General features: G+C 56.9%; 8 protein-coding genes across 23 annotated transcripts; 6 read left to right on the forward strand and 2 right to left on the reverse strand.

Annotated features, from left to right (window-relative positions):
- The first annotated feature begins 17,580 nt into the window (after positions 1-17,580).
- SFSWAP (splicing factor SWAP) lies at positions 17,581-46,744 on the forward strand. 4 transcript variants are annotated; one of them, XM_081122554.1, is made up of 18 exons: positions 17,581-17,960; positions 20,441-20,563; positions 21,180-21,311; positions 23,539-23,624; positions 24,131-24,356; positions 25,201-25,310; positions 26,195-26,330; positions 33,255-33,495; positions 34,363-34,494; positions 35,017-35,110; positions 36,046-36,217; positions 36,906-37,136; positions 38,107-38,297; positions 42,251-42,513; positions 45,047-45,172; positions 45,320-45,484; positions 46,066-46,138; positions 46,446-46,744. In XM_081122554.1, exons 2-18 carry the CDS (start codon positions 20,554-20,556, stop codon positions 46,509-46,511), a joined length of 2,454 nt encoding a protein of 817 aa, XP_080978680.1. In that variant the 5' UTR covers positions 17,581-17,960; positions 20,441-20,553; the 3' UTR covers positions 46,512-46,744. The 4 variants fall into 4 exon arrangements, with proteins under 4 accessions (XP_080978680.1, XP_080978677.1, XP_080978679.1 ...); XM_081122551.1 differs by having other exon boundaries at positions 17,590-17,960; positions 20,441-20,610; positions 46,051-46,138; XM_081122553.1 differs by having other exon boundaries at positions 17,590-17,960; positions 46,051-46,138.
- A 2,417-nt stretch (positions 46,745-49,161) lies between these two features.
- Positions 49,162-62,866, forward strand: MMP17 (matrix metallopeptidase 17). The gene is made up of 10 exons (XM_081123269.1): positions 49,162-49,338; positions 55,096-55,228; positions 55,739-55,868; positions 56,066-56,349; positions 57,046-57,222; positions 58,450-58,549; positions 58,935-59,017; positions 59,103-59,255; positions 59,834-60,091; positions 60,581-62,866. Exons 1-10 carry the CDS (start codon positions 49,210-49,212, stop codon positions 60,904-60,906), a joined length of 1,773 nt encoding a protein of 590 aa, XP_080979395.1. The 5' UTR covers positions 49,162-49,209; the 3' UTR covers positions 60,907-62,866.
- Positions 62,867-71,927: 9,061 nt separating this feature from the next.
- On the forward strand, positions 71,928-91,722 carry ULK1 (unc-51 like autophagy activating kinase 1). Its single transcript, XM_081122555.1, has 28 exons — positions 71,928-72,280; positions 72,509-72,601; positions 72,686-72,727; positions 79,888-79,920; positions 80,247-80,283; positions 81,016-81,189; positions 81,279-81,352; positions 81,588-81,689; positions 82,429-82,487; positions 82,589-82,671; positions 82,945-82,995; positions 83,209-83,297; positions 83,481-83,631; positions 84,453-84,513; positions 84,694-84,783; positions 85,143-85,268; positions 85,691-85,839; positions 85,970-86,056; positions 86,454-86,722; positions 87,260-87,453; positions 87,737-87,846; positions 87,932-88,075; positions 88,440-88,633; positions 88,796-88,968; positions 89,055-89,173; positions 89,369-89,526; positions 90,007-90,142; positions 90,223-91,722. Exons 1-28 carry the CDS (start codon positions 72,170-72,172, stop codon positions 90,273-90,275), a joined length of 3,162 nt encoding a protein of 1,053 aa, XP_080978681.1. The 5' UTR covers positions 71,928-72,169; the 3' UTR covers positions 90,276-91,722.
- Positions 91,723-94,175: 2,453 nt separating this feature from the next.
- Positions 94,176-100,883, forward strand: PUS1 (pseudouridine synthase 1). 2 transcript variants are annotated; one of them, XM_081122802.1, is made up of 6 exons: positions 94,176-94,228; positions 94,598-94,805; positions 96,282-96,419; positions 97,348-97,450; positions 98,451-99,142; positions 100,259-100,883. In XM_081122802.1, exons 2-6 carry the CDS (start codon positions 94,608-94,610, stop codon positions 100,304-100,306), a joined length of 1,179 nt encoding a protein of 392 aa, XP_080978928.1. In that variant the 5' UTR covers positions 94,176-94,228; positions 94,598-94,607; the 3' UTR covers positions 100,307-100,883. The 2 variants fall into 2 exon arrangements, with proteins under 2 accessions (XP_080978928.1, XP_080978927.1); XM_081122801.1 differs by lacking the exon at positions 94,176-94,228 and adding an exon at positions 94,371-94,496.
- A 1,577-nt stretch (positions 100,884-102,460) lies between these two features.
- On the forward strand, positions 102,461-164,858 carry EP400 (E1A binding protein p400). 12 transcript variants are annotated; one of them, XM_081123154.1, is made up of 55 exons: positions 102,461-102,586; positions 106,458-106,599; positions 108,122-109,458; positions 110,917-111,027; positions 118,743-118,833; positions 120,169-120,276; positions 120,788-121,170; positions 122,829-123,119; positions 123,821-124,006; positions 124,456-124,596; positions 125,080-125,158; positions 125,979-126,028; positions 126,633-126,690; positions 127,399-127,488; positions 128,938-129,051; positions 130,140-130,330; positions 130,538-130,715; positions 131,608-131,744; positions 132,725-132,894; positions 133,146-133,320; positions 133,422-133,558; positions 135,446-135,632; positions 137,226-137,392; positions 138,830-138,999; positions 139,728-139,958; positions 141,692-141,856; positions 142,972-143,127; positions 143,982-144,073; positions 144,472-144,743; positions 146,337-146,539; positions 146,617-146,786; positions 148,070-148,266; positions 148,645-148,756; positions 148,888-149,031; positions 149,207-149,344; positions 149,549-149,632; positions 149,971-150,105; positions 150,300-150,344; positions 150,417-150,570; positions 150,799-151,037; positions 151,160-151,333; positions 151,554-151,690; positions 151,794-151,850; positions 152,578-152,656; positions 152,801-153,052; positions 154,075-154,123; positions 154,197-154,306; positions 155,475-155,676; positions 155,797-155,969; positions 157,655-157,873; positions 159,585-159,780; positions 160,438-160,562; positions 161,172-161,318; positions 162,258-162,335; positions 163,260-164,858. In XM_081123154.1, exons 3-55 carry the CDS (start codon positions 108,157-108,159, stop codon positions 163,530-163,532), a joined length of 9,324 nt encoding a protein of 3,107 aa, XP_080979280.1. In that variant the 5' UTR covers positions 102,461-102,586; positions 106,458-106,599; positions 108,122-108,156; the 3' UTR covers positions 163,533-164,858. The 12 variants fall into 12 exon arrangements, with proteins under 12 accessions (XP_080979280.1, XP_080979286.1, XP_080979285.1 ...); XM_081123160.1 differs by having other exon boundaries at positions 118,746-118,833; XM_081123159.1 differs by having other exon boundaries at positions 154,078-154,123; positions 163,260-164,820.
- Positions 164,859-166,118: 1,260 nt separating this feature from the next.
- Positions 166,119-170,622, reverse strand: DDX51 (DEAD-box helicase 51). Its single transcript, XM_081123168.1, has 15 exons — positions 170,265-170,622; positions 170,017-170,168; positions 169,386-169,536; positions 169,066-169,211; positions 168,911-168,982; positions 168,713-168,819; positions 168,470-168,578; positions 168,235-168,380; positions 167,921-168,119; positions 167,729-167,844; positions 167,541-167,657; positions 167,285-167,386; positions 167,112-167,175; positions 166,900-167,034; positions 166,119-166,654 (listed from the first exon to the last, which is right to left on the reverse strand). The coding sequence occupies exons 1-15, from the start codon at positions 170,617-170,619 to the stop codon at positions 166,628-166,630; spliced, it is 1,998 nt and encodes a 665-aa protein (XP_080979294.1). The 5' UTR covers positions 170,620-170,622; the 3' UTR covers positions 166,119-166,627.
- Positions 170,623-170,765: 143 nt separating this feature from the next.
- NOC4L (nucleolar complex associated 4 homolog) lies at positions 170,766-175,486 on the forward strand. The gene is made up of 15 exons (XM_081122812.1): positions 170,766-170,931; positions 171,244-171,364; positions 171,973-172,079; positions 172,352-172,459; positions 172,681-172,830; positions 172,913-173,012; positions 173,115-173,149; positions 173,543-173,593; positions 173,698-173,809; positions 174,003-174,063; positions 174,270-174,380; positions 174,534-174,694; positions 174,783-174,865; positions 175,102-175,215; positions 175,303-175,486. The coding sequence occupies exons 1-15, from the start codon at positions 170,815-170,817 to the stop codon at positions 175,417-175,419; spliced, it is 1,548 nt and encodes a 515-aa protein (XP_080978938.1). The 5' UTR covers positions 170,766-170,814; the 3' UTR covers positions 175,420-175,486.
- Positions 175,487-179,447: 3,961 nt separating this feature from the next.
- Positions 179,448-200,548, reverse strand: GALNT9 (polypeptide N-acetylgalactosaminyltransferase 9; the record flags this gene model as incomplete). The annotated part of the gene is made up of 11 exons (XM_081123019.1): positions 179,448-181,591; positions 182,047-182,214; positions 182,431-182,526; positions 182,856-182,993; positions 183,087-183,272; positions 186,044-186,161; positions 186,686-186,883; positions 187,496-187,670; positions 188,387-188,553; positions 190,964-191,144; positions 200,308-200,548. The coding sequence occupies 11 exons, from the start codon at positions 200,546-200,548 to the stop codon at positions 181,445-181,447; spliced, it is 1,815 nt and encodes a 604-aa protein (XP_080979145.1). The 3' UTR covers positions 179,448-181,444.
- Between the last annotated feature and the right edge of the window lie 6,065 nt (positions 200,549-206,613).

Below are 206,613 nucleotides of genomic sequence, written 5' to 3' on the forward strand. Positions count from 1 at the left end.
AGCTCTGCTTGACCCCGGCGCGGAAAGGACATCGGGTGTCTTTAAAGGGCTGACCATCAGCCAACGGGGATGCCGAGAGCCTGGGGATGGGGACTGTCTGTCTCTCTGTCTGTCTCGGGTTAGAGCCTGGGGATGGGGACTGTTTGTCTCTCTGTCTGTCTGTCTGTCTCGGGTTAGAGCCTGGGGATGGGGACTGTTTGTCCGTCTGTCTGTCTGTCTCTAGTTAGAGCCTGGGGATGGGGACTGTTTGTCTCTCTGTCTGTCTGTCTGTCTCAGGTTAGAGCCTGGGGATGGGGACTGTTTGTCTCTCTGTCTGTCTGTCTGTCTCAGGTTAGAGCCTGGGGATGGGGACTGTTTGTCTCTCTGTCTGTCTGTCTGTCTCAGGTTAGAGCCTGGGGATGGGGACTGTTTGTCTCTCTGTCTGTCTGTCTGTCTCTAGTTAGAGCCTGGGGATGGGGACTGTTTGTCTCTCTGTCTGTCTGTCTGTCTCAGGTTAGAGCCTGGGGATGGGGACTGTTTGTCTCTCTGTCTGTCTGTCTGTCTCAGGTTAGAGCCTGGGGATGGGGACTGTTTGTCTCTCTGTCTGTCTGTCTGTCTCAGGTTAGAGCCTGGGGATGGGGACTGTTTGTCTCTCTGTCTGTCTGTCTGTCTCAGGTTAGAGCCTGGGGATGGGGACTGTTTGTCTCTCTGTCTGTCTGTCTGTCTCGGGTTAGAGCCTGGGGATGGGGACTGTTTGTCTCTCTGTCTGTCTGTCTGTCTGTCTCAGGTTAGAGCCTGGGGATGGGGACTGTTTGTCTCTCTGTCTGTCTGTCTCTAGTTAGAGCCTGGGGATGGGGACTGTTTGTCTCTCTGTCTGTCTGTCTGTCTGTCTGTCTTGGGTTAGAGCCTGGGGATGGGGACTGTTTGTCTGTCTGTCTGTCTCGGGTTAGATGGTAGAAGACAGGGCTGTGTTCTGGCCGCACCGGGGACAGGCCCGCAGGAAGGTTGGGGGCACCTCTTCCGAGTTCACAGCCGTCACTTCCCCGACGGAGCCCTGAGCCCTGAGCCCACCTGCAGGGGAAGAAGGCAGAGCTGGGCGGGCACAGCCTCAGCGGCAGCCTGTGGTCGGGGAGCGGGAGGCGGTGATGGCCGGGCTAACCGAAGCCTCTGTGAGCCGGCGTGTTCTCCGTCACGGACGCGTCACCGGCACGGCGCCTGCCCATGGATGGACCGAGACGGCCCTGCTGTCGCCTGCGGTAGGCCGACACCCTGCTGGGGCCCGAGGACCCTGCTGCGAGCAGGAAGCCTGCAGACGGACGCCCGCTCTGGAGGGGCTGGGCGGGAGGCGGGCGGGCTCGGCCACCTTCCAGGAGGGCGGCTGCCTCGCGGGGCGTCGTTTAACCTGCAAGCCTGAGAGCAGGGTGGTGGTGCGAGCAACCTGTGGGCCTCGAGTAACAGGCCGATTGGACAGGATCCCAAAGCAGGGAGCTTTTGCCAAAGCTGCCCCCGCTTTCCTGTCGGGAGCGAAGCTCCGGGTTCCCAGCTGGGCTACCTCGGACGACTCCCAGGTGCTGGAGGAAGGGGAAGTCGTAAAAAGCCATCTGCCGGTGGGCGCACGCTCACCGTCACCTCACAAGGGGCCCAGGCACACTGAAAACCAAATTCCGCGATGAAGTCGCCACCCGGGGCAAACTGAGTGCGGAAACGTCATTCCTCAGAGGAACCGTTAACGCCGCCAGGTGGGGCAGAAAATGAGGCCGCTAATGACGTTTCTTCTGGGACAGAGTCTGGACACTTCCGCGGAAACAAACGGCGCCCCTTGGAAGCCCCTTCGTTGCTGGTCGACAATTAAAAGAGGAATTCCCAGGTGCCGCAAGGGCGGCTTGGAAAGGCCCTTGGGGCGCAGCTGGAGTTTGAGACCTGAACGTGGGCTGGCGTGTGTCGGCTGGAAGCAGCTCCTGTCGGAGCAGAGGGGTCGGGCAGCGAGTGACCGGTCCCCCACCCAGGTCCAGCTTCCCTGTTGCACAGGCTGAGTCACCGCCAGCTGCCTTGCATCCAGGGCTCAGGGTCGAACCCACATTTCCCAGGACACCCTCTTCGGCGAGGACTAGGGTTTGTGGGGTTTTTTATTGGTTTCTGGCACATCTATTTTATTAGGCCTACTGTGTTTACTCTTCACGCCGTTTCCAATCAGTCTTTTACGTTTTTTACTTACTCATTTCTTCATGGGCCCTGTTCGCATCACAGAATTGAATTTAGCTCTGTTCTCCATGAACTTCTCCGGTTGCCACGGGAGCGGCATGCTTGCCTCACCTGGACGCGGGCCTGCGGGGCGGTTGGGACCTCTCAGGCCTGGCTTCCAGGAGATGTCCACGCCAGCGTTCCCCCGTCTTCTCCCCTGTGTGATTCCAGAGCTTTGCATTCATTAGCCGGAGTTTCTGGTTGCAAATCGAGTGGAAAATCCCAGGGCTGGGGTTTCGCTCCAGCACACACACCACAGTCTGCAGCTCTCTGATACCTTCCAACGTCTGGATGATTCGCCAGCTTCCAAGTTCATAAATCAGGTTAAAAACTCAAATTCCATTAGAGCCTCAAGACCTACCTACACTCACTATGTTTTATATTCAGTCGGTGCACAGAGCCCCGAATCTTCACGCTGATACACTCAGGGCTAAGCCTTCCAACTACAGATGGACCGTGTAAGGAGCACAGCCCACGGAGGCTCGAAGAGGCGCTGGCCTGTGGCTGGGCCCTGGGGGGCCTGGTCCAGAATCCGCAGGACTAGAGAAGGCGCAGGAAACGGGGTGGGGTGGTCGAGCTCTGGCCAGGACTGTCCAGGTGGCCTCTGTCCTTTGGGTCCCAGGCTCTGGCTGAGGTCAGCGGGTCTTGAAGACACATATCTAGGACCAGAAGTGAGGAGGAAAGGCCCCAGGCTGTGTCCCTCTGTCCTTCCATCAGGGTCCCTCTATTGGGGCAGCTGGGGTCATTGGGGACACTGATGTGTTTCTGCCGTGAGACTGAATTAAGATTAAAAAAAAAAAAAAGCTGCCTGGAATTTTTTATGCCATGTCAGAGTCTCTCTGGAGATTGGGAGTTGGATGAAGCTCTAAGGCGAAGAATGAATTTTTTAAAACTTGCTCTGGACCAGCATTTCCCCAGAGCTTTCAGCCATTCTTCCAAAAAAAAAAAAAAAAAGGCCGCATGTTGAAATCTGCGTTGGGAGCTCCGGCCTGACCACAGGGAGCCTGTCTCACTCTCTTCTGGAGGACAGTGTGCGGCCCAGAGGCTTTTATGAGCAGAAGTGTTTGTGAATCTCCAACCGAGAGGAGGAGACGTGGCGTTTCCACCCCAGTTGCCTGGGGAGTTGGCTCTGAGAGCTTGCCACGGACACACGCACACACGCAATCGGAGGCAAATCCCTGATGAGTCCAATTCCGTTTCTGCAAACAACCCTCTTCTGGCTGCTGGGAAGGCCTTGCCCCCTCAGGGGCGCCCAGAGCACAGCAGCCGCTCCCCTGCCCCCCTTCCGTGAAGCGGGTGGCGTGGAGGAGAGACAGCAACGCCTTCCTTACGCCACCCGCAGACCCTCTCAAGAGGACGTTCAGCAGAACCGGCTTCTAACAAGGAAACCGCTCTTCTCAAAGGTCTGGAATGAGGAGAGAGACCGAAGAAAGTGCTTGGGGCTCTTTGTGTCTTCAGGGGCCGAGGCTCCAGCCTCCAGGCCGGGCGCCTCCAGGAGGCGGGAGAGGAGGGAGGGAGCTCAGGACCTGAGCTCCTCAAAGCTGGGCTCCCAGGGGCCCCTGATGGTCGTCAGCTGGTTGGCCCCCTGAGTGTCCCCTGGACAGGGAGCTTCCTGAGCCTGTCGAGACTCAAACTTCTCCCTGTAACTGTGAAGCCGGAAGTCTGGGGAAGTGAGGTCACACTGTATCCAAAGTAACCACAACTCGATACAGTGTTGCTTCACAGGTCAGCTCTCAGCATCTTTTTTTTTTTTTTCTCTTCCAGTGTATATATATTTTTGGCTGCAATCCTATTTTACAAGCATTTCACTGCCGTTCTATCTGCTCAACATAAAAGCATGCTCGATGTGCCGTTGTTTTAACGACAGCGTGATTAATAAGCACCTATTCGTTTAATGAGATGACACCACCTCGTCTCGGGAAATCATTAATAAAAAACGGAATAATTAACTTCCACAACTCGACGGTCTGGGAAGGGAGCAGGGAGTCCAGGAAAGGTCTGGAGCTGATAGTCTGGAGCTTCGGCCCAGGTGCAGCGCAGGTGTCAGAGCAGGTGTGAGAGCTGAGACCACAATGTCCTGTCCACGAGGAAGCGGAAGTCCCCCAGGCCCCGCTCTGGGGGAACATAACCCACCAGCTCCATCCGGTGGCAGAGTGGTTATGCGGCTGCTTGTAATCACGAAGGACTCAGACAGCAGGTCCACACAGGGGACATTTTGGGGGGTTGGTGGAAAATGTGTTCATGTCCTGTTGGCCTGAAGTGAGGTGCTGAGTGAGAGACTCAATTCTCAGCTGAGCTTTTTCCTCCTGGGGTGGGACCATGAGGATAAAGATAATTCAGCACCATTTCTCCCAAGACTGCACCTGCCCCCAGCCTGGGGCCTGGGGACCCTGCAGGCAGACCCCATCCCCGTGCTCTCTGCCTTGAGAGACAGAGGCAATAACAGCACCTCTCCCGGCAGCGGTTTCTACGGCGAGAGGTCACCCACTGGCCAAGTGTGGGACCCTAGCCGCTGGGGTCGGTGTGTCTGAGGACCTGGGCAAGCAGTCACTCTGAGTCACAATGTCACCCTGCCCTCCAGCTCCAGGGGACTGGCCTGAGTGGACACCAGGCCCAAGCTGGGATGACGGAGCCCTTTGCCTGGGAATCTGACCTGGGAGCCAGGACGTTCCATCTGAACCGGGGCTGCTCTTGGAACTAGAGGAGATGTCAGAGCTTGGGGACAGTGGGGTGGCCGTTTCCACCCAGCCGGTGGAGATCATGAGCTCTCTCATCTGTGGGAAACAAGAAGCGAGGCAGCCACACTGGGAGAATCAGAGGTGAGGCGACCTCTCTCTTCCTGACGTTGGCCTCCCAGCTTCCCAGTTTGCTCCACCCCCGGCCCGTCATTTAGTCCCCTTGCCGGTTCCCACTCCTTCTCTATGAGGGAGGGACATTCCCATGGGGAGCTGAGGAATTGTGTCCCCACGGAGAGCAGGGCTGAGACCCTGGCGTCAGGGTCCTGGATCAGCTGCGCTTAAGTCCTTCTCAGAATTTCCCAGGTGTTCATGTCAGCACCTCTCTTCTTGGCTTTTACCAATTTGCACCAGAATCTATCCCTTTCAACAGAGGGCCCTGCCTGCCTTTTGTTCCCCCCCTAAGGGAGCAGAGCACGAGGAGCCACGAGGAGCCCTCACCGAGTCACCCCCCGGCCCCGGCATCTGGGAGGGGAGCTGTGGGTAGGCGGGGCTGGAGGCAGCTGTGGGATCCCTGGGGGTCTGGCTCATTCGCAGGCCCCTCCCCACCCACCGCTGTCTGCTCCCCCTCCTGGCCTGGCCCCTCCATAAAGGGACCAGGGGTGTTTGTGAGGAGGGGGCTGCAGCTGGGGCTTCCCGAGAGGGAGGGCGATTATAAAAGGCCCTCAGAGAGCCAGACAAGGCCGCCTTGTTTGGGGAGCAGCCGCCCACGTGAGCAGGAAGGGTGACCCCGGGACCCGTGGTCAGGTGGCCTGCACCGTGTGGGGTCACTGCTGGTCTATTTCTAGCTCCAGCTTCTGGCCCCGCAGACACGGGACATTGAATGAAACTATTTGCAGCACAAAACATCCTGCCCCCACGGCCTCCCTGCAGCTGTGACCTCACCAAGGGCAGAGGTGACGGATCTCAGGGTGGGAGGGGGCCCGGGGGGCCCAGCTGTGAAGGTGGGTGTGACTCAGCCATGGCCAAGAGGCTCCCTGAGGACCCTGGGGGCAGAATGACCTTCCTCTACAACTTTCCATGGCTCCCCACTGCTGTGGGGGAGTCCAAGCCCCACCTCACCCAAGGTCCTCAGCCCCCCCCACCTTCCTGGGACTTTACCCTCCCCCCACTCTCTGTCCCCCTGTTGAGACCAGGATCTTCCCAAGGGACGGGTGAGAAGCAAAAAATGAACAAACTAAACAAACAAAAGCTCGTCGACACAGATAACACACGGCGGTTGCCCGCAGGGGGGGGGGCGTGTAAAGGGTCAAATATGTGGTGATAGTGAGCACGCAATGCAGTGTACAGATGATGTGACACAGAGCTTTACACGGAAACATATACATGTTAAAAGCAATGTCACCCCAATAAATTTAATTTTCCAAAACCCGCAGCAGGGGGCCTCGTAGGGCTGTCGGAGGATAAAGAATGAACTCGGGCGACGTTTGGACCCCGCCTGGCAGGGTGAGCACCATTTGCTGCCCAGGCTTTGACTCCAGGGTCAGAAATAATAACAGATTCTCTGTCTCCTCCCTGTGAGCAGATGGTCCCAGGTCGTAAAGGGAGAGAGAGGCAGGCCTGCTCTTGGGAGAACATCAGCCTCAAAATCGAAGTCCACGTTATGAGTTAGCCCTGGCCGGGTGGCTCGGCTGGTCGGGCGTCGTCTGGGGCACCAAAATGAGGCGGGTTCGGTTCCCGGTCAGGGCATGTACCCAGGTTGCAGGTTCCATCCCTGGTCAGGGTGCGTGTGGGAGGCAGCTGATTGGTGTTCTCTCTCTCTTTCCGTTTTCAGTTTTTAATGCTGACCCCTCCCCATACCTGGATCTCAGCCCCAGGAATCCCTCAGGCTCCCAAGGGCCCCTCACTTTACCTGGAATAGGGCCCCCTCCCCTTCCCCCTTCCCAGTCCTGGGGACACACCTGCCACCTTCGCAGGCTTCCCCTGGCAACCTCCAGGCCAGTGCCCTTCACACTGTTTTGTTTTTTTAAAAAAAAACAATCTACCTCCTCACACATTTTATCTCCTCACACATTACTGTCTAATATATTTATTTATAATGTAAATACACTGTTGCAAAAATGTAAATACACTGTTGCAGAAATGTAATTCCTCATCTGTTGCAAATATTGACATTCTAAAATAAAACTGCTACATCATTCTTCTCTATGCATCCCGGGAGACAGGAGACCATAGAGATGTGTCATTCCCTTAAAATTACATCATCTATTTAAAATGACAGCCGGGAGACGTACGTGTTCTGCTTTTTGCGAGACTCACATTTCACCGTGCCCCATTTCCCCACGAAGCTTCGTGATGTTTGAAAGCACGTTATTGATGGCTAGATTATACTTCTCCATAATGAGAAAATATATATACATACACACATATATTTGAAGTTTAAATAAAATAAATTTTGTGTCTAAAAAGCTCCAGGTATTAAAATATTCCTCTGGATCCAGTTATAATCACATTTGAGTAACAGACATAAATAGATAAACAACATAAATAGATAAATATTTATATAAGGTGTATGTTTATATCATATGTAGATATGTTATGTAACATATATTTTTATATAATGCAGGAGATAAATACTGATATACATTATATATGCATGCTACATCTTTAGGTATTTAACATATCAAAAATTTTATTAAGTTTTTCAAAAGGGAAACTGCCCTTCTATGGAAATGGATTAGGGGAATTTCTGACACCCTAATGGAGGAATTTCCTGTCACCCAGGGACCCCCCTATTTAACCCCCTGCCCAGGACCGTGCAGCACAGTGGGCTCAGAATGGGAGGTTCGTCTCCCCCCGAGTTTCACTGTAACTGGCCCGTCCCTGATGCCCCCATCTCTCGGCTCCACGGGGCAGGGACCCTGCCTGGGAGCTGACTCTGTGGGAGCCTGGTGCCCCTGCAAAGCGGGGCCTCTGTTCGGGGAGCCCTGCGAATCCGCCACCTCGGGACCGGTCCCCGGAATCCCGTGAGCATTTACTGAAACTCCTCTGAGAACCCCAACCAGGGCTTGGTTCGGGAGCGAAGCATTTTACAATGTTCGTCACTCCCGCGCTCTCCACCTGAGTGTGAGGGAGCGTTGGGGGGGCACCCGCCCAAGCAGACAGTCCCCCGATGGTCAGGCGCTTCTCTGTGCCCTCCTGCCCAGAAACGACACCCCGAACCTCACGTCCATGGCACCGGGCAGTGTGGAGCCTTTGGCGCCCGGCCTGTCTCTGAGCAGAATCCACTGGGGAGCCGCCCACGCGGCCGTCGCCCAGCAGCCCGACCTCCTCGCGGCCGCGCTGTGCACATGCGGGCACCCCACGGGCTGAGGGACACCCGCTGGGTGCGGTTTGTGGAATGACAGATAGAGCTGCTACGACACTTGTGTGCAAGGAGTGTGTGTGTGAACGTGCGAGCAAACTAGAAGGGCGGTCGTGGGCTCGGCTGTACATACCCCCGACCGTTTGCCGAGCAGCCAGGCCGGTCCGCGCCGGGGTTCCTGTTACCCCACGTCTTGGATGCCCCTGACTGTTGCCCCGTTTTTCTTTCTGTCTGTTTTGAAACGTCCGCCACTCTGCTGTGGGCCGGCTTCCCACACGGCCGGTGCTCCTTTGCACCTTCCTGATAACCTGTCGCGATGAGGGCTTTCCAGGCGCGTATTTGTTGCCCGCCTATTTCCTTTGGTAAAACCGTGTAAATATTCTCGCCCGTTTTTTTTAACAGCGGGGTTCTCTGTCTCGCCCGTACGGAGTTTGGAGGGATATTTATGTATTCGAGAAGCGCGAGCGTTGTCAGATGTCTGAGCCTCGAGTATCCCCCGCCGGCCTGTGGCTGGTCTTATCGTTTCCGCCATAATGCCTTTCGCAGCGAGAAAGATCTTAACTTCGATGGCGTCCTATTTATCAGAATATCCCCCCAGCTGCGCTTGTCGCGGTGCCCGACCCAAGGTCACGTTTCTCCTGACGGGCTGGGTTGATAGTTTCACACTTTACGCTGAGCTCCGTGGTCCGTGGTGAGGTGGTTTCTGTATGAGGTGTGAGATACAGGGGTCGGCCAGTCCACACGATCGATCGTGTCCCTGGACACCCCACTTCTCTGCTGGCTGGGGGGGCTTCTCCAGGTTCTTGGGGAAAAGCTCTGCTATTTGGGGGCTGGTGTGACCCCAGGGAGACCGAGGGGCCTGTGGATGGGGTGACTGGGGATATGGGGCTGGAAACATCTTGGGGCTCCCCCAGCCCCTACTCCCCATGCTGAGGCCTCCTTGGAACCCTAGGATGCAGGAGGTTAGGGGGGCCCTTGGGAGCCCCTGACAAGGCTGCCCCATCCTCTGCCAAGGACACCCCACTCCCTGAGGGCCCCTTGAGCCCAAAACAGCGCTGCACCCAGGTGTGTGGACACAGGTGAGCAGAGAGCCTGGGGGCCTCCCTGTCCCCCCTCCATCCGGGGACTGGGCTCTCCTGTCCCCCGTGGCGGGATCGGAATAGTCCCCGAAAGTTATTCTCAGTGGAGGACACCCTCCCCTGTTTCTGGCAACCGCACACTTTTTCAAAACAAATTCATGAATTAAAACGTTTTGACAAGCGGAGGGATAAGGTACATGGCGCCCGACGAATTAGAAGAGAAACTTGGGGAATGTACGACGTATTTCACGCTGTCTCGTAAAATGAATGTGCTGCTCGGGCCCATCAATTTTTAGAAGGGAATTTTTGCAGGAGGAGACTGTCGGCGTCAGGCACGCGCTCGGCTCACTCCCGCCTCCCAGCCTCGGACCAGGTGCAGCTGGTGCAGTGCCCGCTGCGCACCCTGTAAACCGGCACCTCCCAGGGCCCTGGCTTCACAGGACCCCCTCCAGTTCTCCTCATGAGTGATTTCAGGGGGCTCCTCCTCCCAGCCGAGGTCCTCACGCCCCTCGGGGTGCCATGCACAGGAGCATCTCTGTTGGGGGGCTGGGCGGGGCCTCTGCCCTGAGACTCTCTCGAGTGAGAGGCCAGGGCAGGCTCCAGAGCACCTGCCGCCCGGCCGGCCCCACCCTCACCCGTGAACGCCCAGCCTACGCTCCTCTCTCGCTCTGTGTGCCGATGATCCTGCAGCGACTCCCTGTCCTGCCGTTTCCTGCCCTGTGATTCTGCTGATGGCCGCCCGCAATTACAGCTGTGCCGGATGAAAGTCATAAAGAGCCAAGAGGGAGCCCGCAGGGGCCAGGCCCTGGGCGAGCCGTGGATGGGGCGGCCTGGTGAACGCTCTGGGGACCTGGGGTCTCCTTTTATGGGGGGAGGGGCAGCCGGGCTGCTGGACGCACCATTTCTGGAACTTAAATTCCCACCAGCCATCCCCAGGGGGCCTGTTCAGAGATGGTTCTGGACGCGAGGCCTCCCCAGCCCCTGCCCAGCTGGTCTCCCTCCCCTCGGTCTTCCCAGGACTGCTCCCCAGGCATCCCCAGGGGTCCGCAGGCTCCAGGCAGGCAGAGCACGTGCTTGTGGGGGGACTGGGCTCCCAGGCTGGTGTCACCCCTCATTCTCTGGCCACACAACCCAAGTCAGAGCGATGAGACCTGTTCGGGGGCATCCGCTGAAACTTGTCACAGGGGCCCCGCTGGAGGCCAGCTCACGCCCGGAGCCTGCTGGGGAGGAGCAGAGGCGGCAGGGCCGGGCCGGTACAGGCCGGAGTCCCCCCCACCCCCGCCAGAGGCCGTGAACTTGTCCCAGGAGGAAACACGCTCTTTTCCCTCCCCTGGTGTCACCCGGCAGGGACAGGAGGACATGCCTCGTCTTCCAGTCCCGCCAGCACAGGGGTTCCTGTCAGTACTTTAGCTCATGGTTGTGCTCAGATCTGGGGTCCTCTGTGGTCAGAAATGAGTCACTCTCATTCCTTAAAGAAATGACAGGAATGTCCGAGCAGCAGGAGGAGACTTCCAGGAAAGGAGCATAGATTCAGGACGGCTCCCGGCCAAGTCTGCTCCCTCCCAGCGTCCCCGCCCGGGCCCTGGGCCACAGGGAAGGCGCAAGAGCCGGGCAGGATGGAGACGCTGAGCCCAGGGCATCCTTGAGGGAACAAAGTTCACCGATCCCATACACGATTTATCTGACGAGGCTCAGGACCATTGAGAGGGAGCACGGTTTAAATCAAAAGGGGCAAAGGCACGGGTTGGGTTACAGGCCAGGGTGAGTCGTGGGTGAAGGCTCCAGGCACCGCAGCTGGAACCGGAGCCTGACGGGTCCTCTCCTCTCGCTCTTGCTCCTGACAGTTCCAGGTGGCAGCACCAGGGGGCGCCCGGCACCGTCAGGCTCACCCAGTTCTCTAATTTCTGAGCGAGCCCTGGCTTCCTGGGAGCTCCATCCCGCAAATGAGGTGACTCACCGGTCCAGCGGATGCTCATGCACTGTGGCCGGGAAACCAAGTATCCCAGCGACAGCCTGGGGTCACGTGCTGACCTCAGGGACCTGGCGGTGAGGCTGGGTCTGCCCCCTCTAAGGAATGAGCTGAGATGGGGATGTGGTTCCTGAGAGAGGCAGGACAGGTGTGCACATGTGCACATGCGTGTGTATGCACACTACATGTGTACACACCTATGCACACCTGTGAACAGGTGTGTTTACATGTAACATGTCGACCTGCGTGCACACATGTACACACGCAAACGCAAGGCACATGTCCATCCCAAAGGGAGCAGAAAGAGCCCTGGACGTGGAACCAGGGTCCCCTTCCTGACGTGGGAACCTCAGGCAGGCACTTTCTCAGGGACGCTCGCTGCCCACCTGCTGGTCAGAGTGGGTGGGGGGTGGGCCAGGCGGGCTCCCACCAGGTCTGACTTCCTGCATCCCACAGCCGGGGCCAGAACAGGTCGGGCAGAGGGTGAGGTGCGAGTGGACGGTCCCTTCTCGCCAGCCTGCCAGAGGAGCCAGCGTGGAGATAGAGCCCCAGAGAGCTTTCCAGGCTCACACCCCACTGCCCTTCCCAGGCCACGCAGGTGTGAGGAGCCACAAGGAGCTTCGGCCCAGGAGGGAGAGGGCGGGGCTCCGGGTCACAGGGCCTGCCGCCCTGCACACCCCAGGACCCGGCTGGCTGCGGGTGAGCGCGGCTCAGGCCGGCGTGGGAGGACACGGGAGGAGCCCCTGCGTTCTCTGCACTGCGGAAACCGTCTTGGGGTGAGGAGGGGGCAGGGGCAGGCTTCTCCTGTGGTCAGATATGTGAGCTCGCCAGGCAGGGCTGGTGGGAGAGGGGCTGAGGGAGAACCCCCTGGTCCTCGGTGCAGGTGGAGAGGGCGTTAGGAGCTCTGGACGTCCCTAGAAGGGGGACCAGGGACAAAACTGCGGCGAGGCTCACACCCCACGGGCATCCCACCATCTGATGCTGCTGCTATTCAGTCCCACCTTTGATTTCAGTCACTGGGTGCCGGTACTATGGAGACAGATGCTATGGCAACCCCCACGCAAGCCTGCAGGTGGCACAGGTGGGATTAATAGACTAATTTAGTTGCCCTGGAGAATCAGGGTCTAAAGCCACTTAGAACATGAGGGCCTGACAGTCAAGGACAAGACTGAGTGGGGTCAGGGGGAGCCCCGCCCGAGCCCCACGCCTGCAGTTCCTCGCCAACGGGCGGTGTGAAGTCCCAGGAGCAGCTGTGCAGAAGCTGCAGGTCACGTTCCCGCGGTGCCCAGTGGCCTTCAGATCTAGAGCGTCACGGGGACCGTGACACCCCTGCCTGAGTCCTCCCCACGCTCAGTCCCCTCCCTCCGAGGCGGCCCTGGTCCCCAGCCTGCGCCCCTCGCTCTCTGCGGTTTTATCTGCGCTCGAACCCTGTCGGTACATCTGTCATCGCTCTGCACGCTCGTACGAGGAGACCTCCCGGCCCGGGCCCTGGTGATTTGTGTGCTGTGAGGGTGTCTCCGTCAGGCCCCCATGAGCACCCGCTTTCTCGGCGGCGAAATTCGCACGACTCACGCACACGACCATTTCTCATCCTCGGCGGCTGCCACCGCACACATTTGTCTTACCTGTGAAAGTCGCTTTCGTGGGTGGGTAGGTTGAGATGACTCTCTGTCTGTAGTTCATCCCTCTGTGGTCTGTCCATCCGCCCCGTGTCTGCCTCTCTACCTGCCCACGCTTAGCGCAGTGTCTGCCGGAGCGTGAGGGTCACAGCAGTGTGTCTCCTTGTTACTCGGCGCAGGACCAACGAGAATGCGGGGACTGGGTTCTCCTGCGCACAGCGGCCTGTGAGCACACACACACTCCCGCACTCACTCTCACACGTGCACACACGTGCACACACATGCACATACACTCGTGTGCACACACTCACACAGTTGCACACACATGCACACTCACCTGTGCACACGCTTCGGCAGGGGTTTATGAAAACACACCAGAGAATGGCATGCAGAAGGCCGCCCGCCTGCCTGAGGCTCTGACCTGTGATGACTGTCTCCGTTTCACAGACCATAAACTGAGTCTGAGCTGTGATCTCTTTGCCCCCAGTCCAGAGTCGATGTCCTGCCGGTGTCTCCCAGCCCTCCCGGCCCCCTTCCTGGGATCCCAGACTCTGTCCCAGGGGCTCCGCTGAGATTCAGGCTGTTCCTGCCTCCCGCCCCCATCCCCCCACTGAGCACAGGCCGACCCAGGTGCTGAGCTGATGACCTGGAGCCTTTCTGACTGGGTCTCCGAAAGCCCTAAGTCACGACAAGGAAGCAGCGTCAGCCCTGATCCTGGGACAGTAAGTGACAGGCCTCCCGCAGCCTAGGAGGGGGACACAGGCCCTGAGTGGCAGAACAGACGGGGCTTTCTCAGGGACCCAGCTTCCGCAGTCAGCGTTCCACAGCTGACGTCCCTGTGCACAAAAAGACTTAATTTGTCACTCAGGTGTGAGACAGCCCACGGCTTTCCACCTCTCTCCACGGCAGGCACATGATGGATGCTGTTCGAGTGACAGATGCTCTCCCGGGGCTTGTTGGGGACCTGACAGACCCAGAAAGGCTTGCGGGGAGTAAGGAGAATCAGCAGTTCCTGAGCCCGAGACGACCTGCAGTAGAGGTCATGCTCTACAGGACCACTGAGGTTCTCCTCCCAGGGACCGCTCCCCCTTCTTCCAGTGACGGCCTCTCATTTGGGAGGAGACCCCTCCCTCCTGTCAGACCCCCATCAGAGGTCTGGGTGGGGCCCCCACCTTCTCCCACATGGGGATTGTGTGACTGGGCCCACAGAATACAGGCACAGCATCCCCGGCCACAGCATTATTGGGGCTTGGGCATGTGACCTCATCTGGGCCAATCAGAGTCCTATCGGGGCTGTTCCAGGAGCTACTGGGGAAGTCCTGTGCTCTTTCTTTTTAAAATATGTTTTTATTGATTTTAGAGAGAGAGGGAGAGGGAGAAAGAGAAACATCGATGAGAGAGAAACATCCATTGATTGGCTGCCTCCTGCACACCCCCTACTGGGGATCGAGCTTGAAACCCGGGCATGTGCCCTGATCGGGAATTGAACCTCAATCACCTGGATCATAGGTTGTTCAGCTGCTGAGCCATGCCAACTGGGATCCTGGGCTCTTTCTTGATGGAGGTCCTGCGGGATTGACCAGGTAACAGCCCGACACCATTTGGGGCCTGAGATTGAAGGACACACCTGGGGGCGAAACTACGAGGGAGAGGGCAGAGCTTCCTGCTGGGACCTGCGGAGGCCAAAATGCAGCCCCACCTAAGGCTAGCACACAGATGCCTTTATCTGTGAGCCGACCAATTCCCTTTCCATGCTGGCTGGAGCCTGAGTTTCTGCCGCTTTGCACAAAATCTGTACCCGCTGGTTTGCTCTGCACTGACGGAGGGTGATTAGCCTACATCTGGAGAGGATCGCTCATGCTGGCCATACCCTCCCCCACCGGTCAGCGAGTGAGGATGAGATTGTCAAGTGCTTATTAGCAAACCCCTTTATTTGTTAAAAACCAAAAATCCCTAGACTTGGACACTTTGCTCTTGATTAAAAATTGTGAGACCCCCACAAAAAACAGTCACACAACCATGTGCTTCAGCACCTCGGACAAGAGCTGAAGGGAACAGGGTCTGCTGGTGGACAGATGTGGCCACAAGCTGTGGCTCAGTGACCGATCTGTGCCCCTTGGGTTGCATTTCCAGCGTGAAGCTGGGCGTTGGAGAGAGAGCACCCCCCGGGGATGGTGGGCTGTCACCTGTCACCACGTATCTGTGTGTCAGCTTATGCTTTATTCAGTTCCTCCCCAAATTAAGACTCATGCAAAGTGTAGACTATGAGATGGAATTAAAAAAAAAAAAAAAAATCAAGTTATTTTAAGAAAATAAAAACAAAACTTGAAGTTTAAATGAAACTTTAAGGAAGCGTGAGAAGGCTCAGCGAGGCAGCCCTTCTGTTAAACCACCCTCAGGTGGCCAGGTTCTCCCAGGAGTTTCATCTCACACGGAATGCATCAAACAGACGTTTGCAAGGCAGCCTGGCTGGCTTAAAACACAGTATTTTTTGTACCCGTGAATTCCTGGGTGGGCATATTTTTCTGACTGATCCTCTAAGCACATGGAGAGGTTGGAGAATAGTGACTTTCTTCACTGCCATAGAATTACCCACTCAGCCTAGCACACACAAAAATGAAATGACCGTTTAAAAAAAATCCTTTGTTAGCTTTTACATAATGGAACTTAAAAAGAATGTTAATGTGTAAAAGGAGGTAAATTAAAATGTTTTGCTCTACAACAGAGCCATGGGAAATAACAGTAGAAAAATGAGCTTGCAACATGTTGCAGAGAATTCTGAATTCTGGGGACCTTTAAAAAAACAAAACTAATGTTGGGTGGGCTAGGGAAAGCAACAAGATTTTCGAGGCAGAGAAGGGTTAGCAATTATTATTATTAAAAACAAGATGAGCTCACCCGTTATCATATATCTGTGTATTAGGCTTTTATTCATGTCCTCCCCATGTTAAGACTCACGGAACAGTTACAAAGTAACAGTATAAATGGGACGCAGTGGGGGGAGTGTCCTCTTCCATACTTTGGCAACAATGTTTCCTATTTGCCTCACCCACAGGCAGCTGGTGCCACCCTTTCCATAACTTTTCCCAGAGGTGCTCTGAACATAAGCAAGTTCAAACATACGTACCTATATCCATGGTTTCCCCACCAATGGTAGCACCTTCATATACATTTTTAAAATCACGCAACCTTCCTTTTTTAGGACAAACTAGTCTCTTATGGATTCTTCCAGGTTGTTACAACTGCGGCTCGTCTATATAAAGCCTGCGGCGTCCCTTTGCACAGGTGCCCCCAGTTTATTTCCGTGGTTCCCCATGGACAGACTTTGCGGTCGGTCTTTGGTTACAGCAGATGCGCCCGCGTGGACGCCCCCGCACACGCGACCCTGCGCACATTAAGCGTTATCTCCACGCGGGCTCGGCCTGGGGAGAGCCCTGAGGCTCAGCCATTGACTTCACGGGCCCCTCCTTCCCCCCCGCCGTGAACGGCGCCGCCGGACCGTGCATCTCGGCGCACACCTCGGATTACTCCCTGCGATGCGCTTCTGGAAGCAAGTGCTGGTTAAACACATTGTAACTTTTAAGCTGCTTCGGGTCCATTTTACCAGGGCCGCCCCGGGTGCGCTGCTTAGGGGGTGGGCCTCTCGGCTGGACTCTCCCCAGGTTTTCGGGGTTACGTTTTGCTGTGGAACCCCGGCCAAGTGACAGCTTCTGTCCACAAGAGATGACAGTGGTCACCTCAGATCGACAGAGCGACCTCAGGGGACGGGAACAAGCTTCGGGTAGTTGTCCTCAGCGACAAAGTTCCAAGCCGGGGCTCGGCCGGACCTGAGTGGAAGGGGCCGGGATCCAAGCCGCCCGGGGGCGCTGGGAGAGCCGAGCCCCGGTCACTCAGAGCCGGCCCGGGGTGGCAGCTTCAGCGCCCCGCTCGGGGACTTAATGCACTGACCTTGGCCCCCTCCCCCTCGAACCCACTGGAAAGTTCAAAGCAGCCCAACCGCACAGCAATGGCCCGGGCAACCAACGTGGGACGTCAAGTGACGAGGGAGACCGAGCACGGCCCCCCCAGCCGCGCGGGGCACCACAGACCCCCCCGAAGTCCCCTTGCCCCCCAGGTTCCCAGTCCCGCACCTCCAGGAGCCCCGGTCCTCCAGTGTCCCTGCCCCGACTCCCCCGTAGCCCAGTCCCCCAGGTCCCAGACTCCCCGGTCCCCCAGCGTCCCTGCCCCCCAGACTCCTCGGTACCCCAATCCCGCCCCGCAGGCTCCCCGGTTGGGCCCCAGTCTCCCAGTTCTCCATCCCTCAGGAGCCCCGGTCCCCCAGGAGCCCCGATCCCCCAGTCCCCAGTCTCCAGTCCCCGGCCTGCAGCGCCCAGGCCCATAGAGCCGCGCCCCGGCCCACGCAGCACCCGCCCTCCTCCGGCCCGGCCCGGTGCGGGTGGCGGACGATCCGGCGCCGCACTTTCGTCGCCGCCCCTGACAGCTGCCTGAGAAAAACGACCCTAAGATACGCGCTCTTCCCGGAACACGAAAGCTCCCTCCGTGGAGGCGCCTCCGAACGTGAAGGGCTGGAGCCGACATACTTCCCAGCGGCTCCCACGCCGGCGAGGGCTGGCGAATCTGCCGCAGCCGCCCGCCGGAAGTGGGGCTGCCCGTCGCCGGAAGTGGCGCGTCCTCCATTTTGTTTCCCGCTATGGCGGCGGCGCCCAGCTCGGGGCCGGGATGCGGCGCTTCTGACTGAGGGGGCAGGCCAGGCGGAGGCTTCGGGGGCGGCGGCGCGGCGCACGACAGGGCCAGCCCGGTCTCCGGGGACGCTGTCATGTACGGCGCGAGCGGCGGCCGCGCCAAAACCGAGAGGAAAAGTGGCGCCAAAGAGGAGGCCGGGCCCGGCGGCGCGGGCGGCGCGGGCAGCCGAGTGGAGCTGCTGGTCTTCGGCTATGCCTGCAAGCTGTTCCGGGATGACGAGCGGGCCCTGGCCCTGGAGCAGGGACAGCACCTCATCCCCTGGATGGGGGACCCCAAGATCCTCATCGACAGGTCGGTGCCTCCCCGCCCGTCGATCCTCCCCTTCCCGCGCCCGGTTGTCGTCGTCTGATGTTGACTTGATGGCCAGGCCTGGAAAAGGGGCTGTTCTGGAGCCAGCGGGGACCCGGGGGACCCCCGCCCCCGCCCCCGCAGCCCCCTGGCGTTGGGAGGAGGAGGACGGTGAAGCCCCCCCTAAGGCTCAGGCTGGAGTCGCTGCCGCGTCCGTGGCCGGAGGGGTCGGCGCGGGCCCCGCGGCCCCCGGCCCCCCGCACCCCTGGCGCCGGACTCCGGTTGACCGCTGCGCGCGGCGGGAGCTGCCGGAGCCCCGGGCCCCCGGCCCCGCGCTGGGCCCGGTTAGGAACCTCGGAGACCCCGGGTGGTCGCCCCGAGCCGCGCGTGGCCCCGGCGCCCTCGGCCCCGGAGCGCCCGCGCGTTGTGTTGCGGGCCCGTGACGTTGGTGGCGCGCGGCCCCTCCCCCAGCCCGGCCGGTGCCGTCGGGCGAGTCCGGCCGATTCGGGCGCTGGGCGAAGATGCCGGTGGATTGCAGGCCCGGCGACGCCGCGCAGACGCCGGCCTCGGCCGTAGGGCGGGTTTCACCGTCTCCCGAAGGGTGGCACCGGGTTACACGGCAGATGTGCTTCTTTTCAAATCAAACCTGCTCCCCAGAATCACCCTGCGGGCAGAGGGGTCCCGGGCCGGGGTTTCTAAGGCTGTTTGGTTTGAAAAGGATGGCGGCGTTACATGATGTAGGTCGTTTGCTCCCCACGTTCCCCGCCACACCATGTGTTCAGTCCCCCCCTTTTCTTATCCCCTCCTTGGGCTTTTTGTTTATTGATTTGCTGGTGGGGTGTTGTTGTTTTTTGCCACTTTGGCAACTCCATCCACACCCGGGGCCCGGACTGAAAAGCTAACAGTGACCAACCATTAGACTGTGGAATACGCTCTCGGAGTGAAGGAAGCCCATCGTTTGGGACGATTAAAACCGGATTCTGCAAAGCCCGGGAACTGACCGTAGGGCTGACCCCTGAGCTGGCCGGATGGACACGTTAAGGACCCAGTAGGCCTTTGCCACCCCTGACTTTCCGTTTGGAGTTAGATCTAGACAACAGGACGGTGAAGGGAGGGCAGGGCGGCCAGGTCAGGTCCGGACCCCATGGCTCCACGCTCTCCAACGAGCTCTGCCTTTGCACCCCAGTCTCCACCGGAGGATGTGACCTGAGCTGTCAGTCAGCTTGCTCTTGCCCAGTGTTACCTGTGATGTTTACTGTTGGAGTTTGGTAAACGGCGCAGTCTGAGCTCCTTGTGCAGTTTTCCGTGTCATTCTGTTTATGATCGAGTCAGGTCTTCCAAAACTGGTGGGGAGCAAACGCTACGCATGTACGTGTGTAATATTTTTAAATAATGAACTACATTTGTAAGTTAAGGAGGTTTACGTTAAAGGGAAAGTAAATTTGGAATCTAATAAAATGCAGTCACTTCATACCCTGAAATTTTTGGCCTGTAAATGTCTTCCTTGGGGTCCTTATTCAAAAGTTGGCATTAAAACATCAGGCGGACTTTTGTTGGTCTCTCTGCAGTCACTTTTGCGACCCTAAATCTGAGTGTTGACGTGAAATTCACTGGCTCACTTGGTGGTTGTTTGACAGCTGGACATTGACAGTCCTTCATTAAGTCGGTTGTGTTAAAGGCACAGCAGGAAGTGCTTGTCTTACTCTTAATTGGCCAAAGGACCTGTTGGTCCCTGTGGCACATGGATGTGTGTCATGTATGTTATTCCCTGGGGTTGCAAAGTCCAGAAGAAAATACTTGTCCTGCATCCTCTAATAGTTTCACTCTGCACCCAGTGAACCTCCTTAAACTGCACGTATATGTCACTGTTCCTATGTATGTGTGTCTCTCTATCACATAACCCAGCACTTATTTCCTCAGCCAAGTGGCTAGGGGGCGAGCCTAGCCAAGATTTTACCTCCCATGGACGCAAGTTTCTTTGGTGAAGATCTCTCCTGAGAGTTCGGGACTAGCAGAGAGAAGCGAGGAAATTGCGACCCTTTGGTTCTTACGGATAGGTATTTATGTATTCGGTTTGTGTGAATGTAAGCTATGATATTTGACTTTTCAGAAACTTTTTTTTTTTTTTTTTTGCAAATGGCATTGAATAGTTGACCAAACCATAAACGGTAAGAACTGCCAGTGAAGTGGATCTACCATTTATGCTATTAAAGGGTTATTTACCTTTAATTACAACTTTTATCATATTGTAGTTTTCTACAATATAGATTTTGTTATGATAACTTGAGTTTACAAGTAGGTGAGATGTGACTGGCCAAATTAAATATAAATGTGAGAACAGTTCCTATGTTCGTTTTAATACTTTTATTTCTTTATTTTAATTGGTAAGTATATGTATGCACATATGTTTATATATGTAAGCTCACACACAAACCACTGTAGATGTTAACTTCTTTCCGTTGACCAGCGTGTTCCTATTGCAGATATGATGGGCGCGGTCACCTGCATGACCTTTCTGAGTACGACGCCGAGTATTCCACCTGGAACAGAGATTACCAGCTCTCCGAAGAGGAGGCGCGAGTAGAGGCCCTGTGTGATGAAGAGAGGTATTTAGCCTTGCATACGGACTTGCTTGAGGAGGAGGCGAGGCAAGGTACTGCTCAAGAAAGACTCCTTAAGCAACAAACGTTTTAAAAAATTTTAAGTATTTAAATTTACTCCCATTCATTTTTTTATACTCACTCTTTCTGATATTATCTTGACAGTACCCAGTGGATTGGAAAAACAGGCGTCTTTGCGTTCTGGGAGGACCTCAGGATAGTTTATATATAGAGCCACAGAGAATTGTCCCAGCTTTTGAGGGCAGACTGGGATTTGACAAAACAAAAACCAAACTCTTTAACTGTTCCTCTTTAACAGTATCGTATAAACTAAAATTGGTGTTCTTGTCTTTGCTTTAACCATCTTTAATGCAGTTCTTAAATCCCAAATTTCTCAGCAGGAAGAAATTTTCCACAAAAGTCGTGTATTCTGCTGTCTGTGGTAAAATGTACTGGCAGGAGTACATATTGATAGACGTGAAGTGGGAATTTTTAAAAACATTCTTGCCTCGAAAAGAGGTTGAAAAGTGTATGCTTTACTGATAGCTACAACTTTAGAAACATATGAAATTTTTCTCAGTAAATTTCCATTTTGTTAATAAAATTCTCATTTTTATTCAAGAGGAGGAATATAAGCGCCTGAGTGAAGCCCTAGCAGAGGACGGGAGCTACAATGCGGTGGGATTCACATACGGAAGCGACTACTATGACCCGTCAGAGCCGACCGAGGAAGAGGAGCCTTCTAAACAGAGAGGTGCGGGGAGGAGCCGGGGGGGGGGGGGCAGTGCCGGGCAGGGCGCTGTGTGTGAAAGTGGGCAGGCCTCCAGAGCACGGCCATGGCCCTGAGTCCTTGTGACATCACTGTGACACAGAGCATTGGGGGGCTCCTCCTTAGGGTAAAACGAAGCTGAAACTAGGAAGCAACTTGTTGATGGAGATGGAAAGTGAACCTGACTCTTGTTATCTGTGCCGGGTCTTGTTTTTCCTGTTTCTCTGATTCAGGGGACAGGAAATACCTGGATTCTAGAAACTCACTCCAGATTCTCTGTTTCTAGATTGACAGATATGCATTGATACCTGTCTGCAGTGGTTTGTTGTAGGGGCATTGATAGCATAGGCCTTGCTACTTCGTATCCCCTCTGCAACTGAAACCCTGGCAGGTGTCCCGTGGGAGGACCTAGACACACACTGACCACAGTGTTTTAAAGTAATATTTATGTAGGATTAAAGATTTCAAATTCACATTTTTCTGGCTCAACTGTTGAACTTTGCATATTTAAAAAAAATAATAATGCTGCTGAAAAATCGACTGGTGGAACAGACATCCTTAGTCGCTTTGGTGGGCCCTGTGATCACCATCGCTACAGCCCAGCATAGTCATCAGTCATTAACTGTCGGGGAAAATGCCACAGGCCTGCAGCACTGAGGACGGGCCACTGCCTAGAAGATATTTTGTGGAAAGGGAGGGAGAAGTTCTACCTTAGAAGCCCATTTGGATGTTTATACGTTCTACAGGGACTTAATTTTAGAGCTGAGTGTGGTCTCTGGGACCTGATTGGTTTCTACTTACCTAACAGACCTAGCAAGTGTGAAGTGATGATGGCAGTCAAAGGACAAAATGCTGTCAGCCCTGCAGGTGCACCTGCCCCGGGTTCTCCACCCTCAGTGAGGGTGTGATCCTCATAGGACAATAGGGTGTGGGGTGGGCCTGGGCATCCAGTCCCCTGCTGCCCTTTCTGCCCATCCTGCTCATCACTTCTCAGGCAGAAGAACCACCATTGCACTGCCCTGTTCTGTGAGCTGCTGAAGGGTTTTCAAACGTAATTTTCACTGTGTTCCATTAAAGCCCTGTTAAGGTATATAACACCTGCGATAACTCTTGGACTTTCACTGGAAATGTTCTTGCAGGTGTAAGAAGTGAACACTCACTTCTTCATCCAGATAAGTTACTCACTATAGGGTCCTAGGTAGCTCAGACCTCGTCCTGTCTCTGAGCCCTCTCCGTTACATCTGCTCCAGATGCGTGTTGTTTTGGATCAGAGGGGAGGAGTGCACAGTCGCCATTTCACAAGGGAAGAATTGAAATTTACGAAGGCTAACCATCTTTTGCAGGACCCAGCGACTATCTTTGGAAAACTCCATACTGCTAATTTCTTAACCTTCTAGGTTAGAGATCAGCAGATCCCAACCAAAGGCCCAGTTGGCACATTTCTGTAGTTTTATTGGACACAGCTATGCTCGTTCGTTCACGTGTCATCTGTGTGGCTTTTGTACTTCCATGGCTGAGTTGCATGATTGAGACGCAGACCATGTGGCCCGAAGAGGTGGATGTACTTACTCTGGCATTTTACCGACGGAGGAAGTGGAAATGGAAAGGGTACATTTTTTGTAAAAGAGGCAGTTTGCTTGGAGGAGATGTCTTGTAGTTACACTCAGGGCAAAGCTTCACAGTTCGATGGGGAAATTCAGTTTTCTCAGGATTGAGCACCTTGGGCTATGTCTGACACCCTGGGGACTCAGAAGTATTGTGGCAGGAGCCTCAGCAACACTTGTCAAACACGCAGACCAGAGAGGCTGGGAGGAAGAGGACTGTATTGAGTGCCTGATAAGTGGAGCAGTGAGGTGCAGACGTTCATGTGTGTTGTCTCACCCAGACCTTGCCTCAGCCCTGGGAGAGGATGCTGCTGCTGCTGCCTTTGTGCAAAGGGGGAAACAGTCGGGCCCTCGCCCAGGGTCCAAGACCTAACGATGACCTGGTCCCGGGTGCACGCTCCTACCACCCCCTATCTTGGGGATTTGCTGACGTGGTTTTACTTGTGGTGGAATAGATTGGGAAACTGGGAAGTTTCTAGAAGAACTGCTAGAAAAAAGGTCAAGAACCCGCTAAGACCGGGCGCTGCACTCCCTGCGTGGTGGTTTACTGTGGTGGGTGCCGCCTCTCCTGGGCGTGGTTCTGAAGTTTGTGTTTTCTTTTTATGCAGAAAAGAGTGAGTCTGAGAATGTGGAGGAGAGTGAGGAGCCCTTCGTTGCCCCTTCGGGACTGAATGTGCCGCCTGACGTGGAGCTGGTACGTGCATTTCTCCTCAGTCCTGTTGGTCATGGTTACTCTCTGTGACGGGCTGCTTGTAGGAGAGCCCGGCAGTCACACCTGTGTCAGAGACCCACACTGCTCCAGAGTCACTTGTGAGCTAACGGAGGAAAACCAGGGTTATTTCTCTTTTATTTTCTTTCTTTTAATAAGGCGATGACTTTATTTGGGGTTCACCTATTTATTTACTTTTATTTTTGGGTTAATCTTCACCTGAGGATATTTTTTCCATTGAGGGAGAGAGAAACATCGATGTGGGAGAGACACATTGATTGGTTGCCTCTTGCACACACCCCACCAGGGATCAAACCAACCTAGGTATATGCCCTGATGGAAATGGAACCCGCAAGCTTTTGCTGCGCGGGACACTGCTCCAACCAACTGAGCCACCTGGGCAGGGCAAAACTAGGGTTATTTCTGTTTTGAGGCCTGCAGCCAGTGGCCAAGAGGAAATATTATTAATGTGAATTTGTGTTTTCTCCCAGCCGCCCACGGCCAAAATGCATGCCATCATCGAGCGCACTGCCCGCTTCGTGTGCAGACAGGGGGCGCAGTTTGAAATCATGCTGAAAGCCAGGCAGGCCCGGAACTCTCAATTCGACTTCCTGCGCTTTGATCACTACCTCAACCCCTACTACAAGTTCATCCAGAAGGCCATGAAAGAGGGGCGCTACCCGGTGCTGGCCGAGAGCAAAAGTGATGAGAAGCAGAGTACGTGAGGCTTTGTTCCCTTTACCCTGTGGGGGGAGGGGCTCTGAAAGCGCAGAGGTGGTTCTCATGCATGCCATGGGGGCCTGCACCTCAGAACCCGGGTGTCTGTGAGACCCTGCCACAGGAGGTGATAGACCTGATGCCACACACCCTCCCCCTCAGTGTGCACATTTGAAGCTCTTCCTGAGTTGGGAGAGATTAGATTCTTAATTAACATTTTTATGGTTGGGTGAAACATAATTAAATGCTGATGCTATCAGAACAGACCGTCTAGGTTGAGGACTATCCCCTCCCATTGGCTGCGGGGTGTTTCTAGGAAAAGCAGTGCACTGCCCACGGAACTGGGGCCCGAGCCCACACCTCCCCTTCCTTGTGTGCAGAAGCAACCTGCCGACTCCACTTTCGCTTTCACTCACCTCTCCCTCGGCTGTGGTCCTTATGACAGTGTCCAAATTTGGAATTCTCACAGTGAACCCCATTTTGAACAACAGTCACAAACAGCGGTCTCTACAAATGTCTGCCCTTGAAATTTTTTCTTTTCAGCTGAAGTGTGATTTTCAAAAGCAGTTGTATAAATCCTCCGATGCTCTCACGGTCACCATGTGTGTTTGTGGTAGATTTTAAAATAACTGTTGCTATTATTTTACATTTCATGAATCAGTAAGATTTTTGTCTTTTTTGGTAAAAAATTGAAATACACAACAGCTCTGGACTAATGAAAGCTGGTGGGAAGTCACTGGCTGGGTGCACTCCACCCTCCTTCCACCTGGCTTCTTGCTGGACACCCGGTGGCCGCGTTACCTTCTCTTCCCAGCGCCAGTCCTGAGCTGTGCGTGTCTTTCAGAGTCGGGGGTCAGCTCTGACGAGGACGACGACGACGAGGGAGATGGGAGTTACCTGCACCCGTCTCTCTTCGCTGCCAAGAAGTGTGACCGCCTGGAGGAGCTGATGAAGGTGCTTGTCTGTCGAGCCTTGTGCACCCCGTGGCGAGACCTCTGCTAATTTGATTTCAGGAAATTATTAAGCAAGCATTTCTTTTGTGTAATCGCTGGGTCTTACTGGATCACGTGGAGGTCTGCTTTGCATTTTTGTGTTTTGCTTGGTGGCAGAGGGTTTACTTTATTTCTCTTTTATCTCACCTTGTAAAATTCATGAGCAAATTATTTTCATTTGTTATAACTGTGCCGATGGGATGTTTACAGTAAGGAAAGTGCCGGCTGAGATGTGGAAGTTGTTTTGTTGTGCAGAATTCAGCTGTCCAGAGTGTGTGCTGCTGGAAATGGTCTCTTACCTTCACAGCAACATCACATGTTACCTAAAACCACACTTTTCTTCTGATCTTCCCTCCTCCTGTTGTGAAGGAGTCGCTCAGCACGGTCATGTGGTCGGGGCACACACACGCGCTCGGCGTCACACTGTGTGGCTGACCCGGGAATAAAAGCTGCTGGTGATTAAAAATCGGAAATTTCTCTGAGAAAGGACAGAGTTTCCAGTTGTGGGTGGATTTGGATGCTCGCATTGTATCAGTAGCAACCTAGTTCTGGTCCTTCCTCCTCCCTTTCCTTAGCGGGTATTAGGAAGATCAATACCATCTGTCTACTCAGTTCCTCCAGGAATTGCAGTGAGGTAGAATGCTGGGCCAGTTGGGGCGCTCCTGCGCGTGTGTGTACAGGTGTGTGTGTGTGAGCACATGTGCATGGGCAGATGTGTGCATGTACTGAGGGTGTCCTGAAGTGTGCATACTGTGTTCTGGAGTCGAGCTGAGCCTCCTTGCACAGAAGAGCTCTGTATGACTCGGAATAGGGGAGACAGTGTGACCGTGCTCCCTTCTTCTGCAGCCTTTGAAGGTGGTGGACCCGGATCATCCCCTTGCCATGCTGGTCCGAAAAGCCCAGGCCGACAGTCCGGCCCCCACCCCTCCCTCGGCAGATGGCACAGCTGGGCAGCCCTCCCAGGTGGAGTTCACCTCTGACTGTGAGTACCTCGCTGTGCGCCTCCCTCCCGCCTGCAACAGCTGCAGGCTTAACTAGCAGGTGTCCCAAGAGGTGTGGAGGCAGGCAGTGCAGGACTGTTAGAGGTGCCATCCTGAGCATCCGGCCTTGTCCTTGCGTTTGTCACCACGTGCAGCATCAGCTCTGCATTCCCTGAAGGGCAGGAGGTGGCAAGGGCTGGAAGCAGATCTTGGCTGACATTGCCCCTCTTCAGAGACCTCCCAACAGCCATGCCTGGGGACTTCCCTTAGCTCTCTTGGGCCAGGACGGTGTCATGGTGCCATCCTGTCTTGCAACAGGGGCTGGGAAATGGGCTTCCCGTTGGACGTGTGGTTGCCCTAAACAGGACCAGAGCCGTGTTAAGAATGGGGAGAGTGGACCCGCAGTGTTGTCTGTCAGTCGCTTCCTTATAAGACACATGCTCCTTAGAACTAGTTACAGCTCCCGCTTCCTCTCACTGACTGTTGTCTTTGGTCTTTAATTATTCATAGAGGGCAGAGCTTCAAGTTCTTTCCAGGAAATCATTTGAAAGTATTTGACCTTGATCTCACTCTCCCGTCTTAAGTTATTTCCTTCAGGGATTAACTATTGAAGGAGAGAAGAGCCTGTAGCAAAGCCACAGAACTCGTTTATTCAGCTCCTCACATGGAGATCTGATCTGATGAATCTGCCTAGAAAGCTGTCTCTGTCAGAGGTTGGGGAGTGGTCCTGAGATGAATTCTCTCCTGCAGTGTAAGCGGCTCATTCTCGGGACCAGGCTCGGGCTAGCTTGGAGCTGTGCCCTCTCGCCCATCCCTGCAGCACTGGCACCAATCATGCATTGCTGTTGCGTGCTATTACGTTTCTTGACTTTAAACATAGTTATGCGAGTGACCTAATATGTGTGTCCTAACAAACCTCTTAGGGAGCATAAGTGGTTTCTTTACACAATTAGACCAAGTCACGCCGCATTTCTTTGGGTGTTGAAAGCAAAGAGCAGGTCTGGCCTCACAGTGCACTGCCTGTCACTTGCTGATTAAGTCGAGCAGCCGAAGCCCAGTGCACATGTCAGGCTTGGGCTCTCCCTGGGCTGAGGCATCTGTACATCCCTGGCACCCCTGCTCTTAGCTGAGTAGAACGTCTCTCTGGCTTCCTTGCTTTTCAAACTTTTCTGAAGCTGCATGCATTAAATGCTGTGTCCTTGCACTTCCACTGGCTCCTGAGGCTGTTAAACTTTGTTGCCCAGGGAAGGAATAGATTCAGGGCAGGTGACCATAGCTGATTACCTTCTGCTCTTATCACTTTGCATGCATGCAGCCAAATGTTGAGGTTGGTGATGCTGCTTCGTGTCTGTAAACCCACAGGGCTGGGTGGGAGAGGGTTAGGGCCAGCAGTGGGGCAGGCTGAAAGTGGCTGCTGCGCAACACGTGGAGTCACCACGAGATCCAGAGGGGTTGCTGGCTTCAGAGGGCTCACTGTAGTCCCTCCTGCAGGGCCCCGTAGGCCAAGATGAACTGTGGGAGACTCCCTGCCTGGTCCATGGTCCCCAACCAGAAGAGCTCCAGCAGGGAGCACAAGTTAGTAACTATTGCTTCCCCTCAGTCAAAGTTGTTTTCATATCTGTCTTTTCCCTCATACAGTGGGAGAGCGACAGGGCGTTTGGGGGTTGTGCCGGGTGTTCCGGTTCAGGTTTTGGACATGTGCCCTGTGGGGACCAGCCTCTGTCTAATCTGTGCAGCCCAGCAGAGATGAAGAGCCTGTGCAGGCAGGGCCGTGGTGGGTGGGATGTGGTTGCCCTGCAGGGCCAGGACCCAGGGTTTCCAGAGAAGCTGGAAATCCAGAACGTTTAGTGACAGATCAGCTTACAGATGTTGGCAGTAAATTCACATCTTGTAAAAACACAAGACATACAGCAATCCAGGCACTGCTCACAGGTGCCCCCGCATCCAGCCTCTGCTATGCAGGCAGGAGGGGTGGTAGTGCAGAGGCAGTGAGACCGAGGGTAGCACAGAGCTGATTGGTAGAGACTGCTCAGCTGCGGTCAGCTCTGCTAAGGCTAGGGCAGGAGGGAACACCTGGACTCCAGGTGGTGAAGAGATGGAGACCTGGGACAGACCCCCTTGGGGGACTTGGCTGTGAAGAGAGACAGGGACAGTGCCTAGTGGAGCACAGCATCCCCGTGAGAGCACTTCTGTGAAATGGGCCCTCAGGGTCCCCTCAGCAGTGCCTGTTCAGGACCTGGGATCATAGGGAGAGGTGGTCTGATCCTGTTTCCAGGAAGAACCATGACTGCAGCGTTGGCTGTAGGTCAGAATGACACCTAGCAGAAATGAGTGTGAACACCTGCATGCAGGCTCTCAAGGTGTTTGCTCTTACTTGTGGTTAGCCTTTGGTTAGCTAGGAAATAGTGAGAACATGAAAAGTTTGGAACAGTAAAGGGAGACATGCCGTCAGGCCATAAAGTGGGCCGTGGCCATGGAAGAGCTTGCAGGGCCTAGGACGTTGGTGGCTGAACAAAATATGCTGTGTATGGCCTGAAACATCTTTCACTGTGAAGCATGAAAGTGAGCAGCCAGCCCGTCCTGAGACGTGGGGCTGTGGCCAGACGGGGGTGTGGGGTGAAGTGAGCACAGGCCTGGTAGCCAATTATGGGTTCACTTCCGGTCACTTTCAGGCTTTCACAGCCACTTTGCCGCTGCCGGCCCCGCAGCCGTTTTCATAAGCAGCTGACCTTTATTCTGCTTTTCCCAAGGACTCGGTTTCATTTCCACAGAAACAATAATACTTTCTCACTCAGATTTCATCTGTTGGCATAAATTTTCATTAAATACGTTATTACACTAAGGTTAACTGGAGAAAGTAGTTTAAGAGAAAAACTGGTGGTAAAAGCAAAAAGGCCCAGCTGTCTACAGAGGAGCAGTTGTGTCCTGGTGTGGTGGTGGTCAGGGTACCACACACCCAGCCCAAACCAGGAAGCTCTGAGGCAGGACTGATTTTGACCCCAGATAGCGCCCAGTGAGAGAAGTGCCTAAAAAGGGAGGTGCACCAGCTAACAAAGGAGCGACCTCCACCCCTTATCCAACAGCAGAATCTCTTCCAGGTGTGAGTGCCAAATGTGATACTCCCCGGAAATAAGGATACTTTAACAGATAAAGCTTCATCTCTTTTAAGCCAACAGACACATTTAACTAATGGAAAAAATAAAACTGTTGAGAAAGCAGAAAAAACTGCCTAACATATGAACAGCTTTTACAGTCCAGTTGGAAGCAAGAACTAATATTCCGGTAGAAAAACAGCTTTCACAGTCAAATAAGAAACAGTAATCCAGTAGAAAACAAACTGCAGTGTGCGTGATCACAAGGTTAAGTGGCCAGACCTTCTAAAGGCTGGCTCTCGCTCCCCACTCAGGTGGCATTATGCCTGCGACTTCAGGAGCTAACCTCCACCGGAGGTGACATCCTGTTCCATGGGCCAGACCGTGCAGACGTGACAGGAACGGGACTTCCAGCAGGAAGTTGCACACGCAGGCATAGAACATATCAGAATCATAAGTCTTAGGGCAGAGTCAAGGTTTCTGGGTTGTTAAAAATGTTATTTCACATATGCAAGTTTGAAATTCTTAGGAATTGAAGAAATTAAATAGATGCAACCCAGTGGTGGGCTGTTTTTTGGCTGTCACAAGGCAGGGAGCATGTTGGCAGGTGCTCATGTTCTGGGTGTAGATGGGGTTTGTGCGCAGTGTGGAGGGCAAGCTGCTAGCATGTGTCAGGACCCAAGAGGCACAGGCCCCTGATCCAGGATATCTGCTGTAATCTACAAATACGTGTGTGCAGACGGAGCTACAAGAATGTTCCCTGTGAGATGTGCTGTGCAGAGGAGGGCTGTTGGGGTGAGTGTGCGTGTGCTCACGGTCTGCGGGGAGATTTGTGTGCTCTGGGGACGCTCCAAGACAGTGCTGGGTAAGGGAAACGTCCCTGCTCTTCTGTGGGCTGCTCTAACAGGACAGTGGTGCTGTCAGAACCGGGCTGGCTCCCAGGCCTGGCTCGTCCACACTCACCTGTCCTGGAACATCTTAACTGCTCAGAAAAAAGGCAGGCTGATCTGATGCTTATTTTGAAACTAGACTAGTATCCTGAGCTCATTCTTTGCAAATCTGTGATTTCTATTTGCAGTCCCCAGGCTGTTAGGACAGCTCTCAGGGACAGCAGTCCCTGCGCCAGCTTCTCCCCATACAGGCCAGGCTGCCCGCCCGCTGGGCCCATCTCAGAGCTTGGAGTCACCAAGCTTTCCCTTCTTTTTGAATTAGTAGGTATTTAATAACCACCTTAGGATGAACGCAGACCTGCCTTGTTTACTTTTTGCTGGTCAGAGATCTTCCTAGATTCTGGCAGCTGAGGAAGAAAGGCCTCCGTCCCTATTTTAAATGAGTTTTATCTAGAGACTCCCTAAATGTAGGTGAGGAAAACTAGAAAGCTCTCATTTGTTTGCCTGACAATGAACTGTTTTTCATGCTCTTTATTTCCTGTTATGATTTAGTTTTCTTCTGCTGTTTAGCTGTAAATCCTTGCAGAAGGGTCCGATAACTAAAGCTAATTATGCTGGAAGCAATAATACTGAAATACTGCCCAATACTATAGCATGCAGCTTTTTAAAAATAAAGCAAAAAAAAAAAAAGTAAAATGCTAACTTTGTTTTTTAATGTTTCATTCTATAAATAGTGTAAGTGAAATTAAACCACATGATGTGGCTAGATTTGCTATTTTCTTGGGTCTGTCCATTTTTTAAATGTGGTTTGACTATTGTGTTTATGACATTTTCTCTTTTTTCTGCAAAATCATGACCTTGAAGTGCTTTGCTTACTTTCCAAGCCCTTTTTAAAGTGGCTTTATTGTCAATCAAGAGAAGTAGAAGAGCCCAGCTGGGTGTGGCACAGTGGTTGAGCATCGACCTAGGATCCAGGAGGTTGAAGTTTCAATTCCTGGTCAAGGCACTATGCCCTGGTTGCGGGCTCTGTCCCCAGTCAGGGGCGTGCAGGAGGCAGCCAATCAATGACTCTCCCATCATTGATGTTGCTATCTCTCTCCCTCTCCCTTCCTCTCTCTGAAATTAATAAAGATACATTTTTTTAAAAAAGAAATAGAAGAAAGTAAGGATAATACCCGAGACCCTACCATTTAGAAATAGCCATTTTAACATCATCAACCCAGTGGGAAACACTGAGGTAATTGTAGTTAAGAGGAAAAACAACTCACACTGTACAACCCAGAGGGAATCTTCACGTAAGTATTAAAAACTCAAAACTTCTTACTGTGAGGGTCACCAATGAAGACTAAATAGTGGTTGGGGCAGGCTTTTCTAGAGGAAAGTTCATTTGCTAAAGAGAGATCCCTTTTAAACATGGGCTGAACTCTCCAAGTAGCACATCCCTATCTATAGCCAGTCCCCCTGGGTGGGTCTCCAGCCTGTAGACGTGCTGTCCTGGGACACTGCAGAGTGGCAGCTGTGCTGCTCCGCTTGCTGACCATGGAACAAGCTTCCTTTTGTGGAGAACTGTGTTTTTTCACAGCAGGTTGTCTGGAGGTCACGGAGTGAATGGACGGGGCTGTGATGGCCACATGTGAGGCTCTGTCTCACAGGCAGAGCCCTCAGTTGTTGTTCCTCATGGGCCTGGCTTTTGTTCCTCTTGGGCTCCGGCTTTTCTCAGTTCTAACCTTGGGGGATGGGAAGGGCAGGAGTACCTTTTACCTGAGTGCCAGGGGCATGGCATTGTAGGGAGGTTTTGGTCTATTTGAGGTTTTTTCTGGAGAGCTAATAGGAAAGCACCCCGCCTGAAGCCTGAGATGAGAATGGCCAGAGGGGTCTTTTAGGAATTCTTAAAGATTATCCCAGGCAGGAAGTGAAGCCAGAGTCTTGAACGGAGACCAGGGGACAGTTGAGGGAACCTGATGAAGGGAGAGAGGTTTCAGCCTGCTCTCTGTTCTGCTTCTGAAAGACCCAGACTGCTCTGTTCAGCACATGCTGCCTGCGGCAGGCTGCAGGAGCAGGCAGCTGAGGTTCCTGCTTCTCCGATGTGCTCAGCCTGTCGCACGCACTGTGTGAAAGCAGTGCAGCCTCAACACTCATACAGTCAAGTGGGTCTGGGCTTTTCAGAGGAAACTTGTTCTTCTCTGTAGACCTCAGGAAAGCTATTTTCATTCTTAATACAGACACGTTGTTTATCTTCCCTTAACTGGCTCCTTGCAGGGGGGTTACTCACCAGCTCTCTGATCCCCAGGAACCCTTTCAGTTTGCGGTTTGTCTTCTGGGAGTTAGGTTTATATGAGATTAATATGATGTGGAAATACCAGTAAATTGGTGCTGAGTCTCACAGGAAGCAGCTGAATAAAGGTGCTGGGAGGGTAATTAGGCAGATCTCGGCCCTGGCGCAGGGTGGCTGCATCTCTGAGCAGCGCAATGTTGGGGACATGCTTGCCAATGTGCCTGACGCTCTCAGCGGCTGGGTTTTCCATTCAGCTTCACAGTGACACCAGTGTGAAGGCGTCTATGAGAAAGGGGCCTAGAGGGCAGGGCATCAGTGTCACTGCAGGGACACCAGCGCAGGGGACCAGGCATATGGAGGCAGGTCACACAAGAAAAGGGTAGTTTGCCACTTGAGAGGGTCCTTGTTCCGTGTCTGTATGCTCTGAGTTGGGGAGAGCGTGATTGGTCCAGGCCGGTCGGCGTTGCCTGCTTCACTCTCCATCATCCCTGGTGCATCTGAACATTGCCTGGTCCTTGATGTAGGGGGCGGCCTTTCTTGTCTCAGAAAAGTGTAGACACGACGTGGTTGGGAGTGGACAGTGATGCGCTGGGAGGCGCCCCTCATGCTGCATCGTGAGCCTCAGCACCAGCCTGTCCCATGCCACTCACCCCAAACCTGTGTTCACAGCGACGGTGGCTGCCATGTACTACAGCTACTACATGCTCCCGGACGGCACCTACTGCCTGGCACCTCCCCCCCCGGGCGTCGACGTGGCCACCTACTATAGCACCCTGCCAGCCGCGGTGGCTGTGTCCAGCACTGCCGGAGTGACAGCCACTGCCCCGCCACCTCCCGGGACCACGCCACCTCCGCCCCCCACCACTGCGGAGACGAGTAGCGGGGTGACCTCTACCACCATCACCACAAGGTACGGTATGCTCCTGTTCCTGCAGGTGCTCTGGTGCACTGTGCTCTTGGGTGGGGGGGTCTTTGTAATCTGGGTCATGTGGACAGTCTCTGTTATCTGAGTATTTATTATCCAAATCCCCTAGTTACAGAGTTGATGGGGCAGCGAAAACTGTCCTAACAAACACAGCAGTGAGTTCTAGGCACTTAGAGGTGTGTCCTGTGGAGCACCCCCACAGCACCCCTGTCCCAGAGCCATCCTCACCGTGTGCAGACACTGCAGTTGGGCAGAAGGAGGCAGGTTTGTGGGGGTGAAGCTGCAGCTTTGTACAGTTGATGGAAGCAAGTCTTGTGGCTGTTGACAGAGGGGGGCCTGGCCATTGGACCAGTTGCTGGGAATTAACCAGCAGTGCCCGGACCCCAGTACCTATCATGGCCAAGAGTGGTGGCCCTCACATGTGGGGGCCGAGCAAGCACACGTGTCACGGGCACTCAGAGGCCCTGGGTGGCATCAGTGTGAAGAGAGGCTCTCTCTAGACACCTGCATTTCTGCACAGGTGACCCACTGTCAGTCATGCTAGCAAGTCAGATGGCGCACAGGATAGTCCTACAGCTGCTTTCATTCTTAAACGTAAAAGAGTCAGCACTTGATTTGTTCTTGTTGCGTCTAAGAATCAGCTCATGCTGGAGGGAAGTGTGAGGAAAGATGAGCCTGTTCTATAGCTTCCGTCTCGTTTTCACCGTTGGCACTGCTACTTTGGTTCCCGTTGTAAGTGGCTTGACTCCGTCGGTGTCATGAGTCATCCCGATGAACAGCTTGTGCGTGTGGTCTGCAAGGTGGTGCTTGTGTGAGGTGCCTCACTGTGACCTGACTGGCTCCCCTCTGCAGTGCTCTTGCTCCCGTGGCCGCCATCATCCCCCCGCCCCCTGACATCCAGCCCGTGATAGACAAGCTGGCTGAGTACGTGGCCAGAAACGGCCTCAAGTTTGAGACCAGCGTTCGTGCCAAGAATGATCAGAGGTGAGGTGGAGGTTCTGTGTGGGTTACGTTGATGGTCATTGGGGGTTGGTTTAGCTTCTTTTTTAAAAAAAAATCTAGCTGCATAATTTCTTAATTTTAATGCTTTTATTCCTTATATGTTTAGTTAAATATATCTTGTGATTATGCCATTAAATTACTTAGCGTTGGGGTGGTGATTTTTTTATTGTGTTACCTAGTTTTTTGCTTATTTTGTGTTTTGGTTAATTTTTATTTTTTAATCAAGTAATGTTTTGTGCCCTGGGTAGTAAAACATGAGGTTGGGTTTACAGTGTGATGTGCCTGACAGGGATGAGCATTTTACCTCCCGTGCCTCTGTCTTCCTTGTCTATAAACGGATGAGGCGTCAGTGTGGCTGCTGCGCAGAGTTGTTGAGGTCCTAGTTGGCTATCATAATGTATCTGCGTGTGGCTTCCAGCAGGTGCACAGTCACCACAGCCAGTGCCGTCCCCGGGACCCATGCGTGTGTGGTGATGACCCTCTGGTGTCCTGTTCTGTCGGCAGGTTTGAGTTCCTCCAGCCCTGGCACCAGTACAACGCCTACTATGAGTTCAAGAAGCAGTTCTTCCTGCAGAAGGAAGGGGGCGATGGCGCTCAGGTACCTGTTGGCGTGAGGCCGGGCAGGGTGAGCAACTCTGGTTTTCAGGAGCAGAGAGAACTGTTTGTTCTCAGGACGTATGCAAGTGGTGGTTGGTTTTACGCTTGTTTTTAGGTGTGCTGTCCATTAGCGTTTGCTGACTCTAACTTTGCCCACCTCACAGTTGAAACCTGTTTTAAATCTGTTGAAAGTTTCACACACATTCCAAGTCATTAGTGATCAGTCACTTGTCCAGCACATTCTGAAGTACAATCCCATTTCTTCAGGCATTTGATGTTTCAGTTGGCTGTTTTTTAAGCACATTTGGTGGAAGCCATGGACTATCCTGTTGCATTCACAGAGTCTTAGGTTTGTAAAGTGTAGCACATACGCCCACACCGGTGTGGCTACCGGTGCTGTCCTTGGTGGACGCCTGTGGCCTGGGCACTGCCCCCCAGCAGCTCCCCGCACCTTCCCTCCCACAGGTGTTCCCACAGTCTCTTCCTGCCCTTGTCACCCTTTCTGCTGCCTGACTCTGCCCTCTTCAGCTATGTGGACGCCCTGGCACCTGTCAAGCCTGTCGTGGTGGAGAGCACAGGGTGCATGCCTTATCAGTGGGTTTCCTCCCTCTTGTCTCTGGTTGCTCAAAATGAAGAAAACTGACTGTGGGCAGTGGGCATTGTTTGGTTTCTACAAGTGTTCTCGGTCATCGGTCCCCAGGAAAAAGTGGTGAACACTGGTTCCCACAGTGTTCTTCCAGGGGGTGCCTCCAACCGCTGCTCTCTCCACCCTCCTGTAACACAGCAGCAGGTCTGAGCTGGAGAGCACAGTCCTCACTGGCTCAGGCAGCCCATAGAACTGCTGCTGTCCATTGAACGATCTACGCCTGCCAAGACCCTGGTTTGACAGCCCATGTCCTCTCCTGAGGAGTGGTCTCAGTCCCTCAATGTCTGCAGGCTGCGTCCGCACCAGAGGAGGCTCCTGCAGAGTCTGCTCCTGACAAACCAAGTGACCTGGGGGAGGAAGGCGTGGCTGAGGACCCGGCCGACACAGGAGGAAGAGGCAGCTCAGGGGGGAAAAAGGAGTCTGCGTCCAGCAAAGCCACCCAGGATGGGAAGCTTGTGAAAGGTACGCTGTGCCTCGCCTTCCGTTCACAATGAGGGGCTCTGGGTTCCTGAAGTGAGGGCCGGCTCCAGGCAGTGCCACAGCTCCCTGCTTGTGGACCCCGGGTCAGCGCAGGAATACACTTGCTTAGCATCCTGTTCTAGCAGGTTAGAGGGCACCTATAGAATATTTCACAGGTCTGGGTTGGAAGAGCCTAGGGGCTCAAGTGTCGTCACCGACAGTCACAACCCCCCGGAACCTGCTGTGTGACCCCAACTCCTCTTCCTTCTCAGAGGCAGCTGGTTCGCACTTTATGTAGTTGGAATTTTTTAGAAATACCTGTTTGCACTGGAGTCACATCATATGCCAACTTAGGCAACTTCAGCTACATGCTGCGCTCAGGAATTGGTTGTTTACAGATACACTGGCTTGTCCTGCACTCAGTGTGCCCCTCAGTGTGGCAGCTCCAAGATGGAGCTGCAGGATGAGGGTCCCTTTGTCAGCACATGGTCCTCACCGGGGGCCACCCTGCCTCACTGTGAGTGGTGTGCATGCAAACAGTCCCCACGACAAGGCAGGGTTGCTCACTGCCCCAGGACCCCCTTGAGACGTTCCTCTCACCAGCTGGGGCTCGTGGATGGTGGGTCCCAGGAGGATTCTTGCTCTGTGCTTCGTTACCTAAAAGTGTCACCATTTCACCTTTTCTCCATAGCTTCATTTGCTCCAATAAGCTTTGCAATCAAGGCCAAAGAAAACGATCTACTTCCCCTGGAAAAAAATCGCGTTAAGCTAGATGATGATAGTGATGATGACGAAGAGAACAAAGAGGGACAGGAAAGCGCTAGCACTGCTGCAAACACGGACCCCGTGGTGGCCCCGCCCTGTGTGGTTGTCGAGGAGAAGCGGCCCCAACTCACCCAGGAGGAGCTAGAAGCCAAGCAAGGTTGGTCAGGGCATGTTACACTTGGTGGTTAATTTAACCTGCTGAGCTGGCAGTGCTGAGACTGCCTGCCAGGGTCTCCAGCTTCGGAGTCGGAGCCACTGGAGTTGGCGATGCTTTTGCGCTGTGGCAGGACCGTTCTCCATCAGCATCAGGCAGTGCCAGGGGCAGCTTGTGTTCAGAGCGTACCAGGGCCTATAATGGAGGCACCTTTTTGCTGAGGTGGCAGCCTCAGGGCAAACGCTTGCACTCCCATCTGGGGCTAATGTGTGACTGAGAGGTGGGAGTCTTTCTGTAAGGCTGTCTCCCAGCAGAGCCCTCGGGCCCCTGATGGTGATACAGGCCCAGGCTGCTCTCCAGGCTGTGGTTCATCCTTACGGGTCACGACATGGCCACTGCCTGCCTCTGCTAGGCAGCCCCAGCCTCCTGCCTCCACTGCAGAACAAGCAATGTTCTTCTCTGAAGTGGTTGGCAATTGCTTTTCATCTGTGTCTGTCCAACTGGGTGGTGTAAGTCACTCTGTGTGCACATGAGCAGGTTGAGCCGCAGTTGTGGAAGGTCGTGTTTTAACCACAAGGTGCCTTCCTGTCAAGACTTTGTGCTGAGCTGCTCATGACACATATCAGCTCTGCACTGTGTGTGAACAGTGTCCTAGTGTGTCACTCACCTGCCGGGGGTGTCCCACACCTGTGTCTCAGAGCCATCCCAGGTTCCCACTGTCCCTCATGGGAGCCCATCCCCGGCTGACTTTAATTTTGAAAGGGAAACCTTAAAATGCTACTAATAAGCATTACAAACTAATTCTCTCAAAGTTCTGTTGGTCCAGTTTCTTTACCTGTCCTGAAGTTCCTGTCTCGTCATCCTCTAAAGTAACTGTGTTGAGGTTCATGACCCTTGTGAAAGTATAGGTAGGAAGGTTTTGGTGGAATACTGCCTGCTCTAAGCATCATTTTTTCTTTATTTATTCCTTAAGCAAAGCAAAAGCTGGAGGACCGACTGGCAGCTGCTGCCCGGGAAAAGCTGGCCCAGGCGTCCAAGGAATCGAAGGAGAAGCAGCTTCAGGCAGAGCGGAAGAGGAAAGCTGCCCTGTTTCTACAAACCTTAAAAAACCCTGCGCCAGATGCGGAGCTCGGGAAAGTCGAGGAGAGTCCCTTCAGCGTGGAGGTGAGTGCACGGAGGTCCGAGGAAGCCGTGAACGTGGACTCCTCCAGCTGCTCAGCTCTCCGGCCTCAGTGGGGCGCTTAGCAGGGGGTGCTGCTGTCATTGTCAGAGACCTGGGCTTCCAGGCCCCATCTGTGGGCTCTGCTTTGTGGCTCCCTCACAGCCCCTGCCACCACCAAGCTCCTGCAGAGGTTCTCATGCAGGGATGTGTGCAGTATCCCAGCTTCAGTCAAAGCAGGTCTTCTTTCAAGAGGGGTCCAGGCCTCCCAGATGCTTTCTGAGCTGTGTGGGGTCAGAGAAGCTGCCCTGCAGGGCTGCTGACTATGCCTGCTTCACTTCTCAGATGACCCCACATGTCAGTGTAGCTGCCATCCCTCCTCTGCAGCAGGCCCTGCACTTGATCTACTATGATCACAGTCACATTCCTAGGAGCCTGGGCCCTTATTTAAAACTGGCTTTTGCTGCACTTCGCCTGTTGGTTGGTTTTTCTGTGGAGAGCAGCATCCTGTGTTCAGATGATCAGCAGTGTTCTGTGAGGCCGAGTCGGCTTTCTCACTTCAGAGTCAGTCTGAAATCCTCTCAGGAATCATAGCTGGGGTGGGTGGAGGGGCAGCAAGGGTGTGTTGTGTGAGGTCCCATCTGTGGGCCCTGCCTGAGCCCCAGCCCTTGGGGACCCTGCTCTTTGCTTCCCCAAGGTGCATCCAGGCTGGGCGCCACTGGGCCGCCCACAGCGGAGAGGTCCAGGGAGAGGCCCATGCAGGTATTGCCTGGCTCCAGAAAGACCTCGCTGACACAGAGGTTAAATTTGAGCAGTTGACGTGGTCACTAGCACACTGATGGCAGAGAAAGGGGCTTTTGACACAATAAGGGAGAGCCGAGTACAAGTCTCTGCCACCTTTGTGGCTGCAGCTACAAGAATTACATCGTAGCCACGGGTGGGAGCTGGAGACTGGGAGTGTGCAGACTGCTTTCATTTCCTTTATTGTCCCGATGTCACGCGTGCCGTGAATAAAGGGCTTAATTAAAAGCCATCTGCACACGGATGCTTTACCCGATCATATCACATGCCGCATCTGTATTTCCAGTGTGACTGTTTTAATGAGAACTCGTCCCCACCACAGTCATTCCTCTGTCCTGCGTTCCCCTGTCTGCCGTGTCACCTGTCACGGCCCAGGTCACTGCCTCGTGGGCACAACAGGCTGCTGCTGTTTGTCCCCCCTGTGGTTCCCACCTCTCGTTTTCCAGCATTTGTTGGGAATCTGAGACAGAGACGTGAGTGTTTATGCTTCTTGTTAAATCGCTAGGTCGATCCTGCTGGGTGTCTAGCGGGAGAGATTGTCGCTACTAAACGATTTCAACAAAAATGCGATGGCACTAGCAGACGGTGATGAATGCCTTTAATTGCTTTGAAACAAAAATACTTGAATTAAATTGGCAATTGTCATAAATGAGATTCACGCTCGGAAATATTTCCAGCCTAAAGTAGCTTCTGGAGACGGTGCCTGACTCTGCCGAGCATTCAGGTGCAGGACGCACTGACCCCAGCCCACAGTGCAGGGTTTCAGCTCCCGGAGTGGTGGAGACTTAGTGGTGGGCCCCGTGGGAGCCGACCATCTTTGGTGTCTGCGTGTTCTTACTCCAAGTGGAGAGAAACCAGACATCCTAAAGTGCACCTTTTGAGTTGCTATACGATCGTTCACACAACAGGCTTCAGGACACTCTTTAGGTGACAGATGTGTGTTCAAGTTAATGATCCTGCTGAGTTTACAGGTCCAGCCAGAGTTTGAAAAGGAAACAGGAACAAAACCAGCATGTTTGCCAAGCCTGGTACCCTCCCAGCACCAGGCACTTTAGGTTGTGATGAGAAGTCTGTTTCGCACCCAGTGACCATAAAATCGCACACGGTCGACGCCGCGCACGAGCATGTCCACCAGGGTGCTGCAGGCACGGAGCAGCTCTGAGGTGATGAGCCGGTGGGGATGGCCCGGGCCTCCAGGAGACAGAGGTGGCCTATGGCCTGCAGCCACCTCCATCGGAGAGGGGTTTGTTGAGGACTGGGCTAGGACGAGGCCTTGAGCAGCCACCCCTAGTTTGGAGAGGTGACAGACCCCAGGAGGCTTGATCAGCTCAGAGGGCCTGTGGAGGAAGAGGCAGAGTTGGTGGCCCGCGAACGGATGTGGGAGAGCCTGGCCTCGGGAAGCAGGCAGATGTAGACGAGAGTGTGCCGGGCCGACGGGAGCCCAGGCCAGCCAGATGGGGGGCACGGCACCAGCAGAGCAGGAAGTGGTCAGGTCGTCCTGAAAACCGCATCCACCACACATCTGGCAGTGGGGCTGCTCCCAGGCAGCGGGGAGGACACTTTTCCAAGTGGGAAGCCTCAGACTTGGTGGACGATCTCGAGCGTGTGCAGCTGTCCATGTTCTGGTTGATGCTATTTGAGACCCACTCCGCCTGCTCTCCAGAAGTTCCCTGCCCACAGTGGGGACCAGTTGCTGTCCGTTCCAGTGCTGATTTGTGAGCAAACACATCATGGTGACCAGAGGACGGATCGGAGTTATTGCCATATTATTAGAGCAGGGATGGCGTGCAGTTTACGCTTACGAATGACTCATTTCTCAAAGGTTCCCCCCTGATTTCTCCCAGACACTCTGGCAGCCGGCCTGTGCTCCCTCCCCCGTGATGATTTCTACTCTAATCACTTTTGCTGCAACGTTCATATTCCGTCCACTGTGTGACGGGCTCAGCCAGGCGCCTCCCGACACAGCCACGCAGGCGAGGTCTGTGCTCACCGGTGGCTCATATCCCATTGAATTAATGGGCAGTGGAGCCTCTGTGGTTAAGCCACAAGTAACATTTACATTGAAACATATTATTTTTTCAGGATTTGTCTCTTCCAATGTGGTAGCCAGTAGCCACACATGGCCACTTAAGTTTAACTTAATTAAAATTAAATGAAATTCACAGGCCACAGTGCCTGCGCTCAGGCCCATCGATGCCAGGAACTCTGGCTGAGGAGCTGGTGGGCTCTCTTCTGTTCCCATGTGATGGCTGATGGCTTGGGGCTTTGATTGTACCTGTTAGAAACCCCCACTGCCCTCAGGTAGCTTTCCCCGGTCCACACTCGGGGTCAGGATGTCACAAAGGTCTGTCTCCAGCTCTTCTGCCCAGAGCCCACCCTCTGGGCTGAGGCACAGGTAGGGGTCTGCCAGCTCCTTCCCAGGCTGAGGGTGGGTGGCGGTTGTTTTTGCAGGGTTTGGGTTTGGTTTGCAAACTCACTTTTTATTTTACAACGTGACGTGGACCAGTGTTCCTTGTAAAAGGTGAACACTGTCTGGCCGCCATATTGAACCAGGGCTCTGTGGTGGCCGTTCCAGTGGTTTGTGACTCCTGTCTCTCCTTCAATAAACTTTTGCTTTCTCTTAAAAAAAAGTCAAGAGCAGCATCTTTTGTTTGGGCTTCCTCTCCTCTTGGTGGCACAGACATTCGTGAGCACTGAAGGCTGAGGTCTGGGGGTCTCTCTTGGTGCAAAGTCGCAGTTATTTATTTTATTTATTTTTTTAAACATATCTTTATTGATTTCAGAGAGAGGAAAGGAGAGGGAGAGAGAGAGATAGAAACATCAATGATGAGAGAGTCATTGATTGGCTGCAGCCCACAACCCGGGCATGTGCCCTGACCGGGAATCGAACCCCGATCGCCTGGATCCTAGGTCGACGCTCAACTGCTGAGTCACTCCCGGCCGGGCAAGTCGCAGTTATTTATAAGAGCGAGTGCGGCCCTCTCAGCAGTGTCTGCTCATCCTGTGGACATGGGGGGGCCTTCCCTGGGCTGTTCCGAGGGGCTATGCGCTGCTCTCCTCTCAGGTATGGGGAGTGGCCCCGTCCCCCACGAGGGCCCACGTGGGCGCTTTTAACACTGTGTCCCCGCTGACACCCAGATGTTGCTTCTGTTCACAGGAAGCCGGCCCTGCGGCCTGTCCTCTCCCAGGCGGGGGCCGACCGCTACCAACTTTAGACATTAAGGCCCCGGAAGGGCCCCCAGGCAGGAGCAGGGATGCCCCCCGAGAGGATGGGAGGGAAAAGAAGAAGAAGAAGCACAGGAGACGCTCCCGGACGCGATCCCGCTCCCCCCGGCACCGCGCACCCCGGGCCAGGTCTCGGTCCCACTCCAAGGCCAAGCACTCGCTCCCCAGCGCCTACCGGACAGCGCGGCGCTCCAGGTGGGTGTGCGTATCTGCGTGGGGGGGGGGGGGGAGATGCGTCCTGCAAGCCCAATGAGGGCCTGGTGGCTGCCTGGTTGGAGCATGTACGGGAGGCAGCCCATCAGCATTTCTCTTTCTCAAAAAAATCAGTAAGAACGTTCTCAGGTGAGGATTTTTAAAACGCAAATGTTTTTTATTTTTTACTTAACTCTAAATCTCACAAACTACTGCCAGGTTTCTTTTAAACAGATTTATTAGATTTTAACAGCCCCTGGAAGGAGCAAGTGTAGCCCATGTGCTGACTGGAAACCATTCCCAGGGTTGGGGGTCGGCGGGGGGGGGGGGGGCTGTCTGTTTGAAGAGTGTACCCCCCCCCCCCCCCCGCCGTGATGCCTGTGTGAGTGAGTGAATGTCAGAGCAGCAGAGGCCTGTGCCCCTGCTCTATCCTGTCTGTGCTGCAGGGAGGGTGAGTGGTGCAGCTCCGCCTTCTCATCAGTGACTGGCCTCTTGCCCTCCCACCAGGAGCCAGGTTTTAAAAGAGCAGCTTAGCATTCAGGCCGCAGAGAACTTTAACAAAGGGCCTCAGAACCCACCTCCTAGTAAAGCAGGTGGGCTTGTGTTTAAGCAGCTGTAGAAGATTCAGACAGACAGATTTCTAGTTTAACGCAGGGTTGCATGTTGATGGCCTTGTCTCTGCTTCTCTCACCCCGGAGTCTGACCCAGGTTTTCTCCTGTGGCTGTGCAGCTCCTTTCTTTCCACGGGAAATGCAGGTTTCCTGCTCCTTTTATGTTTAAAACTCTGCTTGGACACACCTGCCTCTCAGAGGGTTTAAATTCTCCTACAGCATCTCACAGTGGACTTGAATAGCACAGGCCTGCGGGCCCTCCGAGCAGTGACAGGCCCAGGCCCGGAGCTCTTCCCACCTGCTGGAATCACAGGCCAGACTAGAGAGTCAGCTGCTTCATAGACCCGCCCGGGGCTGCTCACTGGGAAGGCCCCTCAGCCCCTTCCTGAGATAGGAGTCCGCTTGAAAGTCTTTAGTGTCGGTGCTCAGCAGGTGTGGGCCCGAGGAGGACGCCCCCAGGTGTTGTGTGTGGGACCAGTACTACCAATGGCCTTGTATTATCTCAGTTACGAGTCTCAGGTGTTAAAGTGAATGTATTTCCTGATTGCTGAGCTCACTAGGATTCCATGGGCAATGTCCGCAGGGGCTGGCTTTGCCTCAGCAGAGCTTTCTCGGGCTCTGGTTGCACCCAGCCCAGCCTACTCTATTGTGAGTGTGCAGGGTGTGCCTGGTTCACAGAGCCACGGCCTCCCGGACCTGGAGCACAGCCCCAGTCACAGCCACCTCCTGGGTAGGTCCCCACAGTGCGGCCTTGAGCAGACTTCACTCTGGGAGCTCTTCTGAGGGAAAACCTGGTAAAATGTCAAGGTGTGTGACCACCTCACCTTTGTGATCTGTTACATTAATCTTAGGCAGAGTCTGGGGGGAAACGAAACCATTTGATGAGCTGAAGAGCAGCTCTGCGGGAGGAGCCGGCAGCTCCTGGCTGTCACTGAGGGGTCCCTTCCTGCTGGGACGTTCCAGGAGTAACTTGGAATGTGGTTACATGCTGATCTTTAGAATAACAATGTGTTGTTTTGAGGGTTTTAATTAAAATGATTCAATATAGAATTTTTAAACTGGCAAAATCAAACTGCTCTTGATTGTTTTTTTGAGTGGGTTGTCATAGAAACAGCACAAAAAGAATCTGGGTTTTTTTTCCAGATTTCTGCTTATTTCACGTCTTCCCAAAACAGTAATTTCTCCGAATGAACAAAAAACTAAACCAAAGATCCTGAGCCCGTTGTTAAAGGACCCTTGTTAAGGATTGTGACTCCGAGGGAGGGTCTTGAGTGGGAGTCGTGGGTGCCGGCGTCACAAGTTGTGGCTGTGTGCGGGGTCCTGGCACTGCAGGGGCAGGAGGGTCCTCCAGGCACATGAAAGGAAGAATAAATGTTAATGGGGGTTTGCATCCGGGAGATGTCATCACTGTAGGTTATTTAGCCTAAATTACCTTGAGGTGCTGAGGGGGGAGGTGTGGGCTTCGTGCCAGTGGAGGGAGAGCAGCCTTGTCCTTGGCTGTTGGCGCTTGGAGGCCATGAGTTCCACATGAGCGGAGACACTCCCCCTTCATTACGTGCAGGTGTCCTCCTGTTGCGTGACTCGCTTGGATTTCATTGCTGCTCCTCGCCTGACTGATAGGAGTAGCTGTGAGCGGAAGGTTCCCCAGGGACTAAAACAGGCAGGAGCAGAGGCAGGAAGGAGGCCATGGGCCTGAGTCAGGGTTGTGACAACTTGGGCCAGCACACAGCTCCCACCATGGAGTGAGCTTAGCTCTGCTGAGGCAGGTGCTCTGGGGCGGGAGACGTGAGAGTGTGAGGGAACAGGCCTCCAGGAGAACAGACAGGTGCCTGTCACCCACACGCTGGCTGAGTCCCATGGCAGCCTTGGCCGAAGGGCTACCCTGCGACCAGTCAGCAGGACTGAAATGCCTGTTCCTCTGCCAGGTCACGGTCCCGTTCCCCTCGGAGAAGAGCTCACTCTCCCGAGAGACGGAGGGAAGAAAGAAGCGTACCCACCGCCTACCGGGTGAGCAACAGCCCGGGCGTCAGCAGGAAGCGGACCCGGTCCAGGTAGGCATCTGTGTCTCCTCGACACAGTCTGCGGGTTAAATAAAACATGCTCAGCTGTAATGGGAACTGTGTGTAGGAGGGGGACTGTCCGTGGCAAAAACCCCTCTCCCTCAGAGCCGCACCCTCACTGACCTGCTCTTCTTCCAGGAGCCCTCACGAGAAGAAGAAGAAGCGGAGCTCACGGTCGCGGACCAAGTCCAAGGCCGAGTCCCGCTCAGCGTCCCCGAGCAAGCAGGCCCCGCGCCGGCACTCTGCACACTCGGCCAGCATCTCTCCTGTGGAGAGCCGGGGCTCCAGCCAGGAACGCTCCAGGTAACCCTCAGGACACATCAGTGAGCAGAGGACAGCATGGGTGTCAGGAGGACAGCCAGCCAGGCTTTGGGAGCGAGGTTCCCCCAACCCTCCCCTCGGGCAATGGAGTCACTGACTTGCCTCCACCCCTGGGATTCTCCTGACTTCAGCTGTGAGGGGTGTGGGGTGGGCCACCTGCTTCCACAGGACGAGGGGCAGTCCTCAGACGCCGGGGGAGGGGACATCCGAAGTTCGCCGATGTGGCCATAGCCGCTTTCCATGTTCTCGCAGCACCTGAGGGTGCTCCTGAGCTCACTGAGCGTCTGGGGTGGGGGCTGGCACTGGGGTCCCCATGGCGGGGACCCAAACTCCCCATCCGCACATCATCCAAGCCTCAGACAGGCTGCAGTGACGTCCGTGTCCGTGCTGATGGTCACGTGGTCAGCCTGGTTGGCACATGTGGCGTCCCCACGCCTGTGAGGGTGGCTCCCCATGGGCAGGGCTGTGGTTGTCGGGAGGGAGGATCGTTGAATCTCGGTCACTCACTCTGGCTTATAATGACTTGTAAATGTTTTTTAATCTCTAAGCTCTGTCTGCTTTAGGGGCGTTTCTCAGGAAAAAGAGGGTCAGATCTCTTCAGCGATTGTTTCTTCCGTGCAGAGCAAAATAACTCAGGTGAAGTGGGGCGTCTGCCTCTCCTTTTGTGTAAAGGGCCCATTTCCTTATCCTATGCCCTCATCTCACTGGTACTGACAGGGTCCCAGCTAGTCACCCAGGAGCTGGGGGTGTCGGCCTCGCCCGGACCTGTGTGTCCCCAAACCTCCCTTTGCTGGGGCCACCTCAGCTCCTGGGGCCACCCCGTCTTCCCAGGTCGTCCTCTGTCTCTGCCCACCAGCATTTTCATGAACTACTTCACTGCCTGACTGCCTACCTCCCAAGTCTTAGTGGAGCTCATGTAGTCCCCCTGTGTCTCTGCCCACAGGACCTCATGGCCAAAGTCAGAGCGATGCTCGCCGCTTCCAAAAACATGCAGACCAGTGCCTCCTGAGACGTGGCTGGCGGCTGGGGTGTGTCGCCCACCTCTGCACGGACCCCACGGAGCGCCGTCCAGGCTCTTGGACGTCCGTGGACAGTGGTGGTTTTGTAAATTCATTTTTGATGACATTTTCGGTTTAAGATTTTTGACCAGCAGTCTCTTACCTGTATATTTGTAGATAATATCATGTTTCTGTGAAAATGTATTATCAAATAAAATGGGAAGAAAACACCTTTTCTAGCTACTGACTGTGGCGGCTCCTTCCTCGTTTGGCTTGTGAGTCTTCCCCACGTGTCGTCCCATTGATGCACCAGGGTCTAGCCCATTCTTTCTAACTTCAAGGCAGCGGTCTACCTCTTGGGTGTATCCCAGTGTGGCCAGTCAGGTCAGCCACCAGCTTCCGTAGCACATCAAGGGTTTAGGAAAGGTGCCCATTTCTCCAGTGGGACATGCCCCCCCCCCAGGAGTCACTAGTGGGTACACGGTATAGGTGGGACCCCAGCCAACACCACCATACACATGGCCCTGGTTTAGCCAGTTAGCCCTGGAGGGACATTTGAGCAGTTTCTGGTATTTTTTACTGTTTCCACGTGCATTCGCCTTCTTGCACAGACGGGCGTGTTTTTCTAGGACACACACTGGGAACGCTGGGCCCTAGAAAATGCAGTTCTTAAATTTTAATTGCTGCTCCCCAGTGGCCTTCGAGCTAGACTACACCAGCTGGTACTCGCTCCAGCAGCACCAGAGAGAGCCCTCACTCCCCGGACCCTCCTGGGCACACGACACATGGCTCCTTCCACGTGGCCCATCTGATGGGTGGAAAGCAGCCTCTTTCCTGGATTCTGGCCACGTTCAAATGCCAGAATTCAGTGGCAGGCTTGAAGGGAAGACAGCTGTGGTGCCACAGTCCCTCCGAGAAGTGACACATCCCGATGTCCGTGGTTCCCGCACCATTTGCCAGCCACCTCGGCCTATCAAGAGAACCCTGGCCTATCTGTAGGCCCTTCCTATGTCTGTGACCCTAGGCCACTGTCACTAGCCACATCTTGCCTCACCGCCCCTTGATGTTCGTCCCTCCATGGTGCCTCAGACAGCCCCTCAGCCGGGGTTCGCCCTCAGAGTCCTCAAATGCAGGCAGAACTGTTACACCATGTGGATCTACGCCTCTGCTGAGGCCCTTGATCCAGCCCTGCCTGCCATCCACCTTCCTGCTTCGACTTCACCTCCACTTCCTTGTCAGCACCTCCCTTCCTTCCCAGGTCAGTGCAGGTAGTGGGGCTCACTTCTGTCCCCCAGCCACATGGTTGGTTTGGGGATGGACACATGACCCACATTATCCAATGACGGCCCACCGTGGCTGGGCTTACCACGCTGGGTGGGTGCCGCTAGCTGCCCTGCAGGGCCCCTGCTGCCATCGGAGAGATCTTGCCTGAGGACCAAGCCCACAGAGGTGACGTCAGTGCGCCCTGGGATGTCCCAGTTTAATGAGCCCATAAATCCCCTTTTCCTTGACGGCCGCCAGGCTGAGCTGGGCCTGGTGCACGTGAGCAAAATGCGGGGATGTGCCCGGGAGGAGCCTCGCATGCCCGGCGCCTCGCAGCTCGCCCGCCTTCCGTCACCGTAATGGGTTCGCGAGCAGGTGCAGCTCCAACGGGGCCGCAGAGGCTCAGGGAGAAACAGGCACGGGAAGAGCGAGGCCCCCGAAAGCGGGGGACCGGGAGGAGGGATCTCTGCCTGGAACCCAGCCCTCAGCCCCTCAGACGGGGACGGAGACTCAGCGGAAGTGCGTGGGCCTCAGTTTCCCAGTCTGTAGAATGGGACATAAGTCCCAACAACAGCTGTGACTGGGCGCAGAGGGAGCCGCCGTAGCCCCGCAGGGAGGGAGCCCAATGCGAGGTGCGCGCGCGGCTGCATTGGGGCCCGGGAGCCCGCACAGCCTGCCCGGGACCCTTTGGCTGTGCGACCTCCAGCAAGTCACTGCACCTCTCTGGGCCTCGGTCTCCTCGTTCGAAACGGGAATGTTAGTTTTAAGCAGAGGATGTGAGAAGTGAACGCGATTAACACGGGAAGCTCCGAGCATGCGCCGGACTCGCACGCAGGAACTACCAAAAAGTCAGCCCCGCCCCGCCCCAAGCCCACGGTGACCACAGGCCGTCCGCCCTCGCTGGCCCCGCCAGAGACCCCTGCCCCTCCCAAACTTTCACCCCAGCGCACCCCTCCCCTTCCCGCGCGCACCCCAGCCCCCCCCCACGGCCTCCGCCCCGCTCCCCGCTCCCCGCCCCCAGCCCCCAGCCGCTTCCACTGCGGGCCAAGGGCGCCACCTGGCGTCCGCTGGGCGCTGCGGCTGACGCGCGGGGTCTGGGCGGGATCCCGGGTCAGCTCCCCGGGGGGGCGGCCCGGACCCCGGACCCTGCACCCACCCGCCAGGGACCGTGCGGGGACACGGGGCAAACTCCTTCCTTCGGGCCGCCCCGCCCCCGGGGGAATCGCGCGGCGGGCGCGGGGGTTCCGAACATCCCCGCGGGGCTCGGGGCGCAGGGAGCGGGCCCTTTAAGGCGGTGGGCGGGGCGCGGGGCCGGCTTTATTAGCATACATTAGCATGCCCCGCCCCGCCCTCCGCTGGGCGGCTCAGTCGGCCGGGAGCAGCGCGCGGGGCGCTCGGGACGCGGGCGCGGGGACGTCCACGCCGCGCCGCCCCGGTGTGAGCGCGATGCCCGGCCCGCCGCGCCCTCGGGCCCGGGTCCCGCCGCTGCCGCTGCCGCTGCTGCTGCTCGCGCTGGCGGCCCGCGGGGGCTGCGCCGCGCCCGCGCCCCGCGCCGAGGACCTCAGCCTGGGGGTGGTGAGTGCGCAGCCGCGAGGCGGTCCCGGGCGGGCGGACCCCTCGGGCGCCCTGCACCCATTTCCCCGGCGGCAAAGCTGGGGCGGCGCCGGGCCGAGAGCCGGACCTGCGGGCGCCGCGTCTGGGAACTGGCGCCCGCCCCCTGCGCTCCGAGCGCGCCGCAGCCGCAGGAGCCCGCGGAGGGAAGCGGGGTCCCCCGGCCCGAGCCCGTGCCCGGCTCGGAGCGGCCCCGAAGGGGACCCCCGGCGGGTGGGACCGGCGTCGCAGCCCGGGGAGAAGTGCGCCCTGCGCGCGTTCCCGGGGAAGGGCGGGAGAGGGGCGCGCACCCACACCGAGGGAAGGCCGGGGCTGCGGAGTGTGGGCGCCCGAGCGCGGAGGGTTCTCGAGTTGGCTCCGTGGAGGGTGCTGGGGAGCGAGGGAGCCGGCCCTGAGCCCCCCGCCGGGCGTGGGTCTTAGCCCTACGCCACCCCCGCTTCCACTGCCCGGGCGCCCAGCCTGGCCCCGCCGCCCCCATGGCCCTGTCCTGAGCGTGATGGGTCCCCCGCCGGCCCCAGGCTCGGGTGCAGCCCGCCACCGCCTTCCCCGGCGCCCACGTCCCTCCAACACCAGCTGTCCCACTGGCTTGGGAGCCGCACTGGAGGCGGCGGCGGCCTCTTCCCACAGCCCCTCCGCCGTGCAGCCCGCCAGGCTTGGCGCCTCCTGTGGACCTGGGAGATTTAGATCAGACTATACGGGTCTGCCACCCCGTGCCCCGGAGACCAGGCCTGGGCGCCGGTGCGTTCACCAGACTCCTTCTGAGGTTTCCGCCCCTGCAGCTGCCCTGGCTGCGCTCAGACGGAGGGGCCTGGGCCCGGGCACTGGGCGCTCCCGCCCCCACATCCACCGCCAGTCTCCTAAAGGGGTGCTGGCGGCCCATCTCCCAGCGCCGTTGGCCTTCGGGAGCTCCAGGGGGGTTCCAGGCAGCCGAGGGCATTTGGTGGCATCTGCAGCTCCATGCCTGGCGGGACTTGGCCACAGGTTCTGGGTGAGAAACAGGCTCTGGCCAGCACCACCTGGCCGTCCCAGCCCTCGAAGCCATCGGGGAGGGTGCAGCCAGGGCCCCGCATCCAGACGTTTGAGGGACCCCACAGCTGGCTTCCTCCCAGCCAAGCTGCCCCTGCGATTGTGCACCTTCACCCACCTCCTCCCGGCTCTTCAGAGCTGGGGGTTCCCGGATCCCCTCCTGGGGCGCCGGGTCTGGGGACATGGTGTTTCCAGGTCTGGGCTGAGTGAGAGTAGAACCCAGGCCTGGAAGGCTAACGGGGGTCCCAGTCGGGATGGAGCTCCCCCCGTCCAGCCGAGTTCGTTCATCAGACCCAGGGCAGTTCCCAAGTTCCTCCCCGCCGCCCAGAGAGAGGGGTCGGGCGCATTCCTCCCGGCTTTGGCCTGGGAGTCTCCTCCTCCCCTTGCTCCCATGGGTTCCCCAGCAGCACCCAGGGGTCATCCAGCCCGAACCCTGTGGGATGTGCTGGACAGCGCACGTGGCTTCCCGGCCTGGAGCCCAGAGCAACAGGGCCCTGGCGCTGGGCCCGGTGGGGACAGCAGAGGACGCTGCCCTCGCTGGGAGAGCCTCGACCCCTAGGAGGCCAGGACCCTCCCGCCCGCTGGTTTGTGGGCAGAGGGCGGCCTCTGCTGGCGGTTGGGGGGCAGTGACACCTCAGAGCCTGAGCCCCAGAGGTGCAAGAGGGTGCGAGACACCCGGGATTTGTGGGGAGCAGGGGCTCCTTCCCACCCCCTCTGTAGACCACCCAGGGCCCGCTGACTGGATTCTCAGGAGAAGGGCCCCTTTGTGATGTGACCCAGCGTCATCCAGACAGAGCGGCTCAGGGTCGTGAGCAGTGGCCGGCCACCCGGCTTTAGTTGGGAACAAAGCCCGATTGAGGCCGCTGTGCCCGGCCCGTGGTGGCTGTCAGGCTGGTGGAGTGAGACAAAAGGGCCCCCGCTGTGCCGAGTCTTTCGTTCTTTCTGAGCAGGTAATACCAGGAGCAAAATACTCAGGCCGTGTGTGTGTGTGTCTGTCTGTCTGTCTGTCTCCCCTTTCCCTGGGATCCTTCCAGAAGTGTCTGGGCCCTGCTGGGGTGGCTCAGTTGGTTGAGTGTCATCCTGGACACTGAAAGGTCCCCGGTTCAATTCCCCGTTGGGGCACAAAAACAAAAAAACAGAAGTGTCCGGGCCTCGGGGCCTCGGGCCCTGTAATTGTGGATGGCAGTGTGCTGCCACGGTTGTGTGCCTGCGGTCTCCACCTCAGTCTGTCCTCGTGGACGGTCCCTGATGTATCCGTCTGCCCCATCGAGGTTCACTGCACGATGTCACAGCCTTCAGCAGGGGGCTGGCGTGGACCTGCCAGGTGGTGTGTGAGGACCGGGGCCCGGGGGACAGGCCTGATGCGACATGGGGCCTGCAGGCAGATTTCCCCAATGTGCCCTCGAAACGTGTTCTACTCCCAGCAACAGTCTATGTTTGGTAGGACTTTGGCTGTCTGACACCCAGAGGGTGACAGGGGTCTGTGGCTGAGATTGTGCGTGAGGGTGGCTGGGACAAGTAGCACCCTCAGTGACCCGGGAGCTCCCAGGGGCTGAGCAGGGCAGGGGTGATGATGGTGGGTGGGAGCCAGGACCTTGCTGGGAGCACCCTGTCCCCCTCTTGGGGCCGGCATGGGGTGAGGGGGGTGGCAGGGGTGACTGTCACCCTCATCACTCTGGCCTCAGGCTGTGGTTTCTGGACCCAGTGCCCAAGGGAACTGTGGACCCTATGTGGGCTCAGGATGGAGTCAGAGGCCTGGCAGGAGACCAGGCGTATCCCTCACAGCCGCAATGGAGAAACTGGCCACATGCCCTCAGCCAAGAGCCAAGGAGCTGGGAAGGGTTAACGGAGAGGAGAGACGGGGAGAGAAAAGAGCAACCCTCTGCTCCAAGGCCCCTGGCACAGCCAGGGGAACTCGAATATAAATGGGCAGCAAGTCCTAAGACCCCCAGCCTGCTCCCCAAGCCCCTCCCACCCCCAGGCACCATCAACAAGTGAGTTCAGGCTGTGGGCTGGCTGCCAGGGCTGAGGAACTGAGAAGTCTTTGTGGACTCTGGTGTGGGAGCCAGTGTGGCCTGGGCAGGACCGTGCTGGACGCCTGTGGTTGAGCCCGGAGGGCGCCAGGTCCCCTTTCATGGTGTGGGTCCCAGGCTGCTGCTCACCAGCCTGGGACCTGACCAAGCGCTGGCCTCAGTCTGCTCGTCTGTTCAATGGGGCCAAGAGGACAGAGCCATAGGACGCTAACTGGGCAATGCCCCTGAACGGCTCACGGCGGGAAGTGAGGGGAGCCTCACGTTTGAGGGGAGGCGGACAGGGATGGCTGAGAGGACCCGGGGTTCTGCAGTGTTCTCCAACACGGCGCTGTCCTCAGGGACTGCCAAAGGTGCTCAGGCGCCCGTGACTTCTGTCTCTTCATTAATGGCAGTCTGGGCTTCCAGTGAGATGCTGGGTGCACATGAAGGGTGATGCATCTGTCACTCGTTAGCTGACAGCCACTGGGCTGCCCTCCAGCACCAGCCAGCTCTGAGGGATGAGACGGGTTTGGACAGGATACAGACTGACACCTGCTTCTCAGATCTCCCTCCCTTTCTGCTCCCTGAACTTCCCAGGCAGGTCCTGCCTCAGGGCCTTTGCACGAGCCGCTGGGCACGTGGCCAGCTGTTTCGCACCCCTCAGGTCACCCCCAGGTAGGAGCCCTCACTTCCACCACAGCACAGCCGTTGCAGGAATAGGCCCTGAAGCCCAACAGCCCCGGGCTCGCTGTGTGACCACAGGCACGTGTCCAGCCGTGGGTAGCGGTCAGGACCCCTCGTGGTAGTTATTGTTCGTGAGGCAGTGCTTCCCTTGTTCCTCTTGGGTCCTCATGAGACTCCGCTCCAGAGGACAGCGGCAGAGTGGGGTCTCCCTGGCGGGGTCTCGCTGTCGCCCCAGCGCCTGGCACTGTGAGCACTTGTCCATGGGCGGTTAGAGGGGGATCTGAAATCATCCCAACAGCCAGCAACCCCCGGGTCAGTCGTCATGGCCTCAGCTTCCTCAGCTGTAAGTGGAGGTGACGGTCACCCCATGGGGTGCAGAGGGTGAAGAGCGGACAGGGAGCAGGTGCGGGCCATGCTTGGCTATAGGTGGGGGGGCGGAGGCTCAGCCGGCCCGCCGCCGCCTCTGGGCCTCGGTTTCTCATCTGTGCAGCGAGGGATCAGCAGGGGCCGCTCCCGGGGGGCTGCGCCCCGGAAATGTGCCCAAAGGCACGAGGGCGTTTGGGGCGCGCGGGACATCTGTTAGCGCCCGGCACAGACGCACGTGGTGCCCACGGGTGATAGATGTAAAACCGGGGCACGGGGGAGCCACTGGCGGTGACTGGGGCAGCGGGGTGCCTGGGCCTGTTTCCCGCTCCGCAGACCGGCTGAGTTGGGGGCCCCCTTGGAGGGGGTCGTCTCCCAGGCTGGGGTGGCCACCGGCGGCCACTGGGGTTGGGCGCCCCTCCCCCTCCCCACCCCTCCCCCTGGCCCCTCCCCCTGACCCCTCCCCCTGACCTCCCCTCCCCCCTTCTGGAAGGTTCAGCACCCCCCTCCGGCGTGCAGCCCGTTGCCCTGGAGACTGGCGGTGCCCTGGTGACGGCGGGAGGTGGGGGCGGGGCCCGGCCGGCGGGGGCGGGGCTCGTGGCCGCTGGGGGCCTGGGGGGGCCTGGGGGTTGCGGCCCCGGCGCCCTGCAGCCTCCGGGACGGGCTCCCACCCGGACCCACTGTTGCTCCAGTTAACAGCCCCCCCCCCCCGCCCCGCCCCCGCCGCCTCTGATGGTTCAAAATGTATTAACTGCCAGGAAAAAAATTAACCTCAGCATTTGGCAATTTTCCTGCGTCCTTTGAGATCGGGATGAGCTGGCAAGTCGGGGGTGGGCGTGGGGGGAGTGGGGGGGGTTAGATGCCCGGCCCCCAGGCGCCCCCTCCCTGCCCTTTCTGGCTCGGTGGGGCTGACTGGCCCTTCGCAGCAGGATTGTGGGCGCCTTGCTGGGGGGGGTCCGTGGTCGCTGCAGGCCCACCTCTACCTGTGTGTCCACCTGAAGGCGGGGGCTGGCAGCGTTGCCCCCCCAAACCTTCCAGGGGCTCGCCCTGCTGCTAGACTGTCCTTGGGGTCCCCTCTGGCGAGCTTGGGAGTTGTTTCCATGCTCCTGCTGGGCTCGGGAGCCCACCGCCCCTGCAGAGGCCTCGGGGTCCTAGGCGGAGCTGGAGGGGCCTGGGAGAGAGGACTGGCTGGTGGTGCTCCGCTTGTGGGGAGAGGGGCCTACACAGGAGGGTGGGACGTCTGGGATCGAGGGCGCAGACCCCCAGGCTAGGCCTGTGGGTAGGGTCAAGGTCCCCCCCCCCCCCCCCCTCACCAGCCCCTGAAGGAGGTGGCCGAGGGGAATAGTGGGATTTGAGCCCAGGCAGCCTGGCTCCAGAGTCTGGGCTCCTAACCACCGTGTGTGCGCGGCTCAGGACCACAATCCAGAAACCGGGGTCTCAGCCCAGTGCCCCCCTCGGTGGGGGCCTCAGGTTTATGAAGCTGCTTCTCGGCAGCTGTCTGCACAGTAACTGAAGGCAGGGGGCAGGTGTCCGTGGGCTAGTGGAGGCCTGGGGTGGGGTTGACCAGGCCTGCCCCTCACAGCAGTGCCGCCCCCGCCCGAGCCCCCACCTGCACCCCTCACTCTCTCTGCCTCAGGAGTGGCTGATCAGGTTCGGCTACCTGCCCCCACCGGACCCCGCAACCGGGCAGCTACAGACACAGGAGGAGCTGACCAAGGCCATTGCGGCCATGCAGCGCTTTGCGGGCCTGGAGGCCACCGGAGTCCTAGGTCAGTCCCAAAGCCTGACCTCCTGGTCTCTCCCAATGCCCCCTCCCTTCCAGGCCCTGTGCCCCCCCCCCACCAGCCTGCTTAGGGATGGGCCTGCTGTTCCTGGACCATGACCAAGGAGTCCCACCATGTGCTGCCCAAACTCCCAGCTTCCCCAGAGAAACCAGAAATCTGGGGAGGGAGGTTTAGTGAACACCCCACTTTTTACATGTTGGCAATGAATTCAGACTTTGTAAAGACCCTCTTTAGGGCTGGCTGATGGGGACACGTCTGTCCCCTGGCCTCTGAAGGGGAGACACATGTAATGCGGGAAGAGTTGGCAGTACTGGTCCCCGGGGGGGCCCCTGCGACCGGTCATGGCCCTGCCATGAGTTAGTAAATGCTCTGAGTGACCCCATCCCCACCAGATCTCCTGCAGGAGCCAGGGACACAGCCCTCAGGGCTGCTGGGGACCCCAGGCGGGGGTGAGCTGGGCCTGGCTCCTGACCCCCGGCACCGCCTCCCTTGCAGACGAGGCCACCCTGGCACTGATGAAAACCCCGCGCTGTTCCCTGCCCGACCTCCCCTCTGCTGCCCCAGCTCGGAGGAGGCGCCAGGCTCCAGCCCCAACCAAGTGGAACAAGAGGAACCTGTCATGGAGGTGGGTGGCGGGGCTCCCCTGGCCTGTCCCAGTCTTAGTGTCCCGTGGGGCTGCTAAAACACCCACACCCAGATTCAGACCGCAGGGGTTTGTCCCAGCCCCGGGGAAGGACGTTCCAGGGAGCACACTGAGCCGGGGGTGGGGGCGCTTGGCCTGTCCTGGTGACCTCACCCCGGCTCTGACCCCGCTTGCCCTAGGGTCCGCACGTTCCCGCGGGACTCGCCCCTGGGCCGAGACACAGTGCGTGCTCTCATGCACTACGCCTTGAAAGTCTGGAGCGACATCACGCCCCTGAACTTCCACGAGGTCGCGGGCAGCACCGCCGACATCCAGATCGACTTCTCCACGGCTGACCACAACGACCGCTACCCCTTCGATGGCCCTGGCGGCACCGTGGCCCACGCCTTCTTCCCCGGAGACCACCACACCGCAGGGGACACCCACTTTGATGATGACGAGGCCTGGACCTTCCGGTCCTCAGGTGCATCCGGGCGGAGCCCTGGGGACCCTGCATAACCCAGGGGCCCCAACAGACCCTGGGACGTTGCGGGGAGCCACACTGACCCTGTGAGGATGGAGAAACCGACAGGGCCCCCTGAGGCGTCCAGACCCCGGGGCACACCTGTCCACTCACGAGAACAGCCGGGCAGTTCTAGTTGAGGCCGACTTCACCCCGTGTCTCTGGCAGGGATCCCCGCCTGGCCGGGCCTGGCTGGGCTTGCAGGCCTGGGATGGTGTGACACGGCTCTCGTGTCCTTTGACTGGCCGAGCAGAGCAGGCTTGTCCTTGTCCTGGTCTCACCTTCCAGAAGGGAGCGGGAGCTGTGAGGCTACTACAGGCCTGGGCACGGCATCCCTCCTGCTAAGTCCTAGTGGCCAGAGAGGTCGCAGGGACCAGGGCGGAGCCACGTGGTACAGGGTGTGGATGTGGGTGGGGAGAAGGGGACCACATGGAGTTAGTCCACACACCGGCCTCATGAGAGCCCTCACCCTGCGGGCCCCGGAGTCCCACAACAGTCCCTGTAACCCGGGGTCCGGATGGCCCACCAGACCTGACGGATTTACCAGCTGGCCTGTAGAGAGCGGGCTCTTGACCCCCACAACACCCGGTTCTGTGCGCACGAGCTCATCCCATCCTGGCAGCCATCCCCGTGGCTCACTGTTCCCCGTGTCCCTAGATGCCCACGGTATGGACCTGTTCGCGGTGGCTGTGCACGAGTTTGGCCACGCCATCGGCCTGAGCCACGTGGCGGCCACACGCTCTATCATGCAGCCCTACTACCAGGGCCCGGTGGGCGACCCGCTGCACTACGGGCTCCCCTACGCGGACCGTGTGCGCGTCTGGCAGCTCTACGGTGAGTGCTCCCCACAGAGCCGGCATGGGCACCCCGAGAGTGGGGACAGAGGCTGGGGACCCCCTGGGCACAGAGCCACAGGAGCTGAGTTCTCCTTGTGTCCGCTCCGCACATTCACCGTCCCGGTGCCCCACTTGGCCCGCACGTGTGTGGAGTCCACACGCGGTGCTGTTGCCTGGGGACCCAGACTCGCCCCAGAGCCCAGCGCCCTGGGCACAGTTCCGTGTCCAAGCCCTAGGTGGCCTCAGGCGTGACAGCCGGCGTGATGGTGCCCTGGGCCCCGTGTGTTCAGTGGTGGGAAGGCCGAGGCTGGGTCGCCCCCTAGGTGAGGTTAGTAGAGGCCGCAGCCAGGACTGGCCAGGGCAGGCTGCAGGGCGCCCTCTGCTGGGCGCACGTGGGAAATGCAGTGGAAGGAGGCCAACCTGGGGGCCGGCTCAGGAGGGGTGAACCCCTGTTCGCCCCCCACTTCCGATGTCGCCCCCCACTTCCGATGTCGCCCCCCACTTCCAATGTCGCCCTCCAGGCCGCCCCTCCCTGCGTGCTCTCCCTAGCACCCACCACCCTCCGGGTTATTTTATTGCAAAGTTTACCATTTCAACTTGCACCACCTGACGAGGTTTATACGCCCACAGGGCTGTGCAGCCGCCACCTCTTCTAGTTCCAGGAGCGTCCCCACCCCGTCCCCACCAGCGGTCACTGCCACCCCAGCCGCCACCCTCTGCCTCTGTCCATCGCCATAAATTTGCCTGTTCTGGGCGTTTCGTGGCCTTCCGTGTCCGCTCCTTTCACGGAGGGACCTGTTTTCGGGGTCCTGGCAGGTGTCAGTTCTTCATTCCTTTTAGGGCAGAGTGATTTCCTCTCTCTGTCCACCCGCCGAGGGACGTCTGGGTTGTCCCCACCTTTGGCCACTAATTAGGAACCGTTCCCCCTTGAGCACCCACTCACGAGTTTCTGTTTGAACACCTGTCTTCTGTTTTTCGGGGTCTGTGCCCAGGACTGGAGTTTCAGGGGGGTTGAGGCACCTGTGACTCGGGACTCGTCGCTGGCTCCAGCTGGGAGTTGGGCCTGTCCAGCTCACACAGTAGCTGGTGCCGGACTCTGGGGATACGTGGGAAACGTATCCTGTCCGCGTAGCAGCTTCGGGTCCACCCTGATGTTTCAGAAAGGGTGCTGGGATTTGAGGGAGGCGGGCAAGCTGGGTTCCATGCAGCCTCCCTGTCTTCACAGGCGTGCGGGAGTCCGTGTCCCCCACTGCACAGCCAGACACTGCAGAGCCTGAGGAGCCTCCCCTCCTGCCAGAACCCCCTGACAACCGGTCCAGCACCCCGTAAGTGTGAGCCCCTGTCCCCTCTGCAGCATCTCCTCCCCCCCAGCAGTGACTCAGGTGGTGTCCTGAGCTCCTGACTGTCCTGAGAAAAGCACAATTCTGTGCGCTGTTCCTTAAACTCCCCCCAGACGTTGGGGGGGACACTTGCTCTCCAGCCTGGGCGAGCAGAGGTGTTGAGTTTACATGGGGGAGGTCCTCCCGGCCTCTGTCCCAGTCACCTACAGGTGCGTAACAAGCACCCTGCCCATAACATCAGACCATCAAAAGCTTAGGATTCTATGGGTCAGGAATTCAGACCGGGCATGGGGTGGGCAGGGTGGCAGTGGCTGCCCCACAGTGGCTCAGCATGGGGGCTGCCCTGCCCACAGGCTCTCTCTGTCCCCAGGCCCAGGAAGGACGTGCCTCACAGGTGCAGCACACACTTTGATGCGGTGGCTCAGATCCGCGGCGAGGCTTTCTTCTTCAAAGGTAACCCCCACGGGGTCCAGCGCCCGGGTGGAAGGGGGGCCCTGGGCCCAGCCTGCCACCTGCAGCCACGCTGGCTATCCCGCAGGCAAGTATTTCTGGCGACTGAATCGAGATCGGCACCTGGTGTCTCTGCAGCCAGCACAGATGCACCGCTTCTGGCGGGGCCTGCCGCTGCACCTGGACGGCGTGGACGCCGTGTACGAGCGCACCATCGACCACAAGATTGTCTTCTTTAAAGGTGGGCACCCCCCGGGCTGCTCTCAGGACCGCGGAGCTTGTGGTTTGCTCCGCGCAGAGCGGAGACTAGCCTGTTTTTTGTGTACCTGCCGGTGCATGTTTGCTGAGCACTTACTCTGTGGCCCGCACTGTGAGGCCCTGCGGGTACCCAGGGGCCAAAACACAAGACCCCCGCCCTCATTCTGTGGGGGCCACGCGATCAGCAGCCACAAGTGATGAGGAAGTTAATTCCAGGTGGACCTGAGGGAACAGTGTTCCAGGCAGAGGGAACGGCCTGTGTAAAGGTCCTGGGGCAGGAAAGGTCCTGCTGAGTGCAGAGGGCGAGGAGGCTGGAGCCAGTGAGGGGTTAGGATGCAGGAGACAAAGTACAGGTGGGAAGAAGCTGGACTCGAAGGGCAGGTGTCTGTCCGGCACTGGACAGGTGCTCGGGCCCATCGGAGCTACTCAGTAAATACTCATGAGGACTGTAGGTACTGTGGGGTAGGGACGATCGCCTCGGGAGGGTGGTGGGGGAGAAGCAAGGGCTGGGGCCCCCGCCTGCGGGTGGGCTGAGCGCCAGCTGGCTCTTTCTCTCCCCAGGAGACAGATACTGGGTGTTTAAGGACACTAACGTAGAGGAAGGATTCCCGCGGCCCGTCTCCGACTTCGGTCTCCCGCCAGGTGGCGTCGACGCCGCCTTCTCCTGGGCCCACAATGACAAGACTTATTTCTTTAAGGACCAGCTGTACTGGTGCTACGATGAACACACCCGGCGCATGGACCCAGGCCACCCGGCCCGCAGCCCCCCTTGGAGGGGCGTGCCCAGCACTCTGGACGACGCCATGCGCTGGTCGGACGGTGAGCCAGGCGGGGCCCGAGGGCGGGGTGCGGCCTCAGTCTCCCCACCTGTAGGCCGGGATGGAGAGAGGGTGGCTGGGAGGAGCTGCTGACCTTCCAGGGGTCCCCTTGCCTGCCTGGATGTGGCTGCCTTGGTGCCACGCCCTGTCCCCTCATGACCCCCAGGCCTCGCCGTATAGACTGACCCCTGCGCCCACAGGGGCAGCTCCATGGGGACAAGTTTTTCTGGTTGGTTTTCAGAGTTACGTCCCCAACACCTAGGGCAGCCTGGCACGTAGTGGGCCCTCCATAGTGTTCAGTAGGAAAGGAACCCGAGTGTGTCTCATCCATCCCTCTACCTGCAGGTGCTCCCTGAGCTTTCCCAGCCCGAGGCTCCAGCCCCGGGGCTGAGACAGAGATGCTGACCCTGTAGACCAGTCCTGCTCCCCTGACCAGCCCTAATGCCACCCACTGCAGTGTGGAGCTCAGCTGCCTTCCTCTCCTCCCCAGGGGCTGCCTACTTCTTCCGTGGCAGGGAGTACTGGAAGGTGCTGGACAGCGAGCTGGCGGTGGCCCCCGGGTACCCACAGTCCACGGCCCGGGACTGGCTGGTCTGCAGAGATGCGCAGGCCGACCACGAGGCCTCGGAGGGCGAGGCGGGGGCCCACGCCCCACCAGGACAGCATGACCGGAGCCATGCGGAGGACGGCTACCAGGTGTGCGCCTGCAGCTCCCTGGCCTCCCATCCCCCGGGGACCTCAGGCCCGCTGCTGGCCGCCACATTGCTGCCGCCGCTGAGCACCCTGTGGAGAGCGGCCTGGGCCCTGGCGCTCTGATGGCCGCTGCGGCAGGACGGATGGGTCACAGCCAGGGGCCACACAGGGCAGGGACTGGTGCCCCCACCCTCCAGTACCTAAAACAAGAGCTCCCAAAGAGGGGGCATGTGGCCTGGGGACCCGGCCTTGCAGCCTCTGAACAAAGCCCCCGTTTCAGTCTCCCTGGCAGAGAGGCGGCCCGGGGCACGGGCCCTTGGCCGGTCAGCACTGACTTCTGAACACAGGAGCACCATCCCCTTGCTTTTTTGCCTCTACTGGCCCTGGCCCGACTGCCAGCTGGGAGTCTGGGAGATGCCGTCAAGCCCTGGGTGGGGACAGGGAGACTGTCCATCCTACCAGCAGAGATGGGTCACACAGAACTCCACTGATGGACGGGACAGGAGGTGCCAGGGCCTCACTCGGGCCTGGAGAGCGCAGCCCGGCCAGCACCACCACCCTCATCGCGTCCACACTGCCCGCGGTCCCTGGTGCTTCTGCCCACCCATGGGGGCTTTTGCCCCCCATCCCAGAGGGCCTGCCACTGCCTTGTTCAGGGCAGCCCCCAACACTCAGAGGAGCCCCCCACGCTGAGGCCACCACTGGACTCCTCGTGATGCCTGCAGACAAACACGACGTCCTTGCTGCCCAGCTGCTCAGGCTCAGCTCCCTGATGCCCCCAGGCAGGGGCCGTGTGGGTGGTTGCCCTCTAGGCCTGGACCCCAGACTCACCTGCACTCAGGTGGCGGGGGCTTCCAGGAAGGGCCTCACAGTGGTCACTTCCCCCTCTCCGTTCACCAGCACCGTTCTCTCCAGCACTTCCTTGCCGGTTCCGTGTCCCCAGGGTCATTACTCCCATTTCACAGATGGGCAAGTGGAGGCCGGCTCAGGAAATGAACCTCCTGCTCGCAGCCCGAGGCCCCATCAGGTCTCAGATCCAATGCTCTGGCACGTTTGACAAAACCCGTTGATGGAGGACCTGCCTGTGTGTGCGGGACATGCCAAGCGAGACGTCTCCGGTCCTCGGGAGGCACCTGGGGTGTGGCTGCCAACCCAGCCTGCCGCCCACAGGATGTCCAGGACGGCAGCCTCCCTCCCACCCAGAGGGGCAGGAGAGCCCAGCCCTTTGGTCAGGAGCCCAGCAGGGAGCCATTCACTAGTGTTCCTCGGGGGTGTGAACTGGGCCGGGAGGGGCTTCCTAACACCCAGAGTGAATGTGGGGTCCAGTTAGGAAGAGACTAGTCACTGACGCTGTCGGGTGAGCTCAGAGAACTTCCGGGGGCTGGTTCACAGCGGGAGCCCCCACCTGGAGAGTGACATAAACTGCTTTGGGGGCCCCTGGAAGGCCCCCTGAGCAGAAGCAGGGAGGAGGAGCTGGTCCTGCATGAAGGGGCGGGGCTGAGGCAGGAGCAGCAGGTGCAGACCTTGGAGCAGGTGGGCCTGCTGAGCAGAAAGCCCTGTGCCCTTCCGCTGGGAATTGCAGCCCTGCTGGGTGGGGGGTGGAGGTGGCTTATAAGATGCTGTAGGGCACTGAGTTCACGCCCTGGTCACAGGAAGTTATCACTGAATTTCCCCACTGGCCCAAGGCAGGGGCAGGAGCAGCCCTACCCCTTGGGAGGGTGCCCAACACCTGGCGCCCAGGTAGCAGAGGCAGAACCCGGGGTGCCTGGCGCCAGGCCACGTCCCACCTCCCACGTCCATCTGTCTGCCACCTGGTCCCTGGAGCCGGGAGAGGCGTCTGCCTGTCACTAGACCAGGAGCACTGGGGGTCCCTCCCCACTCATTTAGGATGCCCCTGCCGCCCACTCCCCCAGCTTGGCCCCACTCCATCTGCAGAGGGAGCCCCGTGCATTTGGGGAAAGGCCCCCGAGAGGTTGGGGGCAGAGCAGACCAGGGCGCAGGTCTGTGAGAAGCCCGGCTGTCACGGTGGGGGGTGGTCTTTCTACTGTGTTAAAGCCAAACACTGATAAAACTTTCCCACCAGTTCTGTCTTGTGTGAGGACATGAACCGTAGGCACAGAGTTGGTGACCTCGTGTGGGGTCCGGGAGGGACGAGTCAGCAATGACGTCGGCAGTTTCCGCCTGGGCCCCCGAACTAACCCACAGGATACTCCCCTTCCCCCGTCTTTTTTTTTAAATACGTTTTTATTGATTTCAGAGAGGAAGGGAGAGGGAGAGAGAAACATCAATGATGAGAGTCATTGATCGGCTGCCTCTTAGTGGAGATCGAGCTGAAAGCAACCCAGCCATGTGCCCTGATTGGGAATCGAACCCGTGAACTCTTGGTCCGTGGGTCGATGCGCAACCACTGAGCAACACCGGCTAGGGCTACGTGTATATTTTTAAATTTGTAAATAATCTCACATTTACAGAGGAGTTGCAGGCAGAGTACAAGAACCTTTTTTTTTTTTTAACCTAATCATTTGGGAACACAGTGCCGACCCCCCCGCACATCCCTGTGCATTTCCTGCGCACCAGGACTTTGTCCCAAGGTCAAATCAAGACATAACGTGACTCCTCAAACCCCAGTCAGGCTTCTGCACTTGTCCCAATACCCTCTGTTGACGAACCAACCTGGCATCGCAGGTGCACTCACCTGCCCGTGGCTTTGTTCCCTGCGACCTGGCACGGCTCCTCGGCCTTCCCGTGACCTCATGACCTTGGCGCTTGGGAAGGTCTGAAGGCCGCAGGTTGGCTGTCCTGGAGACTCCCCTCAGTGTCCGCGGCCTGAGGTGTCCTCAGATAAGTTCCGGTTCTGCATCTTTGTCAGGAACGTCACAGAGAGGTGCCGCACACGGTGTTTTGCTGTTAGGTGAGTCACCCTTGAAACTCCTGGAGATTTCATGTGAAATGGTGGGTTTTCAGCCAAAGCCTATTTTTATCCCCTGCTGTGCTGCTGGCTCGACCTGGAGAAGCTGTGAGCCCCTGGGGGACCCCGCAGCCATGGTGACAGACCCAGAGAGATCCCCTGGAAGGAGGTCGGAGGACGCGCCACAGCAGGGAGGGCCAGCGCCCCAGGCGAGGTCGCCGTGGAGGCCCACTCGGCACACACCGGGCACAGTCGCTGGCTGACCCGAGCGTGACTCGGCCTTGTGAGCAAACACACGTGTGTGTGTGTCACATTTACAGAACGTCACCACGAGTGACCTCGGGGGCCAGTATATATTTAACAGGCGGGGAAGCTGAGGCACTGGCCTTAGATCAGGGGACTCTAACAAACGCTGCAGACTGGGGGAGCTCAGACAGACCGACCCCCAGTTCTGGAGGCTGAGAGCCCAAGGTCGGGGTGCTGGCTGGCTCCTTCCTGGGGAGGGCTGCTTCCCTGATGGCAGACGCCTCCTTCCCTCGTCCTCAGGTGGCAGAGAAGGCTCTGGTCTCTTATAAGGACACTAATTCCATTGGGAGTCCGGACCCTCGTAACTTCACCCAAATTTAATCATCTCCCAAAGCCCTCGCCTCCGAACACCCTCCCACTGGCTGGGGCTTCGACATGGAACCTTGAGGGACACAGACCTTCAGCCCTGACACACGGGCTGGTAGGACTTCGCCGCACCAAACCTCACCCTTCCCGCCACCTTCCCAGGAGCAGATGGCAGCACTGAGGCAGACGGGCACACGGGAGCATCTGTTCGTTGTGACACCTGTCTCACAGCCCATCCCGGGACCCACAGGCACATAGAAGGGCAATTGCGGGCACCAGGGGCCTGGGGGTTCCACAGGGAACGGAGCCCCTGGGGGTCATCTCGGGCAGCCAGAGCTGGGAGTTGTCTTGAGACGCTTTTCTGGAATCTGGAGTTCTGGGCCCACTCTCGTCACAACGGGGGAGGTGGCCGTCTGCCAGGGTTGCATCACCCCAGGAAGGCCCAGGCGTGCCAGGCCACCAGCCAGGCCACGGCAGCAAGGACCCTGATGCAATCCCCGGCCACCCTGGACTCTGCCCTTCCGGAGGCTCAACCCACCCCCACCCCCTCCCCCTCCAGCTGCTCCCTCCAAGGCTCCCTTTATTATTATTTTTTAAAGTTTATTATTATTTTTATTTTTAATCTTCACCCAAGGATATTTTTTGCATTGCTTTTCAGAGAGAGTGGAAGAGAGAGAGGGAAACATCGATGTGAGAGAGACACATCGATTGGTTGCCTCCTGCATATGCCCCATCCGGGGCCAGGGATGGAGTCTGCAACTTAGACACATGCCCTTGACCAGAATCGAACCCAAGACCCTTCAGTCCGCAGGCCGACGCTCTAACCACGGAGCTAAATCAGGAAGGGCCCAGGCTCCCTTTTGAGCCACCTGGGGCTTTTGCTCCGTTTTTACCTGTATTGCTGTGTGGTGCCCAGCAAGTCGCTTCCCATCTCTGAGCTTTGCTTTCCCCCCTCACCGCCCTGTGGGTGTGAGAAGCTGATGCTCCCCCAGAGCTCCCTCTGTGAAGGGGGGTGAATGCGCCTGCACCTGCCACGGTCAGATTAAATGAGCACCTCCACCTGAGGCGTGAGTGTACCTGGGGCACAGGTGCGACTCGGGCTTTGCTGGTGTGATGACTGTATTCCACTGAGTCCTCTGTGAGCGTGTTTTCTTGTGAAATTGGGATGTGTCTTAAAACTGATGCAAGGTCAGGGTTCAACCCACAGTGCTTTGTTCTTCCCGGTGGCACGTAAGTTAATGGGGCGCTTTCCACGGGTGGATCTGGGCTTGACGGCCTGCACACGTGTTATCAATGACACAGGGTGTTGCAAAAATCCGTGCAGGGAAAGGCCGGGAATACTGGTGACTCGGAAGTGTCATCAGGAGGCCAGGGCAGGTTGGCTCTGGGACCTGCACCGCCCACGACCATCAGGGCCCCAGAGCAGGTCCCAGGTGCACCACGGGCACTGTGCCCTTGGACCCCAGGCTGATGGAGCACTCAGCTCTCCTGGGGCCTCAGGGGCTTGGAGACGCCATCGGAACGTCATGACCTCTCATTCCAGAGGCAGAAGAGAGGGGTGAGCAAGTCAGCGTCACCATCGGTCCTTAGATGGTGACAAGAGCAGTGACTTGGGTAAAAGTGGGTAGTAGGCGCTTTAGACGGGGTAGTCCTGGAGGGCTTCTTGGAGGAGGTGTGACACTTGAGCTAAGACCTGCATAATGAATGGGAGGAACCGAGAGTTGGAAGGCCTGGGAGGGTGTTCCAGGCAGAGGTAACATTCAGAGCAAAAGACCTCAGGCCAGTGCCAACTTGTTTTCTGTTGGGAAACAGAAAGAGGCCAAAGGTGGGGGCAGCCAGCCCAGGTCACAGGGCTCCAACAGGTGGAGCTGGGATTTGAGCCCAGGGGCCTGCGGCTGCTGCACCTTCCTGAGTTACTGTCTGTGGGGCAAAGGAGAGGAGAGGGGGCAGCTCTGGGCTTGGGGACTGGGAGGGGGACAGAGGGCAGCCGTCAGAGGCACCTCGTACGTAGGGATGGGCATCCTGACCGTTCCTGCGGAAGGCGCCAGGCTGGAGAGCAAACGGTGCCCGCCAGGCCAGGTGTCCCTCCGGGTGAGAACAGGAGCTGTGCACCAGGGGCGGCGCTGGGGGGAAACCTGAGGGTCTGTTTCGTCCTGAGCCTGGCCCGCCCGCACCTCAGGCCACACCTCAGTTAGGGTGCTGCCAGGAGCCGCCGCCCATTCCAGGTGTCCAGGTGCAGGCTTGACTTCCCTTTTCCTCGTATTCAGTTTCCATTCATACCTTTTTTTAAAAAAAATATATCTTTATTGATTTCAGAGAAAGGAAGGGAAGGGGGAGAGAGAGAGAGAAACATCCATGATGAGAGTCATTGATCGGCTGCCTCCTGCTCGCCCCCGACTGGGGATCGAGCCCACAGACCCGGCATGTGCCCTGACCGGGAATCGAACCGAGGTCTCCTGGATCCTAGGTCGCGATGCTCAACCGCTGAGCCACGCAGGCCGGGCCACTCATCCCTTTTTAACAATTGTCCTGGGGTAAAATACACATAACACGAAATTTATCACTAGTGACATTGAGCACATTCAGTGTCCCGCAACCACGGCGTCCATCTAGTTTCAGAACGTGTTGGTCACCCGGAAAGGAAACTCCTGCCCTGAGCCTTCCCCCGGCCCTGCCCAATCCACTGTTGCTCTCTGAGCGGCGGCTTCTCCTAGTACCTCATCCCGGAGGGAGCCTCACAGTCCTGGTCCTTTGGTGTCTGGCTAGTTTTATGTCGTGCCCAGGCTTGTCCGTGTTGCAGCGTGAATCAGAGCTTCATTCCTTTTCACGGCTGAGTAATGTTCCGCTGCGTGACTCTGCGGCCCAATCACGCGCAGTAATGACGACGGACTGGGAAGGGTTGGCTCTTGGCATTTGGTTCACCTTACTGTCCGTCTCGAGCTCTCTTTTCCTCTCCCTGTCTACCTTGGGTTTGTTCATTTTTTAAGCGCTCATGTGCGGTGATGTCTTCATGTGTGTGTAACTGTATTTTTATATGGTTACTTTGGGACGTAGTTATAAAGGTGTATTTTAAGCTGATAACAGCTTATGCTCAGTTGCATTCAGAACCTCTAGACGTTAGCCCCCCTCCCCGTGTCCATTTCGGGGGAGAAAACAGGCTGGGGGAATGAGGTACCCTCGGTGGCCCTGGGCAGAGCTGGGGCTCAGATGAGCCTCGTGGCTCCTGGTCTGTGTCCTGGCCAACTGCAAGGGGACTTGGGGAGCCTCCAGTCTAGGAAGCAAGTGTCAGGGGAAGATTCCAGTCTCCTGAGACTGAGGGACAGGGCTCTTCTGCCCTGTGTCATGGGGTGGAGCTCAGCCTCTCAGAGCAGCTCCACCCACCTCAACCATCGCCATCCTCATGCCTGGCCTCCGTCGTCAAAGTGGGCCTTGTCCGGGCAACTCTCCCTGCCTTTCCAATGACCAGGTGTGAGGCCTTGGGCACCTTCCTCGTATCCCTTTTGAATTTTTTTTCATCTGTAAAATGGGGCCATAATCCTACCAGAGTATTTCCAGCCTCTGGGCCCTCGGTGGGGTGGGCACGGACTTTCCCCCTCCTTGTGGTTAGAGCTGTGCCAACAGTGAGTCATCAGGAGTGTGGACATAGAAACCTCCAGACCTGCGGAGAATTTTTACAAGCGTTCCTTTGAGCCAAAACTGAGGACAGTTGCCAGGAAGCAAATTCTCAAAGGTCCCGGAAAAGCAGTTTGCCGTTTCTTTTGTGCATTTGGAATTAAGGAGGGGACGTCAGGAAGGTTTACCGGGAGGTGGGAGAAAGCGAGGCGGGGACTTGATTACAGGACAGTTAACAAGATTATGAGCTCTCTTGAGGGTGGTCACACTAATTCCAGAGGTGTGTTAGCCTAGAGGCACAGAAACAATGGACTGGGTGGGTTGAAGACAAAGATAACTCTTTTACTAAAGAAATAATACTAGGCCAGCTGACTTGGTTCAGTGGTTGGGCATTGACCTAGGATCCAGGGGATGGAGGTTCGATTCCCGGTCAGGGCACAGGGTTGCAGGGGCCATGCAGGGGGCAGCCGAGCAATGGCTCTCTCATCATTGATGTGCTCTCTCTCCCTCTCTCTTCCTCTCTGAAATCAATAAAGACATATTTAAAAAAATATATATGAATGTGTTGAAGGTCTCCTCCGTCGCTTTTGGGTGACAACAGATGTGTCCTGGAGCTTCCACACTACGGGGGGAGCTAGAGTCCCAGCAGTAAGTCATGAAGGAAAGAAACGGGGGAGGGGGTGCTGCCAAGGAATCTGAATCGTTTTGAGTGGGGTTAATCTCGACCACCCTGGAGAGGGGTGAATGTAAATTTCAGTTGGAGGTCACAGAACACAAGGATGTAACTGTCAGTCAAATTCCCTCCTCGGTCCCTAGTCCCCTCTCATTAGTGACCGGGAGGGGAGGGGCTCCTTTAGATGGAACAGTGGTCGCACGAAGCCCTCAAGGAGGCGAGTTTGGAGCTGAAACCAGCGTTTTCACAAAGAGCCGGTCTGTGCAAAGTCCCTGTGGCGGGGGCAGGCCGAGCAGGGCGGGATGAAGGGCGCTGGAGAGGAAGACGACCGAGCTGCCCTGAGGAGCACGGCTGATACAGGAGTGTCCCGGCACCAGGCAGTGGTGGCCTGGACCGGGGGCGGCTGGCAGATGGAACTGTGGGCGCGGGAGGAAAGCTGATGGCAGTGAGGAGGAAGACAGGGGTGCCATCCTCATCGGAGACACACCTGAGTGCCACTTGGGACAGGAAGGACTAGAGGGAGAACAGGCCGGGAGAGCAGGATATCCCAGGATTCTGGAGTTGGGGCCCAGGGACTGGAAGGAGCACCCGAGGAACTCTGAGGAAGCCCCAGGCCCTGGTCCCTGCCCCTGGCCCTGGGGTGACCAAGCCCGGCAGTGGCTGCTACATTCCTTTAGGCTGTCCTGCGAAAGAGGCTCGTGACTGCCTGTCAACCATCATCCATCGTCAGGCAGCTTACTGTCCGTGTCAGGCTGAGCCACCCACGCAGCAAGGTGCAGGGGCCTTGGTCACTCGGTGGATGACTTCTGCAGGAACCAGTTTGGCCAGACCCCGCACCCATAAGCAGTCACTCCCCATCCCTCTCCCCACAGTCCCTGCCGACCACCAATCTGCTTGCTGTGGATGTGCCTGGTGTGGATGGGATTGCACGCTGTGTGGCCTTTTCTGTCTGGCTTCCTTCACTTTGCAGAAAGTTCCCAGGCTCGCACACGCCTTGGCATGTGCCAGAGATTCTTTATTGAGGTGTAATTCACACGCATTAACCACACACATTTTAAGAGTACAGCTCAGAGAGTCTGACAACTGTAACAAGCCATGTCTCCACCCCTCCCCAATCACTGTAGAGCATTTCGGTCATCCCCAAAGTCCCCTCCTGTCCTTCCCCAGTAGACCCCCCCCACCCCAGGCTGCCAACCGGGGAAGGGGTTTCTGATGTTAAGTGGAATCTGCAGCGGGGCCTTCTTCCACTTTGCATAAAGGGTTTTCAGGTTCATCTGCCCTGTTGCAGGGACGAGAGGCTTGTTTCTCCATCACCTAGCGATGGACGTCTGTTTCCGGCTCCCCACTGTGCAATGAACATTTCCTGGTGTCCATGACTATAGGTAAATACGTAGGAGTAGGAGTGGGATTGCTGGGTCATAGGCGGGGTATGCTCCATGCGTTGGGGGACACAGGTGTAGTCTATCTCTGAGCTTGGGGCTGAAAGGGGCGGGTTGCCAGGCCAGGGTGGGTGGGGCCCGAGGCCACCGAGGATTGAGCAACCTTTTGGGAGCCTGGAGGCAGAGTCCCATCCTGCCCCTCCCAGAGCTCAGAACAACAGTGGCTGCAGGGTAAAAGTGGGCTGCCCTGTTTTGTTTAAACAAAGTCTGAAGCTCCTGAGATCTGCCCCACGCCCTGAGAAGCTCTGCCTAGAGTCCCCTCCCGGAGGACAAGGACCTTCCTGGAATAGGATCCCTGAGGGCCAGGGAGTCGCCTTGTCATTTTGGAGAACTCCTGAAGAAGTCCACCGGGCTACATTGTTCCACTTAATCCTCTTACTATCTCTCCCAAGTTCCAGGTGAGATAACTGAAGCTCAGAGGTCCTTGGTGACTACACAGGGCTCCACCCTGTGCCGGGAGGGGACCCATCCACTCAGCCCTCAGGGGCTGCAGGAAGGGACCCTCTCTCCCCAGGCCAATGTCCCACCAGGAGAGTTTCAGTCACATTTGAGGACCGGGCCACCTCTGAGCATTGTGGGCTGGGGTGCTGGAGAGGGTCCCAAGGACATTCTAGGGTTTTGCTTGTGACCACAGCCGCTATTTGGAAAAATGATTCAGAACTTGTACATAATAAAGCAGCAGGGTCTTTCATTGTCACATTGGAGTATCATTTCATAGCCCCCCCCCTCGCCAAAGGATTTCTTTATAATTCAGGCAAAGGGAGCAAACTTGCTCTGTAAAGGGCCAGGCGGCAAACACGACTTTGCAGGCCATGCAGCCACCGTAGCCACGGCTCACAGGTGCATCTGGAAGGCAGCCGCAGACAGCCAATCAGCAAGTGAGCACGGCTGGGTTTCAGTAAAACTTTATTTACCAAAACAGGCAGTGACTATCCAGAATATATAAAGAGCTACATTGGTTGGTAAAATCACAGAGGTTTCCGGTATACAATTCCATAACACATCGTCTGTGTATCGTATTGTGTGTTCACCCCCCAAGTCAAGTTCCTTCCACCATCATTTGTCCCCCTGCCCCTCTTCTCTCGCCCCCTTCCCACTTGCCCTCTGGTCATCACCATTCTGTTGTCTGTGATCCAGGGACTTTCTAAATGACAATAGTAGCCCAGCTCACTGCTGTGCATCTTGCATTCATTTAATGATAAACTTTGGAGACATTTATCTAAGTCTGCTGTGTGTCATTCCACGGGAAGGATGCACCGTGATTTATCTCACCCGTCCTCTTTGACGGGTTTGGGGGCTATTTCCTAGCTTTTGGTGCAACTTGGCCGACAGTTGGTTACTATAGAATACAATTTTAGACGCATAACCTCTAACGCAGCTGTTCTCTCCCTAAAAACTTATTCTATCCAGTCCCCAGCCCTCCGGTACAAACGCCACGTCCCAGGCATCACGGTGGCAACTGTGCATCCGCTGAGTGACACAGGGCCTAGCTCCCGACTGCCCGGCCCCGCCCCCACCGGCTGCCCCGCCCCGACAGGCCCCGCCCCTCGGGCTAGGCCCCGCCCCCGCCCCCGCCCCAGCCGCCGCCGGCCTAGATGCCTTCCAGCTCGCCCCGCCCCGTCTAGCCAGGCCCCGCCCCTCGATAGGCCCCGCCCCCGCCGAGCCCCGTCTAGCCAGGCCCCGCCCACCGCTAGGCCCCGCCCCCGCCCGAGCCACCGCCGCCGCCTAACTCCCAGCTCGCCCCGCCCCGCCTAAACAGGCCCCGCCCCTCCGCCCCACCAGGCCCCGCCCCGTCTCCAGTCCCACCACCCACTAAGCCAACGGCCGCCCGGCAGGCCCCGCCCAGGCCCCGCCCCCGCCCCACCCCCCCGGCGCCCAGTGCGCGTGCGCGGGCGTCTGAGCTCGGGGCCCTGCGGCCGCGGCTCTTTTGTTTCCCCGCCGGGGCCGGAGTCGGAGCCGTCGTCGCCGTCGGAACCGGGCCGCGGGCCCCGTCGGAGCCGCTGCGGAGACCGAGCCAGCACCGGGGCGGGGGGAGCGGGGTCCGGATCGGCGGGCGGCCGGGCGCGGGCCTGGCCTGCCCGATGGCGCGCGCCCCCGGCCCGCTGCCCCCGGCCCGCGCCGCCTGAGCCCGCCGCCCGCGCCATGGAGCCCGGCCGCGGCGGCATGGAGGCCGTGGGCAAGTTCGAGTTCTCGCGCAAGGACCTGATCGGGCACGGCGCCTTCGCGGTGGTCTTCAAGGGGCGCCACCGGGAGGTGAGGCGGCGGGCGTCCCGGCCTCGCCCGCCCCCCGCCCGGGACCCCCACACCCCGGGACCCCCACACCCCCTGGAGCCCCGCACCCCCCGGACCCCCGCACCCCCGCACCCCCATGCCCACTCCGCGTCCCGGGCGCCCTCCCTCCCGGGCTCGCGCGGGGCTCCCCGGGGCCGGGGGCGGCCTCAGCGGGTCCCCGCTTCTGAGAAACACCCCGCTGGGTTTCAGAAGCACGACCTGGAGGTCGCGGTCAAGTGCATCAACAAGAAGAACCTCGCCAAGTCGCAGACGCTGCTGGGGAAGGAAATCAAGATCCTCAAGGTGAGCGAGCCCGCGCGCGGGGGGCGAGGCGGGCGCCGGGCGCGCCGCGGCTGCGGCTCCAGCGAACTTGGGTTTCTGTCCTAGGAGCTGAAACATGAAAACATCGTGGCTCTGTACGACTTCCAGGTAAGCCCGGTCCCGCCGCGCCGGGGGCCCGGCGGGAGGCGGAGCGTTAGGGTCTCAGGGCGCCCCCCCACCCGCCAGCTTGGGTCCCAGGCCAGCCAAGCCCTGGAGACCCTGGTCAGTGGTGGAAGGCTCTAGGCCAGCGACTGGTGTTGGGGGAAGGAGCTGGGCCACCCCATCTGGCCTGATGGGGACCCTGGAGACCGGGTCCCGCAGCCCAGCTTCCCCTGGCAGGGCTGGGAGGGTGCCCACCTTCCCGGGCTGCCTGCCTGACCGGGGAGAGGGTGCTGGGGCCACAGGCACCCGGCAGCAGATCACGGTTACCGGGGCCAAGTGAGGCCTGGCTATGGCTCGGCCCTCAGCTCTGACCTGGTGGCCCTGACCTGGAGTCCTGTCACCGGCCGGGGCCCTGCCTGGTAATCCTGCTGGCCTGGCCCACCTGTCTGGGCAGGCCCCTTGTTTGTTGACATTGCTCCAGGCCCCAGCATTGGCCAGTCTCTCTCCGCGTCAGACTGGGGGAAGGGAGGGGCCACCGGAGATTCCTTCTTGCTGGCAGTTGGGGCCAGCCACCCAGGGCAGGAGGGAGGCAGTTGCCTGGTTGATGAGGCCACCTCAGGCCTAGCTGGCCCAGGAGGCCACAGCCAGGTTCCCCCACGGTCCACGGGGCCTGGCGGTGAGGGCCTGGCCTCAGCGGGGGATCCAGGACCCTAGATGTCTAGCTGGGGGCCTTGGGAACCTGAGGCGGCAGATCTGCCGGCCAAAGTGCTGACTAATGGTTTTGAAACCTGTTTACTGAGGCCACGGGACCAGCCCCTGGCCGAGGGGAAGTTCCCGGCCTGGCTGTCTGTGTTTTGGTGGCCTCCTCCCTCCTTCCCTGCTCTCTCCTCCCCCTTCAGAGTTGGGCTGTGGCCTTGGGGGCTGTGGCGTGGCATGAGGTGACATGGGGAGGGCTCAGGTCTAGTGTGACAGTGAGTCTCTGGCAGCCCCCACAGAGACGCTATGTCCTGGGGCCAAGAGATTGGCCCTTTCCTCCACTGTACCCTCCTTCCCTTCCCTGTCCTCTCCTCCTGGTCCCCCTCCCCCTTCCCCATCCCGCTGGGCCACACACCTGGTTGTGGGCAGTGCCACTTCCTCCAGGGTTGGCAGCTCTGCCGCTTCCTCCACAGAGGAAGTGCTTGGAGGCCAGCGTGGCCTCTTTCCTCTGCTGAGGCTCGGTGCTGTCCCCCCAGGATAGGGGGGGTTCCCCAGGCCCTTAGACTCCTGTCTGGGACCCAGGAAAAAAAAAAAGTCTTTTAAAAATAGGTAAAAAAAAAAGGGTAAGGAACAAAGGAACAGTATGAAACGGGATGTGGGGAAAGGTAACTCTCCTGTCCCTGTCCCGATGGAGCCCGTCTCCCCCAGAGGGACCACAGCCATGTTAGCTGTTTCTGGGTCTCGGCAGGGCAGCGTGGGCACAGCAGACACTCTGACCTGCCCCCTTCCCCACGGTACCTCCACCTCTGTCCTGCATCTTGGAGAGGGTGCCTGTCACTCCACATAACCGTTTTAATCCATATGGGATAAATTATACCCCTCTCCTCCCAAGAAAACGACCCCTGGGTTCCTTCTGTGAGGTTGACACCTCTAAACCCAGTGGTTCAGAGCCCAGACCTAGTTCTGGTCCTGGCTCTTCCACTTAATCTAGCATTGTGTCCTTGGCCCACTGTCTCAGCCTCTCTGTGCCTCCATCTCTCCCTTCAAGACAGAGACCGCGGAGTTGCTTGGTTGAAACCGGTCACAGTAAACACTGCGTGAGTGCTAACTGTTGTTATGGCAGTTTTGTGGCCGCCCATAGCCCCCTCTCCCGTCGCTGACCTCGCCAGTCCCTCACCCGTGGGACGTGAGGTGATTCTGGCTCATCAGCAGATGGTCAGTGGCTGACCATCCTTGCACTTGCCTCCGCTGTGTGTGCATCTGCTGGTAGATTCCTAGAAGTCGATTTCCTGGGTAAGAGGGATATGCACTTTTAGTTTGGGGCAGTTGCCAAATTGTGGTCCACAGAGGCCAGACCTTGGACACGCAGCGGTGCTGCCCGCTGGAGGGACTGTCTCCCCTCGTCCCTGCCAGCTTGGTTATAGACGTTCCTCTTGGCCTGCCGGAGGGGTGGAAGATGCGTCTCTAAGGTTTTGTTTTCGTGCACTGTGAGTGAGCTCAGCGTCTCCCCATGGCGTGTCAGTGTCAGGGCTACTCCCTGCCCTCCGTCTTTTTCGCTGAGGCTGGGTGGCGTGGGCCCTGAGCCACACTGCCTTTCCCTGAGCCCAGCTCCCCCACTTACCTGTGTGACCTGGGGCAAGGTACTCGGTCTCTTGATGCTGCAGTGTCACCTGTGACGTGGTAGACACTTGAGTAGACACCTGCCTTGTAGGGTGGTTGTGATGACAGCCTGAGTCCATGTGAGATCTGTGCCCACTATATAATGAGTGCTGTGAATTTTATTGACTTGTAGAAGCTTTTTACATATTAAGGAAAGCCCTTTCGTTTTAGGTGGCAGGTATTCTCCAGGTTGTTTTTTTGTCTGTTGTGGTTGTTTTGTTGGCCTTACAGAATAGGAACATTTGTGATGAGAGTGCCGGAGCTGGGCCCCTTGGACTGTGCTCTGTTCTCAGGTCCCCAGGCCTGTGGGGAGGTAGCTGGAGTCTCTGGCCTTCCATGAAGGGTGGTCTCACCGTGGTGTTCGGTGCCGTGTTTGGATGCACTCTGGCCCAGGGAGAGTGGCCATTGCAGAAATTGGGGTGTAGGGCTCTGCAGCCAGGACCAGCCCTGCCAGTGTGCCCTGAGAGGAGGGGTGATGGCCATGGGCCTAGCCAACAGTGGCCCCTCCCACTCCTGAGGCCAGCACGCCGTCAGTTTGGCTGGTTCCCACAGCTGGACGTGACTCACTCACCCCTGCCAGCAGGCAGAGCCAGCTGTACCTGTGAGTTATGGACCTGGGTTGAGGGGAGTGTCCTGCCTTACTCCGGGGCCTTCAGGACAGTCCCAACCCTTGGCCTTGCTCTCTTCAGACCCCTGGTTCTTGTGATGGGCATTGTGACTTAGGTAGCCTGAGGAAGGTGGGATGCAGGCAGTGCTGATGCCCCAGGATGCCAGGTTCCCAGGCAGGGAGAGGCCTGTGAGTAGGCCCAGGGTCCAGGCAGTTCTGGAAATCACCTGCTAAGTTGTTTCATCTGTTCCTTTTGACTTACAGTTTTGAAATATAATAATGTCTGACAGGGCAGGGTGCACATGACACGATGCTTCATCAGCAAAGCGCTCCTGCATCCCTCTTGCTGGGTAGGAGTTAGAACTTGATTAGTCCCCAGAAGTCTGCCCCAAATTCCTCCCCTCCAGGGACCCCGGGCCCTGACCTTTGTGGGGACTTGCTCCCTACTTGTCCGCTACAACAGAGCCCTGGGTGCCCATGGTGTGTCACCCTCAGCACCCTCAGCATCACATGGGGAGCCACGTCGTGGGCGTCCCTGGATGGTGCCCGGACGGAGCTGCTGCGAGCGTCTGGGTCAGATCTGCAGTGTTGCTGGGGTGCAGCTTGGGCTCGGGGGTCTCAAGAAGGCTTAGACTCGGGCTGCACCAGTTTGTGCCTCTTCCCTCCCCCCATGAAAGTAGTGCCTGCTTTTCCCAGGTCAGGCGGGCCCAGGGGGCTGGGAAGAAGGGCTGGGCGGGCAGGCCAGGCTGCCAGCCAAAGGGGGCTTCCCAGAGGAAGGCTGTGGCCCTTTCCCCTCAGGGTCGCAGGCATCTTTTCCCTAGGGGAGCTGTCAGGAGAGGCCAGCAGGGGCAGAAGCAGCTCTGTTCCTGCTGGCCTGTGGCCTTTGCCACCTTCTGGAGCCAAGATAGCCAGCTGTGAGGAGTTAACTAGGTCAGCACCTGTCCGCCCACCAGGCCAGTCCTGGATCACCAGACAGTGGGCTCACCCAGGGGGGAGCTGGGATCCTATTAAGCAAAGCACCGTAGGGCCTGGACCAGGCAGCCTCCTACGTTCCCAACCCCAGGGCCCCAAGAGGTGGAGGGGCTCCGATTCAGTTGTTGTTTTTAGTTGATCTTAGAGAGGAAGGGGAAACACAGATTTGTGGTTCTACTTATTCACACATCGTTGGTTGCGTGAATGTATGTGCTCTGACCAGGGATCGAACCCGCAACCTTGTCGTATCGGGACGACGCTCTAACCAGCAGAGCTATCTGGCCAGGGCTCCATTTCATTCATTTAAAGGCTTTGCCTCCTTGGCCCTTCCTGGGGGGCTGCACAGGGCAGCGGTCGGAGCTCCTGGTCCCAGCCCAGCTCTGTCCCTCCCACCCTTGCCAGCTGTGTGACGACGGCAGAGTCTCAGGCCCTGTCTGCCCATTTCCTCCCCTAAACAGGCTACTAGGTTGCACTGCCCTGTCCTAGGGCCTAAGGGTGTGGGGGCCATGACCACAACGCTGAGGGTGGGGCTGGGGTGTTCACAGGGTCTGGTGGGCCCGTGACTTACCCGCCTTTGTGTTCACCTATAATAATGTGATGAGAACCAGCCACATGAGGTCGAGAGCACCTGCCTCTCCTGGGAGCGAAGCCCTCTCTGGGATCTGGCGGTCATTAGGAGCCCTAGGAAGAAGCCTGGGTCCCTCGAGTGTCTGCACTAAGTCTAGACTGAGTCCCAAGGGGCCTGCTTGGTGCTCGGTGCCCACTCAGTCCCCAGGGAAACTTGTGAAAACCAAATTTAGCACCGGTAGGGGCAGGCAGAGGTGGACCTGGGGCCTTTCCAGGTTCTGGGTGGGCAGCGGGCTGGGCAGGGCAGGTCAGCTGTGGCCAGCAAGGCTGTGTTGACCTCTCCCTCCATGCCAGGGGGGGCCAGAGAGCCGCTTCCCCAGGGAGGGGTGGGGGACACCTACACAGTGACTGCCTGGCCCCAGGTGGATGGGGTGCCAGATCCTGGCAGGGGCCTGCGCATGAAGCTTCCCTGCTGAAGTGCCCAGCCAGCCAGGAGACACTGCAGGCCTCGTGGTTGGGCCTCACCTCCCGGTCCCTGCCTTGGCTTTGGCTTGGGGTGGGTGGGGCAGGTGAGGACACACTGCGGCTGGCCCAGGCACATGTCCTCACCTTATCTGCCAGGCAGCCGAGGCTCCTGGGCTGGTGGTTAGCACACGCCCCCCTCGGAGAGCCCACGTCACAGGCTGGGAGACAGCTCTGGCCAGCAGGGATCTGTCTGAAGTTGTCCTCTCTTCCAGGACAGTGGGTCTCCCAAGAATGCTATGCTTTTGCCTCTGAGGCCTCTGACCGTCCACACATCAGAGGTCTGCTGGGCCCAGGACGGGGGATGCCCAAGGTCTCTGCTGAGTGACCCACCGGGGCTGAGGGACAGAGACCAGAGGGAGAGGAGCCTGGACCCCCACAGCCCCATGTGGCCAAGAACCTCTGGTCTCCTGCTCACTGAGGGGCTGTGGCACCAGAAGGGCATCGGGGTGGTCTCCTGGGAGTAATGAGTGGTGACCTGTGCAGGGAGGGGCAGAGCCTGGGGCGGGCAGTTCCAGGAGCAGTGAGACAGCAGACCTGTGGGATGGGGTTCTGGGAGCTTGCCCTGGCTGGGATGTGGGGATGGGGTGAGCCCTGTGCAGGGAGCCCCATGGGTTCTTGGGCACAAAGGGGACTCTGTTGTCACACTGCCACAGGGACCTCCTTTCTGGGAGAGGTTGTCCTGGGTTCTGGGTGTGCCCCTAGATTTAGAGGCAGTGGTGTGCACCTCCCAGCTGGCAGCCCTCGGGTGGTGTGGGTGTCCCCACTAGTCCTGGTGGACGACTTCTTGGGAGGAACTCAACGGGAGTGGACACTGCGATTGTCTACGACTTGCCGGCCTCTGTCCTTGTCACTTTATCTGTCCCTGCCCGTTCTGGCTTGGTGGGTGAGATTGGGGCTTTCCTGGGGAGCCTGCTGTCCGGAAGACAGGCGAGAGCTGGAGGTGCCTGGGCCAGGCCCCCACTGCTCTGTCCTCTGGCCGTGTGGCCCGGGGCCAGGGGCTGAGCCTCACTGGGCCTCCGGAGATGAGAGTGCTCGGTGCCCCACGGAGTTCACAGTCGAGGGGTAAATTTGGGAGCATGCTCAGCACCGCACTGGGGGTGGCCAGGGTCAAGATGACGGCCATGGTAAGGTAATGGCAGGAGAGGGAGCAGCTGGCCTGGTTATTTCTGGGTCCTTATCGCTGGCACCTCTTTGCGCCTCTGCTGGTCCTGTGCCAGGGCCTCCCCACCTCCCTCCATCACTGGCTCCTTAGTCCTGGTCTCCCTCTCTCCCTATGACTGCTTCCTCGCCCTGCTCCTCATGGGTCCCAAGGGACTGGGGTGACTTGGGCCTCTTCTGTACCTGCCCCCCTGTTATCTCTCCCCCTCAGCTGGCCTGGAAGGCTGGGCTGGTGGGCAGGGCCAAAGGGCTCCCAGACTCCCAGGGGCTCTCTGTGCTTTGGGCTGCGGGCTGAGGCCTGCCTTTGTGGACTGAGCCCACCCCTCCCCTCCCAGGCTTCTGCATCCCTGCTGGGACACGCCCCAAGCGAAGGGCCTGGGAATGCCAGATGGGGCATGCTGGAGCAGGCCTGCCTGTCCCAGGGGTGCCCAGCTTGGCCCCAAGGGGTTTCAGTGCCAGCCTCACACCGAGAGTACACCCCACATCTCGGCCTGCTTCCGAGGTGTATCCGCCCTGGACACACAACCCCTCTGTTGGAGCACTGGGGGGACAGGGTTGGGGGCTGAGATTAACATTCACGTAGTCACTAAGGGCTGTGTATCGCCGCTCCTCACCCACTGGGAGGTGGGGTCTACACCCCACTCCTGGGATCTTAGCCCCTTCCCCAAACTTGGCAAATGAGTATTCTGATTGGCTGCTGCTCCTGTCACTCAAGCAAATGGCCTCAAAAACAAACCAGAGCCTACTTGGCTCTCAGGTGTCCTGTCTTCCTGCCACTAACCAACTGGCTAAGCCCTGGCATGCAGGCCCCGGGGCAGCTGGTCTCCACGCTCACTGGCCGCTCCTGCCTGTGGCCCAGGTGGTATGTCCAGGGTGCCTGGGGCCCAGGCCACATTGGGGCTGGGACAAGCTCTGTAGGGGGCTGCCAGAACGGGGGCAGGGTATGCTCCCCTTACCCCTCTGCCTCTTCTGTGTCCTGCAGGAAATGGCCAATTCCGTCTACCTGGTCATGGAGGTGAGTCCCTGCAGGCCTGGTTCTGAGGACAGGGAGGCTGGGCCCTCCCAGCTCTTGGACCCCTCATCGCCTGGATGGGCAGGGTGCACTGCCCATGCCATTGTCTGTGTCCTTAGGGCTACTGTACTGGGCACCCCACTAGCCACAGCAGGTTCCTGAGTGGTGGGGAGTGCCCCTGTTGACCTCTTCAAGCATGGATTGTGGGGGGACACCTGCCCCAGGGAGGAGAGACAGCACCAAGTGCCCAGGTGTAGGATGATGGGGGGACCTGAGCAGGGTGGAGGGTGTGCTGGCTGCTGACCAGGCATGTTGCTGGTCTTTTGCAGTACTGCAACGGCGGGGACCTGGCTGACTACCTACACAGTGAGTGGCACCCTGTGGCCGGCGGGCTGTGTGCCCAGGCCCACCCTGACCCAGCCTGCGAAGTGGGCCAGTGTGAACCAGCTGCCCTGGGCCTGATGGTGGCAGCTGGTCTTCCTGTCCCTCCAGCACCTGCTAGGGAAGATGGAAGGGGGACCGGAGCCATCGGGATGGCCCCACAGGGCAGACTGGGTCTGGAATGCTCCTCCTGAGTGGGGCCTGTGTGTTCCATAGGATGCGGTGCCGTCTGAGTGGCCCCCAGGCCTGTAGGGTCCCCAGGGTGCCTGGCTGGCTGCTCTGCTGGGTGCTGGCTCATCGTAGAGGGGCAGGTCTCCCCAGGACTGCCGCAGATGGGGGTCAGTCCATTCTGTACCCTATCAGCTTGTTGAGCCCTCGATCCTTGAGGGCCAGGCCCCGGGACTCAATGCAAACCACAGGCTGGGAACTTGCCATGAACAGATGCTGAGTAGCATCATGAGCTGAGATAGAATCCAGGGGGTGAAGCAGCAGGGAGCTGTCCTGTGGGAAGGTGACTGATCAGGTCAGAGCCGGGCATGCAGCCCAGGGTGACCTTGGGGTGGGCAGGACATGGACCTGCGGTGTGAGTGGGCCACAGACTGAAGGAGCTCTAGGGGTTGGTCCCATCAGGGCCTGTGGGCCCCTCCAGCAGGGAGGGTCCGTGTGGTCCCTGTCCCGCTGGGAGAGCTGTGCCCTCTGAGCCCCATCTCCCCACAGCCATGCGGACACTGAGCGAGGACACCATCCGACTCTTCCTGCAGCAGATCGCAGGCGCCATGCGGCTGCTGCACAGCAAGGGCATCATCCACCGAGACCTGAAGCCCCAGAACATCCTGCTGTCTAACCCTGGTGGGCGCCGCGCCAACCCCAACAATATCCGTGTCAAGATTGGTGAGTCCGGGGCTGGGGGGCCAGCAGGTGCGAGGAGGTGGGGGCTGGGGACTGCGGCTGCCCTGCTCACAGTCTGGCCTCCCCTGCAGCTGACTTTGGCTTCGCCCGGTACCTGCAGAGCAACATGATGGCAGCCACACTCTGCGGCTCCCCCATGTACATGGTAGGTGGGCCGACCCCAGTCCTGCTGCCCTCCCCGTGTCCACAGCTGAGCCCATCCTGTGGCCTCACTTTGGGTGGTTCGCCAGTATGGCTGTGCCATTGTTTCCCACCACATCTATGGTGATTGCTGGCACCTGCCCGGTGTCCATTCTGATTGGCTGGCACCACACTGGGTTAGTGGACACTCAGTGTCCATTCTTGCCATGGTTCTGACCCATGTTTCTAACACCGTGCAGGCCCCTGAGGTCATCATGTCCCAGCACTACGACGGGAAGGCAGATCTGTGGAGCATTGGCACCATTGTGTACCAGTGCCTGACGGGGAAGGCACCTTTCCAGGTGAGCGAGCCCAGGTAGAGGTGGGCAGCTGGCTAAGTTGCCTCCTCCTGCACCAGGGCCGGGTGGCCTCCCAGCCCCCCACCCTGCAGTTACTTCAGGGCCAAGGCCAGAGTATCCGCTGGTTCAGGGGTACAGCCGTGTGTACGTCTATACTGAGTTCATGGCCTCCCTCCCGCTCTTCCCAGTGCTGACATGACCCACTAAATGGTGTCAGGACCCCAGCTCTGGGGTGCACCCCACATTGGGAAACTGGTGGCCGCTCTGGTGGGACTCAGCCCTGTGGGCCTGCTCGTCTTGTAGTGACTGGACCACAGGGCGGCTCTTGGCTGTTGCCATCTTTCCCTATGGTCCACCATGTGAGGGGCAGCAAGTGGTCCCTGCTGACCTGGCCGCCGGGAGGTGGGTGCTGTCCTGGTCTCAGCTGCACCCCGTCCTGGAATGGTGTCTGGCCCTCAGCGGTGCCCAGTGAGGGAACAAATGAATGGCGTGCTCGTGCTAGGTCTTCCCCACCGGGTGGGCCAAGCTTTTCAGGAGTGGGGGCACAGTCACCCTTAAGTTCAGGAAGCAAACAACCAATTGCACCAGATGCCTGGAGTCCCCATGCTCCTCAGCCTGGTGGGAGGAGGGCAGGCCTGTCCCTGGAAATGTGCAAAGGCACATAGTCCCAGCTGAGTAAACTCCGGGAATGGAGCAGCTCCCCAGTGCCACCCGGGCCCTCACAGCATCATCCCCTCACCAGGCCAGCAGTCCCCAGGACCTTCGGCTCTTCTATGAAAAGAACAAGACCCTGGTGCCCATGTAAGTCCCCTCCCGAGGCCCCGCCCGTCCCTGGTCCTGTCTCCCAAGGACCCCCCCGCCCTCCCGCCAGGCTGACCTGTCTGTCCTCTGGCTCCACCCAGCATCCCCCGAGAAACCTCGGCCCCACTAAGACAGCTGCTGCTGGCCCTGCTGCAGCGCAACCACAAGGACCGCATGGACTTCGGTGAGCACAGCCCCTCGGCCCCACCTCCTGGGTGCCCACAGCTCCTTCCTGCAGCGCAGGCTGTGAGACCTGGTTTGCAGGGAAGCTCTGCTGGGAAAAACACATTGGGCGGGCGGGCGGGTGGCCTGGGCCAGACGAGCAGGGGCCGCCAGCTGGGCTCTGTATCTGCTCTCTGGTGCCAACGTCAGCTGGGGCTCAGTGGGGGGGTGTCTTTCACCCCAGACACCCAGGGTTGGGGTCCTAAGGTCCCATTCATCCCTGTCTGTTCTGCAGATGAGTTTTTCCGTCACCCTTTCCTCGACGCCAGTGCTTCCGTGAAGAAGTGTGAGTCCTCTGAGGGCCCCATACCCCCTGCCCCGTGGGCTGCATCCCCAACCCAGAAGGTGGAGGTTCCCAGCTCCTTGCCCCCTGAAGCCTGGGTGTAGTAGGTTTGGGGGGTGGAAGCTTCCCCTCTCTCAGCCCGTGCGGGGGGCAGCTGTCTGCAGAACAGGTGGGGTCTGCAGGGCAGGGGGAGGACCTGACCACCTGCCCCCACAGCCCCGCCTGTGCCTGTGCCCTCCTACCCGAGCTCCGGCTCTGGCAGCAGCTCCAGCAGCAGCTCCACCTCGCACCTCGCCTCCCCACCCGTGAGTGCTATGGGCGGGGGAGGCGGCAGAGCCTGGCCACTGTCCCTGTGGGGTCCAGGCCCAGCCTGGGTATGGCATCTCAGAAACTGAAGGGGAGGCATGACCCATGGGGGGAGGAGTGGGCAGAGCCCTCTGTCAGCCCCAGGCCCTGGGCCTGTCTTAGTGGCCTCCCCTCTGACCCAGTCCCTGGGGGAGATGCAGCAGCTGCAGAAGACACTGACCTCCCCAGCCGATGCCGCCGGCTTCCTGCAGGGCTCCCGGGACTCAGGCGGCAGCAGCAAGGACTCGTCCTGCGACACCGATGACTTCGTCATGGTCCCGGCCCAGTTTCCAGGTCAGGGCTGCAGTGTGTGTGGGGGGGTAACATGGCCCATGTGTTAGAGGGGCCCTGTGTGCACGTGGTTGCAGACCTGTCTCCAGCTGTGGGCCCTCAGTGGGTTTCTGGGAGCTAACCTACCAGGTCAGCTTGGTTACAGGGTCAAAGCCAAGTCCTGCCAGTGGTCAGTGGGTGGTCAGTGGACCCAGTCCCACCTTCCACAGGCCCTGCCTTCTGTACCGCCACCCCACCTGTTTCTCCTCCTTAGAACCCCTGGCCTTTTCTCATTTTCATATTGAAAGTCCCTCCAGAGCACCTGCTCAGGCCTCTGGGTTGGGCCTGGCCCTCCCACAGCCCTGTCCTGGGGTCCTCAGTGCCTCTTGGAGCCCTGACGCTGGCACTTCCTGGGCCTGGGCTGGGTTGGAGTGGGCCCTGGTGTCCCCTGGAAGCAGCAGGGACTCAGGCTAGGCTCGGCAGCTTGGCTTGGCCGGGGAGGAGAGGCCTTTTGCCCAGCCTTGGGCAGCACAAATGGGAAGACAGGACAGCTGTGGGACTGGGTCCTGCAGGAGGGGTGGGGCTTAGACTGGGAGCTGCGGGCACCTGGCCTGGACTTGGCTGAAGGCTCTCCGTCAAGAGCCCTGATGTCCTGTTAGGCAAAGGGGGTTCTCAGTAGAAGTGATGGAAGTGGGGACACGAGAGCAGTGGACCCGGTGTGGTGCCCCCCCACCCCCAAGAAGAGACACCCTTGTCTCACAAAGCCCTGCCTGGGAGGGTAGACTGGACACTCATCCTGATTCGAGAGATGCCTGGGCCCAGCCTTGCCTGTCTCCTATCTGCAGGTGATCTGGTGGCCGAGGCAGCCAGTGGCAAGCCCCCGCCGGACAGCCTGATGTGCAGTGGGTGAGCTCCCAGCCCCTCGCCAGGGAGAGGGAAGTGCTGGCTCTCGGGTGGTTCTTTTGCCCCATCTGGGGTCAGGCGATTCGGGGAGGCCCAGTCTGCTGTGCTCATGAAGGACGTGCCCTAGGGAAGGGCCAGGGTCTGTGCTCACATTTAGCTGCCTGTCTGCTCTGTCCCCACCAGGAGCTCACTGGTGGCCTCAGCTGGCCTGGAGAGCCACGGCCGGACCCCATCTCCATCTCCGCCCTGCAGCAGCTCCCCCAGCCCCTCTGGGTAAGCAGGCTGGGGCTTCCCCCAGCCCTCCTGGGTGGTCCAGCAGGAGGGACTATGGTGGAAGGACTTAGTCCAAGGGGTGGACAGCTATGGGAACCACCGGGGACCAGTGCCACCAGCACCCTTGGGCCTACAGGCTGGGCAGACAGGGCTCCCAGAGCCAGCAGAAGCTGGGGGGTCTCGCTGTCTCCTATCCCACCTCCTGTGGTGTGTCCCATGGCTGGTCCAAACCAGAAGCTCCTGGGCACAGAGTGGCAGGGGTGGGCTTTGAGCAGTGCTGGGCATGTGCAGGAGGTTTGAGCCTGGGGTTCAGCCCAGGGGCCGTCTGCAGTGACCCCCCTGTCTGTCTGCCCACACAGCCGGGCCGGCCCGTTTTCCAGTAGCAGGTGTGGAGCCTCTGTCCCCATCCCGGTGCCCACGCAGGTGCACAACTACCAGCGCATCGAGCAGAACCTGCAGTCGCCCACCCAGTACCAGACCCCACGGTGCGTGCAGAGCCCAGGGCCAGGCAGGGAAGAGTGAGACCCCACTGCCGCCCCGAGAGGTATAGGGCCGGCCCCCATGTACAGTTGCGAAGGCTGTGCGTGGCGTGACTCAGGCTGGCGTTTTAGGTTTCTGACAGCTGTCTGGTGGGTGTCAATCAAGTATCTCGAGTTAAAAAAACCAGCGTCGATTGTGGCAGATTTCCACAGATGGGAGTAATGAGAGGAGAGGGCACCTTTTTTGGAATTCACAGAAGGCCCTGGAGGCTAATGAGTCCTATCAGACCTTGACCTCAGCCGTGGGTGCCCTTGGGGAACTCACTGGGGCTCCCCACCTTGTAGTTGTCCCATCTAGGAGGGTGAGGGGGCTGAGCCATTTGGTAGGGGCTGTGACCTCACTTCCTGGCTCCTTTTCACGTCCTTAGGTCCTCCGCGATTCGCAGGTCTGGCAGCACCAGCCCTCTGGGCTTTGCACGGGCCAGTCCATCACCCCCGTCCCATGCTGAGCACGGAACCGCCCTGGCCAGGAAGCTCTCCCTGGGCGGAGGCCGGCCCTACACGCCGTCTCCACAGGGTGAGTCCATGGTCTGCTGGTGGGTGCAGCCTCTGAACTGGGATGGGACTGGGTATCTTCGCATGGCTGGGATGGGTGTGTGCATGTCATCTCCATCTGGCACTGACGGTGGCCATCCGTGTTTTCCAAGTTGGAACCATCCCTGAGCGGCTGGGCTGGAGCGGGGTGCCCTCCCCACAAGGAGCCGAGATGCGGGGTGGCAGGTCCCCTCGTCCAGGTAGGTGCGGCATCAGCCCCCTGGTGTGCGCGTGGATCTGGGGAGGGGTGAGGAGCCCAGCTGGCCTCCCATGCTTTGGGTGAAGCCGTCTTCCTGTTCCCAAGGCTTTCATTTCAAGGCCTTCATTTCTCCCAGGGAGGGTAGGAAGTGAGACAGCTGTGGGATTCTGGTCTTCCCCAGCCTCCTCTCCAGACGTGTGACCTTGGGTGGGTGTCTCAGCTCCTCTGTGCCTGGTTCCTCAGGTGCCTGGTGGTGCCACCCCTTAGGTGGCTGAGAGGGTACAGGGTGTAGTGAACAGACTTGGTGCCTCTGTATGTGCTCCTCGGTGGTGGTGTGGGCTGGGCAGGCCCTGCAGCCCGCAGACCACAGTGACCAGGCCTGTCCTGTCCCACCCCAGGCTCCTCCGTGCCCGAGCACTCGCCCCGTACCGCTGGGCTGGGCTGCCGCCTGCACAGTGCCCCCAACCTGTCCGACCTGCACATGGTCCACTCCAAGCTGCCTAAGCCGCCCACGGACCCGCTGGGGGCTGTGTTCGGACACCCACAGGCCAGCCCCCCGCAGCCATCCCACGGGCTTCAGTCCTGCAGACCCCTGCGTGGCTCGCCCAAGCTGCCTGACTTCCTGCAGCGGAATCCCTTGCCTCCCATCCTGGGCTCCCCCACCAAGGTACCAGGCCCCAGAGTTCTGGTCAGTGGGTGAATGTCTCTTTCTTCCCACTCCCCTGCTTCCACAGTACACGGGCCCTGAAACCTTTGCCGAATCCTTTGCTGGTGGCTGTGTTCCTGAGGCAGGGGCTAGTCCCCAAAGCCAAAGCATCTGCTCTGTGGCCCAACCCTGGTCCAGCAGTCCACAGCCCCAGAAAGCCCAGGCTGCCACCATAGAATACTGTTAAGTCCATTCCCTGGACTCAGTTTTCTTGTCTGTGAAATGGGAACAGAACGTGCAGTCACCCTATGGGCATAGGGCCTGCATGTGTGTCTGTGTATGTATGTGCGTGTGTGTGTGCATGTGCATGTGCATGCATGTGCATAGTACTTTCCTTCAGCACAGTGTTGGCTGTGAAGATGGGGTCATGGAGTTTTGGGGCTCTGGGCTGGGGCCCTACAGGCTCAGGCCAACCTTGCCGACCAGCCAGAGTGTTAACAGTGGTGTGGCAGAGGCCCCCGGTTGGGGCCATTCTAAGCACCCCACTGCCCTTCCTAGGCCACGCCCGCATTTGAATTCCCAAAGACCCCCAGCTCCCAGAACCTGCTGACCCTCCTGGCCCGGCAGGGCGTGGTCATGACGCCACCTCGGAACCGCACGTTGCCTGACCTCTCAGAGGCAGGTCCCTTCCAGGGGCAGCAGCTAGGCCCTGGCTTGAGGTCCACAGAGGACACCAAGGGCCCCTTTGGCAGGTAAGTGGGTGGGACCCCCTCATGTTGCCTACCCTCCCATGTTGCCTGTCCCTCTGTCCCTCTGGAGTCCTCTCTGAGCTCAGTCTGCCTGTCTGTTGAGGGGTGGCAGTGGCTGCCCCTGGGGTGGGTGGGGGCACCAAATGGCCAGTGCATGTGTGGCTGTGTGCCTGGTGGGCAGTGAGTACCTAAGACGGTCATGGTGGCAGGCCTGCCTGTGGGGAGCTGGTGCCCGGCCTCTCGACCCCCAGGGTGGCTCATAGCTGCCCCGTGCCTCCCCCTGCAGGTCCCTCAGCACCGGCCGCCTCACAGATCTGCTCCTTAAGGCCGCCTTTGGGACACAGGCCCCTGACTCGGGCAGCTCTGACAGCCTGCATGAGAAGCCCATGGAAATCGGTCAGTGGGCAGTGGGCCACGGGGTGGGGGAGGGGGCGTGGGGTCTGTGGGGGACGGTCCTGAGCTCCTCCTCTCCCTCTCACAGCGCCCTCTGCTGGCTTTGGAGGGACCCTGCAGCCAGGCGCCCGCACTGGGGGGGCCAGCAGCCCTTCCCCTGTGGTGTTCACTGTGGGCTCGCCCCCCAGTGGGGCTACGCCACCCCAGAGCCTACGCACTAGGATGTTCTCAGGTGAGGACCTGTCACAGGCAGGATAATGGTGGCTGCCAGGACACTGGCCTCTGTATCCAACTGCCCTGGGATGGCCATCCTGGTAGGGTCTGGAGTCCTTGGCTTGGGGCCTCTCCAGGCCAGTGCAGGCCACACAGGCCCAGACAGCCCAGCCTCTGCATTTAAGGTCCCACCTATGGCAGGTGGGGGCCGGGAGGGGCGAGGCCTTCACCATGGGCTCTGCTCAAGGGGACAGGAGTATAAACATAGGCCCAGCCAGTCTGGAGAGGTTGGCACCAGGGTTTGGTGTCATGGAGTCATCGAGGGGATGGAGGGGCTCATAGGGAAGTGGGAGCTTGTTCTGAATCGGGGTGTTTCCTCACAGTGGGCTCCTCAAGCTCCCTCAGCTCCGCCGGCTCCGCCTCCGCCCGCCACCTGGTGTCTGGGGCCTGCAGTGAGGCTGCCCCCGAGGTCCTGGCCCCTGGCCACTGCTGCAGCTTTGCTGACACTGTTGCTGCCAACCTGGAGGGGGCTGTGACCTTCGAGGCCCCTGATCTCCCCGAGGAGACGCTCATGGAGGTGAGGGGAGCTAGGGCATCACTTGGCTGGAGCACATGCACCTTGGTTGTCCCAGGTTGTCCGATGTGGGCTCTCAGGTGGGAAGGGGGACGAGCAGAGGCCTCTGTGGATCTGGTCTCTGGCCCCAGCGCCCCCTTGAGCACTCTGATCTGACCCCCACAGCAAGAACACACGGAGATCCTGCATGGCCTGCGTTTCACACTCGTGTTTGTCCAGCACGTCTTGGAGATTGCCACCCTCAAGGGCAGCGCCAGTGAGGCAGCCAGGGGCCCCGAGTACCAGCTCCAGGAGAGTGTGGTGGCCGACCAGATCAGCCTGCTGAGCCGCGAGTGGGGGTGGGTGTGCCCAGCGGGCTGGTGGGAGGGAGGTGACCTGGGCTATGGGGACCCCCCAGCTGCCTGACGTGCCTGCCACCCTCCAGCTTTGCAGAGCAGCTGGTGCTTTACCTGAAGGTGGCCGAGCTGCTATCCTCAGGCCTGCAGACTGCCATCGACCAGATCCGGGCTGGCAAGCTCTGCCTGTCGTCCACCGTGAAGCAGGGTGAGTGGGGACTCCGAGGGGCCCCCATGAGTGTGAACATCAGGGACAGGCTTAGGAGGGTAGGTCCCTGGGGAGAGACTGTGAGGGGTTGCCTGGAGCAGCCAGCCCATTGGGGGAGCAGCAGGGATTCAGGGATGGGGGGGCGCGTGTGGCGAGGGGCTGGACTGGACGGAGCTGACAGTCGCCCTGACACAGTGGTGCGGAAGCTGAATGAGCTGTACAAGGCCAGCGTGCTGTCCTGCCAAGGCCTGAGCCTGCGGCTGCAGCGCTTCTTCCTGGACAAGCAGCGGCTCCTGGACCGCATCCAGAGCGTCACCGCCGAGAAGCTCATCTTCAGCCACGCCGTGCACACGGTACAGCCGTGGGGCCACAGGGCTGGGGGCGTAGCTCCTGGGTGGGAAATGACACCACACAGCCCCTCAGCTGACAGGTGGCCCCTCCAGGCCCAGCAGGCTCCATAACCCAGGCGCATCCCTAGGCACACCCTCCCTGAGATTCAGTTTCCCCAATTGATTTTCAAGCCTCTTAGGTGACCAAGCCTCCAGAAGGGAGCTGTGCCGGCGCCCGGCTTGGATGCCAGGCCTGCTCCGTGGTGGCTGCCGAGGCTTCAGGGTCCTTATGCCCAAAGAGCAGCCCGAGGCGGTGCCTGCCCCTGAGGTCATTGATCTGGGGAGTTGAAAGGCACACTGAACAAGGTCCTAGAAGTCTCCCTTCTCCAGGGCTAACCCCTGACCACCCTGGGGGTGGGGTAGCTGCTGTCCGACCTGTAGCCCCCTGGCTGTCCACGGCCACGTGGGCATCTGTTTAGATGCCCCTGATATCTGGCCGTGCAGGTGCAGTCAGCGGCCCTAGATGAGATGTTCCACCGCCGGGAGGACTGCGTCCAGCGCTATCACAAGGCCCTTCTGCTCATGGAGGGACTGCAGCAGCTTCTCTCAGACCAGGCGGACGTGGAGAACATCGCCAAGTGTGAGTGTCGCTCTGGGGGGGGGGGGGGGGGGGGCGGGGGCGGGGGCGGGGGCAGTGCTCATGGGCCCTCCTCCCCTCAGGCAAGCTGTGCATTGAACGGAGACTCTCGGCCCTGTTGACTGGGCCCTGCTGACCGGCGTGTGTGCCTGACCTCCCGGGAGCCTGCCTGCTGTGCCCCGCGGCTGGACCTTTTCTGGAGATCCCATGGGTGGGCTGCAAGGGACAAGTCTGCAGCCTGGGTACTGCTCCCTGGTGCTGGGCAAGGACAGTCTCCCGGCCCTGCGGCGAGAGCTTGTCTCCAGCCATGTCTGTTTCCTGGGCTCTGGCTGGCACCCGAGGGCCTGCACAGAACCTCAACCCAGTCTGGTCCCCGGCTGCCTCCAGGGTGGTGGGGAGGTGTGGGCATCCCCCCACCCTGGCCACGCCCAGCACAGCCCTGCTGAGGACAAGCAGGGGCCCACTCAAGCCAAAGCCTCCACACCTGCCCGGGGCCTGCCCAGGAAAAGGTTCAGGCTGCTGGCCCCTCTCCTTCCCTGAGACCACCACCCAGCTTTGTGAAATCACCAAGCACTTTATGCAGGCGGACTGGCCCCAGGACTGCCTGCCAGCCCTGGCTGTCGCACCAGGGGCACGTGTACACACCGTGTACATATATACATATATACATATATACATACACAGCCTGCTGTGCCGCTCCCCGGCCCTCGGGAGACACAGCGTCTTATTTAAATGTTCTTTAGGGACACACAGTACGACGCACCGAGCTTTCTAAACCCAGAGCAGACGTGGCAGTCTTTCACACTTGACTCAGAAAATGTGTCTTATTTTTCTGCAGCTCTTTTTTTGTTTAAAGAAGAAAACTTATAGATGTTTAGAACGTTTTGCTTTGGAAGGGTGGAGGGGACATGGCAGGCACACGTGCCTGCATGGCTGGCTGTCCTGCTGCCCCACCCTGTTAGGGTATCGGGACCCCTGCCACAAAGACAGGTGAGGGGAGAGTGTTTTGTGCAAAAACCTCCCCATCCAGCTTTCTCAGTAGGTTTTGATGTCGAATCCCTCCTCTCCTTTCCCCCACCAGGTCCTGGCCGCCATCAGAGGGGTCAGAAAGGTCCACCTTCTGGGCTCCAGGGGGCTTCCCTGGTCTGCCCAGCCCCCTTGAGTGTATCCCCAAAGTGCAGAGCAACCCGGGTGAGCCCAGGCACCTGGCCAGGGGTTAAGGTCTACACCACAGACCCAGTCAGAGGTCTATGTGTGTATCTTTGCAATACTACTTGAATATTGCCCTGTTCTTGGACTTAGAAGAAGCCCTGTGACTTTATTTTTTCCTTGCTGCACAGGACATGTTCCTATTTATTGCTTTATGGTCGGCTGACTCCATGGGAGGAGCCTCCTTCCCAGCCCCTCAGTTAGTGGCACCGAGCGTGTCCCGTGGGCCTCCTGGTATGTACTGCCAGCCGACCCTGCTCTCCAGGAGATAGTACTCGACTGTCTACTTCAAAGGAATTTGTGTGATTCCCTCCCCCCAGTTGTGTTAAATTGTGTAACATCAATTTAAGGAAATAAACCTTTGGAATTGTTGAGTTGCTGTTATGACTGCTTTGTCACTGTCCCCAGTCTGTCCCGTTTCCTCAGCCCCGCCTCCCCTTGCCCCCCAGCATTTTGCAGCAGCACCTGGGTTGGCCCTGCACATAGGCCAGGTTTGGCTGGGGGTTTGTGGGTGTGTCCCCCTGGCCATGTCCCAGTGGAACCTGCTCACCTGGGCCCTGGGGGACGCCTACCTCTGGGTTCTCCAGGGCTTCACCTGGAGAGAAATGCAGGTTGTGTACAACTATGGGGAACCAGCGCTAGACTTTACACGGCAGCAAGGCCATTTCCGTCCCCACCCGATTTCTCCACATCCTCACTAGCGCCAGTTGGCCTCCGTTTCTTTATTCTATACGTGCTGAGGTGTAGGTTCCCATGTCCACGATGATCAGTGACCTCGGGCATCTTTTTGTAGGTCTTTTTTGGAGAAATGTCTATTCAAGTCCTGTGGCCATTTTTGAATTGGGTGGTACCTCTTTCTAATGTTGAGTTGTAGGCTGTGCATTTTTTCAACTACATAATGTTTTTATAAGTTAAAAATAACCCATTAAATTACCAAAAAAGCTAACCGCAACATAAAGCGAAAGTTCATGGAGAGGTAGCAGAGGAAGTGAAGGTGGGGCTTCCTAAGGCAGGGTCCTCCTCCGGGCTGGCTTCCTCAAGTGCCACACTCGTCCCCAGACAGGAAGGGCCCAGCTGGGTGGGGACTGAGGCCTGTACTGCCCCATCTGGTCTGTGGGGCTCCTATGGGTTAGTAACAAATGCCCAAAGGGGATGGAGACAATCATGGCATTTTGCTGTTGCTAAATTAATAGACCTTATTTTTATATATATATATATATTTTTTTTTAAGATTTTTTTTTTTTTTAAATATATCTTTATTGATTTCAGAGAGAGGAAAGGAGAGGGAGAGAGATAGAAACATCAATGATGAGAGAGTCATTGATCGAGCCCGCAATCCGGGTATGTGCCCTGACCAGGAATTGGACCCTGATCACCTGGATCCTAGGTCGACGCTCAACTGTTGAGCCACGCCCGGCCGGGCTAGACCTTATTTTTATAGAAAAACTGCCGGAAGTACATTCTCTTATACTCCCCTCTCCTCCACCCCTCTATTCCCCCTATTATTTATTTTTTAAAAATATATCTTTATTGATTTCAGGGAGAGGAAGGGAGAGGGGGAGAGAGAGAATGGAAACGTCAATGATGAGTCATTGATGGGCTGCCTCCTGTATGCCCCTGACTGGGGATTGAGCCCACAACCTGGGCATGTGCCCTGACCGGGAATCGAACTGAGATCTGGGTCCTAGATAGATGCTCAACTGCTGAGCCATGCCTGGCCGGGCCCCCCTATTGTTAGTATCTCGCATTGCTGAGGAATGTTTGTTAATTGATGAGCCGACACTGACCAAGTGCAATCACCCAGAGTCCACAGTGTACATTCTGTGGGTTTGGACAAATGTGTAATGACATCTATCTGACGTCATAGCGTCACGCCGAGTAGTTTTAAAAGGCCCTAAAAATCCTCCTTGCTCTGCCTGTTCATCTCCCCAGCCCGTTCTCGGATCTTTCACTGTCTCCATAGTTTTGTCTTTCCCTGAAGGTTATATAGTGGGAATCATACAGTATGTAGCCTTTTCAGATTGGGTTCTTTCCCTGAGTAATATCCTGCGTCTCTCCATGGCCTGATAGCTCATTTCTTTCTAATGCTAAGTAATATTCCACCGTCTGATGTACCACCATTTACTTTCCCGTGCACCTGCGGAGGACACCCTGGTGTTTCCGAGTTTTGGGAATCATGAAAAAGGCTGCTATAAACGCCCCTGAGCAGGAGACCGACGGTGACCGGCGGGCGCGGGACTGCTGGGCCTGGGGGCACTGCCCTGCGGGGCGACCTCGGTCTCCCGCGCGTTCCCCACGGTCCCCGCCGCCCAGGCCCGCAGGGCCGCAGCCAGGAGGGCTGGGGGCCCGCCCGCGGCTCCCTGCAGCCCGGAGCGCCTGTCCAGCCTCGGGCGCCAGTCTACCCTCCGCTCTCCGCCGCCGGCTTCCCGTTCTCGGCGTTTCACACTCGCGGCTCACGTACCACGTGGCCTCCGCGTCCGCTCCTTTCGCGGCGCATCACGTTCCCAAGTTCGCCCACGTCGCGAGGGGCGCCAGCGCTTCCGGTCCGTCCTTCAAGCCGGTGTCACGGGGCCGGTCGGGGCCTCACCGGCAGCCCCCGGGAGGGACGCGCCGCCCCTGCGGCCGGGCCCGGCCCGCGGCACCCTCGGGGCCAGCTGCGCGCGCAGGGGGTCGTGCGCAGGCGCATCACGGCCGCCCGCGACCCGCCGGGAGCCCGGGGCGGGGAAGCTCCGCCCTAACAGGCCCTAAACCACGCCCACTCCGCCCGGCCCCGCCCCCGCCCCGCCCAGGAGGACTTTTGTCCGCGCGCGGCCGCCGTGGCCGCCCGCTGCACTTCCGCCTTCGTCCACGTGGTCCGCGTGGGGCTCCGTCCGCGGCGCCGTGAGTGGGGACGCGTGGGGACGCGCCCCTCTGGTCCCGCCGAGGGTGGCCCGATCGCCCCAACTTCCGAGGGGAACCCGGAGGGCGGGGCGGGAGGACGAGGGGGCGCGGGGAGGTCAGGGGTCAGCCGGGGTCAGCGGGAGGCGAGGAGTCCCGCGCGTGCCCTCCGCCGGCCGCGCATGGGGCTCCCGGGCCTGCGCGCGGCGGCCGGCGCCCTGCGGAGCGCCTGGGGAGCGTGGACGCCGCGCCCGGGACGGCGCCTCCTCGGGTAATGCCCGCCCCGGGCCCGGGTCGCGGCGGCGCGCCGGCGGGTGCGCGCGAGCTGCGGGCTCCGCGGGCCGGGCCGGCTGACGGCGCCCGTCTTTCCAGCTCGCCCCCCATGGCCGGGAAGGCGGAGGCGCCGGCGCGGGCCCGGCGGGAGCGGGCCGGGAAGGCCGCGGGCAGGGGCTGGGAGGACGCGGAGCTGCCGGCCAAGAAGCCCCGCGGCGGCGCGGACGGGGAGCCGCCCAGGAAGCCGCCCAAGCGCAAGATCGTGCTGCTCATGGCGTACTCGGGGAAGGGCTACCACGGCATGCAGGTGAGCGCGGCCCCGGGCCGGGCCGGGCGCTGCGGGCCCGGCGCCGGGCTCTCCCCGGCCGTGCGCGCGGGGAGCCCTCCTGGCCTCCAGGGCGCAGCGCGGGAGCCCAGAGCCGGCTGTGGGTGCTCGTGAGGTCCGCTCGGGGGACAGTCGGGGCAGGCGGGCCCCTTCTAGAAGCCTCTCCCCCGCCCGCCAACGCGACCCTTTTCCGAAATCTGGAGGTGCCCCCACAGTGGACATAGACTTTCTTCCTCCGGCTCAACCCTGTTTGGTCAGGTCCCTGAGCCTGACTCACAGTGAGAGATTCACTGCTGGGTCGGAGGCTCCAAGGGGACAGAGCGTAGAGAAAGGAGTTATAACTTCTGCTATGAATAGGAGGAGTGAGTTACTTTGTATCCTTTTTAATTTTTTTTTTTAAAAAGCATAGGTTGCACCCAGGAAACCAAGTTGCTGACTACTGGTAGACTGTGACGTTGGTTTGGGAGCCGTGGCTTCAGTCCGGAGGAGCCCTGGGTGTTTGTAGAGCAGACAGACCACCTGGGCCCCGGCCGGGAGTGACAGTAGCTCCCGGGGTGGACGGAAGGACAGACTGAATTGATGGGGGGGTTGTTATCCTGGTGTTTTTAAATTTTATTTATTTTTAGAGAGAGAAACATCTATTTGTTGTTCCACTTGTGCATTCGTTGGTGGATTCTTCTATGTGTCCTGTTTGTTAATATCTGTTCCTGTCACTTGAGCATTTATGACTTTGTGCTGAGTAAGGGATTGGACCTACCTACACCACAGTGTGAAAGCTCTAAGGTAGACTCTGGGAAGGACTTCCCCACTGTGCTGAGTCTTGGCCAACTGCCTGCAGGCCTTGTGTCCCCTCTGATGGAAAGACTTCCTTTGAGAGCAGTCAGGGTGGTAGTCTCACGGAGGCCGTGGGGTCCTGTAGCCCAGGATTATGGTGAGGGCAAACCAGCAGGGATAGTGTTGAAGCAGGGGGTGTCTTTCCCTACTTGTGTTAATCCCAGGAGGTTGTACGCGCTGTACATGAACCAAAGGGTTTAGGAAAAGCCAGGGATGCCAGCCCAGCCCCTGCTGGCAGTATCCTGGGTGTGTTCCTCTGAGGGAGCATCCTGCTTCCCTACAGTGGTGAGGGAGGGGTTCTTCTGGGGTGGGGGCTGCATACAGGTATGCCCAGCAGCAGGAGGGTGCTGGTCTCAGAGCTGACCCGGTGGAGGAAAGATAACGCCTGCCGTTGGCTGTGTCACTGGCTGCCCGGGGTGGGGATTCCTAGAGAGTGGGTACCCTCAGGTGGCTTTCCTCCTTCCCCTGCTAGGGGGATGAGCCGCAGGGTCTCCCCATGGCCACAGGTGCAGTCCCCATGCTGTGGGTGTGGGCACACCGCGCCTGCCCCTGCCTGGAGCAGTCTGGGCCCTCTCTAGTGGGTCGTGACTGAGCAAAAACCATGTTTTCGTCTCTCTTTCTCAGAGGAACGTTGGGTCCTCACAGTTCAAGACTATTGAAGATGACCTGGTATCTGCCCTGGTCCGGTCGGGCTGTATTCCTGAGAACCACGGCGAGGACATGAGGAAGATGTCGTTCCAGCGGTGTGCCCGCACAGACAAGGTAGGCGGCAGCTCTGCCCCTCTGGCTCGCTGCCCTTGTCCCCCATCCACCTCAGCGTCTTTGTTGGTCAGGACTCTTGGTAACAAATGACAGATGCACAGACAAAACTAGTCTAAATGGAAAGAGTTATTGCCTGTGTCACTGAGAGGAGCAGGAGCAGGTCCATGCATGGGTGGCTGGGTCTGGCGCCCTCTGGTGGCAGGGCTGCATCCTGTCCGTGGTTTGTCCTCTGTTGCCTCTGTGGGTGGCATGGTGGCCTCAATGTCTGCTGTAGATCATGTCTCAGGCACAGTTACACACACAGGATCGTGTGGCCCACTGTAATATAAAATTTCTACTAGCCAGTCAAAAGAAAAGGAAACGGGTGAAATTGGTTTTAATAATAATGATTTTATTTCATTCAGTGTATCCAACATCATCTCATTTCAGGGTGCAACCAATGTAAAAAAAGATCACTGAGGTGTATCCACCGTCCTTTTTTTTTAATCCTCACACGATATTTTTTCCCATTGCTTTTCAGAGAGTGGAAGGGGGCAGGGAGAGAGAGAGAGAAAAAAACATTGACTGGTTGCCTCCTGCATGTGCTCCAACGAGCCCTAACTGGGGCTGGGGATGGAGCCTGCAACCAAAGTACGTGCCCTTGGCCAGAACTGAACCCAGGACCCTTCAGTCCTCAGGCTGACGCTGTAACCACTGAGCCAAACTGGCTAGGGCATCATTATAATGTTTTATAAGTTATGCTGCATTTATCCCCTTGGTATATAGAGCCTTGTTCTCGTGCCCGATTATTCTCTCGGATGCACTTCTAAAAGCAGAACTCCTCCAGGAAAAGATGTAACTTTGCGTGGACCTTCTGTTCAAGAGACCTCGTGTGGTGCTCGAAGAGCAGGCCCCAGCTGGCCCCTCACACCCTGTGCTTCCTTTGCAGGGTGTGTCTGCGGCTGGGCAGGTTGTATCCCTGAAGGTGTGGCTGATTGATGACATTTTAGAAAAGATCAACAGCCACCTTCCGTCACACATTCGGATACTGGGTAAGCCTTGCAGCACGGGCTGCACGAAGTCTCCAGATTTCTCTGGTGTGGAGTTGAGACAACAGGGTGGTTGCTTAGCATACGGTGGGGTGGCTAAGAGTCAGTATTCCCTCCTCCCTCAGAAAGGACAGACTTGGAACATCCCTCGATTGCAGCACCTTGATGCCGCACATGCCTTGTTTTAACCAAACGCTGGATGCGAGAGTCCATGTTTGGTCAAGTTAAAATGTGGGCAATTAATGCCTCTTAAAAAATGCAAGCTGACTCTCTGCCTTTAAGTGTCATGTATGTGCCATTTACATGTAGCGTGGTATTGGGGTGGCTGCTGTAGACCGTCCTCTGTTTCTCTCTGTCCCATCTTTTCTTTGCTCCCCTTCTTTTTCTGCCAACTAGAATGTATTTGATCACTCCCATTGCTGGGCCTTTTTTTTTTTTAATCTCCACCCAAGGATATGTTGTCACTGATTTCTAGACAGAGAGAGAAATATCAATGTGAAAGAAACATCAATGTGAGAGAAACATTGATCAGTTGTCTCCTGTACGTGCCCCGACCGGGGATTGAACCCGCAACTCAGGTGTGTGTTCTGACCAGGAATTGACTCCGCAACCCTTTGTCGTAAGGGATGCTGTTCCAACTAACCGAGCCATAGGCCAGGGCTTGCTGGGCTTTTCAGGTTGTTTCTTTTTTTCTTTTTTTCTTTTTTGCTGTTGCACACGGGGCTGCCTCTGTGGCTGTGTCTGCAGAGTAACTTCTTCTGATGATGGGCTCAGGTCAGGGTCCCGCCGCTCCCTGCACAGAGCTGCGATACTCACTCTGGGGTCAGCACAGGACGTGCAGCGAGAGCCCAGGACCCTGGCCCCTTGCCAGCCCCAGGCCTGACAGGCATTGGGATGCCTTTCCTTGGGTGTGGGTTACAGGGTTCAGTGTCAGGACTTGTCCCTATGTGGGCTGAGGTGCTAGGGCCCCGGCTTGTCTAAAGCCTTTGTCTTTGTCCCCCAGGCCTAAAACGTGTCACCGGCGGCTTCAACTCCAAGAACAGGTGCGATGCCAGGACCTATGTTTACATGCTGCCCACATTTGCCTTCGCCCACAAGGACCACGACGCACAGGATGAGACGTACCGTCTGAGCGCTGACACGCTGCAGCGGGTGAACCGGCTGCTGGCCTGCTACAAGGGCACCCACAACTTCCACAACTTCACCTCGCAGAAGGGGCCCCGGGAGCCCAGCGCCCAGCGCTACATCCTGGACATGTTCTGCGAGGAGCCTTTCGAGCGGGACGGCATGGAGTTCGCTGTCATCAAGGTGAAGGGGCAGAGCTTCATGACGCACCAGATCCGGAAGATGGTGGGCCTGGTGGTGGCCATCGTCAAGGGCTACGCACCCGAGGACGTGCTGGAGCGCAGCTGGGGGGAGGCCAAGGTGGACGTGCCCAAGGCGCCAGGGCTCGGCCTCGTCCTGGAGCGCGTGCACTTCGAGACATACAACCGGCGCTTCGGCTGCGACGGGCTACATGAGCCGCTGGACTGGGCGCGGGAGGAGGCGGAGGCTGCAGCCTTCAAGGAGCAGCACATCTACCCCACGATCATCAGCACCGAGCGCCACGAGAGGTCTATGGCCCAGTGGCTGAGCACCCTGCCCACACATGACTTCAGTGCCACTGCCCACGCAGCAGCCAGCCCCAATGCCAAGGTGGGGCTGGGGCCAGGGGTCAAGGGAGCTATAGGGCTGGCACAAGTCCTTCCAGGAGCTTAGCTAATGCTCGTCCATGTCTGTTGTCTGTGGCTAAGCTTCTAACCCACTATGTGCTGGGGTCATCATGCCCATTGTTCACATGAGCAAGCTGAGGTGCACAGAGAGGTATATCACTCCCCCAGGGTCACACAGGAGCGGGAGAAACCAGACTGGGGCATTGAACCGGATGGCTGGCGACCCTGGTGCTCACTCCACACTTAGTGACCCTGGGCGAGGGACATGCTTGGTGGTGTCTTTCTGTGATGTGGAGGTGATGTGGGACGTCCCTCTCGAGCTGGCAGTGCTGGTCAGTTAGCACACACACTCTCTTGCCAGTGCAGTGGGTATTCAGAGGGTGACCGCCCCACCTGGTGTTCTGGGGGTATCTTCCCCTGGTCTGGGTGTCCAGGGAAACACTCATCTTCCATACCTGGAGCTGTAAACGCCTGCTCATGCAGGTAGGTGCACAGGTGGAGCAGGCAGGTGTCAGAATAGCAGGTGGGCAGGTCAGGTGATAAATGGCAGCCAAGGCCAGGGATGTGATAGGGATCGGTGGAGATTGTGGCAAACTAGTTCATGTGTTAGAGCGACTGCAGCTCAGTGCCAGCCAGGGGTGGCCACGTTGGAGGTGAGCCTGGTATTAGAGCTCACATTTTCCCAAGAGAAACTGGCATTCCAGAATTCTATGTGAACTCACCCACTCTTTAAATGTTGATGGTTATTGATTTTCCCAAGTGCTGTGAGGCCAGATGGAGCCCCTGTGCAGCTTTGACCTGGGGCCAGGCCATGCCCTCCATTAACAGAGGCTGCTGACTACTTCCCATCTTCACACCCTGCTGAGGCATCTGCCCAGTTTTATGTCCCCTGAGTCATTGCATCCTCTGGGGATTTGGAGGAGCCCTATAAAGACCCTGCTCTTGTCCTCAACCAAGTCAGAACGAATGCCGGCATCACTCCCGGAAGGGCAGGTTGGAAGGTGACTCGGGGTCCACCACGGACAGCCCCGTTCATAAAAAGCACCCACATCTGGGCAGCCTGCTCCCCCACAGCTGTTTCTCTGCTCTGGCTCTGCAGGTCCCCAGCCCCCAGGAAGGCAGTGAAGGGGACGGAGACAGTGACTGAGGCGGGGCTGCCTGTGGACACATGCACCAGGAGCTGCCACTGCTGCTGTCTGCTGCATCCCTCGCCAAGACGGGAGCCGAGATGTAGTCTTATAACCTCAGGACCCTGAGACCCGCATCGTTCTCCGTTTTTCTCATGAGAACCTGCCACAAACCTGTTTCAGCTCAGCGTGAACTCTCTACACCTGAGCCTGTAAAGACCCTATTTTTTTAAAGAAATGATTTTCTTATTAAATACAAACTTTGCTGAGTTACTCCTTTTCTTGGTCCTTTCTGTGTCTTTCACTGAGAGCTGAGAGGAGCACTGTGTGTTGTGTTGGAACGGGTGACCTAGTGCGTGTGCGGACAGGACGCACTCCCTGTGGCTCCAGGGTTGAGGCCCAGCAGGCAGTGCAGCCAGGGGTTCTTTCCAGGACTTGGCCTCAAGCCACCAGGATGGGGCTTGGCTGTGTGTAGAAGAAGCCTGACAGGTGGCACAGACAAGAACAGGTGGCAGTTGGACCCAGCACAGCAGTCCCCTGGGCTGGAAGAGGACCTTTTTTCTGTCCAGCTGGCCCTCTTCAGCACCTGGCCTTCATCCTGGTCACGTCCACCCAGCTGTCTGCGGTCCAGGTGGGAGGAGTGAGGCAGAAGAAAGGGGAACCTTGAATATGTCCTGTAGTGAGCTCCCCCAGCATATCCCCCAGCAGCTTCCCTCCCTCATTGGCCAGCAGCTTATCAGACGGTTCTGTCTAGCTGCAAGGGAGGCTGGGAAGTGCTTTTTATGAAGTGACACCCAGTGCCAACCCAGAGCAAAGAAGAGGGGGGTGGATCACCAGCAAGTCGGTTGAAGAAGCTACAAGAGGGTTTCAGGTGGGGAGGTTGTGTGCACACATGGGTACATGTGTGCATGCATGCTTATGATGTCCGTGCATACCCATGCCTATGTATGTGTGATGTGTGAGTGCATGGGTACATGTGATGTGGTATGCATACATCTGTGTATGTATGTGCACACGTGCACCATGGGGTTGGGCAGATACCTTCAAGGACTTTCCCTGTTTTTGCTTGCCCACCATTTCAAATCACTCCATCTCTCCTGACTGGTGGCCCCCCGCCTCTTTTTCAGCAGGTGGGCTGTGCTCCCCTTCATCAGCCAATAGAAGCCATGGGATGGAACCCCCTCCACCTTCCTGAATCCTACTCCAAGCTTTTACTCAGTCCCTCCTTCTCAGTGTTGCAGTGGGAGAAGCCACCCTCCTGTCTGACACAAATGCCCTCAGCCCCCCATCATCCCTTCCGCTTCCCCGTTAACTTTCCCTTTACTCACAAACGTGAAATCACTCCCTTCAACTAACTTTATTCCCTTCCTCCTGCCCCTCTTGCACACACGTTTTTAATTCTGATGCTGTTCCCTGTACCTATTTCTTCTTTCGTTCCTTAGGCTTTTGGTGTAACTCCTCATAGACCAAGGCTGTGAGGCTCGGCACCTGCATGTTGTAGCTTCAGCACCTGCCCGTGGGCCTTGGATCCGCCGCGAGTTCACTTTTGCAAGCAGAGTGAGGTTGGGGCCCAGCGTCGCACCCCTCTCCCAGCACCACTTATTTATTTAAAAGTAACCATTTTATTTACTTTTTTGCTAATCTTCCCCTGAGGGTATGTTTCCCATGGATTTTCAGAGACAGGAGAAGGGATGGGCGGAGGGAGAGACAGAGAAACACTGATGGGAGAGCGACTCCGTTTGGTTGCCTCCCGAACATGCCCAACTGGGGCGGAACCTGCAAACCCAGGTACATGCTCTTGATCGGGACTCGAACCCGCGACCCTTCGGTGCGCAGCCCGACGCGCCAGCCACGGAGCAAACCACGAATCGGGCAGCCGGGTGGTTCCGCGAGGCGACGCCCCGCCCCGTCCGCCCCCCGCCTCCCGGCCCCTCTCCTCCCTCCACCCTCGGGGGCTCACCTTCGGGACCACAGGCCCTGGGCGGAGCGCGCTGTCTCCCTCCAGCCGGCCCGGCGCGCCGGTCCGCCGCCGGCCCGTCGGCCCACGCCCTCGCCTGGCCTCTCTAGCTCGCCCGGCCGACTCGACGCCTCCCGCTCGCTGACGTCACGCAGGCCGCCACCGCGCAGCTGCGGCGCGGGCGCCCGTCCCTTCCGGCTCTCCGTAGCCGCGCGCCGCCGCTCCTTCCGCCCGCGGGACCGGATGCGCCGAGCCGAGGGGAGCGGCGCCGCCTTCGCCTCAGCCGCCGGCTCCCGGCTCCCGCAGCCAGCCCGACGCGGCCGCAGCGCGGCCCAGGCCCCGGGTAGGTGGCGCCTCGGGGCGCGGGCGGCGGGGTTCCGGGGGCCTCCGCCGAGGGGCAGCGCCGAGGGGCCCGCCGCGGCCGCCTCCCCCGGGCGTCGCGCAGAGAGCAGGCCGCGCCGCCGCCGTGGGAGGGCGGGGCTGGGCGCGGGCCGGGCGCGGGGGGCGAGGGGGTGGGGTCGTGCGGCCTACGCCCCCTTTCCTCCCGGGCCCGCGGTCCGCCCGGAGCCCCTCGGGGCGCGCGTCGCCGTGACGGGTGGGCTCGGCGCGGAGACGCGGCCGCCGGGACGGGAGCGCGGGGCGCCTCCGCTCTGCGCACCTGACGCGGGCCGGGCCGGGCCGGGCCGTGGGGTCCGCGGGGCTCTCCGCGCGGTCTTCGCGCCGCGTGACCGGAGTCCGCGGCGGCTCTGGCGCTTTATTTGGACTTGGTTCTCGGGTTTCGTCGTCCGAGCCCTTCAGCGGGGCGGGCGGGGTTCCCCTCGCGTGGGTTCTCCGCGCGGGCGCAGGTGCAGAGGGAGGGTAGTGCGCGAAGCCTGTCCACGAGGGACACCTGCGGCGAAGGCGCCGACCGCGGCGTCTCGGGCTCCCCGCGCCGCTCCCGCCTCCTCCCTGCCCCGCAGAAGCCCGCAGCCCGCAGGGCTCTGCTCCGGCGGCCGCTCGTCGGCTGCGGGAACCGCGCAGCGGAACTTCCCCTGATTGCGCTGATCCCCGGGGCCAGAGATGAATGTCGTTCTCTTTATTTGTATTTTGCGGTGAAGCTTTTACATGTGTGCGCATAAAGTGATCTTTGTAACTTTTCTTAGTAGAACCAGTAGTAATAAAAACACACACCTATGGTCTCTGAATGGTTGGAAAAAATGGAAACGTATTTTAAAGTTCTAAGTCAGCCGTGGCCGGGTGGCTCAGGGGTCAGAGCCTCCGCCCTCGCAGGGAAGGGTCGCAGGTTGGATGGCGGGTTCAGGGCAGGTACCTAGTGGCAGGTTCGGTCCCCAGCCCCCAGTCGGAGGCAACCAATCAGTGTGTCTCTCTCACATCGATGTTTCTGTCCCCCCCTTACATTCTAAAAAAAAAAAAAAAATTGAAAAAATATCCTCAGGCAAGAATTAACAAACGAAAATTAAAAGAGAAAAGAAAAGAAGGAAAAAACCCCAAAACTCTAAATCATACTACCACCCAAAGATAAGCACAAGGAGCTGCAGTTTCTTTATGGCCCCTTGTTCTTTTCATGCAATTTCTTTTTTTTAATGTTTATAATTGCAGGTGTATAATGTAATTTTATGTGCTTTCAAAAAGCTGTCCCTAGCACGGTCGTGGGCCCTTGAATCCACTATAGTTATTGCTGTTAGTACCTGTGACCGTTATTTATTTAACCGCCTGCATTGGACCCGCCCTTTCTTGCCTTCTCCAGGCCTTCAGTTTATTTTCTCTTCAAAGTATCATCAACATATAGACACTCCAGCTACCCTTTCTAGGTCACAGCTTCCTTTCATACCAGAATTGGAAAGACTAGTGGACTCCCTGTCACCAGGTCCTCTCCCATTTCTCTTGAAGCAGCGTCAGTCAAGCTTTTGGTCCCATCTCTCCACTGAAACAGCTCCATTTAAGTTACCCACCACCTGGTTTCTGTGATTGGCATTTTACTGTACCTGCTTTATCACACACCCATCCATCCGTTTGTGTGTCATTTTCCCCTTCTTGTGCGAAGGCAGTGTCCAAGTGTAGTTTGTTGCATTGTGCGTCTCTGACTCAGAGCAGATGTTCTAGAGACGGCTCTCCACCGGTTCACGGAGCTCGCCTCATTTTTCGCCCACTGCAGGGCTCCAGTAGAGTGAATGGACCACAATGGAGTCAGCCAGTCTGAAATGCGAACCACTGTTCACTTCCAGCATTTTGCATTTGCAAATAACGCCATAGCGAATAAACTTTGTGCTTATGTACTTTCATATTGCAGGCGGCTGTTCAGGGTGAATTTGTAGTGAGACTTGCCCCGTCTAAGGGGCAGAGTGTGTGTAGTTTGTTGAATGGGGCCCAGGCCCTCAGCTTACATCCTGCGGCAGAGGTGACAGGGCCTCACCAACAGTGTGTGGTCCCAGCTTTTAAATTTTTGTCAGTCTGATAAGAAATGCTATTTCAGATAAGATTTAATTTGCATTTCTTTTATTACGAGTGATGGATTTGCAGTTGAATGTGCTTGAAAAATTCAGTTTCAGGTCTTGTGTTGGAGTTACACTGGTTTTAATGCTTTTTGTCACAGGAAATCCCATTTTATAAATACAGGCTGGGAGTGAATAGGATCAGACATTGAGTTTGTTACTTGTGAGCAGCCTTGTAGAGAGATCATCGGAGTGACTTGATGGGTTGCGATCTGAGTCGGGAAGGCCAAGCCTGCTTCTGGAATTTTGCAGCCGGAGGCCTGTGTCCGCTGCCAGGTGTTTCCTCTTGGCCTGCAGGGGGCTCTCTGATCCAGACACTGATCATTGGACACGGACGGGGACTTCCTCCTTTCTGAAGTGCATTTCTGCTGTGGATCAGCGCTGCTGCTTTGGCTTTGGCTTTGGCTTTTGCCTGGGGAGGCACCATGACCGTGGTGATGATCACAGTGAGCAGGGCAGCCTGGAGCCTCTGCTCAGCTCCAGCTGCTTGTTGCCGGGTGGGATGTGGCCCGAACTTGGATTTTTCTAATGAGCGAAGCTGAAGACTTCAGATTTTATGTGACATTTCCTCATTTAAAAATATTGACTGACATAAATCCAAACAACAGACTATGTTTTAAGTCGATTTAGCCAGGGCTCCCATGATTGCCAGCCTCTCCCTTCAGGGTGACATGGGGACTCTCCAGCCCTTGTGGCTCCACTAGCCTCCTGAACCCTGTGCTCCCTATCTCTTCAGTTTTGGGTGCCACTGACATTCTAGTAGTTGCATCCTCCCTCTCTGACTCTCCAGGACTTACTGAGTATGTCTGATGGGCCCAGGAAGGAATTTCTTAGGGTGTGTTTTGCCAGCGTCCAGGTGTGCCTTTTGATGATCTTGCCCTGAGAGCAGCTGTAGGCACAGACCCTGAGCCTAGTTCTCACCATCAAGGGCACCGGTGAGTGTCACAGGCGGTGCCCTGGAGGGCCTGGACCCTGCTCCTCATCAGGCTGCATCAATGCCCTTACCCAGTGCCCCCGCCCTCAGTCTTCTCCTGGGCAGTACTGCCCCCAAAATCATGAGCTTAACAGATCCAGTCTAGTTTTTTTCTGATGGACTTGAAAGTTAAAGACAGCCAGTAAGGGGGGAAAAAGTGTGTTGCCATTGGTGGCTTTGCTTTGCATGGGGTATCTCTGCCACATTTTGGGGAAACACTTTACATAAACAGTGGTTTGTTTTTCTAACTTGACTATAAGCTTACTGAAGTCAGGAACCACTTTTTTATTAATCCTCTCCAGAGGGTATTTTTTCCATTGATTTTTAGAGAGAGTAGAAGGGAGTGGGGAGGGGGGGAGAGAGAGAAAGAGATAAACATTGATGTGAGAGAGACACATTGATTGGTTGCCTCCCTTGCGCACCCTGACCAGGGTCAGGGATCAAACCTGCAGCCCAGATACGTGCCCTTGATTGGTCTCCTGGCAGACGCTCTAACTGCTGAGCTACACCAGCCAGGGCAGGAACCACTTTTTTTAAAAGTTGGAGAGTAATTTACATATAGCAGAGTTCATGCTTTTGTATATGGCTCTGGAATTTGGACAAACACAGTCTTGTAACCAACATCACAGATCAAATATAGAAACGGTTCCACATCCCCAGGTTCCCACCTGCCTTTCTGGAGTCTGCTGTTCCCCACCTTCCACTGCAGGTTCTGTCTAATCTCTGTCCTGTGGTTTTGCATGTTCCAGATGTCATGTCAGTGACCCCCCAGTGCCCGTGCTGGAGTCTGGCTCTGCACAATGGCGTCCTGTGCTCCTCCTGGTGTGTGTGTGTCAGTAACGTGCTCCCGTGTGTGACTGTCCCAGTGCTTTTACCTCTCGCCAGGTGAAGGTCAGTATTCATATTTCAGCGTTTTAGCAGATGGTTTTTAATTTACATTTTTGCGGAGTAGCGGCTGTATTGTGCAATCAGTGTCCTGCTTTTTTTACTTAGTAACATACCTGAAATATTTCCCATTTTCGTTACACAGTCTTCATCTAGAACGTGAACTTTGGGTTATTCTTGTTATACTGATTTTTACTTTAACTGTATTATTCTGTAGTGAATATTTTTATGTGTAGTTTAAAAAAAAGAGGTAGGTGAATGTCCTTAGGAGAGATTTCCAGAGGAAGGATCCAGAACTTGTATTGAAAACAGTGGTGTACCTAAGAATTCCCTTACACGCGGTGCCCACCCCCAGTGCCCACTATGTTGCTGGGCTTTCTGCTTGGAGGGTGATGGTGGGAGTGGGCTTTTGGTAGTAATGAGGCTGTTCCTTACTGTGGTCCTGACTTCTTACTTAGATATATTTGCTACTGCTTGCCCATGCTGTTAAGACTGTCTTCAGAGACAGCCATCAGAACACAAGTGCCTTCTCTGAGAGTTACATATACACTGATTTTTGTTTTCTCAGCCTTTACTTGTTCAACCGTCATCTGTAGCTTTTGATTTTATACAAATGTCTTATTTTACCAGTGACTTGGAATCATAGATCATTCATATATACATATGTATATTACCAGGGTGGGGACTATGAGATCACTCATATATATGTGTATTTCACAGATGGCCTGGGACTGTGAAGTCATTCATACATATATGTGTATATTACCAGGGGTCGGGACTGTGAAATCATTCATATATGTGTATTTCCCTTTTTATAAGTTTTGTAATTTTTCTCTCTTCAGCCGTCCCTGTCTCCCTGTGAGATTTTCTCATTGGCAGTCCCCTCCCTGTGCTCTCATAGAGGATATTGCCTTGTAAGTGCCTGCAGGTTTTGGCCTGGCACCTGTGACAGGCTGGGCCCCTCCCACAGGACCTTGGGGTATAATGTCACCAGGACTCCTATGTTTGGGCTTCATTAACAGTGTAACCATGAGGTAGCTCAGGTGTTCACAAGAACTGCTGTCTGGCGAGGGATTTGGCCGCAGTTCTGGTGTTGAGGGATTGTGTGTACAACCTGTACCTGCATGAGGAGAAACAGGCACCGACCCCAGTATGCGGAAACACAGAAAGGCCTCTGAAGCGTCTGGAAAGAAACCATTGACATCACACCCTGCTTGGCCTTGAGCAGGTGATGCTTGTTACCTTCTAAGGTAGCTGGTTGGCACCCCCTACCTCCTGCCAGGCTATGCCCTGGCCCCAGGCGCAGCAGAGCCCAGAAGGACCGGTCCCTCGTGTGTGTTAAAGGATTCTGTCTGCAGTGTCGTAGTGTGCACAGCTCAGCATGAATTAATAAGACTGTCCTTTGCACCAGCTGCCAGTGGGACAGACATTCACATATCTCCAGTGCTGCTGAATGGTGTCATAATAAGGGGTGATCAGATGGTTGTATTTGCCTTTAAGTAACTTGATTTTAACTTTGATTTTTCAGGAGAACAATAAGTTGGATAAAAAAGGGGGGCGATAATGCACCACGGCAGCGGCCCTCCGAATGTCCAGCACCAGCTGCAGAGGTCTCGGGCCTTCCCCGGCAGTGAAGAAGAGCAGCAGCCCCACCCAAACCCACCCCCATCCCCTGTCGCGCCTTTTGCGCCCTCGGCCAGCCCATCCGCACCCCAGTCGCCTGGGTACCAGGTTCAGCAGCTCATGAGCAGGAGCCCTGCAGCTGGGCCAAACGTGAACCTTGCCCTGCAGAATGTGGGACCAGTGGTGGCAGGAAACCCCCCACTCACGCTGGCCCCGTTGCCACTCCCCAGCCCCACCTCTCCGGGCTTCCAGTTCAGTGCCCAGCCAAGGCGCTTTGAGCACGGATCACCGTCCTACATCCAGGTCACCTCACCACTGTCCCAGCAGGTGCAGACCCAGAGCCCCACCCAGCCCAGCCCTGGGCCGGGGCCGGGCCTGCAGAGCGTGCGGGCAGGCGCCCCTGGGCCCGGCCTGGGCCTGTGCAGCAGCAGCCCCACCGGGGGCTTTGTGGATGCCAGTGTGCTGGTGAGGCAGATCAGCTTGAGCCCGTCTACGGGTGGGCACTTCGTGTTCCAAGAGGGCTCGGGCCTCGCCCAGATGGCCCAGGGAGCCCCGGTCCCGCTACAGCACGCAGGGGCTCCCATTGCAGTGCGAGAACGGAGACTGTCCCAGCCCCATGGGCAGCCTGGGGGGACCGTGCACCACCTGGGACCTCAGAGCCCTGCGGCCTCAGGCGGAGCTGGCCTGCCACCATTGGCCAGCCCCGGCCACATCACCACGGCCAGCCTGCCACCCCAGATCAGCAGCATCATCCAGGGGCAGCTGGTCCAGCAGCAGCAGCAGCAACAGGTCCTGCAGGGGCCACCGCTGACCCGGCCTTTGTTGCCCGGGGTTGGGGGTGCGTCGGCGTTCGGGATGACATCCCCGCCACCCCCCAGCAGCCCTTCTAGAACTCCAGTGCCTCCTGGCCTCTCCAGCCTGCCCCTCTCATGCACGGGGAGCAGGAAGGCACCCAAGAAGCTGGAAGAGATCCCCCCAGCCTCCCCGGAGCTGGCCCAGATGCGGAAGCAATGCCTGGACTCTCACCTCCGGGAGATGGAGGCACTGAGGGAGGCCTTCAAGGAGTACCTGATTGAGCTGTTCTTCCTGCAACACCTGCAAGGGAACATGATGGATTTCCTGGCTTTCAAGAAGAAGCACTACGCCCCGTTACAAGCTTACCTCAGGCAGAACGACCTGGACCTGGAGGAGGAGGAGGAGGAAGAGGAGGAGGAGGAGAAGTCTGAGGTTATCAACGATGAGGTGAGGAACAGCATTCAGGACGTGCAGGGGGGGGTCTAGGCAGCTCTGAACACGGAAGAACCCGTGAGCCCGGGTGCTTCTCAGATGTGGTTTCGTAAGGACTTGACCCGGGCATAACGTGGAAGGTGGATTTTGCTGTTTTCTTCATGGGAGGGAGCAGCTGCTCTAGTAGTTGCGGGGGGCGCGTGGCAGGTGCAGACCCAGGTGCCTTCATCGAGAACAAGGACTCTGCCCTGGATGGAGAGCTAACCTGCGGGCCACAGCCTGGCCCCTGGCCTACTGGGGATGCATACTGGCCCAGGTGCACACCTTTGGGCTGGTTTCCCAGTTTTCACATTTTACTTACATAGATCCACCCGTTGAAGTTCCATGAATGTGTATTTAAGTAGAAATAAACAAATATTAACATGGTATTTGCGTGATTAAAATATAGTTATGGCAAAAACCCAGAATTTTTAGATGTAGTCTTTAGCTTTGAGATCATATTTTAAACTCACACTTTGGCAAATACCTATGAGTGATATTTAAGATGGAATCCTTTTTAAATAGTGAAAATTTTGGGTGCCTGGAATGGGTGCTTAATAAATGCCAGAATTGAGATTTCTTGATACCATTGTGATTCTCACCCATTTATCTGCACTTCCTGAAAAAGAAGCTAATCCCAGCAGGCGAGCATGAGATGGCTGTTGTGCACTGTACGTGTGCCTTTGTGTTGTGTAGTGTACACTATGTTGGTGTAGCTGATTCTGTTTTATGAGATGGCTAAAATAACTGAAATCTTTGTCACTTCTCCTGCAAAGAAATCGGCCTTTGGTGAACAAAAACTGGTCTCTTTGCTCAGCCGTCCTCATTGATATTTATGGACGTATCTGTGTGGCTTTGCCATTTTGTGTTTCCTTTAACACCCTTTCCAGGATGGACCATTTTTATTTTCCAAAAGGTTACATGATTATTTTGAGGATTTCACCTCTAAAATAGTGAAATTCAGTTCTCTTTATGTTTGTACACCAGTGTTGTCTGTAGTCTCAGGCCCCTTATCCGTGCTTATGCAGAAAAGTCAGTCTCTTTTTATAACTTCCTGTTGAAATAGACCTCCATTCTGACCTCCACATGGTAGGTGATGGAGTGGCGGCTGCTGTGCAGACTGCCTGGGTGGTGATGCGGGCTTTGTTATTGAGACTGCCTGCTGTCCCTTCTTCTAGAATTTGAAGTTGTGCAATCTAAGGATATTGCACCTGGGACTTAAATTGGAGTTCCTGCAAGATTTGTAGTTGAGTTAGGTTGTTACGTTATACATCTGCCATAAATTAGTTCATTGTCCTTTTGCAGAATTCGATGCAAAAACATTCCAGTTTTTAACACCAAACATCAGTGAGCTGTCAGCAGTAAAATTCTAACAAAATTTTGAGCAGCCTTAAAAATCATGTTGCCTTTTTTTCTCAAAATATTTCCTCTCAGGTAAAGGTTGTGACAGGAAAGGATGGGCAGACTGGTACTCCTGTTGCTATAGCAACCCAGCTTCCGCCAAATGTTTCTGCTGCTTTTTCATCCCAGCAGCAACCATTTCAGGTACTTGTCAATGGTTCTCAAATGTAGCCTCATCCCAAACTTTCCCTTCATCCAGGTATATTAATCTTCAATTACTATTTGCTCTTAGCATTTTTTTCCAGAGCCCATTCCTTATTTTAAAAAAGTAAAGAGGTCTTCCTGCATATAGAACTATAAATTTAAGTTGCATGAGTGAGGGACAGCCCAGAGCTGATGCACTATTTTGTGTTGACCTGTGCTGCAGTTGTAGCTGTAGTGTGCATGTCATCTAATCCTCACAGCCTGTCCCTTGTGCCAGGACTCCTCGTGTGCTCTGTCTAATGTGGGCTCTTCCTGTGTCTTCTCTGTATTATTGAGAACAGTGCAAAACAGAAACAGGAAAAGAAAGATTTAAGCAGATGATAACTTGGTATTTTCTTAGCTAGAAGAAACACTGATGTGAAACCTCTGAAATCATCAGGGCCTCAGGCTTCTCAATGGGTGTTAGTGAACACAGACTGATTATTTAAAAATTTTTAGAAAGTAAATCACTCAGTGTTCCATTAATAATGCTGACGACCTAAAAGTATAGGTCCGATTCTAGTTGTTTTGGAATAGATTGTGCTGGGTTCTAAAAGCAGTTCCATTTTTGGTGATGTTTTTTAAAAATTTTTATTTTTAAATTTTTAAAATTAAGTTATTTTTCAACTACAGTTGACATATAATATTATATTAGTTTCAGGCGCATAACAGTGATTAGACACTTATATAACTTACAAAGTGATCAACCCATAAGTCTAGTACCCATCTGGTACACCATACATAGTTATTTTAATATTTTTATTTTTAATATTAATATAATTCCAAATGTATGTAAAAGTTGCAGTTAACAGTACAAAGAGCTCCCCTTATATCCCTTACCCAGATTCACCAATTATTAACTTTTTGCCCCATTTGCATTACTTTCATTCTCTCACATATGCACACACACATTTCCCCCTGAGCTGTTTGAGAGGAAGTTGCAGACATCCCATCATGCACTTTTATCCCTAAATACTTGAGCACGTCCTAGGTGAGAGTGTTCTCTGACCCGACCGCAGCACAGAACACTTTGGAGTGATGCCACACAGCAGCTGAGCCGCAGCTTGGGCAGCTGTCTTCCTGTCCGGATGATGTCCTCTGCAGTTTTCCTCTCTGTCTGGGATCTTCAGTCTTATTTCATCAGGCCGGCCCCTCAGTCTTTCGGGACCTTCGCATTTTTGAGGAGTCCAGGCCACTTGTTTTGTAGCATGTCCTTTGATGTGGGTTTGTCTGTTTCCTTGTGTCTGATGCGGGTCCTACATTTTTGAGAGGGATACCACAGAAGTAACACTGTGTCCAGCTTGGTCCCATTTGAGGAGGCCACAGTGTCGGCTTGTCTCATCACTGGTTCACGAGGCTTTTCTAGTGGAAGGTTATAAACTGCAGTATTCCTTTTACATTTATCAGTTTGCATTCTACTGTAATGACAAACTTTCTTTTCAATTTATGTATTTATTTGTAGATTCTTATTTTCATCAATGGGTTATAACATGTTACTAATAGTATTTATTTATTTGTTGGTTTACACTTATTTAACTCAGTAGAATTTCCTCTTTGGTCTGTAGTTCCATGAGTTTTGACAAACAAAGTTGTGTAACCACCACCAGTCAAGAAATAGGAATTCTGTTGTCCCCCAGAGTGTTTCCTCATGTGCCTCTTTGTGGTTAAGTCTCGCCCTCCTTTCACCTTTGCCTGCACCTCTGTGATTTTGCCTTTTCCAGTATGAGGTATAAGTGGAGTCATACAGTCTGTTGCCTTTCGTTCTGGCTGCTTGCAGTTGGTACAGCACGCTGGAGAGTCATCCACATGGTTTCTTGGGCCAGCACTGTTTCTGTTGCGCTGCGTGATGAAGTTAGAGATAAGATTGCAGTGAACGTTGACAGAGTTTTCATGTGAACATAGGCCTTCATTTCACTTGGGTGAATACCTAGGGGACAGATTGCTGGGTTGTTTATAGTGTCTGTTCAACTCCGTAAGAGACCACCCACCTTTTCACAGTAGCTGCACCATTCCTCACCCTCCCCAGTGCTCATTATGGTCAGCTTTCTTTTGTAGTCATCCTGATACTGATGCAGTGGTTGTAATTGGTGTGGCTCTAAAGGCCAGTGACAGTGAGCATGTTTTCATTTGCCCCTTGTTATCTTCTCGGGGAAGCATCTGCTAGTCTCTCTCACCCATCTTTTTCATTGAGTCCTTTGTTTTATTGTTGCACTTGAGATTCTTCGCATATTCTGGATGTTTTTTGTCAAATACAAATTTGCAAATTTTTTTTCTGTGGCTTATCTTTTTCTTTTATACTGTGTTTATGAAGCAAAATTTTTAAATTAATTATTCTTTAAATCCCCCCACTGTTTCTGATGCTCAAATTATCTATAATTTGACCAGTTGGAGCCCCTCTCCAGGCTGGCTCTGGTGTGCTTCTGACACCCCCCCTTTCCCTGAGGGGCTCTCAGAGCACTATCCCTGTGAGCACTTCCTTCCTTCCTTCCTGGTACAGGATGTTTAGGCTCCTCGTGCACATCCCTTCCTGTAGCCCAGGATTCTGTCTGGCATTGCTCCAACGAGCCTGCTTCCTGTGGGTGGGGAAAGTAACTTGAACCGGTGCTTAGATGTCTCTTGTCATGAGTTTGATACAGTCGAAGATAAGATTTGTTAAATTGGAAACTGTCAGAGAATTGACTCGTGGCATCTTTCCTATGAGTGGTAGAGGAGTGTAGTGTACTGATGGGTGTGGACTGCGCTGGTAGGTATTTGCATTGGAACAGTGGGGCTGTGGACGCAAGGATACCTGCAGGCTGGTGACAGTGATGTGCAGTCTCCACAGTGACTCGCTGTCACACTCCCCAGAGTGCCGGAAACTGCATTTGGCGGAATCTGATGCGATCAGTGGGATTCTCACCACTTCTGATAAGAGTGAGCATGGAGGCGTGATGTGGAAGAGGTGAGCATGGGCAGGCCCTTTGATCAGCGGATACTCTAAGGTTACTCTCGCAAGTGTGCTCCAGAACGCACGTGTAGTGATGCTCCTGGCAGCATTGTCTGTAAAAGCCCCAAACTGGAAAGAGCCAAAATGTCCACCGGCAGCGGTGCAGACCAGCGATCTCGCACCCTCAGCAGAGGAATGATAACGGGAGCTGTCATTCACAGCACAGGGTGCTGTGTGAGCTGGTCTCAGCACCCTGTACAACCCATGGGCAGAAAAAGGGCTTCCAGGAGGAGACAGGTGCAGAATTCCTTCAGGGAAAGTTCACTAGGAAGCAGGACTAGCAGATTCTGTGTGGAGTTATCCCTGCAGGGGAGGGCATTGGGAAGTGTTCCCAGTAAGGCCTGCAGCCAGCACCTGCCTGGGTGGGCGGAGCACCGGCGCCCTCGGGGGTCTCCAAGGTGCAGTAGCAGGTTGGTTCTTAAACCTGGTGACGACTCCATGGATGATCCCTGTGTTAACTGTTTTCAGCTATGTATACGGTTTCCCCTTTCCTCCTCAGCGTTTTACTATGGAAAGTTTCAAACAGGAAAGTCGGAGTCTTCAGTGAATACACAAATCCCACTATTTAAGTTCCGATGTACTTTTCTGTGCTTTTAAAATTGTACACGTATCTTAATTTCTTTCGTATGTAAATATGTTTCATCATAAAACTATTAAAGAGACAAAGGAGAACCAAGAATTCTCCCTTTTGCATTATAGGTTTCTGAGGCAGGCAGGAGTGTGTGTCAGAGGAAATGGGAAAATGGGGCGTCTTTCAGAAAAGAGTCAGAATGAGAAACAGCCTTCAGAATGAGAAACAGCCTTCGTTTTCTTTGGAAAAAATCTCAGCATGAGTTTTTTTATTTACAACCAGTTGTAGATTTTTTTAGATTGACCAGTCTCCATTGACTAATGAAACTAGAAATAAATTCGGAGTTCTATATATTACGTACGTATTGAATCCATCTGCTTCCATAGGACTCCGAGGCGTATTGTTGAGTGCAGAGTTGTTATGTAAGGTAGTCCATGCACCCACACACGTATGTCTATGAAAATAGACATTCTAAAGAGACACTACCTTTCAGTGATGTTTCTATTAGAGAAAATGGGTAGTTACCTGTAATTCCATCATCCTAACAGATTTTTTGTGTTATGTTATGTATATACCAGTCAACACAGTGTTTTTGCACTTTATTTCATTTAACAAATACTGTTCATATTTTATTTAGTTTTCATCTCACTTTAATAGCTCCTAATATTCCCATCACTTTGAGGAACTAATTCATTTAAACCACTTATCTAATTTTGGTAATATCTGTTCTGCTTAGGAAAAAAATTCAGGAGCAGCATCAGTGAATGAAGAAAGTCTGTTTATGGTGCTTGCCATGTATTGTCACTTAGTTTTGAGCTAAAAGTGCACTAGAAATGGTCCCAGTTTTATTATAGCCTTGCCACACTGTTAAGCATTCTACAGAGAGTTTAAGACATAGTCTCGGTGAATTTTGTTATTTGCAACCAATTATAGGATTTTTATCATAAGTTAGTCTGTTGCTAGTTAAGCTCTAGAGATAAACCCAATGGATTGCTCGAATCTGCTTCCCAGGTTTTGAGTGTGGCTACTGTATGCAAAATAACCACTGTTCTGTTACAGTTATTTAGATCTGAAAAACCGTCCTCATTGGAGATTACTTTTTAATGATTCTAATGTTAGAGAAAAGGAATATAGTTGCTTAACCCTACCCCACCCATTGTTTTTGACTCTGACATATGTGCTCATGTTTGTATGTGTATAGTTGAAAGTTTGCAGGTGTAAAGTGGTAGTTTGTTTTAATGGACATGCTTTCAGAAAGAGCAGCCATGAGGAGTCTGTGCTTTCCTCTCTGTTACCCTGACCTGAGGTCATCTAGTCCAGAGTCCTGTCCACTGACAGTCCTGTGAGATGCTCAGAAAGGTCGCCGTCTCATCCCTCAGCTTGTCCGGCCTTTTGGTGGCTGAGCACCCAGCCTCAGAACCGCCAACTTCCCACTCAGTGTACAGTTTGTTTGCTTATTTAAATTGGGCAGAAATTTACCCCCAATAACTGCGAACTGCAACCACTGGGCTTCAGTTCTTCCTGCAGGACAGCGGGAGCCTCTGCCTCGTTGGGGCACAGTGTCCTCAGTGTCTTCTAGTGATTTCTCAGTGTACTCTATAGGCTCCCTGGAGGGAAATTTTATTGTCCTCAGTGGATAAAGTCTATTCTAACATTGTCTCTCTTAAAATGGGCAGCAGCCAGAATTCAGTTCCCATCCAGAAATTTCCCTTTTCTCTGTGAGGATTTTTCTTTCTTTTTATTTAAAGTTCTGATAAGTGATTGTTAATTAAAATCTAGTTTATATTTTAAAGTCAGCAGTATCATTCACGATCAAATAATCATAAAGGTAGTGTAAGAAACTAAAGATAGTATTAAAAACTAAAGATCATCCTGAACACCAGGAGTGGGTGGCATGCGGAGTTAGAGAAGCTGGCCTTTCCCCCAGTGTGTCTGATGAGAAGTGTTTATTTTTATGAAGTCCTGTTTATCAGTTCTTTTCACAGGGATCTTCAGTCTTCTAGCACCATTGTGTTGAAAAGACTTCTTCCCTCTGGTTGCTCCCAGCCTGCAGAAAATGACATGATGGTGGCAGCCACTATGGGCCCCCCTCTCAAGCTCCCCGCTCAGTTTTGTCCATCTGTCTATCAACCCTTGAGCAGCCCTGTGCTGTCCTGGTGACTGAAGCCCCCAGCATATCTCCGGTCCAGGCCTCTGTTCCTCTCTCGGGACTTTGTTTCAGTTCATTGACCCACACCCCAGTCTTCTGTTCAGCCTTCTGGTGCGTTTTTTATTTCAGCTATTTTAGTTTTCAGTTCAGGAATCTCCCTAGAATCTCCATTTGATTTTTTGTTTGAATAGTTCTTTTTTTCTGTCCTTCATTTCTGTCCTTATTTTCTTTATGTCCCAGCCGTAGTTATTAAAGCCACTGGCAGATTATTGCTGCCCATTTCCGGTATGTGGATCGACTGCTTGTTGTCCATCAGTGGTTTTCTCAGTGTGGCTCATTCTTTCTTGTTTCTTTGTGTTTTGGAGAAATTCTGACTTGGATGTCTAATCTTGGGACTGATGGGTTGCAGAGAGTCTTAGGAGTATGGATTGCTTTTCTCTCTGTTAGCCATCGTGATTGAATTGGAACAGTAAACTCCTTGTCTCCTGAGTGTTGGCACCTGGAATCTCAGTGGTTATGTTGTGCTTTTGGTCTTTGTGTCTGCATGGTTTAGGAGGCAACAGAGCTGACAGAGGTTGGGCCTCTCCTTGGCCAGCCTGGTCCTGTGTCAAGTCCCCTTCCTCACTGCTGGCTTCCTGCCCTGTCCCAGTGCTCTGCAGGCAGTGAGTCTGGGCATCTGGGTCAAGCTGGTCCACATGGCGGCATAGACAGGCCCTCATGCCAGTGCCGTGAAATCAGAAACCACTCCTGGCCCTTTCCCCTCATGCAGGTACAGAGTCCCTCCCTGGCCTGCCCGCTGTTGCCTGTTTTAAGTTTCTTCTGGAGTTTGTGTTTATCTGGAGTATGTTTGGTCCATCCAGTAAGACTTGATGCAGAGCCCTTCATCACTTTCTTTTATTAAAAACCCTTCTGATAAGCAATACTTGTTCACTGTGAAACTTTCGGAAAATTTAGGGAAGTGCACACACAGACACACAGATGATAAATTAATTTCCTATAATTCTGTGCCCATAGATAACCACTGTTCACATATCACCCTATTTTCAAATCATTCTTCTTCCCTCTCTCCCTCCCACCATCCCCTCCATTTTCCTTAAATGTAACAAGGTGCTAACTCCCTCTTTAGTTACTCTGAGCTGTCCTCAGGGGAGGCCATGGCCTGCAGCCTGGCTGGAACCAGCCTCATCCACTCCTCGGGCTGCAGGGGTCAGCAGCCCTCACAGGACAGCAACTTTGTTTAGGCATTTGTGACTTTTTCATTTAAAATGCTTCACTAAGTAAGTGTTCATCATTGAATCATTAAAAAACTAGCGATTAGCAGTTGTTAAGACATCACCCTTGGCGTTCAGCGTCCCTGCAAGGGTGGTACAGATGTGGAAGGTGCAGGCGCCAGACTCAGTGCTCTGTCTTGGCCAGCGGTTTCATTCAGACATTTACAGTGACCTCTGCTTCACACACTAAGTATATCACAGAGGGTGCCAGCACCATTCAAAGAACCAAGTTAATCATACTTGTTAATTGGGGTTTTAGTGTCATTTTCCTGTAGGAAAACAGTTCCAACCTTTCTTTTCATTATTTAACTTTTGTTTGGGGAATAAGTGATGACAGGCAATGTGACTGGCCAGGGAAGCTAAGCTGGCGTCTGTCTCAGATGCCCATTTACCACAGCAGCTGTTCTGTGCACAGACCATCTCGTGTCTGAAGGGCTGTAGGTTCGCACTGATCTGAAGTTTCATTTAAAACCAGAGCGATAGGTCCTTTACCAGTCCTTTTTCCCCCCCAGAGGTAAGTTAGAACTTTAAATTATTTGTAGAAGTGTACATTGCGTATGTATAGTTAAATACATTGGGTAGGTAATATTTCTTTTATCAAAGAGAAATGAAGTCAGTGCTCGGGGTAATAATGATAGTTTCAATCATTCCTGTAATGTTCTTAAATTATCAAAATATGATTCTTTAATTTTTTTTCAGCAGCAAGCCCTCGCAGGGACCCTGGTGGCAGGGGCTGGAAGTGCGATAGAAACGGAGCCCTTTAAGCGGCAGCAGGCGGGACCCCCGGCAGGTATGTTATGGGGCACAGGCTCAAGTGGGACTTACAGCTCAGTGGCCACGTGTTTCCAAATCATGAATGCTGAAGAGCTTAGTTTTGATGAATTTCTTTCTACTTTGAAATTTAATTGTTTTGGGTAGTATTTATGTGAAAGCTCATGTGTACTAAAGGTACAGGCTCATCAGTAGAGTAGGTTTATTCCATTTTGATTTTTAAGTGCATTTCTGGCCTTTTTAGTCCTCATGATATGATTGAATGTAAAATCATGTGCTTTTTCAAGCTGTCATTCATTTTTTCAAACTGAATTTTTTTTCTTCAAATTATAAACTTAATACACATTCTTTACAAAATTTTTATTTATTTTTATTTTTTTAAATATATCTTTATTGATTTCAGAGAGAGGAAGGGGGAGAGAGAGAGAGAGAGAGAGAGATAGAAACATCAATGATGAGAGAGTCATTGATTGGCTGCCTCCTACTGGGAATCAAGCCCAAAACCCGGGGATGTGCCCTGAATCTAACCGTGACCTCTAGGTTCATGGGTCGACACTAAACCACTGAGTCATGCCGGCCAGGCACAAGCAGTTCCTTCTTTATTCATCAGACCCTGGTTAGTGTTCATTTGTTAGTACCACCTTTTCTTCTGTTATAATCAACACAGGATTGAACACTAGTCATGTATTTTTTCTTACATGTTTGTCAGTATATCTTAAGGGAAAACTCCTATAAATGAAATTGTAAGATCAAAGTGGACATGCACTTAAGTGTTGACAACGTTCAGTTGCCCTTGATGGGGCCAGGCCAGTTTCCATTCCCTTGATCAACAACTTCTGACCCTTACACATTCTGGTCATTTTATAAAGTATGATCATTCTTTTAGCCTTTGTGGATCTGATGGCTGAATATTAAATCTTTCATTTTGTGTGGATTTAGTTTTGATAAGGTTGCACAGTACCTTTTCCCGTTTATTAACCTTTTGTGGATCTGTCCCTTTGTGAGCCGTTCTCTGCCCATTTGTCTGTCTTGTTTCCATACTTTCTGTGTTACTTGTAAGAGCTTCTGAACGTCCAGTAAGCCAGCCTTGTGCCCATCATGTGTGTTGCAGACATTGTCTCTTAGGTGGTTGCTTGACCTTTGCCTTTTTATGATGCTTTTTCTTGTATTTGCAAATTCTTAATGAAAAGAAATTATATTTATTAACCTTATCTTTTATGGCTTCTGGATTTTGGTTCATGCATAGGAAGGTCTCCCTGTTCAAATATTATAAAAACACTTACACATGTTTTTTCTACTACTTTTGTGGTTTTATTTTTACATCAAACTGCACCTTTTCTGAAAATTATTCTAGAGCAGTCTAAGAGACCTCGACTTGAAGTGGGTCACCAAGGGGTAGTTTTCCAGCACCCAGGGGTGAATACAGGAGTTCCTCTCCAGCAGTTAATGCCGACAGTTCAAGGTAAGACCCAGCGTCAGAGCCAGCTCCATAGCTCAGAAGGAGGGCATGCAGAGAGGTCTAAAGCTGGCACAGACTAAAGCACGTGCAGTTGAGCTGGCGTGGTTGAAGTGGCTCTTGAATTTGGGGTGTTCCTGAGCCGCAGTGTGAAGACCTCCCCAGAGACTAGTTCTTGTCCCTTTAACGAGCCACACATGTCCTTGTCCTTGAGCTTCTTTCCAGTTTCTACTCCTGTGTTTTCGTAGTTGCTGCCGCGGTAGGGACCCCTGTGGTTATTCGATGCTGTCCTGCTTGGTGCTAACTTGCAAAGGTCCAGCGCCTTCTGTCCTTTTTTGTGTGCTCATTTATAACATTAGATCTAATACAATTCAGATTTCCCGCCAGTTAAACTTCCCGTTTGTGTGATGATTCTGAGTGACGGGTCTGTGACAAGCCCTGGGAGGTGATGTCTGACTCATGGTCGGTGCTTTCGAGCTCCAGACTCAGTTCCGGTGGGTTCTTTCCTGTCTTGCAGGAGGGATGCCTCCTGCCCCTCAGGCCGCCCAGCTGACTGGACAGAAGCAAAGTCAGCAGCAGTATGATCCGTCCACAGGGCCTCCTGTGCAGAATGCCGCCAGCCTGCACACGCCGCCACCGCCACTGCCTGGCAGGCTGCCCCCAGCTGGCCTCCCCGCTGCACCTCTGCCACCCACGCTGCAGTTCCCACCGCAGCCACCGATGGGGGAGCCGTCGACACAGCTGCACGTGGCTGCGAAGGCCCAGCAGCCCAACACTCCCATCCCTGTGCCCCCTGCCAGCCAGCTCCCCATGCCCCCACAACCCGCACAGCCAGCCTTGCTCGCCCCGGTGCCCGGGAAGGCACAGATGCAGGCCCCTCCGCCACCATCCCAGCCACAGGTACTCTGGACCTCGGGCTCTGAGGGGGGAGGGGGATCAGGCAGCTGTGTGACAGAATGCATGCGCTGCTCTCCGCTTCCTCCACACCAGAGGTCAGTCAGCTAGCAGTTGAGACATGATTTATGTATAAAATACGTACTATCTGTAATCACAGTTGTCATTATTGAATTATCAGAAAAAAACATGGTTCTAATTGCTGCTCTCAGAACAGGGAGCCGTGCAAAGGGCCTTGTGGCCACTGTGCCACTTGATGTGCCAAGTAAGGCAGAGGTCGGGGGCAGGAGCCTGTGTGCCTGGGGTAGAGACAAGGCTGGGGGTGGCAGGGCTGCTGCTATCCGTCGCTAGGCTCCCCTGAGCCCCCCCCCCCATGTTCTGTGCCCTGCAGATGTGTCCAGGGGTTGTCTCAGCAGTGAGTGCGCTGGAGCTGCCTCAGATCCCCCCTTACTGACAAGGGCTTCCCTGGGCCTTTGGTTCAGCTTTTTTCTGTTTCCTTAAGATTTGTGTGGCAGAGTTTGATCTTTTAGAACAGTCAGAGCCACCATTTCCTCACCAGCCAGGTGTCATGCGCCACAGTGAGCATGTTGTCAATATTCTTTTATTTTTTCTACCTGGTGGCCTTGTCCCCATTTTACCTGTGAAAAAACTGAGGCCAGAGAGGCCACACATCTCAGCCAGCAACCAGAGGCACTATGATTTGCCACCTGGGTTGAGTGGGAGCCTTTCATGCAGGTGCACCTTGAAACACTGTCCACCTGCCTTGAGAGGGAGAGTGCCCGTGAGCAGATAGGCAGCCTTTCCAGGCATCACTTGCTGGGTCTTCATGGCCACGAGTCTTGTGACCCTGTACTGACTTCAGGTGGCACTGAGGCTTCTCAGATCCGTTTACCTGTCCTTGTTGAAGAACCAGCTGTGGAACGTGATTTTGAAGAAGCTTCTCACAAAATCCACAGACACTTGTCCTCCTCAATGGGGGTGTGGCAGGCTTTCTCTAGGGCGGGGAGAGGGAACATAACGTACTGTAGGCTTTGCAGCCATGTGGCTCCTAGGCATCCCCTTAGCTCTCCTGCTGACCCAGGTAGGAGGACATTACTTCAGCTGTGAAGACAAGCCGCACGCCCAGAAAGGTGCGGCCTTGGACAGCTGCTGTGTCACCACAGCCTGGGGTATGAACCTGCTGTGTTTTGCATTCATGGCCCCCCAGGTTGTGGTAGCACCTGGCTTGCCCTGCTGTCTGTTGCCCCACTTCCTCCCCAACAAGCTGACCTTCATCTTCAGTGGGGTGGGATTTACCTAACTGTGCCCTGGACTTGGCTGCACAGACAGGACTCTCATCTGCAGCCTGCCCACCATGGGAGGGCTGTGCAGTGTAGACTCCCCCTTTACAGGAAAGGAGCACAATGAGCGATGTTCTCGAGACAGAGCTGACATGATGAAAATGCTAAAAAAATTTTTTTAACAAACCAGAAAAGATGGGGGGTAAAAAGGAAAAGCCTGAGATAAGACAACATGAGCAAGCCCAGTTCATACTGGGGTCTTGCGTGACAGGGCCATAGATGTGATTTAGTCTGTGTTGTAGTTTGTGTGATCATGGGTTCGTTTGCGTAGCTGTGGAGAGACCATTGGGTGTCTTCACCTGTCACTTCTTTTCTGCCTGCCAGACTGTGGCATCCGCAAGACCACCCACAGACCCCTCGCAGCCCAGTCCACGGCCCCTGCCCACCCCCACCTCATCCATCGCTCCTGGCAGTGGCTCAGGCCCAGGACCCTCGCCCGCACGGGCCTCCCCGGTGAATAGAGCCTCCTCAGCAGCCAGCAAGTCTTTGTCTCCGGTCACCTCTCGGTCCCCAGGAGCAGCTGTGTCAGCACCCCCGAAACCACAGAGCCCAGCTCAGAATGCAGCTGCACCCCAGGACGGTTCTCAGGACAAGCTGGCAGAACAGATGGCACTGGTGAGGGGCTGGCACCTCCCAACCTGTGACACACGGTTGCTGTCACACTGGGATGCAGCAGTTCCCAGCTGCAGTGGGGATGGTTGGTGTGCTTTGTGGTCAGGGACCCACAATTGAAACCAGTCCTGTGACCCTGTCCTGGGGAAGGGAGGCTCATGTGGAATCTTTCCTGTGCTGAAATCAGTGGTCTGGGCTGCTGTCCTCACAGGCTGTGGGTAAGGGGCTGGGGACGTGGTGTGTATAGTGAGGCTGGGGGACAGTGCTCAAGGCCCCAGGTTGGTGAGAGTCTCGACCCAACCAGTGGCTCTTGCTGTTCATTGGAGTAGGCAGTTATCCTGTTCAGCTTCATGAGAGGAATTAAAAGAAACAAAGCAGAATAGGGTTGGGCTCTGATAAGCCCAGGGCTCCCTGTCCTCTGTTTAACTCACTTATGTGTGTCCGGTCTTATTAGGTCTCTCTGCCTTCCCCATGGGGTGGAAGTGGGTCCCAGGCCTATATTGTTTCCCTTGTAAGAGCTTGGGCCTTGCCGTGGTTCTGAGATGGCAGGACTGTTGCTTAAGCTTCTAAGGCTCTAGGCAATCAGCTGTCTGTTCTTCCAACCTTGTGTTGAAGTCCTACCTTTGCTGCTGAGACTGCCACATAGTAGATCTCATGAAGGTGGAAACACAGTGAATGATTATATGCTGCCCTCTTCCCCACAGGAAAACCAGATCCACCAGCGGATAGCCGAGCTGAGGAAGGAAGGCCTGTGGTCCTTGAGGCGGCTGCCAAAGCTGCAGGAGGCCCCGCGCCCCCGTGCACACTGGGACTACCTGCTGGAAGAGATGCAGTGGATGGCCACTGACTTCGCCCAGGAGCGGCGGTGGAAGGTGGCTGCCGCCAAGAAGGTGGGTGAGATGGTTGTCATTCACTTTGGGGTGCTGAGAATTCAGTACTGTGAGCTGTGGGTCTCCCCACCCAGCCACTGACGGTCCTCAGAGCACATGGGGCTGCATTTCACTGAGATTGTCGTCCTGGGCTGAGAACGTGTTTAAGAAACTTTATGTCACCCTGGCTGTTGTGGCTTAGTTGGTCGGGGTGTCAGCCCATGCACCCAAGTGGTGCGGGTTCAATTTCCAGTCAGGGCACATACCCAGGTTATGGGTTCGGTCCCCACTTGGCACATATAGGAGGCAACTGATTGATGTTTCTCTCATGGATGTTTCTCTCTTTCTCCTCCCTGCCTCTCTCTCTAAAGTCAGTTAAAAAGAAGCTTTAAAGAAAAGGAACTCTGTGTCTTTCTCATAGTGTGACATTACAGACTAACCCTTGAAGTTCTTAACCTTTTCTGTGCCAGCTTGTCAGGACGGTGGCACGGCATCATGAAGAAAAGAAGCTTCGTGAAGAAAGGGGGAAGAGAGAGGAGCAGAGTCGACTGAGACGGATCGCTGCCTCAACTGCTAGAGAAATAGAGTACTTTTGGTCAAATATTGAACAGGTAAGTCTGACATCTTAATGGTTCCTGAGACCTAGACTTCTGGGGCTGGTGATGAGGCAGAGCCTGTAGGGTCACTGAGGAGGGTGCACGAGAATGGGCCCCACCACTATGGCCCTCAGACTGAAGCTCCTTAGAAGAGGGGTTCTTGCTCCGCTTGTGGTTATGTGTGGGCACGCGTGGCTGCGCTGGTGCTGCATGATGTCCACCGCTCCCCGAGAGGCCTTCACTCGGCTTCTTGGAGGTTTGGGGCAGGTCACAAAGGGAGCTTCTCTCCAGAATGGCAGCTCTTGTTCCCACTTCCTTTTTTAAAAATTCTGATCTCAGCACCTGGTGGGACTGGGGCAGGTGCAGTTATATAGAGTCAGTGGGAGCCAGCAGTGGTGCTTGAGACCCTACAAGTGGGTTTTGTTTCCATTTCTGGACACTCTGGGCCACAGTAACCTCCCCAGTGATGTGCTTTCTCCTACATGTAACTGCACTTAGGTTGTGGAAATAAAGCTACAAGTCGAACTAGAGGAGAAAAGGAAGAAGGCCTTACACTTACAGACAGTTTCCAGGAAAGGTAGGATACTTTTTAAAAGCCTTACCTTTTTCAGGTTATACTTTGTCCCAATTCTATGCTCACTGGGCACCTAGTGACAAGGTGATTTTCCGGGGAGGCCCAGGGAGGCTGTTTGCTCCCAGCCGTGTGTGAACTGTGGTGCCTGATGGTCATGCTGCTCTCGGTGTAGCTGCTCTAGCTGCATATTTCCATTCTGTTGAGATTTGCTGATTGAGTCAGAACCCCCAGGTGGAACAGCTTTGGGACACTCTCAGAAGTGAGGTCTGAGCCTTTCCCCTTTGGCCAGTTTCTGGACATGGAGGTGGGCCCCCTGAGGTTTGTGCCTCATGGACCCTGTGTGTGTGGCTGGGGTGCTGCCTTGCTGCACTACACGGTAGCTGCCCTGTCACCAGTGTGGGTCAGGCATCAACGAGGTGGTGTCATGGGTGGGGTGGGACACAGTGACTCCCATTTTACCGGTGAGGAAACTGAGGTGGAGAGGTAGTCACTGCTGAAGTCGTGGAGCTGTGAGACCAGATGGCATAAGAAAGGGGCTTTGTGTTAGCTCCTCTGCTCTTCTCCTGACCCTAGACATCTGGGCTCTTGCAGAGGTCTTAGCACAGAGGGCTGGGAGCTGCCTGTGCACCTGGTGAGGGGAGCAGTGGGGCTGACTCTGCATTGCCACCTGGGTCACCAGGAGGGAAGTGGGAGTTGCCTTGCTGTCCCCTCAGTGGAGATGCCAGCAGGGCGCGGCCTAGATAGGCAGAGATGCCCTTGATGCATATGAAGTGTGTCAATTCCGCAGTGTAGTGAACACAGATCATGTCACCTATCTCTCTAGGAAAGGAGTTGAGACCCAAGGGACCTGATGTGTTGCTGGAAAGTGTTCTGGTAAGTTCAGGGCTGTCACTGCACTGGGAAGAGTGGGAGCAGTGTGACCGTCTGTACAATGGAGGTTCCCGTTTTTGTCTGGAGAAACTTAGGTTACAAGTAGTATTCCCTTTCATTATAGAATCAGCCTCCCTTGGGGGAAAAACTGGCTCTCTGTAGCCTTAGGCTCACCGGGGTTAACTTGGTGACTTGGGTTAGGGCGCAGTGAGTGTGTGGACTTAAGAGTCTTCCTCCGCTACTCAGGCCTGTCCTATGACCAGAGGCCTGATGGCCACACACTTGTCACAGCCTCCCAGTGTCCTCCGAGGTGCAGTCAGATAGACGTTTTTGCTTTGGTTTCCATCCTATGCTTTAAGATCATGTGTTTGTGCCCAGCCGGAGCGTTGACCTATGAACCAGGCAGTCATGGTTCGATTCCTGGTCAGGGCACGTGCCCAGGTTGTGGGCTTGATCCCCAGTAGGGGGCATGCAAGAGGCAGCCTATCCATGGCTCTCTCATCAGTGATGTTTGTATTTTTCTCTCCTTGTCCCTTTCTCTCTCTGAAATCAATAAAAATATATATGTATTTTAAATTGCATGTTTGTAATTTTCACTTTGTTTCAGGATTCAGGAATACCTGGAAGAAAACGGAAAGCAAGCACATCCCTCACAGATGATGAAGGTCTGTCCTGCTTGTTGTGATCATGACCAAGAGCCACTGGGGTCATTGCCAGCCAGGTGCCTCGGTGGGCGGTGGGCTTTGTGGGGAAGACATGAGCTGCTGGCCTGTAGAGCAGGAAGAGCATAGGACTAAGGGTGAGTTCTGTTCAGAAGGGAAGAGACACAGAAAACGCTGACAGGAAGGAGCCGGCTAGGGGCTGAGGCCGGTGAGGGGAGGAAGTGTGACGTACCTGGCAAGGCCCAGGTGGTGAGGGCTTGTGCTGGGTTGAGGGATGGCTGCAGATGGTTATGTTCTGCTGACGGCGCTGGTAGACTCTCCTGCGCCGAAGGCCACATCTCTGTTGGGCGTGGGGTGCAGGGCCAAGGTTGCTTTTGATACGGTGGCTGCACAGGATAGGAGCCTGGCAGGTGGGACGGTAAGCTAGGCGTGGCTGGGCCCTGTGGATGTGGGCAACAAGTGCATGGCGGCCCCACAGTGTGCTCTTGCGCCTGCAGTGGGCTCGGTGGGCAGTGCCTCCTTTGCTCCTGCTCCGACCCAAGCGGGTTCATCACGGAAGCAGCGACCGCTCTGTCTCACACTTGGGGACAGGGAAGCATGGGCCCCATTTCAGATTTAACCTGAGAAATGGAAAGGCTGGTGCGGAGACAGCTGTGGACCCCTGTAGGGCTGGTGGGGGCCACAGCCCTGACCCCGGCCGCCCCGTTGCAGTGGAGGACGAGGAGGAGACGATCGAGGAGGAGGAGGCACGCGCGGGTGCCGTGGACCACCAGGCGGAGCTCTCTCACCTTGCCCAGGAAGGTAGGCCGAGGCGTCCTGCACATGCTCTGGGAAACGCTGAGCTTACGTGAGGTAGACCCCCGTACATCAAGCTCCATAGGACCAGCAACACTGCTGAGCGTAGAGAGAGCCGAGGGCCATCCCCCCTCCCCGCATCCCTGTGTGGCTGCATGCTGATCTCGCGTTCGTCACCTCTGCGGCTCTGTCCCCCAGCACCTATGCATGCCTGAGCACATGCTTCACTGCGTGTGCCAGAGCCTCATGTGGACCTGTGCCGTAGGTTCACCCACTCACCTTTCCACCTAGCTCTCCTGCTCCTGAGTCTCGTTCATGTTGTGTGTGTGGTATAAGCTCACTGACTCTCACTGCTGCAGTGTTCCACCTGCACACTGTCTGCCGGGTGGTCTGCTGGGCTGTTGTGGGCACCTGGGTTTCCTGGGCTCTGAGTGGAGGAGCCGCGCTGGAGGGCATGTGTGTCCCTGGTCAGCTTGATGTGGTGCTGAATTTCGGGTAGAGTGGTTGCAGCAAGCCACACACCTCAGGAGCACTTGGTGTCTGACAGCAGCCCTTCTGCGGTCTTGGGGTGAGAAACAGCGTCTTCATGGAGCCCCTCCCTGTCTTTGCCCGTTCTGGCTTTGGGTTTTCTCTCCATGTTGACATGTAGGTGTTCTTGGATTTCCCGGGTGTGAATTCTTCATCAGTTTTATGTGTTGCAGTGACCTTTCCCCATTTCATTCTTTCCGTGGTAACTTGATGTACAGGGTTCTTAATTTTAGTGTAGTCGAATGGGTCACCCTTGTTCATTCATAAACAAACAAACCTTTTTATCTTTAGATTATAAGGATATCCTTCTGTATCCGCTAAAAATTTTTGGTTTTCCTCTCATATGCACATCTCTAACCCACTGAGAAATGCTTTTGTCTTTAGTGTGAAATAAGAGTGTAATTTCTTTTCCCCTAAATGGGTGACTGACTATCCCAGGGCGGGTCACGAGCCCGTGGATCCTCCTGACACTCAGTGTGGCTCACACACAGGTTCCTGGAGTGCTAGGCTCAAGTTTCACAGAAAAACCAGTTGGGAATTTTGATTTGAATTTGGTTGAACTCGGGTGTTTGGTGGGAATTGCGTGGTTACGAAGTTGAGCGTTTCCAGCCTGTAGTCCACAGGCACCTCTTCATTTCCTTGGGTCCTAAGTAGCTTCCAGTGAAATGTTAGGACTCCACATTTGTGTTCCTTTCAGGTGCGTTATATAGGGTGGGGCAAAAGTAGGTTTACAGTTGTTTGTATGGGAACTATACAGTAATTTGCAAGAAGTAATACAAGAGTAAACTGTGTTTTGTGTACTCTCAACTGTAAACCTACTTTTGCCCACCCTGTAGTTTTGATATTGCAGTAAATGGTATATTCTGAAAAGCTGCATTTTTAATGTGTTGCTGTAAAGTGACCACCTTTCCCCTGCATCGTCTCCAGCTGAGCTGCCCCTCATGGACTTGGTGAAGCTGTATGAAGGCGCCTTTCTGCCGAGTTTTCAGTGGCCGCAGCCGCAGCCTCAGCCTGACGGTGCAGAGACAAGCGAGGAAGAAGGTCTGTCGGTACCTTCACGGGTCAGCTCATATCAGAATGCCAAGGGGCAGGGCCTGGGCCAGTGAAACACCTCGTCCTCTTTTCCTCCCGTGAAAGCAGAAGTTTGGGGTGTAGCTAATTGTAATTTTATATTGAATAGCCTTTGAGTAAACGCTATGCTTTCCTTTCCTGTTTATAAATCTGGCACAGTCATCAGAATACTCGGTAAAGTTGTGAAGTTGGTTTCCTCCAGATTTAGAAAAGTCATTGTTTTGTGCACCTAGATTTTTGTCACATTTAGTCAGATTGTGCTTTTTTAACATAACGGTTTTAAGGTCTTTATTTTACTTTTTTTTTTTTAAATATATATTTTTATTGACTTCAGAGAGAGGGAGGGAGAGGGAGAGAGAGAGATAGAAACATCCATGATGAGAGAGTCATTGATCGGCTGCAGCCCGCAACCCGGGCATGTGCCCTGACCGGGAATTGAACCCTGATCGCCTGGATCCTAGGTCGGCTCTCAACCGCTGAGCCACGCCCGGCCAGGCGGGTCTTTATTTTACTTTTATTGGACATTCCAAACATACACAGACTACACTAGAAACTGTTTTCCTTGTTGTCATTCCCTTTGTTCTGATGATTAGACATGATGCCTATGAGTGAGAAGTGGGGGCTGCCAGGACCCTCTGTCGCAGCAGGACTGGGGAGGGGTTTGCGGCCCCCTTACTTGCCTGCTCTTGGAGAGGCTTATAGTTTCTCCTTGGTGGTGGAGGGGAGGTCACGAAACCACTAAGTGCCCATAAAGCTGTTGGTGACACCAGCTCCTAATTGCTACAGAGATGTTTTCCAGGTCCACCTGAGGACTTTCCAGAGTGGTGAGATGTTTTCCAGGTTCACCTGAGGACTTTTCAGAGTGGTCCCAGGGTTGATAGTTTCATGAGCATTTGTACTTGTTTAACCAGAGAGCATTCTTAGGTGTGTAAAGTGGATCAAAACAAAAAAGTGGTGCTTAATTCTGTATTTGGATTCTGTCAAATTTTTTTTAAATGTTAAGTAGGTTCATAAAACTATGAAAGCAGCTGCCAATCCCATTTTCCCATTGTCTACAGACGGGGAAGACAGCCCAGGTGACCAGGAGAGCCGCAAGGACGTGGTTCTCATAGATTCGCTGTTCATCATGGACCAGTTCAAAGCTGCAGAGAGAATGGGTGTCGGGAAGCCTCACACAAAGGACATAGCAGAAGTGACCGCCATGGCTGAAGCCATCCTGCCCAAGGGCAGTGCTCGGATCAGCACCACGGTGAGGTGCTTTGCAGGAGGGGTGGAGAGGCTTCCTGTTTCCACATCTCTCTGCCCCAGCTATTGGAAAAGCAAACTCTGACCTTCCTTTTCCTGTTACTGAGAGATCTTTCCTGTGGGCCTATCATGTGACTGACTTGACTTCACTTTGGAGAAAAAATTCAGTGATAATTCTGAGAAGTTCTTATTGGCTTGTCTGTCACTGCAGGTGAAGCTGAGTGCCCCGTCCCTGCTGTATGGAGTGCTCAGGGACTACCAGAAGATCGGCCTGGACTGGCTGGCCAAGCTCTACCGGAAGAATCTCAATGGCATCCTGGCGGATGAGGCTGGGCTGGGTAAAACTGTGCAGATCATCGCTTTCTTTGCCCACCTAGCTTGTAATGAAGGTAAGAGCTTGTTGGACCAGCACATGTTGCTGAGACTGTAGCGCAGGCCAGTGTCTGGCTGAGTGAAGGGGCGGAGTGGCCTGTCTTCTCTGTTTTGCTCCGGGCTGTGGCCCAGGACCTGAGACAGCAGTTGCAGGAATGAGTAAGAGACTCTTTCCCGATCAGCACTAGATGGGAGCCCCACTGGGCTTTGCAACTTCCCAAATCCCGATGCCCATCAGTGTGTGGATGGCAGAGCAGGCGAGCGTGAGCCAGTGCCACTGGGCACCACCGAGGGCTGGTGGAAAAGTGTCCCTCAGTGTGACCAGGAGCACACTGCCAGAGCCACCACTACCCTTTGCTGCCCCTTCCGCCTCTGCATCCACAGCCGTCTCCTGACACCCTACCCCGAGGCCATGGGTTCCCAGGTCTGCTCATCTTCTCCTGGGTGGTGCTTTTTACTGTGGGTGGTGAGATTTTGAATTTGAGCAGCAGTGGCCGTCAAGGTGTGCTCTGTGTGGCACTGAGGAATGCTCGCCGGGGACGGGACAGGCCTTGGGCACAGGCCTGCGGGCTGCTTACTGCTTTCTTCTGATCATTCTTCCTTGTAGACAGGGACTCCTCCCCATGCTCATTGGGGGTTTGCCATGTTTGTGAATAAATACTCATTTTATTTGGTGATTACTCATCCAACTACTCTTTTCCGAGTGCCTCCTGGGAGTCAAGTCTGCCTCCTGTGGCTGCTGGACATGGGAATGGGGAGGCGCCCTCCAAGTCCAGGTGGCATGGGGGAAGGACGCCTCTATGTCCACTGGATGGCTGCTTTAGCCTCACACACAATGCAGCACTGATGCCTGGACTTCACAAATGGCTCAGCTGAAGAGGAACATGCTGCATCTTCCTTCCTCTGCAGGCAATTGGGGCCCTCATCTTGTCATTGTGAGGAGCTGTAACATCCTCAAGTGGGAGCTCGAGTTGAAGCGTTGGTGTCCCGGGCTCAAAACTCTCTTGTACGTTGGGAGCCACAGAGAACTCAAAGCAAAGAGACAGGTATTTTACTTCGAACATGAAATAAAACCAGACAGGAAACCATCTTAATTTCTATAAGAAAAAAATTTCAAAATGTCAAGACGTGCTTATTAGTGTAATTATTGTGAGACACCAGCCCTTCAGGTTATTCTAGATCTGCAGTCCCTCAAAAGCATCGACTACACCTGCAAGGAGGGCCACAGGTATGAATGGCCTCGTGTTCCTTCCCGGAAAGGGAGGGAGTTTCCTTCTAGAACTGAGGCAGCTCTGGAGTATGTGCTGTGGCCCTTTTTAGCTGTAAGGCCATTGGCTCTCAGGCACAAACGAGGAACTGGTGGTGCGTCCTGAGTCCCACAAGTCCCACGTATGTGTATGAGGAACATCTGTAACATGCAGTAAGCGTCTAGAACAAATTTGGATTTTTTTTTTTTTTTTTTTTTTTTGGTCCAGTGGTTTCTGCTACTAGATTCTAAGTAAAAGTACGTTGCAAGTCAGTTTCTCATGGGAGATAAGTTTCGGCTTATCATTAGGCTGTTGGGTTGAGTAGCATTTACTGACAAAGTGATTCCTCAGATGTATTTTCTTTTCTGCCGTCTCTGGTTGTTCATTAGTGGTTGGAAAGCTTATAATGCAGTCAGTTACCCTGTAGATCTTCTCATTTCCTGTGTCTTCCGTGTGCGTTTTTGCCTTGCCCAGATTATATCCTGTGAAGAGCCAGTCCTACCTCAGGACACCTTGTATAGTCTATTTTCCACAAACAATTGTTTGTGCCTCTAAGCACTGCCTCTCAGTTTGTCCACACAAGTGCTGTAGGCTCTTGGAGGAAAAGATCATAAAAATACACACACAGCCCTTTTCTGTGCAGAAAGAGCAAGTTGTCAAGACAAACGAGTGAGGTGACTGTGGGTGGGAACAGGCTAATTCAGAAAGCTCTCCCCAGATCGTTGTGTCCACGGAGGGAGGAGGGAAAAGACGGTGAGGCCCTGTCTTCTGTGCCACAGGGATGGACTGAGCCCAACAGCTTCCACATCTGCATCACATCCTACAAGCAGTTCTTCCGGGGCTATGTGGCTTTCACACGGGTGCGGTGGAGGTGCCTGGTCATCGACGAGATGCAGCACGTGAAAGGCCTGAGCGAGCGGCACTGGGAAGCCATGTTCACCCTGCAGAGGTCCGACTGCTAGTGCTCCCCAGGTTCTGTGTTGGTGATGGAAGGGTTCTCTCGCAGGGACACACAGAACTGCGTGTCCTTTGCCATAGTGCGACCAGACAGGCACACCAGAATGTTCCTTCAGTGCAGCCCATGTCTTTAAGGCACCTGGACGCATAGTTACCCCATAAAATTGTCTTGTCCCTTAAACGTCTTCAGACCCAGCTGTCTGTGTTGGGACTTTCAGACGTGGTCTCTGGTCTTGTGTGCAGTCAGCAGCGTCTGCTCCTGATTGATGCGCCCCTGCACAACACCTTCCTGGAGCTGTGGACCATGGTGCACTTCCTCATCCCGGGCATCTCCAGGCCCTACCTGCACTTCCCTCTGAAGGCCCCGAACGAGGAGAACCAGGACTACTACCACAAAGTGGTCATACGCCTGCACCGGGTATGGCGGCCGTGGGACGGGGGCGGCGGGGGCAGGGGACCTGTGGTGACATGATGATGCCACTCCTGGAGGGGAGACAATGGGCTGCGGTCCTTCTTCAGGTGACGCAGCCATTCATTTTGAGGAGAACCAAGAGAGATGTGGAAAAGCAGCTGACCAAGAAGTACGAGCATGTTTTGAAGTGTCGCCTTTCCAGCCGGCAAAAGGCCTTGTACGAGGACGTCATCCTGCAGCCCGGGTGAGCGCCCCTATGCTCAATCCCCTCCCCAGACCTGCTCCCGGTGTTGTTACTCATGGCACCGTCCGGCAGTGTTTCATTTGAGGTTCACGCGGGAGACCCGTCCTGACATTACCCAGGACCGCACGCTTCAGGCCAGCTGGTGCTGTAGGATGGCTGAAGGGCCATCCCACCTTGCCCGTGGGGATGTGTTCCAGGGCCCCCAGTGGTGCCTGAAACTGCACCAAACCCTCTACGTACTGCACTACATAGCACACCTGTTCACACTTCACAGCTGGGAGGGCTATTCTGTAGATCTTAGGAACCTCACCATACAATTTATCTTTTTTCTATTAAGCTGAGAACTTTCCCATTTTTACTTTCTGGTTTCTCTTTGGCATGTCCACGCTGCCAGCATTACTACTCTTGTTCTCTGGGCCCATTTTAAGTAAAAAAGGGTGACTTGAACACAAGCGCTGTGTTGCCAAGACAGTCTGCTACTAAGTCACCAGGCAGGGAGCGTCTACAGCACGGGGACGCTGGACCAAGGCATGATTGACACCCAAACAGCAGAGAGTGCACACTGTCCAGAACAGCACACAGTTCAACACCTATAAGCTGTTTGTTTCTAGAACTTTGCATTTGATGTTTTTGGATTGAGGGTAGCTAAAACCACAGATACGTGAAGCCACGGGTCAGGGGGCTGCTGCATCCATACGTGAACCCCAAAAGTGTGGGGTCCCTCGCTTCTCTCCATGATCCTTTCCCATGACCTGCTTGGCTCCTGACATCACACCCTTCATTTTCCTGAGTTTAAATTTAAAAAAAAGTAAGCCTAGAACGACAGTTTGGAAGATGTTAAACATACAGTTATACTCAGTAATCACAGCGACTGCCTCCTCATGGGTGGTTGTGGAGACAGAGTCACACACAGCACCCACCAGTTCCAACACAAACTTTGCCTCGGCCCAAAATGAGCTTGGCCTTCGCGAACAGGCTCCCCTATTTCTGTCAGTTGCCCACCGACTACTCACCTGGCTCACATGTTCTGTAAGTTGTGGGAGGGACAGGGTGACCTAGTGCATTGCCCCGAGATGGCAGGTGCAAGTTACTATGGAGCACAGGGTGGGGAGAACCTGGGTTCTGGAGGGAGGTGGAGTAGAGGGTGGCTCCCCACCATCAGCTGGGTCGTGTCCACATGTAAAATGAGGGAGAAGCTTGGGCTGTTGAGGCTGTCGTGTGTAAAAGCATCACAATAGTGTCTGCATGGAGGGAGCCTTCAACAAACGGCTTTACTGTTAAATCATGCTGTTTATGGGGTTACATTAGGAAATTTTAGGACAGGACGTAAGTGTGTATGCATTGTTGTTGGTACAGATTCTTAGTCCTTCCCCTCCAGCATTCCCAGTGACGAGCGTCATTCCTGAGCCTTGGGAAGTCCTGGTTGGGTGAGCAGAAAAGTGCAGTCCTGCTGCAGCTCAGGTGTCAGTCAGGTGTTTCAGTGGGTCCTCAGGTCAGCTTGTGAAGAGGAGTCTTAGTGGCAAGAATAGCAGCTCACACAGTGGTCAGGACCAGCGCTGGTGTGTGTGGGGCTCCCATGGAGTCCAGGGCACTGCCCAGGACCCGGAATAGGCTATACTCAGGACACCTGCTCCCTTTAGAATGTCCCCTTTCCTTCCCTGCTGGATGGGGGCCCAGGGAGCTTCCCCATGTCTGACCCTCCCCCCTGCTCTCTGGGTCCCAGTCCTATTTCGTAGGGACAGCGAGGGAGTCGAGGGCCCTAAGCACCTGGACAGGAATTGGGCCTCTAGTGTTGTGAGATAACTGAGCATATCTGGGGTGGATGTGCGTCTCTGCATGTGCTGAGTTAGGGGAGCTGTCGCTGAGTGCTTGTGTTGCCCGAGGCAGGACCCAGGAGGCACTGAAGGGTGGGCACTTTGTGGACGTGCTGAGCATCCTGCTGAGGCTGCAGCGCATCTGCAACCACCCCGGGCTGGTAGAACCCCGGGTCCCACAGTCCTCGTTCTCCGCCTGGCCACTGCAGCTCCGCTTGGCCTCCCTCGTCCTGAAGGCACTCGACAGGGACACCTGGAAGGTAAGGAGGGGATCTAGGAAGGTAGGTTTGTCTGAGTCCCGTTTCAGGGACACTTTTCACACCGTTCTGGGGGTCCTTACTCTGGGTAGCACCAAGCAACCTTTGTGCTATGTCTTCCTTTTGACACTGCATCTATGTCTAGTACTGACCTGCGGGGCAGGCTTTCTTAGCATGGTGTGTGCTGCTGGACTCTGTACATGACAAGAGCTGCTTACAGTGGTGCTAATACCTGCTTGGGACATGGGCAGTGTTTCGGGCTCAGGCTTAGAGGCCCCAGACCTGGGAACCTCCTGTGTGGTTTGTGTGAGCTGGTTCAGGTGCAGGTTGGGGTCAGGCCAGGGACTCTCTAGTTGTGGGCCCCCCTTATGCAGGGAGGTTCAAGGTGTGACTAGTGAGAGTGTGACTCTGAGGACCCTGAGGTGGCAGGTGCTCTGTGAGCGGTGAGCCTGTTGTTGCTGCCACTATGGTCACTGCTCAGACAGGGACATAGTCTCCAGCGAGTTACAGGGCAGCGAGCCATGGGCAGTACAGAGGCACCAGTCAGCTGACCTCAGTGTGCCGGAGGGCCATGGGTCATTGGTGCTGCTTTCTACGTTGTGCTTTGAGATGTGGCCGCACTTTCTGAAGTGCAGGGTGCTGGTATTAGTATAGTCACAGGCTTATGCAGCCGTCATCCTAACCCTAGAACATTTCACTACCCTGAAGAGCATGCACCCATGTTGGCTGCCCCTTCCCAGTTCTGGGCAGCTCCTCATTGGCATCCCTCTGTGGATGCACCTGTTTCACATAAACCCACGTTACATGTAGGTGGGACCATACGACACATGGACTTAGGTGTCTGGCTTACTGCCCTTAGTGGGGTATTCTCGCAGTTTGTCACGTTGTAGCAGGATTTCCTTCCTTTGAAGATTGGGTGGTTCTCCTGCATGCTCACCCCACATTTTGTTCCATCAGTTGAACATTTGGGTCCTTTCCATGTTCTGGCCATAGTATCACTGCCGTGGGCTTGCGCGCAGGTGGTTTCCTGCGGACACCAGTGTAGGAAGCACAGGTCGTGCTGAGTCTGGGGAACTGCCGACTGCTCCCACAACTGCTGCCCCTTCCCTCCCGTCGAGGTGTGTGGGTGGGCGATGTCGCTTTCTCCACATCCCACCCACACCGCTGCCCACCCGCCTTGATTCTCCAAGGAGTTGAGTGTCACCGGGTTTCTGCTGTTGGACAGGGACGTGCCACACGACCGCCTCTGCTCTCACCAGCTCAGTCTCTCCCAGCATCTCTCCCAGGCCCCTTCCTCAGTAGGAGGCTGAGCATCCCCCTGCTGCCAGACTTCCCCCCTCCTCTGCTGGGTCCCGTCTGTCTCTGGGTGCTGCCTTCTCTACTCCCACAGCCACTCGGGACCAAATGCCATCATTCTCATCTCAAAGCTGGGGAAACCGAGACATGCTGAGCCCCAGAGCGGGGCACTGGTGAGGTCTTCAGGACCACCTCTTGGGGCAGACAGCCTAGTCTTCCCGTCAGCCAGCTTACTTTGATTCTTAGTCAAGGGCTGTTTCTACTCCTCCATGTAGCTCATTTTTTTTTTTTTCTACTTAGGAAACCGATCTTTCTATATTTGACCTCATTGGCTTAGAAAATAAAATGACTCGCCATGAGGCCGAGTTGCTGTGTAAGAAGAAGGTGACGCGGAAACTCATCGAGGAGCTGTTCACTGCACCACCCCCGCCGAGCAGGCCACCGGCCATCAGACTGAAGCCCAGCAGGTGTGTTCAGGGAAGCATCACCTGCGGCTAACTGTCTGGCTCTGGCTGGGCTCTGGCCAGTCGCAAGTTGGCCCCTGAGCTGTGGGGTCTGGGAGGCCTGGGATCAGGTTTGAGTTTCACATGAGACCCTGGGCCCCAGGCTGTGAGAAGAAAGGCTGGCCATCTGTTTGGTTATCTGCTTCTCCTGGAAATTGTCCAGGTGTCTTTTGCTTTCTGTGAGTAACTCATTTTAAACAAGAAGCATGGGCACTTTGCACTCACCTGCCTGAAGAGGGGCCCTTCATTGTCTTTAAAAAGCGTTAGGATTTGAGAGGGGTCTGTGTGGGGAGGAGTTGGGGACAGGTGACCATGCTGGATTGAACCTGGTAGGTGGTGTGGTGGTAGCTGTCACAGCTAGGTGTTTGCGGAGTGAGGGCAGAGGGCTCCACCCTGACTAAGCAGCAGGGACACCTGAAACGAAGACAACGTTGCAGGTGCCGTGAGGCTGGGACAGGACACAACGTGCCTGATGAAGGCAAAACCCAAGGGACACAGGAGAGGCTAATCCAGAGAGCTGGAAGTAGACAAAGTCCTAGACTTGAGTTAAAAATGAGGGGAAAGCCCAGCTGGGCGTGGGTCGGGTTGAGCGTCGACCTAGGATCCAGGTGATCGGGGTTCGATTCCTGGTGAGGGCACATGCCTGGGTTGTGGACTCAATCAATGACTTTCTCATCATTGATGTTTCTCTCCCCCTCCTTTCCTCTCTCTGAAATCAATAAAGATATATATATTTTTTTTAAATGAGGGGGAAAAGGAAAGTCAGTGTTTTAGAGACAAAGGGTTGCAAACTGGCAGCCATTCTCGCTGGCTCTTCTGTATGTGACTCCCCGGGGGTCTTGGGCCCTGGCCCACACTGGCAGGGCCTTGCAGCCCTCTTGACATACACAGCAGCGCCCTCCGCTGGCCTCTTCCTGGCTCTCCCTCCCTGCCCTATTGCATGGGGCTCTGTAAGTGCAGATGTCCTGCTCTGCAGTTCCCATGAGAGGTGGCTGTGAGAGCATTGTGCACCCAACAGCGGCCTCCTCGGGTGTACCCTCTTGCATGGGTTTGCACTGTTTTCACAGAGGCGCTGTCACTGTATCTGCCCTTTGTCACCTGTGCTGCCTTGTTACCTGATGGTGCAGTTGACTTTTTCACCCCACTTCCTCTTATTCTAAACAAGTGTTGTGGACTTGTGGTGTCAGATGCCTTTTCCTAGCTCACACTGATAGAAACTTCATTGAATTAAAATTGTACCCCTGTCGCACAGGCATGGGTGCCACTTTCATGTGCTGAGTGTTGCCAGCACGACACGCAGGATCCTTCCCAGCTTTAACCAGCACTGGGAATGGGAGCCCCTGCTGCTCGGGTCCTGCACCACAGTAATCCTTTTTTGTCTTGCCTACACGTGGCGTCTAGGTTGTTTCAGCCTGTGCAGTATGGCCAGAAGCCGGAGGGTCGCACTGTGGCTTTCCCCAGCACACACACACCCCGGACAGCCACCTCTGCTGCAGCCACTGCCACTCCACAGGGCCACGTTCGAGGACGGCCACCAATCGCCACATTCTCTGCAAACCCAGATGCCAAAGGTATGCGCTGTGGTGGTGTGTGTGCGTCACTGAGGGACCTTCTCTCTGGCTCTGCCGAAGAGACATATGCAGCCCTCGCACAAGTTTGAGGCTTTTTTATTTCTTTAAACTGGATTTTACAAGATGCACTCAGTGGAGTCCTGGTTGGTGTGGCGATGAGGATGCTCCTTGGGGAGACACTCACACAAGGAACTCGGTGCTAAAGCTTCTGAGGAGGCTGCTGTTGTGTTTCATGCCCCTGCTTTGTTGTCACCTGATTATCACCATAGGGAAGGATGGGGCTAGGTGGCAGACAGGTGACGAAGTTAGTGCTCCTACCTCAGTGGGTTCTCAGGGCCATGTGCGCAGTGGTTTTTGAGTGTCCAGAGCCACTTTGTGAAGCACTTCTGGCGCAGCGGGGTGCAGCCTCTGTGTGTGCCCTGTGTGTGGTCAGGATTGCCTCTGATAGACACTCGGGTTCGCATGGCTGACTAACACCCATTTACTGCAGGAATGTACCGCGTAGCCTGCTGATTCGCTCCACGTGAAACTAGTTAACAACGGATAAAAATTGTACTCCTCTCAATCTGTAGACCACATTGGCCTCCACCCCACACCCCTTTTTAGAGAGAGCTTCTCATTTGAGAGACAGTACAAACTGTTTTATTTCTTTAAAAGTCGGGTTTAAAGTACTGCATTACATTCAGAACCTCTAACAGCTCTGCACAAACCGCCCTTGTTGATTGCAGCGTCAGCAGCCCCTCAGGCTCCCACCGGTGCTCCGAGACCCCAGGCCGCCTCGACCTGCAGCACAGCTCCTAGCCCAGCCCATCCTGCGAAACTGCGGGCTCAGACCACTCCCCAGGCCTCCGCCCTGGGCCAGCCCCAGCCCCAGCCCCAGGCCCCCTCGCACCCAGCCGGGCAGAGTGTGCTGCCTCAGGGGGTGCTGCTCACCTCGCAGCCCCAGGCGCGCCTGCCTAGTAAGTGGCCTCGCCTCTCTTGGGGGTTCTGCCCCCTCTCCCTAGGAAGCTGGCTTCAGACCAGCAGTGTGAAGAGCCTTGCTGTCCACTCCTGTCCGCTCCCCCCCCGTGCCGGACACTGCCTTTGCCATGCTGTCCTTTCCAGTCCTAAATCTCCAGGGCCAGCACCCAGTGCCTATCCTTTCTTTGTCCTTTCTTCTGACCCCGTCAGTTCTGCTTTCCTCCCGCTCTCACACTCTGCGCTCTGTGCTGATGACTGTGCCTCCTTACTGTTAGCCAGGCTTCGGGCAGCAGCACCAAGGTCAGCCTGGGGAGTTGGTCACCCCTTGACAGCCATGGGACCTAGTGTTCGGTTTCTAAAAACCATGACTTTCTTTTCATCTCTTGCTATTATCAAATTTAAACTGGGGATGAATTATTGCTCAACTGAGACATTTTATGATAATTCAGTGACTAAGACATCACCATTTTATTAAGTATTTTAGTAGAAGTTTTGGTTGTGACCAGTGCGATAAGCCTATTTCCAAATTTTACGTGGACCCTGTCCATCCTGCTGTGGAATGTGCCTCTTGACATCAGAGTGGCATCGTTTCTCAGGTGCCACCTCGCACAGTCGCTTGTGGTATGGCAGGCTACACTGAGGCCTCTGTGGAGGGGAGAGAGGTGAGACATCCTGAGGACTCGCTGCGTCTAGGCTGGCTCTGCCAGGCCCCTCGTTCATTGCCCACAGATAGTCGTCCCTGGGTCACTGCCTCTGGGACATGTTCCTGGCCTGGGACAAGACTTCTGTGGCTGTGCTGCAGGAGCTGTGCTTGGGGAGCGTAGTCGGCCAGGGCGCCTGCAGCCTGGTGCCTTCGCCTCTGCGTGGACCACAAGGGCTAACGAGACTTGTGCTCTGTGTGCAGACCTCTGCGTCTCCTTTTTACTTTCCCATCCTGTTCACGGTTCTGTGCTCAAGAAACCTGGGTGTTTTTCTCATCTTTTGCTAACCTGTCTTCATTGTATCACTAATAATTCTTGCATGGGTTTTCTTGGGAGGAATGTTTAGACTCAAATATCAACCTTTGGGTAAAAATCTTCAATCCTGTGTAATCACGGCCATTTTGAGTGAGGTGCCTATGACTCCATCCGAGTCATGTTTTCCATAAAAGGTTCCAAGCAACGTGAAGCTTCGAATTTCCTGATGGACACTGTGGATTGGATCCTGTGATCTAGTTCAAAACAGCGTGAAGCTTTGTCTCAAAGCTCCATCCACATGATGTGTTTACATGCTGACTGCGATTGAAGCATGTGTCCAAACCTTTACCTCTGTGCTGATAGGTCCCCCTTACCTCTATGAGCTAAGCTGCACCTGTGCCTTTCCACGTTTTGGAGGTTCTCTGAAGCAGAGGTTGATACGAGGGTTTCAGGCTGTTGCAAATAGGTTTCTGCTGTCTCTGATGTTTGCTACTTGTTTATAAAGTGTCCTTTAATAGTTTGGGCAGTTGTATTAATATCTGATGTCTAAACCTCTACCATTTATGGTTGCAGAAGTTAACCATTAAAACCTGATGTTATCTTTGTTTCCTCTTTCCTATTAAAATAGTTATTTTCTGAAGATGTTAGTACTAGGTAGCCACTGTTGTTCCGACACTTTGGTTTACTACCCACAGCTGTTCTCTATGACAGGCAGTGTCAGTGTTACAGTCGCTCACTTTCCACAGAAGTGCTCTTCCCCCCTCCTGTTCCCACAGGTGGGGAGATGGTCAAGATCACGCAGCTGGCCTCGCTTGCGGGGCCGCCGAGTCGAGTGGCCCAGCCTGAGACCCCGGTGACGCTGCAGTTCCAGGGGAACAAGTTCACCTTGTCTCATAGCCAGCTGCGGCAGCTCACGGCTGGCCAGCCCCTGCAGCTGCAAGGTGAGAGCACCCGTCACGGCGAGAGCCACACCTCAGGGTATGACCCCGGAGGATGCTGGGCGGACCAGTGGGATAACGTGTATACCTGGCTGCCTGGTCCTTGACACACGTTTAGTAGCTGGAAGTCATTTATAAGTCTACCCTTTGATAAAGTTCCCTATTTTCAAAATCAGAACAGAAATATTTTTTAGTTTCTAATTTTACTACAAGGTGAATTGTCCTAAAAATGCCAAAAGACCAGCAGCTTATGTGGGAGAAGCTTTGCTCTTACACAGATTTCAGGTAACCAGACCAGAGCCTCCCAGGCCTGTGGCCAAGAGTGACATGTCCATGGAAGGGATGCTTTTGAAAGAGAAGAGGGTGCCATTTAGCACTCAAGTCAGTCCTGAGTGACCACATGGCAGCAGTTCAGTCATTTGTGTCCTCTCGGCAGTAGGTTTGGATTCAAGGGTCGTGTCGACAGCAGCCTTGCCCTGCCCCCCAGCTGGGTCCGTGGGATGTGCTTTTCATGACTCTTGTCAGAGCAAAAGGTCACTGGAGAGTCACAGTCAGCAGAGCACCTAGGAAGCCTGCAGGAAGGAGACCATTCAATTGGGTTTAATTTCGTATTTCTCCAGTTTTTTGGTCAAAGGGGCAAGGCCGTAGGTCAGCATCTCTGGTGGACTCTAGTTTCTGTGGAACGTGGGAGCTTCCTCCAGAGCTGTGGGAAGATGTGGTAGCGGCCAGCTCCTCAAGCAGAGCCACAGCATTGACACTGAAACACGTTTTTAGCTATATCTTCCTCCAGCTGATATGTTAGCAAGCACCAACGTGATCAGGGAGCTGGGACCTCCCACCTGGAACTCGGGCCCATTGCATTGCCCCACATCAGGAGTTTCTAGGAATAGAAGAGCTTTCTTTTGACATTAAGAAAAATGGCATTGTCCTTAGAGTCACATTCATTGTGAATGAAGTGTTTTCACTTTTCTCCAAGTAACTTAACGTGGCATTGCTTGTGGGGAGTGAACTCGGTTTTAGATTAGGTTTGTGGCTTTGTGTGTACACCCTTGGAGTGGGTGTGACCTTATGTAGAGGCACATGCTGTGACTGATCATCCTGCCCACGTGTGATTGCAGGCAGTGTTCTTCAGATCGTGTCCGCCCCTGGGCAGTCCTACCTGCGACCTCCAGGCCCCATGGTAATGCAGACTGTGTCTCAGGCGGGCGCCCTGAGCGCCCTGGGAAGCAAGCCCCCAGCCGGCAGCCCGGGCCCTGCTCCCGTGACTCCACCAGGTAGAGTGCTCTAAGCTGGGAGAAGACTGGCTATGAAGCTTCTTTCTGACTCTCTGCCTTGGAGATACCTGGAAGTCACTTAGGATTTCTGACTGTGGGGCCTTAGAACCTGAAGGTCCCGCTATGGCCATGTCTGATGTCCACAGACAGCCTGGTGTCCACTCAGTTTGGTTTCCTTTCTCGTTTGCTCTCAGTTACTGGTTGACTATCACCGGCCTCCACTCACCTTAGATTGTTGTTTAGGTGCTAGAATTTTCCCCAGGACGGGTGACGAGGTAGGGTTTGACCCTTCTCCATCTGGCCCAGCCCGTGCTGCCTCTTGCCCAGTGCACAGCCTGTTTCCCGCCAGGGTCTTCCTGCTCCCCTAGACATGCTCCAGCCTAATCACTGCAATGTTCTCCTGTGCTCCCCTAACCAGGGCCCCTTAGTCCTCAGAGACCTCTTTGAGCCGTCCCCTGAGCACGTCTGTTGGGCGAGCAGCATGGCCCTGGATGATTCTGGGATTGCTTTGTGCTGGTCTGGGGGGCAGTGCTGACTCCTGGCCCTAGAGTGGACAGGTTGATGCTGATGAAGGGCCAGGGCCCCAGTGGCTGCTGTGCTGGCACAATGGCCTCACGTAAGGATGGGTGCACATGGGCACTTACCAAAGGGAAGAGACAGACGGTGGCGCTCTGCTCAGAGTGTGGCCAGAGAGCAGGAGTGCTTCACTGGTGGTTCTGACCAGTTCACGTCTGAGCATACACGTCCCCTGTCTGTGCAGTGAGGGGAGCGCTGATCCTGAGGGCGCTCTGGGGGAGGTGAGGGTCTGCACAGAGGCCAGAGCTTTGTTTCCAACTTTGATTCTTGATTTGTAGTTGGTGTGCCTGGTCGAGTGGCAGTCAATCCCTTGACTGTAGGAGAGCCCGGAATCGCCCCCAAACCAGCTTCTCCCATTGGGCCAACACAGGTACAGAGCGCCACCCCTCCGTGGGGTGCCCGTGGGCAGCACCTCCACACACAGTTGTCTCGGAAGCTACCTGTTACACAGGGTGGTTCTGGTATTTAACAGCTTCTGTGTGCCTTCCAAAGAACATTGTCTGGATTATGTACTTTTGATTTTAAAAACACTTTCCTAATAAAAGACATGAAACTGGGCTTTATGATTGCAAAAATTCCCTTTCATGTATTTTTATATTGTACCCGTGTGAAATGCTCACTATCTCGAGAATCTTCGCCCGTTTTCTCACTGCCTCTGTGTCACTGCTTCCTGTAGAGCAGGCCCCTGCCCAGGGACCCCTCAGGGCTGGGGTGACCTCCAGCTGGCGTGTTGTTTCTCATTGACCGTTTTCATCACTTTTGATACAGGAGGAAAAGGCCCGACTTCTGAAAGAGCGGCTAGACCAGGTTTATTCTGTCAATGAACGGCGCTGCTCCCGTGCCCCCATCTACGGCACAGATCTGCTAGAGATTTGTTCCCTGGTCTGCAGAGAATGGATCCCGGGGCTCGGAGCTTCAGATAGCAGGCACGGGAAGGGAACCAGGCCAGCAAGCAGCTACATGTCACCTTCAAAAAGTCAGAAGGACCTGATTCTGACTCTGACTCAACGTCAAGAGTCCCTCCAGGAGGTTATCGACAGGTGAGGTGGTTTCACTGCCCTAAAAGTTCTCTGTGGTCACCTGTTTGTCCCTCCCCCATCATCTGGCAACCCCTGATCTTTTACTGTCTCCATAGTTTTGCCTTTTCCAGACGTCACATAGTTGGAGTCACACAGGTAGTCTTCAGATTGGCTTCTTTCACTTGTTAATGTGCATTTAAGGTTTCTCCACATCTTTTCTTGGCTCAGTAGCACATTACTTGTTAGCTGAGTAATACTCCGTTGTCTGGATGGACCACAGTTTCTCTCTCCATTACCTGCTGAGGGACGTTTTGGTTGCTTCCAAGTTTCAGCCAGTATGAACAAAGCTGCTGCAAACATCCTTGTACAGGTTTTTGTGTGGATGTAAGTTTTCAACTTTCTTGGGTAAATATACCAAGGAACATGATTGGTAAGGATTGTGTGGGAAGACCGTGTTTAGTTTTGTAAGAAACAGACTGCCTCCCTAGTGGCTGCACCACCTGCACCCCCTCTAGCAGCGAGAGAGGGTCCTGGTGCTCCTTGTCCTCCCAGCATTGCTGTTGTCAGTGTCTGGAATGTGGCCGCAAAAGCCATCACCAGACCCAGGGTCTTCCAGGCTTTCTTGTGTGTGGGCTTGTAGGAGTTTCCTTGTTGGTCTGGATTCCTTTGAGTCAGTATTTGTGAGGGTGAGGTCTGTGTCTGGACTCATGTCTGCATGTGATGCCTAGTCCAGCACCATTTGTTGACAATTTTTCTGTTGTCTGAGTATCTTTGTGCCTCTGTCACAGATCAGTTGACTGTAAAGAGGCAGGTCTGTGTCTGAGCTTTCCACTCTGTTCCACGGACCTGCCCATCTCGTCTCTCATCAGCACCACTGTCTTGATTGCTGTGACTGTGACTTCATAGTCTGTCTTGGGGTTGGTGGTGCCTGTCCTTAGACTGTTTTCTCCGTGTCATGTGGCTGTTCTGGGTCTTTTGCCTCCATGTAAACTTTAGAACTAGCTAATCAGTATCCATGAAATGACTGCCTGGGGTTCTGGTGATTGTGTTGAGTCTCTCAATCAAGTTAGGAAGAGCTGGCACCTGACAGCATTGAGTTTGTCTTCCCACGGACATGGAACATCTCTCCATCTATCTAGTTCTCTGATTCTGTTCATCAGTGTTTTGGTGATAGGTGGCTTTGGTTTGCTGCAGTTGATAGCCAGTCACAGAAACCCAACTTGAGCTGACTGCCAGAAGAAGGGCTTTTCTGGTGCAGGTGGCATTGGAGGCTGGGATGTGGGCATCAGGTTGGCCACCGTGCAGGCCCCTCCTCCCAACCTCCCTTCCCTCCTGGTGGGTTCAGATTTTCCCCCCCAGACCACCCAGGAGACGGAGCACCCGTGTCCCAAAGTTCCCATCAGAATGGGCCATGAGCCCTGGGATCTGGGGGTGCCCTGCGCTGGTGTTTCTCCCTGCACGGCACTCCTTGGTCAGGACTATTGGTACCTGTTCCCATGATTGCTGTGACAGGGTGTGGGCCAGCAGGCTTGTCACCTGTGATGACTATCAGAGGTGCTGCCTGGTGGAGACTCTAAAGGGCCATATATGACAAGAGTGCTTTCTGCTTCTCAGGGTGATGTGTGTGATCCCACCGGTGGTGGCCATGCCCCCGTCTTTGTGGGTGTCGCGGCCACCCTCCCTCTATAGCCACAGGATGAGGATCTTCAGGCACCGCCTGCGGGAGCACACGGCACCCTACGCCCAGCAGCTGCAGCAGGTGACAGCCCTGCGCTCACTGCAGTTCCCTGAGCTGAGGCTGGTCCAGTTTGACTCAGGTATGAGAGGAGGCTGTGCGCGCACGCTCACAGGTCACACGGTTTTGGGTTGAGACCTGGGTGTTGTCCCTCCCCAGGAAAGCTGGAAGCCTTAGCGATCTTGCTACAGAAGCTGAGGTCGGAAGGACGTCGCGTACTGATTCTGTCCCAGATGGTTCTCATGTTAGACATTTTAGAGATGTTTCTGAACTTCCATCATCTCACCTATATACGGATTGATGAGAACGCCAACAGCGAGCAGCGGCAGGTAAGGGAGATATCTGCCTCACTCGCCAGAGTCTAGCCTGGCACTCAGTCTGTGTAATTTCAGTGCTGCTGCTGCCCTTCTGAACAGAGGGAGGCACGTACATCTGTGTATGACTCGAGTGAGTCTTTTTAGCTCCATCTTCCAATATTTCTTTTTATTTGGGAAATTTGAGTCAACCCAAGGTCACAGACTCAAATTTGGTGACGTGAACCTCAAAAATGAACGTGCTCCCTCCAAGCACCACCACCCCTCCTGAAGGCTGGTGTGCACAGTTGTTCCCTGTACAAGTGTTAAAAGCCCCAATCCAGCATGGTCCATGTCCAGAGTGGAAGCACGGGAAGTGAGCTGTCTGTCTACGTGCCAGGGGCTGGGCTGAGTCCCGAGCAGTCCACAGCATCTGGGAGCAGGGCTGGCACATGGCAGAATGTCCCCGAGAGCAGACGGCGAGCTGCTGGCTCTGCATCACGCTGCCACATTCTATGCACACAGCACCTCACGCGTTGCACACACCGAGCCGGCCTGGGAGGCAGCTCAGCTCGTCGACAGATTTTCTCAGTAGTGGAGTCACACATTGTATGTAGAACTTCTTAAAGGTGGAGGGTTATGCATCTGCCATGCTCTGTTCTGGTGCTGGATTAATTGCAGAGGAGCGTGTCCAGTGGGGCCCTTCCAGTTGCTGGCCCCGAGTGGGCAGAGGAGCCTCTCTTGTTTTTCTGCTCCCCCAACCTTACTCCAGGGGCTTTTGATGTAAAGTGCCCTGGCATTGCCTGGGGGCACATGAAAAAGCACAGATCCCTCCCCAGGAAGACATGTTTTCTTGTGGGGCCTACGAATTGAGCTGACAGCACGAGTCGCCTGGACTGATGGTCGTCTTTTGTGATGACTCGAGCAATGTAAATAGCATGTGGAGCCCGGCCGGGCATGGCTCAGCTGTTGAGCGTCAACCTAGGATCCAGGAGATCAGGGTTCGATTCCCGGTCAGGGCACATGCCCAGGTTGCGGGCTCGATCAATGACTCTCTCATCATTGGTGTTTCTGTCTCTCCCCTTCTCCCTCCCTCCCTCTGAAATCAATAAAAATATATTTAAAAAAATAAAATAAATAGCATGTGGAGACCTGAGCCAAGGACACACATGCACAAATGGGCCAGAATCAAGTGCTAGAAATCTGGTGTAATTTGAATGTGGGAACGTGAACCAAACAGTCTTGTGGATAAACATTAGAGGCCTCAGAGGTTCCCACAGTTTCCAGGAGTCTTGATAGAGGGTCTTCTTTCATGGCAGGAACTGATGAGGAGCTTCAACAGAGACAGGAGGATTTTCTGTTGCATCCTCTCCACGCGCAGCCGCACGACCGGCGTGAGCCTGGTGGAGGCTGATGCAGTGGTGTTCTACGACCACGACCTGAACCCCGTGCTGGATGCCCAGGCCCAGCAGTGGTGTGACAGAATCGGGAGGCGCAAGGACGTGCATGTGTACAGGTGAGGCCCACGAGCTGGGAATGGGGCTGCGGTGATGCCCTGCGGGTCATTTGAGACGCTTCTGCTGCGTCTTGTTGATCTTCCCTTCAGGCAGCCGTGCACTCCTGCTGTTTTACCTCTTTCTTTATGGGGACATTTGGTTGGCATGTAATCTTGTGTGCTTGAAATTGTGGTGGTGATGTTGCTCACACGGACCTTGCTGACGTCAGTGTGTTGCTGTGCTTCTACTGAGGGAGCACCTGCACCTTAGGAGGGGAGGGTGTTCAGTTGTTTCCACTGTTACCAAGTGTTTGTGTTCTGTTGGTGAGGGGCGTGTTCCACCAGATAGTCTCTGCTCTAGTGACTTAGCTGTCTCTGTGTATCTTGTTTTGTGTGTAGGCTGGTAAGTGGCAATTCCATTGAAGAGAAACTTTTGAAGAATGGAACCAAAGACCTGATCCGAGAAGTGGCTGCTCAGGGAAATGACTACTCCATGGCGTTCCTGACACAGGTACCCTCATCTGTCGGGTTAGTGGATGTCAGTGAGGAATCTGACGGTTCTCCTGGCACCGAGCTCCCAGCGCAGGTCAGGCATGAAACCAGCTCCTGTTCCTGGGGAGTGACTTGCGTTTCTGTGTTCAGCGGACCATCCAGGAGCTGTTTGAGGTGTACTCGCCCATGGACGACACTGGATTCCCAGTGAAAGCTGAGGAGTTTGTGGTCCTTTCTCAGGAGCCTTCTGTCACAGAAACCATTGCACCCAAAATTGCACGACCTTTCATAGAGGTAAGGACAACAGAGCCTGCCCACAGTCCCGGTGAGGAGCCACCCGCTTGGGCTCCGACCCCATCTGCTCTCAGACTCCGCAGGTGCCTCCTGATCCTTTCCTGCTCTTTCAAACCCTTAAGTTAAAACCTAAACATCTGTCAGAGCAATCTGATCCAAGCACGTAATTCCTCAGGCCCTGAAGAGCATCGAGTACCTGGAGGGAGATACACAGGAGCTGGCGGGGGAGGCCATGCCAGGGTCATTGGACTCTAGCAGCTCACAGGACCAGGAGCCCTCGCAGCTGGAGGAGTTGGCTGACTTCATGGAACAGGTTTGGGCATTTTCTCCTCTCCGCTTCAGCTTAATTTTTTCTTTACAAGTCATTGTCTTAAAAATGTGTTCCTTGCATAAAATATTTTCTGTTCACATTGTCAAAAACAATCACTTTTTTGATTCAAGGGTTGGTGGGGGTTGTAAGGAACTTAACCTAGTTTAACCTGCAGTTAACTGTATCCAAAAAATATTTTTGAAACAGCTAACCCCAATTGAAAAGTATGCTTTGAATTACCTGGAATTATTCCATACTTCCATCGATCATGAAAAAGAGAGGCATAGTGAGGTAAGGATCATCTCAACACGTGAGACACTCAGGTTCTTTGGTGTTAAATTTGGTTTGGAGGAAAAGTGACTCACCGAGAATCAAAGGCATGGAAACCGAACCCACCAGTGCAGATACTGATTGACAGTGAAGTCTCGGGAGACTCTGTGTTGGCAATTCTAAGTGTATTAATGCTACGGGTGCTTGATAGAGGTTCCACACTGGGCACAAAAGAAGTAACCACAGTACAGAGGGGAGAGAGTCCTTTATCTGAGTGTGAGACAGGGTGGGAGTAGAGGGGCAGGTGCGTCCCAGGTGGGATGGTGCTAGAAGCTGGTCAAGCCTGTGATCTCCCGCAGGATGCCGTGCTGACTGCGGTGAGTGCCTGGGAGGCCCAGAACCTGCGAGCACTGCGAGAGGAGGAGGCCAGGGCGCTGCAGGAGCAGGAGCAGGAGCAGCTGCTCACTTACAGCAGAGAGGATGCCTACAATGCGGTATGCACCCCACGTCATCCGCTGCAGCACTGGACTCGTGCTCTCTGAGAACCATTGCACGGTTTTCCGGTCACATGTTGCTTTTCCCCTAGTGGTATAATTAGTGAAGCCCCTTGCACTTACCTGAAGAGTTACGGAGGCGGCTTGCAGCTTGAGACAGACTGTCCAGTTGAAAGCTCCCCTGTCTCCCACAGGAATACACCTGCGAAGGTGCAGATGGGCAGACAGAAGTCATGCCGGTGAGTGCCCCGTCCCTGGGGGTCTGCCTCCCTCCCAAGTTCCACAGCTCACGCCCTCCCTTCTCCCTGCAGCTCTGGACCCCGCCCACACCACCCCAGGACGACAATGACGTCTACATTGACGCGGTCCTGTGTCTTATGTACGAGACCACTCCTGTCCCTGAGTCTAAGCTACCCCCTGTGTATGTGAGAAAAGAGCGCCGGCGCCACAGGACAGACCCCTCAGGTGTGCACCATTGGCCGCACTCGCATGTCACTCTGCTCTGTGTTCCCAAGCAGGGAGGAGCCCTGGCATGCACAGCCCCAGCTAGCAGTGAAAGCAGGCGTGGGTTTGTCTGCCAAGGGCTCCCAGGCTCCTGGGTGAGGGTCTCCTGGTTGGCCCTTGTCCCTCTCCTTGGCTCACAAGGTGAGCGGGTGCTCTGGCACTACTGTGCTGACCGGCCTCTCCCTCCAGCCGCGGGCAGGAAGAAGAAGCAGCGGCATGGGGAGGCGGTTGTCCCCCCGCGGTCCCTGTTTGACCGTGCAACCCCAGGCCTGAAGATGCGGCGGGAGGGGAAGGAGCAGAAGAAGAACCTCCTGCTGAAGCAGCAGACGCAGTTTGCCAAGCCTCTGCCCACTTTCGCCAAACCGGCGGCCGAGTCGGGTCCTGACAACCCCGAGTGGCTCATCAGTGAGGACTGGGCGCTGCTGCAGGTGAGCCTTGATCCCGTGGGTTCCCTTCCCATGTCTGTCCCCGTCATTCCCACTACTACAGACGGCAGGAAAACATGATTGACGCTCAGTGTGTTGACCTTGTCCTGACCTTGGTCCTGTAGGCCGTGAAGCAGCTGCTGGAGCTGCCTCTGAACCTCACGATTGTGTCCCCGGCCCACACTCCCAACTGGGACCTCGTCAGCGACGTCGTCAACTCCTGCAGCCGCATCTACCGTTCTTCTAAGCAGTGCCGCAGCCGCTATGAGAGCGTGCTCATCCCGAGGGAGGAGGGGAAGGTGAGCGCCCAGGGGACCATCCTCACGCAGGGGCGCTCGCTGGAGGGTTCAGTGGTGTCCTGGCAGGGGACTCGAGGTGGGGCTGCCACGGTCATGTTTGGTGCAGGCTGGGGTCCATACGGAGCACCTGCTCCTGATTCCAGGATAGCTGGGTCCTTGGTGTCTGTCACCAGGAAGCCCCAACCCCAGGGTCACTGTCTGACCAACCATTTTGTTTCAGAGCAAGAACAACCGTCCTCTGCGCACAGGCCAGATTTACGCCCAGGATGAGAATGCCACCCACACTCAGCTGTACACCAGCCACTTCGACCTGATGAAGATGACGGCCGGGAAGAGGAGTCCCCCCATCAAGCCTCTGTAGGCCACGTCCTCCTGCACCTCAGCCAAGCCTGGGCCATGGCGGGAGGCTTGTCTCCTTTTTCTTTCATTTTGTAACTTTTGTCTCCATTCTGTGCTGTAGGCTTGGCATGAACCCCTTCCAGAAAAACCCCAAGCATGCATCCGTGTTGGCAGAAAGGTATTCTGTTTGTGACACGCTTTCACTCATTGAAATGATTCTATTCCAGTGTTCTTTCAACTGCACTCGATAAGCTTATCAAATTGTTGTGTGCAAATGGTATATCCCGGCATCAGCTGGGGGTGGTGGAGTGGCTGAGCCAGGCGCAGCAGGGGCTCCCGTCCAGGAAGGGCTCTTGTTCACACAGGGAGGGTGCAGAGGGTGTGAGGGTGTTGTCCTGCCTGCCTCTCGTGGAGGGCACACCGGCGGGCGAGAGGGGCTCTCTCCTCTCCTCCTCACCTCCATTCTGGCAAACATTTTGTGGGCTCTTCTGTGAAAACATACCCAGTTTGGGGGTGAGTGTACTTGCTTGGAATCCAGGAAGTCAGTGGGTGGCAAGTGTGGGGGAGGGTGCAGGAGTCCCGGAAGCAGGGGTTCCATGATGAAGAGACCTGTGGGGACCTGCAGCCCTGAGGCTTGCTGGTCCGGCTCTGTGCCTGGGGTGGGGGAGCAGTGTTCATGCACTGGGATCCTATAGCGCCTGTTCTCAGGCCTGGGAGAGAACAGAGCTGTGGGCTGGGACACTTTCTCCTTCCCAGGCTGACCCACCCAGCGCCCCTCAACTTTGGGATGAATTGGAGCTGCCTCCAGCACCTGGCAGCTTTGGCAACTAGAGCTGTGGGTTTCGAGAATATTTGTCTACTTCAGAAGTTGCCAGTTTATTTTTAACTTCTTTTTCTATCTTTAGTGGAATCAACTATGACAAGCCCCTGCCTCCTATCCAGGTGGCTTCTCTTCGCGCAGAGCGAATCGCCAAAGAGAAGAAGGTATGCGGCCAGGGTGGGCCTGGGCGTGGGCCTGGGCCTGGGCCTGGGCCTGGGCCTGGGCCTAGGCCTAGGCCTAGCAGGGCAGCTGCCATCAGGCAGCTGAGGCCCTAGCTGCTCCATGCTCCTTTCCTTCCTGCCCTACAGGCACTGGCTGATCAGCAGAAGGCACAGCAGCCACCTGTGGCTCAGCCCCCGCCACCCCCACCACAGCCACAGCCCCCACCACCCCAGCAGCCGCCACCACCTCTGCCCCAGCCCCCAGCAGCAGGCAGCCAGCAGCCCTCAGGACCACCCACCGTGCAGCCCCCAGCCCAGACACAGCCTCCAGCACAGCCTGTGCAGCCCCCACCGAAGGCACCGCCTGCGATCACTACGGTGGGCAATGCCGCCGTGCTGGTGAGCAGGCCCTCCCGCCCTCCAGCTCCATTGAGGTTCTCGCAGCCTCTAGAGCAGCAGACCTTGCTGTCGGGGGAGGTTTGGAGGCCCAGCCTTTCCCAGAGTGGGGGGCCTTCCACACACCACCGGCTCTGTTCTCCAGGCTTTTGCAGTTGGTGAGAGTTCAGCGTGATGTGGGATGGAGGCAGCTCTTTTGGTGCAGGTGCCTGGGAAGTCTGGAATTAGATAGGATTTGTGAACCATAACTGAAGAAGTCGCCCCTTTCTCCCCACAAACTGGCAGAATAGATACCATTTCCCAGTTTGCAAACTTCCCTCTTTCTGACACCGTGAGTGTACTTGCTCATGCTCTTCATCGCCTGTCTGGTAAAATGCACAAAAAGGGAAAGAAAGGCAGACTGGTGATCTCACGCTCCCTGCGCTGTCACCGTCACACCCTGGTGTGTGCCCTCGCTGTGGGTGCCCATGTTGCCCACTCTGAGGTCACACATGGGAAGGACCCCGGGGACTGGGTGGGAGGCTCAGCTGCTTGATACTGTCAGGCATCATAGACCAACCCCTTTATTTTAACTGTCTTTGCTGTAGTGGAATTTCCTTGGGCGCTTGAGCAGCTTTTTCCTCCTTCATTCAGGAAATGCACTCACTAAGCACCGCTCCCGGGGAGGTGGTCCTGTGGGGCAGGCAGCCCAGCCAGGCAGGACCCCAGGGAGAACAGCAGTGGGTGCTCAGGATGGGGCTGTGGCCTGAGGATTCAGTCAGAAGAGAATGGAAACCAGCGAGCACAGAGGCCCCGAGCTTGGCAGCTGTGGGGTCAGAAGAATCAGTGTGGCTGGAGCACCATTCACTGAGGGATGGACACCACAGTGTGCAAGGAGTTGGGGCTGGGGCTGGAGTCAGCCTGTGTGGCCAGTAACCATGGTCAGGAGTTAGGATTTGATGCTGGTAAAATGGAAGCTTTTCGGGGGTTTACAGTGTATGTGTGCGTGAGTTTGACCTGATATTCAAATAACTTTTTTTCTTCAGCAGGCGGGAGCCATTAAAACGTCTGTCACAGGGACGAGCATGCCAGCAGGTAAGAAGTCAGATGTGCAGGGGGAGCTCACTCATCTCGCGTGCTCTGTCCTCACAGAGCCCTTTCTCTACAGGCACAGTGAGCGGAAACGTGATAGTGAACACCATTGCGGGCGTCCCTGCTGCCACCTTCCAGTCAATTAACAAGCGCCTTGCATCACCTGTGGCGCCTGGAGCCTTGACGGTGAGTTGTCCCTGATCCTGGCATATTCATTAGCAGCCTAATCTCAGACTCTGGGGAAGTGGGTGCAGGAAGTACTGACTTTGCTGAGCTTCGTAAAGTAGCATGGATGTGTGATACTTCAAAAGATAGAGTAACTCATCCAAGAGCTACTTTTTGAGCACCTCTCGCAGACCAGAGCCTCTTCCTGGTGCTGTGGGGATAGAGACAGGACTGAACCACAGCGTGCTTGCGCAGCACTCTCCCCCAGGGCTGCAGCTGGGACGGCTTTCTGAGGGGGCAGAAAGAACAGACAGTGGGGGCAGACCCTTCAGACTCGACAGTGGGGTTACTGGGTGTAGATATGAAACAATTATACTTCCTGTTTTAGAGAAATAAAAGAAGCTTAAGAATGTCAGTAAAAACCAGGAAACTATTTTAAAAGAACATGGAGAACTTTGAGAAATGAAAAATAGGGGTAGAAAAAATCTGAAAGAAGGCAAGAAAGGAAATGAAAAGAAACATTGATGCCGGGTGGGGTAGAAAGCACAGAACATGAAGCTGGCTTTAGACCTAAGCCTGTTAAGTAGTGAAAGGAGTAAGAGGCACAGGAGCGCGCAGTGACTGCACCGTGTGGCCAGCAGGGGCCAGCAGCACTTTAAGGGTATCAGAGGTGGAATTGTGGGGGTTGGTGCACCAGTTTGTTATTGCCCTGGGGCAGCCAGAATGCCTGCTGGCCGGTGTGTATGAGGCAGGAGGCTGCTCTGAGTTTTTGGTGAGGTGAGTTTGCAGAGCTGCTAGCCCTGAGCACAGGAATGAGTTTCCAAGCTGTAGCTTCCATGTCTGGTTGGGGGTAACAGTGAGCGTTAGAACACTGGACTGTGTATTTTGGGGGATAAGTGCTGGTATCCAGAGAGTGGTCCAGTCTCAGCAAGTCTTCTGTGTGAGGACAGAGGGACGTCAGTGTTGCAGAGGGCATGAGGTGCTGTCATCTGAAGCCACTCACTCTCGTGGGGAAGTGACCCGCTCTGTAACTCAGGCATGGGTTTGAATGTACCAGAGCACCTTCCCCTCCTCACCTCCAGGTATGCTCATGCCCCAGGCTAGGGTCCCTGCCCTTTCCATCTAGCGATGGGGAAAAGCCTTGAAGAATATTGCAGTCACCTGATAGGTCCTCATCTTGCCTTTCCAGACCTCCGGAGGCTCAGCACCTGCCCAGGTAGTCCACAACCAGCCTCGAGCAGTTGGCTCCCCAGCCACTTCTGACCTGGTGTCCCTGGCACCGACGCAGGGTGTTCGTGCAGTCACCTCTGTGACAGCCTCAGCCGTGGTCACTACCAGCCTGACAGCAGTGCAGACCCCAAGCCGGTCTTTGGTGACTCAGGTGTCTCAAGGTAGAGATGGCTTGTTTTCCTGTGGCCCGTCCTACCCTGGAAGGCAGGACTCGGCTTCCATGGGTTGTGGTGGGTTGTGGGGGAGGTAACTGGTGTCCACTAACGAAACAACTTCTCCAGCCACAGGGGTTCAGCTCCCAGGAAAGACCCTCACACCCACACACTTCCAGCTCCTCCGGCAGCAGCAGCAGCAGCCGCCACCGCCACCGCCACCCTCCCAGGCTCAGGTCCCGCAGCTCCAGGGCCAGGCCCAGTCGCCTGCACAGATCAAAGCTGTCAGCAAGCTGACACCGGTGAGCACCTCCTAGGAAACCGTAAGCACACTGTCTGTGGGGTGATGCATAGTTGTGTAGTTCAAAGTGTATTTTGCAGAAACCTACTGCAGTCTGTAGGCAGGAAATGTGTGTGTGTGTGTGGTCTTTGGAAACAGCTTTTGTCCACAGCACTCTGGAGACCTGATCCCTGTTCCAAAGGTACCCTCCCATCTGCCTTCTGTGCTCCGTGCTCACGGGGTTGGGGTCCAGAGAGGGCGGAGGCCCTTGGTCCCATTCCCACCCAGAGGAAATGCAGGCACAGGCAGCGAGACCTGCTGTGTTGGGGCTGCTGCTCATGCAGCATAGTCTCTCCCTGGTTGGTGTTTGAGTGCGATGCTCCTATTTTGCCAAACTGATGTACATGTAAATGCATTTACTTTTCAAGGAAATACTATATTCCTGCCACAAATGGACAAACACTAGTACTGGATATAGGAAGTAACCAGAAAAATGTGTGATAACAATTCCAGCTAGCTGTCAGGCCTGCCCAGTAAGTACCCAACCCTGGGCCTGTCCCTTCCCGGCTCAGAGGGGACAAATGGGCCTGTCAGTAGGCTGTGGAGGACTTGCTGACACTGCACTGAGGCTTCCTCCAGGCACCAGGACGCGTGCCAGGGAATCAAGTTGCAACCATATAGAACATTTATTTCCTGAGTTGCTCCAGCCACATCTCAAGGGCTTCATGGCCACATGCGGTTGTGGCTACAGCTTGGACAGCTCAGATCTAGGCCGTGCCCCTCTCTATGGGAGGTTCTGCTGCGTGGCGCTGACTTAGTGACTGGGCTCTGCAGAGGCAGGTTGTCAAAGCTGATGTCCCGCCCAGGTGCCTCTCTTCTGGCCTTCCTGCTCGCCCCGCTCAGACCCTGGGGCCTCCTGTGCCACTGCTGCCCAGCGAGCCCTGCTCCCACTCCTGCCTGCTGCTTTCACCCTCCCCTCCTCAGTCCAAGTCACTTTCATTTTCAGGATGTGAGATGAGATCTGATAGTCATGAACAACTCACTGGATTTTTTTTTAAAAAACACACATTTATTTCTTTAAAACATTTTTTTATCTTCATATTTGACTTAGAGACAAAGTTTTTATTTGTAGGCATTCAGAATAAATAATTGGGAGCTGATGCACATCTTATCACTTTAAAATTTCAAGAGGGACTATGGCCCAGCCAGGCATGGCTCAGCGGTTGAGCGTCGACCTAGGATCCAGGCGATCAGGGTTCGATTCCCGGTCAGGGCACATGCCCAGGTTGCGGGCTGCAGCCGATCAATGACTCTCTCATCATTGATGTTTATATCTCTCCCTCTCTCCTCTCCTTCTCTCTCCCTGAAGTCAGTAAAGATATATTTTAAAAAAAAAAAAAAGGGGGACTATGACTTTAAGACCTTTAAAACGTTTGATGTGCTGTGGATGTGATTTGACTTGTGAGTGATCACAACCTGGAAGTTTTGCTGTGGGTTTACTAATCTGTCAGAATCACCGTTTCTGATTTTTGTCCATGATATGCTGACTTTTAAAAACAGTGGAGAGGCCCTGAAGGGCAGTGTACAACCTGCGCATTAGCAGCCGGTCACTTTGGTGTTTAATGTGTGTAGAACAGTAACTTAAAACCAAGATGTACACATGGGTATAGCTGACATTGATGAAAAGCTACTTTATTTGGGTTTTAGGAACACCTGATCAAAATGCAGAAGCAGAAACTGCAGCTGCCCCAGCAGGCTCCCCCACCGCAGGCCCCGCCAGGCCCCCCGCCGCCCACTGCACAGGTGCAGGTGCAGCCCCCACCGCCCGCACAGCAGCAGAGCCCCCAGCTTACCACCGTCACAGCCTCGAGGCCCGGAGCCCTGCTCACGGGCACCACTGTGGCCAACCTCCAGGTGGCCCGGCTTGTAAGTTCCCTGATATGTTTGTTTTTCCAAACCACCATCTTTACATTTTAACTGAACTGTTACCACTTGATTGGACGTTAGGTGTTACAGGAGACTTGCAAGTAAAGTAGAAGGCGGGGTCTTTCCCCCAAAAACCTGGGTTCTCCTTGGAGAGGAAGGAAAACAGCTCATGGCGAACATTTAAGTAATTGTACTTCCCACAATTTAAGCGTCACAGAGCTCGTGACTGAGCGCTTGGGGGAGATGGGACGCAAGCTAGATTACAGAGGGCGGGCAGGGTTTATGCTGGGGACAACACGTGGCCATGTGGAGGTGTCATGGTGCCACTGGGTACAGATGCAGGGAGGAGAAGGTAATGCGGGAAGTGGGGGGGAGCAACAAGGCCCCGAAGCCAGGTTCAGGTGTCGCAGTGCTGTGTAGGCTCGAGAGACTCTGGAGAAGGGATAATGTCAGGATGCAGGAACTGTCAGGAAGGTCACTTACATTCAACCAGTGCTGATCCAGACACTTGGGTCAGGCAAGGTGGCCCTGCCTGGGAGACCCCAGCCTGGCACGGGAGACAGTTGACACCACCTGCCCTAGGTGCTGCACCTGCCAACTGATCAGTGCTCACTGACCACTGTGGGGCAGCACGGTGTGTTCTAACATTACCCCACTTTGCAGGTGCAGAACCTGAGGCTGACAGCTTAGGTAACCTGCCCACATCCTAGCAAGTCACCCACAGCATGCTGGCTCTGCTCTGGGTATGCTTCACCCAGCTTTAAAGTGGATAAAACCCGCAGAATCATGTTTGGTTTCACTGTGTTCATGAAAAGTGCAAATTCAGAGGAGAAGAGTGGTCATAGGGCGTGAGGGTCAGGCCGGGGCAGCTCCCCCTGGCCCCAGGGGTTTGAATAATGGAGCTTAAGAAGGTACACATCCTGAAGATGTTTCTGTCACATCCTAAGGAAATCACAGGACCAGGGCAGAGTGCTGAGTGTGCAGCTGGCTGGTCTCAGGACTGTTAGCAGGAACTGAGATCTCCATTACTCAGGAGTGTGCTGAGTAGTTTGTGCAGCATCCACACAGTGGGCAGTAAGCAGCTCAGGAAATGGTGGTTGTGGAAGGAAGAGAAGCAGATGGCAAGATGCCTAACGTCCCATTTCACCTGCTTTCACAGCAGTCCCCATGGGTGAGAGCAAGGCCTCGCAGGCTTCATAGTCACACGCGGGTGGTTTGGGATTATGGGCAATTTTCATGTCTTTCTACCTTCTAGGTGGTCTTAATTGCTGTACATCTAAAAACAGACCCATTTCTGTTTCCCTTTTTTAAAATGTAACTTAAGAAAGGGCTTGGACTTGGTTTGATACTAAGTTGGTGGACTTCAGGGCAGGTCTCGGGGTGAGCTCCAGGCAGTAGGTCGATGTTTAGCAGGAGGACTCAGAAATGAGAGGTTCTGTAGGGAGCAGGGTGTGATTGAGCTGCTGTCAGGACAGGAGATGTTAAGGCTGTGTGACCAATCAGTTTGCAGGGTCTTGACACACCCATCCCCTCGTTGGTTGGTAACAGGTTGAACAGTGTAGGTCAGCCTTCAATGAGATGTTTGCCTTTGGCTGACTGCCACTCTCCACCCTGTGAACCCTGTCCACGTCACGCCACTTGACCTCTCATGGGGAGATGTTTCCAGACACACGAATTCCTGCATCTCTGAACTCCTCTTCTCTCTGTTTAGACACGGGTCCCCACATCACAGCTGCAGGCGCAAGGCCAGATGCAGGCGCAGGCGCCCCCGCCAGCTCAGGTAGCCCTGGCGAAGCCTCCAGTGGTGTCCGTGCCCGCGGCCGTGGTCTCCTCGCCAGGTGTCACAACCCTGCCCATGAACGTTGCTGGGATCAGTGTGGCCATCGGGCAGCCACAGAAAACCGCAGGTGCCTGTCCACGTCTGCTGAAGCTGGGAGGGGGCTAACAAGCCTTTCCTGGTGGAAGTGGCCACCAGCCCTGCTGGCTCCTTCACCAGACACCCATTTCAAGAGGGCTGTGCTGCTAATTAGGGGAAATGTGTCAGATGCCTGAGTACAAGTTTGACCCTTGACTTAACCATTAACATTTGGGACTTCCCATCCCTTTATCTCAGTGATTTTCAACCCATGTGCCACAAGAATTTTTAAAACATGCAACACCTAACTAGTCAGGGGCACAGACCTCTTTTCCCCTTAGATTGTCCAGTAAATAAATGACAACAGCAACACAACAATAGCCGTCTGATGTGAATGAATCAACATTATACCTTTTTTTAAAATCAGATTGGCAAAAATATATTTTTGGGTGTGCCGCAGAATTTAGTAGTTAGTTTGTGTGCTGTGAGATGAGAAAGGTTGAAAATCGCTGCTCTGTCTGAATGTCCTAGTGGACCTAGGAGCATCTCGAGTGTGTGTAAGAGATGGGTTTGCTTGTCTCAGTGTCAGGGTATCATTTTCTGTAGCAGTCAGTCAGTCTGAACAACACAGTGACTCAGGAAAATGCAGGGAGCTAGTGTGAACCCTGGTTCAGCGCTTGTGACTCACCCACTTGATCGGTGTTTGCAGGACAGACCGTTGTGGCCCAGCCTGTGCACGTCCAGCAGCTGCTGAAGCTCAAGCAGCAGGCCGTGCAGCAGCAGAAAGCTATCCAGCCGCAGGCTGCCCCAGGCCCCGCCGCTGTCCAGCAGAAGGTACCGGCTCCTGTGTGGGGTGCTTGGGTTGTCCTGTCATGAGGCTGAGTCGGGCCCTGCCACCAGGCACAGGATGCACTGAGGACAAAAGGGTTCTGCATGGGCCCTGCCTCACTGCCTCGCACCCACACAGGAGACCCCAAGGTCCTGCACTTGGGCTGCACAGAAGACGGCCTCGATGTCAGTGCTACTCCGAGGCCCCGGAGGGAGGGGTGGTTATGAGATGGGGAGTTGTGTTCACTGAGGGCTCATGGAAACAGTGAGGATGCGGGCTGTGGACGGCACGGCTGGTAATGTGCCACAAGTGTTTGGGGAAGCAAGTGTAGCTCAGTGTTTGACCCTCTGGGCAGCTGGTGCACAGAACAGAGGAGGCAGGCGGGGTCCTTGTCCTGTGTCTGTGCTCGAGGGTGGAGGGAGGGAGATAGTCTGACGTGAAGGAGTGCTGTTGGCATCTCGCTGACCCAGAAGTTTGGAGGAGGCAGCTCTGAACTGATTCAGGCCCCAAAACAAAGTCCTCAGTAGGCTGACATCTGGGGTGTGTGCTGTGCAGGCACTGAGAGGGACACAGCCTTCCCTGGCTCTAACCCTAGGCTGTCTCTCTTTCTTCAGATCACCGCACAGCAGATTGCTGCTCAAGGCCAACCACAGAAGGTCACCTATGCCACCCAGCCAGCCCTTAAAACCCAGTTTCTTACCACACCCATCTCCCAGGCTCAGAAACTGGCTGGGACTCAGCAGGTGCAGACCCAGATCCAGGTGAGCCTGAGCCACTGCTCAGGGTTCCCTGCTTCACTTAGGTTTTGGAACTGGGCATTCCTTACTTCCTGCAAGTGTATCGATGTATTTAAGGCACCGTCTGAGCTCTGTCCAGGGTATCTTGGTTCTTTCAGTGGTGCACACATCTCAGTGCTGGCCGCTGTGCCCAGGAGGCTGAGCAGGGACAGTTTTATATTTTAAGATACAGTAAACTAGTAAATGCCTTCTGGTTTTAATGTTCATAGAGAGGAGCTTTGTCATTTGTAAGTATGTGTATTTCACATTGTCTCCAGAGTTTTCTTGGACAAGACTTGTTTTCATCCCTGTTCCACGAGTTAGAGACCTGAAGGGGGTTGGGGTCGGGTCACAGCCCCCAGCAGCTGCCACTCGGGGCTGTTCAATGAGCCAGTGCCCCACAGCCCAGAGTACACAGGTGGCAACTGCACAGTGGTGGAACATTTTGTTTGTACAGAGAGAAAGCTCTCAGTGATGACTAAAGGAAAAAATGGTGAAATAACCTCTTTAAAATGTTGGTGCACCTCTTGACTAGAACTGAACTTTGGGGTCGGCCTGAATCACTTCACTGGTGGGAGCCCTCCTGGGAGTCTGCCCAGACTTGAAGGAGGGACTCTCTTGAGATCTCGTGAAATGCTGAAATATTTATTCCATCCTTAATTCTCTCCTATAAACTTGGATCAGTTTTTAGTAAAAGAAAAAACTTTACTATATAAAGTATGTGACCAAAAATAAGTTTGAAGTGACACATGGTTGCAGGTTAGGAAGGTGAGCTAATGGAGCCAGGTGAGCACACTACGAGAACGGCTCTTTTCTTTCATCTGGCCACTGTGGTGGTGTTTTTTAATAATTGAGAAGAAAAGGAATCTGTTTGTGGGTACATTCTTCTGAATTCTGCATTTGCCTTTTTTTGTTCTGTCAAAGGTTGCAAAGCTCCCTCAAGTTGTGCAGCAGCAGACACCTGTGGCTGGCATCCCACAGGTCGCCTCTGCTTCCCAGCAGGTAGGTGCACAGATGGGCAGCCACCTCGGAAGTTTCCACAGGGGCTTTTCAGTAACATTCCTGTTTCCCAGATTGAGGGGGTTCTTGGTTTTATTCCTTAGGAAGTAGAATTTAATTACTAGAGTCACTTCTGGTTTTCATAACACAGGACAATAACAAACTCAGCATCAAATGTACCAAAGGAGTTCATTTCTAGGATCAGTGCTCCAGTCAGTAATGTCAGGTGTGTCCCAGAGGCTGGAGCTGCCACACTTTCATTGCAGGGAAACTAAAGGTATAAACACAGCTGGAACAGCCACAACTCGCCTTCCTTGTAGAGCTTGGCGGGCAGGCTGTGACATTCTATTTGCTGCTACAACACATGTCCGTATGCAAGTGGTGCTTCACACGTTTTTATTCTCAGAATCACGCTGGCATGTGGATTTCAAACCAGATACAACTGACCCTTGAACAAGGTGGGGTTTAGGGCATGTACCATCCAGCAGTTGAAAATCTGTGTATAACTTGTTTGCCCTCCACATAACACCCACTCCCAACCTGTGCCTGTTGACCCTTGAACCATGTGGGTTCGAACTGCGCTGGCCCATTTATGCAGATTCCACGTGTATGTTCAAACCCAGGTGGTTCAGGGGACAGCTGTAGTAGTCAAGGCTGACCGCCACCGTCAGTCCTGGTCCTCAGCCCTTGCCCTCCCGGAGGCATCCAGGTTAGCCTAAAAGCCGCAGTGCTTTAGTGTTCTACTTTTGTTAGGTTAGAAACCAGAGGTCGTATTTCAGTATGTTGGGTAATTTCCAAATTTCACAAAAGAATTCATGCTAATTAGGTTTCTTAAACCCCCTACTGGCCCTGAAGAGTGTTGGATTTGTCATGGTGATCACTTGATCTGCATTTTCTAGGTGATGTGTGTTTTCTGTTTTGGCTCAGGCTTCCCCACAGACGGTGACCCTCACCCAGGCGACGGCGGCTGGGCAGCAGGTCCAGATGATCCCCGCAGTGACCGCAACTGCACAGGTGGTCCAGCAGAAACTCATGCAGCAGCAAGTTGTGACGACGGCAGCAGCCCAGCTACAGACCCCTGGTGTCCCCAACCCCACACAGGTGCCAGCCAGCGCCGACAGCCCAAACCAGCAGCCCAAATTACAAATGCGAGTTCCTGCCGTCCGCTTAAAGACACCCACCAAACCTCCATGCCCCTAGTCAGGAAGGCGTATGCCTCGGCCCAGCCACCAGGCATTTCACCATCTAGCCAGAACTGTAGGTGTTATTTATTGAACCTCAGGATGGGGTTGTGTGAGGTGTTGGCACCTGCACAGCTGCAGCTGCAGCGAAGCAGTGGAACCACAGTGGTGCTCCCGTGGGCCGCCACCTCCGTGAGACCAACAGGAGACGCGGCAGCGGCAGTTCCTCTGCGTCCTCCGCCCCTCCAGCCTCCTCCAGAGCAGCAGGGCTGGGTTTGAGCCTGTGGGACCCACCAGTGCCCATGTCTGCCCATCTCGGGGCTGCTTGGAATGTGCAGCGAGTCATAGTGACTCCTGAAGCCACATGGTCTGTGACAGCAGCCATTGCTTGGTTTTTATATCCAACCGAAAACATCATGGTCCTTCAAGCAGAGAGGCCTCTGAGGTCAGTCATCTCAGATCCAAGACAGCCAGTGGGCTTCTTCCTTCTCCTAAAATGTGACTTGTAACTTTTATAAAGGAATCACTTGGTACTGGTGCCTATCGGAGCACATTTAGGACACGTCCCCAGCTTGTGTGGAGGAACGCAGAGATTGAACTTCCATTCCAAAGGTCAGCCAGTGCGACTTGTTTCTCTGTAGGTGGGACCTTCCAGCCTGCTCCCATCCCAGCACCCCCACGATCCTGGCCCAGCGTTGGGAGTGAGTGTGCTGAAGCAGCTCCAGGAGCTTTATGTGGCTTCTTTCTGGATTAGTTGGGGCCCAGAGGACGGGCAGGTGCTGCTGTTGCAGGTGTCACCACTGAGTGCATGGTGTGGGGTCCATTGAGAGCAGAGGTGGCTGTCATCGTTTCCCTTGCTCATGCCCAGCCCAGGTGTGTGCAGAGCTGAGAAACCTGCTCAGCAGGGTGGTCGGCCTATGGCAGACTCTTTCTTATAGACTTGAGACCGCAGACTGCTCTGCCAGGGTCTCGCACGTGAGCAGACACGCTCCATTGTGGTTCTGTGCAAAGCGGTGAACTGTGTGCAGTTTCAAGGGGCCCATGGTTGAGGGGCAAAGAGGCAACCCCGTTTGTACTTTCTATTTTTACTTCGGCAAGGTAATGAGCGACTGCAGTGGACTTGGCTGGCTGATGTCCGCCTACCTGGCAGTGTTCACCAGCACAGGGTGCACGTCCGAGGACACCCTCTCCACTCCATTCCTCTGCTCCTCTGACTCACTGGGTCCCAGTTGGGTTCTGTTAGGTCTGCGTGTGCTAAGGATGATTTGCAGCACTGAGATTTTTAATTTTATTTTTATTTACTCCCCTCCCCAACGTACCACTATAAATGACAGGAAGGACCATCTTCTGTCCTGTAGTGTTGATTTCCATTGGTTTACGTGGACAGTGATATGGCAACTCTTGGAGAAGCCAGTGGGGCAGCTCAATTTTGCGTTGAACATAGGAAAACAGAGGACTGTTAACCAAGCCTGTTGGTTCTGGTTTGGCACAAGCTGGCATGTGGGGCAGTGCTGTGAGTATGCCCTGCCCCTGGTTCCCGGGAGACTGCCTGCTCTCTCTACTCGTGTGCAGAACTACATGCGTTTCAGTCCTGTTTTCTTGGCTTATTTTGTCGTGCACCCTGTTTTGTCCCCGCTTAGATGAAATGTCGATGCACTTACTTAGACCGCCCTCGACAGAGCAGCCACAGCCAGTTTCCTACTCACACAGAGCCCAGCAGGGAATGACATTGTGTGCAGCTGCAGCCGCTTAGGTGCAGAGGGCGAGTCTCACCTGGGAAGTGTGCTTGCTTCGGCGACACCCCGATGCAAAATGTGGGACAGAAGCGTTTTCTTGTACCACCTGGTTTAGTAACCTCAGATGTCACCACTGACCTACTTGTCTTCAGTACCGTTGCTTAGGTAAAAATTCTCCTTCCAAAATAGCCTCAAGGGTTACTTTCCACATTGAAGTTAGTTCAGGAGGCAGTTTCCCAGGCCTCCTCCCGTCACTGCTGCTAGGACCTCACTGCCTGGGAACCAGGCTACTGCCACACACTGAACGACAGGAAGAGCAGGACTGTCCGACCCAAACTGGCCACCACGGGAGCAGTTACCCTTGAAGGGAGGAACGTGTGTGCTGAGGAAGGCTGGGCTGTTTCCAAAGCATCCCCGGAGGCAGGAGGCAGGTCCACACACACAGACTTGGTGCCTGGTGAGGCTCCCCTCTCCCAGTCCTTACGGTTTTTTGTTAAGTGTTGTAATCAGATAGCTGTTGTGTTTTAAAGTTTAAAAGGAAGGAGAATGGAAATGTAAATACTTTGTAAACATAGCCATTGGTACTTGAACAGTAGCATTTTAAAGGGCACTGATACCCGCCACACAGAGGGTGTAATAAAATGATTTTTTTATATGTTTTTTCATCTTGTCGTTCGTAGAAAACTAGTTAAAGGCGATGCTAGTTGTGTTTATCTCAAGCACTTGACAAAGGGCTCCCTGTGGCTCCCCAGCAGGTCTTGGATGCAGGTGATGCTCACAGGAGCCCAAGTGCCTGGCTCTGGGTGGGGAGACCTGAAATGCAAGCCCAAGGCTGCAGCCCTGGCAGCCACCGATTTCTCAACTCTGTATTCAGGTGTTTTTTCCCTCAGTCTGGGGAAAATCCCTTTAATCAGCCTTTTGGTTAAAAGGCAAAGCCAGAATTCCATTCCAGAGTGGGAACGCTCAAGAAATCAGAGCAAAGCCTTCCCTCAGAGAAGTGAGAGCAGGGTGTCGAGTCCTGTCAGAGCCACCTGTTGGGTCCCCTCACAATCCAGGTTCCCGCAGCCCCAGAGAAAGTAACACAGCAGCAGGTCATCACCCCCTCCCCACAGGCCTTGGGTTCCCGGAAGGCTCCACCCACAGCCAGAGTCTAGATGCAGCCCCACCGTCAGGTTCCAGACCCCCGCCCAGCCCAGCTAAGGGAAGCAGCCTGGTGGTAGCAGAGGGGGTCCTGCAGAAGCGCCACACAGATGTCAGGCAGCTCACTAGGGGCTGTGTCCAGGTGGGTGCTACCCCCGGAGGAGGGTGCACACAGCTTGCCATGGCAGGAAGGCCCGTAAGCCCCAAGCTTGGTCCCGTCTGCCCTTGGAGGCCCTGCCTAGGCTGCCTTCTGCCTCCATTCTTCCTGTGGGAAGAGAGGAAGAGCTCGGCTCGTCTACCCTCAGGAGTGCCACACAGCCCAGCCTCCCAACTCTGAGTGGAAGAAAGGCCAGCACTAACCCAGCAGGCGCAGCTCTGGCCCAGCACCCCTCCAGGGCCACGTGCCTCCACCCCAGAGCCCAGGGTCTCCTGCCCTCCAGCTAAAAGGTAAACCCAGGGTCTCATCTCCCCTTCGTCCACATGTCCCTAGAACCGCCATAGGCCCCTCACCTTGACAGCCCTCTCTAGCTGGGCCAGGGCCGCCTCATACCGCGGGACCAGCGGCTGCAGGAGCTCGCTGGGGGTGTTGTGCCGCTCCAGCTCAGGCACCCCAGCTTCAGTCAGCATCTGGAGGAACCTTTTTTCCTGGAGGAAGCATGCCGAGTTCTGGGAACAGCTCCCATCCTCCCCGACCCCCACCTCCTTGCAGATCTTTGCCTGACCTGCACTTTCAGAAGTAGCGTGAAGGCCTGTCCGGTTTTTCCAGCACGAGCAGTTCTTCCAACCCTGAAGCCAAGCACAGACTCCTCTAGAGTGAGGTCCCCCAGCCCTTCATGGGTCCAGTAGAATGGCAGTCCCCCTCCCCATCCCATCTAAGCCCCAGCACAGCCCTCACCGGTGCACATAGGTCCGCAGGTACTGGGGGGCATCGTAGTTGACCACCAGCTGCACACCATGCACGTCTATGCCGCGGGCGGTGGCGTCAGTGCTGATGAGGCTGTTAGGATACGCCACGTTGTAAGACCTGCCTCAGGCCAGAAGCTGGGACCCCCCCATTAGGGACCCTCTCATGGAGTGAGGCGGCAAATCCTGCCGAAAGCGCCCTTCGGGGCCAGGCAGATGCCGGCAGCGCACCCTCCCCAGGCACTCACAGCTGAATCTTTCCCTGTTCAAACTGCTTCAAGATCATCTTCCTCCGGCCAGGCCCATAGCGGGAGGAGAACTCAGCCACCGTCACACCCCCAAAAGCCTGGACTAGCAGGAAGAGCCTGGAAAGAAACGGCCGGGTGGGCTGGGGCCAGCACCAGCCCATCCCCCACCCTCACCTGCCCGGCCTCACCTGTGGGAGTTCTCCCGGGAGTTGGTGAAGCAGAGGACCCTGGAAAAGCTCATGTGCAAGACCAGGTGCAGGACAACCAGCGGCTTGGAGCGCAGGCTGCAGGGCACATAGTGGTGCTGTGGGGACAGCACAGGGTTGGCCCGGCCCCGAGAGCCCAGACAGGACCCTCCCCAACCTGTGCGCCCAGCTCACCGAGAGCCCTTCAGGGAAGGTGTACTTCCCACCCAAGTCCACCTCCGTGTCCATGTCAGCATCCCTGGGGCCCCCACCAGCTGGCCGTGTGGAGAAGAGCCGGGGCTGGTACAGGCCCAGCTGCTGCAGCTTCTCTGGGTTCTGGGTCAGGGTGGCCGAGAAGAGCAGCTTCTGTAGTGGCATCTGGGGACAGCAGATGCTGAAAAGGGGGAAGACGCTGGGGGAGCAGCCTTGGCTTAGCCGCCACCCTTCTGACCCAAACAGACCAGACCAGGTGCCCCACCCAAGGCAGAGCAGAGCCCTGGACTAGGTACCTGGCAGCAGTGATGACCTGGGGCTGCCTTCTCTGGAGCAGAGCAAAGGGGTCCTTAGCACCCTCACTAGGGAAGGCTGCTGCCACCACCCGAGGGAGCCAGGACTGGTGCATGCTGTCTATCATCCGGTCGGCCTCATCGATGACCTACAGGAGACAGGAGACCAGGGCTCTGGTGGGTGAGGCTGGCATCAGCTCTGAACCTGGGCCTCCTTCTGGGCAGGTGGGCCACCTACCAGGAAGCGGAGGTGCTGCAGGCTGAACCCCGGGGTTTGGTCAATGTGGTCCACTAGGCGGCCCGGAGTGGCCACCACGATGTCAGCCAGGCAACGGAAGCCATCTGCTCTGTGGAGCAGAGTAGCTCAGCAGGAGTCCCACACTGATCCCCAATTCAAGGAGCCTGTGGGGCCCAGGGTCCACACAGGGCTGTGCTCCTCCTGTACCAGCCGCCCCACAACCCACGGCTCAGCAGGACCTACGTCTTCTGGATGAGGCTCTCCTGCTCTTTGGCCAGTGGCTTCTGCCCAGTGACCAGGGCGACACGCAGAGGAGTGGCATCTATGTAGACGTTAAACACTTTGCTTACCTGGAAGAAGACAGGTATTACCGGCCTGACCAAAGGCACCACACCAGTGACAAGGACTCTGGGGCGACCCCCAAGCACAGGGTCCACGTACCTGCTGGGCCAGCTCCTTGGTGGGCAACACAACCAGGGCACGGACCTGGCACACAGCTCGCTGCAGCAGGGCCTGTGGGGCAAGAAGGGCGACCTGTGGGCAGGGCCGGCTTCCTGCCCACCAGCCTGCTTGGAGGGTGGGGCCCTCACACTCACCTGCACCACAGGGATGACAAAGGCCAGTGTCTTTCCACTGCCTGTTGGGGCAGAAACACACAGGTCCCTGGGCTGGTAGCCGCCTCTGCCCGTGAGAAACCCGTTGGTTGTGCTCTCTAGGAGAGTGGGAATGACCGCTGCCTGGACTGGACAAATGGAAGGTGAGGCTGGTCAGGTTTGTGCAGGAACCAAAGCCAATCTGTGACCTCCAGGCTGGGCTGCTCTCCCGGGGGGGGGGCCCTGATGCGTTAACATAGGGCTGCCCCCATGGGGAGCTGAGCTGTGAAGGAACCCTGGGCCCCTGCCCGAGGCTGGAGCACCTGGGAAATAGCATGAGATGCCATGTGCCCGCAGCTTCTTCTGCAGGTCAGGGTGGACTTCAGGGATGTCCTCAATAGGCACCAGGTCTTCAGTAACATTCTTCCTGACACAGCTTGGCTGGGCCAGCCACGTTGGCAGGAAAGGCTGGACCTGTCGTAAAGGGTAACGGAAAGAACCCAAGTGACTGCTCCAGAGCCCCGCTGGCCCTGGGAACGAGGCTGCAGGGAGGGGGCCTGAGGACCCTCTACCTCCTGTCCTGGCTTCCCCTCGGTTCCCCATGACCCACACCGCCTTTAAGTAGGAAACATACACCAGAAGGTGCCCCTCCCCCGGGCAGATCCCCCTGGGGGCTTCCCCACACCTAGGACACCGCCACACTCTGAGCAGAACCTGCAGGCCCCTTGACGCCTGGCACTCGCCTGCCCTGACCTCCTTTCCCGTCCCTGGCCGCACCCCAGCCACCTAAACCCCTCGGTTCTTACACACCAAGCTCATCGCTGCCTCACGGGCTCCGCCTGGAACACACCTCCCTGCCCCCGACAGGGCGCCGGCACCCTCGTCCCAGCTACGGCACCAACCCCGGCTGGGTCAACAGCACCCACCCGCCCCCTCGGCCCCCAGGCCGCTCACCTTCGGCGCCCGGGTCCTCCCGAAGCCCCCGAGCAGCAGAGCGCGGGCTGGGGGCCCAGAGGCCTCGTCGGGGGCCGGTCCTCCTGGGGCCTCGGGAGGCCCCGCGGCCTCGGGGTCCACGCTGCTCTCCCCCGGCGCCTCCTCGCTGCTCTCTGCGGGGCAGAAGCGGGGCCGGGGCGGCGCGTCAACCCCACGCGGTCCCCGTCGCAGGGCCGCGCTCCACCCGCTCCTCGCCCCGCCGGGCCCACCTGCGCCCGGGGCCTCGCCGTCCGCTTTCCGCCGCTTGCCGCGCGGGGCCTGCGGGCTCCCCGGCGCCCCGCCGCCCTTGCGCCTCCGCGGGCGCCGCCGCCGCCGCTTCCCCGCCGCGTCCTCGGTCCGCGCGGCCTCCTCGGGCTCCTGCGCCCGCTGCTGCTTCCCCGCCGCGTCCTCGGTCCGCGCGGCCTCCTCGGGCTCCTGCGCCCGCTGCTGGCGCTGCCGCTCCCGGGCCCGGCACTGCAGCCGCTCCAGCAGCGCGCGGGCCCGGCCGCCCGCCCCCGCCTCCGCCTCGGCCTCGGCCTCGGCCGCCTCGGGCCCCGGGTACCGCGCGACGTGGAAGAGCGCCATGCCCGCGGCCCCACGCACGGCGGCCGACGCGCGGCGATGACGCAGGGGCGTGCGTCGTGACGTCACGAGAGGGCGGGGCTAGAGCCCGGCCTCTCTTGCACGGGGCGGGGGCGGGGCTGCGGCAGGCGCGCCGTGACGTCACTGCCGCGCCGGAAGACAGCGCGCGAGTCGGCGTCTCCCGCGTGGGGCGGCGGCATGGAGCGGGCGCCGGGCCCCGGGGGCGCGCGCCGGGCGCTGGGCCGCCTGCTGGAGGCGGTGCTGGCGAGCCGCGCGGAGGCCAACGGCGTGTTCGACGTCCTGGCGGCGCTGCAGGTGCGGCGCGCGGGCCGGGGCGGGTCGCGGCCGCCCTCGCGGGGCCGGAGCCCGGGATGCGGGCCCCGGGGCGGGGGGCTCCGCTCGCACTGCGGCTCCAGCTGCAAGGCAGGGCCCGGGATGTACCTGGGGGGCCGTCTCTCGTCCCGCCGGGCGCCCCGACCGGAGGTCCCGTGGGAGGTTTGGCGGAGGCGGGGTGGCGAGTCCCGCCGGGGTCCAGGTTGGGGTTCGATGGGGCTGGAGTCGCGGTGGGGAAAGCGGGTAGGGCCCCAGTTCCCCGCGGGGCACCGTGCGACTAGCCTCTCCCCGCAGTCGGAGGACCAGGAGGAGACCCAGGATGCGGTGCGCGCTTGCAGCCGCCTTTTCGGGGCCTTGCTGGAGCGGGGTGAGCTGTTTGTGGGCCAACTGCCCCCGGAGGACACCGTCATGGCAGGTGAGTGGCCTGGGGGCCCGAGGCCCGTCTCTGGCGAGGTTGCAGGGAGACCTTGTCAACGTGGGACGAGGCGCCCCCTGAAAAACAACCTCCATCGCAGCGCAGTTGGCAGGAGGGCACCAAGCCCACCGTGGGGATGTTTGGGGGCGGTGGGGCAAAATGGACTTAATGAAGGCTGAACGCAGCATGAGTTCTGTGTGTATTTTGTGCTACCTGTGGGACGTGTTTACTTATGTTTCCTTTTTTTTTTTAAACTTATTGGGGTGACGTTGGCTAGTATGTATGACCGTTTAGCTTTCACAGGTGTTTCTAGGTTACAAGGTCTGTATGTTGCACTATGTGCCCACCACCCAAAACATGGGACTTGTTTAGCATTTACTGTTCTGTACCACACGAAGTTGGGGCTACTTGCCCTGACTTGGGATCCCAGGGCTTGTGGGAAAGGGGATGGGGGCCCTGCCCTTCGGGTAGGAGCTCCTCTCCCTGGCTGAGGAGATATGCTGGGCCCACCCCAGGTCTGGGGCCACGGTTTCCACTCACTTCCCTGGCTGGGTTGAGCAGAGAGCAGTGGGCATGGACGTGGGCTGACCACCCTCCCTCGCTGGCAGGGTCCCAGGGGGCCACACGGAAGTACAAGGTGTGGATGAGGCACCGTTACCAGAGCTGCTGCAACCGCCTGGCGGAGCTCCTGACCCACCCTTCGTTTCAGGTTAAGGTGAGTGTTGGGGTTCCTGGCCTACGTGTTCCCTGTACCCTAACCTGGAGCATCTCTACACACAGAAGAGACCAGGGCTGCGCCATGGGCACTTGTCTTTCTGCACTTGCTTTCTTTGTTGGCTGGTTTTCTGGTGGGTGGTTCCGTCCTGTCTCTTGATTTTCCCTGTGAATAGTCAGGCGTAAGTGCTGAGGGGAGCCCTGTGGGCCAGTTCTCAGGGGAGGGTGATGTGTTGTTGGGGCACAGCAGCCACTCTGCTACCCTCTCCCTAGGAGCTGGCCCTTAGTACACTCATGAAGTTTGTGCAGCTGGAAGGAGCGTACCCCCTGGAGAAACCCAAGTGGGAGGGCAACTACCTGTTCCCCCGCCAGCTCTTCAAGGTGAGGGGCGCATGGGGTCCTGGCGGACGTCAGTGACCAGAGCCAGGATGGGCAGTTATTGGGCAGGATTCTCTGCTGCATCTAGCTGTGGGAGAGGTATACTGTTGGCTGGGGGTCTCCTGGGGCAGTCCATTGGTTGTGGGACTCTGCCGTGTGTGCTCGGCCTCTGGACTGGCTGGTGGTAGGATGGAGAGGCACCCACCTGCCTGCCCCTCACCCAGGTGGTGGTGGAAGCCCTGCTTTCCCTGGAAGAGGACTGCTCACTGCTGCTCTCCCAGTTCCGGGAGTATCTGGATTACGACGACATCCGCTACCACACAATGCAGGCGGCCGCAGACACTGTGGCTCGGGTCACCAACGGGCACTCAGAGGTGAGCTGGTGGGGCCCCATACCTGGGGGAGGGGTGGGGAGCAGACATGTGGAGCCCAGGTGCTAGGCCAGGCCTCCCGCAGGTGCCCCTCACTTTTTGGAACAACACCTTCACACTGATGTCTGCCGTGAGCCTGCCCCGCCAAGAGAGCGACATCTCTAACTTCTATGTGAAGCGCACAGGTGAGCGTCCAGGGCTGGCTGGTGGGTGGGCAGGCGGGGGCACCTGGGCCCTGTACCCTCACAGCCTCACGAGCCACTGTCTCCCTCCCTTCTCTCTTGCAGAGTTGTCAGATAAGTGGAAAGTCACTCATCTGAAGGTGAGACACTCGGGAGGGGGGGGTGGTCTCCCTGGGAACAGGCCCTGTCCTGGGGTGTTGCTTCTCCCTAGACTCGGGGACATGGGGAGAGGGCCAGCTGCCTCCTTCCCAGCTTAGAAAACCCCCTGGGGATCCCAGGGGGAGAGGAGATCCAAGGCGCGCCCAGGGCGTCACATGTCACCAATAAGCTAAGGGTGCTTGTGGACAGAGCACCTGTCTGCTTTGGCTTCTCAGGAGGCAGGATGTTTCTTCTCACCTGGGCAGTTTCCTGGGTTTGGGCCCTGGGTGCTCCAACTTACATGTGGCAGGAAGAGGGCAGGGTGGGATTGGGAAGGATGGGGGAGGACCTGGTGGGGGCCGCGAGTGCAGCCTGGACCCCTCCCTCCCCCACAGGAGCACAGGAGGACCTTCCAGCTGATGTGGCTTGGCTTCCTCAAGCACAAGGTAGGGCCTGGTGGGAGCAGCGGACCCAGGGCCAGGTCTGGGCCCCTGGCCTGTGTGGTGTGCGCCATGGGGCAGGCTGCACCCTGACCTGCTCCTCCCCCCAGCTGCCCCTCAGCCTCTGCAAGAAGGTGCTGGTGATCATGCACGACTCCATCCTGCCTCACCTGGCCCAGCCCAGCCTCATGATCGACTTCCTCACCCGCGCCTATGACATTGGTGAGCAGGGATCACCCAGAGGTGCTGTGACCAATGCCCTGCTAGGCAGGGACATGTGCTAGGGGGAGGGCAGGTGGGCCTGTGGGCAGCTGGCTCTGGTATCCTGGCGTGAGGCCTCCAGCTCTTCTGGACTTGTCTCTTGGGTGGAGGTGCAGGTTGGGCTGGGGCTCCACAGTTGTGTGTCTGTCCGCAGGGGGTGCCGTCAGCCTCCTGGCCTTGAATGGACTTTTTATCCTGATTCACGAGCACAACCTGTGAGTGTCAACCTGGGGAGGGTGCAGGCCCTTCCCTGCCCCAGACCAGCCCTGCTCTGCCCAGGGGTCAGGAGGCTTTGGGGAGCTACTGGGAAAAAGGAGAGGAGGGTGCTGAGCAGCTGGGGGCTGTGGTTCCCCCCGATGTGTATGCCCTCCTCACCTGTTCCCCATGTGCCCTGTTTCCTGGTTCACTCCCACACCCCCAGGGAGTATCCCGACTTCTACCAGAAGCTCTACAGTCTCCTGGACCCGTCCATCTTCCACGTCAAGTACCGGGCTCGCTTCTTCCACCTGGCCGACCTCTTCCTCTCTTCCTCGTGCGTATCTGGGAGGGGTGAGGCTCTGGCCTCCCTCATGGCCACAGGGCCCCCGTCCCTTCCTGGATCTCAGCTGGTCCCCACAGGGCTGCAATGGGCTCAGAAGGGGCTGGTGTGAGGGATGTGGGGTCTCATGCCTGCCTTCCTGCCCAGCCATCTGCCCGCCTACCTCGTGGCTGCCTTCGCCAAACGCCTCTCCCGCCTGGCCCTGACCGCGCCCCCCGAGGCCCTGCTCATGGTCCTGCCCTTCATCTGCAACCTGCTGCGCAGACACCCAGCTTGCCGTGTCCTCGTGCACCGGCCACGGGGCTCTGGTGAGTGTGCGACCCTGGAGTCTGAAAGCCTGGCCTCACAGGCCGATGTGGGCACAGGTGGCAGACCACATCTGGGTCTTGTTCCTAGAGATGGATGCTGATCCCTATGACCCCGACCAGGAGGACCCAGCCAAGAGCCGAGCCCTGGAGAGCTCCCTGTGGGAGCTGCAGGTGAGGGTGCACAGCTGCCCCCGGTCCTGTCCTGCTCCATCAAGCTGCCCACGTGCCTGTTCCTCTGATGCAGTAGCTTCTTCTTCCCCACCCCTGGGTGCCCCTGCTGCTCCCTGGCACCCTGGTTACCTGGGGGAACCCAGGCCTCTGTCCGGAGTCACCACTCTGTCCCCAACTCAAGCAGCTGGGAAGTGAGACAGCCCATGGAGGGTGGTGACGGCCGCATGCCCTTCCAGGCCCTGCAGCGGCATTACCACCCTGAGGTGTCCAAGGCCGCCAGCGTCATCAACCAGGTGCTGTCTGTGCCCGAGGTCAGCATCGCTCCCCTCCTGGAGCTCACTGCCTTCGAGGTGAGGGCGCGGCCGGGGCTGTGGGGGAAGGAGCTGGGGCACAGGGAACCCCCAAGTGGGCCGGCATCAATCCACTGTCCCTTGCAGATCTTCGAGCGGGACCTGAAGAAAGGGTCCGAGGCGGTGCCGCTGGAATTCATCCCGGCCCAGGGCCTGCTGGGCCGACAGGACGACCTTTGTGCCCAGCACTTCACACTCAGCTAACCTTGGGCCCTCACCCCCCCACCCCCACCCCCACCCCCCAAATAAATGGTTTTGTAGGAGAGAGACTCAGATGGGCTGCAGGCAGGTGGGCAGAGGCCGGGCTCCTGCAACCCCACACCCACCCTGCACCTGGCCTCCCTTGGAAAGTGCTGCCAGGGGGCCCCTCCCTTCTCTACATCCTGGTGGGGAGGGCCCCTCCCTTCTCTACATCGTGGGGCTTGAGTGGGGGGCATTTGGGACAACAGGCCTCTCAGGTGCTGGTGGGGCAGGTAGTGTGAGTATCCAGGGGTCCTTCCCTTGTGCCATGGGTGCATCCCCAGAGCTGACTTGAACTCCCAGGTGGCCTCACCACAGGAGCAGGTCCCCGGGCGGCCTGGCCCTCCCTCTGTCCCTCTGTCCCTCCAGGGTTGTGACAGAGTCTTCCCGCTATTGCTGTGTCATGTGTGTGTGTGTGTCCCGTCCTTTGCTTGGCTCAGCAGCTTCCTGTCCCATGCAGCCAACCCCTGTGTCAAATACCCGTTCTCTCTCCCTGGTTTAACCCTCGCGACACATCTCCCTTCTCGACACCAGCCAACCCAGGGGCAGGGACCCGACTGACAGACTGCACTTCCCCCACGTTTGGATGGGAGCCTAAAGCAGAATCCGCCTCCCCTGGCAGAAACAGGCGTGTGCTCTCTGAGCTGTGCCCACTGCTCCCCCGGGTCCTGCTCTCCAGTGACACCCCAGGGGGCCAGAGACATGGGGACTCCTTCCTGTGTGTCTCCCCTCCCCCTGACCTGCTCCAATGACACTGGGTCCAGAATTTTAGAAAAATCGTTGAGGCCAGTATTGACTGGTCACCTGCTGTGTGTCCTGGAGGGTCGTCTGCCAGGTCCCTGTGGGGCATGTCTTCTCCATGGAGCCCGTCTCTTTTTCTCTCTGTCTCATGCTGTCTTTTGCCAGGAGATGAAAAATGGGGTTCCAGGCAATTGAGTCCCAGTTACATTCGTAATGGAGGGTGTCTGCCCAGATGGGGAGGGTGCGTCCTGGATATGAGAAATTACCACTCAGTGCTCCAGCACTTAGCTGCCGCTTAGCAAATTAGCTGCTGGCAACTAGGCGTCGGGAGGTGTATTTCCTGCAACATCAATGGCATGTGGGACTCAGATACTTTCCCTCTGGGCTGTGAGGACAGCTTGTCCTGGGCCTCTGCAGCCAGTCGGTGAGGGTCATGGCCTCGGTGTCCAGCAGGTGGGGAGCTGTGTGGCGACTCCGTGCCTCAACTGTCTCGTCCAGGTCTCTGCATCTCAGGGGGCTGGAAGGGGGCTGATCTCTGGGCAGGTTGATGGCCAAGCGTCTCTCCTGACTGTGGGCACAGGCTGTTGGGACAGAGCAGGAGCCATCAAGCTTGAGAATAGAACTGTCAGGTCAGCAGAGGCTACGGGGTGTTGAGTTGTGAAGGTACAGGGGTGCCAGACATACCCCTCGATTTACGTACCGAGGCCCTGGGGCTGCAGGGTCTGTGGGTCAGGAGTGCACTCGGGGTGCCCGGTACCTTCTGTCCTCAGAGAAGCCCCAGGGTGGTTCTCAGACCGGTTTCCAGGCCCAAGCTTCCTGATCAAGTGGGTGTTACCCTGCCGGATGCCTGTGTCCTTTAGCTCAGTCAGGGCTGAGGTTTCGCATCAGACAAGGGCCTGGTGGGGCTCCCCAGTTCACCCTCTAATGGGCTCCGTGGCGATTTATGAGCCTTCACTCCGACCTTTCCCCTCGCCTGCGAGTGCCTGGTTATTAATGGGCCCTGACGATTCTATCAGCAGTGCTGGGATAAATATACGGCTGCAATTAGCTCAGCGGTTCTGGTTTAGGAGTCTCTCGGCTCCCTGTCAGCAGGCCTCTGCCCGGCTGGAGCTCAATGGCCAGCAGCAAACGTGGGTTTGAGAACCCTGGGCCCCTCAGAGGAGAAATGACCATGCAGGACACTGAATTAGTCACCTAACTCCCTTGGGTGCAGCTCGGGGGCCCCATCTAGCAGGTGGAGCTCAGCCAGTACTCAGCTGCCATCTGAGAGGGCCAGGATCTGCTCTAGCCCGTTTGGTTCAATGGTTGGAGCGTCAGCCCACAGACTGAAGGGTCGAGGGTTCGATTCCACCCAAGGGTACACGCCTGTGTTGCAGGCTCGATCCCTGGCCCCAGTCAGGGCGCATGCAGGAAGCAACCAATCTATGTGCGTCTCTCACATGGATGTTTCTCCCCCTCCCACTCTCTCTGAAAAGCAGCGGGAACAACACCTTTAGGTGAGGATTTTTTTTAAAAAGCCCGGCTGGGGTTGCTCAGTGGTTGAGTGTCGACCTAGGATCCAGGAGGTCACGGTTTGATTACTGGCCAGGGCACATGCCCGGTTGTGGGCTCCTTGATCCCCCGTGGGGGGCGTGCAGGAGGCAGCCAATCAATGGCTCTCATCATTGATGTTTCTCTCTCTCCCTTCTCTCTGAAATCAACATATTTTCTAAAAAAAAGAGAGGGCCAGGATCGACCTGCCTCGCCACAGCGCTCAGGAGCAGGAGAGACTGGCACCCCTCATGGGCGCAAAGGGGGCCATCATCTCTGTTGCCTGGTCTGCACCGAGTCCAAGTGGGAAAGGGGCCCCCGCATTGCCTAGCCTTCAGCTCTCAGGAGCTCCTCCAGGACCCAAGCCACTGGACAGTCGGGGGGTCCTGTCCAGCCGGGCAGCCAAGTGCAGGGGCAGAGCTGTTCCCTACTTGGCACCGAACCCTGGTGTGCCCGCCTCAAAGCCCGCCCCGCGTGCTCAGTTCCACTGAGAGGGGCTGTGCATTTCCTGGGGAGCCTGTCTTGGGTGGGGACCGAAGTTTAATGGGGGGACCTATTGAGAGGCCTCGTGCTGTCTAAAGGCTGCTGCTGGGCAGGCGTAGACTTGCTCTTCCTGTAAGCAAGGGCTTTTCCTGAAGCAGTTACGCTTCCTTGTCTGAGGGTGGACGGAATTAAATTAGGGCGGCAGGGGAGCCTGGAGGGCGGGAGGAGGGCTGGACCGCCGACCGGCTGGAGACGGGAGCGGGAGAGCAGCCTGCACATGAGGATGGGGCCCCGGGGACCCCTGAGCGGGCACTGGTGGCTTTAGCTTTTCATATCTGTGTGGTTTGCTCTGAGGAGCAATTGGGGTGGCAGGTGTGGCCCTGGCAAGGGAAGCCCTGCTCTGAATCAGGTGGGCACCAGTCAGGGACCCAGGAGGGGCTACCCTGGCCCCCCATCAGACAGGAGGTTTTGGGGACACACAGTGGACCCCAAGGCTACTGGTGGGCCCCAGGGTGCCCCTTTGGGTCCCTTCAGCTCAGCAGACCCCTGGGCCCCCATTGCACTCACCCTGTTTTAAAAGATAATTGTTTTTGTTATACAATAATATAGAATAACTACAGAAAGTATAAAATTATGACTTTATTGTCCTAAATGAATAGTATATTTTATTATTATTAGCATTTAAAACATGTTTTCTTTGTTTTTTATTTTTTCATTTCAAAATAACTTGAGTGGCAAAAAACACAAATGCTTCCAAAACAGAGCCAAGAAGTCCCGGGTGCCCCTCGCACGGGTGCCCGCCTCCCACAGCCCTGGCGCCACGTCAGAGCCTGGAGAGGAGCCGGGAGCAGCGGGATCGTCCAGACTAGGCTTCCTGTCCGCTGCTCTGTTGTTTTTAAGCCTCACCTGAGGTGGTTTTTCCACCGCTTTCCAGAGAGAGTGGAAGGGAGCGCGAGAGACATCGATGGGTTGCCTCCTGCACGCGCCCCCCCCCCCACCAGGACGGGGTATCGGGGCTGCAACCGAGGTACGTGCCCTTGGCCGGGAATCGAACCCGGGACCCTCCAATCCGCGGGCTGGTGCTCTAACCATGGAGCCAAACGGGCCCGGGCTCCTGTCCTGCTTTTGAAACTTTCTTTTTAGGGACCCCGATGATCCTGTGCTGAGTCATCTGTGCGTGGATCCCGAGTCGTTTACCTTCTTTCTGTCGCTGCTTTTTTTTTTTTTTTTTACTCTCCCGTCCTTGTGAGACCCGAAGCCCTTGGTCCACGTCAGCTGGGCCTCGGGTGCGCTCCTGTTCCCCGCTGGCCGCGGTCCCCTTCTGGTCCCTGCTTTGTCCTGAGCCTCCTTTTGTCTCTTGGGCTCAAACCTGGTTCCCGTTTCCTTTGGTTTTGCGTCTAATCTAAGTTCCTCCAGGCTCCTCTAAGGGAGATGCCCTTCCAGGACTGTTTTCTGTCCTTCGGGTGGTTTCCTTCCAGAATGTTTTCCGTCTGCCTTTGCCCCCCCCCCCCCGGGTTCTCTCTCCTCCTGCAGCCCCTCGGAGGAGCCAGCTGCCAGGGGGGACATTTTGTTTCCATGGCCACCCTGGGAGCAGGTCCGGCCTCCACGGCTTCGGGACCACTGGACACAGGCCGTCTCTGAGGTGAGGAAAGACGGAGCGGAGAGCCCACTGATCGTGACCTTCGGGGATAAATGGGCCCGGGTCTGAAATCCATCACTTCCGCGCCCCCGATGAAGGTTTGCTGGGTGGCCGCCCTCCAGGCATCGGATCCTCGGAAGACAGATGGCCCCGTCCATCTGCGTTAGCACAGATAAGCCATTTAATTTAATTTTAAAACGACTGTCAGGTGCTTAAAAGAGCAAGAGGAATAACAAACGGGGCTTCTCTTCTTATTTATCCCCCAGCAGTTAGCTGTGCGACGTTCCAAGGTTGTCAGTTTAATTAACTGGTGGCTGGGGAAGCAGCTCTTATCAGTGAGGAGGCGGCAGGCCTTGGGCCCCACAGCCTCGTTCCCCGGTGCGGCTTCTCTGAGGGCTTGGGGGCTCCATGAGTTTGGGGGCTCGCGCCCCGGCGGCCAGGCGTCCGTGTGCGGCACTGTGTCTCAGGTTACTGTGTAAGGAAGGGGAGGAACTGGGAAATCGCTGATGCCCACAGTTCCGCCCTGGGAGACCCTCTGTGCACGGGGAGCTGGGTGCTGGGTTTGTGGAAGCGTGGCATCCGCCTGCCAGGGGTTCCGCTGCGGGGGAGCCAAGCCAGGCTGGGTCCTGGGTCCTTGGACACCTGAGGCTCCCACGGTCGGGCAGGAGGCAGGAGTGAGCGCTGCTTGGCACTGGGTGGGATGTGGAAAGGGACAGTTTCTCTCCCAGTCCTGTGACTTTCACCACAGCCGTGAGGTGCTGTCGTCTTAGAGGCCCCAGGACAGCCCTGCATGTATGTGTGTGTCTGTGTTTTGGGGGAGTCCTGCTTCTTAACTCTGCCCTAGAGCCCCAAAGCGCCTGTGTGGACAACAAATAAACAGGTGGGCATGTCCATATGCCGATAAAACTTTATTTATAAAAACAGATGAGGGGCTGTGGGTCCTTGTTTGCTGACCCCTGCCTTAGAGCAACAAGGGGAGGCGCCTGGCCCGGTGGGAGGCTGGGGCCAGGACCAACTCAGGCGGGAAACGAAGGTCTGTGTCGTTTAATCTGCTCTTTATTGGATGGAAGCAGTCATGTCTTTGGGTCCCTGCAGCTGGCTTCGTTTCCCCTCTTAGCCATGAGAGGCTGTGCTCTGCTCGCTCTTGGGGTTCAACTGGGTGACCACAGGAGGGTGGAGACAGCAGCAAGGGACAGCCCACCGCCCTCTGAGTTCAAGGGGCAGTTCCGGAGGGGCTGGGTATGTACAGGGGCTTCAGCACATGCAGAGGAGGTGGCCATCCAGGCCGCTGGACAAGAAAACCATGGAGAAGGCACGTAGTTTGGAGCTGGAGCTGGCTGCCAGCAACGCGCTCGGGCACAGCCACTTGGCTAGGAGGGTCTGTGCTCCCCGAATTGGCCTCCAGAGCGCACAAGGGGGCCCCGCTGTCCTGGGGACAGGACCCACTGATCTGCCAGCAGCCAGGAGAGGTCCCTGCCCGAGATGGCGTGGGCGCAGCCGGGTCCTCTGGGCTCCAGCTCGGGGTGGGCGGGAAGGTCCGTCCCCTTCCCCAGGCCTCCAGGTCTGCGATGCAGGTTGGGGAGGCTGGGCCAGGGGTCAGTGCCGGCCATGCTTGACCCAGTTTCTGATGGCCCACTTCTGTCCCGAGCACCGTTGCATCACCAGCCGCAGCCCAAAGTTGGCGTCCTTGGACATCTCCACCTCCAGGCACCTGCCAGTGTCCCGGCTCACAATGGGGCCACTCTGCAGGGCAGGGAAACCGAGTCAGCATGGGTGCCTGGGGGCCGTCGTGCGAGCATCCGGGAGTGAAGGATGCAAGCCCCACGTGGTCACTCACAGCCACCTGAGACTGGGCCTGTCTGCCCCTACGTTCCTCTGCCCTCCCACATCCCCCGCATCGGTCATCCTCCCCACCTGCCCAGCTCCCTGGGGTCTGAGGAGTAATCATGACAACAGGGTCCAAGGTCCCTGAGATGGGCATTTCCCTGGCGGCTCCCTGACTCCTGGCGTGTCCCTCGGTCACCTCTGAGCACTGAGGGCCTGACCGTGCCCAAGGACCCCAGGGTCAAGTTCTCTGTTCTTCCCCAACTGTGTGGTCCTCATGCAGCATGGCCCTCACTGTCCCGGCCCCAGGCCTGCCTCCTGGGGACCTCTGACCCTTGTTGGCTCACCTCCGCCATGTCCCCCGCCCTGCTGACCTGGGTGAAGTCCCACAGCCGCTGCGCCGGCCGGGCCACATCCTCGCACTTTCTCAGGGCCGGCGTGCGGGCCCTGCCGTCGTCCACCAGGCACTTGGAGTCGGGCAGGAAGGCGGTGGAGCCCAGGGGGCCCAGCTGCAGCAGGCCCTCGGTGCTGTACCGCACGAGCTGGGAGAGGCCGAGCGCCGGGGAGTGCGTGTGCGAGTGCACATGTGTGTGTGAGTGCACATGTGTGTGTGCGAGTGCATGTGTCTCCTGGAGGCCCCCACACCGCCCCCAGGTGCCTGACCTCACAGCCATGGTGGTGGCATTGGTCTGCCCCGCAGGCTGCCCGCCTGCCCCTGCACCCCCTCCTGCCCGCGGTTGGGGCAGCGCCGCTCCTACCTGGGACGACATCCCGTGGCAGGGGTAGAGGATGGCGCGGTCATCGTCCTCCGCCCCCTGGTCCAAGCAGTAGCCGCTGGCTTTGCTGTTTCTCACCTGCGACCAGAAACCAAAGGAGATGCCATGGGGAGGGTGTCGAGGCCAAGGCAAGGCCTCAGGGGGCCCCGTCCCCTGCCGGGCAGAGGGGCCTGCTCTGCGGCCAGCCGTCCAGGGAGGCAAGAGCCTGGGGCCCAGGGCGAGGGGTCTGACCGCGCAGGGGTGGGGAGCGCGGGATGTGGGCGCGGGTGCGGGGCAGGGGGGGGCCCGGGGCCGGGGTGGGGCGCGGGGCCGGGGGGTGGGGCGCGGGGCGGGGGGGGGGCGCGGGGCAGGGGGGGCGCGGGCGCGGCGGCGCAGCCCCCGGACCCGGGGCGCCCCGGCGGCGGTACCTCTCCGTACGTGAGGGTGTTGTTGTAGGTTCTCATCTCGGGGTACACGTTCTCCAGGTACCACTTGAAGCTGCGGCACTTCAGCCTCTGGCGCAGGGCCAGCCGCTCGGACACGTCCCCGAAGTCCACCCCCGGGTTCTGCGGGGCGGGGCGGGGCGGGAGGGGTGAGCGCGGGGCCCCTGGCCCCCCCGGCCCCTGGAGGGCGCCGCGCCGCCCGCCCCGCCCGCTTACGGTCATGGGGATGTTCCAGGCCATGTACACGTGCGACTTGAAGCCGTCCATCCAGACCTCGGCGGCGCGCAGCGCGTTGCGCTTGGCGTAGTAATCGATGTCGTTGTTGTAGGGCTTCCGGGCGCGCTCGATGTGCGCCACGCGCGAGCAGGGCAGCACCTCCATGCTGCCGCCGCACTGCCACACCTGCGGGCGGGCCGTGGGCGTGGAGCCGGAGCCCGCCCCGCCCGCCCCGCCCGCCCCGCCCCGGCCCCGAGCCCCGCCCCGCCAAAGGCCACGCCCTGTCCCTCCCAGGCCACGCCCCTCCGCCTCCAAAGCCCCACCCCCAGCGCTACCCTGGCCCTTCCCAAGCCACGCCCCGCTCCTCCCCGGCCACGCCCACCCATAGGCCACGCCCCTTCCTTCACAGACACTCCCCCGTTCTCCAAAGCCACGCCCTTCCTTCCCGAACGCCCCGGTTCCCCAAAGCCACGCCCCATCCCCGAAGCCACGCCCCGTCCTTCCAGCCACGCCCTGTCCCAAGCCACGCCCCCGCTCCCCAAGCCACGCCCCGTCCTTCCCAGCCCCCGCCCCGCCCCCAGCCTTCCCTGCACCGCCCAGGCTCACAGGCCCCAGGGGGACGCACCTGCCCCGGGCACCTGGGGGCCTGGTGCCTGCGGGCTTGTCCAAGTGACCACGGCCAAGGAAAAGCCTTGGGTTCGGTGCAGCAAAGCCAGGCCAAGGCATTTGCTACCAAATTTCACGTCTCTTGCCCGTTACAGGACACAAACCACTGAGGGACGTTTCTCCAGGGGAGACCCACCCACCCCAGCTGGTCATTCTTCTCCCCTCCGCATGTCCCTGCCCCGCCCACTCAGCGCTGGGGCAGCTCCAAGTGCAAGTGTCAGTGGGTCTTCAGGAAGACATTTAAGTGGACAGACTCACTTCCCTCCCTCTAGTGGCATCTGCTGCTCCGGTCTGGAGGCGAGATTCACCTGCTCAGGCAGACTGACCATTTGCAACTAGAACAAGCCCTTCCTGAAAGCAAGACTAGAAGGGGACTTCAGTCCACTCCCACCCTCCCCGCTGCCCTGCTGCACACGGAGAAGGGTCTAGGACCTGCCTGGGGACACCCATCCACCCCTCTCCCCAAGTGGGGACGGTGGGGCCGCGTGGGCACTCCTCCCTGGCTCCCTCCGTGGCAACGATACCATTCTTTGCTTTTGAGAGACGGGCGCACATGTGAATCCTCTCGGGAGGGGGGAGGAGGCCCCGCCCCAGGTGATCTAACACTAATGTGGCCCCTCAAAGGGCCCGGTTGGAAGGGCAGAGATTGCCCTCAGTGATGGGACCGTCTTCCTGCAACCCCTGGGGGAGCAGCAAGGCTGAAAGTTTTGAAACAGAGAAGCGAAGGGTTTCCCATCTACGAGCCACAGTCGGCTCTCCTGACCAGGACGCTCATCACTTGGTTTCATCTTGACCTTTATTAACCTGACGGGCACGATGGATTCATTTCCCCCTAATTGGCTCTAGGATTTTCCTCATTAGGAGACGAGCAGTTGGCATTTCTACAATCAGAGTAGTGACATTGGCCCCGAGACCACAGAATTACTCCTCTAATTGGGCTGCATCGATCAGAAGGGCTGTGTGGGCGCCTGTGTTAAGGACGCATCAGAGGGAGCAGTGGCTCTGAGGCCTGTGTGCTTGGTAGTAGGGTCCTGGGAAGGCAGCGGGAAGAGCACACAGAAGGGAGGGGCGGCCGGGCTGCATCCTTGGGGACACCAGCTGGGGTGCAAGAGGGGGCCTGGCAGTCAGAGGCATCGGAGAGGCCGGTGGGAGTGGCTCCTGGGCTGGGGAAATGCATGGACCTCACTTCCAAGCTCCCTGGGAGCACCCAGCCCTGAGGTGCCCACGGCCAGTCTCTACCCACTGCCCCTCAGGACAGGGCTGGCTGGTCCCCTTGGCTGGAGCTCAAGGTCAGACAGGCCTTTTGAATGTGAGAGAATGCCAGGCTCCCCCAGGGGCCGGTGCACTGATGTCAGCTTTCCTGACATATCCACATCCGTGCCCATTCCTAAACCTAATTCCTCTCTGCACCTGCACCTGCGCTTGCACCTGCTCCTACATCTGCACCTGCATTTGCATCACCTCAGTCAGCAGACTTCTCTGAGGGCCTGGGGGGTGGGGCATCTTGCAAAAGACCAGGTGCTGTGACCATGGGGCCTTGGTCTCCACTTTGCGAAGTGGGGTCTGGGCTGATGCTGGACAGAGGAGTCAGCCTTCAGGAGAATCTGCCGATTCACCTCCTGACTCCACTTCTAATGTGTATACTGGAGGGTTGATTCTAAATTTGTGATTTAAAATTGGACCATGCTAGAGAATTAAATACAGTCGCAAACAGCCCTGAAATGCTTCCCAGGCCCTGAGATTGGGCATAAGTTTAATTTGTCAGGTACACAAGGATTTTTTTATGCACTTGGGGGAATTTTGGCTAAGATATCAGGCAATGAAAATGCTTAAAGGGAAAAGAAAATACATTTATAAGCGTCATTTTAAGAGGTTCAAGGGAATTTGACTACAGGCAGAAACGGAACTGATTGTTTAATGGCATTTAATCTGTGCAACCGAGTTAATCGAACATTAACCAAGGAAAAGCGGGCGGTGGAAGTGCTATTCTATTAGATTTATAACCATAATAACAAGATCTCTAGGTTTAACCTCAAAGCTTAAACAAATAGGTTTGAAATGTGCCACTTCAATACACTGCATATAAATTTTTTAAAACTTGCCTTAAATAATATTTCCTGTGAACAAAGGCCCGCAGGCAAAAATCAAAACAAAAACAAATAGAACCCCAGAAACAGAACACACCAAAAAACACAAGAACTGCACACCCCCAGAGCTCGCCCCACGGCAGCGCCGCTCAGCCCCTGGAGCCCCGGGCGGCCCAGGACACGGCTCCGCAAGGGGCCACTTACCCTCATGCCCAGCTCGATGTTCTCGCCGCCATACACCTCCATGCCCGGGTCCAGGAGGCCGATGTCCCCAAAATACTCCCGGTCCACCACGAAGGAGCAGCCGATCATGGCGGGCGTCCTGGTGGGCAGCAGGCAGTGCGTGAGCGGTTCAGGCCAGGCCAGCACCCTGGGGCGCCTGCAGGACACCCGTCTGCTGGCCTCAGGGTCCCCGCTCTGCTCACGGCTGTGAGGGTGGCGGTGCTGCCTCGGTCTCTGTCTGTCTCTCTCGTCTCTGTGTCTGTCTGTCTGTGTGTCTCTGTTCCTCTCTGCTCTCGGACACTCTTGTCCCTCATGTCTCTTGGTCTCTCTGTCCTGACCGTCCGTCTTCCTCCGTCGTCTTTGTCCTGTTCCCTCTCACCTCCTGTCCCCGGGTCCACCCTGTGCTTACCTCTCATGTCTTTCTCCCCCCCGGCTCCTTTCTCTGTGGATGTCAGCACTCCCGTCTGCCTGTCCGTCCGTCTGTTCTCTGTCTCTCTCCCCGCCTGACCTTGTCATAAATCAGAGCCAGCTCCGAGGTGCCCGTCACCCCCCGTGGCACACCTGGCCGCACCTGCGCGGTGTCCGTGTCCCCGCCCGGCGGCCCCGCAGCGGCGGGCGGCTCACCTGATGGGCGCCGCCTCGTCCCCGCGGTCCAGCCAGTCCTGCGGCGGGATGATGTACATGCACCAGAGCCCCCAGTTGTAGCCGTGGGCGGCGCTGGCGTATTGCTGCACCTCGAACGTGTCGAACTTGATGTTGTCGATGGCGGGGAGCACGATGCGCCGGCGGTCCTCCCGGATCCGCGTGAGGGCAGGCTCGGCCCTGGGAGGGGTTGGGGGCGCGCCTCAGGAAGGGCCCGGGAAGGGCACTCACCCCAGCCCGGGGCCCAGCGCCAGGCGGCCACGCGGGGTCTGGTGTCCGCTGGGCGCCCACCCGCAGAGTGCCGGGTCCCGGGGCCTCCCCGCTGGAAGCTGCGGGGTCCTCGGGCTGCAGACCCGTTCGCCCGAGTCTCGCCCGCCTGGGGCAGCAACAGTAACAGCCAATGGGCACCAAGGCTATAAAACCACACGGGCCGGGCCTGTGACACCTCTGCAGGGCTGCCCGAGCCCAGAGCTCCCGGGGTCAGCCGAGCCTGTGACCGCGCCTGCCCCTCCTTCCCTGCACCCGTGGGAGGCGCCGATTATGTGCCACGCTCTGTCCTAACAAATGAAAATACAAGTGTGAACCAGAAAAGAAAGAAAACCCATGCCTCGGGGAGCTGATGATGTACCGGAGGGAGGAGACCGGTGAGCAGGGGTTGTGCGGCCTGCGACCTGCAGGTGGGGGCCGGGCAGACAGCGACGCAGAAGGGGCTGGGATAATACCTTAGGACAAGAGAGCGAGGCGCGGGTGGGGGCCCCTTTAAGCAGGGTGTCCGCCTGCACCCGCCCTTACCAGCCGGTGCTGAACTCCACGTGGGCGTCGAAGAAGCCTACGACCGGGGCCGTGGCCACCTTCCAGCCCTGCAGCCGCGCCCGGATCAGGCCCTCCCGCCTGCTGTTCCGGACGATCTTCACCAGGCCCGGGTACCTCTTGTTGACGTACTGGTCCAGGTTGAACTTGAGCTCCACTGCGGGGGAGACACAGAGACCGCTCTGCACCCCGGCATCCCTGGAGGGACCGGAGGTGGCTGTGGACAGGTTGGGACGCCGTGTGCCCCAGTCCACGTTCCATAAACGTGTGGCTGGACAGGCTTCGGGTGCTGGGGAGACCACCCCCAGGAAGCTGGCGTGCCGTGGGAGAGCCTGCCCTGGTCGGCGCGGCTCCGTGGTGGGAGCGTCGGCCGGAGCACCGAAGGGTCGAGAGTGTGATTCCCGGTCAAGGGCACGTACCTGGGTCGCGGGTTTGATCCCAGCCCCAGCTGCGTGTGGGAGGCAGCCCATCGATGTGTGTCTCTCACATCGATGTTTCTCTCTCTCCCTCCCTCCCTCCCTCCCACTCTAAAAAAATCAATGAAAAATATATACTTGAGTGAGGATTTTTAAAAAAGGAAGGAAATTCTCACACCTGCTCCAAGGTCGATGGGCCTTGAGGACACTATGCTCGGTGAAGTAAGCCAGACGCAAAAGGACAGACCCCGTAGGTTCCACTTATGAGGGACTAGAGGGGTCAGATTATTCATAGAAAGCCGGTGGCTGCCAGGGGCCGGGGTGGGGAGTTAGTGTCTCATGGGGCCTGAGCCTCCAGTTAGGAAGGTGGGACGTTCGGGCCTGGATGGAGGTGACGGCTGCCCTGTCCGCACCCTGACTTCGGACCCTGCCTCCCTGGGGCGCCAGCCCCGCTCACCGTTGTCACTGTTGTCATCCACCAGGATGACCTCCTTCAGGAGCTGGGAGGGCGTGCGGTTGACCACGCTGTGGACCGAGCGCAGGATGACCGAGAGGGCCTCGTTCACGAAGATGAACACCACGGAGATCTGGGGCAGGTCGTCCGAGTAGGTCATCTGCCTGCACCTGCGGGCGGCACCGTGGTGGGGACAGTGTCAGTGCAGGGACGGGGCAGGGAGGTGGGCGCCTGGTGCCCCCCGGGAGGCCAGCTCGATCCAGTTCTAAACCCCGCTCCCAACGACAGAGGGGTGGCAACGCCATCAACAGGAAACGACGGAGCCCAGTGGGACAGGGCGACCCCACGGGCCTCGGTGACTGCGCACAGAGGCTTTGCGACGTGCGGCCGCCGGGACCTTGTGCGCTGGAATCCAGGACGGGGCCTCGGGTAAGGCCGCTGGCTTTTACCATCCTGTTTAATTTGGATTTTCCTGTTTTCCTTTCATGATCCCCTGGGCCAGGCTCGATAATCAAGATCTAACTTATGTGCTTTGTGGAGTAATTGAAGCCGCGGCTTAATTAGAAAGCTGTCCACCTCCAGAGGAAGGGGGATGAATACTGTTAATGGGAGAAAGTAGTGAGCACTCTGAACGGCCACTGGGGCTGGGACACGCACAGACACACAGGCACACACATGCACACTCACTCACACAGGCACACCTGCGAACATACATATATATGCACGCACATGCATGCACATGCACTCACACAGACACACATGTGATCAGACATATATGTGCGCACGCACGTACTCACATGGGCACACGCGTGAACAGACATGCACACATGCATGCACACATGAACATACACACGTGCATGCATGTACATGTGTGCACACGTGTGTTGGGAAAGTTCTGTGTATGTCACTGACATCAGAGCCTTTTTGTTTCTTTCTTGGGAAGAAATGGGATATAAACAAACACGTAAAACCCACGTGCTCTAATTCGGCGGGGCAGAGAGCGGCGCCCCCTCGTCAGAGTTCTGTGAATCAGGCTTCTAATCAATTAGGGTGCATTGCAAATGTCAGCGTGTCCGACGTTCCCCCCCGGTGTCCTCCGTAACGTGAGAAGGCAACTGGAGTTGATCGCGCCTGTCAGCTTTTATTTTGGGAGACGGAGGTTCCTTAGAGGGGGAGCGGCCTGCAATGTGCGGGAAAGAGGGAAAGCCAGGGGGGCTCCTGCGGCTCAAGCAAATCCCAGGCCCAGCCAATCGCCGGAGGAAGGTGCTCCTGATGGCGCGAGGATGCAAAGCACCACGCGGGATGAACCTGGAGCCCTTTCGAGCTTTCAGAAGCTCAAAACCAATCCAAATTTGCTTAAGCAAAAAAAAATTTTTTTTAATATATGTATGTGTGTATATGTTAGCTTACTGCAGAGCCTAAGGGTTTATTTTTTATTGATTTGTAATTAATTACAACCAGCTTCAGGAATAGCTGGATCCAGGTGCTCATCCTCCAGCACCGGATGTTTTTTCGGATTTCACAGGTGGGCAGTGACAGCCCGGAGCCAGCGCCGCGGCTGGTGGGCCCTAAGCTCTGATTGGCTTGGCCCGGGTCACATGACGCACCCTGCAGCCTGCTGGGGTAAAAAGTTTCCACAGCCTCCCAGGCGGAAATGGGGAGCTGATGCCCAAGGAGAGGAAACTGGATTTCAAGGAGGCAAACCGCAGGCTGGTCGCTGTCCGGGGACGTGGTGGCACCTGAGGTCTCTACGGACATTCCTGGGACAGGTGACGCGAGCCCCACGCAGCTAGGACGGGAGCAAAGCAGGAGCTGGTCCCCGAGCCCCAGGCCCAGCACTGACCCCACGGAGGGGCTTGTGCCCATCACTGGCTCAGCGGGGACCTTGACCACATGGCTGCCCTTTCAGGGCTCCTGCTGCCAGCTGGGCTCCTACAGACGAGCCACAGGAGGCAGCCGGGCCCAGACGCCGAGCTCCGCTGCACCTCATTAAAGCACTGACGCCCACTTACTGCGGCGCTTTGCTCAAGTCTCGTCTTCACCAAGGCGCCTCATGAGCTTTCAACCAGGATGCAGTGATACGGCCAGGACTGCGCCCTGAGTGACCACAGCCAAGGCCACTGGGGGGGCCCGACCGTCTGATTCATCAGCTCCTGTGGCTTTGGAGTGGGTGGGACGGCGGTTGACAGGCCCCAAATGCCTTTCAGACACAACAATGCTAGTTTTAAACAGTCTCTACGCGTCTCTGGACCAAATACAAATGGGACAACCCCGCCGGGCACAGCCAGGTGCTTCGAGCTCGCGTCCCTGGAGACATTCATGTTCACGGCGGCTCTTTGAGCGCCAGCTTGGCGCAGCCTGGCTTTCTCAGACCCACAGATGTCTGCGTCGAAAGGGACCCAGCAGCCTGTCCTGTCTCTGGGCCCTGAGGAGGACACCGTCCCGGCCGAGAGCACGGAAACCAGGTAGGGGAGATCCCTGACGTCGGAGGGCCACCCGTCTGTCTGTGTGACCATCTGCGTCCGGAGCCCACGGTGGGCAGGGGGGGTTGGGGGTCCCTGTGGGAGGGTCACTACTCACTTTTTGGGCCTGTAGTCGGGGATGGTCCTGTCCAGGGAGATGCGGTCGCTGAGCTGGGCGTTGTAGCCATATTCCTCGTAGTGGCCGGCTGTCTCCTGGCTGTCATCCCGCAGAGTGGCCGCCACACCGCCTTGGCCCAGACCCCCCGGGCCCTCCACCAGACCCATGGGCTTGGCCAGGCCTGGCGGGGAGCAGAAAAGAGGGGGTCAGGCAGGTCCCAGGATGCATGGTCCTCCCGCCCAGCCCAGCCCCTTTCTCTCTGTCACCCGGCCCCACGTGAAAACCACCCAGAAAGCTGCACACTGAGTTAACGCTCCCCTCGCTCCCTCGCTGCGCCAGCCCCGCTCCCGGGGACGTCGTCTTTCCTGGTCTGAGTGCCCCCTGGCATCGCGCAGTCGTTTCGCGGGTGGGGATTGCTCTGTCAGCAGAGATGCTTCCTGAGGGTCGCCTGTCTGGCCACTGCCTGCGCCCCCGCCCCGCTCCCCCCATCTCTCCTCACTCTGTTATTATTTCTAGTTGTTCTGGTGGCTACCGGTGTGACCTGAAAGGCAGGCGCACGGCTCTATTTTGGGAAGTGTCGGCTTTTGCCGCCGTCAGCCATCTCCCTTCCGGGGCGGTGGAGAAATGAACACGTCCCGCGGCCGGTGTGGCTCAGTGGTTGAGCGTCGCCCCCACCCCACGAACCAGAAGGTCACTGCTCGATGCCCAGTCAGGGCACATGCCCGGGTTGCGGGCTCGGCCCTCAGCGGGGGGGGGCAGGGGCAGCCGGTCAATGACTCTCTCGCATCGATGCTCCCACCTCTCTCTACCCCTCCCTTCCCCTCTCAAATCAATTTTTAAAAACATTTTAAAAAAAGAAATTAGCGTCTTCCCCGGCGTAAAGTTTCATTTCTATATATTTTTTCATATATAGATATAGATATATGTACGTATATTTCAATGAGTAAGCTCTGAGTCCGGGGGGTCCCAGCCCCGGGACAGGGGTCTTTATAAGGACAGGACTTGGGGCACTAACTCGGCGGAGAAGCCGCGTGAAGACGGAGGCAGAGATGGGAGGGATGAAGCCACAAGTCCAGGGACGCCTGGGGCCACCAGGCGCTGGCAGCCTCTGGGGGGAGCCCGGCCCTGAGACGCCTGCATCTCGGGCCCCTGGCCTCCAGAACCAGAGACGATGAAGGGCCTTGTCTCTGCCTCGGTTTGAGGTGCTTTGTTAGCGGGGCCTCGGGCAGCCCGCGCAGGCCAGCGGCTCACCCCGCCGCCGGGGCGTGACCTGCGCCGACCCCCACGGGTGCGCGGGGTCGTCCTCTGCACAGCTCAGGACCAGGTTCCGGAGGCGCCGGGGTTGTTCTCCTCTTTGGAGCCCCGCACGCGCTCCCTGGGCTCGTCCTTGAGTGAGATGCGATTTTGAGAACAAGGGGGGATCTGCACCTACAGCTCAGCCTTTGAAGCGTCTGTCTGACAACTTTTCCAGCCCACACACTGAAGCCAGCATCCTCGGCTGTGACCCCGGCCGCCGGGAGGTCACAGCCGGTCCTGCCCGCTGACGGGTTATTCTGGTGACCGGGCCCCGGGCTGGACATTGCACGGAAGCCCCCCGGGTGCCTCGGTGACCCGTCTCACGGGCACACCTGCGGCGAGACGCGTCTGGTTTCAGAGGCAGGGATGCGACGCTGGCGAGCAGAGCAGCTTCTGTGAAGGAATCAGACGGAAGGCAAACCTCCCTTTGTCCAAATTCATCATCGTCGTGGTAATCGGACGAGACCGGGCGCTTACGTGAAGGCCGCCTGCCGCCCAAAGCAATTCCGCGTCCACGGAACAGTCGTTCGAAGCTCCGTGGCCCGAGGGAGCGCACCCCCGACTGCAGGAGGCGACTGGGAGGCGTGAGGAGGGGTCGCGCTGGGGGCCGAACTCGGAGCTGGGGTGAGTGCTTTGCACTCGTCTCTCAGGCGCTTTCTCTTGAAAACGGCAGGGGAGTCCACGGCAGGCCGAGGCTGTCACCCGCCCCCACGGGGGCAGCAGAGGGTGGCGGGGACTATGGCCCATGAGCCCCACCCGCGGGGGCTGTGGGTCCAAAGACACCAGCTCTTCTAGACTTTCAAGAGACGACAGCCACACAGTCACCCCCCTGACGTCAGCGTAGCGTTTCGGTCACAGACAGACGGCCCCCCGGGCGTTAGACGGGATGGGTGTGGCAGGGTGAGTGTGGCTCCCGAGCGGCAGGTTCTCGCCCCTGGAACCTGCGGACACGTCGCTGTAAACGGTGGAAGAGACTTTGCAGGTGGGATTCAGCTAAGCACCCTGAGGTGGGGAGAGCGCCCCTGGTTATCCGGGGGAACCCAGCTAACCATCACAAGTGTCCTTAGAAGAGAGGGGAGGTGCGAGCTGACACAGACGCGGGGCCGTGTGGCACGGAGGCAGAGATGGCAGGGACAAGGCCACACGTGAAGGAAGGAGCCCCCGGGCCCCCGAGGCTGCTGGGTTGTTTGGTTTTGCCTTTTATCTGCTGTCCTTCCTCCTACGGGAGCTGAGGCTCGTGGCTGGGGCCGCAGCAGCCCCCCTGTGACCGTGAAGCTGAATGACCAGCCGTGCATGGAGAGGAGCCGGACTTCCAGGGTGGGGCTCCTGAGGACGTCCAGCGGCCGTGCGGGTTTCACGTCACATGAAAGGGACACATCGCAACCCAACGAGGCCGCCTTGGCCGGGCTCTGTCGGGGACTCTCGAGTTCTCACTCAGAGAAGGGGGGGGGCGCGTGCTGGGGGCGAGAGGACACTGTGGCCGGGAAGCCAGGCCGCCCTCCCCAGCCGGCGGCCCCACCCAGGGACTTGGCTGGCCCTGCGGGGGGCCGGCTGCCAGCTCCCCGGAAGCCCTGCAAACAGCCCCCCAGAAGTGTCATCTCGCGCTCGGCCAGCCCCCTCCTTCCAGGCTACCTGGGACGCGTGGGCGGCTGTGATTTCTCAGCTTGGAAGGAAGTGTGGTTTGCAAGCTCCCAGCTTCTCTTTGAGTCACCGACTCCCATCTGTCACAGCGACTTAAGCCAATATTCCGGGAGAGGAAACAGCCCGGATGGAGGGGCTGCCGGTCGCAAGCCGATCTGAGAGGAAGAGGCGGCGAGCGAGGGCGCCTTCGGGAAGGGGGGTGCCGTCCCCACCTGTGAAGCCGGCGGCCCGTGAGATAACCGGCTGGTGCAGGATCCGGGGTCGGGACACCCCTGGGGATGCACAACCTCTGGCAGCCCCCAGACAGAGTCTCGGTGTCATCCAGGGTCCCCCGTGCTCGGGGGGCAGGCCAGGCTGGCCGAGCCAGCCGTGACCCTGAAAACCACTAAGCAAGTTAGGTTTAAAACCACAGTAACGACATCCGTTTCTGTAAAAGCTATAAATACCTGGCAAGGAGTTACTAGGCCGCGGTGAAGAAAAACGAGAACCGAGGAGGTGAGCGAGTCTGGCATTTGCTTTTTTCCTGGGGGAGGGAGAGGGGTCTAAACGCTGCGAACCTCCAAGGGTGCCGCACATTCGGGGCACGAAGACAGGCTTCAGACGGTCCCCTTGCCGCCCTCGGAGAGAAAGGTCGCCTGTCGCCCGCTCCGAACGTCACCCGGCCGGCAGGACTCCACGGTCCCAGCGGGAAGATCACCTACCACCCACTGTGACCTTGTGGACCTGTGACCTTGACGGTCGACTCCGTGGGTGTGCGGGGCGGACAGAGGGGGTGGAAACGACCTTGAGCGGAGCATCCCGCCAGCTCGAGGCTCCTATCTCTCATCCTGTAAAAATTTAGGCCAATTGAACATGCCCGGCTATTAATTTTGATGATTACGGAGTGGAGATAAAAATGAGAGGCTCGGGTGGCCGTGGCCTTTGAAGATAATCTCTCGCTCGCTCTCCCCAGCTTCAGTCTTATCCGCTCTCTCCAAATACAACAGCTAATTTCATTACCGACAGGTCTTTTAAGGATCCCCGGGGACCCAAACTAAGAACATATTGTCAATAGCCGGGAGACGGACTGCCCTTCCGAAGCCATGAAGCCATGAATATTTCGCAGGACACGGCAATACCTGTGAAATATGTCCTCACCGAGGCTACTATAGTGTTTGATGAATCTCCATCCGTAACACTGGTGCCCAACTGATATGAATATTTATGGGGCCGAGGCGGGGAGATAAGGCCTGTCTGGAAACCTCTGGCAGAATGGGTTTCCTGGCCCTTCCTCCCGCCTTGGAAACCGAGCGGAGACCGTGGACGGTCACTCGGCCGGCTCCTCCCAGTGACAAGGGCCAACCTGCCGCAGATTCAGGACCCGCTGCTGCTGGGGAGCGGGTGGGGGGACACTCGGGTGTCCTGCCATCTCGGCCGCCACCCGGCTCTGAGTGAACCGGCTTCCACGCTGTGAGACAACGCGGCTCTTGGGCGCCTTTTAAACAGCCCCGGAAAGGAGTTTCTCCCCTGGGGGAACAGCAGTTGGGTGGGGGTGGGGGTGGGGGGGCATCAGACTCGTGTCCTGTGGACAGCGGCGGTCACCGCGCTGAGGGGCTGGGGAGACCGCCTCGACCTCTGCCTTCCTACACCGAGTCCCCGAGGGTAAAAAACCCAAGTCAGGATGGCGTCCCCAAGGGCCCAGCTGGCCTGTCCCTCCTCGAGCGCCCGGCTACCCGCCCTTCAAAGGTCGCTGGTCCTGGGACTTGGACCCCATCCTGGGCCATCTCCAGTGGGGCACCGGGTGTGGAAATGGAGAGAGACTTCTTTTTTGTCGCATTTCCAATCGACGAAGGATACACCGTCCTTTCAGAAAAGAGGGCTGAGCCTTCAGATATGCAGATGGCTGAGCTGAATTGTAAATGCAGAATCACTTATCCTGCACACTCCGGAGTCCGCCGCTGCGAGAATTATTCCTGGAAGCTCGGCGGCCGGGCTTGCAGACGTACGTCCCGGGGCGAGGCCAGCCCTGGTCCGATCCCCCCAGGGAGACCATCAGGGGTGTTCATCGCAGGGGGCAGGTCCTTGCATTTCGTCTCCCCCAACCTCAAAGGTCTAGGTCTGCCCGGCTCCACCTCGGCGTCCGGGAAGCGGCCGCGGCTGCTCTGACTCACCCCTCGGACGCTGGATGGGTCAGAGCCAGCCCAGCAGCCGGAGGAGAGAGAGAGAAAAGCAAAACCAAACAGCTCAGACTCCTCGGAGTGAATGAAATGCACCTGCACAGGCCGGACCCAGGAGGGGGGAAGAGGGTCCTGTGCCGGCAGCCCAGACGGGGGTCCTGTGGGAGGTGGGGCTCCAGTTGGGAGCACTGACTCCCGTTTCAGTTCTCCAGTAAGTCAACAGTGGTGGCGAAGGCGTTGGCGCTGGTACAGGGAGAAAGGCCAGCCAGTTAAACGGTACTCCCCTGTTGCAGGGGGACCCACCAGGGTCCAGGACTAAATCATCAACCGCCGGTGTTTCCAGGCCACAGCGACTCTGCCCGCCGGGCTCAGCAACGCGGGGCCTGGAAACTCGCGGCGCAGATTCCCGGAGGATGCAGATTGATGGACTGGAGCTGGAAAGGCCCCCTGGGGCCAGCGGGAAGCCACTTCTGGAATGAAAACTCACAAATGAATAGGGAATGCTCCCGGGTGGCAGGCGCATCCCTGCGAAGGGAATATTGGAAAGCATTTCCAAAGCAGATGCTCATGCAGAGACGCTCAGAAACCCCCCTTACGCCGTCGCCTGGGGGCTCTCAGGGGTGGAGGGCTGGGACGGGCGCACCGTGGGGACCAGGAGGTTCCAGTGGGGCAGCCGGGTCCTCCCAGGCCCCCCAGAATCCCTCGAAGCTCTTCTGAGACCCCCAGCCCGCCCCTCCTCCAGGATGCGCTTCTGCAGGCCTCCGACCTCTGGTTTCCCACTTTTATCGTTTGCACAGTACGGACGGGGTGTCCACCTTGGGCCAGTGGTTCAAGAGCCAGCCACGCTCCCTGTCCCCATGTGGCTGGTGCTCCCGTGTCTCGGGTGAGACCCTGAGCCAGAGGCTGTGAACGGATGGAGGGGACGCAGGTGCACTGCCTGCCACCGATGGCCGGTGGGGAATCTCGGGATGGACTCCCCGGACTCAGCTTCTCAGCCGTGATCCCTGCCTATCCATAAAGCAAACGCCAGGGGAAAGATGGCTATGCAGCCAGTGGGTCCAAGTCAAGTGCCGGGTAATGACCTGGCTGACATTCGGCCCCACCAGGCTCCCCTCCCCTTCCCGGGCCTCTCGGTCCAGCTCCACAAAGGTTTTCATTATTAAAATTCATTGCGCCTCAGACCATTGGTAGGGTTTTGGCTTCCTGATCACGAACCTGGGGTCCCGCTCCAGCAAGCACAGCCTGGGGGACACACGGCCCTCAGCAAGCTGACCATCCACCCCCACCCTGCACGAACCATCCCCTGAGGACACTGCCCTGGGGTTGGGATCCTGGTAGGAGCAGCACGTCGGATAGGACTTGGGGCAGAAATAACACTGACTCGAACTGTGACCCTGTTCCCTGTAAAAGGCTATCTCCATCTCCGGGTTCCTTCAAGGAGGGAGGTCTTGGATCCCTGCTAATCCCCCCCCGCCACACACACACACACAGGTGCCTCTCACCAGAGCCACTGGGGACAAGACTGACCTGATGGGATTAAATAGCAAAATTTTGTTTTCACTGTGCACTGGTGTAGTCACCTCCCGCCCACAGGCCATCAACAACTGTCTTTTAAATTTATTTTAAGCAAAAACAATGACTTGTTTACCGAAAGAGCCACTCAGTCACTCAATCAACAAATACTATCTATGGGGCTCTAACTACAGGCAGTGCTACCCTGGGCCCTGGACCTCAGAGCTGTGACTACAGCAGTCTCCCCGCCCTCAGGGGAACAACACGCTGGCGTCCTGCACAAATATGGGTAGAAACCTCCACCTGGTCGAGGCCTCCACCAGTTCAAGAAACAGAGAGAGAGCCTGGCCGGCGTGGCTCAGGGGTTGAGCATCGACTTAGGATCCAGGAGATCGCGGTTCGATTCCCAGCCAGGGCACAGGCCCGGGTTCGGGCTCGATCCCCAGTAGGGGGCGTGCAGGAGGCAGCCGATCAATGACTCTTATCACTGATGTTTCTCTCTCTCTCTCCCTCTCCCTCCCTCTCTGAAATTAATAAAAATATATATTTTTTAAAAAGAGACAGAGATACAGAGACAGAGATAGGGAGACAGGGAGGGAGAGACAGACACAAAGAGACAGAGACAGATGAACCAACTGACAGAGACAGAGGGACTCAACAGAGGTGGGGGACAGTTGGAGAAAGGGGTGGGACAGGAGGGAGGAATTGGGGAGGAAAAGGGGATTTGGTGGAGGGGGAGGGAGAAGGGGAGGGTTTTTTAAAGGAAAAAGGGGGCGGGAGGAGGGAAGAAAAAGAGGGTGGCAGGGGAAGCCAGGGGAGGGGAGAGGCTGGGTTGGCCCAGGGTGACACCCACTGTCCCATCCTCTCGGGTGAGCGTCGGGAAAGTCAGCGAAGGTCCCGCTTTTGCCGCCGCCGAGAGTCCTGGCTCTTCCCACCCCGAAGGGCGAGGCGCGAGCGGCCGGGTGCTGAGCTGGCCGTCACCATGTTACACAAGCAGGCGCGCTGCTCTGTGTTTATATAACCCTCTGGTTCTCCCATGAAACCGACCATAACACCCCGGCAAACACACCCCAATAAAGCTGTGTGCTCCTGTGGGGCACGGGGCCTTCTGCAGATGGAGCACTCGCCAGAGTGGCCAGGGCAACTTCCCTCCCCTCGTGGCCTCAGCCGAGGAGGAAGGACGGACCAGAAACGCCACAGGCCCTTTGAAACCACCTCGGGAGCAAGACCAGGAATCCTGGGAGTGGCGAGAAGGTTCCCGGGGAGTCAGGAGGCTGTTCTACTGGCTCCCAGCGGGTGAGGCTGCAGACAGTTCCCGAATCTCGGGGTGTCACCAAGACTCTGGGTTTAGAGGCGCTGCTCAGAAGCAGGCTGGACCTCCTGCAGGAAACCCCACCACGACCTCGCACCAGGCAGGGCAGCCTGCAGACTGGCCCAGATGCCTCCCAGCGGAGCCTGTTACTGATGCTTCCTGAGGTTTTGTGGGCGGCCGGGGCAGAGGCCAGAGGGAGAAGCCCAGGAACAAGGTAAACACAAACTTTTCTCCTTCCTCCAGGACCCAGCCCAGAGCTGCATCCTAAGTAGAAAAGCCTCGGTCCCACCAGCTGTGGGACAGGCTCTCGGGGTGACCCACAGCTGCTCCAAATGGAACAAGGAGCCCCCACCAGCAGCTGGGCTTCCCACAGACACTCCCACGGATCCAGCCCCCCCACGAGGCACCGACGTGCAAGGCGCACCTACTCAGTCAACCCCTGCCAGGCCCCTGCCGGGCCCCTGACTACCTACGCACCTGCCACCAGCCCAGCCTCACCTGCCCCCCATCGCTTTCTGGGGCGAGCCCTGGGCATCCCCAGGACAGGCGGCTGAATGAGCCCAGTGGTCAGGGAGGCCCCTCTCCCCACCCGGATGAAACAGCACCAGGCCAGCAACCTCTGAAGGGCAGTGTGGCCCTCCTGCGCCCGGGCCCTGACCCCTCGGCAGCTGGAGAAGCTGCCCCACGCTCCTGCCCCGGGCACCACCTGCCCCTCCAGCAGGTGCTACAGCCTCCTGAGAAGTTCTCTCCCGGCCTCTAGGGGAGTCAGTTGGAGTGACCCAGCCTTTGGTGGGGGGTGGTCTCCAGCGTCCGCTGGGTGCCCGAGTGGACCAGTGGTCACCGGCCCACGCCCTCTGCTACCAGGAGTCCTCAGAGCCCGTCTCTTCCCATCTGCCTCCCGCGGCCACGGAAGCTCCAGCCCAGCCCAGCCCTGCTGGACCAGGCCCGGTCCGCCCAGGTGCCCGCGGCCGGACACGGCGCCCGGCCCTGTCCCCCCGGCCCTGTCCGCCCCCCCACGCCGTGTCCCCCCGGCCCTGACCCCCGGCCCTGACCCCGGCCCTGACCCCCGGCCCTGACCCCCGGCCCTGACCCCGGCCCTGCCCCCCCGGCCCTGCCCCCCCGGCCCTGTCCCCCCCCGCCGACCCTGCCCCCCCCCGGCCCTGCCCCCCGGCCCTGTCCCCCCGGCCCTGTCCGCCCCCCCACGCCGTGTCCCCCCGGCCCTGACCCCCGGCCCTGACCCCGGCCCTGACCCCCGGCCCTGACCCCCGGCCCTGACCCCGGCCCTGCCCCCCCGGCCCTGCCCCCCCGGCCCTGTCCCCCCCCCCCGGCCCTGTCCCCCCCCGCCGACCCTGCCCCCCCCCGGCCCTGCCCCCCGGCCCTGTCCCCCCCTCCCCGGCCCCCCCCCCCCCCGCCCGGCCCCGGCTCACCGTTGAGCTGGCCGTAGACCACCTCCTCCAGGTGCTCCAGGCGCCGCAGGACGGCCTCGCGGTCCCCGGGCGCGCCCGCCCTGCCCAGCCGCCCGCGCGCCCTGCGGTCGGCGCCGCGCACGATCTGCACCAGCCCCGCGGAGCCGCCCCGCAGGCGGCAGTAGGCGGAGAACAGCACGAGGCCCGCGAACACCAGGATGTTCACCGTCAGCAAAGTTTTGATCCTCCGGGCCAGCGCCATGGGCGCGCGCAGCCGGGGCCGCCGGGCCCGCGGGGCGCCCGAGGGGCCGGCTCCCGAGACTCCGCCCAGCCGCCGCCGCGGGGACCATGAGCCGCCGGCCTGCGGGCGCGGGCTGCGGGGCGCGGGGCGCGGGGCGGGGAGAAGGGGCTGCGGGCTGGGGGAGGGGCTGCGCGCTCCGGGGGGCTGCGGGCTGGGGCTGCGGGGAGGGCCGGGGCGGGGGCTCCGTGCGGGAGGCTGCGGGCGGGCGGGCGCGGGGCGGGGCTGCGCCGGGTCCCGCGCCCGGAGCTGTCCGTTCAGCACCAGCGACCCGCGCAGCTCGGCGAGCGCCGCCGGGACCGCGGCGCAGGGGCGCAGCCCGCACCCCCGCAGAGGGGCGCGGCGCGTCGGGGCGGGGCGGGCCTGGGGCGCGGGCGGGCGGCGCTCCGGCTGCCGCGCGCTCCTGCCCGCCCCGCAGTCACGGCGCCGGTGCGGAGTGACGCATCCGCATGCACGCGGCGCCCCGGCCCCCCCGCACCGCACCGCACCGCACCCCCCGGGACTGCCCCCCATCCCGCGGGGCAGGACCCGAGCGCCCCGGGGACCGGACCAAGGGCACCGCGCGCCCGCAGCCTCGGGGCGGAGCCAGGGGCCCTCCCTCCCCGCCCGGAATGAGCCCCGAACTTGACCCCAATCCAGCTTGACCCCGGTCAGGCTGTGTGGTCTGGGGCTGGCGGCGCGGGCAGGGCCTCTGTGGGGAGCAGGGCGAGGGCAGAGCCCCTGGGTGGCCGCCCCTCCCCGAAGCCTCCCTCCCCCCTTCCCCAGGGCCCAGGCTGGGAGGGCTGAGCTCAAGGGCAGGGGGCCGGCGCTGGGGATTTAATGGGACCTCCGGGCACCCCCAGGGCAGGGGCCGCAGACCCCTGGGCGTCAGGCCCACTCTGGCCCCTGGTCCAGCACTGTCCCCACACCCACGTTTCTTGACCTGGGACGTGGGAGTCTACCCTGTGCCTCCGGTAGACCTGGCCAGAGCCGAACAGCCCATTTCTCCTCTCTCTTGTGGAGACTTTCTTGGGACATTTTGTCTCAAGACATTAGAGGACGGCCACCAGGAAGGACCCAGCCCCTGGGACTCGAGGCCCACGGCCCACAGAGTTTACCACGTAAATCACTTCGGAGAGGAGCCTGGGATTTCTGCTTTTAATTATCGCTCCAGAACAGTTCCACGCTGCAGCGAGTTTGACACACGCTGGCCTGGTTTTGGTTAATGGCCATTCCCGTGTCCCTTCCTAGGAAATATTGCGTTTTTCTGTGTATAAAAGGCCAGTCATACTGGTCGCTTTTGTGATAATAATACAAGCAGGCCGTGCGACGCAGTGGTGAGATGCGGCCAGGGTCGATCTGGGTCCCCTGTGGCCATGAACCGGTCGACAGGAGCAGCCGCTGCACCGTGGCACCAGCTGGTATTGTCTGATTTTACAAATGAGGAAACCGAGGCAGCCAGAGGGCGGATGCTTTGCTGAAGGTCACATCCACGGCCAAGCATGGAGCTAGGGTTCCGGCCCAGACAATTTGTCTCCAGGCTCAAATGCCTTGGCCACTGTCACTCAAGGCAAACAAATAAAAACAAGCGCTTTTCATTATATGTTTATTGAAAGTGACGTTAAAGCAGTTTTGCAGGAGAAAACATCATTTGGTTCCTGTAACTGCATTGTGCTTCCTTCTAAAATTTAGTAGGAATGATGCATCCTGAATAGGCCTCCATCTCTGGCTAAATTTCATTTGAAATAGGGGCCCGTGGACTTGGGGAAATTGGGGGGTGCTCTACAAAGTGGGGATGTCCAGCAAACGGGTTTTCATTTGATTTTTTTAAAATTTTTATATGTTTTTATTGATTTTAGAGAGATGAAGGGAGAGAGGAGAGAGAAACATTGATCGGCTGCCTACTGCACACCCCATACTGGGGATCGAGCCCACAGCCCAGACGTGTGCCCTGACCTCCTGGCGCTCAGGTCGATGCTCAACTACTGAGCCACACCAGCTGGGCGAATCTCCTCCATTTTAAAGGCCAAATCTAGTCTATTACACACACACACAGACACACACATGTTCTTCGATACAGTCTTATTTTTTCAACTATATGTGCAAACATAGAAAACTATCCCAAAGCACCCCCATGTGTCCCTCAGGGGTGTGGGGCTGGGAGGTGGGTTATGTCAGCATGGGGGACATCTGTCAGTTTGCTGCCCCTCTGCTGCCCCCTCTTCCTGCTCACAGTGTCTGTGTTGTGGGGACCACCCCTCCTTCAGCCTCGGTCCAAGGCCTTGTCCTAGCTCCGCCCCAGGCTCTGGCTGGCATCGGGCGGGCACAATCAGGCTCCATGTCGCACTGGCCACTTTGACTTCAGATCTCTGGCCTCCAGAACCGTGGGAGGTACGTTTACGTTGTTTTAAGCGGCCCTGTTTGTAGTAATTTGTTGTAGCAGCCTGGGAAACGCCTAGAAAGACCTAAAACAAGACTCAAATGTAAACAATAATAACCATTATATAATATTAGCATCATGAATAATAAAGAGGGTCCCGTTTACCTGTCTAGTCACTGCAGGTCCCTGGATCCAACTATGCCTGAAGCCCTGGGTCCATCAACAACCCTGGTGCTGTAAACCGGTACATTTCCCATGTGCTTAAGCTTGTGTGGGTGCTGGGTCCCTGCTCCTGCTAACAAGTCTCCCTCACAAACACAGAACCTGGCGGCCACGGCGCCGGGAAGTGGCTCCTCCGTCCCAGGATGTGGTCTCCCTGGGAATCCCAAGGACTCTTTTCAAGCTGGTGGCAGAAAGACTCTGTTGGTTACAGCGGGACTGTAGCCGGGACGCAGCCCCCGGCCCCCCCACCTGCCGTGTGACGTTCCTCTCCCCTCTCACAGTCTCTCCAACTCGGGCTTTTTGGCTCAACTCCCCAAAGACGGGCCACAAAGCAAAGCGCCGTGCACAAGATTGATGACAGCCATTTGCAGCCACGCGTGTGCTCTGGGCGCGGCGGCCCTGCCACTGCCTCCCGTTTTGTTTAGTGTGAAGGAGCACGCTGTTCCGAAACCACAAGCACACAAGCCTCATAAATCAGATGTTCCCGAGCGCCTTCCAGGACGGGCTCCGGGCGGGTGCTGTCACTGCGGCCTCCTGATGGGACCGTCAGCTACTGAGAACCTGCGCCGAGGGCTGGGTGTCAGTCAGGCTCTGTGGTGCATCCAGTGCCAGCCCTGCGGCCCCGATGAAGACGGTGACCTTGGACACCTCTGCACTCAGTTTCCCATCAGTAAATAACAATTTTGGAAAGCTGCCCCTGCCCTGACCCCCTCGGTGGGGCTGATCTCTCTTTTTTGTGTTAAACTCACCTGAGGATATTTTTTTCCATCGCCGTGGGAATCGAACCCGAGGCCCTTCAGGGCAAGGGCCGATGCTCTAGCCACTGAGCCACACAGGCCTGGGCAGCGTGCCTGATCTTCATGGCCTTGTCTTTGAGAGTGTCCTGAGGAGGTGACCCAACGCAGAGAGAATGCGGGTCCCTGTGTGCGGACGCCCAGGAGCACATGGCAGAGCCTCGTGGCTCACACTCAGTGGCCCCATCACCGTGTCCCCCCAGGATGTCAGGAGGCCTTTCAGGCCCAGGGACAGCACCGGCACGCCGGATAACCAGCAACAACCTCATTAAAAATATATCTGCGCTGGCGTCAAGACTTCTGGGGCCGGGAACATGGGCTTTTCCAATGCTAGGAGCTGTGGCCTGGGCCTTTGCCAACACTCACTACTGTATAATTTAATCTAATTGATCAATTAAATCCAAATAATTTTTAAATAAGCTGTAATAACAGTTACAGGATTTCAGGACTACATATAATTTTCTCAATGACTTTTATCAAAGGGAATTGTTCACTGGGACTCGCAGTGGTTGGTCATCGACCCTGTGGGTTCTCCGTGGTTCTACCCCCGCCGTGGAATTACGCATCGCTGGCTGCCATAGGCGTGCCCTGCGACGAGCCGCTGCTCGGGACTCCACAGGCTGCGGTTAACACTCGTGTTGCCCCACTGGTGGCTGGCCAGGCTCTCCGATGTGGCTGTGGTCCTCTGTGGGGGAGTGGGTGGCTCTGCCTATCAGGGCCTGGCTCCGCCGTCCCCGGGCAGGCTGGCCAGGGCGTCTGGCGGTGCCCCAGACAGGCAGAGGGGGTGGGAGGAAGCACGAGCTGCTCTGGCCCCTTTGCCCCCAGGCTGCTGCTGACCCCGGCAGAGGAGCCCAGGGTCTCCTCCTTTCCAGGCCAGGGCGCCTGCGGGCTCCCTCCCTCCCTCGCCTCCCTCCTCCAGGCCTCCCCAAGCTCTGAGTTTCCTGGCACAGGGACAGGGGAGGCGGGGGATTGGCGACATTGACTGAACAAGTCCCATATGTTCCTTCCCAGAGAACCTGTTTCTCGAGTGGATGAATTTAAATCTCCTCTCTTCCTGCCAACGTTCCCACGCCTGGCATCTCCGGGCCGCGGGTCCAAACACTTCCTCCCCACCTTCCCCAGGCGAGTGCCCGAAAAGGAATGAGGGGGAGCCCAGGCAGGAATGGAAACGATAAATGAATGTGGGGGCGCAGGGGGCCTGGGGCCGGCTGGGGGCCTGGGTGAGTCCGGCTGCGGGCCCTGCACAGGTTCGAAACCAGCCTGGACAGCAGGGAGGGTTGCTGGACACTGGCTCCCCGAGGCCGTGGTCCCTGGGCCTGTGGCCCTGGGGGGCAAGACCAGCAGTGATGACGGGTGACCCTCCCGGCCAGCGGCTCCGTGGCCCCCGTGGACAGCGTGGCTCCATGGGCCGCGTGGATCCGTGGCCGCGTGGATCCGTGGCCAGCGTGGCGCCGTGGCCAGCGTGGCCTGTGGGCCGGGAGGTGGGGCTTGATTCCCGGGCAGGGCCCAGGCCCAGGCTGCGGGCTCGATCCCCGTGGGGCGCGCAGGGGGCAGCGGGCCCGATCCTCGCGCGTGGGGAGGCCGCGGGCTCAGCTGCTCTGCCCCCTGCGGGCCCGCGAGTGCCCCGGGGATGCCAACAGGGCGCCTGGAGCCCGCTTAGGCACGTCCGCCGTCAGCCTGTCAGGGAGCACGGCTTCCCTCCGACACGCGCGTCAGTGTCTGGCGTGGACGCGGGCCCGGGTCTGCCCAGGACCCGCCGTCTCATGGCCGTCGATCAGACGCGCGTCCCAGGCACGGGCCGCGGCCCCGCGGGAGGACTCGGGGCGCAGCCCGCCGCCGGCAGGAAGCGAACCCCCAGGCCGCGCGGGTCCGGGCCCCCCGCCGGCCTCTCCCGCGCGGACACGCGGCTGGACTACATTTCCCAGACGCCCCTGCTGCCGGCGTCGCCACGTGACCCGGCTCTGGCCAATGGCGTGCGAGCAGCCGCGCGGGCTTCCTCCCCGGGCCGGGACCGAGCCCCAGCCGCCGCCCCACTGGGATGGAGGGGCTCGGGGGCTTGGCCGTCGGTCCCTGTCCGGCGTCCAGCTCATGCCTCAAGGCCGGTGCAGGCCCGTCTCCTGTCACCTGCACGCCCGGGTGCCCATGCCCTCCGCTGGGTCCGCTGGGGCCCCCGGGCCTCGGCCCCCAAGATCGAGCCCCCCCAGGAAGGTGGGCCGGGGGGCTTGGCCCTCCCGCGAGCCGCCCCCCTACTGCCAACCTGGCCTCGCCCATGGGGAGACCCCAGACCAGGGGGCAGGAATGCTGATGGCCCGGCTCAGGCCCCCCGGCTGGGCTGGGCGCCGGGGGCACAGTGGCAGAGGGAGGAGGGGGGGGCAGGCGACTCCCAGCCAGGCAGAGGGGCTCGGGGCGCCCCAGCCCGGGAGCCCTTCCCACCAGCCCCCGCCATCTGGGAAGCCCCGGCGCCTGCCGCCTTCTGAAGCGCGGCCTCCCGCCCGAGGCTGGGAGCAACTGTGTGTGGCAAACACGCGCTTCCCTCGTCTGTTCGCGTGACACGGAGCAGATGGCCGTGGGTCCTCGGAAAACACAGACCGAGGTGGGAGGCAGGCCGGGCGGCCGTGCCAGCAGCTCCTGGCGGGGAGAAGTCCCTGCGGCTC

Source organism: Miniopterus schreibersii, assembly GCF_964146895.1.
Source record: "Miniopterus schreibersii genome assembly, chromosome: 20".
Lineage (NCBI taxonomy): Eukaryota > Metazoa > Chordata > Mammalia > Chiroptera > Miniopteridae > Miniopterus > Miniopterus schreibersii.

What these genes read in the sequence shown, in the direction of transcription:
- DDX51 (XM_081123168.1), bottom strand. Translation starts at nt 170,619, where the DNA reads ATGGCGCTCTTCCACGTCGCGCGGTACCCGGGGCCCGAGGCGGCCGAG. An exon ending in CAGGTCATCACTGCTGCCAG is followed by an intron (nt 168,120 to 168,234) that starts GTACCTAGTCCA and finishes CCCCCTTTTCAG; the next exon opens with CATCTGCTGTCCCCAGATGC. An exon ending in CTGCGGACCTATGTGCACCG is followed by an intron (nt 167,176 to 167,284) that starts GTGAGGGCTGTG and finishes GCTTGGCTTCAG; the next exon opens with GGTTGGAAGAACTGCTCGTG.
- NOC4L (XM_081122812.1), top strand. Translation starts at nt 170,815, where the DNA reads ATGGAGCGGGCGCCGGGCCCCGGGGGCGCGCGCCGGGCGCTGGGCCGC. An exon ending in GGAGGACACCGTCATGGCAG is followed by an intron (nt 171,365 to 171,972) that starts GTGAGTGGCCTG and finishes CCTCGCTGGCAG; the next exon opens with GGTCCCAGGGGGCCACACGG. An exon ending in TCCCCCGCCAGCTCTTCAAG is followed by an intron (nt 172,460 to 172,680) that starts GTGAGGGGCGCA and finishes CCCCTCACCCAG; the next exon opens with GTGGTGGTGGAAGCCCTGCT.
- EP400 (XM_081123154.1), top strand. Translation starts at nt 108,157, where the DNA reads ATGCACCACGGCAGCGGCCCTCCGAATGTCCAGCACCAGCTGCAGAGG. An exon ending in AAGGACGTGCATGTGTACAG is followed by an intron (nt 148,267 to 148,644) that starts GTGAGGCCCACG and finishes TTTTGTGTGTAG; the next exon opens with GCTGGTAAGTGGCAATTCCA. An exon ending in GCAGCCACAGAAAACCGCAG is followed by an intron (nt 159,781 to 160,437) that starts GTGCCTGTCCAC and finishes CGGTGTTTGCAG; the next exon opens with GACAGACCGTTGTGGCCCAG.
- ULK1 (XM_081122555.1), top strand. Translation starts at nt 72,170, where the DNA reads ATGGAGCCCGGCCGCGGCGGCATGGAGGCCGTGGGCAAGTTCGAGTTC. An exon ending in GGTCCCGGCCCAGTTTCCAG is followed by an intron (nt 83,632 to 84,452) that starts GTCAGGGCTGCA and finishes TCCTATCTGCAG; the next exon opens with GTGATCTGGTGGCCGAGGCA. An exon ending in ACCCAGTACCAGACCCCACG is followed by an intron (nt 85,269 to 85,690) that starts GTGCGTGCAGAG and finishes TCACGTCCTTAG; the next exon opens with GTCCTCCGCGATTCGCAGGT.
- MMP17 (XM_081123269.1), top strand. Translation starts at nt 49,210, where the DNA reads ATGCCCGGCCCGCCGCGCCCTCGGGCCCGGGTCCCGCCGCTGCCGCTG. An exon ending in GACAACCGGTCCAGCACCCC is followed by an intron (nt 58,550 to 58,934) that starts GTAAGTGTGAGC and finishes CTCTGTCCCCAG; the next exon opens with GCCCAGGAAGGACGTGCCTC. An exon ending in CAAGATTGTCTTCTTTAAAG is followed by an intron (nt 59,256 to 59,833) that starts GTGGGCACCCCC and finishes TTCTCTCCCCAG; the next exon opens with GAGACAGATACTGGGTGTTT.
- PUS1 (XM_081122801.1), top strand. Translation starts at nt 94,408, where the DNA reads ATGGGGCTCCCGGGCCTGCGCGCGGCGGCCGGCGCCCTGCGGAGCGCC. An exon ending in CCGGGACGGCGCCTCCTCGG is followed by an intron (nt 94,497 to 94,597) that starts GTAATGCCCGCC and finishes CCGTCTTTCCAG; the next exon opens with CTCGCCCCCCATGGCCGGGA. An exon ending in AGGGCTACCACGGCATGCAG is followed by an intron (nt 94,806 to 96,281) that starts GTGAGCGCGGCC and finishes TCTCTTTCTCAG; the next exon opens with AGGAACGTTGGGTCCTCACA.
- SFSWAP (XM_081122551.1), top strand. Translation starts at nt 17,743, where the DNA reads ATGTACGGCGCGAGCGGCGGCCGCGCCAAAACCGAGAGGAAAAGTGGC. An exon ending in GGTGGAGTTCACCTCTGACT is followed by an intron (nt 26,331 to 33,254) that starts GTGAGTACCTCG and finishes CTGTGTTCACAG; the next exon opens with CGACGGTGGCTGCCATGTAC. An exon ending in GGAGCTAGAAGCCAAGCAAG is followed by an intron (nt 37,137 to 38,106) that starts GTTGGTCAGGGC and finishes TTATTCCTTAAG; the next exon opens with CAAAGCAAAAGCTGGAGGAC.